The sequence below is a fragment of the Kogia breviceps genome, chromosome 18 (genome assembly GCF_026419965.1).
Source record: "Kogia breviceps isolate mKogBre1 chromosome 18, mKogBre1 haplotype 1, whole genome shotgun sequence".
Lineage (NCBI taxonomy): Eukaryota > Metazoa > Chordata > Mammalia > Artiodactyla > Physeteridae > Kogia > Kogia breviceps.
This window is the reverse complement of record NC_081327.1, coordinates 23,725,780-24,014,137: the sequence shown is the minus strand read 5'-3', so window position 1 is coordinate 24,014,137 and position 288,358 is coordinate 23,725,780. Positions and strand designations below refer to the sequence as shown.

The following is a 288,358-nucleotide window of genomic DNA, read 5'->3' as shown; positions in this document are numbered from 1 at the left end:
CATCCAGGATTTACTTGCCATGTTTCCTTAGGCTCCTCTTGGCTATGACAGTTTCTCAGACTTCCCTTGTTTTTAACGACCTTGAGAGTTCTGAGAACTGGTCACATATATTATACAATGTCCATCAATTGGGATTTGCCTCTAGTTTTTCTCATGATTAAACTGAGGTTATGGGATGGGGGTTGGGCTCCTCTAGAAGAGGCAGCAGCTAGTAGGTGGGGAAAAAGCAAGAACAGGGCCTTCCCTTAAGGGAAGGAGCTTGTCTGGTTCCTACAGACCCTCCTGGTACTGGCTGATTTCCCAGACCAGCAGAGAAGAGGAAAAAGGATGCAGCCAGACTGGGGGTCCTCCAGGGCAATGTCCACCCCCAGGCTTCCTTCCTAAATGACTCAAGTTCATGGCCTTAAGTTGATTATTAATAACAATGACTGGCATGTGTGCAGCCCTTCAGAGCTTACAAAGGATTCTTATTAATAACAAAATGAATCACTAGAAAAGCTGCCCCAGTGCCGGGCATTGAGGTAAAGCACAATTTTTGGTAACCCTGGAGGAGGCTGATATCATGCCCATTTCACAGATGAGAAACAGGCTTACTGAGGCTAAGTGACTTGTCCAGTCATTAGGCTGAGAAGTGAGAAAATGGAGATTCAAACCCAGAGCAGACCTGACTCAGTTCCAGCCTTCCTCTATCACACAGCTGACCACCCACATTAATCTACAACCACTGTTCTCATTTATACAAATGAAGAAACCGAGGCTCACAGAGGAGAGGTGCCCGGCCCACGGTGGCCCAGCCCAGCATTACTGATGGACCTGGACAAAGCCCGGGTGTCCTGATCTACCCAGGGTCAGGGGTATGGCCTGAGGGGCACTTTGCACGCAGCCCACGCAGCCCAGCCGGGTGGCATTCATAGGGAAGGCATGTGTGGGCTGAACCTTGCTGGGGCCCTGCTGGGTTGGCGGTCCTGTCCCCGCTGCTCCCTGCAAGGCTGCCCAGGTGTGACCGGTGTTCCCAGCCACTCCTGAGCAGGAAAGGGACCAGAAAGGACCTCCATGATCACTCCTCCCCGGACCCCGGACAGCCTGGGAGCTTCAGTCCACAGCTGCTTCCTCAGTACAGCCAAGCCTGGCACAGAGCAACGCTCACACAATACTGAGGCCTGAATAAGTCCAGTGCCCACGGGCTGGAATGCCATCCTCACTGGCCCTGGTGTGCCACCGATGATCTTGCCTTCTTCCCAGAGATGGAACACTCACTTCCCACTCTCAGGGCACCTGCCTCTGTTTTTGGACAGTCCTGTCTCTTAAGTTACAGGTTTCCTTTTAACTGAACCAAAACATCCTCCTTTGGCTTTAGTTCAACCCTCTGCGGCCACACACAGCAAGAAAGCCTTTTTCTCTTTTTTTAATGCTCAGTGGTGCCCCAGCTTCACCTCCAGCCCCGCCTTCCCCCCCCCACCCCGTCCTCTCTCCCTAATGCACTCCCACCTCCCTCCTTTCCCTCCTGTTCCCTGTTCCAGGTGGAATTGCATCCCCCCACAATTGATATGGTGACTTCCTAGCCTCCGGTACCTCAGAGTGTGATCTTATTTGGGAATAGGGTCATCACCAGATACAATTACTTAAGATGAAATCATTAGGGTGGGTTCTAATCCAATATGACTGGTGCCGTTATAAAAAGGGGAAATTTGGACATAGAGGCGAACTCACATAGAGGGAAGGTGATGTGAAGATTCAAAAGGAGAGGACGCCAGTCTGTGAGCCAAGGAGAGAGGCCAGGAGCAGGTGTTTCCTCACAGCCCTTAGAAGGAACCAACCCTGCTGACACCTTGATCTCAGACTTCCAGTCTCCAGAACTGGAATACATTTCTGTTGTTTAGGAACCCAGTCTGTGGTCCTTCGTTTTGGCAGCCCCAGAAAACAAGCACACCCCCTGTCATTCATCCATTCAAAAATACTGAGCCCCTGACAGGTGCTAGGGATAAAGCAGTGAAGATTAACAGAAGGGACAGAGGATAGGTAACAGGAAGGGGGTGCCTTCAAGGGGCTTACACTTCATGGGGCTTACACAGGCAGATAAGAAATACCTTAAGATGAAATCATTCCACACTGATAAGAGCTCTGAAGGAAATAAAACATGGGCTGTTCTGGCTCTTTGTCAACTCTCTCTCCATCAGCCTTTTCGTCTCTTCTGAGCAAAGAGCTCAGGCCTCTCTCGACCTACGAAGGCCTTTTTCCAATGCTGCCGTGCTCCCCCAGCCTGCCCAGCCATTTTCCAGCCCACCTCTGGAGAAACCCTTGAGAGCGTACTCCCCACTCCTGGCACCTCCAGCTCTCCTGCACTCCTGAACCTCCAAGACTGCAGCGTCCTCCCACAGCCCGCAGACTGCTCTTCAGCCGTCCCCACGTCCTTGCCACCTCCCACCTTCCTGCAGCCTCTGCTGCCTTCCTGGACTCACATCCTCCTTCGGCTGCCAGGAGCCTGCCCTCTCCTCCTGCTCTTCTCCTTTGCTGTCTCCTCTCCCTGCTCCCACTTCTTTTTTTTAACTTTTTCATTTGGAAGAATTTCAAGCCTACAGAAAAGCTGCAAGAACAGTACAGTGAATAAATACCCTTATATCTTTCCTCTATTGGTTTTCACCAATTGTTAACATTTTGCCACTTTGCTTTATCTCTACGTGTGTATACTTACTATTATTATTTGCTGAACCATTGCAGAGAAAGTTAGAGCCGTCACAACTCATCACCCTGAAATACTTCAGCTGTATCTCCTAAGAGCAGGACAATCTCTTATGTAATTACAATTGAAATATTAATTAAGGGAATTTTATATAGACACTTTATTATCAAATGTACAGTCCGAATTTAAATTTCATCAATTGCTTTAATTCATGTCCTTTGAAGCATTTTTTTTTTCCTGATCCAACAGCCAACGTAGAATCTCACATTGCACTGAGTTGTCGTGTCCTTCTCTCCTTCAGAGAGCTACCAACTCCGAGGGCTGCCCACTCTCAGCGAGAACTCTCCGACTTCAGTCATCACCTCTGTGTGGATGCCTCTGGGTTTGCACCTGCTGCGTGATTTCCCGCCATGCTTTGCTCCCCTTTTCTATCTCGTGGCTGTTCACTGCTCCCTGCATGGCCAGCTCCCTGGGGCAGGGATCCAAGTTCATCGCGTTTTCCCTGGTGCCAGGCCCAGAGCTTGAGGAGCACATCAGGAAAGAATGGGAGAAACACCCACCCAGAGTCAGCCAGACCTGGACTTAAACTGGTGCCCCACCAGCCTCTGCTCTCATGCCCTTTGTCAGGTTATTTAACAGTTGCTCTGAGCAGATAATACAGCCTACCCTGCAGGGCTACTATGAGTACTTACTTAGGTACTGGCTCATAGTAGCCTGGAAGGAAGGCAGGAAGAAAAAACAAGGAGGGAGGATGGGAGGGGTTGGGGAAGAGGAAGGATGTCCAGTAGAGCTCAAAACCTGGAAAGGCAATGGAGTGCCAACCTAGATGCCCGGACTCACACCACCCCCCACCCCCCCAGGGCTCTAAGCAGCCTGACCTTCCCAAGCTTGCTGGACAGAGAGCCTCCCATGAAGGAAAGCACATTTAGTGACGTAAGAAATCAAGCTGGTCTGGAGCTGGCTCCCAAGACGAAGAAGTGAGATTCAAGCACCTTTGAATTCTTGACCAGACACTTGACGAACATGATAACCTGGCCATTAATCAGCACAGCTAGGGAACACTGCCTGCCTGCACGCGGAAGAAACTACCGACCTGGGATCCCATGGGCCCAGGACCCTCCAAAACCTCCAAACCCAGGCTGCAGGCTCAGGGGCCAAGGCTTCCGGCGGTAGGAAGGACCAGCTGTCCCAGGAACGCGTTTGTTAATATCAGATTCCTGGGCAACAGCTGGACTGAATTTAGCTGCGGAACATTGACAACGAGACCTGGCCGCCAGCCAGCACCCCGGCAGGAGACCTGAGCCTGCCATTCCCTTTTCCACGGAGATAGAGTTGCTGAGGACTCGCCCTGGCCCACCCAGCCCCCTTGTGCCTTCCAAGCAGCCCAGGGAAGGAGAGGGAGCTACCAGCCCTCGCTGGGAGCCCAACCTTTGTCTCCTGCAGACTGGTCTCCTCGCCTGCCTCCCAGGTTTTCCCACACACTGAAGTGATTGCCGCAGCTCTCTGCATGGATTTTGCGGTTTCTGGGGGTAACACCTCCACCCAGTGCAAAGGGACACACATATATTCATGCTCTCCAAACACACACACACAGACAGGTGCCTGTGAATAAATGTAAACGGCCCTGGAAAGGTCCTGCCTTAAGCCATCTCCTGCCAGGAGGGGGCGCAGGAGGGAAGGACACCGGAAGCGGATGTGGCACCTCCCACAAGGAGGCGAAAGGGTGTAAGAGACACTTTCTAGCCTTCCCAGCTTGTCAGCCTCAGAGATGTAAGGTGGAGGTGGAGCCTCCTCAAAATGCCTTCCTGGGAAGAGATCTCTTCTGTGGGAGGAGAGTTTTCCAGCTGTGCTGCTCTGGGGTGAGGGGAAGGGATGTGGGGCTCTAGGCACTGTGAGTGGAGTACATAGATGAAATCTTTCTGAGGCAGTTTGGTCATTTAGATCAAGAGATTTTCCAATGTGCTTACTATGTGACCCAGTCTTACAGTCCCGACCTCCTTGCTAAGCTTAGAGCACTGGGTACACTGAATGCTCAATAAATAAGTCAAAAAAGTATGTAGAGATTGTTCCCGAAAATGTATCTGTCTAGGGGTTATGAGTGACTTTCCTGTTCCCGGTATTTGTCCTCATCTTTTCTTCTTGTGGTTTTTTGTTCTTTAAGTAAACATATATAAAGGCATTGTTCTAGTCTCTCTGACATTAATCCCCCCTTTTTTTGATAACTACAACCCTGGTTTCCCTTCCACTCAATCAGTCCATGTATTCCAGGCAGGGTGGGCATGTGACCTAGGCATGGCCAATCAGAATCCTCTCACTTGACCACAGTGATTGGTACAGGGATGAGCACATGACTCAAACCAGGCCAATGGGATTCAGTTCTGAGACTTTTGTTGGAACTCTTGGGAAAAAGACACTCCTTTTCACGGTTGTTATGAAGCTAGCAGGAGGTGAGCCTGGTGCTGTCTGCAGCCATCCTGCTGCTCATTCTGGTGGGGGGGTGCCCTCCTCCTCATTATGAGAGATGGTGTATGAGGTGGGAGCCAAATTCTTCCTGACTCGTAACCGTAGCATTGGAAGATCTACCATCATTGTTCCTTTGGCTCATATAGACCTTCTAGACTCAAAATGGCAATGCCCTTGGGAAACATTAAATGGGTTAGTAACTAAAATAGACCAGAATCCTCCCATTTGGGCCTGCTTGCTGTGGGGCATGATGAAAATAACACCAAGGCAGGCAGTGAGGTCAGCAAGATCAGGGACCGATGGACAGCATCCAATTTCTGCTGTCCATCCCCTGTAACTCCTTGAGCATACGAAAAAATTCCCTTGGGTGGGAGGGGGTGGGAATGTCACATGAGGCTCAGAATGCTTAAAGAAAGTAGAGAGAAAATGTGAGATTGTGGTATAAAAAGTGGGTTGAATGAGAAAAAAAATCTTGCTGGGCCTGAAGAATTAAAAAGACACAGACTGACTTCAAGAGAGTCTTCATCCATGTTAGGAGCCAGAGGTTTTGCTCTTTACTGTAACTGGGAAGTAGTTGTGCTTCTGGGTTGGGCAACCACCAGAAGTAAACAGATGCTAAATGCACTTCTGAATCCATTTGCTTTAGATTCGACTTATGGATGTGGCAAAAGTCACAGGGAGACAGAAACGGGGGTGGGGTTGGGGGGGAACACACCAGTTCCCATCCCCCTCCATGGTCACTCTCAGCCATCAGTCAACCAGGGGCTTCCCCTGATGGTGCAGTGGTTAAGAATCCGCCTGCCAATGCAGGGGACACGGGTTCGATCCCTGGCCTGGGAAGATCCCACATGCCACGGAGCAGCTAAGCCCCTGCGCCACGACTACTGAGCCTGCGCTCTAGAGACTGCATGCCACAACTACTGAAGCCCGCTCACCTGGAGCCCATGCTCTGCAACAAGACAAGCCACTGCAATGAGAAGCCCACGCACTGCAACAAACAGTAGCCCCCGCTCTCCGCAACTAGAGAAAGCCCAGTGAAGATCCAACACAGCCAAAAATAAATAAATAAATTAATTAATTAATCTAAAAAAATTTAAAATAAAAAACAAAAAAAACAGTTAACCAGCTGCTGAAACCACAGGGCATCTAATGAAAGTGTGTCTGTTTTTTTTTTTCTTCTGAATTGGAGTTGCAGCTTGTAAGAAGTTGGGACTGTGGATTCATTAAAAATCAATCTGTTAAAAGCCTTGGATTATAGGCCTTTCATAGTCCTTTGCAGAGAGAAAGTGCCTTCTTCAGGAAAATAGATTGCCCAGGAGGAGCCTACATTTCTGCTTTGATATCTGCAAAGTTCTGTCTTTAATGACCACGTACATCAGTCCCACTGGTTTGGAAATGAGATCTGAATTTACGAGACAGGTTTTTGCTGTTCAACATGCTCTTTGTTTATTCTTGTGAAAAGTTCTTAAAGGGATGTAGAGTTTATTTTTGAGTTAGGATACTCCTCACTTTTTCTCCATTATGAAAAACATTGTGCTAGTCATGGGCCTGAATAATTATAAATGTGTGACTTTAGTTAAGAGTGTGCTTTTTATTTTTCTTAGAAGCTTTCTTACTTCGAAGCTAGTTCTCAGTGTCTGACACCACGTTGGCAGAGATCAGCAGGAAAGGAAGGCCATTTAAATTGGCAACCTGGGGCTTCCCTGGTGGCGCAGTGGTTGGGAGTCCGCCTGCCGATGCGGGGGACACGGGTTCGTGCCCCGGTCTGGGAGGATCCCACATGCCGCGGGGCGGCTGGGCCCGTGAGCCATGGCCGCTGAGCCTGAGCGTCTGGAGCCTGTGCTCCACAACGGGAGAGGCCACAACAGTGAGGCCCGCATACCACAAAAAAAATTAAAAAATTAAAAAAAAAAATAAAAAATAAATTGGCAACCTGCCTGGAAATGAGAGGGAAAAAGTTCTTCCTTACTAGAGTCTCTAGCTTAGCCAAGGCTACAAAGAAAGAAATATTCTTATGCCACTTTTTTTCCGTTTATCTTACCAAAGTAACACGGACATATTTTTTAAAAAATCAAGTGATACAGAAGGGCTAATAATGAAAAGCAATTGTTTCTTTGTTTTGCTCCTAAGAAGGAATCACTTTCAAGTCTGTCTTTTAGTGGATCCTTCCATATCTCCAATACTTCACTTACATAGCTGTCTCTGTTCTTGTTTTTGTTTTGTTTTTATTGACATATAATTCACATGGAACAAAATTCATCATTTTAAAGAGTGCAATGCAGTGATTTTTTTGTATATTTGCAACATTGTGTGGCCATCACCACTATCTGATTCTAGAACATTTTTTATCCCCCCACCCCCCCCAAAAAAAAACCCATATTCATTAGCAGTCATTCCCCCTTGCTCCTCCCCACAACTCCTCACAATTACTTATCTATCTTATGTTTCTCCAGATTTGACTCTTCTGGACATTTCATATAAAGAGAATCACACAATATGTGACCTTTTGTTATCTGACTTCTTTCACTTAGCAAAATGTTTTCAAGGTTCATCCATATTATAATATGTATAAGTACTTCATTCTTTTTATGGCTGAATAATATTCCATTGTATGGACATACCATTCTTTGTTTATCAGTTAATCAGTCTATGATGAACATTTGGTTTGTTTCCTCTTTGGGGCTATTATGAATAATGCTGCTATGAACATTCAAGTACAAGGGTTTGTATGGACATATGTTTTCAATTCTTTGGGTATATATAACTTTTTTTTTTTTTTTTTTTTTTTTTTTTTTTTTTTTGCGGTACGCGGGCCTCTCACTGTTGTGGCCTCTCTCGTTGCGGAGCACGGGCTCCGGACGCGCAGGCTCAGCGGCCATGGCTCACGGGCCCGCCCAGCTGCTCCGCGGCATGTGGGATCTTCCCGGACTGGGGCACGAACCCGTGTCTCCTGCATTGGCAGGTGGACTCTCAACCACTGCGCCACCAGGGAAGCCCTGTATATAACTATTTTTCATTTATCCCTTTAGACTTCCTGTTATGATAGATGAGTATTTAGCTTGTTTATCCTACTCTCTCTCCTCCCCTGCCCCATCCCACCAGTATAGTATTATTCATTTTTACTTTCTCTCTTCATTACATTTGTAACTCTAGCAGTTGTGATTGCTCTTCACTCAAATAATAGAAACCTGACTACAGTGGCTTAAACACATAGAAAGGAATTTTTCTCACTTAATAAATGCAGTTTATTGCTAGTTCAGCTGCCAAAAACTGCCAGCAAGGGCCCAGGGTCTCTTTTGCTTTCCTCCCTGCTGTCCTTAACAGACTAGTTGTCTCCTTTTGAATACAAGATGGCTGCTGCAACTCCAGACCTCACATCTGTATACAAAGAAGGGATAAGAGAATGGGCAAGAAACAGAAGCTATGTTGGTTGCCCATTATCTAGAAAGCATAAGATTTCTTAGACCTCCTCTCACCAGCAAACTCCTACTTAAATCTCATTGGCCAGAACTATGCCACAAGGTCACATCTAGCTGCCAGGGAGCTGGAGAAACCTGTAAGAAATAGGATTGACATCACTGGCTTAGATCAGTGGTTCTCAAACCTGGTTGCATATTAGAATCTGCTAGGGATATTTTAAGATGTAGTGATGTGTATGTGATCTTACCCTACTCCAGTGGTTCTCAACCCGCTGTGATTTTGTCCCCAACAGGACTTTCGGCAATGTCTGGAGATATTTCTTATTGTCACAAATAGGGGCGGGGTGTTTCTGGCATTTTGTGGGTAAAGGCTAGGATACTGTCAAATATCCTACAATGCATAGGACAGCCCCGCACAGTGAAGACTTATCCAGTCCAAAATGTCAATAGTGTCAAGACTGAGAAACTGCACATTTTGTTACTAAGAGGCAGAGAGGAGTGGATATTGGTTAGGTATTATGTCTGCCCCAGTAACTTTTAGTCATATACTGACATCTTTACTTCTAATTCCATTAATTATGCAGTGTCTTTTGGCTCCTTCTTTTTGGTATGTTCGTTTGTTTTAATATTTATTCATTTTGGCTGTGCTGGTCTTAGCTGCGGCACGCGGGATCTTTTTTAGTTGTGGCATACGGACTTCTTAGTTGTGGCATGCATGAGGGATCTACCTGATCAGGAACCAAACCTGGGCCCCCTGCCCTGGGAACAAGGAGCTTTACCCGCTGCACCACCAGGGAAGCCCTTTTTGGCTCCTTCTTTGTGAGATGAAGTTAACCCCTCACTTTGACTTCTTCTCCCTTCTGCCTTTCAACTTCTATAATTTGAACTTTTACATTGACAAAATTAACAGCATTTATTTTCTTTCTTATAATCAAAGTTATATCTGTATGTTGTCTAACTATAGATTCTAAACATTGAAATTTAATAAACAGGATATGTATTTTGACAATACGAAAGTTTAATGCAGAGCCAAGAAATGGTTTTACTGGGCTTCCCTGGTGGCGCAGTGGTTGAGAGTCTGCCTGCCGATGCAGGGGACACGGATCGTGCCCCGGTCCGGGAAGATCCCACATGCTGCGGAGCGGCTGGGCCCGTGAGCCATGACCGCTGAGCCTGCGCGTCTGGAGCCTGTGCTCCACGACGGGAGAGGCCACAACAGTGAGAGGCCCGCCTAGCACAAAAAAAAAAAAAAAAAAAAAAAAAAAAAGAAATGTTTTCATAATAACTTTTTTCCTCTATCAGATTTTTGTTTTCCTGGAATGTGTAGTTTCACTTTTTCCCCTTGCACTATTTAACTTAGGCCATTTTAAAGGGTTGTTCATATAACCCCATTTCTATCTGGTATAAAAAATGAGCAAGGAAGAGATAAGCACCAAAACTGACCAAATTCCTTGCGAACTGAAAGCTTTCACAATCATCCTCAACTTCCAATTCGATAAAAATAATGACTGAGAAATCTATTTAATGTGAAATTGGGAAGACAGAATTGAATGCTAATATTATAATCCTATGTACCTTACGTTTAATAAGTATTTGGTGAATGTTGTTAAATATTTGCTTCTGTTTGGAATAGTGTTACTGGATGCTTCTAATTTAACTAGAAGAAAAATCTCTCAATGAGATTTTGTCAGGTACAATAACACATGATTTTTTATATTGTGCAAGGGTGACCTAAGGATATAGCAATGGATTAGCTAGCAGTGTAACAACATTTTTATCTGCAATGGATATTTGTCATTACTGACTGCTGTACAGCTGAAGAACTTTTAAGTGAAATTATGTTCAGACTTCCTGTGACCAGGAAGCAAGTTCCTTACTGCTGTGAGCGTCTGCAACAGGAACATGCTGTGACCTCCAGGCTGCTGAACATCTACCCTGATTGCAATTCAGGGATTTGCAATGGGATTTCCTTCTAGATTTCAGTGGGAATTTAAATAACTTTATGATATGCTTCCATGAGCCCTACACAGGTGTGTAGACGAATGGATTCCTGGAAGCTGTGTAATTCAACCTACCCTATAGATAGTACAATATCATATTTCCACAGATTATTTTTGTATGTAGTATAGTTGTATTTTTTGTTACTATTGGTTGGCTAATTTTTATTAAGATAAAATTTACATACAGTGAAACACACAAATGTTAAGTACCATTCAAGGGGTTTTGACAAATGCATATACCCATGTAATCAACATCTTAATTGGTTAATTTTCCCTTTGGGGAATTTAGGGTAAATATTACTTTGAGATAATGCCCAAAGAGCTCTGAAAAAGATTTTCTTTTTCCTTTTGCTTTCTAGGAAAGTTTTTTTAATTGTGGTAAAATATACAGAATATAAATTTTACTATTAGTGACATTTAGTGCATTCATAGTGTTGTACAATCATCACCACTATATATTTCTAGATCATTTGCATCACCAAAAAGAAAGACTGATACACATTAAACAGTTACTTCTTATTTCCCCCTCCCCCAGGCCCTTGGCAACCACTAATCCACTTTCTGTCTCTATAGATTTGCCTATTCTGTATGTTTCATATAAATGGAATCCCACAGTATATAGTCTTTTGTATCTGGCCTCTTTTTGAACAATTAACATAAGGGGAATTCCCTGGAAGTCCAATGGTTAGAACTCCACGTTGTAACTGCCAAGGTCCCAGGGTGCAATCCCTGGTCAAGGAACTAACAACCCACAAGCCTCGTAGAGTGGGCAAATACTACCACTACTACTACTACTACTACTACTACTACTGATAATAATAATAATAATAACATGAAATTTGCATTTTGGTTTCTAAGGTCATCCATTTTGTAACATGTATCAGCACTTCATTTCTTTTTATGCCCGAATAATATTTCATTGTGTATATATACACCACAATTTGTTTACCCATCCATCTGTTGATGGACATCTGGGCTGTTAACACACTTTGGCTATTATGAATAGGGCTGCTATGAACATTTGTGTACAAGGTTTGTTTGAACACTTGTTTTCAATTCTGAAAAAAATATTCTACTTGTCCATCAAATAGCCCAGATCTAATAAATATGAGTCGCGTTGGGACGATGCTATTTTGTTCTCTCACTGCCTGTTACTTCCACTAAAATGAAAGAAAAGAAAACAAAGGACTTCCCTGGTGGCACAGTGGTTAAGAATCCACCTGTCAACGCAGGAGACACGGGTTCGAGCCATGGTCCGGGAAGATCCCACATGCAGCGGAGCAACTAAGCCCATGCGCCACAACTACTGAGACTGCGCTCTAAAGCCTGAGAGCCACAACTACTGAAACCCACGAACCTAGAGCCCGTGCTCCGCAACAAGAGAAGCCACCATGATGACAAGCCTGCAACCACAAAGAGTAGTCCTTGCTCGTTGCAGCTAGAGAAAGCCAGCGCACAGCAACGAAGCCCCAATGCAGCCAAAAATAAATAAATAAATTTTTAAAACAGAGATGTTAAAATAAAAAGAAAACAAAAAGAGCAAGTCAGTGGTGAAACCACCAAGGAAGCAAAGTTAAAGAGTGGTCATGCTGTTCGGTATGATGTTTGACAACACCCTTGGCCAGTGCACAGGAATATGAAAGTGACAGAAATGGAGAACAGAAAGGAGGCATTGGTGTGTTTTTCGTTATCAAAATCGCAAGCTTTTCTAACATTTTGTGTGAAAGGTTTTGATTCCCACGCCTGTGTCCAAAGGGGATTGTTGTTTGAACCCCATGACTCCTTAGTAAAAACAGTAAAAGTGATCATTACTCAGCAAGCGGTCCTGAAAGTGGTTAAGCTTGCACTGCAGTGTGCAGACAGTAGGAAGGAGGCGTGGAATGGGAGTGAAAATTTGACCAACCCAGTAATAGTATTACCCAAGGTGTGTGTACCCTGCAAGTTGAGAATCCCACAAAGTTTCCACTGCCCTCTAGCCTTCCAACCCAAAGTGATTCCCCCACCCTTGACATCCAAGCAATTCTAGAGCTCTGAGAACTGAGAAATCCCAAACACAATGCCCCTGTTTGGCCAGTGCAAACAGTGGTGGGAGCTGGGCACTAGCTGAAGACCAGTAGCAGATCAGCCCAGCATGCCCCAGGGTGAAAGGCCCCAGGAACGTGGTGCAGACTCGGCCAGGCATTTTCTTCCATTCCTGTACACCCAGCTCACCAGAAACGGTCTGTTTTCCCCTGCCCGTGACTGCCTCGGGATAAACCAATTCCTCTACAATCTGCTACTGACCGTGATCTTGGTCGAGTTAGTTAATACATCTCAGCTTACGTTTCCTCTGTAAAATGGTGTTCATCAAAGGGCCTACCATTTAGGATTCAGAGAATTGAGTTAATCCATATAAAGCACTTAGTAGAGTTTCAGGAAGATCAGCAGTGAAAAAACATAATAGCAATTATTATTCTGCTGACAGAACGAAGAGAGCACAGCAGCACTACAGATGTGATATACACCTGCTGGGGCACCTGAGCCTCCCCTAAGGCCTGCACATGGGGACAGGGTAGTGAGAAGGAAAAGTGTATCCGGATCCCCAAATACCATGGGCCAAGAAAAGCCATCTCTGCACCTTGGCTGCTAGCTATACACCCACACTCTGTCCTGAAAACCACTGTGGTTCAGCCTGGGTAAAAGTGTTCCAGCTGATTAAAGGTCTTGTGATTGTACTAATTCTGCAGGTATGTTTAAATATATGAAACTTTCTCTTATACACTCATTCATTCATTCAATAACCATTTACTAATCACCTCCTGTGTGCCAGCAATTGTTCTAGAACCTGGAGATACAGCAACAAATAAGACAGAAAAGGATTTATGCTCTCGTGGAGCTCTTATTCCGAAGGGCTTTGCCACATAATGCCTGAGTCCTTAACTTCTTGTCACTGAACTTTTCTATGCTACAGTTTCCTAATCTATAAAACGGAGATAATAATTGCTACTTCATAAAGTTGTCATGAGGCTTTTTTCTTTGGGGTTTGATTGGTTTTTTTGAGGTATACTTGTCATATAATATTATGGTCACTTAGATGGTTCCCATATCTTGGTTATTGTAAATAATGCTGCAGTGAACACAGGGGTACAGATATGTTTTGAGTTAGTGTTTTGTTTTCTTTGTATAAATACCCAGAAGGGGAATTCCTGGATCACATGGTAGTTCTATTTTTGAGTTTTTGAGGACCCTCCATACTGTTGTCCATAGTGGCTACACCAATTTACAATCTCACCAACAGTGCCCACGGGTTCCCTTTCCTCCACGTCCTCACCAACACTTGTCATTCCTTGTCTTTTTGATAATAGCCATTCTAACAGGTGGTATCTTATTGTGGTTTTGATTTGCATTTCCCTGATGATTAGTGATGCTGAACATCTTTTCATGTAGCTCTTGGTCATTTGTATGCCATCTTTAGAAATACGTTTATTTAGATCCGCTGCCCATTTTTTAATCAGGTCGTTTGTTTTTCTTAATGAGTTAATATCATAAAACGCTTAGAACAGTGCAAAGCACAGAGTAAGCACTGGGTAAGTGCTAGCTATTACTATTTGGGGGAAGACTGAATGAAAAGCAGGTTTGGGAGAAGATCAGCAGTTTCTTTTGGGCTCATGTTAACTCTGAGATGTCTGTTAAACATCCAAGGGAAGATTGTTGATCAGGAGTTCAGATATAGTACAAGTCTAGATGTCAAGGGACAGGTCTGAGTTAGAGATGTAAATCTGGAGGTAACTGGCCTAGATTTGGTAATTAAAGTCATGAAATTGATTGAGATCACCAAAGGAGTGGAGTTGGAGTAGAGACACATCCTGAGGACTGAGCCCCAGGGCACCCAAAGTTTAGCAGTTGAGGATCTGAGGAAGAATAAGCAAAGAAGACTGAAAAGGGGCAGCCAGAGAGGTAGGAGGAAAATTTGGAGAGTGCAGAGTCCTGGAGGCTAAGTGAAGCGAGCTTTGCCAGGAAAAGGGAAGGTCCACTGTGTATGCTCCTGGTGGGTCAGGTGAGATGAGAACTGAGAGCTAGTCATTGAATGTGGCCACAGGAAGGTCACTGGTAGCCTTGCAGCAGTTCTGGAATAGTGGAGGCAGATATCATTTTGGAGTATGTTTCAGAGAGGATGGTAGGACATGAATTGAAGACCAGGAGTATAACATCACTTCTGAAGATATTTCTGTAAAGGGGAACAAAGAAATGAGAGGCAGAAGGGAATATAAAGTCAAGAAACTTCTCTTGTTTGTTTGCCTTTATTTTTGTAATATGGGCTTTGTTTCAGCATATTTGCAGTGGTATGCAAATATATTTGAAGTATTCCTTTATGAGATTTTTTTGGCCACACCGCACAGCTTGTGGGATCTTAGTTCCCCAACCAAGAATCAAACTTGGGCACCATCAGTGAAAGCACCGAGTCCTAACCACTGGACTGCCAGGGAATTCTCTATGAGATTTTAATAAGATAGTTTTATCAATGAAAGGCACAGAACCCTAGGAGAAATTGTCACTGTTCTAGTTATACTGTTCCATGCATTTTTAACACATTGAATAAAATAGGGAAGTTAACTCAAGGGCTTGATAATATGGGCCTTTTGTGTTTACTAGCTGATGCTACAGAATCATTGGAGAGCCTTGTAACTGATACGTTACATATGTGCAGTTCGATGTGACATATACCATGGTATCTAAAGAGAAGAAGAAAGCTGGTAACCCAGAGGAAGAGTTAAAAATTGAAAAGTTCTTATATAAATGATGGGAAAGGGCTTTAGTGAAGCTCCTGTACGGTCAATGAAATAAAACTGCGTGGTGTCTATGGGGTCACCTAATGAGAGCAGGTAACATAACATGGTGTGCACCCCCAGGACCCAGAATTCTGGGCCTCTGGACAAAAAAATGTTGTGGTCATCAAGCCATCAGCCACTGCAGCTGTCTCCCACAGTGTACCCTGAGGGGAATTCAGGATGGAGAAAAACAGGATAGTGGCCCAAAATAGTACAATGCATAGCAAAGGAATAATGAGCCTGGACCCTTGCATCTTCATATATAAAAAAGCACTAAAGTCATTAACTTGAGGTGTCTATTTTTTGTGATTAACAGTAATATTTTGATGTTCAGCTACATGGTTTTCTGTTTGTTTGTTGTTGTTGTTGTTTTGTTTTTTCAGAAAAACTAGGTATCCTGGCTTCTCCCTTATCTGGTTGGAACAGTTTCTCAGAGCTCTCTGAGACGCTGATTCCCAGACTATAGTGCTCAGTAAGATCCCCAATAAAACAGAACTCTCGGGGCTTCCCTGGTGGCACAGTGGTTGAGAGTCCGCCTGCCGATGCAGGGAACACGGGTTCGTGCCCCGGTCTGGGAAGGTCCCACATGCCACGGAGCGGCTGGGCCCGTGAGCCATGGCCGCTGGGCCTTGCGCATCCGGAGCCTGTGCTCCGCAATGGGGGAGGCCACAACTGTGAGAGGCCCGCGTACCAAAAAAAAAGAAAAAAAAAAAAAACAGAACTCTCAAATTTTAGGTTGTCCATTTTTTTTTTAAGTCCACAGGTTTCTGCTGCATCTTTTACCAAAAGGAACCAGAGCCTTCCTGATGGGGTGGGGGTGGGGAGTGGAGGCGACTTGGGGTAAGACAGTAGCAAGGCTTGTGACATCTTGCGGTGAGGAAGCAAGGATGCTTTCAAAGACTTGAGGGTTCTGTGGCGCTAGGAAAGGAGGCCAGCCTGTGGGGAGGACCCCCACTTGGAAGGGTAACCACGGAATGAGGAATTCAGAAGGAAAACTCATAATCTCAGCCTTTTGGAAGAGGCTGAGTCTGTAAGAACTCTCAAAGTCCTGAAAAGGAAATGTTAACATGGTATGTTTCATAAGGTAGTTAAAATGCCCATGTGAATTGTCAGCATTGGTTATTAGAGAAAATATTATATATTGATTGAACCAAAGTATGACCAGAAGAAAAATTGTCTATTGAGATTTTGTTCAACAAGGAAAGTGCCAGAGTAACTTATTTTCCCCTATATCTTAATCAGTTTGGACTGCTCTAATGAAAACACCATCGACTGGGTGACTTATAAACAATAGAATTTATTTCTCATAGTTCTGGAGGCTGGGAAGTCTGAGATCCGGGTGCCAGAAGATTCAATGTCTGGTGAGGCCCGCTTCCTAGTTCATAAATGGCTGTTTTCTCTCTGTGTCCTCACGCGGTGGGAGGGGCAAGAGAGCTCTCTGAGGTCCCCATTTTAAGGACACTGCTGACTGAAAGAAAAATGCACAACCTAAAAGTTAAGAGTTATGCTTTATTCTGCGGACTTTCTGAGGACTTCAAGCCCTACACACAGCATCTCAGATAACTCTGAGCGACTGTTCCAAACAGGCAACAGGAAGTAGCCAAGATATATAGAGAGTTTTGCAGCAAAGACTAGGTAGTAGAAACATCAAAGGATTGCTGATAAAAAACAAACAAACAGATATCTCAAGTTAAGGAACTTAGTGCTTTTCTATGTATGGGAAGATGCAAGAATCTGGGCTCATTGAAATCATTCCTCTGATATGCACATCAGCTATCCGGGGCCAGTGTCTTGTATTTTCTCATCCTCAGTTTCCTCAGGGCGCACCCTTGGGGATGGCTGTAATGGCGGGCATTCTGTTCCTTTCCTGAGCTCACGGTTGGCAAGGCTCTAACGTGATGGCTTGATGACTGCAAAGTCCTTTGTTTACTGATACGGCAGGCAATACTTTTCATTCACAACACTAATCCTATTCATGAGGGCTCTGCTGTGATGAGCTAATCACCACCCAAAGGCCTCACTTCCACATACCATCACAGTGGGATTAGGTTTCAACATATGACTTTGGAGGAGACACACACATTCAGTTCATAGTGCCCTGCAAGCCTTTTGATCTGTTCAAGTTGTTTGGTTAGGCAGATACTCATAATTTCTGAAGCTTCTGTCTGCTCCAAGTGGTTTTCGATTGGTAGGTAATGTTAAACAAAAGGTGTGTATGATAGTCTGCAAGAACTGTTTTTGCCTCTCACTGCCGTGGCCTCTCCCATCGCGGAGCACAGGCTCCGGACGCGCAGGCCCAGCGGCCATGGCTCACGGGCCCAGCCGCTCCGCGGCACGTGGGATCCTCCCGGACCGGGGCACGAACCCGTGTCCCCCCGCATCGGCAGGCGGACTCTCAACCACTGCGCCACCAGGGAAGCCCTGCAAGAACTGTTTTAAACTCAACGTACACACAAGCTTGCCACCTGCCAGTATAGAAACTCAGAATAACGTATCCACCTGCCTTTGTCATGAAGAAAGTAGGTCTTGTTCTTAGTCTAAAGAAATATTGGGGAAATATTTCAACTAGAGACCAAGGACAGAGATGCCTTGTTCCCCTGGTCCACTTGTGTCTTTTATTTGAAACTTTCATTTTAATCACCTACTCCCTGCCGCTTCTGGTCTCAACCTACATTGCAGAAGCCGAGCTCTACTTGTACATCCTTCCTGCTGTCTGATTCCCACAAAAATGGACTTTGCCACCCACTTCATACTTGCTGCAATTAGAGAGAAATTACTCTCACACTTGGACTGACCAATAAGTCACAGGAGGCATCTCTGGAGAATCTAGGAGACTGACACAGATAGAGAAGCATAAGGCAGCTGGGGTCAAGGACCGAAGCTGCCCCAAACATCTCTCACTCTCAGAACCCCAGCTTCTGCTGCCCTTTTTTTTTTTTTTTTTTTTTTTTTAACATCTTTATTTGAGTATAACTGTTTTACAATAGTGGGTTAGTTTCTCCTTTACAACAAAGTGAATCAGTTATACATATACATATGTTCCCATAACTCTTCCCTCTTTTGTCACCCTCCCTCCCACCCTCCCTATCCCACCCCTCTAGGTGGTCACTAAGTACAGAGGTGAACTCCCTGTGCTATGCTGTAGCCTCCCACTAGCTATCTAATTTACATTTGGTAGTGTGTATATGTCCCTGCCACTCTCTCACATCGTCACAGCTTACCCTTCCCCCTCCCCATATCCTCAAGTCCATGCTCTAGTAGGTTCGTGTTTTATTCCTGTCCTACCCCTAGGCTCTTCGTGACATTTTTTTCTTTCTTAGATTCCATATATATGTGTTAGCATACGGTATTTGTTTTTCTCCTTCTGATTTACTTCACTCTGTATGACAGATTCCAGGTCTATCCACCTCATTACAAATAACTCAGTTTCATTTCTTTTTATGGGAGAATCCAGCTGTGATGTCATAAAAAATAAGTATTGACCTTTGTCCCCGGTTCCTGCCAACCGCTCCTAACACCCTTGGAATGTCTAGAGTGATCAATGTCTTTCGTATGCTAATGATATGACTAGTGGCTGGGGGGAAGGGGGTTGGTCACCAGAAAGACCAGGCCTGATTAGAGCCTTGGAACTTTCAGCCCCACCTCCAGGCCTCCTGGAAGGGGAAAGGGGCTGGAGATTGAGTTAATCACCAATGGTCAATGATTTAATCAATCATGCCTACATGGTGGAACCTCCATACACACCCTAAATAGCAGGGTTTGGAGAGCTTCCAGGTTGATGAACATGTCGGGGTGCTAGGAAGGGGGTGCACAGCCCCATACCTTGCCCTATGTATCTCTTCCAACTGGCTGTTTCTGAGTTGAATCCTTTCTGATAAACTTCTAATCATAAGTAAAGTGTTTTCCTGAGTTCTGTGAGTTGGTCTAGAGAATTACCAAACTTGAAGAGGGGGTTGTGGGAACCCTGTAAATTTATAACCAGTTGGTCAAAAGTACCAGGGACAACCAGGGCCTTGTAACTGGCATCTGAAGTGGGAGCAGTCTTGTGGGACTGAGCCCTTAACTTGTGGGATCTGATGCTGGTTCCAGGTAGATGGTGTCAGAATTGAACTGAATTGTAGGACCCACAGCTGGAAGAATGGTGTGGACAAGACACCACACATTTGGAGTCAGAAGTGTGGTGAGTAAAAATAGCTCAGAGGCCTGAAGCAAGAAGAGGAGAGGGAAGGAGGAGCAAGGGGAGACCTGGGCAGGACACACGGTGTGGACCAGCATAGTGTTCAAGTTCAACAGGCAATCTTTCTGTTTAAAAATCCCACACTTAAGAGACAAAGATTGACAATTACTATTTTTACTTTCTGTAAACTCAGAGAGGGAAAGCCAAGCCATGCCTTCAGGAGGGGATAGCAATTAAGCAAACATGAAGGCCGGATCCAATCATAGAGCAACCAGGCCCAGGACTGGCCCAGGAGTACAAAATAATGGTGACCTTGCCGATTTGGGGGGAGGAGGAAATGAGGTCACGTGTACAAAACTCCTAGCACAATGCCTGGAACACACAGATTTGTCTATAGTCATCACAGGCAGAGGGAAGAAACCTAGTTTCATTTTTCCTTTCTGTTGGAAATGAATGAAACTATTCAATTTTCCTTTCATTTTGCTGTCTGAAAACTGGTGCATTTGAATGAAACCCTGGGCCTAGAATCCAGCAAACAGGGAAAGGAGCTGCTTCAGGATAATGAGACACTGACAGGGAAATAGAAAATGATAAAATTTCAACCCACTACTTGGAAGTGCAAACACATTTCATGTATTCATGGACACTGATGTCTTTATTGGAGCTGGAATGTCTAACACATCCAAATAACACATGATTAGTCTCCATAATAGGAACGAAACAAGCTCCCATTGAAGTAACCAGCTGATCACGTTGCAGAGGGTGTTCAGTGCTTTTCAACACATGTGGCACTGGGCTGGTCCCCTGGTGCTTCACGCTAATGCGCACGTGGGGCGTCATCAGTCCCGGCACCTGGTGAGTTCAGATGCTTCAGCATCCTCAGTCACCGTAGCCTGACACCTGCAGCTACTGGGCTCAGCTCCAGGCCCTTGGGGGATCAGACCTAATTCCCGACTGGGAGAGATCATGGTGAGACTGAAGTGCATTGGCTGCTTGATTATTTGATTAAAAAGAAGAAAAAACTCCACTGTTACAGAACAAAGAGTGCAAAGCAAGCCCCCAGACCTGGATCTGTTCCTGGCTCCATTATTTCACTTACGTATTTTATAAAGCTTGACCAATATGGAAAATCGCACTATTCCTTAGCAACCCAAATTACAGAGAAAATTAGATCTGAAAGACCCATGACAATAAGCAGGATTCTAAAGGGAGATACAGTAAAGAGAAGGATCCAGAATGACTAAGCTCAAGGCTGACTCCCCTCTGAGCCTACACTTGGCCCCTAATAATAATCATAGTTAACATGAATTAAGCATTCTGTGGGTGAGGCACTATACAGAGTATTCCACATTCATTATCTTGTTTATTCCTCACAACAACCCCTGGGGTGGGTATAATGATTACCTCCACTTTCTCACAAGCAAACAGAGGCATACAGAAATAGGTATTGGGCTTCCCTGGTGGCGCAGTGGTTGAGAGTCCGCCTGCCGATGCAGGGAACACAGGTTCGTGCCCCGGTCCGGGAAGATCCCACATGCCGCGGAGCGGCTGGGCCCGTGAGCCATGGCCGCTGAGCCTGCGCGTCCGGAGCCTGTGCTCCGCAACGGGAGAGGCCACAACAGTGGGAGGACCGCGTACCGCAAAAACAAACAAACAAAAAAATAGAAGGAGAAATAGGTATTGGTCAAGATCACTCAGCCAGAAAGAGTGGGTCCAGAATTGGAACATCAGACCCCCAGTTTTTTGGCATCATGCATACTAACCCAAGAGTGCAGTTCCCTGTGCCTCAAACATCCAAAAATGCAATTTATAGGAAAAGATGTAATTCAGAGGGCTAAATAATCCAGATGGTAAACTCGATTTTTTCCTTCACTGAGACATAGTCATAGATCATTGGAACAAAAATATTTTTTTCTGCTATTTTTACAAAATGGAGAAAGTATCACTGTTTTTTTACTGATTTTAAAATAAAATACATGCTTATTATAAAATATGCAAATGATACAGGATTGTAGAAAATGGAACCCCCCCAATACATGTATATATATAATCCCATTTGTCACAGATGTCAGAGATAATCACTGCTAATCATTTTCTCTCTCTCTCCCCCCACCCGCCCTCTCTCTCTCTCTCTCTCTCTCTCTCTCTCTCTCTCTCTCTATATATATATATATATATATATATATATTTTTTTTTTTTTTTTTTTTTTTTTTAAGAAATGCAGCAGACTTAAGAAGCAGCCACAACAAATTAGCTTTCACTGAGAAGAAACAGAAACACTGGTTAATCAAAACCAAAGTAATAATCTGTTTGAGAGACAAATCTTCCATACAAAAGAATTTCAAATTAGGCATGTAAACACTTTTCCCTAATTCTCCATGAATGTGGACCTTAATGCTCTATGAGTGTGGGCTGTTCATAGAGACCCACTTCCAATGAATATAGTATAGAAAGGGAAAAACACTAACCTTACAGTGGAGAAATCTGACAGGCACTACTTTAACTAAATGATCACAGTTAACATCACCAGTAATAATCACATTGACATCATGTACTGTCTTAATTCAGGCTGTTGTAAAAAAACAAAAACAAAAACACAGACTGTGTGGCTTAAGCAGACATTTATTTCTCACAGTTCTGGAGGCTGGAAGTCCAAGATCAAGGTGATGGCAGATGCAGTTCCTGGTGAGAGCTCTCTTCCTAGCTTGCAGACGACCACCTTCTCACTGTGTTTTCACACGGTAGAGAGAGGGTGAGGAAGCAAGCTCTCTGTTGTCTAGTCTTACACAGGCACTATCTCATCATGAGGGCACCTCCCTCATCTAAACCTAATTCCCTCCCAAAGGCATCACCTCCAAATACCATCACATTGGGGGTTAGGGCTTCAACATATGAATTTGGTGGGCGGTGGTGGGGCTGGGGGGGGTGATACAAGCATTTAGTTCATAACATGTACCCCCTGATATGATGTAATGAGAATGGTACTTTGTGGTCTATTTATGAGAAAACACCAGACAAACACAAACTGAGAGATCCTTTCCAAAAGGCCTGACTAGTACTCTTCAAAACTATCAAGGTTGTGAAAAACAAATAATAAAGACTGATAAAATGGTTACAGACTGTGTTACAGACATGACAACTAAACACAATGCAGTACCCTGGATTGGGTATTAGAACAGAGAAAGGACATCCTGAAAAACCTGATGAAATCTGAATAAAGTCTGTAGATAGCATTATTTCAATGTTAACTTATTGGTTTTGACAAATGTAAAAAGGTTAGGCAAGATGTAATCAACAGGGGAAGCTGGATGAAGGATACATGGGAACTCCATACTATTTTGCAAACTTCTGTAATTAAAAAATTATTTCAAAATAAAAGGTTTACTTAAACATTTTGTTGTTATTTGAAGATAGTTAGGACTTAAAGAGGCTGAAAGTGCTCGCTTTGGCAACACATATACTAAAATTGGAATGATACAGAGAAGATTAGCATAGCCCCTGTGCAAGGATGACACACAAATTCGTGAAGCATTCCATATTTTTGTACATATATACAATGGAATATTACTCAGCCATAAAAAGAAACGAAACTGAGTTATTTGTATTGAGGTGGATGGACCTAGAGTCTTACAGACTAAAGTAAGTCAGAAAGAGAAAAACAAATACCATATGCTAACACATATATATGGAATTTTTAAAAAATTGGTTATAAGAACCTAGAGGCAGAACAGGAATAAAGACACAGATGTAGAGAATGGACCTGAGGACACGGGGAGGGGGAAGGGTAAGCTGGGATGAAGTGAGAGAGTGGCATGGACTAATATATACACTACCAAATGTAAAATAAGCTAGTGGGAAGCAGCCTCATAGCACAGGGAGATCAGCTCTGTGCTTTGTGACCACCTAGAGGGGTGGGATAGGGAGGGTGGGAGGGAGATGCAAGAGGGAGGAGATATGAGGATAGATGTATAGGTATAGCTGATTCACTTTGTTATAAAGCAGAAACTAGCACACCATTGTAAAGCAATTATACTCCAATAAAGATGTTTAAAAAAAAGAAAAAAGAGCCTGAGAAAAGAGGGTGAATTGAAGTGAGCCCGGCATTATGTCCAGCTCCACTTTGAGGCATTAACCATAGGACTAACAAGTGCCATAGCGCCAAGAGGCTCAGAAGTGTCCCCTTGGCTCTTTGCTGATTCATAAGCAGTATTGGGCTCCAATTAGCATCCCAGAAGAGCCACACCCTAGGAATAAAGGTGAAATGGAAATAGCCTGATTCTTCAAAAGACTAAAACTCACTTTCAAACCAACTCAGACTCAAACTGGATTAAGGTAATCTGCATTTATTCAAACTAACTGCTAGAGGCAAAAGTAAATCCTCTCTGAAGGAAACTAACACCATGAGAGCCTCAAATTATCTATACAATATTTTTATACACAATGCCTAGCATTCAGTAAAAAATTTAAGTGATATGGTAAAAAGGGATATGGTAAAAAGGCCAAACATACATAAAATTGGAATTTCAGAATGAGACAAAAAGATAGAGAGGGAAAGCAGCACTATTTGAAGAGAAAATGGCTGAGTGATAAAGGAGACCATGTCATAGATCCAAGAAGCTCTATGAAAGCCATGAAGAATAAATATAAAGAAAAACACATTTAATTACACCATATTAAAACTGCTGAAAATCAAAGACAAAGGAAACTCTTAAAAGCAGCCAGAGGATAAAAGACACATTACTTACAAAAGAACAACAAGACTGGCAATTTTTCAACAGAAATTTTGGTAGCCTAGAGGACAATCCAATTGAATCTTTATGGAGCACAAACAAAATAACTGCCACCCTAGAATTCTATTCTCAATGAAAATATCTTTCCAAAATGAAGGTAAAATGAAAATATTTTCAGTCGAACAAAAACTTAGAGCATGCATTTCTAGCATATGGGAATAAAAGAAACACTAACGGAGTTTTTTAAACAGAAGGAAAATTATTAAAGATGGAGGTGCGGTAATGCAAGAAGGAATGATGAACAGTAGAAGGGTAAGTGTATCAACTCTAAATGAAAACAGATCAAATAAAATAATAATTATGTCTCTTGGTGTTTAAAGTATATGTGGAATTAAAATATAAGATAGGACTTCCCTGGTGGCGCAGTGATTGAGAATCCGCCTGCTGATGTAGGGGACACGGGCTCGTGCCCCGGTCCGGGAAGATCCCACATGCCGCGGAGCGGCTGGGCCCGTGAGCCATGGCCGCTGAGCCTGCGCGTCCGGAGACTGTGCTCCACAACGGGAGAGGCCACAACAGTGAGAGGCCCGCATACAGAAAAAAAAGAAAAAAAAAAAAAAAATATATATATATATATATATATATATATATATAATATAGAAAGAAGCCCTTTCAAAACAGTGGAGTGAGGACCTCCAAAAATCCACTCCTCCAAAACAGCAATAAAGACACTGAGAAAAACTGTAAAAAAATCCCCCAAAAAACATTTTTTCAGAACTTTGGAAACCACCAGCTTTCAATAATAAAGGAGTTTTTATATAAGGAAAAAGTTTTAATATTAGAAAGAGGAATTAATTGTGTAGCATTTTAACTTGCCCTATTCTCATACTGTCTCCCCAGCTCCATGATTGGCTTGAAAACCAGAAGACTCACAGCCATGATAGCTGTTAAAACCAGTAGCCTAGTAACCACTGGAGACGTTAGAACAGGTTTGAAGATCCCAACAAAGCCCACCTGAGATCTGTAACTATTTGACTTGACAGTTTTCTGGAAAAGCCCCACTGTAAAGCTTGTCTTATTTGACCTGACTCATAGCTCACTCAGTAAGAAAAACCCTATCCTCAGGGCTTTTGTCAAAAGCAATCAACAGCAACTGTTTAATCTCATAGCTTCCTGAGGAGGTAATACCAGAAAGGGCAAACAAAAAGCTTGTCCAAAAATGTAAAAGGAAAATCTGGAGAATGAGATGTCCATCGGGGGCTTTGAAAAACTCCAGCATATTTCTGTGCATCTAGAAGGCCGTGTGCATGTGCAGGGCTAAGATTAGGGCCTGAGAATATCCTAATCTCTCACCTTGGGCTGATCTTGAGGCTTTGGCTAAGTGTTGAAGGTGTGCCCCAACACAAACACACAGAGACCATTTGCAAAGATAGGGAGATTTGGGGTGGGGAGTGTCCAAGAATTTAAGAAAATCTCTCTAATCACTAGCTGAGCACTAGGTTAATGGAACAGAGATTTCAATGCCCACACATGACAAAGAATACAGAATTAGTTCAGAAAAGTCACTAAGGAAGCAATCAGCAGAAACAACAAACTCTGGAAAGGAAGAGAAATCTGATGTTTACATTACATTATTTTAAATGTTTAGTTTTCAACAAAAATTTATGAGGCATGCAAAGAAACAGGAAAGTATGGCCCATAGACAGGGGAAAAAGCAGTCAGAAGTTACTGTCCCTGAGGAAGTCCAGATGCTGAACTTACCATATAAAGTCTTTAAACAAGCTATTATAAGTATGTTCAAAGAACTAAAGGAAACCATACCTAAAGAATTAAAGGAAAGTAGGAAAATAATGTCTGGCCAAATAGAAAATATCACTAAAAAGAAAAAAAAAATTTTAATATAGATCTGGACCTGAAAAGTATAACCGAAATGAAAAATTCACTAGAGGAGTTCGACAGCAGATGTGAGTTGTTAAAAGAAGGAATAAACATACTTATAGGTAGTTCAATAAGAATATCCAGCCTGAGGAACAGAAAGAAAACAAGAATGAAGAAAAGTTAATGGCGTGTCAGTGACCTGTGGACACAATCAAGCATATCAACATACACATAATGAGACCCACAGAAGGGGGACAGGGAGAGAAAAAGGGACAGAAAGAATATTTGAAGAAATTATGACCAAAAACTTCCCAAATTTGATTTTAAAAAATCTATGTATCAAAGAAACTCACTAACTCTAATTAAAATAAGCTCAAAAGAATCCACATCTAGACACCACAGCCAAATTTTCAAAAGACAGAGAGAATCTTGAAAATAACAAGAAAAAAAAAAACTCATCACATACAAGAGATCCACAAAAAGATTAACAGCTTATCAGAATTAACAGATTATCAGAATCCTTGGAGGCCAGAAGGCAGTGCAATGACATATCCAATATGCTGGAGGTGGAGGGAGACTATCAATCAAGAATTCTATATCCAGGGACTTCCCTGGTGGCTCAGTCATTAAGACTCTGCCTGCAGGGACTTCTTGGTGGCACAGTGGTTAGGAATCCACCTGCCAAAGCAGGGGACACAGGTTCAAGCCCTGGTCTGGGAAGATCCCACATGCCGTGGAGCAACTGGGTCCGTGTGCCACTACTGAGCCTGCGCTCTAGAGCCCCTGAGCTAAAACTGCTGAGCCTGCGTACCACAACTACTGAAGCCCGTGTGCCTAGAACCCATGCCCTGCAACAAGAGAAGCCACCACAATGAGAAGGCCTCACACCGCAATGAAAAGTAGCCCCTGCTGGCTGCAACTAGAAAAAAGCTCACGCACAGCAACGAAGACCCAACACAGCCAAAAATAAATTAATGAATTAAAAAAAAAGAATCTGCCTGCCAGTGCCGGGGACACAGGTTTGAGCCCTGGTCTGTGAAGATCTCACATGTTGCAGAGCAACTAAGCCCGTGCACCACAACTACTGAGCCTGCACTCTAGAGCCCGCAAGCCACAACTACTGAGCCCACATGCCACAACTATTGAAGTCCATGTGCCTGGAGCCCACACACTGCAATGAAGAGTAGCCCATTTGCCGCAACTAGAGAAAGACTGCCTGCAGCAACAAAGACCCAATGCAACCCAAAATCAATCAATCAATTAATTAATTAATTAATGTTTTTAAAAAAGAATTCTATATCCAGCAAAACTATACTTCAAAAATTTAGACACTCTCAGAGAATTCATTACCAGTAGACCTGCCCTATAAGAAATACTAAAGGAAGCCTTTTCAGGCTGAAATGGAAGAACACCTGACAATAACTTGAATATACACAAAAAATAAAGAGTACTAGTGAAAGTAACTACATAGGTAAATATAAAAGACAGTATAAATGTATTTTTGTTTGTAACTTTTTTGTACTCCTTTCTGACTTTAAAAAATCATTACAGGGCTTCCCTGGCGGCGCAGTGGTTGAGAGTCCGCCTGCTGATGCAGGGGACACGGGTTCGTGCCCCAGTCCGGGAGGATCCCACATGCCGCAGAGCGGCTGGGCCCGTGAGCCGTGGCCACTGAGCCTGCGTGTCTGGAGCCTGTGCTTTGCAACGGGAGAGGCCACAACAGTGAGAGGCTCGCGAACTGCAAAAAAAAAAAAAAGAAAAGAAAAAAATCATTACAAATTTAATTAATATATTTCTTAAAATTTTATTGAAGTATAGTTGATTTACTATTCCTTTCTTATTTGAGACAACCACATAAGGCAATAATTATAAAACTATGTAAATGGGCTTCTAATGTATAAAAATGTAATTTGTATGACAATAATAGCACTAAGGTGGGGAGGGTATGTAGCTATATTAGAGGAGTTTTTGTATAAGATTGAAATGAAGTTGGTATTAATCCAAACTAGATTGCTTTAAATTAAGATGTTAATTCTAATACTCAGGGAAACCACTAAGAAATAACTTTAAAAAGCAGAGTAAAAAAATAAGAAGGGAATTAAGACAGTGCACTATAAAATATTTATTTAATGCAAAAGGCATCAGTAATTGCAAATTAGTAGGAAAAAGATACAAGATATGTAGAAAACAAATAGAAAAATGTCAGGTGTTAATCCTACCTTATCAGTAATTACATTAAATATAAATAGATTAAACATGCCAAACAAGGCAGATGTTGGCATAATGGATTTTAAAAAACGATCCAGCTCAATGCTGTGTACAAGAGACAAATTTTAGATTCAAAGATTTATTAGGTTGAAAATAAAAGGATAGGAAAAGGTATACCATGTAAATATTAGCCAAATACTGCTAGAGTGGCTATACTAATATCAGACAAAATAAATATTAAGACAAAAATTTTTACTAGACACAAAGAAAATATACTTGGCCATAAAGCAAGTCTCAACAATTTAATTTCAGAAAATTAAAATCACATAGGATGTGTGTCTCTGACTGCAGTGGAGATAGCTAGATGTGAATTATAGAATGAAAACTAGAAAAGTCCTCAAGGGTTTGCAAATTAAGCAATATAATTATCAATAGTATATTAACAGATCAGAAAGGAAATTACAATCAAAATTAGGAAGTATTTTGAAAGGAATTATAAAAACCATATATCAGTACTTCTGGGGTATTGCTTAGTCCATAGTCAGAGAAAACTCTATAGCTCTAAATACATGTATGTATAAGAAAAAAATAAATCAATTATCTAAGTATCCAGATCAAGTAGTTAGAAAATAGCAAATTAAATGCAGAGAAAGTAGAGGAGAGGAAATAATAAAGAGAGCAACAGGGATTAACGAAGTTGAAAACAAATATACAAAAAAAGTATATAAAAAATTCACATTTATGAGCCCCTAGCAAAACTGATCTAGAATAAAAGTAGAAAAGACACAAAATATTGATACCAGGAACAAATAAGAGCATCATTACAGATCCCACATATTAGAAAGATAGTACATAAAAGAATATTATAAATGATGTGACAGTGAACTTGACAATTTTAATGAAATAGCAAATTCCTAGAAAAATACAACTTTACAAAATTGATGCAAGGTAAAAAGAAGAAAATATAAAAAGTATCAATCATGTTTACTAAAAAAATAAATTCTGTAGTTAAAAACCTTCCTACAATACAAATCCCAAACCCAGACAGCTTCCTTGGTGAATATACCAAGCATTTAAAGAAGAAATAATACCAATCACACATAATGAACTCTTTCAGAAAATAGATAAAGAAATATTTCCCATTTTGCATTAGGTTATGAGATCACATAAACTTAATCCCCAAACCTAATAAGGACATTATAGCAAAGAAAAATTATCCACCAATCTTTCTCAGAAACAGAGATGGGCAAAAAAATCCTAAAAAAAGGAAATAGCTAGACTAGAGGAGCAGCCAAGATGGCAGAGTAGAAAGACCCTGAGCTCACCTCTTCTCACAAGCACATCAAAATCACGACTATCTGCAGAACAACTATCAATGAAGAAAACAAATCTACCAGAGAAGCTCTTGTACAACTAAAGACATAAAGAAGGAACCACAATGAGATGGGTGGGAGTGCTGGACTTGCGATATAATCAAATCCCATACCCCAGTTTGCAACCCACAAACTGGAGAATAATTATATTGCAGAGGTTCTCCTATAGGACTGAAAGTTCTGAGCCCCACATCAGGCTCCCCAGCCCAGGGGTCCTGCACTGGGAAGGTGAGCCCCCATAGCACTTGGCTTTGAAGACCAGAAGGGCTTAATTTCAGGAGCCCCACAGGACTGGAGGAAATAGAGACTTCACTCTTAAAGCGTGCACACAAAATCTCACATGCATCAGGACCCAGGGCAAAAGAAGTAATTTGATAGGAGCCTAGGCCAGACCTACCTGCTGGTCTTGGAGAGTCTCCTGGAGAGGCAGGGGGCAGCTGCAGCTCGCCTTGGGGTCATAGACACTGGTGTCAGCCATATTTGGGAACATTCTACTGTGTGAACACTGCTGCTAGCAGCTGCCATCCTGGCTCATTAGTGGAAAGACCAGGTTCCACCCAACAGCCTGTGGGCACCAGTGCTAGGATGTCTCAGGCCAAGCACCTAACTGGGTGGAGACACAGCCCCACTCATTAGCAGACAGACTGCCTAAACACCTCCTGAGCCAACATCTGCCTCTAGACATGCCCCTGACATGGCCCTGACCACCAGAGGGCCAAGAACCAGCTCCACTCCCCAGTGGGCAGGCACCAACCCTTCTCTCCAGGAAGCCTGCACTAGCCTCTGGACAAGCCTCATCCACCAGGGGGGCTGATACCAGAAGCAAGAAAACTATGCTCCCACAGTCTGCAGACCAAGCCCACCCACAGTAAGCCAGACCCTACCTGGGGCCAGCTGGGCCCTGGCTCTGCCCACTAGCAGGCAAACACAAGCTTTGGGTCACCCCAAATCCCCTGGGAACCACTCCTTTCCCACTCACCAATGATGTAAAATGAGCTCTGGGATCCCTGGGCTTTACAGCCAGGCTCCAGGAACCAACTCTGCTTGCCAGTAGTCTGGCACTAACTTCAGGACCTGGTTTCACTTACCAGCAGGCAGGCCACAGCTCTGGAGTCTTCAGATCCCTGACTCTGCCCATCCGTGAGCCAGCACTAGCCCCAGAATCCCCCAGGGTTCTGCAGCTAGCTGCCTCATGACCATGCCCTGCTAAACAGCAGCCAGCAGCATCTGCACAAGGCAGAGTCTGGCAACCAACCAGACTAGGGGCCAGTTGAGCTTACCAGACTGCCCACATAATCAGCCTGCCACAACAGAAGGACCCATGCAGCCCTTTTAGGGGAAACCCCCAGAGCATATAGCTTGGGTGACAAGAGGGGAGCATCCTGCTGAGACAGATAGGATGTTTCCTACAGAAGGTTGCTTCTCCAAGGTCAAGAAGCATAACTAACCTACCACACACATAAAAATACAAATAACAGCTTAGACAAAATGAGGGGTCAGAGGAACATTTTCCAGATGAAGGAAAAAGACAAAACCCTAGAAGAAGAACTAAGTGAAGCAGAGATAGTCAATCTACCCAAGAAAGAGTTCAGAGTAAAGGTCATAAAGATGATCAAAGAACTCAGGAGAAGAATGAATGCACAGAGTGAGAGGTTAGAAGTTTTTAAAGAGTTAGAAAACATAAAGAACAACCAAATAGAGATGAAGAATACAATAAATGAAATGAAAAAAATACACTGGAAGGAATCAATAGTAGACTAAATGATACAGAAGAACAGATCAGTATTGGAAGATAGAATCTTGGAAATCACTGCCGCTGAACTGAAAAAAAAAAAAGAATGAAAAGAAATGAGACCTCTGCGATAACGTCAAGTGCACAATATTTGCAATATAGGGGTCCCAGAAGGAGAAGAGAGAGAGAGAAAGGGCCTGAGAAAATATTTGAAGACATAATAGCTGAAAACTTCCCTAACATGGAAAAGAAAACAGTCACCCAAGTCCAGGAAGTGCAGAGAGTCCATACAGGATTAACCCAAAAAGGAATATACCAAGACACATTGTAATTAAAATGAAAAAAATAAAAGATAAAGAAAGAATATTAAAAAGCAACAAGGGAAAAGCAACAAATAACATACAAGGGAACTCCCATATGGCTATCAGCTGATTTTTCAGCACGAATTCTGCAGGCCAGAAGGGAGCAGCATAATATATTTAAAGTGATGAAAGGGAAAAACCTACAGCCAAGAATACTCTACCCAGCAAGTCTCTCATCCAGGTTTTTTTTTTTTTTTTTTTTTTTCGGTATGCAGGCCTCTCACTGTTGTGGTCTCTCCCGTCGCGGAGCACAGGCTCCGGACGCGCATGCCCAGCAGCCATGGCTCACGGGCCTAGTTGCTCCGCGGCATGTGGGATCTTCCCGGACCAGGGCACGAACCCGTGTCTCCTGCATCGGCAGGCGGATTCTCAACCACTGCGCCACCAGGGAAGCCCTCTCATCCAGGTTTGATGGAGAAATCAAAAGCTTTACAGACAAGCAAAAGCTAAAAGAGTTCAGCACCATGAAACCAGCTTTACAACAGATGAAACCTAGGAATTTCTCTAGATGAAAAAGAAAAAAAACACAACTAGAAACAAGAAAATTATGAAATAAAAACCTCATCAGTAAAGGCACTAAAGATAGGAAATCATCCACACACAAAGCTAGTAGGGAGGTTAAAAGACAAAGGTAGTAAAATCATCTATATCCACAGCAAGCAGTTAAGGGATACACAAAACAATTAGATGTAAAATACGATATCAAAAACAGTGATCATGAGAGGAGTAGAATACAAATGCAGAGTTTAAAAAATGCATTAAGAGATGAGCAATTTAAAACAATTGCATATACACACACACACACACACACACACACACATACTGCTATACAAAAAACTCATGGTAAACACAAACCAAAAATCTATAATAGATACACACATAAAAAAGAAAAAGGAATCCAAACATAAGGTTAAAGATAGTCATCAAATTACAAGAGAAGAGAACAAAAGAAGAAGAAAGGGGAAAAAAAGACCTACACAGACAAATCCAAAACAATTAATAAAATGACAGTAAGAACATACATAATACCTAAATGTAAACAGACTAAATGCTCCAACCAAAAGACATAGAGTGGCTGAAGGGATACAAAGACAAGATGTGTATATATGCTGTCTACAAGAGACTCACTTCAGATCTAGAGACACATACAGACTGAACATGAGGGGATAGAAAAAAGGTATTCCATGAAAATGAAAATCAAAAGAAAGCCAGAGAAGCAATACTTATATCAGACAAAGTAGACTTCAAAATAAAGACCATTACAAGAGACAAAGAAGGACACTACATAATGATCAAGATATCAATCCAAGAAGTTATAATATTTGTAAATACATGTGCACCCAACATAGGTGCACCTAAATATACAAGGCAATTATTAACAGTCATAAAAGGAAAAATGGACAGTAATACAATAATAGTAGGGGACTTTAACACCACACTTATGTCAATGGACAGATCATCCAGACAGAAAATCAATAAGGAAAAACAGGCCTTAAAAAACACATTAGTCCAAATGGATTTAATTGATATATAGAGAGCATTCTACCCAAGAGCAGCAGAATATACATTATTTTCAACTGTACATGGAACATTCTCCAAGAGAGATGACATGCTAGACCACAAAAGAAGCCTCAGTACATTTAAGAAGATTGAAATCATAATGAGCATCTTTTCCCACTACAACGCGATGATACTAGAAATCTACTACAAGAAAAAAATTGCGAAAAACACAAACACGTAGAGGCTAAACAATATGTTACTAAACAACTATTGCATCACTGAAGAAATCAAAGAGTAAATCAAAAAACACCTAGAGACAGATGAAAACAAAAACACGACAATCCAAAACCTATGGGACTTAGCAAAAGCAGTTCTAAGAGGGAAGTTTACAGTGATACAGGCTTACCTCAGGAGACAAGAATAATTTCAAATAAACAACCTAACCCTAAACCTAGAGGAACTAGAGAAAAAAGAACAAACAAAACCCAATATTAGTAGAAGGAAAAGATTATAAAGATCAGAGAAGAAATAAATGAAATAGAGACTTAAAAAATCAAGAGAAAAGATCAATGAAACTAAAAGCTCGTTCTTTGAAAAGATAAACATAAATGATAAACCCTTAGCCAGACTTATCAAGAAAAAAAGGAGAGAGGGCCCAAATCAATAAAATCAGAAATGAAAAAGGTGACATTATAACTGAACCACAGAAATACAAAGGATCATAAAAGACTACTACAAGCAACTACATGCCAATAAAATGGACAACCTAGAAGAAATGGACAAATTCTTAGAAAGGTACAATCTCCCAAGACTGAATCAGGAAGGAAGAGAAAATATGAGCAGACCAATTACCAGTAATAAAATTGAATTAGTAATTTTAAAACTCTCAACAAACAAAAGTCCAGGACCAGATGGCTTCACAGGTGAATTCTACCAAACATTTAGAAAAGAGTTAACACCTATTCTTTTGAAATTATTCCAAAAAACTACAGAGGAAGAAACACTTCTGAACTCATTCTATGAGGCCAGCATCATGGTGATAACAAAACCAGACAAAGATATTATGAAAAAAGAAAGTTACAGGCCAATACCACTGATGAATATAGATACAAAAATCATCAACAAAATACTAGTAATCTGTATCCAACAATACAATTAAAGGATCATATACCATGATCAAGTGGGATTTATCCCAGGGCTGCAAGGATTTTTCAGTATCTGCAAATTAATCAATGTGATGCACCACATTAACAAATTGAAGAATAAAAACTGTATGATCATCTCAATAGATGCAGAAAAAAGGATTTGATAAGATTCAACATCCATTTATGGTAAAAACTCTCCAGAAAGTGAGCATGGAGGGAACATACTTCAACATATAATAAAGGCCATATATGACAAACCCACAGCTAACATCATACTCAATGGTGAAAAGCTGAAAGCATTTCCTCTAAGATCAGGAAAAAGACAAAGATGCCCACTTTTACCACTTTTATTCAACATAGTTTTGGAAGTCCTAACCACAGCAATTGGAGAAGAAAAAGAAAGAAAAGATATCCAGATTGGAAGGAAGAAGTAAAATTGTCACTCTTTGCAGATGACATGATAATATACATAGAAAATCCTAAAGAAACCACCAGAAAATTACTAGAGCTCATGAATGAGTTTAGTAAAGTTTCAGGATAAACAATTAATACACAGAAATCTGTTGCATTTCTATACACTAACAACAAACTATCAGAAAGAGAAATTAAGGCAACAATCCTATTTACCATTGCATCAAAAAAAATAAACTACCTAGGAATAAACCTACCCAAGGAGGCAAAAGACCTGTACTCTGAAAACTATAAGGTGCTGATGAAAGAAATTGAAGATGACACAAACAGATGGAAAGATATACTGTGTTCTTGGACTGGAAGAATCAATATTATTAAAATGACCATACTACCCAAGGCAATCTACAAATTCCATGCAATCCCTGTCAAAATACCAATGGCATTTTTCACAGAACAAGAACAAATAATTTTAAAATTTGTATGAAAACATGAAAGACCCCAAATAGCCAAAACAATCTTGAGATAGAAGAACAGAGCTGGAGGAAACAAGCTCCCTTTCTTCAGACTATACTGCAAAGCTACAGTAATCAAAACAGCATGGTACTGGCACAAAAACAGACACATAGATCAAAGGAACAGGAAAGAAAGACTAAAAATAAACCCACAAAATTATGGTCAGTTAATCTGTGACAAAGCAGGCAAGAATATACAATGAAGAAAAGACAGTCTCTTCAATAAGTGGTGCTAGGAAAACTGGACAGCTACATGTAAAAGAATGAAATCAGAACATTCTCTAACACCACACACAAAAATAAACTCAAAATGGTTTAAAGACTTAAATGTAAGACTGGATACTATAAAAGTCCTAGAGGAAAACATAGAACAGTCTTTGACATAAATTGCAGTAAAATTTATTTGGATCTGCCTCCTAAAGTAAAGGAAATAAAAGCAAAAATAAATAAATGGGACCTAACTAAACTCAAAAGGTTTTGCACAGCAAAGGAAATCATCAACAAAACAAAAAAACAACCTGTGGAATGGGCAAAGATATTTACAAAAGATATGATTGATAGGGATTAATATCCAACATATATAAACAGCTCATACAACTCAACATCAAAAAAACAACCAACTCAAATTAAAAATGGGCAGAAGAACTGAATAGACGTTTTTCCAAAGGGGAAATGCAGGTGGTCAATAGGCACATGAAAAGATGCTCAACATTACTAATCATCAGGGAAATGAAAATCAAAACCACAGTGAGAAATCACCTGACACCTGTCAGATTGGCTAAAATCAAAAAGAATACAAATAACAAATGTTAGACAGGATGTGGAGAAAAGAGAACACTCATACACTGTTGGTGGGAATGTAAATTAGTGCAGCCACTGTGGAAAACTTTATGGGGGTTTCTCAAAAAACTAAAAATAGAACTACCATATGACCCAGCAAATCCACTCCTGGGAATATATCCGAAAGAAACAAAAACACTAATATGCACCCCAATATTCATAGCAGCATTATTTACAATTGCCAAGATATGGAAGCAACCTAAGTGTCCATCAACAGCTGAATGGATAAAGAAGATGTGGTACATATAAATACAATGGAATACTACTCAGCCATAAGAAAGAACGAAATTTTGCCATTTGTGGAAACATGGATAGGCTTGGAGGGCATTATGCTATGTGAAATAAGTCTGACAGAGAAAGACAAATACTGAATGATATTGTTGATATGTGGAATTTTAAATATACAACAAACTAGTAAATATAACAAAAAAGAAGCAGACCCACAGATACAGAGTACAAACTAGTGATTACCAGTGCAGGGGTAGGGGCACCACAGGGGTGGGGGAGTGGACGGTACTAACTATTGTCTGTAAGATAGGCTACAAGGTTATATTGTACAACATGGAGAATACAGCCAATATTTTGTAATAACTAAATGGAAAGTAACCCTTAAAATTGTATTAATTTTTTTTAATTAAAAAAAAAAGAAAATGGGAAATTAAATTTGGCAACATATAAAAGTGTAATATGTCAAGCCAAAGTTGGATTCATTCCAGGAATGAAAGGTTGATCTAACAGTTAAAAATTAATCACTGTAACTCCAGTATATTAGAAAAATATAAGAGAAAATTGCATAAAGCATCAATAGATACAGAGAATGCATTTGGTAAAATTCAACCCCATTCACAATAAACACATAGCAAACTAGGAATAAAAGGAAACTTTAACAAAATATTTCCTCAAAGAACTATTTTAGACTTACAGAAAAGTTGCAAAAATAGTGCAAAAGTTGTAAATAATAGTTCTCATATAATATTAACCCACTTCCCCGAATCTTACCATCTTACATAATCATCGTATAATTATTGAAATTAGAACATTAACACTGATACAATATGATCTAATTTATAGACCTTATTTAAATTGTGTTCATTTTCCATTAATATTCTTTTCTGATCCAGTATCCAATCCAAGATCCCACCTTGCATATACCTGTTATGTCTACTTACTGTCCTCCAATCTGAGACAGTTCCTCAGTGTTTCCTTGTCTTTCATGACCTTAACACTTATGAAGAATATTACAAAGTGATGTTATGCCAGAAGGGAACTTTCTTAATTTAATAAAGAACATGTTTAAAAAATCTAAGCACACTGTAGAGTGAAGAGGGAGAGGAGAAAGAAAATGCACAAGGATCAGTAAGGAAGAAATAAATGGTCACAACACACAGATGACATTATTATATATGATAAACTATTACAATCAATGAGTGAATTTAGCAAGGTCATTAGATACAAGGTCAAAAATATTTTTAATCAGTTCCATTTCTATCTAATTAGAAATTGAAGAAAAATTCAAATACCACATACAGTAGCATCAAGGACATAAATATATAGGAATAAATATAACAAAACTGTGTAGAATCTCTACACAAAAAATTACAATACTGTATTGAGGAATATTAAAGAGGAGTTACAAAAATGAAAGGAATGAAAGGATATATTATGTTCATGGATTGAAATACTCATTTCTAAGATGTCAGTTCTTCCTAACTTGATCTATAGATTGAATGCAATCACAATTAAAATCTCAGTAGGTGACTTCCTTTGTGGTACAGTGGTTAAGAATCTGCCTGCCAATGCAGGGGACACGGGTTTGAGCCCTGGTCTAGGAAGATCCCACGTGCCGCGGAGCAACTAAGCCAGTGAGCCACAGCTACTGAGCCCACATGCCACAACTACTGAAGCCCATCCACCTAGAGCCTGTGCTCTGCAACAAGAGAAGCCACCGCAATGAGAAGCCCACGCACGGCAATGAAGAGCAGCCTCTGCTCACCACAACTAGAGAAAGCCTGTGCGCAGTAACAAAAACGCAATACAGCCATGAATAAATAAATAAATTTATTTATTTATTTTTTTTTTAAATCCCAGTAGGTTTTTTGTTTGTTTTGGTTTTTTTTTGGTGGGGGGAAGTTTTGAAATTGACATGCCAATTCTAGAATTTATAGAAAATACAAAGGGCCGGGAATAGCTAAGACAATCTTGAAGAATAAGAACACAGCTGGAGGATTTAGACTACAGTAATAAGATAGTCTGGTATTGATACAAAGGTGTGAAAGAAAAGAGTCTAGAAACAGCCCACGTGTATATAGACAGTTATGACAAAAGGTGGCACTGCAGTGGGGAAAAGAGAGTCTTTCAATAAATGGTGCTGGCTCAACTGAATACCCATACAGAAAAAAAATGAATCTTGGTTCTTAAGTGATACCATACATAAAAATCAAATCCAGATAGATTGTAGATGTGAATCTGAAAGGTAAAAGAATAAAGCTTCTAGAAATTAGCATAAGAACATATATTCATATCCTTGTATCGGGCAAAATTTCTTAAACAAAACACAAAGAAGCACTAACCATATAAGAAAAATAGACAAATTGGACTATATTAAATTCAAGAACTTCCATTTATCAAACAACACCATCAAGAGGGTAAAGAGGCAAGTTAAGGAATGGGAACAGATTTTTGCGATACATATAACCAACAAAAGTCTAATATCCAAAATACACAAAAAACTGCAAATTTGTAAGAAAGAGATTGGCAACTCAACAGAAAAAAAAGGCTAGACTGTAAAAGGGGATATTCAAATGGCCAGGAAACTTGTAGGTAAAAAATATGACTGCTGGGCTTCCCTGGTGGCGCAGTGGTTGAGAGTCCGCCTGCCGATGTAGGAGACACGGGTTCGTGCCCTGGTCCGGGAAGATCCCACATGCCGCGGAGCAACTAAGCCCGTGAGCCATGGCCGCTGGGCCTGCGCGTCCGGAGCCTGTGTTCCGCAACGGGAGAGGCCACAGCAGTGAGAGGCCCGCGTACCGCAAAAAAAAAAAAAAAATATGACTGCTCATCCTGATTAGTCATTAGGGAAGCACAAGTTAAAACCATAGTAATTCACTACTACACACCCACCAGAACCCCCAAAATGACACAGGTTGGCAAATATCTGGTGAAACTGAGCTCTCACACACCGTTGGTGAGAGTGTCAATTGGTACCACCACTTTGGAAAATTCTTTGGCACTATCCATCAAAGCTGAATATAAGTACACCCCATAACCAGCTAAGTATATTCCTAATGAAATGGGCACATAATGCACCAAAATTCATGTGTAAGAGTATTTATAGCAGCATTATTTTTAAAAGACAAATAATGGGAACGATCCAAATATTCATCACGCAGTGGAATTAGATACAGAAATGCATATGAATGAACTCCTAGTACATCCAGAGGGATCTCACAATGTTGGCTGAAAGAAGCTAAACATAAAAGAGTACATAGTTTATGATTCTGTTGATGTAAAGTTTAAGCAGAGATCAGATTCATTTCTGATATTAGAAGTCAAAGTGTGGTCCTATGAGGGGGGTTGAGGGGAGTTTCAGCGCCTCTTCTGGTAATTTCTTTATGTGAAAGTCAGTTACACGAGTGTGCACACTGTGCAAATTCTTCACGTTGTACATTTTCTATATTTATGTTCAATAAACTTGTTTATTTTTTAATGAACATAGTTTATACTTACCAATCTTCAATAAGTCTATAAATACAGTTACAGATGCACAAAATACCCCCAAACCTGGCTGTTACCCTTTACTTACACAGGCTGGGACTCTTACCTCACCCCAAAGTCCTTATCATTTTCCCAGCTCTTTCTTGTAAGTCTCTAAAGGGTAACCTCACATATATATATTTACAAAATAGTCTGTCAAACATTTCAACTTCTGCAAATATCAGAAAACCAGTTGTATAAAAAGTCAAAGTCAAAATCCAACTTAAGTCTCAGCCAGGAGACTCCATTATCAAAAATAAGACCACATACTGCAATTTGCTTTTTGAATTTATCATGGACTTTCCCCCTTATCAGCATCTATAAATCCACCTTATCTCCTTCAACAGTCATACAGTAATCTGCTCTATAGCTTTTCAGTATTTTTCATTAAAAAATCTCCTTTTAAAGGACATTTAAGTGTTTTCAACTGTTTGCTTTTTAAAAAAATGTACCAGTGAATATTCTAGCACACATCTTTTCCATTTGATTATTTTTTTTATTAGAATAAATGATGTGAAGCTAAAATATTAAGTCAAAAGGTGCACGTGTGGATGAGGATTTGGACATGTTTCCAATTTATCTCCAGAAAGGCTTTAAGTATTTATCCCACCACAGTCTAGAAGAGCATCTTCTCCCCTGTACCCTTGCCAACACTGCTTGTTGTCCGTCTTTTTATTCCTTGCCAAATCTGATGTATGAAAATAACATCTCGTCATTTTCATTATCATTTATTTGATTATGAGCAAGGTTGAACCCACATTTAACTGTCATTTGTCATTCTTCTTTTGTAGAATCTCCCATGTTTAGTGAGGTCTACTTCTGACTAATTTTTGAGTTTCTCATATATGGTAAAGAGATTAACCATGTTTCTATCACATACGAAGTAACTAATATTTCTCATTTTGACATTTGACTTTACATTTTCTTTTGTGCTCTGTCATGTCACACAGAAATTTTCCTTTGTTTTCTGTCTTTGATATCAATGCCGAGAAACACTTTCTCTATCCCAAAGATTATAAAAGTATTTTCATCTGTTTTCTAGGCCCAGGTAACATATAAACAGTAAAGCCAGGAACTTCCCTGGTGGCGCAGTGGTTAAGAATCCGCCTGCCAATGCAGGGGACATGGGTTCGAACCCTGGTCCAGGAAGATCTCACATGCCACAGAGCAACTAAGCCCGTGAACCACAACTACGGAAGCCCGTGCACTTAGAGCCTGTGCTTCACAAGAGAAGCCACTGCAATGAGAAGCCTGCACACCGCAACGAAGAGTAGACCCCGCTCTCCTCAACTAGAGAGAGCCCTTGCATAGCAACGAAGACCCAACACAGCGAAAAATAAATAAATAATGTTAAAAAAACCCCGTAAAACCAGAATTTGAACATGAGTTTGTCTGTGTGTGTAACTCTTCACTATATTGTTAGTTAGCAATAATAGCAAGTATCTCTGGATATTAAAACTACAGGTTATCTTTATTTTTACTTACCTGTATTTTCACATGTACAATAAGGCATGATAGTATAGTGGTTAAAAGAGGGAACTCTGTGGCCACAGCTCTGCTACTTCTTAGTCATGTGATTCTGAGAAAGTTACTTACCTCCTCTGTGCCTTGATTTACTTATCCATAAAATGGGGGGACATGGTAGTACCTACCTTGTAAAACTCAGTGAATTAAGACAAGTGTTAGAACAGTGCCTGCTATATCATAAGCTCAATATAAGCTTTTGTTTTAATGAACGTAGACTACTTTTATAACAAAAAAAAAAACCTTAAGCTTATTTTTTAAATGAGAATATGTTGTTAAGGGCAAGTAACTGAAAAGCCCACTAGCCCAGCCCCCTGGAGAGCTGTCCTGGGATTCCAGGGCGAACCCTCACTCTCCAGGCCTCACACTCAGCTCCATCAAATTAAGCCCCCAAGGGGACACAGCAGCTACACCCCCTGCCCCTAGCCCTGGCCTCCCCTCTTGTTTCCCAGAGGCAGAGCTTTCTAATCCCAAGTAGCGTTTTAGGTAAAGAACAAATATTTGGAGGATGAAAAGAAAAAGGAAACGTGTCTGATTCATTCTTCAGGTATTTCCCAAGTGCCCATTATGTGTCATCTACCTGGTCAGGTAACTGCTGCCATTTATGAGGACCTACTGTGTGCTAGTACTTAATGAACATTCTCTCATAAAAAACTCACCCCCTCCCATGAAGCAGACATGACTGTATCCCCATTTTACAGAGGAGGAAACTGAAGTTCAGAGAGCTAAGTGACTTGCAGCAAATCCCCAAAGCTGGTAAATGGCAGGGCCAGCCTTGTCCAGAGGTGGCCTGGCCTTGCTGCGCTCTGCTGATTTGGCTGCACTGCCTCTCCTGAGCTCCCATCCCTGCTTAAACATTATTTGGGAAGAAACTGGGACCTCAAAGAAGGCCCAGCTGGGCAGGCATTTGGGGTGGCCAGCCAGCCTCCTGCCAGCCTTGGGCAGAGCACCCACCTATGGCCACGGGGAAGGAAAGGGCTTCCGGGCTGCCGCTCACCTGGGGGACTGGCTGGGACCCTGACTTGGGACTCGCCATGTCCTGCTCTTCAGAGCTGAGCCCTGAATGCCTGGAACAGATTCCCACTCTAGCCAAGCAGGGTGCACGCCCACTGCAGCTTCCTCTCTGGCTCTCTTTCCACACACCTCTAGGCACTAGCCTCAGCCCACAGGGTGCCAACTGGGAGCCAAGGCACGTTGCCTAATTACCTCCCTCGAGACTCTGAAGGGTCTTCACAGCTCCCGCAGGGCCGCACCCTCTCCCTCCTCTTCCTGGAAGCCCACCCAGATCCCACTCCCACAGCTCCCCCGGGGAGGGGCTGGCTGTCCCCTTCTGCATCTCAGCATCACTCATGCCTCAAGACCTGTCTTGTCTTTCCCCCTGATCCCCAAGCCCTTCTCCTTCTGAAGCAGGAAGTAGACCTTCTCCTCCTTTGAATCCCCCAGCCTTCAGCCAAGAGCTGGGCCCATAGAAAGTGCTTAATAAATGTTGGTGATTAATGAATGAGTACATAAATCTAAAGTAGACACACCTATATTTCTCTTCAAGGAACTGGCTGATAAATGGCTTTATGCTTTGGGTTCTGTTGGAGAAATTAGAAAATGTGCATTTGAGACCAAGCTCTGCCCTGACCTGCATTTAGTCCCTGGCTATGGACAGATCACAAGAACCTTTCTGAACCTGAGATTCCTCAGCTATAAAAAATGGTCATGACAGAGCAGCTCCACACTCTGCACAGGGGGAGGAAAAGAAGGAGGTGACGGCCCTGGAAAGTGCTCTGCTTGAAGAGCAGCCCTGAACGCGGTTTCTCATCCACTGGGAGGGATAGTGATAGATCCTGCGGGGAGAGAGCTACCTACCCCGCACCCCCAGCATGTCTCCTTTTCCTCCACTGACCCCAGAGGAAAGCTGTTTTCAGACTTCAGGGTGCTGGACACTCACAAAAGGAGCTTTGAAATTTCAAGGCCTTGCCCTATCCTAGAAGCTTGTCTTCCTTCCCAAGAACACTCAGCTTCCCTTCTGGAAGGTCTGAGGCAGGGGAAGGATGTAAGACCATCCAGCTCAGGTGACAGGTGCCTGCCTGGGGACCGTTAAGTCCAGGCAGTGACCTCTCAGCCAGGTCCAAAGCTCTGAGGTCATTTCCCCTAACACCAGAGACTTAGCACCTGCTGGAATCCTTGGTGCATTAGCATGCCTGGGGTGCCCCTGATCTGACGCCTCCCACCCTGGCGCCTGGCAAAGAGACCTGGGAGGAGCACACCGCCCTCCGCTGCCCAGAGCTCAGGCTCTGCTGCAGGGCAGGGTCCACAAAGGCCAGGGGAGAGGGGAGGTCACTGAGCTGCCAACCTGCATCCTGCAAGGCTGACCTTGGGCTCAGGGGCACCCTTAGGCAAGTGCAAGGGCAGACCCCTTCTGGAGACCTCAGAAGATCTGAAAAGGGATCCAGCCTCTTTCTCGCAGCCCCTCCACTGTTGACGCCACCAACAGTTGCTAAGAGACAGCAGGCATCACAGGAGCTGGCAGGAAGTGTTCCCCAGAGCCCTGCCAACACCAGACCCCTGGCAGAGCCTGGGGCTCTGTCCACATGCTCAGCCTCTACAGAGGCCAGAGGTCACCACCAGGAGCCAGTAGCTTTGCTGAGAAATCACTCACTTGGAGCATGCAAGCTGCTCCTAGCAATCCTCAGAGAGGAGGCAAGGGTATTGGGGAGGACACCGGGTCTGGACACCAAGCGGTGTGAGATTGAGGTAGCTCCCTAGCTAGCAAGTCACATAACCTCCTTTTTTTTTTTTTTAATTAAAGATTTGTTTTTTGTGGTTTTTGTGGTTTCTTTAAATTTATTTTATTTATTTTTGGCTGCAAGCAAGCTTTCTCTAGTTGGGGCCAGTGGGGGTTACTCTTCGTTGTGGAGCGCGGGCTTCTCATTGCGGTGGCTTCTCTTGTTGCAGAGCACGGGCTCTAGGTGCGCGGGCTTCAGTAGTTGTGGTACGTGGGCTCAGTAGTTGTGGCTCACGGGCTCTAGAGCGCAGGCTCATTAGCTGTGGCGCATGGGCTTAGTTGCTCCGTGGCATGTGGGATCTTCCCAGACCAGGGCTTGAATCTATGTTCCCTGCATTGGCAAGCGGATTCTTAACCACTGCACCACCAGGGAAGCCCATGTAACCTCTTTGAACTTGAGTTTCTTTCTCAATAAAATGAGAATAGTTAGACAACAGCAACAGACCTCCCAGAGGTATTGTTAGAATTGAAAGAGATAATGGCTGGAGAGGGCTCAGTAAGTTGTAAGGTGGAGTTCAATGCTAGTCATTATGATTACAAATAAAGAATTGGGTTTAGCGCACCTGATGAAAGAAGACAAGCCCATCCTCCACTTGGCCAAACTTGAGGTTTACCAAATCATGTCTACGGTGGGTTTTTATCCCATTTTAAAAATAAATATATAAATGTATATGCCATCAAATGATACACAAAAATTATAAGACAGAATGTTTTAAATGATACGTTTTATTAAACATAATTTTTATAGATATATAAATAAAATCTATGACTTAATGCATTGTCTCATCTATAGTCTGGGAAGTTAGTCACAAACTGTTAATAACTACCTCATCAAGAGGGGTTTGTGGGTGGTTTTTAATCTTACTCTCTTTCCTTACCCATATTTTCTGCCTTTTCTGTAATGTTTGATTGCTTGCGTGCTTTTTTTAGAAACAGACAGAGTGGGTCTGCGCTACAGTGCTACAGAGGGGGCGCCTTCAACACTAGAAGATCCATCTTGTCCAGACTTTTCCCATGAAATGACTCAGGCTCTGCACAGGTGGCTTCCTCTGGGGTGCTGATTCAGAGTAAAATCCTTTTTTCAAAGAAATCTCACACAGAAGCCCAAGGTACACGCAGGTGGGGGAGGCAGTCTGTGCAGTGGAAGGGGCTCAGCCTCAGGAATCAGAGAGGACTGGGGCTGTAGGGCCCCAGACAAGCCCGCCCACCCCCAGCTCTTTATCTGTAAAATGGGATCCTAATACTTGCTCACAGGGCAGCTGTGAGAATTCAGTGTAATCTCTTTGTAATGCACAAAATGTGTTAGCAATTAGTAAAGTTTTTAAGCAAAAACATATAGTCAGAATTGCTCTGGTTAAAGGGCACACCCCTTCCCTGATCCTCTGTGTAGCCCCAGTAGCCCCAAAGGGACCTCCTGGGGAGCCAAAGTTCCAAAGAGCGGGGGGGGGGGGGGGGGGGGGGGGGGTCGAAACCCTCTGTAGAAGGAGGGGCACCCAGCTTGGGTCAGGAGGCACCATGCCCAGGCCCGGCTGGGCCGCTGGCCAGTTCCTAGGGCATTTTATCTCTCTGTGCCCTGGTTCCTTTGCAAACCAAACAAGAGTAGTTCTCAATGGGAGGTGTGAAAACTTTTGTGGGGCCTGGGGGCAGGTTTTGCTTTGTCACAATGACTGTTGAATAGTCTCTCGCCTCTGGACAGAATTTCAACTGCCCCTTCAAACAGCCTGGTAGATGAAATAGCTATTAATAATCCCCTGTTTAAAAATCCATTTTACCTGTGTTTTATATGTTTACATATAAAGTGCAAGACTTTTTGCAGTTTTACCCTGTGTAGTGTTTTCTGGGATCGTAACTCCTATGTAAATCAAGGTAAGATGTATTGTTTTTTTGTTTGTTTGTTTTTTTTTTTGTGGTACGCGGGCCTCTCACCATTGTGGCCTCTCCCGTTGCGGAGCACAGGCTCCAGACGCGCAGGCTCAGTGGCCATGGCTTACGGGCCCAGCCACTCCGCGGTATGTGGGATCTTCCCGGACCGGGGCACGAACCCGTGTCCTCTGCATCGGCAGGCGGACTCTCAACCACTGCGCCACCAGGGAAGCCCAAGATGTATTGTTTTGTGCATTAATTTACCAAGACATTTCAGAAAATCAAACCACCGATGGCAGCACAGCTCATAGTGTTTGACCCACCAAAACGTCACACCACAAAACATCACATACGCTTATGCTGAGTCCACACACCAGTACAAGCATCCATTTCATTAATTCTACTGACGTAGTTTGGCCAGGACAGTTGCTTGTTTGAAAGCCTTTTTTTTTTTTTCTAAGCCTCAGTTTTTATTTATTTTATACAATTTTCAAAGGTTACACTCTATTTACAGTTATTACAAATCATTGGCTGTATTCCCCATGTTGTACCTTACACCCTGTACCTTACACCCAATAGTTTATACCTCCCATTCCCCGGCTCCTATAGTGCCCCTCCCCTCGCCACTGGTAACCACTAGTTTGTTCTCTATATCTGGGAGTCTGCTTTCTTTTGTTGGTATATTCACTAGTTTGTTGTATTTTTTAAATTCCACATGTAAGTGATATCATTCAGTGTTTATCTTTCTCTGTCTGACTTATTTCACTTAGCATAATGCCCTCCAAGTCCATCCACTTTGCTGCAAATGGCAAAATCTCATTCTCTTTTATGGCTGAGTAGCATTCCATTGTACATATATACCACATCTTCTTTATCCATTCAGCTGTTGATGGGCACTTAGGTTGTTTCCATATCCTACCATGAACATTGGGGTGCATATTAGTGTTTTTGTTTCTTTCAGATATATACCCAGGAGTGGAATTGCTGAGTCATATGGTAGTTCTATTGTTAGTTTTTTGAGAAACCTCCATACTGTTTTCCACAATGGCTGCACCAATTTACACTCCCACCAAAAGTGTATGAGGGTTCCCTTTTCTCCACATCCCGTCCAACATTTGTTATTTGTGTTCTTTTTTTTTTTTTTTTTTTTTTTTTTTTTTAACATCTTTATTGGAGTATAATTGTTTTACAATAGTGTGTTAGTTTTCCCTCTACAACAAACTAAATCAGTTATACATACACACATGCTCCCACATCTCCTCCCTCTTGCATCACCCTCTGTGTTCTTTTTAATGATAGCCATTGTGACAGGTGTGAGGCGATTTATCATTGTGGGTTTCTTTTTCTTTGGCTGTGTTGGGTCTTTGTTTCTGCACGCAGGCTTTCTCTAGTTGAGGCAAGCGGGGTTTACTCTTCGTTGCGGTGTGCAGGCTTCTCATTGTGGTGGCTTCTCTTGTTGTGGAGCATAAGCTCTAGGTGCAAGGGCTTCAGTAGTTGCAGCATGCGGGCTCAGTTGTTGCAGCACACGGGTTCTAGAGCACAGGCTCAGTAGTTGTGGCGCATGAGCTTAGTTGCTCCGTGGCATGTGGGATTTTCCTGGACCAGGAATAGAACTCATGTCCCCTGCATTGGCAGGCAGATACTTAACCACTGCACCACCAGGGAAGTCAAAGTCCTCTCATTGTGGTTTTGATTTGCATTTCCATGATGCTTAGCGATGTTGAGCATTTTTTCATGAAACCATTGGCCATCTGCATTTTCTCTTTGGAAAAATGTCTATTCAGGTCCCTTGCCCATTCTTTAATCAGGTTGGTTGTTTTTTTTGATGTTGCGTTGTATGAGCTATTTATATATGTTGGATATTAACCGCTTATCGATCATATCTTTTGCAAATACCTTCTCATATTCCGTAGGTTGTCTTTTCATTTTGTTGGTTTCCCTTGCTGTGTAAAAGCTTTTGAGTTTAATTAGGTCCCATTTGTTTACTTTTGCTTTTATTTCCTTTACTTTTAGGAGATGGATCCAAAAGAATATTGCTGAAATTTATGTCAGAGTGTTCTATGTTTTCCTCTAGGAGTTTTATGCTATCCTTACATTTAGGTCTTTAATCCATTTTGAGTTTATTTTTGTATATGGTGTTAGAGAATGTTCTAATTTCATTCTTTTACATGTAGATGTCCTGTTTTCCCAGCACTGCTTATTGAAGAGACTGTCTTTTCTCTCTTATTTATTCTTGCCTCCTTTGTTGTAGATTAATTGACCATAATTTCCTGGGTTTACTTCTGGGCTCTTTATCCTGTTCCATTGTTCTATGTTTTTGTGCCAGTACCATAATGCTTTGATTATTGTAGCTTTGTAGTATAGTTTGAGGTCAGGGAACATGACTCCTCCAGCTCTGTTCTTCTACTACACACAGGTATAAGCATCTGTTTCATTAATTCTACTAGCATAGTTTGGCCAAGGCATTTACCTGTTTGAAGGCCTATTATTTTATTTTATTATAAAGTACTATTCTTTTATATATGTAATATATATAGGTCAGTTATGTTATGTATACATTTCAGAACAATAAAAAGGGTTTTACAAAATATTTTTACCAAGTATTTATTATAAGAAAGGGACTTTGACAGCTGTATCAAATTGTGGGAAGAGACTAGGAAAAGAAGCATAGGTGTTGGGACTGTGGGTTGGGAACCTCGGGTAACAGTAAACCATAGATTTCAAGTAATGACTCCCACCTTGCCTTCCTTGGCTGTTGAGCACAGTTCAGGAGCCCTCCTCCAGGACACCTGTTTTGGGGGCTGGGAAAGCCGTATCACATCCAGTGGCCCTGCCCTGGAGCCATTCTCAGTCTGAGGCTCCCAATCCAAGGGGGATTTACCAGTTGAGAAAATCCCTGGTTAAACTGAACTCAGCACAAAAGACTAGGCATCTCCTGATGATATTCTCAGCTTGCAGTCAGTTGGACTCATCAGCCCAAACTGAGGCAAGGGGGTGGGGTGTCTCAGGCAGCATCTGAAGGGCATCCCTAGGGTTCTGGTTCCCAGGGAAACCACAGCAGCTGGAACTGTGAGCTCACAGGCTGCCAGGCATCTCACTAAGGCTCACACTCTAGAACAGAAGATCTCAAAAGTTGGTCCTCACCCTGGGGCCTAAGGACAAGTAAGAAGTATAAAGCCAACATGTGTATATAAACGTAAAAGTTGTCAAGACTTGTTTCTCTGAAGCACTGTCCTTAGATCTGAGGTCATGACCTCCTATTACTTTTTGTATTAATATTACCTTGCTTTTATGAAATAACAGTGATGGTAGAGGAGCTGGGGTATTTTCATAAACACCCGCTACACGGCAAAATAGTAAGCAACCCTCTTTGTTGGCCCCTTCATTTATTCTCTCTCCTTCCCCCTCCCCTCTCTCTCTCTCTCACCACCCCGCTCTTTTCTTTTCCTCTCTATCTTTCTATCGCCTCCTAAAAGTCTTGGAATGGAAGGAAACTGCATGAAAACCAACAAGGTCACTACAATGGTTCAGGAGCCATTCCAGTAGCCATCTGGACCTGTCACAGTGTGGTCACCAAAGAAGGCGTGTGTGGCGAGCATTGCCCTCTGAAGGGAAGGCACCATTAAGACCCTCATAAGCCTCAGGGCCCGATTGTACTCTCCTTGATATGCATCCTGGACTTTATGGTATGAACGTATAAAAGGAGATGGCCTTTGGCCAAATCGCTCCAGGGACCTGCTCAGTTACTGGGAGTCCCTGGTTGTTCCCTAAAGCTAAGAAAAGCAACCCTGGAGGGGAAATTGGTGCCTTTGAGGGAGAAGCCGAGAAGCCAATCAACCAGCTGATGCCGATAAGGCATGACTAAGCAAATTCCCTGCTTTAGGGGTATATATACGGCAACGCTTTGTTATTAAACTTGCCTTGCAACCATCAGTTGCTTGTGCCCTTCTGATCCCATACCTTGGTGCGTTCAGTTCCCTACCCCCTCTCGTCCATTGTTGCTGCACTTTGAGGACCCGCCGCGGCTGGCGGCAGGCGTGGTTAGCTTTACCTGGGGAAACTTCACAAAGGAGATGGTGTTTGAGCTAGGTCTGAAACTTCAGGGGCTGCTTGCTGGGGGATAGATAGATGGATGGTGGGAAGCGGTGGAGAAGGATGGGGGCAGAGGCGTGAGGCAGAGCATGCCAGCGAGCCTCTTGTTAGAGATGTTGCCATCAGAGTGTCTCATCCAAGAGGGGCCACATCAGGCCTTGAAGCCGGAGCAGTCAGCGGACGCCAGGTAACTGCAGGTCTTGGGCGACAAGCTAAGACCCGTGGACTCCAGCCTCTGAATTGATATCCTCAGCATCAAACAGTTACTGTCTAGAATTTGAAACTCCAAACTGAATACAGGCAGGAGGGTGTGTCAGGAGGCTAAGGGGTGCAGACAGCATTCTGGAGGAACTGGAGTCTCCCTTCAGAAGTTCTTTATGCAGGACGTCAGCATGCCTTCCCCAGACCACAGGGGGATTCTGAGCCACTGGGGTCCCCAAAGCGACAAGAGGCCTGTTGTGTAGACCACTCCCCAGGGACCTTCATGAAGATACAAAAGCAGCAAATTTTTTTTTTTTTTTTTTTTTTTTTTTTGTGGTACGCGGGCCTCTCACTGTTGTGGCCTCTCCCGTTGCGGGGCACAGGCTCCGGACGCGCAGGCTCAGCGGCCATGGCTCACGGGCGCAGCCGCTCCGCGGCACGTGGGATCTTCCTGGACCGGGGCACGAACCCATATCCCCTGCATCGGCAGGCGGATTCTCAACCACTGCGCCACCAGGGAAGCCCCCCAAAGCAGCAAATTTTGCTGAGAATGATCATGCCTGCACTCTGTGAGAATAATATGCCTCCTACACAGGATGTAGTAGGCTCGGCTCAGTCTCCAGCCTGGGGTTGGGAGGTGGGGTCGGCGGGGGGTGTTTGGGGGATTCCCTATTGGAATAAAATTGGATTTATTTTACTTATTTATTTTTTAGCCTCGTACTATTTTGAATTTTTTCCAGTTTTATTAAGAATAATTGACACACACCGCTACATAAGTTTAAAGCGTACAGTATGATGGCTTGATTTACATATTGTATATTGTGAAATGATTATTGTAATAGGTTCAGCTAATGTCCATCTTCTCATAGAGATACAATAACAACCTTTATTTTTTTTTTATAACTGTTTAATTTTGTTCTCAGCCTCTGTTTTGCTAGGTGGCAGAAATGTCAACTCAAGCAACTTGGGGTGCTTGCCTCTTTGCTCAGGATCACCTCTAATTTCTGGGGGACTTACCAAGGGCTTGTTATCAAGGGTCCATATCCCATCTGTCCTCAGGGTTGATGCGGGGGACACTCCTCAGTGCTCTGGGTCTGGAGCCTCTCTCACTGCCGGGGGGCCTGGCATCCTTGCATAGCTCCCCACTCTTGGAAGTTGCCTGTGGCCACAGCCCTTTCTTTGAGTCTTGCTGCCTCTCCCGCACTCTTCCCAGGAAGGGGCACTGGGTGCTCTGGTCATTGGCTGGGAGTTTTGCCTCCAACCCGAGGCTGAGATAGGGGTCAAGGTCCCTCTCGAATCCAGAATCCATCAGTATCTACTGCAGGCCTTCCTCTCTGCCTGTCTCCCCTCCCCCAACCCATGGCATCCTATCTGCCCTGGGGGAGGGGTGCTGGTCTTACTCATCATGTACCTGCCTCCATCTTTTTTTTTTTTTTTTTTTTTTTTTTTTTTTTTGCGGTATGCGGGCCTCACTGTTGTGGCCTCTCCCATTGCGGAGCACAGGCTCCGGACACGCAGGCCCAGCGGCCATGGCTCACGGGCTTAGTTGCTCCGCGGCATGTGGGATCTTCCCGGACCAGGGCACGAACCCGTGTCTCCTGCATCGGCAGGCGGATTCTCAACCACTGCGCCACCAGGGAAGCCCGCCTCCATCTTTAAACATTAGATTTATTCTTTCTATTTGTCTAAAGGCATAGGCTTCTGAAACTCAAAAGCCAGGGAAAGAACATTTTTCTCCCCCACTTTCATCACATCCTCTCCCCAAGGCATCCAACAAGTCTGGGCTTAGCTGCCTGAATGGGGCAAAAGGACCATGGGTGGGTCTGGATTCTTCTCTGTTGGAGCCCTGGGATCCTCTTTGTACTGTTCTGTGCCAGGTATTTGTGTCTTCATTAGGTTCCCTCCCTAATTATTTAAACAAAACAAAGCAAAACCTCTCTGGCTCTTTGCTGCAGCCCTTGCCTAGAGCGGTCTCTGGCAGGTTATCAGTGCTCTCTGAAGGTGGCCTCGCTGTACCCAAGCTGCTCTGCCATGGGTGACGGATGGTGATGGGTGATGGGCCAGGGCATGGGTGCAACTGATCTGTTGGGGCAGTTGGTAACCAGGAGACTTGCAGGTCCATCACTGGTCCCTCTGGCTCTCTCATTCCAGTGCTCAGAGATTCCGTTGCCTTGGCCACAAGGAAGACGATGAGATGATAGAAAATTACCAACGGGGAAAAGTTATTTTGCTTGTGGTTATTGCTAAAAATGAAGCAATGTTTCAGGACCATCTTTTACATGAAAAAATATTTCCTCGGGACTTCCCTGGCGGTTCCAGTGGTTAAGACTGCACTTCCCCTGCAAAGGGCACGAGTTTGATCCCTGGTCAGGGAGCTAAGATCCCACATGCCACATGATGCATCCAAAAAAAAAAAAAAAAAATTTTCTCCAACCACCAACATACATCTTATCCTTTATCTGTCACCAGCAAAGTGACAGCTTTTTCTCTCTTTTTTTTACTTTTCTTTTAATCCAATTTACAGAAACAGAAGCTGCCTTTCTTGGAGATTTAAGTGTTTGTCCTTGAGAGATTGGGCTCTGTTTTTTGCCACCTACCACCCGATAACTGGTAAGAGGTGATTTGCATATACTGAGCCTCAGTTTCCTCATCTGTAAAGTGGGGATCCTAATAGTACCTACCTCAAAGAATCGTGAGGATTAGATGAGTGAATACATGTAAAATGCTTTAGATCCATGTCTGTCACATAGTCAGCCCTCAGTAAGTGTTGGCTTGAATCATGATATGACCTAATTACTTCCCTGTGGTCCTTGGGAATTTATGGGGAAATTGGCATCAGGAATTCAAGGTTTTAAACTAAAGGAAGACTATGTACTGGGAGGAAGTGAGAAAGGGAAATGCTAGAGATTTCAGGCCACATGATATCATTTCAACTATAAACAGCAGCAGAGCCAGCAATTCCTCCATCATCCTGCAAAGCAAGGAGCTCCTTCCTTTAAGTCACTTGAAGGACAAATAGAGGCCCACCCCCTCTCCCAACATAGGCATAAGGAAGTAACTCGAGAACCACATCCACCAACAGAGAGAGAACTAGGAGCGCCCTGGTGGGCGTCAGCCCCGCAGCTGTGCTCCATCCGTGGCTGCCAGAGCCCTCCAGCCTCCCTTGGCAGCCCAGGGACTGGGAGCTCCACCACTTCGGCAGGCTCCTGGATAATCCTCGGTGTGGACTTCCAGGATGGGGTACTTAGACAAGAGAGAAGCAGAGAAACATCTTTGTCCATGGATTTCAGAAGCATCCCTTAGGATTCCAGAGCTGGACACATCCTCTGGAGCCCACCGGCCTTCTTTGGACAGCCCACCTCTTAGCTACTCATGGCTAATCACCATCACCATCATCATCATCACTGATGTTCCTTTTTAGCACTGATTACAACCTGGCACTTTTCTAAATACTAGTGCCTCCTCATACCAGCATACCAAAGCCCCTCAGACTCCCCCAGAACCCTGCCCAAAAGGCCCTCTCCTCTAGGAAGCCTCTGTTGCCCTGTGAAGCTAGCAGGGGAGGTCAGGTCAAAAATATCTGTTGAGTACCTACTATGTATCTGAAAAAGACACACTGAGTTGCTGCCATTAAACAACTAATTGCAAATGTGACAAAGGTGAGCAAAGGGGAAGTACAGGATGCCCCTGGGAGTAGCCACCATGGAAAGTCGACCTCCTCCAGGGTGCTCAGGGCCAGAGCCCAGGCCAGTCACTGAGTGCCTCACAGGTCAATCGCCCATCTTCTTGGCTGCTGTTTCACACCACCATGTATGCATCTCATTCCCTCTGGTGGATGGATGGTTGAGTGACTTCATAATGGCAGAGTTGCGGGGGGTGAATCTGGGGTGTGTCCAGGCTGTGAGCTCGTTGAGGACAGGAAATATCTCACCCCTGCATATATGTGCCCAGAGTGGACACTGAGGAACAAATGTGGCTCAGCAAAGGAAACTATCAAGAAAATGAAAAGGCAACCTACTGAGTGGGAAAAAGCATCATACCCCAAATATATTAAAAACTCATACAACGCAATAGCAAAAATACATGCAATTCAATTTAAAAATGGGCAGAAGATCTGAATAGACATTTTTTCAAAGAAGACATGCAGATGGCCAACAGGCACATAAAAAGATGCTCAACATCACTAATAATCAGAGAAATGCAAATCAAAAGAACCATGAGATATGACCTCACACCTGTTGGAATGGCTATTTTCAAAAAGACCAGATGTAAGTGCTGATGAGGGTGTAGAGGAAAGAAAACCCTAGTGCACTGTTGGTGGGATTATAAATTGGTGCAATCACTATAGGAAACAGTATGGACATCCCTCAAAAACTTAAAAATAGAACTACCATGTGATCTAGCAATTCTACTTCTGGGTATTTATCTAAAGAAAAGGAAAACATTAGCTCAAAAAGATATCTGCAATCCCATGTTCAAGGCAGCATTATTCACAATAGCCAAGATATGGAAACAACCTGAGTGACCATCAATGGAAAAGTATATGAAGAAAATGTGAGATATATATATATATATATATATATATATGCTGGAATATTATTCAGCCATAAAAAAGAAGGAAACCTTGCTGTATGGGACAACATGAATGGACCTTGAGGGCATTATGGTAAGTGAAATAAGTCAGAAAAAGAATAATATCATATGATTATCACTTATATGTGAAATTTTAAAAAGAAACAACAAAGAAGCTCAGAGATACAGAGAACTGATAGGTGGTTGCCAGAGGAGTGGGATTGGGGCAGGGGGTGGTAGATGAAATGGGTAAAGGGGGTTAAAAAGTACAAACTCCAGTTATAAAATAAGTTCTGGGGAATATAATGTACAGCATGGTGACTATAGTTAATAATACTGTATTATATATTTGAAATTGACTAAGAGAATAGATCTTAAAAGTTCTCATCACAGGAAAGAAATCTACGATGTATGGTGACAGATGTTAACTAGACTTAATTGTGGTGATCATTTTGCAATATATACAGACATCGAACCATTATATTGTACACCTGAAGCTAATATAATGTTATATCAACTATACCTCAATTTTTTAAAAGACCATGAAATGATTTTTTAAAAAGGAATAAATATGAAGTGAATTAACATAGGAAGGAACAATAGAATAGTTGAAGCCTTCATCGTTGCCTTGTTGGTTTTTTCTTGGCGGTGCTGTGTGGCATGTGGGATCTTAGTTCCCTGACCAGGGATGAACCTGTGTCCCCTGCAGTGGAAGCGCGGCGCCCTAACCACTGGACCACCAGAGAATTCCCCATCATTGCCTCTTGTAAGATATAATTGTAGGGACTTCCCTGGTGGTGTAGTGGTTAAGAATTCTCCTGCCAGCGCAGGGGACACGGGTTTGATCCCTGGTCCGGGAAGATTCCCACATGCCGTGGAGCAACTAAGCCCGCAAGCCACAACTACTGAGCCCACGTGCCTAGAGCCCATGATCCGCAACAAGAGGAGCCACCACAATGAGAAGGTCGCGCAGCAACTAGAGAAAGCCTGCGCACAGCATCGAAGACTCAATGCAGCCAAAAATTAAAAAAAAAAAAAAAGATAAATAAATAAGTAAATTTATAAAAAATTTTAAAAATAAAATAAAATTGTAGGGGACTTGAGCTATTTCCCATTCTTCCCTGCCCAATGCCTGCCTTAGCGCTTGGCCCATAGTAAACAACATTATTTGTTGAATGAATAAATGGATGCATACCTGCAAAAGTATAACCCTGGTATCTATCAGTGTACAGTAGAGTGTATAGTATGCACTCTATAAATGTTTGACAAACAAACTAATAAGTGAAATTATTAACATTATGTATATCCCTTAGAAAACTACCAAAATTCTTTCCCCCATTATCTTCTATTAATATTTACTGGTAACAGATTTTCTACAACCTCACAATTGTTTACTCCCTTTTCTGGAATGTCTTAGCAAAAAAAAAAAAAAAAAAACCCACTGGGTGGAAAAAGGGCTGAGTCTACCTAAAAATATCTCCACGTGAGCAGCCAAATCGACTGTGGAGTCTGCCCGTGGCCTCCTGCTGGCGTTGGGGCTGCCACAGAGTGAGAGGGTGGGGACCAGGTAGCGGAGGAGGCTCCTGGGGCCAGCCAGGCTGCTCGCAGAAGCACAGCTACCTCAGCCATATTCTCTCTGGAGGCTCACTTTTTCTATTTTCAACATCATTATCCGATTTCCGTGTGATTTTACAAGATGCAGGGTAAATATTAGTACAAGTCCTTCTTTGCAAAGAGAAGCCATTTAATCCAATGTGAAGTATGGTTCACGGTGATGGATGATTTTGGACAAGCCGACCTTGTGCAAAGTCAACATTTACGGGACTCCCAGAGCAGCCTCCCCTGCTTGAAGAAAGAAAGCTGTTCCACGTCTGCTCAGCTTGATCCTCCATCAAAGGAAGTCCGAGCAGAAAGGGGAGACAGAGAAGGGCCATCTTTACGAAACTCGGAGGCTGAAAGATCAAGGCTGAGAGCAGAGAATCCTGGCTGAGTAACTTGGGGGCTTTCCCATGGTCCATTGGATTTTCCAGGGTGTTCCCTTGAGTTCAATTCCATTGTCAAGCACTAGTCCCTCTTCATACTCTCCACCTCACCTCAAAGGCTGAGCAGGGGAAGATCTTCCCCTGCCACCCTCCTCAGGAACCTCTTTTTTCCTCCTCCTTCCTCTCCCGCTGAGGATATTTGCTTAAAACAAAATGAAAAAAATCCAGAAGAACAATTGAAAGATCAAAAAAGGTGTGACTATGCAGAGGCAGGGGGCCTTGCTCTCTACTCTACCTTTTCCTGGGGGAAGGAGAGAGAGGCGTCCAACGCTTCTGCCTACCGCTCACCCCAGCTATCTGCACCCATCACAAGCATCAAGCCCGAGGCCGTGGGTCAGGGAGCACAGTAGGGCAGCTCAGGGAGTGAGCTCTGGGCAGCTCCTAGCCCCCTCCTCTACTCTGCCCCAACCCAACAGACCCTTCCCAGTTGGTCTACCCCCCAGGGAGTGGTAAAGACTGGGATTACTCCCGCTGAAATACTACCATCCTCATCCCCTTCAGCTCTCCTCCTACAATCATCACAATTTCTCCCGTGCCCACATGCGAACCTGTACTATTTTTTATAGCACAGGCCTTATTAAGATATAATTTCCATTAAAATTCACCTATTCTAAGTATAACTTGATAAGTTTTGGTAAACTCAAACAGTATGTAACCACCACTAGAATCATGATCTATAGAATGTTTTCATCACCCCAAAAGTTCCCACACGTCCCTTTGCAGTCACTTTCCTCCCCTCACTGCTGACTCCTGGTATGCTATTGTTTTGCCTTTTCAAAGTTTCATACAAGGGGGATCATATAGATCCATTGTTTTGTGATGGCTCCTTAACATAATGCTTTTGAGGTTCATCCAAGTTGTGACATGTATTAATTGTTCAATCTTTTTCATTGCTGAGTATGGATTCTCCTCAATTTGCTTGTCCCTTCACCTGTTGAAGCACACTGGGCAGTTTCTAGTTTGGGGGTCCTATGTATGAAGCTGCTGTGAATACTTGGGTACAACCTGTACTATTTTTTTATTTAATATTTTTCTTTAAACTAAATCTTTAAAATTAGAATTACCATCAATGCGAAACCTTTATGGTGTACCGTAAGTCAACCAGGCAAAGACATGAAAAAGGATAATAAAAACAGTTATTCAGTTCTAGCTGGATCCTGTTGCCTGCTCTCTTCGAATTCTTTAGATTTGTGTGCAAGTGCTTGAGTGAGGGAGAGCTCTTGGTGAAGAAGAAGGGAAACAGGAAGCTACACAAGGGGGTGAGTTCCGCTGAAGTCTGGCCTTAGCCTGGTCCCGGGAGCTCTGGACCACAAAAGGCAGCCTTGAACCACCTGCCTCCTGCATCCATCAGTCGCTTGCCTGAAGATGGCCCCCCAGTGATGGTGTCACCTCTCACCTATTTCCAGGTGAGGCAACCTCCAATGAGAAGGGTGTAAGCTGTTGGCAACCAACACTCAGGGCAGCTGGGAGGTGAGTAACAGTGGGTCAAAAGGGGATCTGAGGGCTTCCCTGGTGACGCAGTGGTTGAGAGTCCGTCTGCCGATGCAGGGGACGCGGGTTCGTGCCCCGGTCTGGGAGGATCCCACGTGCCGCGGAGTGGCTGGGCCCGTGAGCCGTGGCCACTGAGCCTGCGTGTCCGGAGGCTGTGCTCCGCAATGGGAGAGGCCCACATACAGCAAAAAAAAAAAAAAAAAAAAAAAAGGGGATCTGAGTGGGGCCAACATAATCATTACACCAGCCAGAGGCTTAGACCTGAGGTCGCTGCCTCTGGAACTTAAGAAGAGAGATGAGCACGTGTCAGAGAGATGTTAAAGATCTGTTAGCACCAAACACAGACTGTCTCCTTTATGCTATCTGACAATGGGAAAAAGAATTAAAAATAGACCAGCTTACTCACGGATACACTGTTCCTTGATGCCCTGCCTGGTCTGTTTGCCACCTTCCTCAGTTCTGGTATCTCACCCACATTTTGGGACACAGTAGTCAAGCTTTGAATGGGGTCCAGCCCCAGGCTGCCTGCTTAGTTCCCCCAGAGCGGGGGAACTTGGTGCTTTGCTATTTCCTAGTTGTTTCATCCAGCAATTGACTTGTTGGAGACTCTGCCTGTTATTTGCTCCCGGGTCTGTTCCCTGCCTTTCCGCTGTTCTCTAGACAGGAAGCTACATTTCCCAGGCTCCCTTGCCAAGTCACTTCCAGATAGCTTTGACCAATGGGAGAAACTGGTGGGAGACAGGAGTGCAGGAAGAGGGGAGAAGATGGGCGTTTCTCCTCTCTTGTTCTGCCTTAGGTGGCACCTAAAGCAGTGGTCATGTCTCCTCTATGGCTCCAGCACTCATAGGACAGCCCTTATCTCCATGTGGCCAGCGCCCACAGGAGCCTTGCCTGGTTTAACGTCTGCCAGCCGGCTCTGGCTCTGGCTGGGCTCGTACTCCTCAGCCTCAGGGTAAGAGGCTTCCTGTTCTCGCCGAGCTGTGTTCTTTACGCTTCCCTGTTTAGCTTCTTGTCCCTTCCATTTTCTGTATAACCAATTCCTTGTATTAAATTCCCTCTGTTGGCACCAGAGAGAGACTGTCTCCTTAAAGCTCTCTGACGATGGGAAAGAGAATGAAAAAGAGACCAGCTTTCACACTCAACGGATACAGATCTACAGTAGCGTCTGGACCCTGGCTGACACAGAGAAGCAGCCAGACAGCAGTGAGCTAACCAAGTGTTTACAGAGTCGCCAGTAAGAAGCTCTGCAGAAATCAATCAGATGCGAAGGTCATTTCACTGTGAAAGTCACCCAAGGCTAAGGGCCAAGCTTCATCCACTTGAAAACCCAGATAGGATATAGAGGAAGAAGGAGGAGGAGAAGGAGTAATGAACAGTTTACCCACTGTGTGTTAACAGTCCTGGCCTTGACCTTGCTCCTTCTCCCTGCTTCTTCCTCTCAGAGCAGTGCTAGCCCTTCCTGGCTTGCTTGGCAAGGGGCACTGACTCCTTTCTGCTGGCTCTTCAAAAGAAGTGTTTCTCATCTGTCCAGTGGGCCCTCTCATTAACAGCCAGGATGTAAAGAAACAGAGAGAGAGAGAGAGATCACATAGAGGGACTTAATTTAGAACCACTTAAGTGAGTGGTTTTATGAGACCCGATTCCCTCTGTTATTTCTGAACAGTGCCACTGAGAATTTGAAGGCTTGCACACAGCTCCCACTTTTAATTACAGGTGGGAATTACCCTCCAGGTGGGAGAGTCAAGGAGGGAGGCAATACTTCCAAGGAGAGTAAGACCGAGGCTGGACTCCCAATGCTTTGCCTGGGATTCTGCTGTCAATTTCTCCTTGGAAATGGCCAGGATGAGAGAGAGGACCAGAAGGGAGCCCCGGGGAGGCTAGCCAAAGAGCAGAGTAACCTGGTGCTGAAGCAGCACGAGTGCAGGGGACACTCCTTCCCTATGGGCGTCTTAAGACTTCACCAGGGGCTTCCCTGGTGGCGCAGTGGTTGAGAGTCCGTCTGCCGATGCAGGGGACGCGGGTTCGTGCCCCGGTCCGGGAAGATCCCACATGCCGCGGAGCGGCTGGGCCCTTGAGCCATGGCCGCTGAGCCTGCGCGTCCGGAGCCTGTGCTCCGCAACGGGAGAGGCCACAACAGTGAGAGGCCCGCGTACCACAAAAAAAAAAAAAAAGACTTTACCAGACTCCCTTGCTGGAAGGGATTCCCTCCAAGCCAGGCGCCCATGAGGGCCCCCAGGAAGCAGGACCTGCTCCAATCCCCCAGAACCTTCTCATGTGTGACACATTACATCTTTAAAAAGAAAAAATAACACTGTAGGTTTGTAACTGTCTATGGCTGGTCCCCTGGGTCTGGGCAAAGGCGACAACTGTGGATTCAGAATCCTGGGGCCTGGTCGTCTGAAGGGCGTGGCTGATCGGGTGAGTGATGACAGGGGCTCTCCTGGAGGGGGCAGCTGTATTATTGCTCCAAGAAGGACTTACCAAACGGCGAAATGGGGAGAACAGGTCCAGGAGCAAGTTTTGGCAACATAGAAACAAGTGGCTAAAGCTGGGTTTTGTTCCTCTTTTTTTTTTTTTTTTTTTTGCGGTATGCGGGCCTCTCACTGTTGTGGCCTCTCCCGTTGCGGAGCGCAGGCTCCGGACGCGCAGGCCTAGCGGCCATGGCTCACGGGCTTAGTTGCTCCGCGGCATGTGGGATCTTCCCGGACCAGGGCACGAACCCGTGTCTCCTGCATCGGCAGGCGGATTCTCAACCACTGCGCCACCAGGGAAGCCCCTTCCTCTTTTTACTTTTGGAAGCATTCACTGAATACTTAGTGTGTCAGGCACCAGCCTAGGCCTGTCTCAGGCCCGTCTCGTGCCTGAGCTCATCTGATCTTCGCAGCAGCCCCAGCCGTCAGCTGCTCCACACTGATGAGGAGAAGGAAGTCAGCAAGTAAGTAAGGGAGATAAAGGAGCATGCCAAGGTCACACAGCTGCCAGTGGCTCGTTTTGCAAGAGCAATGTTTAGACTCTGCAACCCAGGAGGCAAACTAAACACCTGGTGAGGCAAGGGTCAGCTGCCCGAGAGGCAGAGAGGAGGGCCCCAGGTGGGGGGATGGTGGAATCGCGCTCATGTGAAAGTTAGGCCAAAATAGTCCACTGAGAAGCAGGGAAAGGAGGAACCGACTGGGTGTGAGTCTATGAAACAGATGATCTGTGCGTTTGGAAGCAAGAGCAGTGTCCCGGTTTCATCTGGACCTTTGCCCTGAAGGCTTTGCCTGGAGTTTGTCTTCACTTCAGCTCTGTCCCGGAAAGCCTTATTTCTTGTTTACTGCAGATGTGATGGAGAACCCGCTGTGCCCTGGGGCCTACTGAGTGCTGTGGAGGACACAGATATCAACAAGATAGGATCCCTGCCCTGGAGAAGCCCACAGGGTAAAGAGACGGGGACATATATCCAGATAGAAATGACCAAGAGATGCCTGGCTAGAGGAGTGAGCAAATGGTGCAAGATCCAGAAAGGAGAGGAATCAGGGAGGACTTCTCAGAGGAAGTGGTCTTTGCCACAGCCCCAGAAGATGGACTGGGCTTGCAATTGTTGGATTGAGAGGGAAGGCTAGCTCAGGGTGAGGAAGTAGCCTGAACACAGAGGTGCAGAGGAGAAAAGGGGGTGGGGGTGGGGGAATGGCCAGGATCGGTGAGGAACCATATGTGGCTGGAGGGTGAGCTTTCGGAGCTGGTGTAGGGACAATAAGCCTGGAAGGGTCACTCAGGTTGGGTGATGAAAGGCTCCACTACCTACTGCTACACACTCAGCGCTTCTACACGGACAGCACTAACCCTCAGAACACAGTTCCAGGGTGGGGATCAGCCTCCCTGTTTTTCACATGGGGAAACCAGGGATTGTAGCCATTCTTTCTCCTCACTTCCTCTTCCTCCACCATCAGCAAGAGGTGTTCCTTGGAGGCCCCTGTGTTCCCTTGAGGACGACGACCTATTCCATCCACAGGTCTTGGTGGCTTCACATCAAGTTGCCATTTCCCCAGGCAAAAGGCTGCTCCAGCCTTTTTAGTGGGCACTGCTCCTGCCCACTACACCAGAAGCTTGGTGTAGTGGGCAGGGCACTGGACTGGGAGAAGGGACACCTGGGTTCTAGTCTGGACCCCATCACCAGCCGGGGGACCTTGTGCAAGGCACTTCCTCTCTCTGGGTCTTGCTTTCCTCATCTCCAAGAAGAAGATGAGGAACTGAACTAAAGGTCTACCAACTCCGAGAGTCTGTGAGTGGTGAAATGGGGCCCAGGGAAAAGTTCAAGTCCCGGACGTCCAATGAGGGGGAAAAACAAGGGAAACGAAAGGAGCAGCAGTGTGAGGGCACCTGGCGACAGTCTGCCCTGGACACAGCCCGCCTCAAAATCAGCTTGATGGGGGAAGCAGGGCCTCACAAAGGAAATGAAGTTTGAGCGGCCCTGTGAAGGAAGGATGGGTTTGAACTGCTAGGTGGACAGGACAGGAAGGGCTTTCCAGGCAGGAGGAGCGGTGTGGACAAAAGCAGAGAGGGAGGAGACAGCGTATGGCCTCAGGAAAGTGCAAAGGTGAAAACAAGAGTGGCTGGAAGGGGCAGCCATGCCCACCCCCGTGGGGCCAGGGGAGATGTTCTGTCCCAAGGGACGTGCTCGGGGCTGCCCATGGAAACCACTAGTTTGCCGGCCGGCCGATTGCAGTGTGGGTAAATGCCTGCACCCCATGTAGATCCCCAAACAAGCATGGTTTCCCCCTGTGGTCCTCACCTCTCCAGGAGTGACAAGGCACCACAGACTTCTTCCTGCTTGGGAAAACAGGGTGAGCATCCCCGTGGGTGGGCATCGCAGGGGGCCTTGGTTGGTGCAGTGTTAAAAAAACAGGACACTTGCTCTCTGGAGCTGCAGCCTGAGTGCTCACAGCATTAAAACCATTATCTGAGTTGAAGAAAATGAAAGATTAGGCAGTGTGGATTCAGGACTAAGAGGCCTCTCCCAGGGCCCTCTCCTCCAGGCCAGGCATGTAGTAAGCATTCGATAAATAATTTAACATATTCATATATGCCCCATTCTCCTGCTATAAGATTGACAGCTTTATGTGAGGGTAAAGACAGTATCTTTGCCATCTTTATAGGCCCCTCAACCTTTGGCCCCCTGCTTTGAAGTTACCCAGAATGGACTCCACCTCCAGCTTAGCTACTACTTCCTGCTGTGTGACTTTGACAAGTCATTCACCCCCTCTGGAGACAAGATAATCATGCCCAGGCCAGATAGGATTATTGAGAAAGGATTATTATTGGAAGGATTATTGAGGCTGCACCTCCCTGGGCCCTCTACCGTGGCAGTTATTGTGACTCCTGTTGTTATCTTGAATGGATGAAGAAGTAAGATGCTTGTCCTCTCTGGCCCTCTAACACTTACAGGTCTTCACCTGTAATCAAAGGTGCTCAAGCAGTTCTCCTTGCATCTACTTGGAACATCTCGGTGACCAGTGCTTCCTGTAAGAGGAGTCTCCTTGCTACTGGCTTCCCAAGAGACTCCCTTGCCCTGGGACCTGCAGAAGTGATAGAAACGTGGTGGTCCTCAATTCTGAGACTCTAAGACTTAGAGCAGAAGTTCATGGATCCTTTCATGGATCAACCTCATGGGTGACCCAGGAGCCTCCTAAATTGGAAGCAAAAGGCTGTGAGAGTACATTTTCCGGAAAGAAGGTCCATATTAATTGCCATTTTATTTCATAGAATCAGATTACTATCCTCAAGGGTCCTTCAGGGTTTGGACTGAGTCTCCAATGCCCAGCACAGTGTAGATGTTTTGGGAGTGAAATTAATGGACATTTGTGAATTGATATGGTCCCCCAGCAGGGGTGTGTTTTGTTCAGGATATGAAACGGATATGAATTTAAGGTGACTACGTTCAGGTCCATGGTAAACCCCAATCATTTGGAGATTACAACATCCTGTTGTTTGTTAAGTCTGATGCAAGTTCCCATACTCCTCCATATTCCCCACATCTGGAGCTCCTATGAATACTGATGGGTATAAACTGCTTTTCAAAACATAAAGTATATTGACATTAATTTTGCTTGGGGCATCTTTGAGACTCTCTCAACACCCTTAAAAGTTGTTGATATACTGAAAAACCAGGATTTGGAAATACCACCTCCAATCCAGGAACTAAAGAAGATTAAGAAAAAAGGCCTTTTGTAATTCCCTGGCAGTCCAGTGATTAGGACTCCAGGCTTCCACTGCAGGGGGCTCGGGTTCGATCCCTTGTCGAGGAGCTAAGACCCCGCTTGCCGCACGGTGTAGCCAAGAAGAAAAAAAAAGGAAAAAGGCCTTTTGTACCCTGTGTCCTAGGAACTCTTCAGAGTCAAAAGGTCCTTTAGACCTACAGTGGGTCTTGGTGATGTTGTTCGGTAGCAAGGGCAAAGAGTTATCCAGCCTGAAACATCAAAAATGCCTTCTCAGCCCCACTTCAGCCCCCGTAGGTTGTATCATGCAAGTTAGCACTTATTTATTGTATTGTTTTAAAGCTTTATATTATTAAAGTAGCAGATGACAACAATCGTCCATCGCACTTCTCCCCACCTTGGAAGCAATCTCTTTAACCACTAGTGATTGCAACTCTTCAGGTGGTTAATTCCACTTCAAAGGACATCTATTGACTCACGCTGTGAAACGTGAGGTTCTAACTCACTCACTCTATGTCCCCCGAACTAGTCCTCTCAATGTTCAGTAGTTCTAGTATTACTTTTCTTCTGTCCATTGGTTGCCTTTGTAAATTTAAATATTCAGAACTTTCTTTTCCATCAACCTGACATACTCCCTAACTTCTCTCTCACTTTGTAAGATAAAGATATCAGAACTCTTTACCATTTTTCTTCATCCTCCATCCCCCACCTTTCACACTTCATCTTTTGTCAGCTACACTTAGAAGAAAAAAGAAAACCTTTTCTTTCAGTACAACGTAAAGAAATGTGCACGCATCGTAAGAGTACACTTTGATGATTTTTCAGAAAGGAAACACACCTGTCTAACCAGAACCCAGATCAAGAAACAGAACATTATTGTTCTCTCCAGAAATACCCGTTGTGATGTTGGAAGAGTCTCAAAGTTGTCCAAAACAAAACCAATTTTAATACATGTTTAAAAAACCAGTTTATATCCATCAGCAATTGTAGGGACTAGGAGACATGGGAAATACAAAGGGGTTATGGGAAGTAGCATACAGTTCGATAAAAAAATAGGGTTCTTTAATAAAAAAATTATTGGGTTTTCCATGGAACTGGACACAGTCACCTTAAATCCTTTTTTTTTTTTTTTTTTTTTTTTTTTTTTTGCGGTACGCACGCCTCTCACTGTTGTGGCCTCTCCCGTTGCGGAGCACAGGCTCCGGACGCGCAGGCTCAGCGGCCATGACTCACGGGCCCAGCCGCGGTGGGATCTTCCCGGACCGGGGCACGAAGCCGTGTCCCCTGCATCGGCAGGCGGACTCTCAACCACTGCGCCACCAGGGAAGCCCTAAATCCTTTTTTGTTTGCTTCCAGTTTGGATCATAATTTTCTTGTACGATCTTCTTTTTTCCTGGAGTTTCTAACTGACTTAGTTTTTGTATCCCTTGCATTATGTGTCTATCATATTCTTACATTAAAAAAAAAAAGTCTCAACTGAAGTCCTCCATTTTTCCAGATGCTTCTGTCCTGAACTCCTCCATCTTTCTGCTGCGATTTAAATGATTTCCTTCTTGGCAATACTGTGTCTTCCTTTCACTGCTCTCCTGAGTTAGAGCTACTGTTTTCCAAGACCCCATTTTCCCCTACTAACTGATTTACACATCCTCACATAGCTTCCTATGACAGGGACTGTGGGAGTTAAATTTTCTGAGAACTTGCCTGTTTGGAAAAGTTTTTTATTTTGCTCTAGATATTTGGTTGGGTATAGAATTCCAGGTTGAAAATAATATTTTCTCATACTGTGAAAGTATTTCCCTATTATGTCCAGAGTTACTACTAAGAAGTCTGAAACCAGACTGATCTCTGTTCCTTTTTTAACTGATTGTTTTGTCTCTTTGGAAGCTTTTGGAACTTTCTATTTCCTTGCTATTTTGACATTTCACTAGAATGTCTTTTCCATTCACTGTGGGCCTTTTCACTCTAAAAATCTGGATCCTGATTTAACTTGGAGGAATTCTCTTCTTCCTTCTTTATTATTTCTTCTTAATTTTTTGTCTTTCTTGTTTTCTCCTTTCTCTTGAATTCTTCTTTTCTCACATAGTTTGTCATTCTACCAAACTTTACTTTCCACCCTTTAATAATTTATTTTTTGACTTTGCTTTCCATCCTTTAATAATTTATTTTATTTTGGCAGTAATCTTTGAATCCTTAAAAGTGTCTTCTTCTTCTCCAGCTGGTCCTTCTTCATAGCATCCTCTTCTTGTTTTACTGATGTAATACTGTCTTGAATCTCTCTGAGTATATTCATTAGGTGGTTTTTAAAATAGAATTTCTTTCTAATCCTTGAATTGTCTTTTTTTTCTGTTCGGGTTTTTAATTTTTGGTTATTCCTTTACAAGTTGCTGCTTGCCTCAGAAATCTAGTAATCCATCATCTTCTGTTCATACTTAAGAAAGACAGGACGGGGCGGGGTGGGTGGGGCGCTGTTGCTTTCTGCTACTGTTGGAAAGGACTGACTGTTTCACTACATCTTCTCCAGAGGGGACCTCTTTGTGAAATGGTCCCTAGGGCTGCCATAACAAAATACCACAAATGGGGGGCTTACACAACAGAAATTTGTTTTCTCACAGTTCTGGAGGCTGGAAGTCTGAGGTCAAGGTGTCAGGATTGGTTTCTCCAGAGGCCTCTCTCCTAGGCTTGCAGACAGCTGTATTCTTGCTGTGTCCTCACACAGTCTTTCCTCTGTGTGTGTGTGCACTCCTGGTGTCTTGTCCTCTTCTTATAAGGACAGCAGTCCTATTGGGGTCCCCTATAAACTCATTTAACCTTAATTACCTCCTTACAGGCCCAATCTCCAAATACTGGCTTCAGACTGCTGGATTTTGCTTCAGCGTGAACAGGAAGAAAATCAGCTCTAAAGCAGTTGGACCCCAAATGTTGAATGAGCAGGTCTTCCCTCTGCGACACTGTCAATTAGGAATGTTTTCAGTCATGCTTTTAAAAACACTCAATTAGTAGAAGTTTGTTTTATTTTTCCACATGAGAAATCTGGAAGTAGATAGTCTACTACTATCTAACAGCTTAGCAAGGTCTTTGAGAAGCCAGACTCTTTCATCTTTTGCTCTTTGCTCTCTTAGCATTTTGCCTTTTCATCATCATGATTGCAAGATGAGTCCACAGCTTCAGGCACTGCCTGCACATTCAGGGCAGGTAGAGTGGGGAAGGGCTGGCACCGGCCAGATCTGTCCAGTTTATCAGGGAAGCAGAGCTTTGCAGAAGCTCCCTTTGCATTGTATCTCTTTGGCCAGATCTGGGTCACAGGGCACAGCTACAAGTGAAGGGGGCCTGGGAAATAGGTTGTCAGACAATAGAAACAAGCAATGCTGCATTGGGGCTTACGATGGGCTCACAGGCAACCCCAAATGAAACTAGGGTTCTATGAGGAAGCTAGAAGGTGAGAATAGTTTTAGGGTAGATAACTGTGTCTAGCACAGACACCAACATCTCTACCCGAGGAGCATGCTCTCCTCCTCAGAAGCTCATACACCTTCCCTCATAGCCGCTCAAGTAGACTTGAGCAGCTGTCCTCTCTGTTCCCACGGCCCCATGGACACCTCAGTGTTGGCATTAATGACCTGTTTTGTAAACTTGGTCTCTGTCATCCCTTCAGACTGTGAGCTCCACGCGGGAGGAATTGTGTCGTGGTCATTTGGGCATCCCCGGAGGCTGGCAAAGGGCCTGACCCAGACGAGGTCCTTTGCTGCCCATTGACAGAGGAAGGAAGGGAGAGAAGGAAAGAAGGGAGGAGGAATGGGGAAAAGGGATGGGGAGGCAAGGCAGCACTTGGTCTCCTTTGGATTATTCTTCTGGCTCCTGATAGCAACATCTGTAGATTTTGGATTCTGGAGTTTCTACAATAGTATGGTCTAAACTGAACTTCATAGAATACTCGTATATGCAAAGAAAATGTGGCTTCCTTAGCTTTCCAGTGTCTGACGCGGCTGTACCCTGCAGAGAAGTGCAAGTGAAAGAGGAGAGCTGTGTCTAGTCTAGTCTGGTCAATAGGAGTCCAGATGAGTCATCTCACATTTCCTTTGAGGCACACCCACTTCTCCCCAGAATGGTGCCTTGGTAGAGAGGGTCACTGAGTCCTGGAGATGACAGAAAGATCACCCTGACCCAGGCAGTGCCTCAGGGGTGCTCACTGGTCTCTGGAGCTGAGTACCTCCTCTGCCCTGCCCTCTGGGACTGGTGACTCCTGAAGTGTGACTGTTCCTCTGGTCTCCACTGCTAATGTCCATGGTTCTGACCATGGCGGCCTCTTCATCAGACACAGGCCTCTGATGGGCCACAGGCTCTCCCAGGATCTCTGCCCCTCCTCCCTGTGACTTGGGTTCCTGGATGCCACGCCTTGGAGAGCCAAGGTGTCCTGCCATAGGCTAGCTGGTGTAGCTGCCTTCGGTGCCACATCCTCGCCATCTCTCCCATGCCATGGTAAAATGGTGCCAAAAAGGAGGATAGGAGTTCCCCTCAGGGCTGGTGCCTCCTGAACTCTGGCTAGGAGAGCCGATCATGGACCCCCGAGTTCTGAGGAAGCCCCACCCCCAGCTGGATGAGCCTGATGCCCCCACCTCCTCACTTGAAGGATAGCCCCAAAGGGCAAGGTTAGGACCCCACCTTCTCACCCTGCCTCAAGGTCCCTTCTTTTCAGAATCCCTGGAGGACGAAAGAACAGGCTTTTCACGTTCTACCCTGTCTGACTGGGGCTCCCACCAGGTCACACTCTCCTTCCCAACTCCAGTTTCATAGCTTAAATCCAATTGCACAAGGCATCTTTGCAGGAAGAGAGACCAGCCCACCAGTATGGGAACATAAATATTACTGCAAAATATAATACTGGTACAACATATACCCAGATAAACTCGCAAAGAAGAAGTATCTTTTGGAAAGATGCAGGATCTCACATGGACCCAAAGGCAGGGAGTGAAGCAGAGGTGGCGGGATATGGCTGCCTCATAATCCTCTAGAGTAACACAGCATTTCTCAGTCTCGACTACAGATTCTCAAGAGAGAAGCTGATGACCCAGCTTGGGTCCTGACCAGGGGTATGGGATCACAAGGTACAGACATGGCTTCTAGGGGGCCAGCTATGTAGGAGAGGACACTGCGGGGGCAGTTTTTAATAGAAGAAGCAATCAATGGTTTATGGGCTAAACAGACACCTATCCAATCGTCCACTCCGATGGAGACCCAAATAACTGATGAAAATGAACTTAGAGAGGTTCTCAGAGCAATGTAAACATATCTCATTAAATAACAGAATAGTCTAGGAAAAAATAAATACTGGTTTTAGCCAATATTCAGTGTAAATATGTGGTTTTCCAAATGTTTTCTTTGTAGAAAGATGATCAGTTGACCTGCCACTTCTGCTATGTTAATTCTTTCGTGGGACATTTATAGGCCCTGCTTCTCTTACATAAGAGCCATGAGGTAGCAATGAATTCTTAGTTATGACACCAAAATCACAAGCAAAAGAAAAAATAAATTGGGCTTCATTAAAATTAAAAACCTGTTGTGCATCAAAGGACATTACCAAGAAAGTAAAAAGACTACAACAGAATAGGAAAAATATTTGCAAATCATGTATCTGATAAGGGTTTAATATCCAGAATATGTAATGAACTCTTAAAACTCACCAGCAAAGAGACAAACAACACAATTTAAAAAATGAACAAAGGACTTGAATAGACATTTATCCGAAGACGATATACACATGGCCAATAAGCACATGAAAAGATGCTCAATATCCTTAGTCATTAGGTAACTGCACATCAAAACCACAGTAAGATAGCACTTCACATCTACTAGGATGGCTATAATTATTTTTAAAAACCTGAAAATAAGTGTTGGGGAGGATATGGAGAAATTGGAACTCTTGTGCATTGCTGGTGGGAATGTAAAATGGTACAGCTGCTATGGAAAACAATTTGGTGTTTCCTCAAAAAGTTAAACATAGAGTTACTACATGACTGAGCAATTCTACTCCTAGGTATGTATTCAAAAAAAAAAATGTAAAGGACTCAAACAGATACTTATATGCCAGTGTTCATAATAGCATTATTCACAATAACCAAAATGTAGAAAGAGCCCATGTCCACCAACAGATGAATGGATACACAAAATATGGTATATCCATACCATAGAATATTAATTAGCCATAAAAGGAACGTGTCCAAAATTCTGATTCATGCTACAACCTGGATGAACCTTGAAAACATTATGCTAAGTGAAATAAGCCACACACAAAAGGACAAACACTATTTGATTCCACTCATAGGAAATACTTAGAATAGTCAAATCCTAGAGAGAGCAAGTAGACCAGAGGTTACCGAGGGCTGAGGGGAGGAAGAATCGGAGCTTCTCTTAAGGGGTATAGAGTTTCTGTTTGCAGTGATGGAAAAGGTTTTGGAAATAGATAGTAGTAATGGTTGCACAACATTGTGAATGTAATTAATGCCACTCAATTTACTTTAAAATGGTTTAAATGACATATTTTACGTTATATTTTTTTAACTACAAAAAAGGGGATCATGAGGATGTTGGATTAGAATTCTCAGCTCTGTTGGTGCAGAGGGGCACTGAACCCCCAAACATGGGAGCCAGGTCTTTTGAAATTACTGCACCACTAGCTCTGTTTGCTTCCTTTGTGAAAAAAAACCCCACAACAACAACAACAAGCATTGGAAGAGAAGCCAAAAAAGACATTCTTATCTGTACCTTCTCTAACCTTGTTTGGAAAGGGACATATCACTGTAATCATCATGAAATGTAACTAAAAGGTATGGAAGGTGGACCGAGTGGCAACGTTCTTCTTTAAGACATATTCATACTATTGAGTGTTTCCCTCTGGTTAAAAATGCTTGCTGCACCCATGTACCATGAGTTAAGCAGTCTTTTGCTGTGTGTATACCCATATCAAAGGATGTGGTTATTAGGGTGGACTGAGTTCCTTGCATGGAAGGAAATTCACCATATGACAGCTGGGGTCAGTAGACAATGAGATCTTTTTCTGTTGAATGTCTAAACTAATATCATTACTATTATCTTATAAAATGACTAAGTTTGACCCAGCAATTCCAATCCTACTTATGTGCCCAAGAGAAGTGAAAATGTACATCTGTACAAAAACTTGTACATATTCACAGCAGGTTTATTCATAATAACCAAAAAGTGGAAACAATCAAGTATCCATTACCTAATGAATGGATAAATTAAAAGTAGTGTAGCCATACAATGGAATATTATTTGTCAGTAAAAAGGAATGAAGTACTGACACATACTACAAGGTTTTATGAACCTTGAAATTATTATACTAAGTGAAAGAAGCCAGACACAAAAGATCGTATATTGTAAGATTCCATTTGTGTGAAATGTCCAGAATAAGCAAATCTATACAGACAGAAAATAGGTTAATGGTTGCCTAGAGCTGGTGGATGGGGGAGGGAAGGGTGACGGCTAAAGGGTACTAAGTTTCTTTTTAGGATGATGAAAAAGTTTAAGAAATAGATTACGATGATCATTGCACAATTCTGTGAATATGCTAAAAACCATTGACTTGTACAATCTAAATGGGTGAATTGTACGATAATGTGAATTATACTCAATAAAACTGCTATCCAAAAAAAAAAGTAAACGGAAGAGATCTTGGCTGACTGGCTGTGAGGACTAAAGGAAAGTATGAGGTCCAAGGGTACATATCTCTGAATCTACTACAATGTATAATTCCCTATGGGTTACAGTGTTCTCGTTTTTAAAAAGTGGTTATTAGATTATCAGCCCTAAGATGAAAACATGTGCAGTGCATTAAATAAAACATGAAAACCTAAATTACAAAAACCTGTGTGTATTTTAAAACCAATGATGAGTGGTTTAAATTGCATTTGACAGATAATTTATTTAGAGTGATGCAGAGAGAAAGTTACCCTTCTTGAGCTACAAGAGTGTACTCATCTTCTAAAATAGCTTTATTGAGATATAATTCACTTACTACACATTGCACCCTTTTAAAGTGTATATTCAATAGATTTTAGCATATTCACAGTTGTGCAACCATCACCGCAGCCAATTTTAGAACATTTTATTCACCCCCAAAAAGAAACTCTGTACCCTTTAGCAATCACCCTTCAACCCCCCTGCCCATTATCCCCTCAGCCTTAGGCAATCACGAATCTTTCTGTCTGCATAGTTTTGCCTGTTCTGGACATTTCACATAAATGGAATCATATAACATGCGGTCTTTTGTGATTGGCTTCTTTCCTTAGCATGACGTTTTCAAAGTTCATCACGTTGTGTATCAGTACTTCATTCCGTTTTCTTGATAAATAACATTCCATTGTACGGATATAGCACATCTTACTTATCCATGTATCAGTTGGTGGACATTTGGGTTGTTTCCACTATTGTGAATAATGCTTCTGTGAATGTTAGTGTATACGTTTTTGCATAGACATATGTTTTAGATTTTCCTGTGATATACTTGAAGTGGCATTGGTGGGTCATATGGTACTTCCCTTTTGAGGAGCTGTCAGACAGTTTCCCAGAGTGGCACCATTTTGCATCCCCACCAGCAGTGTGTGAGGGGTTCCTGTTTCTCCATATCCTGCCAACACTTGTTATTATCTGTCTTTTTAAATAATAGCCGCTTCCCTGGTGGCGCAGTGGTTTAGAGTCCGCCTGCTGATGCAGGGAGCACGGGTTCCGGCCCCGGTCCGGGGGAATCCCAAGTGCCGCGGGGCAGCTGCGCCCGTGAGCCATGGCCGCGGAGCCTGCGCGGCCGGAGCCCGTGCTCCGCAGCGGGAGAGGCCACAGCGGTGAGCGGCCCGCGTACTGCAAAAAAAAAAAAAAAAAAAAAAAAAAATCTAAATAATAGCCATCCCACTGCGTGAGTGATGGTACCTCATTGTGGTTTTGACATACATTTCCCTGATGGCTGATGATATTGAGCACCTTTATTTGCGTCCAGTTTACCTTTGAATATCTTTCTCCTCTCTAACTCCCCTGCCCCTGCTTGTTTAGGCCCTAGCCATCTCTTCCCTGACTGGTTTGCGTGCCTCCAAACTGGTCTTTCTGTCTTCTATTCCATTCCCTGAAATGCAGTCTCAGAGCATGTCACTTTCTGCCTAAAACCTTGAGTGATTCCCAGTTGCCCACAGGACAGAGCCATAACTGCTGGGTGTGGTGTTTAAGACCCTTCATGGTCTACCTCTGACCTGCCTCTGTGTCCCATCCCTCTGTTCCCTCCTGTGCAGCTGTGCTGTTCCCTCTGCTTTTAATCCCTCCCCTGAAGTGTCCAGCTAGTCAGCACTACTGTCCTTCAAGTAGGATATTCGGAGTGAAGTGGGATGGGCCCCTCAAGCTGCACAGCCCCAGGGGATGCCATTTGCATTGCAATCTACATGGGGGTCACCAAAGTACAGCCCACAGGCCAAATCCAGCCCACCACCTGATTTTGTATAGTGCACAAATGAAGATTTTTTTTTACATTTTTAATGGTTGAAAATAATTAAAACTTAGAATCCCTCATGGCACAATTCAGGGCCTATAAATAAAGTTTAACTGGAATTTAGGCAAGCCGATTTGTGTACATAATGTCTCTTGCTGCATTTGTGCTACAACAACAGAGCTAAGAAACTGCAATGGAGACAGTATGGCCCACAAGACATAAAATATTTACTATCTGGCCCTCAATAGAAAACATTCACCAAACCCTGGTCTATGTGAATGGAATCTTAGAGTTGTGCCGCGTACAACCTCCGTGGATGGGCCCCAGCAGCCCTGCCTCCAGGCTCCCCTGGAACTCTCTTCAAACCTCTACTCTCATTTTTTCACACGCTTTGTGTTCTTCCCCAACAGAGACTAGCCGAGACTAGCTCTGTGAGTCTTACTCACCTGTGTATCCTCAGAGTGTAGCCCAGGGTCTGGCACAGAAAAAGACCTCAGTAAATGTCTGAGTCACTGCATTGAATTAAATATTTCCTGGATGCTGAAAATGAATTAATAAAACACGAAATATTTCAGGATTAATGTAACTCGTAAAAATGATGGGAGCCACTGCTGGTAAATTTCTAGGTCCATTGTTTAAAAACATGCCACATTCCGGCATAACTTGTGCAATTTGTTATCTCTCTTCTCCCAGAGAAGTACTAATTGGCATATTTCACTGAATCAAATTAAAATCACTGTGGTTGGTGTGGAATGTTGGCACCGTCACAGCACCCCTGCAGCGGCTGGAGACAGCCCAGGCTGAGCAGAGTCGAGAACCCTTCCCCTAAAGTGTGGTTCCAACTGGGGTAAGTTAATGCAGAGAGGTTTATCTGGCAAAATCAGAGGTCTCGGTGAAGAGGAAGGCCTGGCTAGGTTATCAGAAGGGGATAGAATAAGAACACTGAAGATGTTACAGTCAAGAACTATTTGTGGAAGGCAGCGGAAAAGCACCAGTCAACCCCGAACCCACACTTTCGTGCTGGGTACTCAGAAGGATGCAACTGGCCTCCCTCATCTTATTTAGTCCCTGAAAAAACCTTTCTCAGTTGAGGGCACAGACCCAGAGAGGTGACACTGCTGGTCCATACCTGCCCTGTAGAGCTTGAGTTCAAGTCCAGACCTCAGGGTTCCCACCCTGTCCTTCTTTGTCTATGGCAGACACTGGATGGTCTTACCAAGACCTGGCTCTTTCAGCAAGTCACTTGCTTTTCTTTTGTTGCTCGTGGCTTCTCTTTAGCTCCTGAAATTAATTTATTCCCCTGCGGGAGAAAAGACCTAACCTCTTAACCTGAATTCAAAGGACTTCCAAGAACTGTCCCATGTCTTCCTTAATCTCCTCTCCTTCCCCCCATGCCCAGTCATCAGGCCAGCCAAACAAAACTTAAATAATAGCTAAGATTTACTCTGTGCTCACCATGTACTGTTCCAAGCCATTTCACCAACAGTGTCTCATTTATTGAATGAGAATGAAACAAAAACGTTTTGTTTTTCTTTTTTTTAATTTCTTTTTTCCTTTTTTAAAAAAATATACCATCTCATTTATATCCTTTGAAGTAGTGCAATTACCAGTCCTGTTCTATAGATGAGGAAACTAAGTACAGAGAGGTTAAATAACTTGCCTAGGGTCACACAGCCAGTAAGTGGTAGAGTTGGAATTTGAATGCAGACTGTCTAATTTGAGAAAGCATAAGGGCTTACCCAGTGTGTTCTTCATCTCTTGCAAATGCCATTTCTTTTAGTTTTTTCCAATGGGCCATCCTCTATCTGTCTTCTAATCGTTGCACTTACAGTTCTCCTTTCCTAATACACTCTCCACCCCTGAGTAACTCTACTCATTCTTCAGATTGCAGCTAAAATATCACCTCCTCTGGGAAGCCTTCCCTGATTGCTTGGTCTGTTTGCTACTCAGCTATCACTCCCTTAGCACCCTGTGTTTCCTCTCCATGGCACTAATCACGCTTTACTGACATAGCTGTTTGCAAGCCTGGCCCCCACCCCCTAGACTGTAGGCTCTGCGAAGCCAGGAAATATGCTTCTCAGACTTGTGTGAATGGGATTCCCTCTCTGACACTCAGCCTGACACAGACTAGGCTCTTAACACATATCTGTGGAATGAATGAATTTGGCAGTGAACTTCGTGGCAAAACCTCCACTATGGATCAGACTGAAGGTAAAAACTCAAATCAGGTTTTCATGCTACTTGTTGTAAGATCTATAGGGGAGTGGGAGGAGAAGGAGGGAAGAGGAAGAGACAGATAGAGAGAGCAGGAGTCAGTGCTCATAAATCACCAAGAATTCGTTGTATTAAATTTGTACATTTTTAGCACAGATCTAAACCACTGGCCCCCACGTTCAACAATGCAACAGTTCCAAGAGCCATTCCGTCCAGGCTCTTAGTCAACACCACTCTGGGCAGAGCCAGTAACTGCCAGGTGCCCACCGACAGTCACGCGCTGCGCGGTAGACAGACCGAGGGCCTTTGACTCACCTGCAGGTGAGGAGGGAGGACGGAAGGGCAGCGGAGCCATATGGCTCCGCTAGTGTGATAAGGAGGGGCCAGGTCCCTCCACGCAACTTGATTCCTGGAAAGAAACAGGACATCTGGTAACAGGGGTTGCCCTGGGAGACTGTAGGACAGGACTGAGAGGGAGAATTCCTTTTTCTTGTAGACTCTTTGAAATGTTGGAATTTTATTTTATTTTTTACTACGGACATGTGTATTTAAAAAATAATTAAATGTTGATTTTTAAAAGTGAAAGTAATTAGTTAGGATATTTGCAGACTTCCTGACTCACTCACTCCCTGAACACATTCCGGGGGTTGGCTAATCAGACAGCACAGGCTTGTGGCCTTCCTCTCGTGACGCTGCAGTTCCTACCCTACACCTTCCTGGAATTTCAGGCCACCTCAGCTTTCCCACAAGTGACTTAGGGAGGGTGTTTCCCAGTGGTCAGCCGTCTGCTGGCAAGCCCAGGCACTGTTAGGGAAGGATGTACCACTTTCAGATCCCAATCTAGCCAGTGAGAACCCCCCTGGTTAAGAATAAATATGGGTGGGCTTCCCTGGTGGCACAGTGGTTGAGAGTCCGCCTGCCGATGCAGGGGACGCGGGTTCGTGCCCCGGTCCGGGAGGATCCCACATGCCGCAGAGCGGCTGGGCCCATGAGCCATGGCCGCTGAGCCTGCGCGTCCAGAGCCTGTGCTCCGCAGGGGGAGAAGCCACAGCAGTGAGAGGCCCGCGTACCGCCAAAAAAAAAAAAAAAAAAAAGAATAAATATGGGTATAGGGAGTACGAGAAGGGATGCTCGCTCTCTAAGAATTTTTCCTTTTTCTTTTAAACTTTCTGTATTATTTGAATTTCTATAATCCGAATACATTACTTTGCAAAGAGAAAAATGTGAAGGTATAAACAGTGCCTGATAAACTCCCAGATGCAACCAGCCTGTGGAGGGCCAATTCTGTGTCCTGCGGGAGCGGGGGAGGCCCCCAGCCGTTGAAATAAGTAGGAGGCCACCTGCATCCAGAGGGCTCCCATGTGACTCAGAAGCGCAGCCAGGTGAAAACAGGTGCTTTAGGCCAAGAGGATGTTAAGCCGGGGAGTACAGTGTCTAGTCCACCATGAGTACTTGTGTTCTAGAACTGTTCTTCAGGCTTGCCCCAGGTGTAGCTTCTTGTAAACCTCCTATAAATGTTCCAAATTTTTGGCTTTTTCTCACTCCATTCTGAGCATACCACCTCCTACCTTCCCAGTCTTTACCGTCTCAATAAATATATAACCCCACCTGATGCTCGACCAAAACAATTATCTTTGTTCTTCCTTTTCTCTCTCTCCCAATAGCTAGTCCTGTGGATTTCCTCTCCAGAATATATCTCCAGTTCACTTCTCTCTACACTTGAGCTATGACCAAAGCCTGCACCACCCTTCACCTGAGTCACTGCTACAACCTCTCACTGGTCCCCTGATGTCAGTCTTGCCCCTCCGTCCGCAGTCCCTCTTGGACTTGGCAGCCGGAATGCTCTTTCTCAGACACAAATCAGGTCTAGTTATTCACTTAAATGCTCTGATGGCTCTCCAGCACACAGTAGATAAAATAGAAACTCTGTAATATGACCTGCAGGATTGTCCCCAGCAGCAGCCTTGAACTCACCTGCTAGAGTTCCCCCACAAGCATCCCACTCATGGATGTTTATTAGGAATTTCATGGTTTTTCAGGCAATTTCATGTTTTTGTCCATGCTTGTTCTCCTGGAATCTGGACTTCTTCACCGGAATCAGCTCCTTTTCTCTCCCCTGCCTTCTCCCAAAAATGTATCCACTTGGCTCTATCTACATTTAGTAGAAAAATCAAAATTTCAGCTCCTCATCAAACACTCCCCTACTCATTGACCATCTCAACCTGATGAGTCATCTGGCTGATTTTGTTATATCCAATCAACAAATTACAGAACTCACCAATTTGGGGAATATCATTCGACAACTTTTAAAGGGATCCAGGAAACAGTACCACTGGAGTGGGGTGCCAGGAGGAAGCGCTGAGGCACAAATCAGGAAGGCAGCTCCAGCCTGACCCCCACCATCTGACGTCAGGGCCAAGCAGCCACTATTGCAAGAGCCGTGCTGAGCGGCACAAGAGGTATTTCCCCTGAATCAGCCACTCACTTGGCCTAGGGCTCTCATGCTTAGAAGTGTGTAGGGCTGGAAAATAGTAATGCTAGTTAACTAACCCTCAGAGCATCACACCTACCACCCACCTCCTCTGACCAGCTAATATCCTTAGCCATAAGTACATCTTTGAGCTGTTTATTCCCTAACCCAACTCTTGCATAAACTGTTTTCAACAAATACATGCAGGGTTCCGTTCAGATGAACCCATGTTTGAAGACTGGCGGACAAGACTGGGGTCATAGATGGTTTTTGCGTGCTGTTTGGGGTGGGTGATTTTCTAGCTAGGACAAATTGCTCCGGTCACTAAGTAACAAATCGTTCTTAGTGGAAGAATTGCGTGAGGTGAGGGTTGTGCAATTGTGTCCTCGCCCTGACTCCTCACCTGTTTAGCAGAGGTGTTTCCATCAGCGGTGCTGCCATGCATCTTGTCGAGGCAGTCTTGTAGAGACACACATCTGTAATTAACATTTAGGGGGTGCAGAGGGATGTCACAAAATTCTCATGTGAGTGCCAAGAAGGGGCAGGACCCGACAGAGGAGACTTCTGGCCCACCCTGTGAGCTCAGGGCAGAGCCCACTTCCTGGACATTGCCCACCCTTGATCCCTGTAGGACCCCGGGGAGCCACCTTGTCAGCCTCCACGACACAGGGACACTGAGATGGGATAGGGCCGAGCGAGGAGAATGCACTCACCTACTTGGCAGCCCCTTGGTAAGCATTACTCAGGCGTGTGCACTGTGACCCCTGGCCTACTCCGGATTTGTTGCTGCGTGTTAGGTAATTAGTATGTGGAGTGGCCTGGCTGACTCATGGATGTGACTGATAAGCCCTCTCCCTCTGCACTAAGGGGCAGATTTGAGTTCCCTATGGGAAGGATGGTGTGTGAGCTCCATTTAGAGTATTTTAGGCTACCTGGAATGTCTCTCCTGACAAGAGCCTCACACGTTTCACCTAACACACAGGTTTGTTTATTTGTTTTTGTTTAAAAAGAAGAAAAAAGAAACAAGCCCTTATTTTTACTTTCTAGGATGACAAGAATTGTTGCTCAATCCTTTAATTTAGAGAACGTTGGATATTAAATAAGGGTCTGTGAACATTGCAGCCAATAACCATAGACGTTTCTCCAATGCTAACATTTTAAAATTCCACGACCCGAGCTTCCCTGGTGGCGCAGTGGTTAAGAATCCACCTGCCAATGCAGGGGACATGGGTTCGAGCCCTGGTCCCGGAAGATCCCACATGCCACGGAGCAACTAAGCCCGTGCGCCACAACTACTGAGCCTGTGCTCTAGAGCCCGCGAGCCACAACTACTGAGCCCGCGTGCCTCGAGCCTGTGCTCCACAGCAAGAGAAGCCACCACGATGAGAAGCCCGAGGGCCACAATGAAGAGTAGCCCCCGCTCGCCGCAACCAGAGAAAGCCCGCGTGCAGCAATGAAGACCTAACGCAGCCAAAAATATAAATAATTTAAAAAATACAATAAAATAAAATTCCACGACCCTCAGAGATTTGTGCCACTCAAAAATGTTCAGCAAAGTAGAATGAAGCCTACACACCAAAAGAATGACTTAAGAATTCATTAAAACTGAAAGATTGAATCTGTAATCGTTGAATTGGTGCTCTGAAATAGGAACCAGGTAAAGGCTTGTGTTAATCCCTCCATCTGTAAATACATGCATCTCACAACGCCTCTCTGTGACCAGGAAAGAGTGTAAAAGGGACTTCCCTGGCGGTCCAGTGGCTAAGACTCCACGCTTCCAGTGCAGGGGGCTCAGGTTCAATCCCTGGTCGGGGAATTAAGATCCCGCATGCCGCGTGGCACGGCCGAAAAATAAATAAATAAAATAAAGGGTAACGGAACAGGACCCTAGGGGCCTTCCTAGGACAGACCCCCCCCATCCCCATGTCCTCCACCTGCCTTTTGTCTGTAGAGACACTTTAGCCAAAGAATAAAATTAATCAGAGAAATGAGAAAATCAGAACCAAAGGAAATTAGTCAAACAGGACAAAATAGTAATTAAACAAAGTCAAGGACCTTTCCTTCCTCCTCAAGGGCTATAGGTAATATTCTCAGCCATGTGCTCTGAGCTGTTTTGCAGATACTGAAACGCCCATCAGATGGAAGAATTGAACCACATGATGACCAGACAGTAGCCATGCCATAAGCTGCTCCATCTTACACAATTAAACAACCTCACGTATCTAAACAATCAAGACGATGTGATCAGACTACCACATGACCAATTTCAAGATGACTGTCAGAGCTGACTGTGCTGCTCTGCACATAGCCCCTTCCCTCTGTCTGTACACCCCTGAAACCCCCCTTTAAAAGCTCTTGCCCCTGACCATCAGTGAGCAGTTGGCCTTTAGACACAAATCTGCCTTCTCCCCCGGTTGCCGATCTCCTGAATAAAGGAAGCTTTCCTTTCCTACCAACACTTGTCTCTCAAATATTGGCTTTCAAGCAGCCAGCAACCGAACCTGAGTTTGGTAATAAGCAGAGCAGGTTTTCCAAGGTGGACTCACTTCCTACACACTCTGGCCTCCATTCGGTCCCATGCCTTTTCTTCTACACTTGCCTTTTCCTTCACCATGATTTTCAGCCCTCCAACATTTCCCTATTCTTCCACGAGTCACCTTTGTATTGCCTTCCTTCTCCATTCAGAAACTTGGTCCCCCACACAAACCCACAGTAATAATCAATATAGTCCAAGTTTCTTAAGTATTCCAACCCAATCTGACTCCACCTGTGCATGCAGAGGTAGCTCCCCTCCTCCCAGCACAGACTCACTTGCCCAGCACCCATGCCTCTGTGCCCCTCCAACGTACATGGTCCCTCCACGCACAGCCTTGGGTCCAAGTTAAATGCTGCCTCCTACTTTGAGGTGGGCTCCCTGCATGAAATTCCTCACTCTTGCACGGCAGAACTCACCTCTGGGGTTATTCAAATTATTCAAATGATTTGTGTCCCAGTCACTTCCCTCATGAGATGGTAAACTCCTTAAGGGTAGGGAATGAGAGCTCATACATTTTTCTAGTCCCCACTGAGCTGAGTACAGATAGGAAAACAATATATATATATATATTTTTTTTCAATATATTTTTTAAAATGAGTGAGTGAATTTTCCAAGGACTTCTCTGGTTTTTGTTTTTATTTTTTTCAGTCCAGTTATTGACACCCTCCCCCACTGAACCCTGAACACACACAAAACAAAGAAAATAATCTCTTTATAAAACAGGGGAAGGAGAGGGCCCCACATCCAAAGTGTTTGCCAGACTCTAAATTTTGCTTTCTCTTTATTTGATGGTGGAACTTATTTTTGACATTATAATGAATTGCATTTTAGTTTTTAGTATGTAACATCTTTTTTATTGTAAAGTCGTTCAGCTAACAGTAAAAAGTTATAACAATATGCAAGTATGTGATGTGGGAACAGAAGTCTTCCCAGCCCAGGCTGCTCTGTCAGGATTATGGGACAGGAGCCCCACGGTGCTGCCCAGGGACCAGACGGGGCAGTGATACTGGCCAACACAGACGCACAAAAAGATAGCGCAACGTGCTTGATAAGCCTCACTCTTTTTCTTTTTTTTCTGAGGATGATGCAAAATTGGCAATATCTTTGTGCTGCAAAGCTTATAATGTACTGCAATGCTAATGGGATTTCCTTATAGTGTTAGTGTTATGACAGCACCTAAATAACTTCCCTGGCAATTTTATACCCCAGAAATAACAGAGACTTCCGGTCACTGTGACTCTGTGCTGTGTCTGGATACTGGGAGCATGAGTGAATTGAAGCTGCATCACCTGAAGCAAACTTGGTTGTTGGTGTTGAGAAATGCGAAGGAATCAGGCCTTTACATTTCTTGCAAGCTATTTATCCTGCCACAGTTCTACGGATGTTGGCAGAAGACATGAGACCTCCTGGGACAGAGGCAAAAGATCTGATCACTCACAGCAACAGCAGCAGCTGAGTATGAGCATTTTCTTGTATCTGTTTCCCAAGCCCCAATTCCCACAGGGTGATGTGAAGAGGGCGAGGTGTCACGTGCACTCACAGGGGGTTGCATTGCAGGAGAGGGACCCTGCATGTATTTGGGAATCCAAATCCTTTATAATGGCCAGTAAACTCATTTGCTCCAGAGCAATCCACTATTGATGTCTCGTCAGCAAACTTGCGCTGTGCTCTGCAGGGAGGTGCCATCTCTCGCTTCAAAAGCTGTTCACGGGCTTCCCTGGTGGCGCAGTGGTTGAGAGTCCACCTGCCGATGCAGGGGACACGGGTTCGTGCCCCGCTCCGGGAAGATCCCACGTGACGCGGAGCGGCTGGGCCCGTGAGCCATGGCCGCTGAGCCTGCGCGTCCGCAGCCTGTGCTCCGCAACGGGAGAGGCCACAACAGGGAGAGGCCTGCGTACCGGGAAAAAAAAAAAAAAAAAAAAGCTGTTCACTACGCAAACATCCCTAAAACAGCCTGTTTTATTCAAGAGACCCGTGGACAATTGTCTCCCAAAAGCCGGGTTCTACTTTTGCTGATGCCTCGAGTTAATCAACAAGGATCAAAACTAATAAGTGGTGGTAAATTCAAATAAATATTTACTGTGTGCTCCTTGGTTGGGGAGAGCAGGGTGGTCAGCAAATAAATGAATAAACAAACTAAAGGGGCTCTTCGAAGAGGTGACAAACAAACTGAGGCCAGATTTATAGTCATGTGAAGATCAAGGGTAAGAGAGGTAGGCAAGGGCCAGATCATGGAGGGCGGGAGACTGGACTGTCTTCTAGTGTGGTGAGAAGCCATCGGAAGGTTTAAAGCTGGGTCCTGGGTTACACGGCAAACACGGGAATGCAGCTGCTCAAAGGGCCACCTCCTTGTTCTCATGTCCCAGGTTTCAGATCGTCTTTGTGAGTAATGGGGACATTCAGCCAAAGTCAGTTAAGAAACCAAGTTTCCGGGCTTCCCTGGTGGCGCAGTGGTTGAGAATCCGCCTGCCGATGCAGGAGACACGGGTTCGTGCCCCGCTCCGGGAAGATCCCACATGCCGCGGAGCGGCTGGGCCCGTGAGCCATGGCCGCTGAGCCTGCGCGTCCGGAGCCCTGTGCTCCGCAACGGGAGAGGCCACAACAGTGAGAGGCCCGCGTAACGCAAAAAAAAAAAGAAACCAAGTTTCCAGTGAGTCCTCATGGAGCAGCAGAAAGCCTGCGAGCAGACTGGCGTCCTCTTCCTGGCAACCTGGGCATTCAGAAAGCAACCGCAGGACAGTGGAGTTGACACCAGCTTCTCAGCTCCTGGAGTGTGGCCTTCTTCTTTTTTTTTTAATGAATGAATTAATTTATTTTTGGCTGTGTTGGGTCTTCATTTCTGTGCGAGGGCTTTCTCCAGTTGCGGCGAGCAGGGGCCACTCTTCATCGCGGTGCGCGGGCCTCTCTTGCTGCGGAGCACAGGCTCCAGACGCGCAGGCTCAGTAGTTGTGGCTCACGGGCCCAGCTGCTCCACGGCATGCGGGATCTTCCCGGACCGGGGCACGAACCCGTGTCCCCTGCATCGGCAGGCGGATTCTTAACCACTGAGCCACCAGGGAAGCCCAAGTGTGGCCTTCTTAATAGCTGGCCCTGTCTGGGTAACGGAGCGCGCACATTGCTAGGAACGCTGACCCAGCCCAGGACAGCACTGCAGCCTCACAGATGAAATGGTCTGGGCTCCTACCCAAACCCAGCTGTGCAGCCTCTGACGGCTCCTTAACCTCTCTAGGCCTGTTCTGTCCTCTGTAAAGCGGGGACGACAAAGGTGCCTATCTCATAGGGTTGTTATGAGGGTCCCGGGAGCCTGTGAAGAGCTCAGCACAGTGCAGGGCCCAGCGTGGGTTCAACCCGAGCTCACAGTCAAGTAAAGAGAGGGAGCAGCCCAGGGAACAAGGGAGCTGGGGACCAAGGACTGTGACACGTGAATACACGGCAGGACTCTGAGGGCCTCAGGGAGGCAGGACTACTTCACGGTTCCTTCCAGCAGGTTCAGTCACCCGTCATGGAAGGTGGTGAAGAAATAGAAGAAATAGAAGGCGACGGGGAGGTAGAGGGGTGTGAGGAAAAGGACTTTGGACTCAGACCTCTGTGTGAAGGCCAGCTGTGCAATTGCCTACTTGTAGGGACCTCAGCTGGGCTGGTTCCATTTCCTGAAACGGGTTTCCTCATTTATAAAGTGGGGAGACCCTCCTGGGGTTGTGAGGATCACGTGAGTTCATGTAAGTGGCTGCCACAGGGTGGGCGTCCAGTAACTATTACATCTCCTAGAGCTTTTCTTTGGGTAAAGATTTGCCTCTACTTACAGAACTGGAGCTGGAAATGTGTTTCCAGGCTGACCCCCACCCCCCGCTTCACGAATGGGGAATCTCAGGGAGAAGGCACTGACTGGTGAGCCCTCAGTGGGCGGGCCGTTGGGGTCTTTTCTAGACCCCTTTGCCCCTTCTCCGTGGGCCCCCTGTGACCCAGCTTCGCTGAGATAGAGGACATCTGAGATCCCGGCTTCGGAATGAGCTGGAGAAACCTAACCCTAACTGGGAGTTTTGTCAGCTCCCCAGCAGGGCCTGAGTCAATTAGTTTAATGGACTCCTTTGTGCAGCCCTTGCCAGGGAGCAGGAGGGACGGTATTTATTTGCTTTTTCCTTCACCACCTGGGTTTCACAAATGCACATCCTTATACTGACTTTGAGGCTCTTGGTGTCAGGAAATCTACGCTTGCGTCCGCATTGCCATAAGAACAAGGTCTTGAAGGATGCCAAGTGCATAATGTCCTGCCTTGTTCCTGAATACCCAGAAAGCAAAAAAATGCAACCACTCAGATCTTACACTCTTTCCAAGAACTAAAAAAAAAACCACACCGTAGTTTGCACAGTTTATAGAATCACACAAAAATCATTTGGAAGCTGCTGAATGACTTACTTAACAAGATGCCCACCTGCCCTGAGGTTTTGCTTCATGTCTCAGCTCTGGATGCCCTCTCTCATGACCTTCAGGTCTTGTGATACTGATCAAGCTGGCAAAGGATGTCTAGAAATCTGATCACCCCTGTCCACTCAAGCACCAAGTGCCCAGGTTCAGTTGTTAAAAACTCAGTTCTTCACTGCATGAATATCTCACTTTCCTGGGCCAAAATTGAATGACCTCCTGGGGACTACACACCTCAAATCCATTTTCACATAAATACCCTGTGGTTTCCCACTAACGCATATTCTACCAGGTGGGGTTGGGCAGGAGAAGTTTGCATTATTAATTAGAGAAGGAAAGATTTAAACTGAGTAAAGAAAGCCAGTATTTTCTCTTTGTGTTTAGGAAATCTTTTTTTTTTTTTTTTTTTTTTTTTTTGCTGTACGCGGGCTTCTCACTGCTGTGGCCTCTCCCGTCACGGAGCACAGGCTCCGGACGCGCAGGCTCAGCGGCCATGGCTCACGGGCCCAGTCGCTCCGCGGCACGCGGGATCCTCCCAGACCGGGGCACGAACCCGTGTCCCCTGCATCAGCAGGCGGACTCTCAACCACTGTGCCACCAGGGAAGCCCTAGGAAATCATTTTGATTGGCATGTTCAGCCAGCAAGAAAGAGGGGGACCAAGGAATTACCTACAAATTGGAGCCTTTTAAATTCTATTGATAGACTCTCTTAAGGAGATTCCCTAACAACAATGATCACTGGTTTTCTAATTCTAGTCTCTTTTCATCCTAAAACTTCCCTTCAAGGAGTCTAGAAAGTGTATACTCAAAGGGAGCAAAAAATGGACACATATGCTAAGAGAGTTGCCCAAGACAAATCTAAGATGAAGGAGGTCTTCTTTAAAGATAGGTGTGAAGGTGCTAAAGAGTTAGTGGTCCCAGCTCAGCGCTGGTCCCATAGACCACCTCCTCTCAGCGACATTGCAGACTAAACAGAGACATCTTGCACATCACCTATCAGTCTGAAATTACCGTTAGGACTCTGCAGTTGAGTCCTTTGTCCTTCTACTCTCCATCTTACCTACCTTCCTTCTTTCCTTCCTTCACGGAAAACTTTTCAACCATCTTTGCTCTCTGCTGTTGAGAAAACAAACACAGAGAAGTCACTGTCCTTGTGCAGTTTAGTTACGGGGACAAGACATATCGACATTTAACAGAGTACAAAAAGGACGGGATGCTGGCCAAATTGTGTCCCTGGTGCTTCTCTGCCCTTTTACAACAAAGCTGGGAAGATTTTCTGAAAGGGCGCTCTTTGGATTGGCTCTTGAAAGAGAGGAGGAGGTGTACTGGCAGAGAGGTGGCCTTCCTGGTAGGGAAGGCAGTGAGGTGTCAGGGAAGGGACAATCAACTAAGAGCTAGGAGAACTTGGGGTGCATCCAAGCTATCTTGAAGTGGGACCTGTATTTGGTGGGGGAGGTGGCCCAGGGCCTTCAAAGACATTTTCCAGTGCTAATTGTCTATGATCAGTCTATGATTCTGGGGTGTCAGGAATACAGAGAAGTCAGGCCTCTGTTCCTAGCATGTGTTATATCTGTCTGTAGCCCAATGGGATTGTGTCCTTCCCAGGACCTTTGCACGTGCCTTTCCCTCTGCCTGGAACTCCTCTGGATCGGCTCTGGTCAATAGAACTTGCTGGGACGATGGCAATGTTCTATAGCCACTAGCCAAATATGAGTATTGCATACTTGAAATGTGGCTAGTGTGACTGAGGAATACATTTTTTATTTTACTTAATTTTAATTAATTCCAATTTAAATAGCCACTGTAGCTGCCATATTGGACTGCATGGCCTTAGATTTTCTCACGGTTGGCTCCTTTGCGACGTTCAGATCTCACTTCTCAATCACCCTCTCAGAGAAGCTATCCCTTAGGTTTGCCACCTGGGGAAGGCAGAAGAATGCCCCCCACACCAAAGATGTCCATGTCTTAATCCCCAGAATCTGTGACTATATTATGTCACATGGCAAAAGGGAATTAAGGTTGCTGAAAGAATTAAGCTGCTAATCAGCTGACCTTGAAATGGGAAGGCTATCCTGCATTTTCTGGGTGGGCTCAATTTAATCATATGAGCCTTTAAAAGTAGAAGTAAGTACAGGAACAGTATGGGCTGGAGAATGAGATGGATGATAAAGGAGGAAGGATTTGAAGTGTTCAAACACTTGCTCAACAGCCTGAATGAGCAAGGAAATGGGTTCTCCCTTAGAGCCTCCAGAAAGGAGCATAGCCTTCTGACACCTTGATTTCAGTCCTGTGAGGTCCCACCAGACTTCCAACCTACAGAACTAGAAGATAATAAATTCGCATCATTTTAAACCACTAAGTTTGTGATAATTTGAGCAGCCATAGGAAACATCTATAACAGACTAGCTTTGGCCCTCCTCTGCCCAGGCCCCTCAGGAGTGAAGAGTCTAAGTTTCCAGAGAGAGGGCCCCACCTGGAGCCCCCTTCTGGACCACACTTCAGCTCCCAGGACTGTGGAATCCAAGTTCAAGGGCCCTGGGACTGCTCCCAAGGCCATGTGCCCCTCCGCTTTCAGAGGATGGACAGAACCACAAGAGAACATTGCTTATGCATATGTTTGGGAGGGGGTGAGGCCAGAGCTGGGACACTGTGCTGCAGTGCCACATGCACCCAGGTGATGTGCAGGACAGAGTGGGGTGAGGGAGCTTGGGAAGAGAAGAAGGTCAGGAGGAGAGCTAAAGGTTAAGCTGGCCTCTGGGCTGCCAGGTTCCAGTGGGAAACTCTAGGAAGCCTGCAGATTTAAATTCAAACCTGTTTTTTTTTTTTTCCAAGCTGTGCAGCTTGTAGGATTTTAGTTCCCTGACCAGGGATCAAACCCAGGCCCTGGCAGTGAGACCCCTGAGTTCCTAACCACCGGACCACCAGACCCCAAACCTGGAATTCTTTATGAGGGTGTATGTGTCCTCATAGGAGAATAGAACATATTTTTATTAATAAGTAGCCCGTTATCTGGATCATACTTTTTCAGTACTTAGACATGTGTCTGGAGCCTCCATTTGTTCAGTCTGGCCCCCATCCATGACGGTCAGGGCAGGGCTATTGCTTTCTCTCTACCAAGAGTCGCATCCCCCATCCAGTCAGTCTCCCCATGACCTTGTTTTATTTTCGCCACAACACCTAATTCTGTATGAAATTATTATGTGCTTGCTCATATCATCACTGCCTTTCCCCATTAAAATGTAAACTCCAGAGAACAGGTCTGTCTTGCTCAATGCTGTTTTGCTGGCACCTAGATGGAGTAGGTGCTTAATTGATATGTGTTGGATGAGTGGATGGGCAAATGCATTGAGGAGGAAGGGCCTTGCAGCTGGGCAGAGAGGTTTCACTTTGCATGCGGAATTTGGAAATGCGGGTCTTTGTATAAGCTCTGCCACCATCCCTTCCCCACTCTGGAGAATTGGAATAGGAGTCCTTGAGGTCGCTTTAGGTTTTAAATTCCTAAGGTATTCTAGGGAAGGGGGAAATTCTAGTGGTTTCTGGTCAGGAGACTCCTATTGCTGACTTTATTAGTTACCTACTGATGTATATCAAATCACCCTACATTTAGCAGCTTAAAACAACAAATATAGATTATTAAACAGTTTCTGTGGGTCAGGAATTTGGGAGTGGCTTAGTTGGGTGGTTCTAATTAAGTGTCTCATGAGGTTGCAGTCAAGCTGATGGCTGGCTGGGGCTGCCGTCATCTGAAGGCTTGACTGGGGCTGGAGGATCATTCCAAGACAGCCCACTCACAAGGCTGTTGGCTGGAGGCCTCAGTGCCTCACTGGCTGTTGGTTGCTCACCATGTGGATTTCTCCAGAGGGTAACTTGAGTGTTCTCATGACAAAGTGGCTGGGTCTCCTAGAGCAAGTAATGCAAAAGAAAGAGAACAAGAAATAAGATAAAGTGCCTTTTTTGAACCACTCTTGAAAGTGACACACCATCACTTTTGTCCTATTTTATTTGTAAGAAATGAGTCACCAAGTCCAACCCACAATGAGGGGTTGGAGGATTAAGCTCTACTTTTTAATTTGGCTGCACCAAGCAGCTTGCGGGATTAGTTTCCTGACCAAGGATTGAACCTGGGCCCTCAGCTGTGAAAGTGTGGAGTCCTAACCACTGGACCACCAGGGAATTCCTTAAGCTCTATTTTTATTTTTATTTTTTATCATCTTTATTTGAGTATCACTGTTTTACAATAGTGTGTTAGTTTCTCCTTTACAACAAAGTGAATCAGTTATACATATACATATGTTCCCATATCTCTTCCCTCTTGCGTCACTCTCCCTCTCACCCTCCCTATCCCACCCCTCTAGGTGGTCACAAAGCACAGAGGTGAACTCCCTGTGCTATACGGCAAGCTCTATTTTTAAAAGAAGGTATATTTGTGGATATATTTTTAAACCACCACAATGACCAACTAGGTCTTGCTTCCTTGCAAAGGCTAATCTCCCCCCTTGTTTTTTACTTTTTTAAAAAAATCATCACTTCTTGCTTCTCTTGGGTCTTTGAATCTTTCACCACTTTCTCCCTACCTTGCCTCTCTTATTTTCTCTGGTCATGGAAGTACACAGACACGCCCCCACCCCCCACCCCCAGCATTCTTACAAGTCCCTTTTTCTCCTAGTCCTCATCCCTCTGGTTCTGTGCTCTGGCCCCTCACTAGCACCCCCTTCTCCCATCTGCTCTCTTTATCTCACTCTTCTGCTGGCTCCTCCTCCTCCTTCCTCTCTCTGAACATGGACATTCTCTAATACCCTTTTGTTTCTCTCCTTGTCCTTGAAACTCTCATTAACTTCTATGATTTTAACCAACCCTTCTAGGTAGACGATACTCCAAAACACACTCTTTTCTCCAATTCCACCCCCAAATTTCCTCCTGTCTGCTGTACTTCTCCAGCTGAATACCCCAGAAGCCACTCAGCCTGCCAAGTCTACATTTAGACCCCCCTCCTCCAATCTGCTAATCAGCCCATAATCACCGAGATTCATAACCTCAGAAACTCTGACCCTTCCCTCTCCCCCATTTAACCACTAAGCCCTTTGGATTTTACCACCAAGACAGTGTCACTAATCTAGTATGAGAGCCTATGAATTGGTTTCTCTGTCTCCAGGGTACCCGGTCCACTTCTTCCTGCTCAGCATGCCTGAATTGATCCTTATACAGCATGGCTCTGAGTATGTTACTCCCCTGGCTCAAAAACTTTCAAGGGCTCCTCCTGGTTATAGACTTTCAGCTGGGCATCCCAGGTCTCACAGTCTGTGAGATTATGGTGCTTTAATGTTTAACCTCCAATAGGCTTGAACTCCCAAGACCTGAGATGAAATCTTGGATGTGTCACTTACTACTAATGTGACCCTGGGCAAGAAGCCTCACCTCCATGAGCCTGTGTTTTCCTGCTTCCCAAAGGGGAATAGTATTACTTCCAATCAGGCGTCTTGAGGATTAAATGAGATAATGTACATAAAGTTCTTATTCTTGTTCACATTAAACCAGGAGCTACACTGTAGCTGCTATCATTACCATCCCATTTAAAGACACTTAGCAAAAAACACCTGCTGCAAGGTAGGTGCTCAACAAATCAGTGCTTTCCCAAGTGTTACTTGAGTGTGTACCTCTGGCGTTACTTTTATTTTTAAATTATTTGTTCCAGTTGCTTTTCATTATGACAAGTGACAGGATTTCCAAGTGCATATGTTAATACATTTATTATAGATCAGAGGTTGGCAATGTTTTTCTGTAAAGGGCCAGAGAGTGAATATTTTAGGCTAGAAGGGCCATGTACGGTCTATGTCGTATAACAGTTCAATTCTGCTGTTATAGCACAAAAGCAGCCATGGACCACATGTAAATGAGTGGCGGTAGGTGTGTCAAACAAAGGCTTTTAATGGACACTAAAATTTGGATTTCATATAATTTTACATGTCATTAAATCTTCTTCTTTTCATGTTTTCCAACCATTTAAAAAAGTAGGGCTTCCCTGGTGGCGCAGTGGTTGAGAGTCCGCCTGCCGATGCAGGAGACACGGGTTCGTGCCCCGGTCCGGGAAGATCCCACATGCCGCGGAGCAACTAAGCCCGTGAGCCATGGCCGCTGAGCCTGTGCGTCCGGAGCCTGTGCTCCGCAACGGGAGAGGCCACAACAGTGAGAGGCCCGCGTACCGCAAAAAAAAAAAAAAAAAAAAAAAAAAAAAAGTAAAACTATTCTTAGCCAGTGGGTCATACAAGAACAGATGGTGGGCTAGATTTGATGGGCGGGGCCAATTGCTGACCCCTGGTACAGAGTGTTCATTACATTTAAACAATAAACAGAAATTGACTTAAGAATAATGTGAAGTAAAGACGAGTACAGATGATACGTGGGTCTGGAGAATATTCTGACAATGGTGCAAGAATAATCTAAGTTGGGGCAACACATCAATAAAACTGCATTGGCCACAGAGCTCTACAGGCTGGTTCAACCTAGCTGTCCAGCTGCATCTCTTCCAGGACCCAGCCAAGCCAGGCTTTTGTTTCTCACATACCCTGCATGTTCCTGAGTCCTTTGGTCTGGAACGCCCTCTCTGAGTTATTTTTACTCCCAATAACTTCTGACACCAAATGTGTGGAATTCTTCCACATCAGCAGCCAGTTCAATTCTCCAGACAGCCCTGTCCTGATACTGTCTGCGTGGAGCCCGTGTCAGCCCTTCAGGTTGAAGGGCACAGTCCCACAAGAATGGCCTCACTTCAGATGACAATTCCAAGCACTGGGTCCCCTAAGTGCCCACACTTCTATCAACTTGGCTACAAAGTTGGAGGTTCCCACAGCCCCTTACTTTCAGGTTTGACAATTTGCTGAAACGGCTCACAGAACTTAGAAAAGTGCTTTACTTACCATTACCAGTTTATTATAAAGGATATTATGAAGGACACAAAAGAACAGCTAGATGGAGACGTACACGGGACGAGAAACGGAAGGGTCTGGAACTCAGGAGCCTCTGTCAGGAACAAAGACCAAATACATATTTCTTGTTTTAACATGATATCACCCCTTCTCATTATGCTCATTAAAATCATGTCCTGGGCTTCCCTGGTGGCGCAGTGGTTGAGAATCCGCCTGCCGATGCAGGGGATACGGGTTCGTGCCCCGGCCCAGGAAGATCCCACATGCCGCGGAGCGGCTGGGCCCGTGAGCCATGGCTGCTGAGCCTGTGCGTCCGGAGCCTGTGCTCCGCAACGAGAGAGGCCACAACAGTGAGAGGCCCGCGTACCACAAAAAAAAAAAAAAAAAAAAAAAAATCATGTCCCGTAAGCGCCACGTTAAATACCATCTCTGTTAAAAGCCCTCCAGTGATTCCTCCCTCCCCCACAAATGATCTTTTCCCTTCTCGGCCCCTTCTCTTCATGCCCTCTTCTCTCAGTAACAGCCTGCTGGCACCTTCATTATTGTACTTGTATTACAGTTATTTGGCTATTTATCTCACTTAAAACCAAGGTTCTTAAGGGTCTGGGACCTTATCTAGCCAGAACTTGGCAGTACGTGGCACAAAGCAGGCACGCAGAAAGCATTTCTTGAACTTTGTTTCCTTGAATTGAAAATGGGATTTGACATTATTCTGGCCGCTGTGTAAACTGACATAATGGAGTGGAAGAGATTAGCTGGTCAAATTGTAGTCAACGGAGCGGGTCTGCTGGGAGGCTGGGGAGGGGAGAGGCCACACCCGTGGGGCACAGCTGGCGGAGAGTAGGGTTCGGTCTGCAAGGCTGTGCTCCTGGTCTATATCAGTGAAACCTTCAGGAAGCAGGTCTGAATAGAGAGAAAAGTAGGCTTCCTAGAGCTTCCCACGCACCCGAGAGGCTAAGCAAAGAGCACAGAGCAGTTCAACCGCTGATTGTTCCGGGCCTCTGGAGAGCCCAGGTCTGAGAAGGGCGTCCTGATATGCATCGTGCCCCAGTTCTGTGGAGTGAATCAGGCTCTGATGCAACTGGCAGTGGGCCTTCATCACGAGCCCAATCTCTCAGGTTCGGTACAGACGAGCTTTGTCATTTCTCTGAGGGAATCACTGCCGTTCCTCTTCCAGGCTCAAAGCAGCCCCCTTGCCCCATCTAGCCCTCATGAGATGGCAAGTTAAACTGCTCCGATGACCAGGTTTCATTAGGTAAGGAAGACCGATTAAGCAACGGTGACCCACATAACCTTAGTGGTACAGATGCTTTTACGAAGCCAGCGGAAGTCTTGCCAAATTAAAGGATGTCGGGATGAGATACTATGAATATCAGTTCCCTTCTCTCTGGCAGTGGAGGGGATTAATTAAATGCTTGTGAAGTGCTTTGAAATTTTAAGCTGTTAAGAATTATCGTTCTGTGTAATAGGGAAAAAATAGAATTCTTGGCTCATTAAAGCTGTAATGTTGTAAGCCTGAGTGCTTTTTCCAGTATATCTTTGAAGGCTACACTTTTATTAAAAGAAAGGAAGAACGAGAAAGAAAAGAAATGTGTCTATAATATGCATACACACGTGCTGGAAAGTCAGCTGGGTTAATCAGTGTTTCGTTGATTAAGAAATGAACTGTGAGAAGCTGTTTCTTACTGCGTACCAAAGAGACAGTTACTAGGAATCAAGTGTTCAAATGTGCAGGAACCGTTTCACTAAAATATTAGCAGACACGCACTTGCTTTCTCTCAGTAGCCTCAAGGGATTCAAAGGCTGTGAGGCTGAATGCAGGTAAACATGGAGTTCGATGTGCTCTGATAGCCTTTTCCATCTTAACATAACCACATGAGGTAGACATCCTTCCGCCTTCACTCTGTCGGCAGATTTGCCCAGGGATGCTTTTGCTTTGTTCCAGATGTCCTGTGATATTCAAAAGCGTGCCATCCTCAGTGGACCCTCGCGTCTCTTTCTTTTTTTTTTTAAGACCCCAAATAACCAAAGCAATCTTTTCTTTTTTTTAATATTTATTTATTTATTTTATTTATTTATTTTGGCTGTGCCGGGTCTTAGTTGCAACTTGCGTGATCTTTTAGTTGCAGCATGTGGACTCTTAGTAGTAGCATGCATGCAGAATCTAGTTCCCTGACCAGGGATTGAACCCAGGCCCCCTGCATTGGGAGCGTGGAGTCTTACCCACAGGACCACCAGGGAAGTCCCCTCAGTTCTCTTTCAATCCATATTGACTGAGGACTTAGACTTCCTTTTGTGTCTGCACTCGTTTCCTATTGCTGCTGCAACAAATTACCACAAACGTAATGACTTAAAATGATATAAGTGTATTCTCTTATAGTTCTGGATGTCAGCAGTCTAAAATCAGCCTCACTGGGCTAAAGTCAAGGTGTTGGCAGGGCTAGTTCCTTCTGGAGGATCCAGAGGAGAATCCATTTCCTTGCCTTTCCAGCCTCTGGAGGCCACCTGCATTTCCTGGCTCTTTAGAGTAGGCTCTTCCTACTCTTTCCTGGCATCACCCTGACCTCTGCTTCCCTCCTCACATCTCCTGTCAACTCTCTTGCTTCCTCTTTCCCTTACAAGACCCTGTGATTACACTGGATTCACCAGGATAGCCCAGGATAATCTCCTCATCTCAAAATCCTTAACTCAATCATACCTGCAAAGTCCCCCTCCCAACATATTCACAGGTTCTTGGGGGGAGGTTGTGGATGTTTTGGGGGGGCCATTATTCTATCTACCAGACTCCATCCGCCAGCCCCCTTCTGTTGTTTTTTTGTTTTTTGTTTTCTGTCTACTCAAGCCAGGCGCTGTTCTAAATGTTTTACATGGATTAACTCATTTAATTTTCACAATCATCCTAGAAGAGAGGGTCTGTTACTATAGATAAGGAAACTGTGGCAAAAAGGTTAGATTACTTGCTTGGGGTCACTAATTTAGCACTCAAGCCTAGAACTCACAGACTCTGTCTGTGTCCTTAAAGACTTTTTATCACCTTTATTGTTTTCCATTATAAAAGTAATGCCATATATATGATTAAAATAATTCAAATGAAAATGCCTTTCCTTCTCCTTTACCCCATCTTCATCTGGATCACTCCTCCTAATAGCCCTTTGCAACTTTAGCGCTTCCAGCAGTCACCCTTATATCTTAATATTATACAGACACCTTAATTTTTAAATTAATATAGACAGTTTTAGGTAGCTGTCCAGATAATATAACATATACTTTTTGCTAATTCTTCTAAAACTATTAAAATGAAAATCCTGAATTAAAAAATTCTCATCAAGGACTTGAGAGCTCTGGAGAAGAATTCATGTATAAACTCTTATAGATCAGTGTACCTTAGTTGAAATGCAGGCATAGAACAAAGAGTGAAGGCCTTGGAGCCAGGCAGGCCTGGCTGTTAGCTTTCACTCCACCTCCTATTATTAGGTACCCTTGGAGAAGTTACTTTCCGTCTCTGCGTTTCAGTTTCCTCATCCATATGATGCTCCCTTCATATGTGTTGTTAATTTTAAAGTAAGTAACCTGTAAATTTAAGCACGTGTTAGGAGTTCAATAAATGCTAGTTCTTCCAAGAAAGAAGGAACAAATGTCTTCTAACAAAGAATGAAAACATATAAAACAAAAAACATAAACAGATTCCATAGACAGCCAGAGGTTTTTAGGACACAGTCCTTGTCTAATATTTCCTCATTTGCTCAACCAAAATATTGAGGGCTCTCTATGGCATTGTGCTAGGCCTGGATGGGGACACAATGGTGAATGTGCCATGCCCCTCACTGCGAAGGGCTTAGTGTACTTCTTAGCACAGAACAGGAGCTCAACATAGAATTTTTTAAAAGGCTATCTTCTGATGACTATAAAGAAAATATCTGGATCTGTGGAAATGAGTATGTGTGTGTTTGGGGGTCGGGGGTCGGCAGGGATTATATCAAAAGCACTGGACAGATGGATACTAATTGCATTTCACTGATTTAAGATTGACATTTGGAATGTAATTAGTCTTAATACCACCAATCCCCACAGACCACCAGGTACATAAAAACCTAAATGATTTTCCAGCGTCTTGCAAAATTTAGTGCCTATTACATAACCTGTTTCGTGAAGAAATAGATTCAATTCAAGGGAAAAAACAGTTCTGGGTGAATGCATTTCCTGATCGTTGAGGAACTTTTGGCAGTCAGTCCCTATCACGTTTTTGGGTGTTCATGCTGTATCTCCAATTTCTTTTCCACCTTGTTTGGCAGAATTTGTCTTGGATGCTATTTAATACAATCACCAACACCAGACAGTGACTGACTGTCAACAGGTGTGTCTGATAAAGAAAACATTGTTTCTGCTCTGCTTCAGGCATGTCTGACATGTTGGGGACCTGCTTTCCTTTGCAAAGCTGATAGGAATCTAGTATTTGGGAGGGAGGAGTGCTTCCCTGTTTCAGACCAAGAAAGGCTCTCAGTTGGGCTAGCAGCAGAGCTAAGCTTGGAAGGGAGTGCTAATATGTCTTCAGAGCTCTCCACCTCAGCTGAATGATAAATGGGTATAAGTGGTCTAACGTGAGAGAAGATAGCAGTCGTTTCCTGAGCAAGAGATATCTATGATTGCCTGGAAACAAACACAGCTCATCGACGATCCAGGAGAGATGGCTTTGGCCTTGTAAACTGGTCTGTTATAAAACAATTGTATTGACATTAGACACTTGGAAATCATCTGTACTGTCTTGACTGGTTTTGCCAGCTTTGACGGTGTTATCCGGGATTGCATGTAATCCATGCGAAGGACAACTTGCTTTGACTGTATAGAGGACAGCCAGTGTGCCTTGAATGGTACTAGCACATTCATCAAATGAGTCAATGAACTAATAGAACCTTGATGGAAAAGAAGTTTGAGAAGTGGGCCTTCCAAAAACTCAGGGATTTCGGAGACCCATACAGAAAGCTATCAATTAGAGCAGGAGTTGGAGAAGGACATAACAAAGGCAGGATTTATGCTTTGGGAGAAGGGCACCGGTGACTGGGAGAAGGGAGGGTGATGCTAAGTGGGGCTAAGGCTTTGAGCTTTGGGGAGCATTTGGAAAGTTACTGTAGCACTGCATTGTTGTATTGGAGGGACAAAATGGAGTTTAGAATTTTGTATATCTGAGGAATTCCCTGACGGTCCGGTGGTTAGGACTTTGCGCTTCCACTGCTGGGGCCCCGGGTTCGATCCCTGGTCAGGGAATTAAGATCCAACAAGCCGTGCAATGCGGCCAAAAATAAATAAAAACCAGGACTTTGTATATCTGAGATATATATATATATATATATATACACACACACACACACATCTATATCTATATATACACATATATATAATTTGAATCATATTTCTTAAATTAAGAACACTGGTGTGTACAAAGACCTACATAGGTGTGTCTGAGTGCTCTTAATTTATAGAACAGTTTAAAATGGTCATACAAGAGAATGTGGGAGAGAGGAAGAATGTATGTATATGTATTTTTAGCAAATTTCCATGTGAAAGAAATGATATCCAATTTTGAACATGATTCAATTAGTAAAAATCATGGACTAATGCAGTACGTCAAAACATTTTCTACTTATTCCACTCGCTCCTACTTCATCTCTTGGTACAATCTCTCCAGACATCATGGAAAGACTAGTTGTTTTTGAGAAGATGTCAGTGAGTTGGTCTCTAACCTATATTAAATGTTAAGTGACTATGAATTCGAATAAGATCCTAAAATATAGATACTATTATGAGCTCCTGCTTTATTCATAAGTAGGAAAAAGGAAAGTCACACAGTGTACTATCACTGGAGCCTTTATTATGGGTCACCTACAGGATTAGCACTTTACATTCCATTGGAGTAGATGAGATTGCCATTTGATGTGATTTCAGGTGACCAGGAAGGCTCCCTACCCTGAAATATTTTCCCCATATGGCCTGAAAATATTTGGCACTCATCCTGAAATCCCATCAAGTAGAGCACAATTTGGGTTGGCTTTAGAATTTACAAAATGTTTCTTTATAGATTAACTGTCATGGAAGAAGGGTTGCTTCCTTATTCAGAAAAGGATGTCTAGTTACTTCGCAGTAGGGCTATTTTCTTCAGATGTTTAAAATTTATAACAGTGTGTTTGCGTCCCACCCACACCTATCAGCCATTCATACCTTCAATAGGAATGAACTAAATCAGATTAAGCCCCTCCCAAATCTAGGTAAGATTAGTGGGGATGAAATTATTCTAATGAGCTAGTTTTGCATAAAAGGGAAGCGGGAGAAGGAAGGAGACATAGTTTCGACTTTTCTACAGGAGAGCAGGCACAAACCAAGCCAAGAAAAGCAAGTGTGAGAATTCCAGAAACAGAAATTTCTTCTGAGTGGTGACGTGAAATCTCCAACACTTCGTAACTGACGTGTGGCATCTCCAGGGGACATTTTGTCCTGGGCACCCCTGCAGCTCCAAAGAATACACCAGTTTATAAGGTACTCTAGCATCAAAGGAGATAGTGTCATTTTCAGATGGACAAAATGCTGTTGATAAATGAGTATTAATGGTCTAACAGGGAGAAGGAACGGGGATATGAGAGGCCAAAATTTGATTTTGGCAAAGCATAGTATTTGTAATTTTGATTGCCACAAAATAATTATGCAGTGTAATTTATGGGCAATTCAAAGGATTTTCAAGGGTAATTTTTATTACACTTATTTTTTTCTTTATGGGCAGAGTTTAGAACCTAACTCTGGTAAGCTGTGTCACCACTATATGTTATGTACTTTTGTATATACCATATGTTTGCTTCGTGTCTACCTTTTTAAAGTAAAGGTAGACTGTTCCTTGGACTCTGATGAGACACAGCTCAAATCTCCAAGGGAGAGGGAAGTATAGTTTGAAAACTGAGGGAATCTGGGACTTTCTCTGGTCTGGCTCCTAGGAAAATACCAGGTTTTCCTTGAGATCAATGTACTTGGCCCTCTCTTTACAAAGAGATAGTTTTCTCAAAGGTAGAGAGATTGTGTCCCACTGGCTTACATTATCCCATCAAACTTCCCTTATTCTAAAAAAAATTTATTTTATTGAAGTATAGTTGATTTATAATGTATTAATTTCTGCTGTACAGCAAAGCGATTCAGTTATACATAAAGGGTTTTTTTCATGTTCTTTTCCATTATGGTTTATCACAGGATATTGAATACAGTTCCCTGTGCTATACAGTAGGACCTTGTTGTTTAATCCATTCTATATATAATAGTTTGCATCTGCTAGTCCCAAACTCCCAATCCATCCTTCCGCCACCACACCTTCCCCTTGGCAACCACAAGTCTGTTCTCTATGTTTGCGAGTCTGTTTCTGTTTCATAGATAAGTTCATTTGTGTCATATTTTAGATTCCACATATAAGTGATATCATATGGTATTTGTCTTTCTCTTTCTGACTTACTTCACTTAGTATGATAATCTCTATGTCCATCCATGTTGCTGCAAACGGCATTATTTCACTCTTTTATGGCTGAGTAGTATTGCATTCATGTCTACCTTTTTGATTTAGTTTATTGAGTTCTACCTTATATCTTAAAAATATGTACCATATACCATGTTGTAATGTCCAATTTTGCCTTAATTCAGTTGAAATTGACAAACCTCAAAATAACTGCTGAAAAAGAACCTTTCTTGGTTTTCCTCATTAATTCCTTTACTAGGCCCTGTTCTCTGTGACTCGAGAATCTGCTAGGAAGACACACCTCTGCCCCACCCCAAGCAGGGGTGGGGCGGGGTGGGGCGGGGTGGGGCAGGGACTGTGGAGAGTGACCTACCACCTCCTTCCTAAATCCCGGCTTAAGTCCTGGTTTTTCACTTTCCCAATCTCAAGAAACACTGTGCTCATGGTCCCAGAGGAAGAGAGCAGCCACAATAAGCAAAGTACTAGGCTGAGAACAGAAGTATCAACACAGACACAGTCTACAAGTTTTTTGGGGGGAGGCTGGAAATTAGCAGCTTGCGTTAGTACCTAAGAGAACTTTGTGTGCCTCTGGCTTTCAAGCAGAAGCTTTTGAGTGTGTTTTCAGTGGAGTGCCTGCATAAAAATTTCCCTTTTACAAACTATTTATTTATTTATTTTTGTCTGTGCTGGGTTTTCGTTACTGCGCACGGGCCTATTCTAGCTGCGGTAAGCAGGGGCTACTCTTCCTTGCGGTGCGCGGGCTTCTCATTGTGGTGGCTTCTCATATTACAGAGCACGGGCTCTAGGCGCTCAGGCTTCAGCAGTTGTGGCTCGCGAGCTCTAAAGCGCAGGCTCAGTAGTTGTGGAGCGCGGGTTTAGTTGCTCCACAGCATGTGGGATCTTCCCGGACCAGGGCTTGAACCTGTGTCCCCTGGGCGGATTCTTAACCACTGAGACACCAGGGAAGCCCTCCCATCTTTTGTTGTTGTTGTTGTTGATTTATTTTTGGCTGCATTGGTTCTTCGTTGCTGTGCGCAGGCTTTGTCTAGTTGCGGCGAGCAGGGGCTACTCTTCGTTGTGGTGCGTGGGCTTCTCATTGCAGTGGCTTGTTGCGGAGCACGGGCTCTAGACACGCGGGCTTCAGTAGTTGTGGCGCATGGGCTTAGTTGTTCCGCAGCATGTGGGATCCCCCTGGACCAGGGCTCGAACCCGTGTCCCCTGCATTGGCAGGCGGACTCTCAACCACTGCACCACAAGGGAAGCCCCCTCCCCATCTTTTTTAGATGGAAAATCTTTTTGATTTTCTATTGGTAGGGAACTTGGACATAATGGGAGACTATTCCCTGGTGGTTTCTAAAATCTCATATAAAAAGTACCTTTTTGTTTTCACACAGAATACTACCTTTATGGAGGCTCTTACATGGAAATCCAGAGTTTGTAAAGGTCTGACACTGGCGTTTGCTCTGATATATACCTTGTATCTGTCAAGAACCGTGAATGACATTTTCCTTTTATTTTTTATGTAAATACCCAGAATCTCATTTAGTTTCCAGAGGAGGACACGGTGAAGGGCGTGCCACTACCCACTCTTCAGCTAAAATAAGCTTTTGTAACTTGTTCCGGTTTTGCTGAAGAGCAGCTCAAACCTAAGGAAGCGTCTTGGACTTCTTCCCCTTTAGGCGTTGGGGTCCCACGTCGGTGGCCAAGGCAGCCGGTTTCTTCTTCCTTTGGGAAAGAGTGGAGTTGGGAAGGGCCAGAGGAGGCATTGTGTGAAACCAGCAAACAAAACAGGAGGGGTGGTAGATAGCGGGGCCGCAGCGCGGGACGACCCCTTGAGCCGCGGAACAAAGCCCCGCGGGGGTCGCTCAACCGGGGTCCCTAACGCGGCAGGCGAGCGCCCGCTTCCCCCCGGGAGAGGACGGTTGCGGGTCGCGAGGCGTTCAGTCACAGCAACGGTAGCCGAGGAGGCCGCGCTCTAACCGCCAACCTCGGAACCCCGCACCGCATGGCTTGCAAAAGTCTCAGCCTGCCGCGCGAGAGCCTCTACGCCTGCGCACCCGCGGGAAGCCCCGCCCTCTCCGGGCCGCCGGCGCGCGGGGCCGCGCCTCCTCATGGCGGCCGCCGCAGTGTGTGGTATTTAGCGGGAGCGCGCGGCGGGCTCGAGGACGCGCGAAACGGCGACGGCGGCCAGGGGGGAACCGGGGCGGCCGTTGCGGGGCGCGCTCTCGAGCGGCGGCGGCGGCGGCCCACGGTGTCCCGTCGGTGTCGGCACGGGGAAAAGGCGGTGGCGCTGCCCGCGGTGGCCGGGGTTGGCGGCGGCGACGGAGCGCGTTTGAGCCAGGACCGGGGTCCGAGGCGCGCTCTCCGCCCACAGGTAAGTGGGGCCCGGCCTGGAGGGAGGAGCTGGCCGCGAGGGGCTCTGCGGGAGGAGAACTCCCAGGCCCGGTAATGGCGACGGGCGGGAAGGGCGGCCGGGCCGGGTCGCGCCGCCCGGGCGGGGGCGCGGGCAGCCCCCGGCGCCGGATGCCTTTGTCTCGGCCGGAGCCCGGCTGCCCGGCCGCCGGGCCGAGCGCCGCCCCCCGCCCCTCCCCTCCCCTGCCCGGCCCTTCCCCGCGCCGCGAGCCGGCTCGCCCCCGCCCCCGGCGCCCCGGGTCCCGCAGGCCCTCGCCGGGGGTCTGCCCCGAGCGGCCGGGCGAGGGCGGGGAAGGGCCTCCTCGCCGCCCGGCCCGGCCCCCGCGCTTCTGGGAGGCGGGCCCGGCCGGGGGAGGCGACCGGCGCGCCCTGCGCCCGGGTGCCGGTCTTTGTTATGAAGGGTCCCGGGGTGTGCGGCCAACATGGCGGAGGTCAGCTGAGTGCGGGCAGTGGCCAGCCCTTCCCTCCGGCCCCTCCCCGCACCGGCCCGGGGGCAGGACCGGGCGACTCGGCCGTCCTTGGCCTCCCCTGCCTGCCCCCGACCCCGGGAGCGGCCGTCCCGGATTGTGCTGCGTTCTTCCTCCCGCTCCGCCCCGAGCCTTCATTGTGCGGTGGGAAGAATGCAGCCTCCTCCCTTGTTTATGTCGTTAGAGAAGAGATCGCGTGAACGGCTTACCAGGGAAGCTCCAGCTTTTTATTGTAAACCTTGCTTTACCTAGGCTTCATTTGTCGGGTAGTTTGGGGGCCTTTCTCGACTCTCCCAGATTTATGATTTAGGAATGTGGATAATCTGGGCCACAGCGTTGCGTAGGTTTTTCTTTTCCTGTGCCTGGAAAGATTCAGAATTTGTTTGCTCTGACATCTAGAGAAGTCCAGTTTGTGTGTTTGGAAAATTAGATGGTGTAGCTGATTTGTCAAAGTCGTAGAAGCCATGAGCACGGATATAGGACAGTGATCGGACTGACGGTTTCTAGCAGTTGAACATTTACCATTTCTTGATAAGGGGCTGTCAAGGGTAAATTTTTAACTCTTTGCATCAGTTGAACGTTGGGAGCACGACTCTGAAGTCAGACTTCCTGCTTTGGTTCCAGCCCTGCCCCACCGGTTTGTGACCTTGGACAAGATGCTTAACCTCTGTGCCTCATTTTCCTTATCTGCAAAATAGGGGTAATGACAGTACCTACCTCGTAGGACTGTTGGGAGAATTGATGAGATGATAGTAGGCGAAGGGGTTAGGGCTTAGAGCAGTGGCAGGCCCATGGTTAAGTGCTCAATAAATGTTTACTGCTAAGGCTGTTGTTTAATCACTAAGTTTGTGAGATTATCTTGGCATGTTGGATATGTTGGAACTGCATAAGCCAGAATATGTGAAATTACATTATAAATCATTAGTGCTTGGCTTTTTCTTTTAGTGCGTTTTGTTACTTCTTAAAAATGAAAACAAGAGGTTTAGGTGGTAAATGTCCAGGCATTTGGAGATGATGGCATTGGGAAATTTCTATAGTAAGACATTTGGGTAGGTCTTGTGTGGTCTGGAATTTAAAAAATGAAATTAATGGGTCAGTTTGCTTTTGAGGACTTAACTAACTTGGAAGAGTGAAACAGTGAGTCTCTGGGTGTTAGGTGTCTGTGGTGTCACCATCTATTTTGGACATTACTGAAGAGCAGAGTGTAGTATGGTGATAAATGTAATGGTCTGGTAATTTTATCAGGCAAATATGGGCTCAAATTGGGGAGGAGAGGATTTTGGTTAGCTGTTAGATCTTTGTGACAAGTAGATATTGACCTAAAGAGGAGTATATAAATTATGTAATTTTTTTGGTCTGGAAATTAAAGGTACAGATTTTTGTGATCTGGAATAATTAGTTGCAACCCTAAAGTCGGCTTTGCCAAAATATTTTCTTTAGATATATTATAGAATTGCTTTACATAACCTCCCCTTGACACCGTTCCAGCATAATTTAGTAACATTTAATAATATTTTAAGCTGAAGTATAATTGATAGATATGGAACTTTTCAGGATAAGTATTACACAAACTACAAATTCAGAAATTTAATTCAATTCAGTGTAATGTGTCCTCCCTCTAAGCTTTGGGAAATTCTTAGAAAATTGTTGTAGAGCAATATTCTTTTTTTTTTTTTTTTTTTTTTTTTTTGCGGTACGCGGGCCTCTCACTGTTGTGTCCACTCCCGTTGCGGAGCACAGGCTCCGGACGCGCAGGCTCAGCGGCCATAACTCACGGGCCCAGCCGCTCCGCGGCATGTGGGATCTTCCCGGACCGGGGCATGAACCCGTGTCCCCTGCATCGGCAGGCGGACTCTCAACCACTGCGCCACCAGGGAAGCCCAAGCAATATTCTTCAATATCTGTAATTTAAAAAAGAATATTAGGCTACAGTTAATTGGAGTTACAAAGGAAATATCTAGCTATGGCAACAATGACATAATATGAAGAATAGGATTTTATTTTCAGCTTATACAGTGTTTTGAAAACAGGTCTTACATAAGGACGGTAACAAAGTAAGTTTAGTAACTTTTGCAAAGCAACCACTTAAAATTGTATTTTAAAGCAGTTGATTTACTTGATTCCTAGAGATTGAAGGTTTTTCTTGGCTTAAGAATCTGTTACACACTTTCAGTTATAATTATGGAATGTCCATACACACTTTATAAAAATGTTTAAATTTTGGTTTTTTTGGTCTAGACCTCATTACAAACAAAATCAATATGTGAAAACCTCAAACTTCCTACCCTTCCTCCCCCCCCCCAAAAAAAAAAACAGCAACTGGGTATAAATTTTTCCTCTCTAAAAAGCATCCTTAATGGTTTCTTTTATTTATTTTTTAAATTTATTTTTTAAAGGTCAAGTCTTTTATTTATTTATGGCTGCTTTGGGTCTTCATTGCTGTGTGCAGGCTTTCTCTAGTTGCAGCGAGTGGGGGCTTCTCGTTGCATGAGCTCTAGGTGCGCGGGCTTCAGTAGTTGTGGCATGCGGGCTCAGTAGTTGTGGCTCGCAGGCTCTAGAGCGCAGGATCAGTAGTTGTGAGCCACGGGCTTAGTTGATCCGCAGCATGTGGGATCTTCCTGGACCAGGGCTTGAACCTTTGTCCACTGCATTAGCATGCAGATTCTTAACCACTGCGCCACCAGGGAAGTCCAGTGGTTTCTTTTAAATAGAGATTTTTCTAATGCATTTTGAATCATCTGGTTTTCCAAGGCTATAGTTAACTAGAGCTTCTGCTGCAAAAGGGCAGGGATTGTGGTTTTTTATTCCTATATCCTCAGTGTCTAACACTCAGTACAGACTTGTTTCCTGACCTCCTACTACTGTATTCTTGACACTCAGATTTCTTTGCTGTGAAACTTTGACCCATGTATTCTCTTGCTCGCAGGTCATTTTTTTTTATGACTATGTTTTAGAGGAGTTTTAGATTCACAGCAAAATTGAACAGAAGGTTCAGAGATTTCCCATATACTCTGCCCCACTCCTGCATAACCTCCTCCATTATCAACATCTTGCATCAGAGTGATACATTTGTTACAATTGATATACCTACACTGACACATTCTCACCCATAGGTTATGGTTTACATTATGGTTCACTCTTGGTGTTGTGTATTATGAATTTTGACAAATGTATAATGATATGTACCCACCATTATAGTATCACACAGAATAGTTTTCACTGCCCTAAAAATCCTCTGTGGTCTACCTGTTCATCCCTTCCTCTTTCCTAACTTCTGGCAAGCACTAATCTTTTTACTGTCTCCATAGTTTTGTCCTTTCCAGAGTGTTATGTAATTGGAATCACACAGTATGTACCCTTTTCACACTGGCTGCTTTCAGCTAGTCATATGCATTTAAGTTTCCTCCATGTCTTTTCATAGCTTGATAGCTCAGTTCTTTTTAGCTCTGAGTATTATTCCATTGTCGGGTGTGTTCCAGTTTGTTTATCTACTCAGCTACCAGAGGACATCTTAGTTGGTGCCACATTTTGGCAGTTATGAATAAAGCTGCTATAAACATCTGTGTGCAGGTTTTTGTGTGGACATAAGTTTTCAGCTCCTTTGGGTAAATACCGAGGAGTATGATTGCTGGATCTTATGGAAAGAATATATTTAATTTTGTAATAAACTGCCAAACTGCCTTCCAAGTGGCCGTACCATTTTGCATTCCCACCAGCAATGGATGAGAGTTCCTGTTGTTTCACATGCACAGCAGCGTTGGGTGTTGTCAGTGTTCTGGATTTTGCCATTCTAAAAGGTGTGTGGTGGTACCTTATTTTTGTTTTAATTTGTATTTCCCTGATGACAAATGATGTGGAGCACCTTTTCATATGCTCCTTTGCCATCTGTATATCTGATGAGGTGAGGTGTCTGTTAAGGTCTTTTGCTCATTTTTTAATTGGCATGTTCACTTTCTTGTTGAGTTTTAAGAGTTCTGTGCTGCATTTTGGATAATAGTCCTTTATCAGATATGTCTTTTGCAAACATTTTCTTCCAGTCTGTGGTTTGTCTTCTTATTCTTTTGACTGTGTCTTTCCCTGCACGTCATTTTCCACTTTCACGTACCAAGGTACTTCACATTTATGTGTCTAAAACTAAAACCTTTGTTTCCAACCATCCAAGGCTGTCATCCTCTGTATCCAGTGAGTCATAGAGCCCTGATTTTTCTACTGTCTGGATATCTCAAACCTGGTGTTACTTCTGTCTCTCACTCATTTTCACGTGTACATTCAGTCCTTCTCTTTTACTTTCTAAGTGTCTATCTGCTTTTGGTCTCTGCCTCCTCCCTTCAGTTTTTCCCACTGCCATTTAAGGAGGCTTTCTAACATAGGTGACTTAAAGCCTTCAGTTTAAAGTCCCAAGTTCCTTGACATAGAGATAGTAAGTACACAGACCCTTCTGGAGCTGGCTTTTGTTACTTTCCTGTCATTTTCAACTGTGTACTTGCAAGTGCCTGTGTGCACCATATTTTGTCTTCCAACTAAGCTCTGTAATCTCAGCCTAGACATCACTTAGCTGAGGCACTCTTCCTGGATCCCCCACCTTGAATTGGATGTCATCTTTCCGTGTTCCCATAGCACTTTCTGCTTGGCCCTACTACAACCATGTCCCGCTGAACTATAATTTTTCTCTACTACTTTGCTTCCCAAGATATAGACTGCAGTCTCTATGAGGACTTTGCCTTGATCTCCCTTGTTGGCCTAGAGTTTAGCACTGTTGCTGGCGTGTAGTTGGTGCTCAGTAAATATTTATTGAATGACTGATTCCTTCACAGTATTCAATTATGCTCTTCTAGCCTTATCCTCCAGCATTTCTTCTTTGCCATATCTGGTTAAACTGGATTCTTTTTGTTTCTTGAACATTCACCACACTTAAACACCTCTGTACCTTTGCTCATGATTGTACTTAATCTCTCAAATGTCTGTGCTGCTTTGGGCACATGACTTAACCTCTCCAAGCTTTAGTTTCCACTAGCATGTGAACAGGTATTAAGCATGTTGCTGCTCCTTGCTCTGTGTCCTAAAGCTAGAGTGGCAGTGTAGCTGAGTGGTTAAGAGCCAGATCTGGATGTGTCTCTTGCCTCTTTCACTTACTAGTGTGTTTATGACTTTAAGCTCAATGAGAGCAGGGACACTGCCTAAAAGCAGGGACGCTTGCATTTAAAAGCACATTACTTAACACAGAGAAAGTGCTTCAATAATTGAAAAAATTAGTTATTTAATTTCTTTCTCTATTACCACTTACATTCTAGTAAGGGAAAAGAGAATTACAAATTGTGATATGTGCTATAAAGGAGTAAAAAGTAATGGTGGGAGGGAGACTTGCTGTGAGAAGTGGTGATATTCAAGCTACCTTAAAAGGATAAGGAGCTAGTCCTTTGAAGGAGAGAAGGGAGAACATCTCAGGTTGAAGGAGCAGCAGAGGTAAAGGCCCTGAGGCAGGAATGAACATGGACTGTTCCAGGAACTGAGAGAAGAGAGTGTTTCTGGAGCAAATGGATGAGGGGGAGAGATAGGCAAGGATCAGATCCTGCAGAGTCTGAGTAAGGAATGTGAATTTAAGTGTACTGAGAAGCCATCAAAAGGTTTTAATTAAAGTAGAAACATAATCTGCTTTTAACTTTTAAGATTGCTTTAGCTGTTTGGAGAATAATTGGTTAGAAGGCCATTTCTTTGATCAGGAAGTACCATAGTTGATTATAACCTAGATTAAGGTGGTGGCTGTGAAGACGAAGAGAAGTGGATGGATTTGAGATGTTATTTTGGGGACAGAATGAACAGGGCTTGGTGATGGATTAGATATGAGAGGTGAGGGAAGGAAGGAATTAGGTTGTTTCTGGCATGAGCAATTGTGTGGATCATGGTGCTATTTACCAAGAATGGAAAAACTAGAGGGGGCGGGGGTGGTGGTACAGATAGCAATAAAACTCAGAAAATGGAAGGATAGCAAATAAACTCAAAAGTTCTGATATGTTGGATTTAAGATATCTATGAGACATCCAGAATGATCCAGTGAGGTAGAAGGAATATCACATAAGCCAGATGGGAGAAAGGAGAGCATGTTCAGGTGTTAGGAAATGGTCCAGTAGAAAAAGAGGGAGAGATTGATGTGAGAAAGGGATAATCGGAGTGTGAAGTCTGAGAAAGTGACAGGACACTGCCCAGGGGCCTGGGTCACTTCTTCCATTCTAAGGGGAGGAAAGGAAGTGGTAAGTCAGCATTTGATGGCTTCTGTTGTGTTTTCTAAAGGAAGTATGGGTGAAGGCATCGGTTGAGTATTTAGTTAGTGATTACTGTACTATGGCGGGTTAAAGACATAGTAGAGAGAGAGATATTGAGAAACTGAGCAGAGGGGAGGAGAGAAGAGATTCTGTGATGCTGTGATGCGTTACCAGCTATGACACCTGATACTTATTGTTCTCAGGAGATTCTAGAATACCTAGAGCAATAGTATTACTTCCCCCCGCCCCCAGTGTAAACTTTTTTGATGAAGTGTAGGATAACTACATATAGAAAAGTGCTCAAATATTAAGGATACAGCTTGATGCATTTTCACACACTATCATGACCAGCTCCCATGTGTCCTGTTACTTTTATTTTGATGTGTGTGTGTGTGTGTGTGTGTGTAAATCTTCAGGAACTCTAGGCTGAATGATACATCAATAGATAATACAGTCCATCTGGGGGTCAATTTATTCTCTAGGTTTGAGCCACAGTGACCAAAATGATATTGGCAAAGACCTTTTATTAGGTTTGAGGTTGCCCAGTCATGGTGAACTTACTTGTGGCTTTTGTTTTTGTTTATTTTGCATAGTAGGGGGTTGGGAGCACATGGAACTAGAAAGAGAAGTGGAGGAAAAATCTTTGGAGAACTAATCTATATTTATAAAGCAGATATTGCCAGTGAGAAATAGTCTCTTAGAAAATTAGAAAAATTTAATGCCAGTCTTGAATTTTATAGGAAGTATTATACTGTACTTGTTATAGTTATTATTGTCATGTTGACAGGCTTAGGTAGTAATGGTTGATACAGTGAAATTAAGTGTACTGTACACTAACTTTTTTACTTCAATTTTTGGTTTAAATGAAGTAATCTAATTGTTAAAAACTTGTGTTTTTCCCCCTTTGTGTTTTACCTTTTAGCTCTTTTGAACTCAGCTAAAGTTGAGTTGTGGTTTTTTTGTTTGTCTTTGTTTTGTCAGGGTCCCTGATTTAGTTTTTTTAGGGACAGCTTCAGATATCTTGTTAATACAGATAGTTCTGAGTTAATTTCTGTAGACTGTGTTCTTTTGATTTTGCTTGGAGAGATGAGCAGATAAATTTTGTCTTAGAATTAACTTTTAAAATGCTAAATTTAGGTATTTTTTATAAGTATAAACTAAAATATATGTATACATACTTGAAATATGTGGGTTTTTAAAAATGTGAATAAGCTGTTTTTTAAATATTTTTTTCCCTATAAGTAAGTATTCATCTATTTGAGGCATTTTAAGAAAAAAACTAAGAAAAAAAGAATGCAGCAGGCAAAATCAACTCTTGATCTCAGTGTTTAAATTTGTGTATGAAGTCACTAGCAGTTCATTAGCAGGAAAGTGTGGGGACACGAAATATGCACTAAAATTTAATTATTAATCACCAAAGTAATATAAATGTTTTATGGAACATTTGAGAAATGCATACAGAAATTCAGCCCCCACCTTCCTCATGATCGTTCATAATGTGATAATTGAAAAGTAACCATTGTAGACATTTTGGTGTAGTTTCTAGTCTATGTGTGTTCCACATTTTTTTGAGACAGCCATAGACATTTTAAAGTCTGTTTCTTTGATCTGACTTAAATCCTTGTAGATATTTTCCCATTAATGATTACCACTTGTCAGTAACCATACATGTTTGAACTGCATTATTCCAAATGATGAAGTTTGTACTTATAGTCTATATCCTTCTGTTCTTGATAATTTGTGTACTTGTAGTTAAGTGGTCCCCTTTCTGTTCTCTGTGATTTCTGGTTCTAAACTTCACCTCCTTTTCCCCTTCTCTAAACCCTTACCTTAAGTCTTTTTTTTTTTTTTGCGATACGCGGGCTTCTCACTGTTGTGGTCCTCCCGTTGGGGAGCGCAGGCTCCGGACGCGCTGGCTCAGCAGCCCTGGCTCACAGGCCTAGCTGCTCCGCGGCATGTGGGATCTTCCCGGACCGGGGCACGAACCCGTGTCCCCTGCATCGGCAGGCGGGTTCTCAACCACTGCGCCACCGGGGAAGCCCGTTACCTTAAGTCTTTAAACCACATTCTGCAATTTGGATGTCCTTCTAGTTTCTTTTCTGTCCCATTACATGGTATGTACACACATGAGTACATATATAAAAATAGATAGCTATGTCATTGTCCATATTTACTTAATTCTTTTTTTATCTTTTAACATAAATGGCATTGTAATATATCCTGTGGGCTTCTTTTTTTTCTCCACCTGTTTAAACAATTTGATTCTTATATGTTAGTAGGTATGAGTCTTATCTTTTTTAAAGAAAAAAAAGGCAGCATCGTGTTCTGTTGTATGGACCATAATTTAATCACTTTCTTAAGCTAGGGCTGTTTTCAGTTTATTTGCTCTTACAAACGGGACTGCTGTAGGCATCCATATGTGTACAACTTTGCCAATGTGTAAATCGTTGGATAGACTCTTGGAAGAGAAACTACTGGGTCAAAGAGTATACAAACTTTATATTTTGAAACAAACTGCCAAATCTTATTAGAAGCCTTCACAGTGGACATTTCCAACAGTGTAGGAAAGTCTGTTTCTGCACATCTTATGTAATACTTGGAATCAAATCTTTGAAAACAAATTTATAATTTTTCAAGTAATGCATGCAGTTTGTGACAGTTGTCATATCAAGTTTTTAAATTTCTTTATCTTTTAGTCTAAACAGTTTCACATGCACAATAATTAAAAATCAAATATTTCACTAGGCTTATTTTTTAAAGAAAAACTCCCTGACCCTACTCCTCTCCAGGATCTAAGGGATGTAAATAATGTTTAGAAACCTTGCATCATTATTCTGCCCTCAACACTTTTAGGATGACTTGGTTGGGCACAGAATTTCTAGAATGTTAATTAATCATTTTCTTTGTGGATTTTAAAAAGTACTGCTCTGTTGCATCTAGCTTTGGATATTACTGCTCAAAAGTCCAAAGCTCTTTTGCCTTCTAATTTATTTATTCATCTAACAAATATTTATTGAATCTGTACTGTGTGTCAGGCACTGTTTTAAATGTTTGGGACACATCATTGAACCAGACAGATTGCCATTTTCCAGGTGGTGAGGTGGGGCTACAACAACAAACATAATAAATAAGTAAATTGTATAGCCTGATAGAAGGTCATACATTTTATTGACAACAACAGAGTAGAAATGGACGAGGGGAAGGGAAGAGGAAGAGAGGTAGAATGGGCAAGGATTAGGACTGGAGGGGTCAGTGGGCACAGTGCTGGGCACTGTTTTAAATAGAGGGAACAGGGTAGGTCTCATTGAGAAGGTAATATACAAGCAAAGATTAGAAGAAGGTGAAAGAGTTAGTTATGTGGGTATCCAGGAGAAAAGTATTTTAAGGCAGAGGCCCAAAGGAACAACCTAGCCTTATGGAACAAGGAGGCTAGTACAGTGAGTGAGGGAGAAAGAGGTAGGAGATAAAGTCAAAAGAGTAACGGGACACATCATCATATTGTGTAGGGCTATAGGCTGTTGTAGGATTTATCTGTTACCTGCACATGGGAGATTTTAATGGATTGTTTTGATTGCTGTGCTTGGAATCTGGCGGGTGGGGTGGGAAACAAGGATGGAAGCAGGGAGACTGGTTAGAAGGATATTGCAGTAATCCAGCTGAGAGATACTGAGGCTTAGACTATATAATAGTAGTAGAGGTAGTGAGGAGTGGTTGGATTCTGGATATATTTTTCAAGGAGGTACAGTAAGATTTCCTGGTGGTTTTAGATACAAGATGTGTAGAGAAGAATCAAGGATGACATGAAGGCTTGAAGGCTTTTGGACTGAGTATCTGGAAGCATGGAGTTTCCATCAAGTGAGGGAAGGCTATTGATTGAGTAGTCTGGGAGAAGATAAGGAGTTCAGTTTTGGCCACTCCTCTGTAGGAATGTCTAGGAGGGTGTACACATCTGGGGTTTAAGACACATCTGGAGGGGTTTTGTTTTTTAATCTGGGCTGGATATAAAAATGTTGAAGTCCATGGCAGTATCAGTGGAATTTTAAAAATACAAGAGTGAATGAGATCACCAAAGTGAAGAAAAGTGGGCCATGGAAAACTCCCAAATTCAAGACTTTGGGGAGAAGAGCAGGAATCAATACCAGGCAGGAGCCAGTGATCTGATCAACTCTGTCAGATGTTGGTGACAGCTCAAAACTTACAAATTAAATACAAACAAAACTACAAAACCAGTAAAATTCAAATTATACTAATTTATGAAAGTATTGAATACTGCCTGCTAAATTGGAGTCTTGAAATGACATGAGTTATGCAATTGACTGTTATGCTGTAAGTTCTTTTTGAGTTGAGCACACCAAAGTTATCCCATATGTTGTGGTCACCACATGATGCATTTTCTTACCAATGTGTAAGTGCTTCAGTGAAAACCATGATGTCATTTGGGCTTCACTTCACACAAATGCATCATTTATATATTAGGTCCCCCTCTGTATTTCTCTTTAGCCTCCCATAATTAGAGTACTGTAGTACCAACTTGGAGCTAGTGTGACCATAAATGTAAATAGGAACATTCAGTTACATGGCTAACAGGTGGATTTAGATGATTCACAATGTGCTATTGCTGTTTTTTAGATTATTAAACACAGGAAAATAAAACAAAAATTTTTGTAGAGAAATGTGGCACCCACCCCAAGAACAGAATCTTAGTTTGAGGAAAATTAGAGTCTAAGTTAATTCGTGTGTTGTATCCTTATTTGAAATAACTAAAATGATTTGGTTAGAATTTCAGATGTGATGCTTATGAAGACACAGATTATAACTCTTTCAAAGGAATATAATTTTGTTTGAATAAGGCTCCATGAATTTTTTAATATGGCATTTCCCCCTATAAATTCCATTATTTTTCTGCAAAAGTAGTAAAGAGCTATCAATATCAACGTATTGATATATTAAGACTCTCTGGTGTGACTTTTTACCTCATTTCTTTAATTTCTTTGCCTCAAGCAATGGGTTCTTTTCTGTTTAGCTTAGTATCACCAACTCTTCATAGGTTACTACCAATTTAGATATGCTTTAAATTTTTGTTCTCTGTATGTGTGTATTTACTTACCATTATTTGTCAGGAAGAATGGGAAGATGAATGTTACAGTGCAGAAGTGGGTACAAGATATTTTATGAGGCAGATTTAGAAAGCATAGCTTAACATCAAGATGGAGCAAAAGAACAAAGATCTACTGGAATGAGTGACAGTTTTACATCCTGAGAGAATATAAAACATAATCAGGGTAGTGAACAGTTGTATTCAAACTTGGACATGTAACTAAGTGAATAGTATTTGGCTGCTTTTATCTAGACACTGTGAGCTTTGGTTATATTGCAGTAGTGACTGTGTTGTAATCATGACTGACGTGGTTTCAATAATTTCAAGTGAATTCCCAAAAATCCTATTTAGTGATATGTGGTAGGACATAAAAAAATTGAGAGCCTATTTTTGACCCGCTTCCTGCTTCTTTCACTCTTTTACTCTTTTTTTTTTTTTTGGCCGTGCCATGTGGCATGTGGGATCTTAGTTCCCCAACCAGGGATTGAACCCGCACCCCGTGTAGTGGAAGCGTGGAATCTTAACCACTGGACCGCCAGGGAAGTCCGCTGCTTCTTTTATTTCTCTGCTCTTACCTCTGTTCTTGATTCTTTGCTTTGATTTAATGTCTGGTGGTTTAATGACTTAGATTATACCACTCTGATACAAAAAATTTCAAAAATCAACTACTTGCTATGACTACAGATTTAATTTAAAGAATTTAGGGAACTTTTTTTTTTGGTCAATTTTTATAAACATTGAAGATTAGTTGGATGCTAAGTTGAATATTGTGTGCCAGAGTGAGAAGATTATACATACTTTTTTAAGAGTTATTTGAAAGAAAATAAGATTCAGGAATGAAGCAGTCTGGCTCTGTTCTTATTACTTCTTAATTTTTCTGTTTCAATTTCCTCATCTGCAAAATGGAGATACACCCTTCTTTATGAGTCTTAAATAAAGACTGTATATGAAGCTGCTGACATGAAGCCTTACAGGTTGGTAGATGCTCAGTTTGAAGCTTCTTTCATAGCAAACTCTTATCTTTATCATGTTTCCAACACAGTCCCAAGTTGAAGTTATGAAAATGAACACAGTACGTTGAAACAGCAGTTTTCAGTAAAATCCTGTATAATCTGGGTCTTTTTAATGTAGTGATTCCTTGCAGGGTTCCTAGTATGGCTCTGTAAACATCACTGAGTGTTTTGTTAATAATATACTAAATGTTCCCATATACTTGATCTCAGTTAAAAGTCCAGAAATCTTGTTGTTAGTTTGATTGTTTCACAAATGAGCAACTTGAGACCCTGGATATTGTAGTTTTGCCCAATATCAAAATAATTAATATAGGTATATGCATAGGTATATTCTTAAGGTAGGTTACCAGTGGTGCATTACTAAAAAATGAAACTACTACCTAGGAATGAATGGGTTTATGGAACTGTGATGTCACAAACAAATGTTTTGAAAACTTAAGAGACTTGATATGAAAATATATTCAGTTTTTTAGACTGTGTTTATGGTGATAAAATGATTTACTTCACCACCTAGTGTTGTTGTTATTTTTTAAAACAGACTTTATTTTTTAGAGCAGTTTTAGATTCACAGCAGAAGTGAACAGAAGATACAGAAATTTCTTGTATTCACCCTGCCCCATCATTATCACCCAAAGTCCATGGTTTACATTAATGGTTCTCTTTTAGTGCTATATATTATATGAGTTCTGACAAATGTATAATGATATGTACGCACAACTGTAGCATACAGGATGGTTTCACTGCCCTAAAAATCCTTTGTGATCCACCTATTCATCCCCTCTCTGCCCAGTCTCTGGCAAATACTGATCTTTTTACTGCCTCCATAGCTTTGCCTTTTCCAGCATGTCATATAGTTGGAATCATACAGTATGTAGCCTTTTCAGACTGGCTTCTTTCACTTAGCAGTATGTATTTAAGTTTCCTTCATATGTTTTTGTGGCTTGATAGCTCATTTTTAAAAATTTCTGAATTATATTCCATTGTATGAATGTATCACAGTTTACGTCTTCGCTATAGGAAGACATCTTAGTTGCTGCCACGTCTTGGGAATTATGAATAAAGGTGCTGTAAACATCTATGTGCAGGTTTTTGTGTGGACATAAGTTTCCAACTCCTTTGGGTAAATACCGGGGAGCATGATTGCTGGATCTTACAGGAGGAATACGTTTAGTTTTGAATAAACTGCCAAACTGCCTTCCAAGTGGCCGTACCATTTTGCATTTCCACCAGCAATGAATGAGAGTTCCCGTTGCTCCACATGTCTACCAGCATTTGCTGTTGTCAGTGTTCTGGATTTTGCCATTCTAAAAGGTGTGTGATGGTACCTTATTTTTATTTTAATTTGCATTCCACTGATGACAAATGATGTGGAGCACCTTTTCATATGCTCCTTTGCCATCTGTATATCTGATGAGGTGAGGTGTCTGTTAAGGTCTTTTGCTCGTTTTTTAATTGGCATGTTTGCTTTCTTGTTGAGTTTTAAGAGTTCTGTCCTGTATTTTGGATAATATAGTCCTTTATCAGATATGTCTTTTGCAAACATTTTCTCCCAGTCTGGTTTGTCTTTGCATTCTCCTGACTGTTGCAGAGCAGACATTTTTACTTTTAATCAAGTCCACTTAATTAGTTGATTCTTTCCTGGTTCATGCCTTTGGTGTTTCTGAAAAGTCACTGCCAAACCCAAGGTCATCTAGAGCTTCTCCTGTGTTGTTATCTTTTAGGAGTTTTATGTTTTACATTTAGATCTGTGATCCACTTGAGTTAATTTTTGTGAAAGATGTAAGATTTGTGTCTAGATTCCTTTTTTTTTTTTTTTGCATGTGGATACTCAGCTGTTCCAGCACCAATTGTTGAAGACTGTCTTCTCTTCATTGTATTGCCTTTTGCTCCTTTGTCAAAGATAAGCATAGTGTGTTGTAAAATAGTGTTATTTAAAGTGAATTTTAAATTTAGTTGTGAATTCACTCTCTTTAATGTTATATCAAGTAACAGGTATATTCTACCTTAGGGGTCATCAGGGATGAGTGAGTTCTGGTTGTATACATGCTGTTTCTTTTATTTGGAATCTTTCATACTGTTGTACTTGATTTATTCATTCCTTCCAGAAATATTTGAGTACCTGGTCTGGGCTGGGTACTGTCCTAGGTGCTGGAGATAGAAGCGTGAGCAAAATAAACAAGGTCTATTCTGATGAAGTTTATATTGTAGTACAGAGCTCTTGAACCAAAAGTTAGTGGTTCAGGGATCCTGGGAGTACTCAAGACCCTTTGAGGGTCAAAACTTTTTTTCACAGTAATGAGACATGAGAGTAAAGTGAGGTTCCCAGAGGCTACACGATATGTGGTATCTTCACAGATTAACTGCAGAAGCAGATATTAACTATCCAACAGTATTTTTTATTGCATCAGATATTAAAAAGATTTGCAAAAAATGTAAAACATAAACACTCTTCTCCCTATTATGGAAGATAGTTACTTTTCATAAACATTTAACATGTAACAGATTTTTACTTGTTATGTAAAAAATGTGATGGTAATTTTAACATAAATATTTTTAAAGTTCTTGGCTTGAATTTCTAATATTGTAAATATTAATACATATAAACCACATTGACAAAATACTCTTTTGGGGTCCTCAATAATTTTTTAAAACTTTAAAGCAGTAAAGACAAATTTTTTCTTAAATGGCCAGATAGGTTTAGCTTTAGTAGTCATAGGGTCAACTTTTCAACTCCACCCTTGAAAGCAGTCACAGATAATATGTAAATGAATGGGCTTAACTATGTTCCAATAAAACTACTTACAAAAACAGGCAAGTGGTCTGTAGCTGTAGTTTGCCAGTTATTGGTGTAAAGGGTTCCTGGTACCAAAAAAGTTTGAGAATTGCTGTTATCAGTGAAAAGCTGGTATTGTGGAGAGACGGGCAGAAGATAGACAATAAGTTATTTAGTAAGAGAATTTCATATGGCAAGAGATAATATGAAGACAGTAAGAAGGGTGATCTGGCCTTTAGAAATAAAGTGATCAGGAAAGCCCCCTCTAAGTTGCTGAAGGAGCTGACTTAAGGTAACTCATTTGTTCAGGTTTTCAGGTTTTATCTCCCATCTTTTTTTTTTTTTTTTTTTTTTTTTTTTAATCTCTCCTGGCTACATTGGGATCTCTCTTGTGTTGGGAGGGAAAGCAAGACAGTTGAATCTTATTAAACTTAAATTCAGAAAAGGTTAATTTTTCAAGTTGAATGAGAAAATATCCAAAGCATATGTACTTTGAAAGGATCTAGGAAATTATAACATATTGCCCAGATTAGAACATTGACCTACTTTATACAACATCTAGCAAGTTAACCTCTCTGTATCATTTTTCTCTTCTGAAAATGAGAGAGTTGGTTAAGATCTTCTCCAAGTCTAAAATTTTTCATAATGTCTGTTTGCCTAGGATGCCATTTGTCACCCCTTCTAAGTCCTCCTCGATCAGATTGCTCCAACTTCCTTTTTTTTTCTTAAAGTAGTTCTGTGATCTGAAATATTTACTTTATTTTGAAATCTATTTTCCTGTCTATAATGCAGGGAGTAAATGCTTAACCTGGAAGCTCATTGAGGACAATACCTGGTACATAAGTATGCTTATTAATAAATATTTGGGGCAGCTGTTTTAGTGAGAATGGAGGAAAGTCCCTCCTCTGCCTCAGTATTTAACTTGCTGACCCTGGAACCATTTAGGTTATAGCAGTAAGAATGAAACCAACCAACAATGAAGCTCCAATGAGGGACATGAAAACTTTAATAGAGCGTTTAAGGAAGTACAAGAGCAATGCAGTATGAATTTATATGGCCATTCCAACTTCAGGGAAAGGAAGGGGAAGTAGCCATTCCTGCCATCAAACTCTCTGTTCCCTTGTTGGAAATTGAGGGTATCTACATAATTAAATACTTTAGCATATCAAGAGATAGGTAACTTTAGCAAAACCAAATTTATGAATTAGAACTTAATGAGTTCTCTTGGAATGCAGTGCAAAACAAAGATTGGAATTATGAGAAAAAAATATATAAGTGACTTGAAGATACATCCAGGAGAGCCAGTATCAGAATTATGTGAAGAAAAGAACTGAGTAATGGTAAGAGTCAAAGAACAATTAGAAGAAAGGTCCACAAAGGTAAAAGACTTGAGTCTTGGGATTGAAAATACTCACCTGGTGTTTGGCAAGTGCTGAGGGTATATATCTGGATGTTTTGATGAAAATTTCTTCCAAAGATCAGAGTCTTAGAAGCCACCTGTCAGGGTAGAAAATGTTACCTGCAAATGAATGAGAATAAAAATGACATTAGATTTTTCATCTACATGGTTACATGTCAGAAGACAGCAGAATTTATGTAGTTCTAGGGGTAAAGGGTGTGAACTAGAATTCTAAGCTTGTGCAAGAGCTTCAGGTTGTTAAGACTGAGACTTAATCGCTTACATGCCCTTTCTGAAAACTTTTTTGAGGTACTATGGCCATACCAAAAAAATGAATCATAATTAAGGATTCAAGGGGAAGAAAAAGATGGGTATTTGTCTTATGATATAGTTGTGAGAAATGAAATCAGAATGGTTGCAGTTAGGTTTAAATGATTGTTTTGATAAAGGTTTTGAAGTTTAGTCCAGTCTTTATCCTGGCAGGTGGGAAAGGGAAAGTTTCACTATTAGCGCATTAAATGACCTGCCTTGTTTTGGGAGATGTTAATACTTTCATTCTTGATGTTAATGTAGTTTCAATGTGAAATAAAAATAATAAGGATAATAGCTAGTAAAATAAAATTAGGATGTAGAATCATGCTTTCCAATAGGACTTTCTGCAGTGACAGGATATGGTGATACTATTTTGCATTCCCACCAGCAGAGTATGAGAGTTACATCTCTTAGATGTGTCACAGGCATTTCACTTCTACTTTGCATTTCATCCATTATTACAGTTTGGTATCTAGCATAGTGCCTAATGGGTTCTGGTTTAAGTATATGTTGTTTTTTTACCAAGTGTAGAAGCCTCAAAATACAGTGTTAGGCGTTAAAAAGCAAATGTACTTTGCTTTACACATTTAAGTTATGGTTTTCATTTTCCTCTCCGTTTACTGTCATCACCTTTATTCAGACTTCTGGTTTTACAGGTCTTCTATCAGGTCTTTTGTCCTGGGCTTTCCCCACTTCAGATTATCACTCTTACTGGACACATAACTGACTCTGTGGCTACAACGTCTTCTGAATTATCTTCAGGAAAATAGAGCTTTTAGGAAAATACTTCGTATAATTTTTTAAAATTCCCGTTACTTTGGTGCAGTTCTGGAAACTAAAAATAGATTGCTTATTTTTTTTTCTTGGCATTATGGTTTTATAAAGTTTGATTTTTAACTTTTGGCATTTTAAGCTGTTGAATTTTTAAGGAGACTTGCCTTAGTTTTAATTTCGTCTGAGGTAGACAAACCATTAGGATGTGGACATCTTTGAGGGGGGCCATTATTTGCAGGCCACAGTAACGTTAGTAAACTGCAAGAAAATGAAAAGCACAACATTGTTGTGTATTCATTTTAATCAGAGAAATCCTTCATCAGTCATTTATAATTTATAATAGGAAATAGGAAACAAAGGTTCCCTCATGAAATTGAGAATAAAAGTTTAAGATTGTTTACTTCTATTTGTAAGTTTATGAATGTGGCAAAGCAATGGTTAAATGCTCTGAAATTACTAAGGCAACATTAAAGGCTGATTCTAAAGTGTTTTAATCTAAATTAAAATCTGTTTAAACTTTATACCAAACGGGGCCTAAGATGTAGGCTTTATTTTAGAAAGGGTAGGTAATAGTGCACTCTTGGTAAATTTTGGATTTTTGCTAACTTTGGATTCTATGGGCTTGTCTTGGTGTAATGCAGTTTTTGTGAAATTTTCCTTCATAAAACCAGTTTAAAAAAATGTTTTACCTAGTAGAGAAATTCTATATTGTGCTAAAAGTTAGTTAAATGGCAGTTGATCTTTGGTATACGTTTTTGATAACCTTACAAGCTAAAGGCATCTTTTAGAGTATATATCTGGAACCCACAAGTTCTAGGTCTCTAACTAGTTGATGAACTCAGGCAAAACAAGTTAACTTTTGGAATTGTGTGAGTGCTTACATATTTTGGAATATGTACCACGTATGATATATGTAACTTAACCATCTCCCTTAATCCAGACAAAAGCCATGCAAGGCTGGAAATATTGTCCCAGTTTTACAGCTGAGCGGGTGGTGAAGACTGGGTTTGAATCCAAGTGTAGATGGCTCCAGAACACTTCCATTTTTACTGTTCTGACTCACTTATTGCGAGGTTTGTCCATAGGTTAATGGTTTTCAGATAGTGTTGTAAGGATCTGTATAGGTCCTTTGGAAGTTTGGGAAAAAATTTTTCTTTGGCTTGAGAAATCTGTCATCCCTTTTATTTGTTTTACACATGTAGACTCTTGTCTTAATTCTGTTGGGAAAGAGTTTTTCCTGCCTAAAACATTTGGAGTCTGCTCTAGAAACCTGAGACTTAACTGTTGAATAGAATGAATATGTATTAGAAAATGAAAACGTAGGTAATAGTAATTTATATTTGTCAGTGAACAGACTGTATTTTCAATTATATTTCTATTCCTAATGATTTCCTAATATCAAAATGAGGTTGAGGTGACTGAACACACTGTATAGGGTGGGTAAGTGATTAGAGTTAAGATTTTATGCTGAAAATGGGCAATCTGCAATTTGCAGCATAGGGTTCACTCCCCACTACCAGCTCTTGCTGCCTTTATTGGCTGCCCTAAGCATGATGTAATGGCAGGTTAAACCTCTGAATGCCTGAGCTGACGCAATGCAAATCTGAGGCCCTGGACTTTATTGGGGCAAGGGTAATGCTTGTAAACAAGCTACTCTGTTTAATAAGGCCGTTTAAGATGGCTTTCCTAGAGTGGGAAGAGAATAAAATCTCAACTTGAAGGTTGAAGCAGGAGTTTAATATGGTTATGTCTCACTACGAAGTCTTCTCGAAGGGAGAAGGGGGAGTTTAAAACAAGGTGCGGTAAAAATGGGGAAGTGAGTTACAATTGAGGAAATAAGGTAGTTGACGCCCGATAAATAGTTATTGAACGAAGTAGGGAGAATGTTTTTACTGTATAAAAATCTAGCGTTCTCACGGTTAACCGGGAGAGTGTAGTGCAGAGAAGAGTGCTTGTCTGGCCACGGATTTCCCATATATTCTGTGCAGATGTTGGGTTTAAACCAGCCGAAACCAACCAAAATTGCTGATATCTGACTGTTTGGGCCTCCAGAAGCGGAGTGTTTCCACCTACTTGTAAGCTGGTGGAAATGCTGTGGCGTGCGCAGTGTCGCCAGGTTCGCGGGGATCTCCGGTTTAGCCTGGCTGGGTGGCTGGTGGGAGTTGCGAGCTGCGTGCTTTAGAGCTGCTCTAGGCTGAGTGGGGTGGAGCCTTAATCCCCGCCCCCGTGCGCCGCCCCGCCCTTCGCCCGCAGAGGCAGCCGCCGCCCTGAGCACAGCGTTCCTGCGGCCGTCTGACGTTCTGCGTGGAGCGGGCTCTCCCCGCTGCGGGCCGGACCCTGCAGTAGTAGCTCGAGCGGGCACCGAGAGCGCAAGTCCTCTTCCGGTCGCCTCCACGCACCCTACAGTCCTGTCCTTCACCGAGCTGGTTGGAGTCTAGCCGATGAATTTGGGGAAGATAGACTTCCGAGACAGACAGACGGAGGTTTAGGGCCCAGCAGAGGACAGCTCGGCAATGGCTCCCATTTTTGGAGACGCAGGCGATTTTGAGCTCATGGGGAGGTGTGGTCGGCTCCTCTTGAGACAGAATGGGGGCTTCAGTTCTCTGCCTCTGTAGCCAGTGCTTCTGAGGAGTGAATGCAGTGTATGGAGCAGGGCACGTGCCTTCCCTTCTTGAAAACTTGACCCGGGACATGTTAGGAACAAAAGGTGTCCAGGACGTCCCTCTGTTGCAAGTCGTCTTTACTTCTGGGGGAAAGGCTATGAGCTACTAGGTGGCTTCTCATGACGGGGAAGCCTCCCTTACCTTTTCTGTACTCCTGGAGGGGCGTCTTGCTCACTTGTTTACCAGCATCTGGGACAAAGAAGAGAAAAGGTACTGCCATTAAGAGATTGGGTTGCTTAAACTGTGAAATGGGAAAGTTGTGTGAGCCAGTGGAATCTAAATGGATCAGGGAATGGCTGCACCATAATTGAGCTGGAAGTGATGTTTTCTTTGATCAGCTGTACTTTTCTCAGTTTAAATCAAACTTCAGGTTATGTCATGACTCCTGCAGAGTTGTCCAGACACTTGAGTCCTTGGTTCCTACTGTAGGTTTGTGTGTGGCTTGGGGCTCTTTCTCTGAAGATGGAGCTGGGTTCCACCTTCCGAGCTTTGGGAGGCTTTAGCAGCTGCTCTTCTGTAATACTTCCATTTACAAGAAATAGAAGCCACATTTTGCTTGTTCTCACACTTTGAATAGGAATTTAAGTTGTGCTTTCTACAGTGTTGGAAAAATAATGTACATTGTAACATGAGCCTGAACTATTGATGATAAATGTATAACTATTTTGCTTGGTCAAGAAATTAAAACAGTAATACTTTTCTTGCTTAATAGTTACATTATGTTGAATACAAACTGAGTTTACTGCCTCTCGATGTGTGACTAGCTGTTTTGGTTTAGTGATTTGAAAGGCATTGGTGGCTTAGATTATTTTGTGCCCAAGGAACCACTTCCTAGTTACTATGTTGCTCTTAACTGAGCAGCATAAAATGGACCATGAAATAAACATACAGCACACATACAGGATATTTTGGCAATGCTAATAAGCCCATTGTTTTACTAGTGACCTAAAACAAAATGCATGGGTCATCATATGCACAAAGCATCTCCTCAGGGGAAACTGGATTACAGCAGACTTCCTTTATAAAGTGCTTTTGTTGGGCTGGAATACCGGGGTTATAGAGGGCTTCAGTGATGAGACTTGATTCCTGTTGTCCTAAATCCATGTGATGAGCCACATTATGATAGAATTCTGTGGTACTTTTGTTTCCCCTTGTACTTTAGAATATACCTTTAGTGACAGTGGAATTGATCTGTTTGGGGTTTTTTTTGTTTTTCTTTCACTCCCAGTCCCCATTTAAGGTGTCTATCCTTGAGCAATCTATGAGTAATAGAAGCCAAATTGCATTTATGTGGTCACATTGATAACAGCATTATGTTTTCAAAGTTAAATTCTTTCCAACAATAACAGTTATAATTGAGAAAACATTTGAGGAGTTAAATTTTAATTTTGTAGAAATATGGCTTATGGTTATTGGGAGTATATACTCTTAGGACGTCTAGTAGACTGGTTTTTTTGTCACCCCCAAGAAAGCGGCCCACTATATCCTAGCAAAGGTAGATTCCTGGGAAAAGGTGGCTTGTTTTATCTTTCATTTAGCTTAACAAGTTAGTTAATATTGTTGATCATTTCTTCCAGATGGCATTTATTTCTTAAATAATGTTTATCACTGTACTGATGAATGCTTCAGCAACACTGGTGAACTCTAGGGTACAAGGAGTTCTTTACCTGTTGGCTCTATCCCTCACCCCCAATGTTGTGTGAGTCTTTCTGATGCTTTTTATCTTTATTCTTTATTTATCTTTTCCTGACTCTCCTTCCGCTTTGCAAATTACACCTGATTTATATTATAGAATGGAAGTAGAATAGAATGGTTTACTTTCTTTGAATACCACACTCAAATCTTTTATTTGAGGATGGCCCTCCATTTCTCCTCCATACTTCCTCACTTTTGAAGGGGGCACAGATCAGTAGGAAACAAGGTTAATACCTAGCTGGTGTTAACATTCCATGGAGACTGATGATAGAATGGCAGTAGACCCTTCCCCTTGTAACCCCTTCCCTTTCCCAAATACACCTCTAGAGCAGATAACTGTTCACCATTAGGAGGAGTTAATCAAAGTGCCCTGGAGATCCTTTGGATCACGTATAACTCACTGGAGCTATCAACAGCTGACTTAAGAATGAGGAAGAAACAGAATGAGTAGGGCAGTTGAACACAGAGAGGGAGGAAAAATTCCAGTCAAAACTGATTGCATTGAACTTAAACTACTTGTACAGTGTTCCTTAGTTGTTTATGGTCCAGTTTCTATTTTAGCATTTATTCCATACAGTCCATCCAAGGATGATGTTTTTTAACATTTTTTAGAGAAAAGGAGTTCTAAATGTGCTCTGGAACATTTTGAAAAGAGCTTTTATCCAGTGTACAATGCACGTATTTCACGTAATTTATGTTTTTTTAAACCCTATTTTCCTTTATTCTTTTGCTTACAGTAAATTTTGCATGAAACTTAAGTATTTCTGGCATGTAAACATTATTTATATAAAACAAGTTATAGTTGTAATTATTTTTCTCCTGCCTCCTTTTATTTTTATTTATGTTTTTTATTACAGAAATGAGCCGTCAGACTGCAACAGCATTACCTACTGGAACCTCAAAGTGTACACCATCCCAGAGGGTACCTGCCCTGACTGGCACAACTGCGTCCAACAATGACTTGGCGAGTCTTTTTGAGTGTCCGGTCTGCTTTGACTATGTGTTACCACCCATTCTTCAGTGTCAGAGTGGCCATCTTGTTTGTAGCAACTGTCGCCCAAAGCTCACATGTTGTCCAACTTGCCGGGGCCCGTTGGGATCCATTCGCAACTTGGCTATGGAGAAGGTGGCCAATTCAGTACTTTTCCCTTGTAAATATGCCTCTTCTGGATGTGAAATAACTCTGCCACACACAGAAAAAGCAGACCATGAAGAGCTCTGTGAGTTTAGGCCTTATTCCTGTCCGTGCCCTGGTGCTTCCTGTAAATGGCAAGGCTCTTTGGATGCTGTAATGCCGCATCTGATGCATCAGCATAAGTCTATTACAACCCTACAGGGAGAGGATATAGTTTTCCTTGCTACAGACATTAATCTTCCTGGTGCTGTTGACTGGGTGATGATGCAGTCCTGTTTTGGCTTTCACTTCATGTTAGTCTTGGAGAAACAGGAAAAATACGATGGTCACCAGCAGTTCTTTGCAATTGTACAGCTGATAGGAACACGCAAGCAAGCTGAAAATTTTGCTTATCGACTTGAGCTAAATGGTCATAGGCGGCGATTGACTTGGGAAGCCACTCCTCGATCTATTCATGAGGGAATTGCAACAGCCATTATGAATAGTGACTGCCTAGTCTTTGACACCAGCATTGCACAGCTTTTTGCAGAAAATGGCAATTTAGGCATCAATGTAACTATTTCCATGTGTTGAAATGGCAATCAAACATTTTCTGGCCAGTGTTTAAAACCATTGCATTCAGTTTCACAGAGAATAAGGCACCTGTCTGCCTACCAACCAGAAGCTTTTGGTAGGTGGAAGCTAGACACATGAAGGTAAATAAAAGGAAAGGCTGTTAAATACAGGAAACAGTTGCATGTAGTAACACTAATATATTTAAAAATAAGTCAACAGTAAACCACTGAAAAAAAAATATATATATACACCCAAGATGGGCATCTTTTGTATTAAGAAAGGAAGCATTGTAAAATAATTCTGAATTTGTGTTTGTTGTAGATCGAGTGTACTGTTAAAAAATATTGGGTTCTTGTTTTTTGTGTGTGTGTGTGAGAGTGTGTGTGTGTGTGTGTGTGTGTGTGTGTGTGTGTGTGTGTGTGTGTGTTTGGGTTTTTTTTTCCTTTAACTGACAAGCCATGTTGAGTGGTCTTGGACCACTGCTTTTCCCCTATGTGAGTCAATACATAGTGCTGCTGTGTATGTATATTTTTTTGTGTGTATTTGCTAATTTTTATTAATTCTAGTTTTTCATTAAATAAATTTGACTTCCTTTTCTGTAATTCAGGTTTTTCCTTTTTTTTGTACCTTTTTAAAGTTAGTGTCTTTTTGATATGCATAATTGTTTATGGTAAAATTTATACATGTGTTCAATACATATTTTCTTTTTCCCCATTAATCAGTTCATTAGCAATATTTTAAATTCAACTATTTTGTGAAGATAAGAGTTTCAGAAAGGAAAGGTAACATTGGAAGAATTATCAGAAGCTATTTAAAGCAGCTATAAAGTGATCTCTCTCTCTTTCTCTCTTTCTCTTCTCCAGTTGAGTCATACCTTCAAACTTATTCTTTGTAAGGTTAGGGAGTACTGATTTTTTTTTTTTTTTTAATACTGGAAAAAAAAAATCAGGCTCTCCCCCTCCCCCCAAATACCTTGGACAAATCACATATGTTTAAAATTTGTTCTTGTATTTATTCATTTTGCAAAAGAAGGCATCGTCTCACACAGTATTTGTAATTAAAAGCAAGTCATTTGTTTAAAAAAAAGAGGCAGTTTGCAAAAAAAATGTTTTTGGTCTTTTATAATTCTCATTAAAAGAATATCTGGCAAATTAAAAACTCTTACGTGTCTGCTTTAGCTCCAAGTTTGATTAAAATCCGAAGTTATTTTCCTGTTAAATTCTGTATTTTATAGCCAAAAGCAATGTACTATGTACTGTGAATTTTGGTAGATAGAGATCTGTTCTAAAGTACAGTAAAAGAATGGGTATATGGTCTCTGTTTGGCCTACACAGAATCTTGTTTTTTCCTTCCTCTTGCTTAGATTTTGACTCTCACAACTCTGTTAGGAGGCCAATTGGTTAAAATGCTGATCACTTTCCCCCCCTTTTTAACAACAAAAAAATGAATTAGTATTTTATAGCCTCGTGGTTAAGAGCCTGGCTTCTGCAGCCAGACTTCAGGGACTACATGCCTATGCTAGCTGTAACTCACTAATCAGCTGTGTGATCACTGAAATGAGGTTAATTATGGTAGCTACATCCAAAGGTTAAACGGGATGGATACGAGTTACCTAGGACCATCCTCCGTACATAATAAGCTAACCCAACATGTTAGTTGCTATTAGTATACCTGTAACTAGCACCATATAGTTAACTGATGTGAGTTAGCCTGAAGCACCTAGCAAGATTCTGAAATTGCCTTCTGATTGGCCAGAGATCATTTTATTTTGTGTGGTTTTTATGAGTACTACCCTAAACATAGGAAGTCAGTTAAAAATAATTTGGACTTCCCCTGACCCTCCCACCAATCCTGGATAACAAAATTTACTTCTGTTAACCATTTTCAGGAAAGAAGGTTGTGTAGCTTCTTTCCTACATAAGGATTATTTTTTGAATTGGTTATAACTTGTGCTTGTGTAGCCATTTTTGTGGCGAAACGGAACAGGTCAACCACCAATGTAAATCCAGGTCTATTCCTATTAGCATGTGTGTTTAGAAAAGCAGTTTTTCCTCATTTAGTATATTGAATATTTTTGTGGAGGTGTATCATTTGTATTTAAAATATTTTAAAATGTTTCTTTGATTATAAAACATTTCTTTGATATATGTGTTCAATATATAGACTTTGGCATACACAGTAGAGCCTGTAGTCTTATCCCAGACGACTGCAAACATTTTTATTTTTCTAGTTCTTTATGTGTATTTACATGTATTTACACACATTTATTTTGAAGTCATATAATTTGGGATTATGTAACTGTGTAACTCCCTCGCACCCCTACACATAACATGATCATCTAAGCATTTACTAATCTTGGAAAAACATCATTTGGGGTAATTTTTGTGAAGACTGTAGTTTTAGCCAGGTCCCCAGTGTTGGATATTTGCTTTGCCCAGTTTTTCCAGGTAAATTTTTTTGGCTAATTATAAATAGCCTATGAACATTTCTGTGTTTTCTGGTTATATTCTTGGGGTTCTTTTTTATTTTCTTTAAAGGTCTTGATACTCTTTTCATTGCCTTCTGGAGAGGTTTTAGTGGAAACTTATGGTAGCAGTGTGAAGGATTTTGCCTTTCCTTGTAACCTCATGTTTTGCCAGTTTATGCCTAAGATAGTAAATTTTGTGTTTGATAGGTAATAAGGTTGATACTTTAATTTGTTAACTATATTTCATATTTGTCTTCATATTTTTGGCCTATAGGGATAATGTGACCTAGAGCCGTATTTCTTGGTCCGTTTGAGATTTGATTTATGAGATCTAACTCTTGTTCTTAAATCATCTATATTTATAATCAATATTCTACTTTTTCCTATTGATGCCCCCACCCCTTCTGGTGTCTTGGTGTTTTCTTTCAGGGGATTATATAGGGTAGGTGTAGGTGATATTGTTCTTTTACATTCTTAAACTTGAATTCATCCTGTTGAACTGAATCATGAACCAGTTTAATATGGTAACGATTGTTGGGGAATTTTTTCTTTTGCTTTGAGTGATTTTTATTATGATATGTATAACTTTCTAATTTAAAAGGCCCACAATTTTACAAACTTTAAACTTAAGCGAAGCAAATGGCTATAGATGTTTTTGGCTCACCAAAAAATCTTAGTCATGTTTCCTGCCCCCCCCGACCCCCATATCCAGGAACATCTGTAATGATTCTACTAATGGAATTTTATTTCAGGTTCCTGAGTGGAAAAATTGGTTAAGTAACCCAAATTAAAAAACAAAACACTGGATCAAACTTAAACATACCTGGGGGCCAAGCCTCAGTCTGTGACTGGTACATTAGAATAAGATTAGAACACATAGGGTGAATTGAGTGTATGACCTACCAGCTAGTACTGTAGTCATTTATGTAAGTTAAATAAGAAAGGTACAGATAGAATGTTTTGAAAATCTGTAGATTGAATGCACTGCTAGAGCCTTAGTCATTCCCTTCTCCACCTACCTATCATGCATGTTCCAAACACAGAGGATGATTTGGTGGCTTACTGCTTATGATCTTAAGCTAGTTGAGTCATTTACCAAAAGAAACATTTTCCGAAAAACAGCATCATCCCCCAAATTCAAGCATCTCCTAAAATGTAAAGTGTGGGCTGTAGGTTCTAACTGCCAGGGTTTGAATTCTGACCCTTTACCTACTAACTTTGACTTAACTTTTCTCTAAGTTCCTTCTCTGTAAAGGGTGTAGTTGTGTCTACCTCATAAGGGAATGAGGATGGCTAAGTGTGCTGTAAAGTGCTTATCTTTATGCCTGGCACTATAGCCTCATTGCCTGCCGAACCATTTTCCTTAACTTTATACAGCCTTAAGAATTTTCTTTGAAAATAATTAATTTTTCTTAGGCCTTTCTAAGTTCTGAAAAGTAAAAACAATGGTTTGAAGGAATACTTGGTTTTATAATAAAGTCACATTTTGACAAGCTTGCACTGTCAAGATTAGGATTTAGCTTAAAGGGTTTTAATTCACTGCCTAGAAGTGTACTGACAGTATGTTAGAGCTGAACTTAATTAAAAAATTTTTAATACGAAAGATTTTTTTGAGGTCCAAGAATGTTAAATACATTCTTTAGCTCATTGATAGTTACCTACCATACCTAATATGTTACAAATAAGTGAATTTTCATAGCAAATAAAGCTTTTCCTACATTAAAAAAGAAACTTTTGCTACAGCTATTTAAAAACATTTCAATAGGGGCTTCTCTGGTGGCGCAGTGGTTGAGAGTCCGCCTGCCGATGCAGGGGACGCGGGTTCGTGCCCCGGTCCGGGAAGATCCCACGTGCCGCGGAGCGGCTGGGCCCGTGAGCCATGGCCGCTGAGCCTGCGCGTCCGGAGCCTGGGCTCCGCAACGGGAGAGGCCGCAACGGTGAGAGGCCCACGTACCGCGGGGGTGGGGATTTCAATAGCCATTCAGTGCATTTGCCTATTGTTTCCCTTCAGATCCTTTATAGTATTTCCTTCCTGTTTTGGTGCTTTAAAAATTTTTTTAGTAACTAATTTTCATTGCAGTATCCACTAAATGTTATTAAAACAAAAAAGCATAGCATTGGATCATAAATCATCAAATTGGATAATGACTGTACTTTTGTAGTCTTGACTTTTTAAGGTGCTGGATAAAATTTTCATGAAGATGGGCACTCAAATACAACGCAGTTTGGCCAAAATAATGTGAGCTTGAACATGTTACACTTCATTAAAAAAACAAAGTTCTTGATGTTTACATCTAATAAATAGTCCCAGACAAAATAAACTTTGGATTTGGAAGGAGAATTGGCAAAATTAACATTCTTTGTGGCTTAGTGTCAAGTCCCCTTAATTATAGGAAGGTTTTTCTCATTTCAGTGGTCAATAAAAGGAGAATGCAAAGTCAGCCCACTCTACCCTACCCTCAGCAGTTGGTTACCTCACAACATGGTAGACTTTGCTAAGGTTTAAATGTGGACCAGTCACCGAGTGCCGGGAGCTCCTCTTGGTAGACATGACTAGTCACTGTGTTCAGATGATGGGAATCAGAAACCTCTGCATTTCAAGCAACCTCTGCAACTCAGATGATGGCACTGGAAATGGAAATGAATTTGCAACCCCACTCTTCTTATGAAGAGGATCTGTACTATGACCAGAATGCAAATCTTGACTAATGTCCCGGGGAGAGAAGGAAATCTTGTGTGTTTCATTCAGCACATAACTTTTACTTCCCCTTATTTAGAAAAATTCAGGTATGTTTAGTACACTTTAAATCCACTCATTTAGTCAGGAGACCTTAACTATGGTCCAAGATTTGTAGGCTGATGTTACAATAGGATCACTCAACTCTGATGGCATCTTCTACTGTATACAGGTGATTAAAAGTGGTAAATCTCTGACATGGTTTACAGTAAGGTTCAAACAGAAGGGGCAGAGCCAAGTGAAAACCACTGAAGGGGCAGAGCTAAGTAAAAAACATGTGCCTCAAGCAGTGTAAAATTTCTTGATTACCAAGGCACTTAAACCTGTACATAGTTTAATACTTGAAGAGTTTTAGAAGCCCACATAAAAAGTGTGGAGAGCACTGGTTAAATACACAGATTCTCAAGCCCTCACCTCCAGGCCTGCTGTATTGGAATTTTAGTTAGCAGTTCTCAAAAAACCTAGCTGACTGATAGATGAGGGGTCTTTGGGAAACACTTTCACAAGCAGTGCTAGAAAAAGATACTCAACCATTAGTCATCAGGGAAATGCAAATCAAAACCATGAGATGCTTCTTTATACTCTCAGGATGGCCATTATCAATAATGAAAATAAGTGCTGGCAAGAATGTGGAGAAATTGGAACCTTGTGTGTATTGCTGGTGGGAATGTCAAATGGTGTAGCTGTGGTGGGAAACATGGGTGGTTCCTCAAGTATATTTACAAAAGAATGAAAAACAGACTCAGACAGTTGTAGCCTCATGTTCACAGCACAATAGCCTAGAGGTAGAAACAATAGATAAATGAATAAAATGTGGCATATGCAGCAGTGGAGTATTATTCAGTCTTAAAGAAATGAAATTCTGATACATGCTGCAACATGGATAAACGATGACATGCTAAGTGAAATATGCCAGGCAGATATGCCACTTACATAAGGTACGTAGAATAGGCAAATTCATAGAAACAAAGTAAAATAGTGGCTACAAGGGTCTGGGGGATGGAGGAATGGGGAGTTACTTTTTATTGGATACAGAGTTTCAGTTTAAGATGATGAAAAGGTTTTGGATATAGCTAGTGGTGATGGTTGTACATTAGTGTAATTAACCCTGAATTGCACACTTCTAAGTTAAAATGGTAAATTATTTTGCCACAATTTAAAAAAAGGTGAATAAAAGAGCTCAGACTTAAAAGCCAATAACAATGCTAGAGAAATGAAGGTCATACTGCTAATTTTATATATGTATGGGTTTTCTCAGCTCCTTTAGTAAGGAAAGGCATGCCCAAAGCCAGAGGGCACAGAAGATGCCCTACTGCAGTTCACAGACCAGTACAAAACTGCATACTCGGGACTCTTGAGGAAGAATACAGATAACTCCCACTTTTTAAAAGTGTGCTATGTTGGGTTTCCCTGGTGGCGCAGTGGTTGAGAATCCGCCTGCCGATGTAGGGGACATGGGTTCGTGCCCCGGTCTGGGAAGATCCCACATGCCGCGGAGCGGCTGGGCCCGTGAGCCATGGCCGCTGGGCCTGCGCGTCCGGAGCCTGTGCTCCGCAGCGGGAGAGGCCACACCAGTGAGAGGCCCGCATACCGCAAAAAAAAAAAAAAAAAAAAAAGTGTGCTATGTTGCCACTGCTGGGTGGGACGAGGCAGAGCAAGGTGGGTATGGATTAACTCCCTCTGCTTGCTGAAAACATCATAGTTTCTTCCCTTGTAAGATGATTGTGCAGAAATAATAAAATCACAGTAGTGACAGTCAATGAAATGTTTTCCAAGTTCCCGGTGCTTGCTCTCTCCCGCTGGCCATGGCCCTAGGTCTGCACTTGTCCTCCCAGAACACATGCAGATTTTTACCACCAGGTCTGAGCACAGTATTTGGGTAATTTGTATATCCCATTCTTACCCAAGACATTCCAAAGTATCTTTACATATCTGTTGATATATTTTGTAATATAAGACTCTGAAGTCCATTACTGGCTGGAATAATGATTAGAAATTGTTCCGTGTTATTTTATGTTGCATTCTAACTGTATCTTCACAATAACACTGATGAGTACAGTTATTTGCATTTTAAGAAAAACTAAGATACAGGAAGTTCAAATGCTAGTAAGTAGAAGAGCCTAACTTCATAGTTATCCATATCCTGGACCGAGTCAAAGACGAGAGGCATGGAAAGGCTACCAGAACTAGGGATTGGCACAGGCAAACAAGCAACACAAGGGGAGGTGGCAGGAATCAGGATGCCAAGCGTAGGGACCATCCCAGGATGGACGGCTGCCCCCCTCTGGGGACTGGACTTTTTTCTAAGATGACAGGCATTCAGGGCCAGTATGTTTCTGTCATGTAGGCCAACACACACCACTCTGCTGCTTCCCTCAGCAAAGGAAGGGTAGGATGTGTAGACCTCATCACAGAGTTTGCTTCTCTTGAGTATCTTCCCAAAAGACTAATAGTTGGCTATTATTTTCACCTTTGCCCAGTTCCCCTTCTGATTGCTTTCGGGGGCCAATAAAGTCTACAGGTGAATCTGCTATGGTAATGGTCTATCTCAATGGTTCTTGACCTTGACTACACATCAGAATCATCTGGGTGGCTTAGTAAAGCAGATTGAGTCCCACCCCCAGAGTCTGCTTCAAAAGGTCTGCTGGTGGGTTTTGAGAATCTGCATTTCTAATAAGTTCTCAGGTAATACAGATGCTTCCGTATGGAACCACAAGAGAACCACTGTTCCATAACTTTCCAGGGACAGTAATGAGCCCATTCAAGACAAGAATTCAATTCCAATTTAATCAATTTATTAAATTAACATTTCTGTAATAAACACTAGCCACCACTTGAGTCAGGTTTGTTACTGCTGTGATTAGGTTCGCAAATTAGGGACATTTTACTTACCCCTGTGGGTGTGAACAAAATCACCCTGTCAGTACCTTTCGGCACTTTATAACTTAAAATTCTAAGAAGTTGAGATCTGGGCTTACAATTTGCTATTTAAGAGGCCAGGTCTGGTGCTGACAGTAAAGCCACCATCAAAAGCTGCGTTAAGAACTTCATCCAGGCAAGTTGCTGTGACAAAACTTAAATCCTGCCGGACATTGCCTGGGATTTCTTCAAGGTCTTTCTCATTCCTCTGAGGAATAATGACACGCTTCAATCCCGCTCTGTGTGCTGCCAGCACTTTGTCTTTAATTCCACCTACCTGTAAGGAGAGAAGAACGTTATTAAGGTTTATGATCATCCTCAGGCTGTGAAAGAAACCCTGACCCACCTTTCTTTCACTGCTATTTTAAAACATCCAAATCATCTTCCGTTTTGCTACAGCACGAGCTAGGAAAGGCACTAAAAAGGTTAATAATAAATTCTTTACATTTCAATTAGTATTATATTAAATCCTTTTAATGGAAAATTCTAAATTTTTGACAGGTATGAGCACCTCTTCTGTCTGCGATTCTCTTTTATATTGTCAAGGTTAACATTTATATTCCTTTCTGTACTCACAACAATCTTGTTTATAGGTTGATTCTGAAAAAGCATTACATTATTTTGACCATAAATACCATTCCGACAGAGGTTAATTGCATGCCAGGATTATTTTCTTCTGTACAGGTTTAAAGCAATGACCTCCGTGCCGTGTGATGAAGAAAACATCTAGGCTCTTGTGGTGGTTTTAAAATATGTCTAAAATGGTCCCTTCAGAAGGTGGAGTCTAATTCCCCTCCCTTGAATGTGTGCCAGGCTTAGTGATTTACTTATAAGAGTGTGGTGGAAGTGATGCTGTGTGACTTTCAAGGTTAAGTTAAGTCACAAAAGATAAGAGCTTCTGCCTGGATCTCTCTTGGATCTCTTGCCCTTGCAGGTAGCTCAGGTAGCCCAGGTGTCTGAGGTCACCCCAGCAGTCCGGCCAACCAGGACCAATGTGCAGTCAAGCGAGTGAACCACAACAGAAGCAGATGCCCCGCCCCAGCAGCCTTCAGATGACTGCATCCAGGCTGGTATATGACCACATGATGAGATACCCTGGGCCAGAAGAGCCCAGCTAAGCCTCTCTTGAGTTCCTGCCCCACAGAAACTAATAATAATAACTGCTGTTTTGGGGTGGTGTGTATGAGTAATAGATGACAGACCCAAGTCTCAGTCACACCACCCGGAACACGCAACCCCTAGAGACAGCCCTCAGAAGCCTGCTCCCACCTGTGGCACCAGACTGGCTGGGCTCTAGGCCTTTCTGCACAGTGGCCATCGTACCACACTGTCACTCTCTTGCCAGGCTTTTCCTTTATGCTGCTGAACAACACTTTCAACGTAACTTCTTCAGAAAGAGTGTGAGATACACGGATTCCCTGCACATATGGAAATGTCTATCTTGCATTCACATTTGATTGACAGTAAGGCTGTGTATACAAGACTTGATTTAAACCCATTTTCCCTCAGAGTCTTGAAGGTGCTGTGTATCTAGGGCCACGGATGAGAAAGCTTTTTTCTCGGTGATCTGTAAATTCATGAGGATGCAATCCTCTTTCCTAGTTGGTATAAGGCCCTTTCAATCTGAACATAGCCTTAAATTCTAGGAAATGCTCCATTATTTCCTTGACAATTTGTTCTCTTCCATTTTCTGTTTAGTTAGATGCTGGATTTGTCAGATTGTTTTTTCTATTGTTTTTTTCTGAATAGTTCATCAACCAATTCCTAAAACCATTCTTTTAAATTCAAGAACTTTGTCTTATCCTCTGTTCTTGAATTACGTTTTCTCCAGACTTAGCAGGTCTTTCTCTTAAATGCCGTTGCTTTTCTCCATGTCTCCCGTAATAGTTTAAAACTGAAGGCTTGGGCTTCCCTGGTGGCGCAGTGGTTGAGAGTCCGCCTGCCGATGCAGGGGACGCGGGTTCGTGCCCCGGTCCAGGAGGATCCCACGTGCTGCGGAGCGGCTGGGCCCGTGAGCCATGGCCGCTGAGCCTGCGCGTCCGGAAACTGTGCTCCGCAACGGGAGAGACCGCAACGGGAGGGACCGCGCCGGTGAGAGGCCAGAGTATCACAAAAAAAAAACAACAAACAAACTGAAGGCTTATTCAAGCTGCTGTGGCTTCTCCTCTGCTTTGGGTGGGGAAGCCTTTACCTGCGTGCAATTTGCTCTGAGTGCAGGGGACCTAGTGGAAGAACCATTTGTTCTATGGAGATTTCAACGAATCCCCTGGTTTTCATTTCCCACCCCCTTCCTTTTCTCCTGGTCTGAACCTTCTGGCTCTGAGCCAGTGCTTTTCAACAGATTCCTGCTGGGAAGACTGTCTCTACCTCCAATTCTGTTACATCAGCTGGGGACACTTCTATCTTCTAGAAGTTGGCTGAACTATCAGCTGATGGCTCCCCACTCATTTTTTTTAAAAAACATCTTTATTGGAGTATAATTGCTTTACAATGGTGTGTCACCCCTCATTTTTTTAAAAAAAATATTTCTCATTTATTTATTTTTGGCTGTGTTGGGTCTTCGTTGCTGTGTGCGGGCTTTCTCTAGTTGCAGCGAGCGGGGGCTGCTCTTCATTGCGGTGCGCGGACTTCTCACTGCGGTGGCTTCTCTTGTTGCAGAGCATGGGCTCTAGGTGCACAGGCTTCAGTAGTTGTGGCACGCAGGCTCAGCAGTTGTGGCTCGCGGGCTCTAGAGCACAGGCTCAGTAGTTGTGGTGCATGGGCTTAGTTGCTCCGCAGCATGTGGGGTCTTCCCGGACCAGGACTCAAATCTGTGTCCCCTGCATTGGCAGGCGGATTCTTAATCACTGCACCACGGGGGAAGTCCTCCCCCCTCATTTTTTTTTTTTTTTTTTTTTTTTTTGGCGGTACGCGGGCCTCTCACTGTTGTGGCCTCTCCCGTTGGCGCAGCACAGGCTCCGGACGCGCAGGCCCAGCGGCCGTGGCTCACGGGCCCAGCCGCTCCGCGGCATGTGGTATTTTCCCGGACCGGGGCACGAACCCGTGTCCCCTGCATCGGCAGGCGGACTCTCAACCACTGCGCCACCAGGGAAGCCCCTCCCCCCTCATTTTTGACTGTTATAATTTATTCCCTTTATTCCTTGCTTAGCTTACCATTTTGAACTAGGAAACTAAAGAGTTTATTGTCAGTAAAGCACTTGCTCATTTCCTTTTAGTAGTACAGCTAGTATCAACCACTACTGTCACTAGAAATGCAGTAGTTCTGGGGTAAGGTGAAGAAAAGAGAGCAACATTCCTATTGAGTATAGATATACCGTTATATCATAGTAAATAAGGTTTAGAATATGACTTTCTGGTTGAATTAAATTTAAAAAATCAGGGAACTGAGAGCATTTTTTGTGATTCTAATTGGTGATTCTATGACCTACTTTCACCATTACCTCATAAAATAAAGGCGTCCTCAGAATAAAGAACATTCCTTTTTTTCTCATTTTGCTATTGAACCCACCAAAACTTTATTGTAGTCTGGTACTGCTAAATAATGACTTAAACCTCTAAATGATCTCTCAAGTTCTATGCATTTTTCAGTGTTTTTATAAGTAGTTATGATATAGGCTGGAGCCCTGAAGCCTCATACGTACAGAACTTTTTCAAAATTTAGCAATTAGGCATTGGTTAGTCTTTACTACAATTTCCATTTTATACTACTTCTTTTCTATATATTTTTAAATCAATCTATCAATTACAGTAATCTAAGTTATCTATAGGCAGATAAGAGGTCTCACAGGAATTCCAAAAGGTGAGAACTGGGCTTAAAGTTTAAAAATAACTACCATCCTTTTTACACACATGCCATATATTTAACAATTCATTAACTAGAACAAAGCCTCAAATCTTCACCTGAACAGCTGATATTTCTGGTGACCAGACTGATATTTTTTTCTTTAAGCAAGTCTTCTTTTTTAGTAGAAGGGAAAACATGGGGAAAATTGTCAGTTTTTCCTTTATTTGATCAAAATTTAAAAATCTGAATTACAGATATAAAAATTTAATATGTGTTTAAAACTAAGCTAGGCAAACCACTATTAATTTAGATTTTAAAATACTATTAATAAAAATTTTAAATTAAAAAATTTAAAAACCATATAAATAGGTTTCTTCATACATACTGGAAGAACAAGACCTCGCAGTGTGATTTCACCAGTCATGGCTACATCTGAACAGACCAGCCGCCCACTAAAAAGTGAGGCGAGACAGGTTGCTATGGTAACTCCAGCAGATGGTCCATCTTTTGTGACAGCTCCAGCTGGGAAGTGCAGATGGATGTCTGTGTTCTCAAGAAGATCAAAACTTCCAGAAGCTTTAAAAAAGGAAAAAAGGATTTTGATGTAGAGAAATTAAACCTGTTTTCTTTTTCTCCGAAAAAAGAAAATCAAAGAGATAAAAATGAAGGTTTCGGGTGAATAAATACTTCAAAATATTAATGGGCAGTATAAGTAAAGTGGGGGTCTGGAAGAACAGCTTCATTCTATTCCAAGTAGCAGGAAAAACAAAACAAACCCTTGGTGTCAGTTTCCAGCTCAGGTTCCAGTCAAACAGTCCTCAACTGGGAACTAGAATGTCCACGGGAATTCAAAAGCAAAGGTCTGTGCTTTAAGGGGTAACTGGATCTGTCTCTGAACTGTGGGATGCCTCCTGGGTCACGATCCCAAGGCTCTCCTTTGCCTGCAGCTGCAATCCCCCCCCCCCCACCCCCGACTCCCTGGGGTGGGCCGCTCACCATTGGTCAGATGGTATTTCTTGGCATTGCTGCGGAGCCAGCTGATAGCCAGGTGGGCAGACTCCTTCATGACGTCCCCCAGCTGGCCGGTCAGAGTTAACTGGCCTTCGCCATCCATCCGACTCGCCTCCACGAACATGATTTCCCCACCTAAGGGAGTCCACGCCAAACCGATCGCCACTCCTGGTTGACTCAGACGCTCAGACACCTTGAGAGAAAGAAGGAAAATGATCGGTAAGGCCAACAAGAGCCGAATTCTTTTCAGGCTGACCTAATCACAAGCGTTCGCTCCTCCTCAGAGGGTTTAAGCTTAAGCTGCACCTTCAAGTACTTACTACTGCACATGACTTGAGCCACATAGGGCTTTTTTGCCAAGAGAAACTTTGGCATTTATCAGGAACAATTTTACCTTAAAGTATGTGTGAATGACTTTGACACTTAAGCACCACATCTAGTTACACATGCCCTAATTTCCAAGGAACAAATGCAATCATTTTATCTATCTCAATGCTTTTATTAGGCTGCATATTTAAAAACACTACAGCACCGAACTTCATTTTAGGCAATCATGAATTTGCTTCTGGAAGTAGAAACGTTCTTTTCAACATACTTTTGAGAAGTGTTAGCTCCAGAGGCCAAGGTATATATTAAAACCCCTGGATCTTACTTCCCCGCCAGTCATCTTTACTTTATTGGTGCAGAGACACTATGAAATGCTACTTCACTATGTCCTGGATCTTTTCTGTGTGCTCGGAGGCCCACTGTGCTCCCTCACTTCCATATTAAGCAGATTGTGTCACTCACTGGTGATTACAAGCCAGATAGGTTAACACATCCAAGTTATGAAAACGTATCAAAAGTAACAGTTGAAAAACAGTCATGTTAACTTTTATCGCACACTCTGAGCCTCCAAATTTCTTATCCTATAGAAGTTACCCATGTTAGAGGAACTGGGCACAATATGTCAACCCAGCACTAATGCAATCATGAGATTTTTCCACCGAGAGGTAACTTTCTCACTAAGGAGCAGTAGACTCTATAGCCTGAGTTTCTGGTTAAAGGGCTGGGTGGCTGATGGTTACTTTTCCAAGGGGCTTAGATGCTGAAAAATCCTGATTTTAAATGGATGTGTGACATCCATTGAAGCTACTGGGCACTTATTTTTAGTAGTAAACATAAAAGCCTATTTTTAAAGTTGGTTTTATATTTAAAATTTTAATTTTATATTTAATGATAAGTTAGAGACTGGGAAGGCCAGGCTGCATTGCTGGCTGAGCTGACACTGTGCACCATGGATTTCACCTTCCCTCAGCTTTGCATTTGCCCTGTTTTGTATCTATTTGAGGAGAAAGACACAAAAGAACAATATGCAAAAGATCAGTACTATTTAAGGAAAACATAGAAACAACTATTTATAAAAGTGTTCACAAGGTTTGTTCTTGCTAATATAAAATCAATTCTCTATAGCTGAACGACATCTACTTTGGGTGGGAACTTGTCAGGGGTTCCTGTTTTTACTGCATGGCCCTTTTCTAGGACTGACTGAACCAGTCCTGAAGAATTATCCTCAATATACTGAATCCTGTGGTAATTTAACAGAAAAAGCACAACTTCATTAGCTATAATGAGAACAATCCCTTTTTTGTAACAGCTAAATCCTCAAAACTCATTTTGTCAGAATAATACCAAACATGTCCCCAAAGAATCAGGAGTAGGATTCATGTTGATTACCACATTGCTTCAAGAAACCAAGCCAGTTTCCAACACTCTCCATCTGCTGGAGAGTCGTGATGCTCTGGGTAAAAGTAACTGGTCCGTTGTTCATTGAAAGCACAGGGGGTAGATAAGTACAGGTGACTGAACCAAAACCATCCAGGCTCGTAATCACTTTATTCTAACTCGACGGTAAGTGCTGAAATATTAACCTGAAGATGCGACCAGTGACAAATCTGTGTAACTCAACAACAACATACACGGGTGGGAGAACTGAGGGCAGGAGTTACTATCAAACCTAGAGTCTCGTGATCGGGCTAATAGCAGTTATCTAAGAAGTAAAGAATCTGTAATTCTTAGACTTGGAGTCATATTCTTCAAAGCCATGTGTTGGGAAATTGTAACAATTCTCTTAACAACCAAGCATCCAGTTTCTATGTATATTTCCCTCAGAAATAATGAGTGCAAGTAAATATGAATTTAAAAGATAAGACATATGCTCTTTCTTGCTCCTAAATGCAGTTTCCCAGCCATCTTAAACCCTTTATACAGAACAATTTGTATTTTATAGACTTCCCTAACAAGTGATTCAACACAATAATTTCAAAACTACGTTTATGTACTGGTACTTTTCTACCAGTTTCTAATTCCATTACTGGTTTGTGGAATCATCAATTATATTAGCCAAGACAGGCATAGGCTTGATGCTTAGAATGTTTTTCCCTCTAAATGTCAAAGTGGAACAGGAGTATCTCAAGTTCACTTCTGTCATTCAATTTCCCTTGAAACTGGTGCTTCAAGTTTCCTTTATCTGTTAACTAAATCTTGTTCAAAGAAATGGTCATTTTCTTCTGTAATAATTCTATCAATCATGTAAATATGCAGACTGAGGAAGTGTTTAAAATATTTAATGAGAAACCTAATAATAGGATATGTCTTATAAAGTATGATTGAATTCTGAACACTTCAATAATAGCAGTGTTTAAGGAGCATTTGAGCATCTAATCACTGCCAATTTCACACTGTTCTTTCCTCTCAATTAACTTAAAATAGTGATATTTAGTGATATTTGACTGAAACAGTAAATACGTACAATTCTTTGTGACCCTTCCAAACCCAGACCAGCACTTACAGTTTTAATCCCTTGTTATTTACTGCTGCAGCCATCAGAGGGATTAAGAGTTTTACCTTCATCCAGTGGTGCTTTACTGGCAGTGTGGGAGACTGGCCCCATCATGGATCACAGGGATATCAAGTGAAAACCTCAGAGTGGTGACAGACTACCTACCTAACCACCTCAGATAAGGGGCCGCTTACCCCCCAGCACGGGGAGTGCAACAAGACCATCTAGCCAGTGCCTGCATCTACAGAGAGCCCTGCAGAGGCAAGGGTCCGTGTCTGCGGAGTTGGGACAGGTGTCACAGGAGAGACTGGGTGGTCTTAAAGTCTGCTGGGCAGAAAAGGGCCAGGAAGCCTTTTCACAGCAGAGAGGCCAGCAGGTGACAAGGACTCAAGACGGGAATAATATTGTGGGCCTTCTCGCCAGGGACAGGCACAGTGCCTCGCAAAACCTGAGCTGTCAGATGGCTGTGGTATGTGTGCAGGTTCGTGCCCCAGTAACGCTTACACCACACGCTGGTTTGTTTCCTATAGCTTGCACAGCATTTTTTATGCTCCCGCCAGGGATGTCACCACGGCGGCTCTCCATCTGCCAACTTCTTTAAAGTCTCTGTAGGAATATTTGATTTTTCCAGTTGTGAACTTGTTTGCTTTGGAGGGGTGCCGGGGTCAGCCACCATCACCTCTGGAAGCTGCGCGACACAGCCCGGGTCTGGCGCAGCACCGGTGCTGCTGAGAGCCAGCTGCTTGCAGGCCCTTCCAGTAAGGCCTTTCCTTGGTACAACCGGCTGGTGTTGGGCCCAGCTGAGTGCAGCATCGGGGCTGTCCTAACAGGGGCATGGGGCACAGCAGGTCTGAATGGAGAGGGAGGAAGAAGGAATTTACTACCATGACTCTTTGGGCATTTCGTTAGTGTTTATACACTCTGCTCATTTCTAGCACCTGCTTTTGTCTGTCTGCAAGGCCAGCACACTGATGGAATCTCCTGGAATTCACCTGTGGATGCATTCTATTCAGGACGTTTTTTAAAATCTGCATGTCTAGTCTCTTCTTCCCTTTATTACTATTTTTTCTAAGGGCAGTGACCTTTGCATAAGGACTTTTTGTCCACCACTGAGGCTTTCATACAAACTATGAATGGAGTCAGGAATACTCAGATGACACATTCTCAGGATTAGCAGACTGGACAAAACATAAGACGCTTGTGGCTTGGATGACTGGTTTTCTGAGGCTGAAAATCAAATCTATCCTGGAAAGACTAGAGTTTATGTGTTCTTCTGATTGTGTCACCACATTTGCAGTCTGTGAGATTGACTGTTACCCCCAGAGATATATAGGAACTCCATATGTTGGGTTTTTCTTTTTTTTTGGGGGGTGTCAACTGCAGGATTGTATTATATTTATATAATGTATCTAATTATGTATATATATCTAATATGCAGATAATATATATGTGTGTGTGTATATATGTATCTCATAACGTGGAGGCTTCTCCTGGCTTCACTAGGATGAAAATGAAAATTATAAGATTCTCATCTCCCCCCAGAGAGGTTCATGTAATCAGTAAAAGTAATTGCAACCAAGTTTACCATTATTAATGGCAATCTCATAACTGACCAGATCAAATGAGACTCAATAGCTGCGTCCTTCCTAAACCCTCCATGCCGGGACCCGGGCCTGCCTCTGAGGAGGTGTTCTGAGAAGCAGTCAGGGAGAATGAAGTCTCGGCTGCCCCAGACGCCGGCACCTACCCCACCCTCTCCCACTCTCTCTCTCATAATGCAGGGAGATCTGTTATTTTTTTAAAGTGGGTGTTTAACTGATCTTGCTTCTTTAGGAAACTTTACTGTATTTGAAAAGGTGACTTATGATACTGTTCCTCAATTTGAAATCTAGACAAAGTTTCAGGAACTCATTTTTCAACCTGTCGAGAGAATTCTAAACAGATACAACACCGGTAAAAGTGTGCCCTCTTATCTTTCTTCCTCACTGTTAGTTTGCTAGGTCAGTAGCAGTTTTGGTACTAATGTATTTTTGCAGACTCATCTTCAATGAAAATAAAGCACAGTAAGGGGTGGCAGAGGTTATTAAAGCAAATATAAAATTAGGGTTATGATAAAAATAATAGGGACTTTTACTTTTGTGACTGGGCATAGGTCTATTTGTTTTTAGGGTGTATGGTGGTTGCAGGAACCAGTATTTGTTTTTTTAGCATGTACCAGGCACTATGGTGGGTGCCTTATATACCTTAACTCACCAAATTCTAAAAACTATCTAAAACCTATATATAATTCCCCCCATGCATCGGATGACGCCAGCACAGTCAAGGAGGCAGGGTTCATCATGGTGAGTGATAGGCCTCTTCCTACTAACCCCTGCTTATGGCAGCTGGCTTCCCATCTTCATTCTCTGCTCACTGCCTTCTGTATTCAAACCCACTCTTCTCCTTCCTGACCACCCTGAGCCCCGCCATCACCCTGGGTTTCTGCAGTGAGTACCTGAGACTTGTGCAAGCTGGCTTCTCTGTCTCCAAACACACCCTTAACTCCCAAAACACGCTCCTGGCCCTCGCTCAGCCACCCTTTTCCCGGTCCTTATTGCCAATAAAAGCCACACGACCTCTGAAATCTGAATGTAACCACCCCCTTCCCTGACCACCACTTTTTCATCCTTCTAGCTCACTTGTACTCAAGACCATCAACTCTACCCCCTTCACATTATACACCAGCTCTGTCCCAGCTTTACTGCTCTCCTTGTGCACAAATACTCCTCTGTTCCAGCGTTATCATCTTTTCCTTGGAATTACTCAACACTCTCAGCCCCCTTTCTCCACCACACCTGTCACAGGGGACCCTCATCACAGACCAGCTCCTCCTTCACACCGGGGACCCCACCGTGTCGCACTACCCCAAAGACTCTGCTCCCGTGGTACCACCTCTCTCTCCAGCAACCTCAGTCTGACTCTCTCTACTGGACTATTCTGACCAGCAAACAGGCTTCCATTTGTAACCACTCTCCCTTTGACCACCATCCTCCCTTCTAGCCACCTCACTTCTCTGCAGCCGTTCACAGCCAAGCTTCTGAAAGAGCTGCCTACAAACTACTTCTACTTCCCCACCTTCCATTCCCTCTTCAACACACTCCCATCACTCCCTGTGAACCCACTCTGTCAAGGTCACCTACAACCTCCATGCTGTCAAATCCAGTACACAGACAGCAAACACATCTGCATGTTCCCCCTTCTTGAGACAGTCTCTGCCTTTGTTTTCATGGTGGCACAACAGCCTTGTTTTGCTCTTACATGACTGCCTGTTCCTTCTTAGTTTCTGTCTGTTTTGAGGGCTCCTCTTCCCCTACGTGACCCTAACTATTCAGGGCCTGCTCCTAGGCTCCCTGCTCTTTACTCCGTATCCTTTTCCTTTGGTGATCTCAACATTCCCAGGACTTTAAAAATCCTCTATTTTCTAACAACTCTATAATTTATATCTCCCATTCCAAAACAGAGTACTATAGTTGGTAAGAATAGAAATGAAAATCTGAGGTAGAGCAGGTATTGCCTTTTTGTTAAACTGCTATACTTCAAGCAATTCTCTTTTAGCAGGAAAGGGCAGGAATTAGCTTGGCTGCAGGGTATTATAGGAGAGTGGAAAGAATACTGGACTTGAGTTGGCTGATCTGAGTTTAAAGATTGGCCTCATTAATTGCACCTTACGTGAATTTGCATGATTCATTTAATTTCCTCAAGCTCTTCCCCTGTGTGTAAAATGGACGACCCCTAGCACAGTGATCGACCTTGTGGACAATAAAGAAATGTTCCATAAATCTTAATTTCATGGATGCAAAAGCTGAGGCAGAGAGTGGTTATATAATTTGGGGCTGATGGTCATTAGATCACTAAAGGTAGAGAAAGAAACCCCTGGCGCCAGGGTAAATTCTCTCAACTGTGGAAAATATGAACAAAATATTCCAAACTCCCAGATACCAGACCTTCTATTCTAAGATGCTATTTATAGAAGGGAAAATGGCTACTGGATTCATGCTGGTGAAAGTGCTCATATGTAATAGCTCAGATGCTACGAAGAAAATAAAATAGTTTTTGCAGTGATATCAAACAGAGCTATTAAGCAGTGTTTATAAAATTTTTCTTTTCTGTCTTTTGGCTCTTTCTCTGCCAAAGCTCCAAGAATGTCAGCAATGCTTCCAAACCTAACAGGAGCAGTCATGGCTGGGAGAGAAGGGTCTATGCAACAGAAACACACATCCATCTTTTGTTTTTATCAACTGCTCTGGTGTAAATTCCCAAAGAATGGCTGGCATGTACTGCTCTGGAAAGCCAAGAGGAAAAAGCCGCCGGACATGCAGGGGCAGAGCCTGTTCCCACTGTGTCACTCACAGAAGCACTGGCTCACTCAGGACAGGAAAGCAGCTTTGGCCCACGTTCTCAACCAAACAAGTTTTCCTCCACTCTTTCAACACTTCAAAATTTAAATCCATCCACAGTATCGTAAGAATTCAAATAGCCAAAATAATGTTTCTGATTCTATCGTTCAGGACCAGGTTTACTGCCAACAGTAAACACGTTCTATTCTTGTAGCTGAGAGCTTTGCAGAACTAAATGACTAGCTCAGAGTTTAAGTAAATAAACAAGATGGGTTTGGGGGATACTTCTCCTCTTCTCAGTTTTAAGACTTGAGGAAAATCATGTTTACTGGCAGTGATTTCAAATGCTGAATGGAGAGATTATCTTCTGAATAATTCACCAGATATAGCTTCTGAAAACCTTTCTTCCTTTACACAGACAAGGTGATGGTAAAGCTTCTGAAGAACGATGCTAATAAGTTCAGTAGTAAAATACATACTCTTTCTAGTAAATGCCCCAGGAAAGCTCATCTAAGCATCCTATAAAATATATCACAATACCTCAGCAGTCACAGCTTCCTTTGGTGATCTCAACATTCCCAGGACTTTAAAAAGCCTCTAACAACTCTATAATTTATACCTTCCATTCCAAAACAGAGTACGATAGTTGGTAAGAATAGACCAACACCTATTTCTATCCAGCTCCCTCGACTCGGTCCTGCTCCCAAGGCCTTTATGGCTCCGCGTTCCGCTATGAGGGAGAGTTAGGGGAGAGAGATGGAAATAGGGCTGGACTTGCATGTCGGTTTAACCTGAAAGGAACTAGTAATAATGAAAGAACAGATCCTGAAAGATGCCATCTGGTCTGCAGTAGAGCAGCCTGAAGCTAAAGCCAGGCTCATGTCTTCAGGTATTCTGTAACTGGGTTGTTTCCCTCCCTCCTCCCTCCAAGTCTTTGATAGCACAGAGAAATACTTAATTAAAGCACATACAATAGGAATATAGAATTTCTAAGGAGGAAAGTCAGAGACACTGTTCTTAAAATGGAACTGGATGCAAAGAATAAGATCAGACTGGGTTTCCAAAAGAGGATCTGGCCAGCGTCTCTGGTGGTCTGCAAAAGCCATATTATCACATTAAGCACCAAAATTTAATACCATAGAGAACACAAGTTTCCAATCTTAAGACAAAATTCAGCCTCCCCAAATACCCAAATCTACTTCTCCCCCAATCTATTAGGCAACCAACAGAGTAAACTGGTGGGTATCAACAAAGGAACGAGAATGATCACCTCCATTTCATACATCGGGGGCCCGAGGATGTCTTTCAGAGCGTGGAAGTCAATCAAAATTGGCATTTCAGGTGGTAGGGCCAAGTCGGTAGTGTCATTGATAGATTCGGGTTTTGTATCTTCTACGATGTGTTCTCTGTAACCTAAGAGACAACATTTTATTTAAGAATTCTCCGAGATTTGCAGGTATGAAAATTCATTAGCAGTAAATATCAAACAGAAGCTCAGTGGACTTCCAACGGTTCAGTCACCTTTATACCTTTATTAAGGCACAAAAATTCACCCTGTGTACCTGTGGTACGCAACAGAAGAACTAGTCTTTCAAGAGCCCCCAAGGGGTGACACAATGCATATTGCCCTGTTCATTTACTTTCACTTGTTTGTCCTCCATCTTCCCCCAGTAAAGTGTAAGCCTCAGGAGGGCAGCAACCTTGCCTGTGTTCTTTTCTACCATTATATTAAGCCAAGAGCAATGCCTGGCACTGTTCAACTGATGGGCTTAGAGGCCAGATACTCAAGTGTCAGATGCAATAGATTACCTTGTACAATTCTTTGTGAAATCAACACAACTCAAACTGTTCAATTCCCTCCTCAGGAGTTGCATCAGGTGTCCCATTTCCTGACAGGCAATGTGAACTTGGAAATGACAGAACCCCTAATAGCAATGCCTTTTGTGTAAACATATAGCTTAACTCCAAGATTATTATTTTCCAATAAAAACGAATATAATTGTCATCGCCAGGGTAAGATAATACGAAGCCTGGCTTGAAATCCCTATAATAATGGACCATTTCCTTTACCTGCCTAAGAGCCCTGGTTGCTGACATCTTGTCGACAGACTGACTCATTCTGGTTGAGATTAGACAATCAGGGGGCAGGAGCCAATTGCCCTATGACCACCTTTTCTACTGGTTTTTGTAATTCCAATCTGAGTAAAGAAAAATGTTACTTAAGTCTATAGCCAGAAACCTAAAATGAGTAGAGGTTTAAAAATGTAGGAAATATCTGGCTCTATTCATCTTCATTCCCTGCTTTTCTTTTCTTTTTGTTTTACCATAATTCTTCTAGTTCTTGTATACTCACAAAGTGCTTTAAAATATTTTTCTTTTATTGCTTTCTTTACATACACCCTTCCTTCTGGAAATGATTACTGTATATATTAATATACAGCACATAATAATTATAAAGTTACCTAAACATTGTATATCCATCTATATTTATTCTAGCTTTGCCATGATTCTTCTATTCTGACATCATGAAGTTAAAGGAATTGCTTTTCACTAACTCTTTTCTTTTCCAAAGTGATTACTGAATATGTTAAATCATATTAGACCTTAATTTTAGATTCCAATGATAATTGGACACATCCTGGGGTGTCCCCAAATGATCCCCATGTCTCATGGCCTTGCTGTGACCTTCAGGGAAAGGGCTCTCTTGGTCTACTCTCTTGCTGGGCCTTACAGGGCTCCTCTTCAAGACTGAATCACAAGTGAAAACAGACAACAGTTCAGACTTTTTGCCACTTACTGGCTATTTGACTTTATGCAAAACATTAAACCTCTCACTACCTATCTCTGCAGGATTCTTGTGAGAATTAAAGAGAAAACCCTTTGCAGATTGCAAAGTGTAATACAAACACTGTATCCTAAGTGTGGGTCTTGAGTTATACATAATCTCATAGTCATACCTCTGTAATGTCACTTGATATTTCAAAGTTTGGCTCCACCAGATTCTAGGAAGTCTTCCCTGATCTTTCCAACTTCTTACAACACTTACTTATCTGTTTCACTAAATTGAGCAATTCCTGGGTTACTCAGTCACGTGTAGGAGATCTTCTGTCTGCTCCTCCGTTTGCAGCAACCTCAGTGACCAAGGGTGGGGAGGCACTTAAACCATCAGTTTAGCTACACATAGATCTCAGAGCGGAACAGAAAGTAGGCATCATTGCTTAATTAAAATTTTTAATGCACAGAAAAAAAAAAGCACTACTGTCTAAGGTTACCGTACACTAAAAATGAAGGGCTCTGAAACTCTAGCCGATGCATAGAAGAGGCTGTGACTTTCTTTAGCCTGTTGTGTTTTGTGACGGGCTTTTCTGAGATCTAATTACTGTTGCCAGCCTGGAATTCACTATCACAGGAGGAAGTAAAGCTGGATGGGTGAAAGCCAATCCACAATTATGTAACCACTGCTTTGGGATATCCCATCCCTTTCCAAGTGGAGGAGTGAATTCAGTGCTTTGAGTACTGAGGGGCTGGGGGTGTGGAGAGCTACTTCTAATGCATCTAGACCTTACAGTGCAAAAGATGGCCGTTCACTCCAGGCTCTAGGCACAGCAGCTGGGTGATGAAAAATGCAATAAACTTAGAACTAATCTGTGCTTCAAAATGTTCCATCATGGAGCATAAGCCTAGAGAACTAAAGCTCATGTCAAGAAAATGGTGCCAGCTCATCAGGAAAGTCAGGCTGGCACTGGATTTTCAGAACCATCCACTGCACCTTGGGTAACGCAAAGTGAGAGCAAGAGAATGCTAGATTTTCAGAAAATACACGCTCTGATTCCTCATTAAACATCATCTCGGGGCTCCCCTGGTGGCGCAGTGTTTGGGAGTCCGCCTGCTGATGCAGGGGACACGGGTTCGTGCCCCAGTACGGGAAGATCCCACATGCCTTGGAGCGGCTGGGCCCATGAGCCATGGCTGCTGAGCCTGTGAATCCGGAGCCTGTGCTCCGCAATGGGAGAGGCCACAGCAGTGAGAAGCCCGCGTACCGCAAAAACAAACAAACAAACAAACAAAAAAACCATCATCTCGCCAACATGCCATTCAAGGAATGAGGCCCAGGTTAGAGCTGAACCCTGAGTCCTCGCACAAGCTTTCAGTACTCAGCTCTAGTGCCACGTTCTCCCTAGTCAGAAGGGATGGGCACCAAGAGAAGATAGTGGCAGAGTCCCTGGGCCTGATTACAGCCTTGTCCCAGATCATAACATTCATGCCAGGTGGACTTTTTAAGGCAAGGCAAACAAGAACAATAAAAAAAAGTTCAACCTCCCTATAGGACATGGACCCTGTCCCACAAATCCTTCCTGTTGCAACTACACAGTTAACTTTCTTCTTCTATGCTCTTATCTTGGGCTAAAACAGTGGTTCTTAACAAATGGGTAACAGTCACATGAAAAAATTATTATTTCACCAAGAAGCAAAGAAGTTTAAATTATAAAAACAAGACACATTTTCTGGTTACAAAATTAAAGTAACCAGTAAAGAAGTTTTAAGAAATGACAAAGATCAACGGAAAAGAGAATGGAGAGATCTTCTCAAATACTATTGCTTATGAAAATATAAATTGATTCAATCTTTCTGGAAAGCCATTTGTCAATATATTGAAAGCCTCCTAAATATTCATAATCTCACACCCAGTGATTCTATTGGGTTGGCCAAAAAGTTCCTTCGGCTTTTAAGTAAAAATAAAAGACACATTTTTCATTTTCACCAAGAATTTTATTAAACGACATATTCACCATTTTGTTCCACTACCTTCTGCCATTTTTCAGGCAACATCATAATTCCATCTTCCCAAAACATTTTATCTTTTTGAGCAAAGAACTGTTCCAGGTGCCTTTTACAGTCTTCCAGGGAATTGAAGTTTTTTTCATTAGGAGGATTTTGTACAGACTGAAATAAATGGAAATCCAAAGGTGTTATGTCTGGTGAACATGGTGGATGAATCAGAACTTCCCAGCCAAGCTGTAACAGTTTTTGCCGGGTCATAAAAGAAACATGTGGTCTTGCGTTATCCTGATGGAAGATTATGCATTTTCTGTTGACTAATTCCAGACACTTTTCTTCAAGTGCTGCTTTCAGTTGGTCTAACTGGGAGCAGTACTTGTTCGAATTAATCTTTTGGTTTTCTGGAAGGAGCTCATAACAGAGGACTCCCTTCCAATCCCACCACATACACAGCATCACCTTCTTTGAAGACCGGTCTTGGTGTGGTTGGCGGTGGCTCATTTCATTTGCCCCATGATCTCTTCCGTTCCACATTATTGTACAGTATCCACTTTTTATCACCCATCACAATTTGTTTTAAAAATGGAACTTTTCATTACGTTTAAGTAGAGAATCGCATGAGGAAATACGGTCGAGAAGGTTTTTTTCGCTTAACTTACATGGAAACCAAACATCAAAGCAATTAACATAACTAAGCTGGTGCAAATGATTTTCAACACTTGATTTGGATATTTTGAGTATATTGGCTACCTCCCACGTGGTATAACATTGACTGCTCTCAATTAATGTCTTGATTTCATCGCTATCAACTTCAACTTGTCTACCCGACCATGGAGCATCGTCCAGCAAGAAATCTCCAGCACGAAACTTCACAAACCACTTCTGACACGTTCGATCAGCCACAGCACCTTCTCCATACACTGCACAAATCTTTTTTTGCGTTTCAGTTGCGTTTTTACCTTTCTTGAAATAATAAAGGATAATGTGCCCAAAATGTTGCTTTTCTTCTTCCATTTTCAATATTAAAGTGGCTACACAAAAATTCACTAGTTTTGATAAGCTTTTTAAAAAAATGCACACTGATATGACAGATGTCACAATACAATCTAACAAAATTGTTTTGAATGAAGTTAAAGACAACTCAGCACTACTAGAAGCATCTTAACAGAAAACACCGAATGAACTTTTTGGCCATCCAATATTTTGAAGGAACCTATCCTTAAGGGGATAACTAAAAGTTTAGACAAATGTTTAGACCACAAAAATATTCTCACTGCAGCACTATCTGTAACAGCAAAAATTAGATCCATTATAAATACGCAACATTAGGAACATGGTTATGTAAACTGTGGTACGGCCACACATCTAATAAAATACTACACAGTCACTAAAACTGTTTCCTAAGTGTTTTTTTTTTTTTTTTTTTTGCGGTACGTGGGCCTCTCACTGTTGTGGCCTCTCCCTTTGCGGAGCACAGGCTCCGGACGCGCAGGCTCAGCGGCCATGGCTCACGGGCCCAGCCGCTCCGCGGCATGTGGGATCCTCCCGGACCGGGGCACGAACCCGTGTCTCCTGCATCGGAAGGCGGATTCTCAACCACTGTGCCACCAGGGAAGCCCTCCTAAGTGTTTTTTAAGTGATGCGAGAAAATCCTTTTGAAACAATATCAAACAGAGGAAAGGCGGGGAGTATAAAATTTCATGTGCCATGATTTTTACTAATATAACATGATATAAATGTATATGAGAATGAATGAAATGATGAAGTCTAAAATTTTAACACAACCTATTCCCTGAGTTTATGAGGTTAAGATTACATGATGAGATAGTCAATAAATAATAGTCTCCAATCCTGGCTCTGGCTTCCTGATTGGCCTTGACAAAAGTTACTTTACCTCTTTGTATCTGGTTTTCCAATCAGTAAAATCATAATAATTATAGTAACCCTCAGAGTTGCTGGGAGAATTTGATAACCCTGAAAGCCTTACTATGCATAAATGAGGAAATGAATTATGTAGTTAGAGTAGTATTTAATACAGACTTCTAAGACTCACATGTCTTATACTCCATAGCCCCTTTCACTAGAAGAAAACAAAATGCTCTCTGCACCCCAATCCCACCCAGGGCTCCACAGACAGAGCTTTGACCACAAACACACGACTGCTGGGATTCACATAAATTAAATACATTTAAGAAAAAGAAAATGATGCCAAGACTCAAGACTCTGCCCCATGTTTCTCAACAGTATTATCGGCCTGTTCTGAGTCTAATTCAGGACACAGCCAGGGTGGTCAGGGCATAGCCAAGGAGCTTAATGGCATGAAGGTAGCAGATAAGCAAATAGCACCAGAGGCAGAACCTGCAAGGCACTTGCTCTGCCAGCATGACAAACGTGGACCTTGGTAAAGCGGGGGTGAAACTCAGGGGTACTCCCCAAGGGCCAAGCCAGGCTCTATAGCTGATGCCACAGCTGCGACAAAAGGATATTCTACAGCTACAAACTCCTCAGGGGAAGGGTCTGGCTTTCCCAAAGCAGCTGTCACGAGAACATGATCACGGGATCTCTTCTAGCCACTTTTCCTCTGTCAGAGGAACACGATTTACATGAAAGCAGGCCCAAGAGCCAAAGAATCACTGTGGCAAGTGGGGAGAAAGGAAGATCCTAAGAAGGGAGGACAGGAGGAAGAACAGAGGGCTGTAATACCTCAGGAAACTCCAGTAGCTTTCTTGTTTAAAAAAAATATTTCTTACCTTTTGAACAAATCTTGCAGCAAATGGTGTCTTTGGGCAGGTGATCCAACCAAGGGAAAGTAGCAGAGGCCAGGAACAGGGTACTGACACCAAACAACTATTCCGCAGAATGTGGCAGAAACAAAAATCTCCCCAACCACCAACAGCCCCAGGTTATGTATAATCATCTTTACTCAGGACAGAACTTTTTAGGTATCACTTATTATTCTCTATATTCTACTTAACTTGAAGCATATGCTACTCTTTAGACCACTCTCATGAGTTCAAAAGCTACATTTTGTGGTAATGCCATAAAAGGAACCCCTTCTTCCAGATTATTAAAGATGTGGGGCTTCCCTGGTGGCGCAGTGGTTGAGAGTCCGCCTGCCGATGCAGGGGACGCGGGTTCGTGCCCCAGTCTGGGAAGATCCCACATGCCGCGGAGCGGCTGGGCCCGTGAGCCATGGCTGCTGCGCCTGCGCGTCCGGAGCCTGTGCTCCGCAACGGGAGAGGCCACGGCAGTGAGAGGCCCACTTGCCGGAAAAAAAAAAAAAAAAAAAAGATGTGTACATCCTCACGAATAACAGTTTCTTTTTTAACCCCTTCGGGGTAGGTGTGGAGGAGAGGATAGGGTGTACAATACTGTTAACTGCATCCAGCAATCGAATAACAGGGCCCAGAAACAGGGAGTTAATTCTCCAAAGGAACAAATATCAATACGACCTGTTCCTGTCATACTAATACAATGTCCCTGAGAACATCTCAGATCTCATTCTGAGGCTTTAGCAGAATTCAGGTAGCATCAGAAATTCAAGAATAGGATGGAACCATGATATATAAAAATATAAGAGCTAGGCAGAAAGTAAGAAATCTGGTCCAACCTTTCATTTTATACTCAAGGAAACTTGAGACCCAGGAAGGTGAAGCAAATCGCCTGATGTCCACAGCAAATCACAGACAGTTCTCAGGGTTCTGGACACCAAGCTAAGGGGATGTTTTGTCCCACCTAAAGTCCAGTCTAGAAAAGCTGCCTGTAGCTCAGGAGTTCCTTGACAAGGCAGCTGGGTGCTAAATTTAGAGATTAGATTATTTTTTTCCTGACTGAAAATAATCAACACATCAGGCATTACATACACGGATTCCCTTCTATGACTGTTGTCAGAAAAAACTGTGCAAGACTTGGAAATGAGCAAAACATAGATTACTGGGTATGCTGTCCAGTGTACCCTTCCAGGCTGTGTCTCAGTGCCTTTCAGCTATTTTCCTGTAAGTTGTAGGAAACGAATAGTAATACAAGTGATTATTGTGCATAGAAATGAAAATGAATTTTGTCCTCTCCCTTTCCCAAGAAGCTGGTTTTGCAAATTAATTTCAGCATTCCTGATTGCCTATATAGATGTCTGCTTTCTGAATTCTCCATGGAACCAGATATTACTGGTTCTCTCATTAATTAACAAATTCATTAAAATCTTTAACACACGTTCATTTTATACCTGTATAGGAGTGATGATTTTGCCATTAAAAATTATTATCCTTTAATACTGAACAAAGCCAACTCTTAACCACTAAGAGTAGCTGAAATGTTTAGATTAAAAAGCTTTAGGGCCTCAGACAGATATACCAAATTGCTTTAGATACAAAAGCATGAAACTTCCCATTTTCAGTATTCCTGATTTTGGATAAATCCTCAGAAATATCCAGGTGAGGTACAACTGATGCTCCTTATTTCCAAGAGGCCTTGGAGTCAGATAGCCTGGGTTTGTGGTCCAATACAAGCCTGTATGATTTGGGGAAATTTCCTTAACCTCTTTTTTTTTTTTTTTTTTTGAAACTCTTTTTATTATGGTAAAATACATATAACATAACATTGATCATTTTAGCCATCTGAATTATACAATTCGGTGGCATTAAATACATTCACAATGTTGTTGTAACTTTCACCGCTATCTATACCCGAAACTTTTTTTAATCATCTCAGTATAAACTCTGAACCCATTGAATAGTAACTTCCCATTCTCTCACCCCCACAGCCCCTGGTAACCTCTATTTTACTTTTATGTCTCAACGAATTTGCCTATTCTAGCTACCTCATATTAAGTGGAATTATATAGTATTTGTCCTTCAGTGTCTGGCTTATTTCACTTAAGCATAATGTTTTCTAAGTCCAGCCATGTTGTGGTATATATATCAACATTTTATTCCTTTTTATGGCTGAATAATATTCCACTGTATGCAGACACCACAGTTTGTTTATCCATTCATCTTTTGATGGACACTTTGGTTGCTTCCATCTTTTGGCTACTGTGAATAATGCTGCCATGAACACTGCTATTGTTTGAGTTCCTGCTTTGAACTCTTTTTTTTTTTTTTTTTTTTTTTTTTTTGTGGTACGCGGGCCTCTCACTGTTGTGGCCTCTCCCGTTGCGGAGCACAGGCTCCGGATGCACAGGCTCAGCGGCCATGGCTCACGGGCCCAGCTGCTCCACGGTATGTGGGATCTTCCCGGACCGGGGCACGAACCCGTGTCCCCTGCATCGGCAGGCGGATTCTCAACCACTGCGCCACCAGGGAAGCCCATGCTTTGAACTCTTTTGGATACATACCTAGAAGTAGAATTGCTTGGTTACATGGTAGTTCTACATTTAAGTTTTTGAAGAACTGATGGACTATTTTCCACAACAGCTGCACCATTTTACACACGCACCAGCAATGCACGAGGGTTTCAATTTCTCCACATCTTCACCAATGCGAGGCTTTTTACTTTCCACGTTATTACAGCCATCATACTAGGTGTGAAGTAATATCTCATTGCAGTTTTCATTTGCATTTATCTAATGACTAACAACGGTAAGCATCCTTCCACGTGCTTATGGGCCATTTGTCCATCTTCTTTGGAACAAGTGTCCAATCAAGTCCTTTATTTTTGAACTGGGTTGTTTTTTGTTGGTTGAGTTACAGGAGTTCTTTATACATTCTGGATATCAATCTCTTATCACACATTTGATTTGCAAATATTTCCTCCTATAGGTTGTTTTTTCTTACTTTCTTGACTTTGTCTTGATGCACTAAAGTTTTTAATTTTGATGAGGTCCAATTTATCTGTTTTTTCTTTTGTTACCTGTGCTTTTGGTGTCATATTCATGAAGCCATTCATTGCCAAATCTAATGTCATGAAGATTTTCCCCAAATCTTTTATGCCAGGAGTTTTATAATTTTAGCTCTTACGTTTAGGTCATTGATCAATTTTTAGTTAACTTTGGTATATATAATAAGGTAAAGGTCCAAATTCATCCTTTTGCATGTGAATATCCAGTTTTCCCAGCAATCATTTATTGAAAAGACTTTCCTTTCCCCACTGGTCTAGGCATCCTTATTAAAAATCAACTGACCATATATGTGACCCTTTATTTCTGTGCCCTCTGTTCTATCCCATTGGTCTATATGTCTGTCCTCATGCCAGTATCATACCAGCTAATTACTGTAGCTTTGTAGAAAGTTCAAACTCGGGACATGTGAGTCCTCCATTTTGTTCTTTTTTAAGATTGTTTTGGCTATTTGGAGCCCACTGCAATTCCACAAGAGCTTGAGGATCGGCTTTTCCATTTCTCTGAAAAAGGATATTGAAGTTTTGGAAGAGACTGCATTGAATCTGTAGGTCTTAACAATGTTAAGTCTTCCTATGCATGAACACAGGATATCCTTCCATTTACTTAGATCTTTAAAAATTTGTTTCCAGCAGCGTTTTGTAGTTTTCAGCACAAAAGTCTTTCACCTCCTTGGTGACATTTATTCTTAAGTATTTAAGTCTTTCAGATGTTCATTGTAAATGGAACTGCCTTCTTAATTTCATTTTTGGACTGTTCATTTCCCTAATCTCTTTAAGCTCAATTTCCTCATCTGAAAAGAGAGAAATGGTACCTACACTTCAAATAGTTGTTATAGGGATAATGGATATAGGAATAATGAAAGCATAGTATAGCTACTGAGATTAGACTTGGAGCTGTTCGGCCTAGGGCTTCCCTGGTGGCGCAGTGGTTGAGAGTCCGCCTGCCGATGCAGGGGACGCGGGTTCGTGCCCCGGTCTGGGAAGATCCCACGTGCCGCGGAGCGGCTGGGCCCGTGAGCCGTGGCCGCTGAGCCTGCGCGTCCGGAGCCTGCGCCCCGCAACGGGAGAGGCCACAGCAGTGAAAGGCCCGCGTACCGGAAAAAAAAAAAAAAAAAAAAAAAAAGATTTTTAATAAATGAAAATTAAGTATGTGACAAAATTATTACCGAATGATTAAAATTTTTTCGTGAAAGTTGAATCCAATCACACTGGGCTCCTGCATCTTGAAGAAGCAGCAAAATGAAACTTACAGATTGGTTGAACTATATTTGTGTGCAGGGCATAGCACATGTATTACTAGTTATATTAACAGGTAGATGGCAGAGAGGTCGTGTATGAATCAATGAATGGGAATACTGTTTACATCTCAATTCCTTAGCATACATGGGTATGTAAACATGGATCCAGACCCCATTTAGGCATGAAGAGAGATTTGTACGGATGCAGTTATAAAACTACTTTCTAAAAAAAAAAAAAAAACCAAGTCTACTTTACAAATTTAGATGAGATGCTGAGATTATAAGTGGCTTTGTTATTTCTTACAAGATAATAGAAGTATGTGCTTCAAAGCTAAATTGACCATAGATAAAAAGCATTTGAGAGCCTTCTCTTAGAAAGGCAGAAAGGGGAAAACAAAATATCTAAAAACAAATCAGAAAAACCTGAATATTTTCAACTATATAATTTGTCTGTCAGTTTCAGGTTAATCTTTTCCAAAACACCATCTTCCCAGCCAGAGGAAGTGTGCTACATGCAACTGAGATTCAAGTTACTGACCCTGCCTGCCAAAGTATTTGTGCCTGCATATTTTCAATCTGTTTTTCTTCCTTTCTTTCTTTTTCTTTTTTTTTTAAAGGAACTAGTTGTAATGGGGAAATCTGTGGATCAAATGCCCAGAAAAACCTTCATGCTAGCAATAAAATATTTTAAGTCCTTTCTGCCAATATTTTCTTCATTATTTTGGGGACAATAATACAACCTTAACATTACCAAATACATTTTCTTTCAAGTTTACCTACTAAGCATTTCTATATAATAACTGTTGAGATATAGAGGGACATTAGGATTGTGAACCATTTCTCAATTTTAGTAATAGTTATCTATTCATAAAAATAAAGAACATCAAAAAAGGTATCTGGAAAACATTTTTTTCCATCTATTTACCTATTCAAATCAATTCTGAGATGTAAATAAATGACCATTTTATCTCGATTTACTAAAAGTAACTTTTAAAATCTACACTATTTATAATGAATAAAATGAAGCTTTCAATGATCAAGTCAATGCCTCTACAGCACTTTAAAAACCAGCATTTATCCCACATCTAAAAATTATTTGTTTATATATCTACCTCCCCCAGTGGACTACATACTTGTTAGAAGTTCTCTTTCATCTCCTTCCCAGAATCCAATCTAGAACCTGGCATACTGTAAGTATTCAGTGACTGTTAGCTGACTCACTTACTGAATAAATCAGTATTATACAAAGGTCCAAGATATAGGACCCTAACTTTATACCAGACAAGAGAGCTTGTACCATCTCCCAGGGTTTTGGTTTTTTTTTTTTCCATTAATAAATCTCATTTCCTGTGTTAGAGATTCAGAAAATAGTCTTAGAGAATTAGTTGGATTAGCAGTTAAGATGCAGACACCATCTGTAGTATTTTTTTGTAGTATTTTTAAAAAGTATTGTTTTACTATCTTGTAACTTAAGGCTGGTTTTGATAATGTATGTCAATGACACCCAAAGTCCACTGTATCTTCCTATATGATTCATTACATGGAACAATGACTTTTAATTTTTAGACAATATTTGATTTTCCTGTTTCCAAATAGAGTTTAAACAACAAACATTTGTCTCCTATCATACGTAAGTAGGATTTTTCCTTTATTACAGCTTCCTTCCAGTCTACATGGGCAAACAAACCTCTTAAACCAGGCCAGTATTGAAGAGGGAACAATCAGTAAATCAGCATAAATGTCAGAACAGAATATCTTCACGATACTGGCAGTATATACCAATATAACACTTTCACCTCAAATTTGAACACCACTTGATTTTAGATGTTTGGACACAACATGCTGCCTAATATCCCTACAAATGCAAAAGATTTAGCATAGAAAGTCTTAAGCTAAATTTAATTAGATCTTGGTTTGCAAAATCCAATTAGCTGTAACAGAACCCTACAGACCCCCAAAGCTTTAGAATCAGCAAGCCAGGTAGGTGCCCTGGTACTAAAACTCTCTCTGAAGTCCATATTCCTTACCAGTTAACCTTAGTTGTTCCTTTGACTATTAGAAAATTTTATGTGTCCCGAGTCACTAATACAATCAAAGGAAAGATAAGCATGAACAGATGAAGCAAGACTTTAAATACTAAAAATGCAAAAATGAATCATAACTTCTTAGCCCTATCTGTGCAACCTGGGTCTTTTGTAAGAAATCAGCTTAAGTTTGATGGATGGATACTCAACAGCACAAACTTAAATGCTGGCTTAGAAAAATCCTGATAATAAAGCATCTTAGATTGTGATGACTATTGAACTGCTACAGCCTTTTATTTTTTTATTTTTTATTTTTTTTGTGGTATGCGGGCCTCTCACTGTTGTGGCCTCTCCCGTTGCGGGGCACAGGCTCCGGATGCGCAGGCTCAGCGGCCATGGCTCACGGGCCCAGCCGCTCCGCAGCATGTGGGATCTTCCCGGACCGGGGCACGAACCCGTATCCCCTGCATCGGCAGGCGGATTCTCAACCACTGCGCCACCAGGGAAGCCCTGCTACAGCCTTTTAAATCAGTAAATTCTTTAAGGATGTGCAGAAATTCTCAAAGTCGCTGCTTAAAGATCAGGAAAACGTAGGCCAATTTAAATTCGGCCCCCATAACAACACTAAAACTGTGGCTTGTCACACTGTATTCAAAGACCTCTTAACATCAGACGTAGGCGTTTCTTCAGAAATGAAAAATCTGACTTCTGAGTATTATTATAACAATCTAAAATAAACAGCCCAAGCATCTGGTCTGTGGTTTTTGGGTTCAGAGGCAAACACACAAATTACTCTCTCTTTTTTGTTCTAACTCTAGCCAGAAAGGAAGATATGGGATTTAGATTAAAATGTTTGAGGATTTTTATATGTAACTGGAACCAAGTAATAAGAAACGACTCCATTATCCTCACTTTATTAAAAACAGCTAACAAAGTTTTTATGCCCCCAAACAAAACAAAACAAACAAGAACAATATCAACAAAATCCACATTAAAAGCTGACAAGTAAAGGTTGCTTCCGTTGTTACTAAAGAATCATTCATTTGCTTGTGGGTCTTATTAAGCTTTTCTCCCCTGAAGGCCCACCCAACAGAGTTATACAGCTATTCTTAACTGTTCCTGCAGCACAGAAATTTCCACTCTCTATTAACAACCCAAACCACAGGTCTTCTTTAAAACTCTAAACAACTATTTCAATCTTCAGGAATGGGGGTTGTATTAATAGAAACGAAATGTATAATAACCTTCTTTAAAATAAGTAAAAAACAAAAATCTCTGAGAGCCAGCCTTCAAGATGGTCCCCAATGACCCCTACCTCCCATCGAGTGCCATCTCTCACTGTACCAGGGGTGGTCTGTATGACGAACGGACTGTGGCAGAAGTGAGGATTATAAAAGCCTGCAGCTTCTGTCCTGGGCTCTCTGTTTCTCCCTTTTGCACAGCACACTCTCTGCAGAAGCCAACAGCCGTGTCCTGAGCCGAGGAAGAGGCCTAAGTGGCGAGAACCTCAACAACTGGCCAACAGTCAGCAAGGAACCCAGGCTGCTATGAGATACTGTGATTTTAAGAAGTGTTTCTCTTCTGTATCTGCCCATCATCCAGGCTCACGGTTCCCAAAGCCTTTAGACTACCCCAAGTATTGACAGTGATAAAGCTGTCTTTTGTTATGTGAACGAGGTGACTTTTAGGAGCACCTAGGATGGGTGCTGGTTGCCAGGAGATTAGAAGGTTGAAATTTTCTGTCCACCCACTGATATCTGGGGAGGGGGGAAGGGTCTGAGGTTGAATCAGTCGCCACTGGCCAATAATCTAGTCAATCATGACTAAGTAACAAAAGTCTCCATAAAACCCCCAAAGGACAGCTTTTTGGTCCATTTTTGGAGAGCTTCCCTGTGCCAGGGTGCCAGGCCCCAGGCTCAATGAGGACGTGGTCTCCTTTGTTCCGGACCTCACCCTATGTAGCTGATTCGTATCCTTTAATATCCTTTTATAATAAATTGGTAATCTAGTGGGTAAAGGTGGGGGGATCTCCTGAGTTTGGTGACACGTTCTAGCAAATTAAGCCCAAGGAGGGGGTCGTGGGAAACTCCAATTTGAGCCAGTCAGTCCGAAGTACAGGGAATGACCCTGGTGTATGACTTGCCTCTAGCGGAGGGCAGTCTTGTGAGACTGAGCCCTTTGCCTGTGGAATCGGATGCTGTCTCTAGGTAGGTAAGTGTCAGAATTGAGTTGAATTCTTAGACACCCAGCTGGCAACCCAGAATTGCTTGTTGGTGTGAGGAAGCCTCCACATACACGGTGGAATTGGGTGGGTCTTGGAACCCTTTTCAGCTAACAGCCACATCAGTGATCCTGGAGGCAGATCCGCCCTGAGCTGAACTTCCAGTTGGCTGACAGCTTGACCAGAACCTCACAACTACCCAGCTAAACTGCTCCTGGATCCCTGACCCACAGACACAGTGAGATGATAAACGCTTGCTAACTGATTTACTAAGTTTGGGGGTAATTTGTTACACAGCATTGAATAATGTAAAATCCAAAAGATAAAGGGACAGATCCTGCAACAGTTAGAAGACTGCTCCAAGAAGTCAAAGACAAAAGAATTTAGCAAAAAGTTACACAAAGGTCAGAGGTTACTTCCTGAAAACATTATATATAGTATTTTCCATTAATATAAGAAATTCATGACATTAGACAAGAGAATGGATATGCTTCAGATTTGGCCAGATTTGGCGATGACTAGTAGGAAAACAAAAAGACCTGAAAGGATCAAAAACTCTTGTTTCTCCTGCAGGAACAGCTTCCTGTTTTGGTTACAAAGGAGTCATGCTTAAAATAACCATCCTAAAGCATGCTGAGGGTCTGAGAAGTCAATGGCAGGAAGCCACAACAAAGAGCCCTGAATGCAGCCCAGCCCAACAGAAGATGATTCCTCCAGAGAAAAGGACCCAAGAAAGGCTAAGGAAAAAGCTATGCTAGCAAATGAGTGGGATGTAAAGTGAGGAAGGCCCATCAGAATGCGGCTCTCCTCTTGCTGACAGCCAAGAGTGTGGTGACCTAGGAAAATTAAAGCTAATGAAGGAGGAGAACAGTACTGTAAACTTTGAATATTTTATTTTGATGCATTTTAAACTGTGAAGTCTGGAAAGGATACACCAAAAATTAAGGATATTATATCTGCCTGTTTCCCCTATATTAGGTTGATTTCACTGTCCTACATAAGGCAAACGTATCAGAAAAACAATACATGTCGAAATGCAACTCAAACTGGGACCCAGACTGAACTAGAGAAACTCCTAGAGTTAGATCTGTGGTCTAGCCAGCCCAATGTTTTGTGGCCAGTGGGAGCCCAGGGCATCTATCATGAGAGGACAGGCATGTTTTCACTGACATCAAATCCTAATGCTTGTGACTCATACCACCCAACCACTTAGCCCTTTTTCCAATCTACAGCTTCTGTTTTCTTATGGACTGGGAAGTAGACAGCTAAGTTTATAAAGATGTGTCTGTTAACAGAGTCAAATAGGCAAGGCTTAGTGTTTATTGGGGAATTCTGTGAGGGGACTTATGAATCAAATCAGAGTCAAACCAGACAGCTGCTGAGAATCCTACTCAACCAACATTTTATAATAGTCAATCAAGTCACTCAAAGGTACAAAACAAAGGCTATAGAGACTGGTAATTCTTCATAGGCATTTTTTCTACCTCCTTTGTCTATCGTCACTATTTCTATTCAGCATCTTCCTGGAGGTCCCTGCTAAAAGGTATAATGATCAGAAAGGAAAAAGTAAAAACTGATATTATTTGCGTTTGTGTTAACTGATGGTATATGTAGAAAATCCAAGAGTCTACAGTAAGAATTAGTAAGTCAATTTGGCAAATTTGCTGGATACAAGTCAATGTAGTATTCCCATATACTAGCAACCAAAAAAACTAGAACATTAAAAATTAAAAATACTATTTATAATGAAACACACACATAACACACACATACAGGGATCAATTAACTAGGAGTATATTCAATATCTAAAGAAAATATGCAAAAGCTCACCACTGAAAACTATTAAAACACTTAAAAACATTTATTAAGACAAATAAATGAAGCTAGTCATGAACTGGAAGACTTGATAATATTAAATTGTCAATTCTCCCCAAACTAATTTACAGAATCAACCCAATCACAATCAAAATATCAGAAGGTGTTATTTGTTTATTTACTTATTTATTGGTAGAGACTGACAAACTGATTCTAAAATTAACACAGATGTTTGATGGACCTACAATAGCCAAGGCAATCCTGAAGAAAAACAAACCTGGAGGATTTACACTACCGGGTATCAAGACCAAATGAGATACAGTCATTCTTGAAACCGTGTTTGATGCTGCCACGGGAAATTTCATCCAAAGTACCCACCACCCACTTACCATAAGTCAGCTAGCTTAATTCATTTTTCCTTTAAGTGTTTATCTAAGATCTCCATAACACAACCACATACATATTGCTTTAAGTTGACATTTTAAAAGCTTATTTATAATAACATCTAACACACTTCATGAATAACTGTTAAACCTGTTAATTTTGTCTCTTTTTTTTCCTAAGCGATTTTTCAGGTGACTTCGATGAGAACAGTTAAGAAACTAACATCTTGAGGTACATTAAGTTTAATGTAGCTTCTCCAATGAATACCATATTTTTCAAAAATAATTGAGAATGATCCATATTCTGAGAAACTTTATAAAGATTGGTTATAAAGTGAATCTTTCTTTGCTGAGGATAATTTTTGAGGAAAAAATCTTACTAGATATTGACCGGCCATATATGGTACATGAGTGATTGAACAAATGGACATATGCCTAAATCTTTAGAGAGAAACATCCAAATCTGCAAAACTGAATACATGGAACATGTGTGTCCTTGGCTAAAGGCAGGCAAAAGCAGAATCAAACTTTAGCCGCAAACTTTTATCTTTCAACCCAACTAATATCCCAGAAAGGAAAAGGGCAATTCAGAACACACTAATAACATACAGAGAAACATAGGCAGTACTGCTTTTATGAAATAATTCCCATACTTTACAGGGAAATGACCAAAACCATAAATATTCCTCCTCTAACACAAATCAATTGGAAATCTCACCCGCCTTTTAAACTCTGTTATTTGTTCTGACAGTTAAGACCACACAAACACAAAGACAACTGTTCACAGACCAGTATTTCTGGGCCTACTCCAGAAAGTTTGTTCGATATGCTGAGGTTTCTGCCTGTCTTTAAAGCTTGTGGCCTGAAATTACTTTTCTTCCTGGCAGCAACTCTAGGTCCAGCAATACTTTTAACATTAAAAATAGCTCCCTCACTGCATTACTTGAAATTTCTAAAACAACTTCTATTTTAGACTCTAATTTTATGTAATTCACTTCTTAATGAGAAACTTTCAGTTACTAAGCTAGCTGCATTTGAACTTTGTGGCATGAGGACCCAATAGAGACTTTTTTTTGGTAGAAATTTTTCTTTTGGCTTGGTTGAGGTCATAAACATCAATTCAGGATACTTTATAATTATTTTACTAAAATCTGGAGGAGAGTCACCTACAGTAACTCCAGGGTATCTTACAATGTAAGAGCCAGCTTGGAGTCCATGTATCTCTAATAAGAACTACAATCAAAATCATCCTCTCAAGAGACAAGTACTTGTCCTAATTATTTATTCATATGGATGTCCTAGGTAATATCTTAACCACCCAAGTCAGCTTAATTAACTATGTTGTCTTTTACGATTTGTTCTGTGAATCATGGATTAAAAAAAAAAACACCAAATAAATGTTACCATGAAACACTGGATGTTCTCACACAGTTCACAAGCTGAACAAGTTCTTGAGTATTTCTGGGTTACCTTTAAATAGCTAATGTGGTCACAGACGTTATTACAAATATGCTAATGGATGTATATAAGCACTGTATAACTATGGAACGCTTAACATCAAATCTCTCTGAATGTGTTATTATAAATTCCAAAATAAACTGTCTAAATCCTAAACACAATTTTCAAAACGTGTTAACCAGATAAACTCATTTCATTCTCTGCCTTTCTATTATATCACACACAAGAACAAAAGAACACAGGCTCGGGTACCAGAGGCCACAGCACAAAGGTAATGTTCTAAGAATAAAAAGGGGAAACTCATGAGGATCTAGCCCTTATATTTAGAAAAGGAAAAAAGAAAAATACATGAGTTCTACACTGTCACTGTCAGCTACATTGAGTGACACAATTCTTAATAGGCTATCACTCACCTAGGGTACTTTTTAAAAATTCAGATTTCTGAAAATGGTGGTCTGAACATGTGTTTATCTTTAAACTTCCTCTCCAAATCCTATTAAAATGACAAGAAACAAACAAAAAGGATAAACCCACAAGAACAAAAAGAATAAGAAAGAAGAAAAGAGATGCTGACAACATTTTGGATAAGCGCAAGTAGATGGGCAAGAAGTAATAACCACTTAGCAGGCTAGAAAATGTGGAAACTTTAATGTCTGTGAGGGTGGGGGTGCGGTGGTTATCCACAAAGGCTCAGGAATTTGAGGTACTCCTGAAAAGATGGGTGCGAAGTGGGACTAAAGACAACAAGTTTTTTAAGTCTGTGTAAGAAATAATTATGGGTTTAAGATCCCTCCCCTACTCCACCTCACAAGGGCCCTGCCCCTCCCCAGTTCAACAGAAGGTGGGAGGTTCAGTCTCTGGAGAAATGAACCAGTGAGGTTCTAGGCACAGTGTGAGCAGGGGTGAAACACATGTGAGGAAGAGGAGGATTTGGGAAAGTCTACTCTTTGGATGATACTGTGGTTGAATGTACTGCGCTTAGCAACAGAGGGAGAAGCAGGGAAGATGTTTAACTGCATCTGTTCTACTGAGCTTACCACAAATTATATGGTTTGTGATAGGGTTCGTCAGCCATATTCATCAAAGTCCTTTCTAGAAAGAGCTATGGAAATGGTAGACCATCTAATAACTCTCTTTACTATGAAAGAGTAAAGAGATTCTCTACTACTCAAGTCATGTGTGTGAAAGCAAATTTTGGCAACTAAGCAGCAGCATGGCCTGGAGCAAGAAGTTAAGACATTTTAACTGGGCACCGAAGGAAATGTCCACATGTCATTAACTCGAGGAATAGACTCCTTCTCTTTTTTTCCTTGTCACCACCTCCACAATTATTTTTCAAAGAAAAAATAGTTTAAATTACATCTTAAATGTGTACATATCAAAGAAAATGTGTGAGAAAAACAAATATTACACATGAAGCTATTCCAGAGAACAAAGATCTGCCCTTGCAGTACTTGGACAGCTTGGATTTTTTTTTTCTGTTTTTTTTTTTTTTTTTTTTTTTTTTTTTTACTGTTGTGTAGCAACTTTCTATGCTATAAATATTGAATGACTTAACAATCTGGATCAGAAGAAAAAATGAGAATGCCAGAACCCAAATATAAAGTGTACCATCATTACAAAGCTGGAGAAATAATATCCCTAAAGCATTAATACTAAGTATTATTCCTGCTAAAACTCGTATTATTTGTAGAAAAGAATCCTCTTGATAAAATACATCAACCATTAAGTTTTATTTACTCACTGGATGCATTTACCAGTGGAGAAATACGTGCCATTGCTCCAAGGACCACCCCACACTATCCCTCCACATCCAACTTTTTTTGCCATTGACCCCTCGTCACCAAGCCTGTGGGCACCAGATCAAAGTCACAGACCTTCTCCCTCAGCCACATCAGGATGGTCCAACCTGGCTTCTCTGTGCTGTCCCTCTGCCACCTTCACAGCAACGGCTCGGCAAATGGCCCCCAGCTTCCTGTCCAGTGAGCGAACCCCTGCCTCTCTGGTGTACCTGCCATCAAAGAAAAATATTTTATTTTTGGCTAAATACCACCTGTAAAAATAGAAGTCATGTGATTAACAACTATACTAACCACCTCACCTTTAAAAATTCCTCTGTAAAGTATTATTTCTTAAGTATTCAGAGTATTTCCAGCTACAACTTTTCCTTTTATATAGAATATCTTGGACTATTACGCTATACTTAAAAATGAATTATTGGTTCTTCAATTTATAGAGCCAAAGTAAATTTAGCAGCACATAAAACACGATTTACTCCTTGATGATATGTGTAAGAGCTTTCTTAAAATCTGTCGATTTAAGAAAATTCTGATAAATTTATTAAACATGACACATTGCTGAAAGAATCAGAAAAGTAATTTTTTTTCCAAACTAAGGCAAAAATAATTTGAGACAGAAATCTAGTCTTTACCTGGAACTGTGCTAATTACCTCTATTTCATTGTAGAGACGTCTAAAGAAAGAAATATGATCATGATGCAAGCATTGTGATATAGTAGAAAAGGTTCGAAATGTGGTTAAGCAGAGCTGTCTTAAAAAACATATATGTTAGACTCAAATTCCATAAGCCACTTCATAATCCTTTATACAGTACAATCATTTCTGGTCACCCAGCTCTGGATGAGTTTGAATGGACAGCATCAGCTAGAGAATGCAGTTTTATCTGAAAAACTGGATTTGATTAGGCAGTCAGACATATATTCAAGACTCTGGGGAAGCAGATTTTTTAAGTTCTGAGAAAAGACAAATAAAATTCTTGGCTAAACACTCTAAAGTAAAAATCTAATTTCAATCAAAGGAATAGGAAGATAAAGGAATAAAGTCCATACTATACAAATGCATGTAATTTCAGTAAGAAAGAAAATAAGGAGGCACTTTAAAAATAAACAAACCAACATGTAAAAACAAAAACAAAAACCCAATGTAGCTTCCTAGAAAACTATTTGATGAGCTCAGATGAAAGGGTCTGGACAAAAGATGAAAGAGAAGGGCCTGAAGATGCTTACAGAGGGATGGTGTGAACATGCAGAAATGGCACCAGGAAGTTCAGAATGAACTGGAGCTTGCCAAAAATAATAAGGACATCAACAACAAAAAAATACTTCTTTAGGTGTTTAGAACAATCATGGGCTAGGAACTAATGCAGACAGTATAATATTAACAGCGACTGGAGGAATGTAGACACATCAACCGCTGGTTTGGTTAAGTAATGTTAAACCAAAAAAGGAAGAATCACCAGTGTCAAATAAGAATTGGTTGATGTTTCCTAACCATGACTAGATGATCATGAAGACGCTAATTTTCAGAGGACATAAAACTAACATACTGGATGATAATCACGATGGAAAAAAAATCAATTTGCTGCAATGGTAGCTGAAACTAACATGTATATTAAAATATACATAATAGTAAACGTCTACATCTGGGCTAGAGGATAACCTAAAAAAGCTAAGAATCTTGAGACACAGTCCTAAAATAATATAGTCAGAATAAGAAAATCAGTGGTCTTCTTACACCATGAACTGTTTAGGCTATGTCTGAAACACTGAGTTCTGCTCTGGGTGTTTATTTTAAAAGAGACGACATCACAGGAAGCATTCAGAAGAAGACTAATCAGGAAGGTGAAAAGTCTTGAAAGCGGGTCAAGAGGAATGGTAAAGAGAATAGGAATATTTAGCCTGAAGAAGAGAACATTTATGGGATGTGGACCTGACAGAATTTTTTTTTTAATACCAGAAAGGCTGTACAAGGGAGGAATTAGATTCTAGGTGTACAAATAGGGCAGAATGAGAAACCTATATGGAGGTGAGTATAAAGACTCTTTTATAACAATTATATTTACTCACCAAGGAGTGGTTTGCAGTAAGCACTGTAATTCAAGCAGTCTAGTTACCCTGGGAGGTAAGGAGGACTAGATGACTTCTAAGACTTCCTCCCCTCCTCCCGAACATTATGGGTCTATGAGTACAACACAGGAAAAGATGAAAAACATCTGAAAGATGAAAATCTATGTCCTGAGTTAGGTAACTCACTAAATACCCAAAACTTGCTTGGAGTAGCAAATACCTGTGCTGTTTTTATAAATATTAAAACTGCTCAGAGAAATTTCCTAATGTTCACAGCTTTTAATAGCTGATGTTTTGAGCTAACAAGTATATAAAAAAGAAATAACTCTCCAGGCAACAATTGGGAAATACAAATAGTGATTATTCTTCAAGTCATTAGTATTTAGTTCCAGACAAGCTATGAATGGATATTTTTCTCTATCACTCATATTTTACAGATGGGGAAGCTATCAAAAAGGTTAAGCGACTTGTTGAAAGTTACCCAAAGACATGAGAGGTATTATCTGGAATAATGATATTTTTGGAAGACTGGCGCAGAAATCACCTACTTTATTTCCCCTGGCATTATCCGCACAATAAATCACAAGTTAAGAAAAGGAACTCCTAGGTCAGATTGAGTCTTACTTGTTTCATAAGTAAATTTAAACAGACTTCCTTAAGAAGGCTGGCTTAGATCAAAAAGCAGCCTGACTGGCCAAACTCTAAGTCAAAGTTCAAAACAGAGGGAGACTTCATTTCTTTTGAAAAAACAGCGGTTACTGGGAACGGGCTACATGAGGAGTCCTGGCAGCCTGACACAATTTGCCAGATGATGCAACAGACATGCAATACTGAGCCAGGAAAACTGTGAGAGGCTATTGTAGATAGAAATTCTCAACAAGATATATTTTCCATTCAAACATGCAATCTATAAATTAGACTCGGCAATACTCGACTCAGATAATTTATGTGCTGCTTGCCATGGGCTTAACCACTTGGTAGCTAACTAGGGAAAATACCTTCTCTATTGTTCTGGTGTTAATTCTGAAGATGAAAACACTAAGGATTTTTTTACGTCTCTCAAAGAGAAGAAGAGAAAATCTGACTAACTTAAAATTGATGTCTGAAAGTACCATCTCACTTCTCAGGAGAATTCAACTTTCAAGATCATGGGACATAAAAGTGTCTCAATATTTTCCATGTTTTTGGTTGTTAAATTTATCAAATTAATCCCTTATATTGCAACAGTGGAAAAGTTGAAATTCTGGCTCAAATGAAGTCCTTAGTTAGCTATGAAGATACTCTAAATGCTTTCCCTGTGAATTTCTGCCTAATACAGAGCCCTGTGTAAATCAGTAGTTATGGAAATGCTTGCTGGGAATCTGTTGGAGAGAGAGAAATGGATGCTGTGAGTTGACAGTGAAATAGGAATCTCCTTTTCAGATATGAACATTATTGAAGCCTCAGGACGCCTGACTAACCTGGTGATGATGTCGAGCGTAGTAACCTGAGGGATCTGAATCTGCTGAGGAGTCAGCCCATGCTGTTCCAGCTGCTTCGGGATCAAGTGCCTGTGGGCAATCTCTATCTTTTCCTCTTGTGTATACCCTGGAAAAGAAGCGATTTTGCTTTGTAATTATTCACATTGCTTCCACAGTGCCATGCTTCATTAATAAATCCAACACAGATGCAATGGATCTTGGATTTAGAATGAATTTAAGTATGACTTCAACTAAGATTATAATCAGAATAAAGAAATTTAATCTCCAATCAATAATTGTAAAAATTTCCAACTTTTTCACAAACAAAACAAGCACTTACTAAATAAGCAGTGTTTGAAAGTCTTCTGATTAAATGATATCTCTCAAAGAAGAGGAAAAAATCTCAGTTTCATTAACTTAGAGATAATTACCTTCTTAACTCAAATGTGAGTTTTTATTATTTAATAGGAAAATAATACATCCCTTTTCTTTAGCATAATTTGACACATAATTGAAAAAACTGACGGCAGCAACAGCAGAGGCCTCAAGACTTCAAGGGAAGAGCTGCAAAGGAGCTATTTCAGAACCCCGACTATAAACTTTAGCAACAAACAAAACAGAAACTAAGACTTCTCTATAAAAGTTTTATTCCTTACATGTTGGAATTATACATATAATTTATACATTTAAAAGACTTCATGGTCTTATCTACTTAAAAGCCTCAACGAGTATAAATTTACTTTGTCTTTAAAACAAATGTCCCCCACAATAATTGCCCCTTTCCATTTAACAAGCAAAAATTAAAAAGATGAATTGACAAGGCATCTTTTGAGTAGAAAAAGGAAATTAAAAACACCAGAAAAGCTAGAAGGTAGGATAACCAAAACTGCAGAAGAAGGTGGCATCATATGTCCACCTCTGCAGCAGCTGCCCTGATTATTTCACTTCACGTTAGTATATCTTATGGATTTTGATTTGGAGTTTCCAGGTAACTGGATCTCATTACTTATTTATTTTAGTGTTATAAATAGGCACAAAGCAAGTTTAAAATTCTCCACCAGGGCTTCCCTGGTGGCGTAGTGGTTGAGAGTCCGCCTGCCGATGCAGGGGATACCGGTTCGTGCCCCAGTCCGGAAAGATCCCACATGCCGCGGAGCGGCTGGGCCTGTGAGCCATGGCCGGTGGGCCTGCGCGTCCGGAGCCTGTGCTCCGCATCTTGAGAGGCCACAACAGTGAGAGGCCCGCGTACCGCAAAAATAAAAAATTCTCCACCATATTTTAAAATTAAATATAGGGACCTGCAGGGTTCACAGATAACTAAGAAATCCAATTATCATTTACTAGAGGGTGAAAATATATTTCAGTTTAATATGAAATATATATTTAGATTATATTCTACTTTTATTTTAAAAGATACCCACTGACATTTGATCTCTTCTAGGGAAAAATAATTCTGAGCAATTTAAATAAGGTGAAAACACTGGGATTTATTTAGTGTTAGTAACTAAAGGACTTTTTTTTTACACACTCCAGTGAAGGGGAAGACATGGTAAAAAAAAAAAAAAAAAAAAGTATATAACTACTTGACAAATTCAACTAAAAAGAATTTAAAAGAACCCTGCACTTTTATATAAAAATGAGGCCAGTTGTAATAAAGAGAAAGTTTTAGGACCTATTTCTTAACAAAAATAAATGATTACACTTTCCAAGAGATGGTAAAAACTTCAAAATCTGATAGACAGGAAGCTACATTGGGTATGTAAAGACCTATTTTTGTGTTTTAGACACTAACTTAAAAAAATTATCTTTATAATTTTAGAAATTGCTTCAAAGAAGAATATCTTGTTTTCCATAAAAATGATCATTCTTTTATGCTAAGTTAAATCTGAAAGTGTTATGTTGTATACAACGTACATACACTCTTGTCTGTCATGGTTAAAACAAATAAAATTTTGCAAAATTCTGTAGACTTTGAATCTACAATATATAAAAGCTGGTTTATATGCCAGATTCAGAACTTCTGAAGATCATACACTGGCAAATCAACTTTTTACTCAAAACTCCACAGCTTGACCAGTTTTAAAGAGTTATGCTCAGAAAAGCAAGAAATAGCTTTTTATTGATCAAAATAATTATTTAACAATCATTATTTAACAAAATAATGATTTTGTTTACAAATCAAGTACCTGGCACCTGAATGATCTCCATTCTGTCCAACAAAGCAGGTGGAATAGTAGCAGTGGTGTTGGCAGTAGCTATAAAAAGAACTTGGGAAAGGTCAAAGGCCACGTTTAGATAATGATCTGTGAAGTTATGGTTTTGTTCAGGATCCAACACCTGTGGGAGAACAATAAACATTTAAACAGATTCAGTAGTTCCAAAAGAAAGCTGTATAAATTAAAACATGATATTTCTGCTCAATACAGTTAGTTTGGGAAATATGGGGATAACACTAAAAACTAAAACTAAAATTTTTTGAACATATGTAAGCACAAAGAAGCAAAAATTAGCCATTCAAGCTGTTCTCAAATCTACTAATGACTCACTGTGTGGCTATAAAAAAGTTATCAATCCTGCAGAACAAGTTTCCCTCTTGGTAACACACCCTCTCTTAACTGCTATGGGAATATTAAGTAAATGTGTACAGCATTTTGAAATTCTTAGGTAACAGATAAAATAATAATTAGTATATTCCTCCTCAAACATTATCAGAAAGTCTTTAACAGGTTTTTTTTTTCTTTTGGTTGCATCATGGCATGTGGGATCTTAGTTCCCTGACCAGGAATCCAACCCATGCCCCCTGAAATGAAAGCACAGAGTCCTAACCACTGGACCACCAGGAAACTCCCCTAACAGTTTTTTAAAAAGTAAAACCTTTCTGTTTATAATGAGCAAAATATTACTATCTCTTAAACATATTTTAGTTGGATAAATGAGAAAAATTACCAATTAGGTTCTTAAAACGTTGAACAATTATATGTTAAGGAGAATATACCTTCTTAGATTACTGCTCAAATGCTCCAAGTCGTAGGCACTCGCAGTGAAGAGGTCTATACTAGACTTAAAAGAGGGCAATAAGTGGCTTCCACATGTTCTGACCTTCAACATATTACCACTTTCACTTAGACTAGGTTAGGATAGATATAAATAGGTTGACATGCACAGGCAAAAAGGAAGCAAAATGACTAAAATACTTACCACTCACAATTTTACTATATAACCATCTTTTCCTTGCTTCTGATTCCCTTTCTAAAGTTTTACTTGTTTTTAAATATATCCACAAGTTAATTCGAAGCCCCTTACTCTTGAAAACTCTTGAATGTTTAACTTTTGTTAAACATTCATTGCTATTGGCAACTCAGTGTGTATCTAGAATACAATTCCTAGAAAGTTCTACTATTCATATTTTCACAAGACTTAATTATGTTTAATGTTATAAAAATGTTACTTTCAAGTCATCAAAGACAATTCTAATTATGTTCAGCATAAATTGGTTAAGTGTAATATCACTGTCTACCAACTACCTGAAAACTGTTCATCTATGTATGGCAATCTTAGTTAAACCCACTGTCTAGTTAAATAAAAATCTATCATTTAATGGCTATAATTAAATTTAATACATACATGTTGGATATGTTACTGTTCAAGTGAAGTAATTTTTTTTTTCCTTTAAAATTTTAAGACACTGAGGTTTGGGGACTTCCCTGGTGGTGCAGTGCTTAAGAATCCGCCTGCCAATGCAAGGGACTCAGGTTCAAGCCCTGGTCCGGGAAGATCCCACAAGCCGCAGAGCAACTAAGCCCATGGGCCACAACTACCGAGCCTGCGCTCTAGAGCCCATGAGACACAACTACTGAGCCCGCATGCCACAACTACTGAAGCCCATGCACCTAGGGACTGTGCCCCACAACAAAAGAAGCCACCTCAATAAGAAGCCCACACACCGCAACAAAGAGTAGCCCCCGCTCGCCACAGCTAGAGAAAGCTTGTGCACAACAATGAAGACCCAATGCAGCCAAAAGTAAATAAATAAAAAATAAATGAATTTATTTTTAAAAAGACACTGAGGTTTTAAAAAGTAGAAAAATTAATAAAGCAAGGTTCCTGAGTTATGACTGAGGTCTTTTGAAGTGTATTATAGGATACCTAGGTTATGAGGACAGAAAATCAGTGATGCCCAATTTGCCTACCTCCATCTTTTGTTTAGGAAAATACAAAAAGTTATGTAGAGTTTAAACAGCATCAGAAATACTAATCATTAGTCTGCCAGATAAAAAGCATTTCTAGGAACCACTACTCAGATGAAACCTTACGGTAAACTGGTGAGTTCATGGATGGACAAGAATTACAGTCAGAACTTTTTAGCCATCAAACCTCCACTTTTCCCCCAAACTTCAGAGCCAGGGCTTCCATGGCCCAACTCACCCACATAAAAGAGCAGATTCCAAGAATGACCAGAGCTGTTTTTTCTCTTCTCCTGATTAAAAGGTATTTCTACATAAACCTGAAACTATAATTCCTACCTACGGAGTATGACTAGGAATGGAAACAGCTGTCATATGACATTTTATTCTTAGGGACGTGAAGTCAGAGGGGTGTTAAACTCTGGGAAGAGGTGTACACTGAGAATTTTTCTTCAGTAAGTTTCTGGCAAGAGAAGAACTACAGATGTTTGTAGGCAATCCAGGAATATACTCCACTTATTACACATGATGTGGCAACTGTCATCTTTAAGTATGACAGTAAGGTGATACTTTTAAAAAGTCTATATCTTTTAGGGAGAGATGCTAAAAATATTTATGAAAAGATATGATGTCTGGAATTTGATTCAAAATAAACAAGAGTGGGATGAGGGAGAATGGGTAGGAATAGATGAAATAAGATTGGTCATGAGATGGTAATTGTTAAAGGTGGGTTATAAGTTTTTTGGTTCATTATCCTATTTTCTCAACTTTTGTTATGGTTGAAATTTTCCACAACAAAAAGTAAAAATAAATAAATAAAGTAACTAAAATCAACTCTGGAAGCCACATACAAATACTATAGAAATTAAATCAGTGATGATGACAAAGTTGAGAAAAATGTCCAGATAATAGAAGAAAAAGGCAGTAAAGCTATGTAGAGGAAATATATGGAAAAAATAAGGCTATCTAATTCATAGCTAATTGATATAACTAAAGAAGAAGTCTTAGCAAATGTAAAATCGGATATAAAGAAATAACCGAGAAAATATTCTAGAAGACTCAACACTACAGATTGAAAAGCCTTAGACTTCTCTTGTGCAATAATAAATGACAGAATGTTAGGATAACAACTACAGAATTTTCAAGCAAACTTATGACTACTTTAAAATGTTTAAAAATATTTTATTACACAGAATACATGCCACAACACATAAGATACAAAGGATAACAAAGTGAATACCTGTGAACGGACTACCCAATTGTGACTACATCTGTATTTTGTGTTTAGATCAGTGGTCACCAAAGTGGAATGTTTAGAATAACCCACCAAAGTGCAAGTAGAAATTATGAGTACATATATTCATCTTTATGTATCTATAAATACTAGAAAGAAATTAGTTTTTAAAATATTTAATATACAAAATGAAGTAATGCCCTTACTTGGCATACACGTTACACACACACATGAGATATTCTAAGAGAAGAGTAGAAATCCCATAACATACCAGGCTGATGTGGGGCCCTCACTCATCTGCTTTAACTGTAATTATAGCACAACTGCAGTCCATGTGTGCCTGATTAACTGTTTTTACAGAATACAAATGGATGAATGGAGTGTTTAAAAAAAATTCCTGCAAAATATCATTAAAGATAATAGAGGCAAAGATGTGAACAACAAGAAAATGATAAGAGTTGACACTTTTACTTATGGAATAAGCTTTGATAGCCACATTATAAAATAAAAACAATTATCTAATTAGAATACATTGTTTTCACTAAAAATAATTACTTAAAAAATTTATTCTGTGTGTGTTGTACATATAAATATCTAACATCAGTACAATGGTACATTTATGTTATGTTTATATTAAATATTTATCCTTTGTTATGGATTGAACTGTGTCCCCTCAATGTGACTATATTTGGAAATAGGGACTTTAAGGAGGTAATCAAGGTTAAAAGAGGCCATAAAGGTGGGGCTCTTATCCAATATGACTGGTGTCCTTATAAGAAGAAAGAGAGAGACCAGGGATACATAAGCACAGAGAAAAGGTCGTGCAAGGACACACTGAGAAGGCAGCCATCTGCAAGCCAAGGAGGAGACCTCAGGAGAAATCAAACCTGCCAACAGCTTGATCTTGGACTTCTAGCTTTCAGAACTGTGAGAAAATACATTTGTTTGTTTTTTTTAAGCCATCCAGTCTGTGGTATTTTTGTTATGGCAGCCTTAGCATTCTAATACACCCTTATTACGTATGTATTTATACTACAGAGAGATATATTTTCAAAAATTTTAACTGATGGAATATGTGAACAAAACATATGGGGATTACTGGTGCAGACAACAAAGAGACCTTAGCAAATATAAAGGGCCTCAAAACAACCTATAAACAAATCCTTAAAAAAAAGTAACCTGAAGATATATTCCATCTGAACAACAAATAAATCAAAATAAAAGGATCAGAAGCAACAAAATCATTTAAGCCCAGAATTCAAACTAAATGTATGAGGATGCACTTTTAGAACAAGGGACTAAGGAAGTCTGAAAATCTGCTCCTCCATAAAAGCAATGAGAACTGGCAAGTGTTGTCAAAATAAACTTTTTCAGTATTCTAGAAATTAACTTGCAACAACCTGTTTATTCAAGAAAAACAACTGAATCTCAGTAAATATAACAAGTTTTATGGTCTATTAACTTGCTTTACTCCCTCCTCTTCTCCCAAGTTCATGGTAGCCTTGAAAACTAATAGCCTCACAACCACAATAGCTGTGAAAACCTGTAGCCTAGCAACCCCTATAAGGGACAGAATAAGATTAGAGCTCCCCAGAAGCCACATCCCCAGAGAATGTCACCCACCAGTCTGAAAGTTCCTTGGAAAGGCTCAATTCTCAGGATTTATCTTTATTTGACCTGACTCAGAGAACACTCTGTGTGAACAGCCCTATACTCAGGGCATTTGTCAAAAATAACCGACAGCAATTGTTTAACACTGCAGCTGCCTGAAGCAGCGATACCAGTTGGGACTAACAAGAGGCTGATCAAAAACCTTAAAGAAAAAAGTCTGAGTGATGTGATATTCATAGAGGCTTTTGAAAAGCTCTGAAATATTCCTAGGAATCTAGAAGGTCATATATATGTATAGGACTCTAACTATGATCGGGAAAGACCTGAGAAAGGCTTCAAAGCTCACCTCTGGCAGACACTGAAGCTGTATAAAAGCAGGAAGCGAAGGCTAAGGTAGAGTTATAAACTCTGCCCAAAAGTTAAGCACAGAGCCCCTTGGAAAAGAGTGGGAGACATACTGATTCAGGCACTTAAGGAAATCTCTGTCCTACCATTAGCTGACCACTAAACAATCAGCAACTTCAGTGGCCACCCACGACAAAGAATACAAACTTTACAGAAAGATACCAGGAAAAACACTAAAACAAACCAAATAACAACAACAAACCAACAAATCCTTGAGGGAGGGGGAAATCTAATTATATTATTTAAAAATTATAACATTATATATGTTCAGTTTCAACAAAGAATTATGAGACACATGAAGAAATACAAAAGCATGGCCTAAAATCAGTAAAAGGAAAAAATAAATAGTGAACAGAAATTGTCCCTGAGGAAGCCCAGATGTCAAACTTCTTAGATACAGATTTAAAATCAGCTATTACATATATGTTCAAAAAAACTAATGCCACAACATGGATGAACCTTGAAGATATTATGCAAAGTGAAATAAACCAGTTACAAAAAGACAAGTACTGTGTGATTCCACTTATATAAGATGAACAGATTAGTCAAACTTATAAAAACAGAAAGGAAAATGATAGTTGCCAGGCACTGAGGAAGGAAGAAATGGAGAGTTGCTGTTTCATGAGTATAGAGTTTTGCAAACAGAAAAGTTCTAGAGATTGGTTACATAGAAATGTGAATATACCTAACACTACTGAACTGTACACTTAGGTTAAGAGGACAAATTTTATGTTAAGTGTATTTTACTACAATTAAAAAACAAAACTAAAGGAAACCACACCTGAAGAACTACAGGAAACTATGAAAATGATGTTCTAACAGGTAGAAAATATCAATAAAGAAACAGGAATCATAAAAAAAGAAGCAAATAGAGATTTTAGATTTGAAAAATAAAGTAACTTAAATGAAAAATTCACTAGATGGGCTAACTAGCAATTTTAGCTGGCAGAAGAAGGAATCAATGAACTTGAAGATAGGTCAATTGAGATTAACCAATCTGAGGAACAGAAAGAAAAAAGCAAAGAAATGAACAGTGCCAGAGGGACCTACTGGACATTAGAAAGATCACCAACATACTCATATTGGAAGTCCAAGAAGAGGATAAAGAGAAAGGAGCATAAAGAATATCCAAAAAACATTAATTGACACATCTAATAAGCTCAACAAACCCTAAGTAAACTCAGAGATTCATACCTACACTCATCATAGTCAAACGGTCAAAAGCCAAAGACAAAGAATCTTAAAAGCAATGAGAGAAAATACTGTTTTCATTAAGTGCAAGGGACCCACCATAAGATTAACAACTGACTCTGCATTAGAAACCATGAGGATGGAAAGGAGTAAGAGGACATATTGAAAGAAAAAAAGACTCAACCAAGAACTGTATATCCAACAAAGCTATCTTTCAAAGATGAAGGAGAAATTAAGACATTCCCAGATTTAAAAAAAAGAAAAAACACTGAAAGAATTTGTAGCTAGTAGACCACACTATAAGAAATATTAAAAGCTGAAGTGAAAGGTTGCTAAACTGTATCCAAACACACAAAAAAAGAACACCAATAAAAGTAATTACAATAGTAAATATAAAAAACAGTATATGGGAAGGGGGAAGGGATAAATTAGGAGCTTGGGATTAACATACATACACTACTATATATAAAATAGATAAGCAACAAGGACCTACTGTATAGCACAGGTAACTATATTCAGTATTCTGCAATAACCTATATGGGAAAAGAATCTGAAAAAGAATGAATACATGTTTATGTATAACTGAATCACTATGCTGCACACCTGAAACACATTATAAATCAACTATACCCCAATAAAATGTTTTTAAAAAGACAGTATAATGCATTTTTGTTTGTGAATTTTATGTTCTCTTATCTGATTCAAAAAATTTCATTAAATGATAATTACAGCTGACCCTCATTATTCATGGATTTTATATTTGCAAATTCACCTACTTGCTAGAATTTATTTGCAACTGCAAAATTAATACTTGTAGTGCTTCTGCAGTCATTTGCAGACATAGTATAGCACATCACCCAAGGTGCATATTCCCAGCTGAGGTCAAACAAGATGATGCTCTGCCTTCTTATTTTAATTCTCATATTCTAAGCAAGGATCCTCCTTGCAGTCTATTTAGTGCCAGATTTTTTGCATTTCTGTGTTTTTTGTTAGTGATTCTGCTCTTTAAAAAGCCCCAAAGGCAGTGCTGAAGTGCTGTCTAGTGTTCCTGTGAGCAAGAAGGCCATGATGTGCCTTACGGAGAAAATACATGTTAGATAGCTTCATTCGGGCATGAGTTATAGGGTTAATGGTCATGAGTTTAACGTTAATGAATCAACAATATATATTAAATATATAAATAAGGCAACTTTAAACAGAAACACAAATAAAACAAGGTTATGTACTGATTGATGACAAACTGGCTTGCAGGAAGCTAACCCTGTATTTCTTCAAGGAGCAATAATTCAGTATTTGCTACTTCAGTGTCTGCTGCAACTTTATAGAGCATGACTACTGCAAATAATGAGAATCAACTATATACTACTGGGTTGATAAGCTTACAGTGTATAGAGATGTATTTTCTGACAAAAATGGTACAAAAGAGGGCTGAGGGAAGGAGGGCGTGTTGAAACTGAGTTTTTACATACTATTTGCAATGGTTAATTTCATGTGTCAATTTGGAGAGTGTTTTGGATGAAATTAATATTTACATCAGTGAACCTTGGGTAAGTCTGCCTCCATAATGTGGGTGGGCTTCATCCAAACAGTTGAAGGTCTGTAAAAGAACAAAAAGACTGGCCTCCTTGAGCAAGAGGAAATTCTCCAGCAAACTGCCTTCAAACTTCGTCTACACCATCAGTTCTCCTTGGGTCTCAAGCCTGCTGGCCCACACTATAGATTCTGGACTTCCCGGCCTCCATAACTACATGAGTCAATTCCTTACAATAAATCTCTTTACATGAGTATATCTAGATATCTATCCTATCTATAGATATACATGGATAGAGATAATCTGTATATTATAAATAAATATATCTATATATTCAATAATAGGTAAAACTGGGAAAAGATCAGCAAGGACATAGAAGACCTGAATAGTACTATCAACCAATTAGACATAACAAACACCTAGAGAGCAATCCATGCAACAACAGCAGCAGTATACATATTCTTCACAAGTGCACATGCAAACATTCTCCAGGGTAGACCATAAGCAAGACATTAAACAAATATCTATATTTCAAAAGCCTGAAATCATACAAAGTATAATCTTTGACCAACATGCAATAAAATTAGAAATGAATAATTTTTAAAATTTTGGGAATTCACGAAAATATGAAATTAACCCCTAAATTACAAGGGAAATCAAAAAGAAATCACAAGGGAAATTGGAAAACATTTCGAGATGAATAAAAACAAAAATATAAGTCACTAAAACTTATGAGATGCAGCTAAAGTAGTGCATATAAAGATATTGATAGCTGTAAATGCATATACTAAAGACAATTCCAAATCAATAAACTAACCTTCTACCTTTAGAAAGTAGAAAAAGAACAAACTGAATACAAAGCAAGCAGAAGGAAGGATCAGAGAATAATCCTTAAATAAATGAAACTGTGACAAGAAAAACAATTGAGATAAATCAACAAACCAAAAGTTGGTTCTTTGAATAGTTCAATAAAACTGACAAACATTTAGCCATACTGAGTAAGGAAAACAAGGACATTCAACTTACTAAATCAGGAATGACACAGGCCACATTACTATCAACCTTACAGAAATAAAAAAGAAATGAGTATACTATAAACAAACTTGTATGCCAACAAATTTGATAATCAAAATGAAATGGGAAAATTTCTAGAAAGATATAAACTATTGAAAGTAATCTGTCAAAAAGTAATAGAAAATCTGAATAGATATTGCCATTCCTATCCATCATTGTACTGGAGGTTCTAGCCAGGGCAATTGGGGGTGGGGGGGAAGGCATCCAGACTGGAAAAAAGTAAAACTATCTATATTTGCATATGACATGATCTTGTACATGGGAAAACTCTAAGGAATCCACTAAAAAAACCATTAGAACTAACAAACAAGTTCTGAAAGGTTGCAGAATACAAGACTGATATACAAAAATCAATTTGTATTTCTTTACATAAGCAATGAACAATTTGAAAAAGAATTGAAGAAAATAATTCAATTTGTTTTCTTCAATAGTATCAAAAAGAATAAAACATTCAAGAATACATTTAACAAAAGAATTGCAAGACATATACTCAAAAACCACAAAAACAATGTTGAAAGAAATTAAGACCTAAATAACAGAAGGACCCCCCGTTTATGGATTCAAAGAATAAATATTATTAATATGGCAACACTCCCAAAAGTGATCTACAGATTCAAGAGAATCCCTATCAAAATCTTATTTAGCTTTTTTGTAGAAAGTGACAAGCTGATCTTAAAACTCGTATGGAAGTAAAAAGGACCCAGAAGGGCTAGGCAATCTTGCAAAAGAAAGGAGGATTCACACAAATCAGGAGGATTCGCACTTCCCAATTTCAATAATTTTTATAAAATTACAGTGATCAAGACTGTGTGGTATTGGCATAAGGATAGAAATATGGATCAATGGTACAGTTGGAAGTCCAGAAATAAACCCTTACACTTATAGTCAACTGATTTTCCACAGGGCTACATTACATGGGAAAAGAAGTCAACAAATGGTGCTTGTGACAACTGGATATCCACAAGCAAAAGAATGAGGTGGATCCTGACATCTCACACCACATACAGACATTAATTCAAAATGGATTATAGATCTAAATATAAGAACTAAAACTGCAAAACTCTCATAAGAAAATGTAGGAGTAAATCCTCATGACCTTGGATTAGGCAATGGCTTCTTAGATATGACATTAAAACCAAAATAACAAAAGAAAAATACATATAAATTAGACTATCAAAATTAAAACCGTTTTGTGCCTCAAAGAACACCATCAAAAAAGTGAAAAGAAAGCCCACAAAACTGGTGAAAATATTTGCAAATCATGTATCTCACAAGGGATTTATATCCAGAATATATAAGGAACTCAACAAGAAAAAGACAAATACCCAATTAAAAATGTACAAATCATTTAAATAGATATTTCTACAAAGAAGATATACAAACAGCCAATAAACACATGAAACGATGCTCAATATTATTAGCAATTAGGGAAATGAAAATCAAACCACAATGAGCTATCACTTCACACATACTAAATCAAATGGATGGCTAAAATAAAAAAGACAGACAATAACAAGTGTTGATGAGGATGCAGAGAAACTGGAACCCTCATACACTGTTAGTGAGATAGTAAAATAGTGTAGCCACTTTGGAAAATAGTTTGGAAGTTTCTCAAAATGTTAAATACAGAATTTTCATATGATCCAGAAATTCTACTCCTAGTCATACACTGAGAACTGAAAACCTATGTTTACACAGAAACTTGTACATGAATGATCACAGCAACATTATTCAGAATAACCAAAAGGTGGGAACCATCCGAACACCCATCAACCACTCAATGATAAACAAAATATGGTATATATTCATATAAGAGGATACTATTTAGCCATGAAAAGGAATGAAGTTCTGATGCATACAACATGGAGGAATACTGAAAACATGATAAGTGAAACAAACTAGTCTCAAGAGGCCACATATTGTATGATCCTATTTATATGAAATATCCAAAACAGGCAAATCCACTGAGACAGAAAGATGAGTGGTTTCCAGGAGCTTTTGGTGGTGGGGGGGTATGGAGAGTGGCTGCTAATGGTACATGGGCAAAGACAATGTTCCAAAATTAGATAATGTTCATGGCTGTACAACTTGTCAATATACTGAAAACCAGAGAATTGCGCATTTAAAGGAGTGAATCTTATGGTTTGTGAATTATATGTCAATAAATTTGTTATTTAAAAAATAAAGGTGGGAAATATGTTTACAAAAAAGAATACAAAAACAAGACACTCTACACACTTATTAAAATGGCCAAAATCCAAAACACTGACAACACCAAATGGTGGTGAGGATGTGGAGCAACAAGAACTCTCATTCATTGCTGGTGGGAATGGAAAATGGTACGGACAACTTGGAAGACAGTTTGACAGTTTCTTACAAAACTAAACATGTTCTTACCTTATGACCCCAGCAATTGCACTCCCTGGTATTTACTCAAGTGAGCTGAAAACTTACATCCACACAAAAACCTGCACACAAATGTTTACAGTAGCTTTATTCATAATTGTCAAAACCTAGAAATAACTAAGATGTTCTTCAGTAAAAGGATAAACAAACTGTTTTACATCCATGCAGTAGAATGTTATTCAGTGATAAAAAGAAATGAACTATCAAGCCAGAAAAAGACATGCATACTACTAAGTGAAAGAAGCCAACCTAAAAAGGCTATACACTGTGTAATTCCAACTATATGACATTCCTAGAACAGAAAAAAATATGGAGACAGATCAGTGATTGCCAGGGACTTGGAGAGAGGGAGGGAGGAATGAGTAAGTGGGGCACATGGGATTTTTAGGGCTGTGAAACTATATTCTTTTTAAAAAATATTTATTTATTTATTTATTTATTTTTGGTTGTGTTGGGTCTTCGTTTCTGTGCGAGGGGTTTCTCTAGCTGCAGCGAGCGGGGGCCACTCTTCATCACGGTGCACAGGCCTCTCACTATCACGGCCTCTCTTGCTGCGGAGCACAAGCTCCAGATGCACAGGCTCAGTAGTTGGTGGCTCAGGGGCCTAGTTGCTCCGCGGCATGTGGGACCTTCCCAGACCAGGGCTCGAACCCGTGTCCTCTGCATTGGCAGGCAGATTCTCAATGACTCTGCCACCAGGGAAGCCCTGAAACTATATTCTTTGATACTGTAATGGTGGATACATATCATTTACACAGTCATCAAAACCCATACAATGTACAACACAAAGTGAACCCTGATGTAAAGTATGGACTTAAGTTAAAATAATGTATTAATACCGACTCATCAATTTTAAGGGGAAACTGGGGGAGGGAGGGTGAGAGGTTATATGGGACTCTGTACTTTCCACTCAAATTGTACCGTAAACCTAAAACTGCTTTTTTAAAAAAAGCTATTAATTTAAAAAAAGAAAGAATATAAAAGTTAAAAATAGTTTCTGATAAAGATGCATAATGTAAAAAAATTAAATCCTCTAAAGTAACTAGGTAGTGAGATAAGGAAGGGACAGATTACTGTGTATTAATTATTTCATTTTATACAAGGGAGGGACAATATATTGCATTTCTGATGTTGATACTTCGAGAAACAGAGATGTGTGATTTTTAACTGAAAGGTATCACAAGTAGTATTAAAAAAACAGAATACATGCCTTCTGATCTAACAAACTGTCCATACAGTTAATGACATAATTCAAAGGAAAAAATTAGGACCCTTTGTTAAAAAGGGGACAGAAAACAACCAAACTACAGATGTCAAAAGTCCCAACATACCAGTTAGTACAATATTTGAAAAGCCTACTGAATATCCAGACTTCCAGGTAGAGTCAAAAGTAATCTAAAAATGGATTATATGAAATACTAATAAAACATAATGAAACAAGGTTAAAAATTCAAAGAAAGCTGTACTTGGTATACACTAACAAAAAGGACGGATGAACTGCAAAAGTATTACCAACCTAAGGAGAAACCAAGGTAAGAACGGAAAAAAGAAAATGGCTGTACTAGATAGCAGGAAATGGACACAATGATGACATAACAAATAAATACTATTAAAATGTATATTAAAAAATTAGAAATTATAAAGTGAAACTGACAGAAAAAAAACTGTTGTGCCAAGTTTAATGCACTTCTGTATATCACAACGTGCAGAAAAAATAAAGCTATAAACCTAGAGAATAGCAATCTCATAACATACATATATACTCTTGTTAAAATACTGCTGTATTCATATACATACATATACACAGACACATGCACACACACAAACTATCTTTCCTAGAATCTATGGAATATGTATAAAAATGGTTCCTCACTAAACTCCAAAATTAAGAAATTATTGAAATTACATACTTAGACAATACATAAGTGGTAGGCAGTACATTAGAAATTATTTAAGTTATATACTTAAATACATAATAAACATCAAAATTATAACATAATTATTATAATACAAAAACAGTGAAAGTGGAAGTCAAAATTTTAACTACAGTCAGCTTAGAATAGTAGGTTTACAATACAGACAGCCCGACAACCTCTACCAGATGATACCACAGGACCCCTCTTTGAAAATACCAACTGGTCTAAGAGATAAGATTTACAGATCCTGAAATTTGGAGAACCCCACCCCCAATTTATCACTATCTGATGAAGCCCACCAGGTATCAAGCCTCACACGTGCACACAAAATGCTCAATAATCTTAATGTCACACCTTATATAGAGAGAGAGACATTGAAGAATTACCAAAGATTGGAGGAAAGCCCTAACATAAAACACAGGGGCCAAACAAACAAAAAAGGTAGAGAGACAAGGTGATTAAAATTAATGAGTTTACTAGCAAAGTTGTAGGATACAAGGTTAATATACAAAATACAAATTGTACTCTTTCTTTATATTAGCAATTATCAAAAATTGAAATAAAAAATAGCATCAAGAAATAGGAAATAATTTGGGATAAATCTGACAAAGTGCAAGATCTATATGCTTAGAGTAAAATAACATTGCTGAGAAAGTTAGGAAGACCTAAAAAAAACCCAGAGATATATCTGTTCACAGACGAGAAGAAACAATATTTTTGAGAAGAAACAACATTTTTAAGATGACAATTCTCCCCAAATGATCTACAGGTTCGAATGAAATGCCAATTAAAATCCCAGCAGACTGTTTTGCAGCAATTGACAAACAGGTTCTAAAATTTATATGGAAATGTGAAGAACCTAGAATAGCTGAAAAATTTTTAGACAAGAAAAGCAAAGCTGGACAACTAACACTAAATGATTTCAAGACCTATTATAAAGCAACGTGATCAACTCAGTGTGGTATTGGCATAAACATAAATTAATGGAACAGTATAAGGAACTCAGAAATATAAAACACACATTTGACAAAGATGTCTAAGGCAATTCAATGGAGAAAAGATACTTTTTTTGACAAATAGTACTGGAACAATTAAATATCTATAAGCAAAAAGAAAAGGAACCTTGACCCATACTATGCATCATATACAAAAATTCACTCAGCATGAATCATAGACTCAAATGTTAGAGCTAAAAATATGAAACTTCTAGAAGAAAACACAGGAGAAAATCTCTGTGACCTTGGTTTAGTAAAGATTTCTTAATTACAACTCAAAGGAAACCATTAACAAAATTTTTTAAATTGGACTTTATAAAAAACAAAAACTTTTGCTCTTCAACAAACACTGTCAATAAAATATTTGAAGAAAATACCCGAAAAATATGTACCTGACAGAGGAAATCTATGTAGAACACATAAGGAATTCTTACAACTCAACAATGAAAAGACAACTCAATTAAAAGGAAAAAGTAAAATTGGAATCTCACCAAAAGACACAAAGGATGGCCAATAATCACATGCAGAGATGCTCAACAAGTCATTAATTATTAGGGAAATACAAACTAAAACCACAATGAGATGATACAACACACCCACCAGAATGACTAAAATTATAAAAACTTACCACATATCAATTATTGGCAATGATGTGGAGCAACTGGGACTCTTACACACTACTAGTAGAAATGGAAAACAGCATAACCATTTTGGAAAACAATCTGGCAGTTCCTTAAAAAGTTAAACCTATACCTACCACTTGCCCAAGCCATTCCACTCCTAGGTATTTATTTATCAAAAAGAAAGAAAAATATATGTCCATACAAAGACTAGTATCAATACATGAGTATTCGTAGCAGCTTTATTTGTAATAGCCAAAACTTGAAAAATCCAAACATCCATCAAAATATGAATGGATACACCATCTCTTGTTGCTTCCATAGGTTTTTGTGTTTCAGCATTTTTACTACATTATGTATCTACAGATTTCTTTGTGTTTATCCTACATGAGATTCATTGAGCTTTGTGGTTGTGTAGATTTATGTTTTTCATCAAATTTGGGAAGTTTTCATCCACTATTTCTTTGAAAATTTTTTCTGCTCCCATCTCCCTCTCCTGTCCTCTTTTGCATATATTGGTGTGCTTCACAGTATCCCACATTGCCCTGATGCTCTGTTCATTTTATTCATTTTTTAAATCTGTTCTTCAGATTGTATAATCTCTATCAGCCTATCTTGAAATTCACTGGTTCTTTCTTCTATGAGTTCAAGTCAACTGCTGAATCTCTATGAATTTTTCATTTCAGAAGTGGAACCGCTATGTTCATTACCTTGATTATTCGTATGGCTTCATAATTTACACATATGTCACAGTTTATCAAACTGTGCATTTAAAATATATTCACTTTACTATATGTCAATTATACCACACCCTAGAACTGTAAAAAAATTAATCAATAAAATATCTTTAAATAACAATTTGTTAAAAGGGTAAGCTGCTTCAGTTTAATGAGTGGCAATCAGTTGACATCTCAATCTGAATGCCCATGTCCATTTGTGAATTAAACTGCCCAAGGCTAAGCATACATTTTGTAGAACATTCAAATGTTTTCATTTATTTCTGGCAAAACAGAATCATTAATATAAAGGAGATTCCTATATAATTTTAAAATACTGCCTATTCCTTGTATAAAAAAATAGGAATACATAACTTGTTAAATACTGGTAAAATACTTCCCTAAATGGACAGTGCTTGCTCCTGGAAACCTGGGATGTAGACACTAAACCCAATGCATTATTTCTCAATTCATTAGTCAAACTTCTATTTCTCAACTTATTTTTTCTCAATTTACCATTTACTGTTTACTTCTCTCAAGTTTCTTTTTTTTTCTTTTCTTATTTTACTAGTGAATCCAGTGGGGGGAGGGGGAGTCCTTGTAGAGAGAGAAAGATGACAAGAGCCAGGATTTGGGCCACACATTTGTCTGCTGATTCTCTGATATAGCATCCCTGAGATTGGCAGCAGAGAGGAAAAGAAACACTTGGAGATTATCCAGTCACAAATTCATACCAATAATTATCCCAACGCATTCAAGATTAGTTTTCATGTAAATTTAATCATGCAATCCAATCACCACCAAACTCTAATACCAGGAATGTTAAATAGGATAGAAATGAGAAATAATAAGTTTGGTTGAGAATATAGCTAAGGGCTGGAAGGCAGTGTATACTCTGGTGGCAGGCGTGCATGCATATGTGGGGGGTAGGGTGGGTGGGTAATATAAGAAAGACAGGAAATGGAAGTGGGTATAAAAAGAAAAGAAAAAGGCTAACACATTAAGATATTTTTGTGTAATCTGCAACTATGCCTTGGGCACTAGTAAAGATGGTTGCTAGCATTGAAAAGCAATGATTAACAAGACTTAAGCTTCCCTAATTTAGTTTAGTTCATCTTTCAGGTGCAGTCTTTCCCCTAATTAGAGACGGCAGAGAGAAAAAGAAAGCAGAAAAATGGGTATAGGTCTTCACCTACTCTTCTCCTGTAACATCAGTATTTAAGGCATTTTTTACTCTGCTAGAGTTTCAGAATTTAAATTAAACATAGCATGTGATGAGATGAAAAATTAAGATAATATCCTGGACTTCAAGTTTTTCATTTATAAAAGTTTAGAGCTGGATTTTCCTAAGTCTCTTTGACATTCTTTGACAATAGCTGTACATATTAGAAGATAATATGTCTGTGGTATCTAGTAAATATACTATTTCATTTAATTACTAATTGGATCTAATTGTTTTTTTTTAACATTTTTATTGGAGTATAATTGCTTTACAATGATGAGTTAGTTTCTGCTTTATAACAAAGTGAGTCAGCTATACATATAATATATCCCCATATCTCCTCCCTCTTGCATTTCCCCGACACCCTGACTATCCCACCCCTTTAGGTGGTCACAAAGCACCAAGCTGATCTCCCTGTGCTATGCAGCTGCTTACCACTAGCTATCTATTTTACATTTGGTAGTACTGTATATATGTCCATGCCACTCTCTCACTTCATCCCAGCTTACCCTTCCCCCTCCCCATGTCCTCAAGTCCATTCTCTACATCTGCAACTTTATTCCTGTCCTGCCCCTAGGTTCTTCAGAACTTTTTTTTTCTTTTAGGTTCCATATATATGTGTTAGCATATGGCATTTGTTTTTCTTTCTGACTTACTTCACTCTGTATGACAGACTCTAGGTCCATCACCTCACTACAAATAATTCAATTTCATTTCGTTTTATGGCTGAGTAACATTCCAATATAAGTGCCACATGTTCTTTATCCATTCATCTGTCGATGGACATTTAGGTTGCTTCCATGTCCTGGCTATTGTAAATAGAGCTGCAATGAACATTTTGGTAATGACTCTTTTTGAATTATGGTTTTCTCAGGGTATATGCCCAGTAGTGGGACTGCTGGGTCATATCGGAGTTCTATTTTTAGTTTTTTTAAGAAACCTCCATACTGTTCTCCATAGTGGCTGTATCAATTTACATTCCCACCAACAGTACAAGAGTGTTCCCTTTTCTCCACACCCTTTCCGGCATTTATTGTTTGTAGATTTTTTGATGATGGCCATTCTGACTGGGGTGAGGTGATACCTCATTGTAGTTTTGATTTCCATTTCTCTAATGATTAGTGATGTTGAGCATCCTTTCATGTGTGTGTTGGCAATCTGTATATCTTCTTTGGAGAAATGTCTATTTAGGTATTCTGCCCATTTTTGGATCGGGTTGTATGTTTTTTTTGATATTGAGCTGCATGAGCTGCTTGTACATTTTGGAGATTACTCTTTTGTCAGTTGCTTCATTTGCAAATATTTTCTCCCATTTGGAGGGTTGTCTTTTCGTCTTATGTTTTCCTTTGCTGTGCAAAAGCTTTTAAGTTTCCTTAGGTCCCATTTGTTTATTTTTGTTTTTAATTCCATTTCTCTAGGAGGTGGGTCAAAAACATAGAGTGTTCTGCCTATGTTTTCCACTAAAGAGTTTTATAGTGTCTGACCTTACATTTGTGTATAGTGTTAGGGAGTGTTCTAATTTCATTCTTTTACATGTAGCTGTCCAGTTTTCCCAGCACCGCTTACTGAAGAGGCTGTCTTTTCTCCACTGTATATTCTTGCCTCCTTTATCAAACATAAGGTGACCATACATGCGTGGGTTTATCTCTGGGTTTTCTATCCTGTTCCATTGATCTATATTTCTGTTTCTATGCCAATACCATACTGTCTTGATTACTGTAGCTTTGTAGTATAGTCTGAAGTCTGGGAGCTTGATTCCTCCAGCTGCATTTTTCTTTCTCAAGATTGCTTTGGCTATTTGGGGTCTTTTGTGTTTCCATACAGATTGTGAAATTTTTAGTTCTAGTTCTGTTTTTTGTTCTAGTTTGTTTGGTCTGGTGGGTTTTTACCTTGTTCCTTCATCTGCTGTGTGTTTCTCTGTCTTCTCATTTATCTTAACTTACTGTGTTTGGGGTCTCCTTTTCACAGTCTGCAGATTCATGGTTCCTATTGTTTTTGGTGTCTGCCCCCAGTGGCTAAGGTTGGTTCAGTGGGTTGTGTAGGCTTCCTGGTAGAGGGGACTGTTGTCTGTGTTCTTGTGGATGAGGCTGTATCTTGTCTTTCTGGTGGGCAGGGTTGCGTCCATTCGTGTGTTTTTGGGGTGTCTGTGGCCTTATTATGATTTTAGGCAGCATCTCTGCTAATGGGTGGGGTTGTGTTCCTGTCTTGCTAGTTGTTTGGCACAGGGTGTCCAGCACTGGAGCTTGCTGGTCGTTGAGTGGAGCTGGGTCCTAGCATTGAGATGGAGATCTCTGGGAGAGCTTTCACTGTTTTATATTACATGAAGCCGGGAGGCTTCTGGTGGACCAATGTCCTGAACTCAGCTCTCCCACCTCAGAAGCAGAGGCCTGACACCTGGCCAGAGCATTAAGACCCTGTCAGCTGCATGGCTCAGAAGAAAAGGCAGAAAAGACGGATGACAGAGGGAGGGAGGGAGGGAAGGAAGGAAGGAAGGAAGGAAGGAAGGAGGGAAGGAAAGAAAGAAAGAAAGAAAAGAAAAGAAAAAAGAAAGAAAAGAAAGAAGGAAAGAAAAAATAAAGAAAGGAAAGAAGGAAAGAAAGAAAGAAAAGAATGGAAGAAAGAGAGAAAAGAAAGGAAGAAAGAAAATAAAGTTTTTAAAATAAAAAAGATTATTAAAAAGTAATTAAAAAAGAAAGAAGAGAGCAACCAAACCCAACCCAAAAACAAATCCACCAATGATAACAAGTGCTAAAAAGTATACTTAAAAAAAAAAAAAAAAAAAAAAAGACAGGACAAATGGTAAAAGCAAAGCTATACAGACAAAATCACACAAAGAAGCATACACATACACACCCACAAAAAGAGAAAAGGGAAAAAATATATATATCTATATATTTTTTAAAAAAGAAGAGAGCAACCAAATCAATAAACAAATCTACCAATGATACTAAACTCTAAATACTAAGCTAAGATAAATATGAGACCAAAAACAAATTAGATGTAGAAAGCAAACCCCAAGTCTACAGTTGATCCAAAGTCCATTGCCTCAATTTGGGATGATTTGTTGTCTATTCAGGTATTCCACAAATGCTGGGTACATCAAGTTGATTGTGGAGATTTAATCCACTGCTCCTGAGGCTGCTGGGAGAGATTTCCCTTTCTCTTCTTTGTTCGCACAGCTCCTGGCGTTCAGCTTTGGATTTGGCCCCGCCTCTGCATGTAGGTCACCTGAGGATGTCTGTTCTTTGCTCAGAGAGGACGGGGTTAAAGTAGCAGCTGATTCGTGGGTTCTGGTTCACTCAGGCCGGAGTGTTGGTGGGGGCGATGCAGGTAGCGAATGCAGGGCGAGGCCAGTGCAATGTTGCAACAGCCTGAGGAGTGCCGTGTTCACCCAGGGACACTGTCCCTGGCAGTGATGGGCTGCACAGGCTCCCGGGAGGGGAGGTGTGGATAGTGACCTGTGTTTGCACACAGGCTTCTTGGTGGCTGCAGTAGCAGCCTTAGCGTCTCATGCCCGTCTCTGGTGTCTGTGCCGATAGCTGCAGCTCGCGCCCGTCTCTGGAGCTGGTTTAGGCGGTGCTCTGAATCCCCTCTCCTCACGCACCCCGAAACAATGTTCTCTTGCCTCTTAGTTCCAGACTTTTTCCCAGACTCCCTCCTGGCTAGCTGTGGCGCACAAGCCCCCTTCAGGCTGTGTTCACGCAGCCAACCCCAGTCCTCTCCCTGGGATCTGACCTCTGAGGCCCGAGCCTCAGCTCCGAGCCCCCACCCGCCCCAGCAGGTGAGCAGACAAGCCTCTTGGGCTGGTGAGTGCCAGTCGGCACCAATCCTCTGTGTGGGAATCTCTCCGCTTCGCCCTCTGCACCCGTTGCTGCACTTTCCTCCATGGGTCCGAAGCCTCCCCGCCTCCAACACCCATCTCCACCAGTGAAGGGGCTTCCTACTGTGTGGAAACTTTTCCTCCTTCACAGCTCCCTCCCAGAGGTGCAGGTCCAGTCCCTATTCTTTTGTCTTTGTTTTTTCTTTTTTCTTTTGCCCTACCCAGGTACATGGGGAGTTTCTTGCCTTTTGGGAAGTCTGAGGTCTTCTGCCAGCGTTCAGTAAGTGTTCTGTAGGAGTTGCTCCACATGTAGATGTATTTCTGATGTATTTGTGGGGAGGAAGGTGAATGCCACACCTTACTCCTCCGCCATCTTGAAGGTCTCAACTGGATCTAATTCCAATTAAGAACTTCAGTTGTTTTTTTCATTTTTTAATAAATTTTACTTACTTATTTATTTATTTATTTATTTATTTATTTATTTATTTATTTATGGCTGTGTTGGTTCATCGTTGTTGTGTGTGTGCTTTCTGTAGTTGCCGCGAACAGGGGTTACTCTTTTTTGCAGTGTGCGGGCTTTTCATCGCGGTGGCTTCTCTTGTTGCGGAGCACAGGCTCTAGGCACGCAGGCTTCAGTAGCTGTGGTGCATGGGCTCAGTAGTTGTGGCTCGCGATCTCTAGAGCACAGGCTTAGTAGTTGTGGCACACAGGCTTAGCTGCTCTGCTCCATGTGGGATCTTCCCGGACCAGGGCTCGAACCCGTGTCCCCTGCATTGGCAGGTGGATTTCCCAACCACTGTGCCACCAGGGAAGTCCCCAACAACTTCAGTTTTAAAGAAAGAAGTTTGGACTTCCCTGGTGGCGCAGTTCTAATATTAGAACTGTAATATTATTGCCTATATAAAAAATTTGGTATAGTATCCATGTATTTTATTTGCCCATTCACACAAAAGTGTATTTCAGAAATGCACTTATATTTAATGAACAGTCTGAATCTTGAATTAATTATAAATACGATAATCTAGCTGATAAAACTTCCATAATTTTGAGTCTAATAATTACATAAAAGGACTTTCCTTGCATCTAATATTTTAACACTATTCAACAACAGACTTGCCTGAATTCTACTACCAACATTTGTTTATCAAGTAGTTAGATCTAGTTTTATATTCTTCCAATAAATTTTCAAGAGGTATCTAAATTTTAAGTAAATATTTCTATGCTGACAACAGTATGCTGGAAATACATTCTACGCTGGAAATACATTCTATTTTATATGAGCAACAACTCCATGGAAGCTCAAGGAAATCAGCAGATTCTTCATGAGTAATATGAAGGCAAGAAGAATCTACAGGCAGAACAAGTTTATTTTTTAATTTATTCAGAGTAACCACTCTATTTCTACTATTATGTTCTTCATATCCAGTACGTATTCTCTTAATACAAATTAGCTGTAAAATAAAAATAATCTTGTATGAGTATATTTTATAAATAATGTCTAAAAGTCAATTTTAAAAAAGTAGGTTTTCTATATGGAAAGATAAAAAACACATGCTCTTGAATATTCCAGACTCTCAGTAATATTCTACTTTAACTACAAGGTATTGAGTAATTGAATTTATTCTTTTTTTTTCATTCATGGGGATCTACTGGTATTGGAAAATTTGAAATGGCTTTCAAAACAGACACAAAAGAAATGTCAGTGGATATTAAATTAAAATATTATCTGTAGAGTGCTTTACACTTTACAGAGTGCTTTTACATATATTCTTATTTGCTTCAATAACCTGTGAGGTATGAGAGGTTTTTTCCAGCATTTGGGCAGGTGGTGAGAAGGACGATGTCAGGGACCAAGACATTTGGTTCTTCCAAATGTACGTCCTGCTTCACAGATACCACAGCCTATAAGGAACTGATGCTATTTGTCACTAAACATCAGAGATAAGCATGTGGCCCAGGGTGGCATTTACTTTGAGGTATCATTTGAGGCTTTTGTACTTTTAGTTTGGAAATTGCCAAAAGAGTGAATACCAAGTTCTATGGAAGGTAAGAAACATCAATATATCAGCTGCTTGTTATCAAACATCAATTCAATTCAACAAATATTACTGAATCACCACAAAGCACTAGGTGAACATTTGAAATATACAGTCAAACAAACATACAGGGGGCTTAATCATCTTCTACTACTTGTGAAGCTGTCTTTGGTGGACTTGTTTCAGGACTCCTACAGATAGTCTGTTGGGAAATCTAACTATCAGGGAATTACTCTTAAGTTCTTTTCAACAGGGTAACAGTAAGTGTCTAACAGGAGAATCTGTCAGATTATCTGAAAAGTGCCCCAATTAAATCAAACTGCAAGTCTAAAGTTAACAACTAAGAAACCACTAAAATTTTAAATAATGTTCACTATTTTATCATACAGAGTACTGATTAGTAAACCAGTTACTGAGCCAGAAGAGAACTGTCTTCAAATAAAAACAAGCAAAACCAAACCAAATCAAACTCTTATCTCCAAGCCCTGGGGCTTTTAAAGTAGGGTAACTGTACTTTTTATTTTTTACTGTCTGTCTGAAGAGGACCCACTTCTAAGACTAAAAGAGAGTGCAATTAATAATTAGGCATAAACTGGGACTGTCCCATGCAAAACAGAATGTATGGTCTCCCTGCTCATAAGACACATGTCCCAGTCCATCCTGTTCTAAGAAGATTACAAAAACAGAAAAACAGGAAGCCAGAGGGAACTCAAAGTAAGGAAATAAACAAGAAAAAAACCTTTTACAAAGCAAGTTTTCCCTCGGTTTTACAAATCAATTTGAATATTAATAATATTTTACTTAAACCAGGGTAAAGAGTGGGGGCAGAGGTGGCAAAACAAGGAGGACTGGTTAAAGTAAATTTATGAAGCCAAACCCCTTCCCCTATCTCAGCAAAGTACTGGGATTTTCTTAAGAACACAAAGCAGCGGTTCCCTGTGCAGGTGACACTGGGCACAGCTGAGTGGAGTACATACTATACTGAAAACAACAGTTCAGGTGAATGCATACATCCAGGATGCTGAATGCTTGGTTCCTAGAATGTTGGCAGCCAGGCCTGCATTCTTAAGCCAAGAGACTTAAAGAGTCTTCTCTGAGAAATCTGACCAGCCTCAACAGAAAGACCTAAAGTTATTGACACAGAAGGTTCCTCAATGAAATATATTAGTCAGATGACCCTACTGTGAAAATTGTAATCAATAAGCCCCCTCTCATATGCTCATAGCTTCCAATCAGCTTTTTCATGCCTCACTATTAAATATGAACACACAAAAACTGCCAGACATCTAATGAAAGACTCTAATATAAAAGACAGAGACCAGAAAAAAATATATAACAAATAGATAAATGCAGCTTTGGAGCAAAGAAAGGAAAAAAAAATTTTTTTAGTCTATTAGTATTCTTCTCACAGAGACAAAAGGACCCTTTACAACTATGTAACAAGAGCAAGGTAGTATAAAAAGAACATGCAGAGAAGTTAAAAAAAGGGGTTCTTTGAAATGACAAACTCATACAAGGAATAAAAGATAAAGCTGAGGAACTCTCCACAGAAAGTAGAACAAAAAATAAAAAAGATGAGTAACAGGAGAGATAAGAAAATTAAAGATCTAACATCAAATTAATAGGAGTTCCCCAAAAATGGAGAAGAAATCGACAAAAGGATTCAAGAAAATTTTACAGAAATAAAAGGACAGGATTTTCCAATACAAAGAACCTTCAAAGCATCAGCAAAAATGGAAAGAGACCCATGCCATGGCAGATTATTGTAAATTTTCAGAACACTGGGATAAACAGGAGATCTGAAAAGTTGTCAGAGAGTAAAACAAGTCACAAAAGACAGGACCACAACAGCTTAGTCTCATCAACATCAACAGCAACACTGAAAACTGGAAAACAATGGAGAAATATCTTTAAAATTTTGCATGAAAATTATTTCCACCTGGAATTCTATACCCAGTCAAACTACCAATCAAGTATGAGAGAAACATAAAGACATTTTCAGATATGCAAAGTTGAAGAACGTTTACATGCAAGCTTTCTCAGGAAGCTACTGGGAGACTAACACCAGGACAATGAGAGAATAAACCAAGAAAGAGGAAGACATGGAATACGGAAAACAGGAAACCCAATGTGGGGGGAGGTGAAGGGAGATCCTCGGACCACAGCTCTGTGCCTAGTGTGGGAACAACCAGTTCAGATTAGAGGCTTAGAGAAGACAAAACCAATAAAACACAAAGTGTCTGGACGTCTCCCAATGAAAATTAGACAGTTGGTGAAAGTGAACAAAAGAAACAAGATGATTATTAACTCTAAAAACATTTTTGAAAACACAGAAAAACAAAAAGGACAGAAAAAGAAAAGTGATCATAGTTCACCACATGGCTCAGCTGTGAAAAGCACTTATATAACTATAATAGCGTAAATACTCAACAATGACTTAACAAAATCAGGATAAAATTTATATTGGGAGATTGGGGATATAAAAATGATATAGTAGGGGCAGAAGGAAGGAAGCAAGCAAAATCATCTCCTATAGATAGGAATCTATAATGCCAAAAACTCTAAAATCAAGAAAGCAATACAGTCATGATCTCTAGAAAATGGATTAATCAACTATAAGTCAGAGGATCAAAGTGCAGAAGAGGAAATAAGGAACCCCAGGGAGGAGACATGCTTGCTGTTTTTTGTAACAATCTTATAGAACAACTGGTCTCTAAACAATAAGTATGCATAAAATTTTTATCAAGCTATTTGATAAAAACAAAGAAATGAGGGGAATTATTAGAAAAAGAAAAAAGAAAATCTCTATGACATTTTAATTTAAATATCAAATGGCTTCAGGTTTGAGTTTGTACCAAAGTGTTTTTCCCATGGCTAAACCCACATCAACGTATATGTTCCCTAAATATGACTATCTACGCTCACCCATACTCTTCCAGTGTGATTACAGACAGGGAACTTTCTAAATCTTACCTCAAGCAGAGCTGCTGCAGGATCACCCTGTAGACTTTTTCCTAGTTTGTCCACCTCATCTAACAGGAACACTGGATTGTTCACCCCAACAGTCTTCAAGCCATTGATTATCCGGCCAGGCATGCTGCCAACATAGGTGCGCCTGCAGAAGGCGAGCAGTTGATTAGCAACAGGGAGATGGCAGAGCAGTATCACTTAGAAATCAAAACTCTGGATTAGGAAACAGTCATTTAGTTATCACAGGAATATAGCAAAGAGACACTGTAAATTTTAAAAGCCCTGTGATACATCAAAGAGTTACTAGATTCAATTCTTATCTTATTTTCTATTGAATTCTGGCTGTAAATTACCCATGATATTCGAAGCACTGTATCTAATTTTTGCCACTTAGTGAAACTGAAAAAAATTACACTTAAATCACAGTTATGATTCTTACTCTTTGAGATTCTACAACATCCAAAGAGCCCTATGAACTTAATTCCCACGTTTTTCATAGTTTTTCTGGGTACCTCCCCGGCACTTACCAAACCCCAACATAACTACCTTCTTACAGACTGAAATGGCTGACCCAGAGCTAGCTAAAACATCACCATCTTCATAAAGGAAATCAGAATTGGTTCAAAGGACCACTCAAAATGTAGGCCTCTCCCCTAAAAAAGAAAGAAAAATTCCAACTTTTTTATTTTCAGAGGGAATAATTTGTTATTCACTGTAGTAAGAGGATCTGGGGCCAACACTATTTATATCAAAATTCCATTAATTCTGGCCTTTTGAATAAAACTGTGTTCATCCTATATACACTGATTGGCATAACCAAGCTCAGCCAGACATTATGTCATGCATTCAAATGTTAGAGGCTGCTTTAACATATCTGAACAAGAATCATCTACATAATTGACAAATGTACAATGACATGAAATTAAAATGCTCATCAAATTGAAAAAAGTGTCTTTTTTACAAAGCCAGCAAAACTTTATTTTAAGCAGCACTTTACTAATTTTAGTTACAACCTCGCTGCCTAAGCCATGAGCAAATCAAATGCTGTTTGTGAAGAGGCATAAAAGGGTGAATGCCTGCAAGAAACAAACCAAGGGCAAGTGCAACAGCGGCCGTATCTCATGATCTGCACCAAGCCAGCTCACGGAGCAGTTCTGCCACATGACTGGTATAAAGTAGGACAGAGTAAATAGTGACCTTTGAAAAGACAAGAAAGCCTTAAAAATATCGTGGGAATGCCTTTCATCTTGGGGAGTGATCAAGGCCCTGGAACCAGATACAGTAAACACTGTCCAGTTATAATAAGGAGTTAGCACATTTCAAGATTTCAGAACAGGATATAGGAACGACAAGACTCACGATTAAGAAATTCTCTTAAATTCTCTCTCTAGAGGACTTACAGACTTGTCAGCCTTCTGTGAATAAACAGGGAAGGGAAATTAAAAACAAAACAAAACAAATCTCAAAGCCTCTAAGGGTCATTTCTTGCACATTAATTTCTTTTTCCTTACTGCTTTAAAGTCATGGAGAGAAAATAATATTCTAGGCAGCTGCCCTTTCTAAAGAAGAAGCAGATATCTAGGTACTAGTCACAGTATACAAACAACTCCTCCTAAACTTTCTACTGCTTCCCAGAACCTAGAGAATAAGGTCCAAATTCCTTTGTCTGGAATTCAAGGCTCTTCACAATCCAGTCCCCACCAGCTTTCCTAACTTGCTGCCCTTATGCTCTTGCTTCATCCACAATAAAGGTCGTATTAATAGCCCTTAAGCTTTTTTACCTTTGTTAATATGGTGCCTTCCTGCCTTTAATACTCTTCCCACCTAGGTAAATCCCAGAAATTCTACCAAACTTTTCCTGACCACACCTCACAAAGTGATCTTTCCAATAATGCAATGTCTGCAACATTTACTGGCCCTACAGTTTGCCCGATTCATACTTACAACCTAGGTTTTATCCATGGGTACCAAGTATATCGCCTCCTCTAAAGAGCCAGTGAGCATTCTGATGACAGAAAGTGGGTCTAAATCAGATTAGATGCTGCGTATAGAGTTGTAAGATTGGTCCCCACACAAAAGTTTGTTTCTCCTATTTGTTTAAGGACAACAGATCAACAATGATAGCACCCAAAGTATCTTTCTATCACCATTGTTAAAGTCATATAAGTCTCTGAGTACTGCTTTGCATAAATAACATGACCCAAGCCTCAGTTTCCTCATCTGCTAAAACAGGGATAGTAACAGTGCCAACCTGATGGATTACATAAGATCACGAAAGAACATAATAAGTAAAGCACAAAGCACAGTACGTGGCACATGGTAAGCTTTCAAAAGGCGTTAATTATAATTGTTATTAGTAATAGCTACTTAAAGTCAACTTCTAATTTCCTAGAAAAAATACAAAAGCAGCAATCAGTACACCTAAATTTGGGTCCCATTTCAATCTCTGTCTCATGGAAACAACTCTTTTTTTCTTTTTTTAAAATTAATTTTTTTTTTTGGCTGCATTGGATCTTCGTTGCTGCATGTGCGCCGTTGCAGTGCACGAGCTTCTCATTGTGATGGCTTCTCTTGTTGCAGAGCATGGGCTCTAGGCGCGCGGGCTTCAGTAGCTCAGTAGTTGTGGCGCACAGGCTTAGCTGCTCTGCGGCATGTGGGATCTTCCCAGACCAGGGCTCAAACCCGTGTCTCCTGCATTGGCAGATGGATTCTTAACTACTGCGCCACCAGGTAAGTTTCAGAAGCAACTCTTACAAATGTCTTTTCATAGTGAAACCAAGCCCCCCAAACCAAGTTCTCTTACCGAGTTTATGATTAATCTCTATCCAAAACTTTACTGCTTTTCTTATCCCCTCTGACCTCAATCCTGCCAACACTGGTCAACCAGAGTCAGATGACTGAAATTGCTGTTGCCAGTAACACTGTTAATGCACTAAAGTCACTGTTATAGATCTTATCATTAACATACAAACTCAGGTTATTTCTCCAGGGCAAGATGAGCCACGGATTACTTGGCCAGAGAATTGTAAACCAGAGACATCCTGACTCCTGAAACTATGATTAGGAAATGTCACAAGATGATAATTAACCCCAGCCTTTTTGTTCTTTGCCTTTTAAAAAACCCCTCATTCAAAGATCAACTGGAATTGGATCTGGGGTTTGTCTCCCACGCTTTTGCTTGGTGCCCTGCAATAAACCCTTCCTTTGCTACAAACCCACTGTCAGTTTGGCTTTCTGTGCTGTGAGCACACCAGCCCTTTGCTCAGTTACAACAGCTCCAAGCGTGCTCAATGCCCCTAGAGTTCCTTAATCACAGGTGACATCCTCAAATGTATACCACTAGTCTAGATGTCAAACCAAGAAAACTATTATCAGAGCCTGTAAGTTACTGAAAATATCTATAATGTGCTTGTCTTTTGCCACAAGGTATGCATAACAGGCAATTCACTAACTGAAGTTACCGAATAAACTCTGAATAAACCTTTGGAATATGAATCAGACGGTGAAAAATGTAGCAACACACAAATGAAAATGTTCTCTTTCAACATCACTAAACAAACACAAACATTTAAAAAAACAAATAAGCATACCAAAATATCCTGAGAAACTACATTAAGTAGGAAATAAATGAAACTACTCTTCTTTTACAAACTATAACTTTTTTGAGGGCAAAATACTGTCTTTTCTATGTTTTTCCTTGTGATACAATATCTAGAAGCAATACAGCACAATATAGGAAAGTTTGCAAAGAATGTATCATTTTAACTACTTATTATTCAGCCTGAATAAATAATTACCTAGGAGTTTTTCTTAAAGTACACAAGTGAACTAAAAAACATATGGATTCATAGGTATAATTATTACAGGCAGTTCACAGGTTTATCAGGACAATTCAACTAGTGTATAAGATACACAAAAACAAAAGTGTCTACACAGTTCAAAATTTTTTTTTTTTTTTTTTTTTTTTTTTTTGTGGTATGTGGGCCTCTCACTGTTGTGGCCTCTCCCGTTGCGGGGCACAGGCTCCGGATGCGCAGGCTCAGCGGCCATGGCTCACGGGCCCAGCCGCTCCGCGGCACGTGGGATCTTCCCGGACCGGGGCACGAACCCTTATCCCCTGCATCGTCAGGCGGATTCTCAACCACTGCGCCACCAGGGAAGCCCAACACAGTTCAAAATTTTAATTTACAAGATCAGCGTTTTTAATTTTCTAAAAAGTAGTCTGTGTTATACTTCAAAAAACAACTACACAAAATTACAATATCATCTATTTACAGCTCCATGGTAATCAACTATTTTACTACTCTGCATCATCCTTAGATATATTCAAATCTAATGTAATCCAAGAAGCTGGTCATTCTGTCACTGCCAAGGATATCAGGATAACTGTCAGGAATAAAGGGGTGTTTTACTCACCTCTTTTCCAGTATGTAGAGAGGGAGAAAAGCAGGCATTTACCATCAATTTTTTCATGCCTATCCAATTAAGGAGCTCTTATGGGCTATAACACAAACTATTAAAGTGATATTTACAAACAATTTGTAATATAAAAAGTTTATGTTACAATGTTAAGTGGAAAGGGTAGGATAATTCTGTTGCTTTAAAAAAAAAAAGGCAAAAGCTGCCCAAAGAAAAGTTGGGCAGGAAATAAAATGTTAAAGGTGAGTAACTTTGTATGGTAGAAAAACACAAGGATTTTTTTTTTTTGGTGGTACGTGGACCTCTCACTGTTGTGGTCTCTCCGGTTGCGAAGCACAGGCTCTGGACTCGCAGGCTCAGCGGCCACGGCTCACGGGCCTAGCCGCTCCGCGCATGTGGGATCTTCCCGGACCGGGGCACAAACCTGCATCCCCTGCATCGGCAGGCGGACTCTCAACCACTGCGCCACCAGGGAAGCCCATGAGAATTTTTTTCCTTTTATTTTTCTAATTTTCTACCAAGGGTGTGTATATATATATATATATATATCTCAAGTTGGCAAAAGTAATAAACCTAAAAGAAATCCTAATGATTTCTTTTTAAAACAGAAAAACAGTCTTTCAGGAACTAAAAATAGTCTTTAATATAGCACGTCTAAACAAATCAAATTGTTCTTACAGCAGTCGTTCCTAAATCATTTGCATGGATGTGCTCACCTAAAGGAATGCATGACTTCCAACATGTTTTAATCCTACTTGAACTCACGCAGCACTTAGAGAGCACTTGACCACGTTTGGCACTGTGCTTGGCAGCACAGACTGATACAGGGGAGTATAAGACACGTGAAAACGCCTACCCTACAGAGCTCCGACTTTTAATATATCTATGTTTCACCTCTATAGGCATATATTAGAAATGTCAGAGGCCCGTATTATTTGATCACTGAAGAGCACAACAGACAGTAAGCAGTCAGTTCAGAGGAGAGTAGGATCATCACTGACTGCACTTATCTTAATGGAGGAAGCCTTGGGCTGGGGCCTCAAGATAACCTGAAAGTTTTTCGGAGGCAAGGAAGAGCTGCATACAAATATAGGTTATAAAGGAGGCTAGTGAGCAAACCGTAACATGCCTGGCATACCGTGCTAAAAATATTTTAAAGGCTTGCTGCTTCAGGTATTTTTCCCTTGTAGAGACTAATAATGAAACAGCAAATTTATTTAAAACATCATTATTTCAGGTTACATATGAAAATTTATCAATGTGGAAAGAAAAGTTCATTTTTCTTCTTATCTTGTTTAAGAATTGAGCCAAAGATTCCTTACAATGATAGAACTTTATCATCTGAACAAACAGCTGGTCAGTGACTTCCAGTTACTCTCAACAATAACTTGAGAAATATCGCAACAGTAGTATATTTCACTGAGGAACAACAGCTAATGAAAAAAGATCGTTATAGAAACATGATCTCATAAAACTTCATCCTAAAAGAAGTCACTTTATACTTAATGTCTATGAACTGATTTAAATTATTTAAATATAATATTTAAATATAAAAATGTTAAGTCGTAAAAACTGATAGATGGGAACAGAGATTCTATGGCTTATAAAAGTAGACAGAAAAATCCCAATGGAGATAATGAGAAATGTTAAATTGAAAAAAATGCGTTAGTTCATATGGAGCATAAACATGACTATTCTTCCTCTAATCCACTCAAAATAATATTAACCAAAACAATGGGCCAATATTTAGTCAGATCACTATATTTTCCCAGTTTAAGATTTAAATGTAAACCAAGTCATTTATTTTCTTCCCCATCTTTCAACTCATTATCATTTTAACTCTAAAAGACATATCGTAGGTTGTTTTTAAAATAAATTCCTAACTTATTAGCACCTTCCTCCACATAAACAGGTACTTCTACCAAAAGGCTGGAGCTCCATGCGTGGGAAAATGGGGAAAGTGAGTGACAGAATCAAGAGAATAAGCAAGGAAGGTTAACAGAACACAGCTCTGTTTTTCCTTGGCTATTTTACGGCTGCAGAACAGTGGTGCCTACTCACAGGCTGCGGAAAAACAAAACTCTGCATGAACTCTACTTGTGAGCATGTGACCAGTACTTAAATGCCAAGACCTGGGTGTTCCCAAATGCCCACACACTCCACCCCGTGGCTGTGCTATAATCCTCTGCTGTTCTCTCCCCTCCTATCACCTCCTCCAACCGGCAACTCTGACACAAGCGCATACTCTTCTCTCAACCCCCTCCCCTTAACCACCACACCCCAAGCTCCACCTGCTTCCAAACAGGTTTTCAAACAGAAATTTTCACCAGGCTTTGATAATTTAGTGGGTAGCTGGGTAATAAGTCCCCAATAGCACAAGGGCAGATTGCTATAGTGTTTAGTGAAACATCTGGTACAGGGATGGCTAGTGAGTACATGGTTACCAGCAAGGTGTATCAAAAATCAGGCTTAGGAGGATGAGTCATAGACAAACCCACAAACCTTTTATTTGACAGCAATTATAACCTCAATTTGCACCACACATTTCTAAAAAGCTTATATTTACACATACTTTAGGCAAATACACAAGCTCCTTTCACAGAAGACTCATAAAGAAAATAAATTCTCATTTTCTTTAGGTTCAATCCTCTTAACAATAGTCACACACACGGAAGGATACTCACTTGAAAAAAGAGAACAAATTTTAGGTCTATCAGTTTCAGTAAAGATTGAAAACAGAGATCTGTTTAAACCCAACAATGCTCATAGGAAGTGGTGGGGATTATGACATTACATACTGCCTACCAACAGGCATCATAAAAATATATTTTCCACAATTCTGCCACATAAATTAAATAATAATGCCCCAAACAGGATATTTTAGGTACAATTTAAGAATCAGATTGAATTTTATAAAAAGTCATATTGAAGATTATAAATCTAAACTTGTCTTCCTGAGAATTGAGAATTAAAATAATAATGAAAGCTAATTTTTATTGACTGCTCAGTGTGTGCTGGGCACTAACCACTCTGCAAGCCTTACTGAATAATCAATACCAATGTAGAAAGAAATAAGGACAAATACCTACATGTCATGTGCCCATGACATTAATTTCACATGACAGTAACTCCACAAACTCACTCTCTAAATTCCATCAAATACCACACAATACTGTGCCACAGATAATAAAAGGAAGAAATAAACTAAGACAACTCTGAGTGCAGGAATCAAGTCTCTTGCATGGAGAACACCTCCCTAAAGCTCTGTAGCATGAATCAGAAGATTTAGGCCCTAGATCTAGCTTCTCCAGGATTGGTCCACGATGCCAATTTCTTTACAAAAGCAAACTACAGCCTCTAGTGGCACATGTGAGAATAAGAAAGTCTAGGCAACAAAAACATGATTTGAAATTGCCAGAAAGACTGACCCAAATCAATTCCCTCACCTAATTTGCAGTCCTCATTGCTTATTTACTAAAATCTTGGAATGCTTTTTCTTCAATGCATAAGAATTGTAAATAAGCAAATAAAAGAATAAAAAGAACCATTTTTCATGAAAAAGTTTCTGAAATAGTTTCCCATCCCTGCCTAAGGATCCCATGAATAAGGCAAATGGAAAATAAGACGTTATAAAAGCATCGTATTCTTTTCTTTTCCCCACAATCCAAGTTTAATCCATATTCACCAAACTGTAAATATGCATTTAAATTACCCTTGACCAATGGCAGTTGTTCACTGCTTGCACTGGCATGCCTGCCAAAGCCCCCACTTATAATTTGCAATGCTTTTACAACTTTAAGATCGAGTTTATGATCTTAAGGTTAGAAGTTTTATCTTCAGTTTAATTACTTTCTACTCAAAGTTACATGCCTTTAAAAAAAAATTGTTTTAACTGAGATATAATTGACATATTACATTATATTAGTCTCAGGTATACAACATCATATTCTGTTAAGCAGTTCATAATTTCTACATTTTTAAATGTTCTACACTTTTATTTATTTATTTATTTTTTTGTGGTACGCGGGCCTCTCACTGTTGTGGCCTCTCCCGTTGCGGAGCACAGGCTCCGGACGCGCAGGCTCAGCGGCCATGGCTCACGGGCCCAGCCGCTCCACGGCATGTGGGATCTTCCCGGACCGGGGCACGAACCCGTGTCTCCTGCATCGGCAGGCGGATTCTCAACCACTGCGCCACCAGGGAAACCCTGTTCTACACTTTTAAATGTTCCTTAACACATAAGCTATAGGTATGTTTTCTCACAACTTGCAACTATGAAACAGAGGTTCATATTTTTCCCAAAGCATCTTCTGATATGAGCCACAAAGAACAAAACAATGAACATAACATGCAAATCTCATTCTAATGTCAGATTAATCAGACACAGTTCTTACTGTTCAATGCATTTTTATAGAAAGGGTGTCAAAAATGCAAAGCCTTAATTATCTTTTCTCCTTATTACTCACATTCACACTGCAAACCAGCCTCCTTGAAAGAAAGTTTAAAATGCAAACATAATAAATTTGTTATCAAAGATTTCTTACCTCCTTCTACTTGCCTGCTATTGCACTTATTTCTTAAATTATAAAGTTATGGGTCATTATTTATGAAATACTATTGGGCCAAAATGAATATAAAAATATAATATTTAATTATAACTAATTTATAATTGCATTCAAATGAGATTCCAGGAAAGCTGAGGCACAGAACGCCCCCCCTCCCCGGTCCACCGTCACACAGACATCAAGGTTAGTTTGGGTATACCCTGACGGTAGAGGCTTTAGGCTAGCAGGTAAGTACCATAAATGTCCTTTCCATTCAAGGTAACACAAAGAGCCCTTTAAGAAAAAGATACACGTTATGCCTTGGCTTTTGGTGGGGGGGGAGGCTTCTAGACAAATGAAAAGGAAGGAAATCAGAGATTAAACCAAGTGAAGTAGTCTACCTATGTCCTCGAATGTCAGACTGATCACACACGCCTCCAAGTGCGATCCTGTGGAACTCTCGGCCCAGAGTCTTGGCCACTGATCTTCCCACGCTTGTTTTACCAACGCCAGGAGGGCCGACAAAGCACAGAATGGGGCCCTTCAGGTTGTTTTTCAGCTGTCTGACAGCCAAGTATTCCAGCACTCTTTTCTTCAACTTTTCCATGGCATAATGGTCATTATCCAGAAGAATCCGAGCTGCTCGAATGTCCAGACGGTCTGTCAAGCAACCCAACAGAAACAATCTGAGCATGTGGAATTTTTCAATGGGAGAACTCCTTTCCAGGCTGGTAAGAGTCAATAGTTTTTTGAAAAAAGATGTGATAAGAACAGGCTTGGTTCCTTCTAAATGAGTCTTCAGGGAGACCCAGACTTGGTTTTCTTGCTTAAAACAATTTAGTGCTTACAGAAATAGTAGACACCACATAATTAAAAACTCAAGGAGTTAATACTCATTTCATTTGTTTTTTTTTTTTTTTTTTTTTTTTTTTGCGTCTCACCGCTGTGGCCTCTCCCGTTCCGGAGCACAGGCTCCGGACGCGCAGGCTCAGCGGCCATGGCTCACAGGCCCAGTCGCTCCGCAGCATGTGGGATCTTCCCGGACCGGGGCACGAACCCGTGTCCCCTGCATCGGCAGGCGGACTCTGAACCACTGCGCCACCAGGAAGCCCTACTCATTTCATTTGGAATGATTTTCTAGATATACATTATTTCTATGGAGACATAATTTCTACATATTATATTTGTGCTGGCATTTGTTCTTTTTTTTAAGTGTTTTTTTCTTATTACAATTAGTTATATATGCCCATTCCAGAAAACCCTATGACACTAATAAAAAAAGAAGGAAATAGTCACCCATAATTTCATTTCTCCCCTAGAAAAACATCACTACCTTCACTTCAGTACGTATTATTCCAGATTCTGTGTGGGGGGTGTGTGAGAGTGAGTGTGTGTGTGTGTGTGTGTGTGTATGCGTGCACACACGCTTACATAACTATTTTTCAAACTAAGATTATATGGGTCTTCAAGTTTTGTAAAATGTTTTTTCACTTAATATATTACAGACATCTTTCAGTGTCAAATGTATTGTGCAGTAACAGTTTAGTGGGTACTTATTATTCCATTATTTAATTATCCACATTCATTTAACTAATTCCCTATTGATGAGCATTTAGGTTATTGACAAATCTTTACAGTTATAAAGCATGCCTCACTGTACATCCCTGTAACTAAATCTCCACATATATCTATAATTATTTCCTTCAGCTAATCTTCTAAAACAGAAGGGCTGGGTCAAAAAAAAAATAAGACATAAAGAACTGCCTAAGTTCTATCCATTAAAGTCTCACCAGAAATGTATGAATTAGGCCCTAGAGCCGAGCTTTCATAAGGTTTACTGATGTGCTTCAGGATCTAAAATAATCACAGATTCAACACTAGGTCATGGAAGCCAAAAGGAATTCATCAGCTGGGTGGCAGCTGGAGGATAATCCACAGCCACAATACTGACAGTGAAGGGAGAAAATGGAAGAGAGAAAAACACACACAAGTCCACTCTTTCAATCAGTTATTTGGAACCTGTTATACATTTTTCCTACAAGAAAAAAAAATGCCTTAAATGGTAGTTTGGTTCCCAAGCTAGTCTACAAAAACCCAGGTAAGCAGTAATGTATGTAATTTAATTATAGTACTATTCATTTTAGTCAGAGTCCTGGCTGAGTGATTTGGAAAGAGAAGAATAAAATTTCTTTCCCTTTTCTGGCTTCAGAAGCCAACCAATGAATATATGAATAAATGAAATATAGAAAGTTTCCTGTTTCATGATGCTAACCCTCACACTAAAACCTACCACAGTAAACAAACAAAAAAAACCACTTCAGACCAATTCCATTTTGCATAGCTCTAAATACTAAAATGCTTGTAAATCAAATCTATTCAAAGAGTAATCTACCAAGTCCCAGTGGAATTTATTTTAGTTATGCAAAGATGGTTCAACATTCAGTTATCAACATATTTATTTATCATCATGTCCAAGGAGAAACTTTCCATCAAAATGTCATTTTGTACCTAAAAAGGCAGTTGTTGTATGCAACAGCCATTCCTAATTAACATTTAGTAAACTAAGAATAGAATTCTATGTACTTTAGAAAAAAATGAAAACAGTTAAGGAATTTCTTCTAATATGCCACGTAAAGACAATTTTAAAAGTTCTTTCCAACTTTTAAGGAAAGATAATTTCCATGTTACGTACTGTTGTATATCTTTTCTATACAGGATGCATCTTTTCTGAATACTCTTTTTAATGATTCAGAATGTATGTTTCCTATTATGAATAATACTTGTGGTTAAACATAAAAAATTTAAAACTTACATGAACATATATTTCTCTATTTACAATTAGAAGATTGAAATGGTATCTACTGGCTCCCTCCATTCAAGATGGAAAATCAACAAACTTATTTCCTCCAACTCGTTCCTCTCTGCTTCCCTTTCTGCTTTTGATAATCTCTACTTAGGTAAGCTTCCCTTTTCAAGAATTATTAAAGACATTTTCACAGTTTTATGATCTTACTCATAACTACTTAGACCTAAGTCTATATAGTACTGGTTTAGAAGCTCAACATGACTACTTCTATACCACAATTTACCCATCTTCAGTTCTCCACTGAAATGATGAACAATGAGAAGTGTTTTCGTGATGGGTACGAGTGCTATGTATCTCTAATGCTGACCACATCCGGTAGAAACTCTCTGAGTTGTAAAGAAAAAAAAAAAAGCTTTGCCTTGTTTTCATATTTTCTTGGTTATTTCAGTGAAGAATGGGAGCTAGCACTCTGCATTCAAATAAACATTTTGCCCTCAACTCTCCACAATTACATTGTATGAACCCGACAAAAATTCCTAGTTACTAATTAATTTCACTTTACAAATAGGACAAGTGGGGAGGGGAGGAAGCCAAGAGCGATTTACTGGGCTACTAATAGCAAATAATAAAACCTGCAATTTTAATATTCTCAGGCCATTATACTGCATACACCCTGCATTTCTCTTAAGTCATTAGTTAAAATAAATCCTGAAGCACAGAAAAACATTACCAAAAGAACACCAAAATTTCAGAACAAGACCCTTGGTGTTACCAAGTTGCCTAGATGTGCTGCTTCACATTGTGCACTAGCCCTACTGTCAAAAGAGAAAATAACAGGGTTTAGAAATTACCACCACTCCATCAATGACACCAATGAATACCTATCAAACACACACCAAAATGGAATATGTTTCATTTCATGCAGATGAAATCAGAGCAGTTAAACATGTAAAGTTTAAATGTAACTTTCTTTCCCAGGTCTAAACTAACAGGGAGCAGGACCCTCTCCAAATCTCACAGAATAGGACCACTTCACTTAAAAGTAGGCATTGGAGAGTGAGGAGTTAACCGAAGACTATCTGAACCAAAATGTATTTCCTAACAGCCCAGCTAGATCCAGACAGACATCAGAACTCAAACTGTCCAAGTGACTAGGGGCTAATTCATTGGGAATGCATGCTCCCCTGCATTCATCTTACTACGGCATTTCTAGAAAATTTTCAATTAAGAATTAAACCAAGAAATTCAGCTTCAGTTTGTCTGGTAAAACACCATCAACTAGAAGGCAATGTTCTGTCGTGAATGTAAACATGAAATAAATTAAGAAACAAATTTACCAACATAGTTCATAGCAGCTTTATATATAGTTGCCAAAAACCTAGAAACAACCGACATGTCCAAAATAAGGTAAATGGATACACCAATTACTGATATATGCAGTAACATGGATGAGCTTTAAAATAATTATGCTGAGTGAAAGAACCAAAGAAAAGGCGGGGGGGGAGCACATACTATATCATTCCATTTATATAAAATTTTAGCCACATACATTAATATGTTAAGTGAGCCTATCAAAAAAAACTAATTAAAATAGGGTTGTTTTAACCTTAACACTGCCCCAGCATAGTTAATTTAACACAAATATGCTTCATTCTGGGCCCTCTTTGACACACAAATAATTTTTTTGAATGCTCAATACCAGAGAGCATGGTCCTTTGTAGATTAACCGGTAAGTATTTTTTTTTAGAAAAGTATTTTTTAATATTAAAAATTCAACATCCTGAAATCTAGTATGTATATCATACCTCATGTGGGGCATAAACGTGCATTTTAGGGCTAATGCTTCAAAATTTCTAGCACCGTTTTAAATGTTAGCCAGGATAATATATCTGTTCAATTTTCAAAAGTAAACCAATCAACCCCCTGCTGAACTCAACAAACCTTGTATGTAAACTTGACAAAAGAGTGTCCAATAACAGACATAAATGCAAATAAAATGATTCTGAAGATTCTGAAAGACGACTGAGTATATTTCTTACCCCAGGAGAAAATACATAATACATAAGAAAACCAGGTAGAAAAATTCTACTGAAGGATAGAGAGATAAAAAGAATTTGAACTCTTTAAATAAGTTCTAGTGGGAGAAAAACAAACTTCCAAATGGTAAAACTGTTCCACTGTTACCCTCTCTTTATATGTAATTATTTCCTTTCGAAAACATAAAAGATTTACTGTCTCTAGTACTGAGTTGGCACTTATTGCCGACTACCTCAAAACTGTTTTGTTTTCCTATGTTCCTGACAAAGAGCACATAAATATAAAAGTTTATTGTCTGACTACTGTTATTGAGAAACACGTATTTCACCAATTACAGAAAATCTTACTTTCTCCAAAATTAGGCGAAAGGTACTTCCATGAAGCACCTTCTTTTCCTTTTCATCCTAAAACCTAGATGACACAGGTTTAGTCTCTAAATAGTCTACATCATGAACTACTATAACAGGAAGATAATCAAAGGGGAGTATTTCAACAGAATTTGCTTGAGCTTCCTGAGTGACAATTAGACTGCAAAAAAAGGTGTTATTTTGTTTGCTCACCAGTTGTACTTTTGTTCCAGGGAAGTTCCACCATAAGTTCTAAATAATTTCTAGTCAGAGCATATTCTGGCATCGACTGAGGCATTTTTTTGAGCCTGTGTGGAAAGAATACATAGAAAAATTCTGTAAAACAGAAAAACCAAGTATATCTCCCTTTCTTGGTCAGATATATCATGCATTTTTGGCTAAACAAATCTGCAAAAGGTTTTAAAAATCTAGTTAATAAAATGATTATTCTGTTTTAAACAGATACTTGCAAACTGGTGGGGAACACTATATCTGATTCTATCCTTGAAATATGGCCTTATCAGTATCAGTATCTCACAGGGAGGGTCTAAGTCACACTTACCCATTGATTTACTTAAGTGCCTAATCATGCATAATACAATAATTACATATTGTTTTGTATCAGAGATGAAGTCAGCTCTCCAGATAGTTAATAAAAAATGCAACTTCCATAATGTATGCAGTGCGTAATAAGGTGCTCTGCACACAACAGATGTTCCGCATTTATTAACTAATGTCAGAGTCAATATAAAATATGTCTCAACAACATTTATATTCTTAACTGTGAACCTCAGAAGTCAAATCTTCAGTTAGTGAGCATTCAGTTAGGTTGATTACAATTCACTCATAAAAGAAAATGCAATATAGTTACAACGTTACAAGTATGGAAAGGAAAAATTGGTTTTCTATTTAACCCTGAGATTATCCAGAAAATGTAATCAATCCATGTACCCTATCCTGTCATCAAGGTTCCCCTGTACTTTATCTTGTACAAAGAGAAAGTGACAGACAGTCCCTACCCTCTAGAGTTTATAATCTAAGGAAGAAAACTGAATAAACATTATTTCTAAGCAAAATATGGTCTTTTGTTTTTTGGCTGCATTGGGCCTTCATTGCTGCACGTGGGCTTTCTCTAGCTGTGGCGAGCTGGGGCTACTCTTTGTTGTGGTGCGGTGTGTGGGCTTCTCACTGTGGTGGCTTCTCCTGTTGCAGAGCACAGGCTCTAGGCACACGGGCTTCAGTAGTTGTGGCTCGCAGGCTCTAGAGCACAGGCTCAGTAGTTGTGGCGCATGGGCTTAGTTGCTCCGCAGCATGTGGGATCTTCCCAGACCAGGGCTCGAACCTGTGTCCCCTGCATTGGCAGGTGGATTCTTAACCACTGCACCAGCAGGGAAGCCCAAAATATGGTCTTAAGACTGTTAAAAGGAACACTACCTAACACCACACACAAAAATATACTCCAAATGGATTAAAGACTTAAATGTAAGACGAGACACTATAAAACTCTTAGAGGAAAACATAGGAAAAACACTCTTTGACATAAACCACAGCAAGATCTTTTTTGACCCACCTCCTAGAGTAACAGAAATAAAAACAGAAATAAATAAATGTGACATAAACTTAAAAGCTTTTGCACAGCAAAGGAAACCATAAACAAGACAAAAAGACAACCCTCAGAATGGGAGAAAATATTTCCAAATGAAACAGACAAAGGATTAATCTCCAAAATCTACAAACAGCTCATGGAGCTCAATATCAAAAAAACAAACAATCCAGTTAAAAAATGGGCAGAAGACCTAAACAGACATTTTACCAAAGAAGACACAGATGGCCAAGAGGCACATGAAAAGATGCTCAACGTCACTAATTATTAGAGAAATGCAAATCAAAACTACAATGAAGTGTCACCTCACACCAGTCAGAATGGCCATAATCAAAAAATCTAGAAACAATAAATGCTGGAAAGGGTGTGGTGAAAAGGGAACCCTTCTGCACTGTTGGTGGGAATGTAAATTGATACAACCATTATGGAAAACAATATGGGGGTTCCTTAAAAATCTAAAAATAGAACTACCATATGACCCAGCAATCCCACTACTGGGCATATACCCTGAGAAAACTATAACTCAAAAAGACACATGTACCACAATGTTCACTGCAGCACTATTTATACAATAGCCAGGACATGGAATCAACCTAAATGTCCACTGACAGATGAATGGATAAAGATGATGTGGCACATATACACAATGGAATATTACTCAGCCATAAAAAGAAACAATAAAATTGAGTTATTTGTAGTGAGGTGGATGGACCTAGCATCTATCATACAGAGTGAAGTAAGTCAGAAAGATTTACGCATATATATGAAATCTAAAAAAAAAAAAATGGTACTGATGAACCTAGTTGCAGGGCAGGAATAAAGAGGTAGACATAGAGAATGGACTTGAGGACATAGGGTGGGAGAGGAAACCTGGGGTGAAGTGAGAGTAGCATCGACATATATACACCACCAAACATAAAATAGTTAGCTAGTGGGAAGCAGCAGCATAGCACAGGGAGATCAGCTCAGTGCTTTGCGATGACCTAGAGGTGTGGGATAGGGATGGTGGGATGGAGGCTCAAGAGGGAGGGGATATGGGGATATATGTATGCATATGGCTGATTCACTTTGTTGTACAACAGAAACTAACACAGTATTGTGAAGCAATTATACTCCAATAAAGATCTATTAGAAAAAAGATTATGAAAAGGCAGTTACAATAGTGATCGTGATTGATAGCATACAGCAGGTGGAAGAGTTGTATCATTTATACTCAGCATTTGAGGAAAAGACTAGTGAAAGTGGTGTTGATTCAGGAGTATTAAGAACATTTTGACAATCAGATTCTGGTGGAGGAATGAAGAGGAAAAAGCACTCCACAGATCACAGTTATAACCTGAGAATTAGGAAAGCCATAAAGATAAGAAATATAAGAGATAAGAGTTGACAATGGAAAGGTAAAGATGAATAGAGTGGTCCATGACTATACTAAATATAAGAAAAGGAGAAAGATCAAAGAATCTGAAACAAATGACTCAGCTTTGTAACGCCAAGTAGCAGATTCATTTCCATGAGCAACAATTTTTAACGTTAATAAGCAAAATGAAAATACTAGTGAATGAACAGCTTCTACACTTTACCTTTTTATCTCTTTGACACAGACTTTGTGGGCCTGGTCTGGCATACTGGAGGTTCGTATTTTTTTCTCTAGCATGACAATGTCATCATTGTCTTCATCCTCATCCTCATCTTCCAAAGTACCTGGGATGTGTGTAATCCTCCTAATAGGGCGTATTGCTATAACCTAAAGCATAAGGTAGAGAAGTAAAACCACACATCAAAATAAATTGGAAATGAAGTATCCAGCTAGACGTATACATTTTTATGGCTAGAGTCTAAATCTTTAGGCAATGAAGTTCAGAATAAATAGGACGCACATGCACATATGCAGGGAGCGGGATTTAAAAAGCAGACCAAGATAAGGTGGACATGATTCTTCCATATATGCTAACACTACCAGCATGAGACCCCCCAAAAATTCAAGGAACTGGCTACTAGAAATAATTAAAACATCTAAGAATTGTCTTTTCTTGAGCTACTACTGCAGCCACTATTTTCTTGATAAACTTATGACTACTTACCATTTGGCAACTGAATAAATTCCATTTTTCCCCCTACACTACAAAGTTTCTCTGTAACATCTTTAATCTTTCCACCATTGCTTCTATTCTGTTTGTTGTCAACACATAGAAAAGTCTTCCTCCTTTCAAAATATTTTATCTTACCTATGGTCCCTTCCAGTTAACTATACATTATTTACTTCCCTTGTGATGCTCTGCTTTTCCAACAAGAGGCTTTAACCACCACTTCCCCTTTCTTACCAATTACTAATTTGTACTTTGTACTTTGGCTTTTGTCTCCATTGTGCTGAAATCCAACAACATTCTCCTTTGCCAAGTCAAATGGTCTTATTTAAGTTCTCTTTCTCCATGACTCTCTATCATATTTTAAAACTACCTGCTCTTTTGAAATTCTCAACTCATTAATATCATGAATCAACTCTAGCCATTACTGGAGCAAAATGGTATACTGGTATTTAATTTAAATGTCTCAGAATTTATTTTTTAACCTATGAAATTACCTATTTAATACATTCAAATATATAAAGTTAAAAACATAAAACAGTAAAAAAAAAAAAATTTTATAAAAACAAATATTAAATACATACTTTTATTCTTACATAAGTCATTAGCAGACAAAATTAATAAAATATTTTAAAGTATGAAAAACTAAAAATAAAATATTTAAGTGAGATTTTTTTAAAGCACATCAATTATTTCATTGCTGAGACAAAAGTACTTTTTTATGCAATTTTTCCCCAGCTGCTAAGAGAGAACTTTTGAACTCTTCAGAGAATAGGCAAGGAGACAGTATTAGGCAAACTCCAAAAATTGTCCTCTGATTCCTACATTTTCAAGTAACTGTTGCTTGTTTGATAATTTTCTTGAGCAACTTTCTTTTTAAGCAATGGTAATATTAGTTGCTAGCAAGCTGTAAGTTTTCTGTCTCCAAATGCAGAGTATGCACTGGCTTGTCCTTTTGCACAAAATAAATAACTGAGTTGATCTGATCTCAAGCCAGAAATAATTCAGATTTCTGGTGTTTGCTTTCAATGGCATGGTATTCTAGAACACCAACCACCAGATAAGCTACTCCCATCTCTCTCATTCTCAGCCTACTTTCCTGCTCCTTCTTCAGTCCCACCAGGGAGGAATCCTTCACATCTGCTCTTCTGTCTCCACAATGTCTTCTCTTCAATGGAGGAACGCTTCTGTGCTGATGACCATCAAATCTGTAACATTATTCTCAACCTTTCACTTAATCTCCAACAGCCTTCTGGTTCTCCAACAACTTTCTGAGAACCATCATTTTCACTCTTGTCCACATCAAATATATTTTCCTGATCCTAACTCTGCCCACACATAACAACAGTAAAACCAACAGCTCAAAGTAGTCTTCAGATAGACTGCATCATCCATACAAATGCACAAATCAAGAGAGAAGTGAAGGATTATTTGATAATGGTGTTAAGTCAAATAAAAAGGGAAAAAATATAACTGCTATCTTTACCTTATTAACAGGGCAAAATAAAATACATATAGGTTAAAAAGTTAAATACTTTTTAAAAATCAACAAAAGGAGAATTAAAAGGGAAGTGGGTATTATCAAATCCCTGGAGGATAGAGGACTCTAAGCTTAGAAGAAAGGAAAAGACTAACAGTTTGTATATGAAAATTGAAACATTTATAAGTTAAAACAAAAAAGTCAGCCAAAAAACTTTAAAAAGTAAAAACAATTAAATTTTTTAGAAAGCCAAATTATGGCACAACACACTGACACAGTCCTTTTAGGAAACAATTTTGTGGTATGTTCTTTTTTTTTTTTAACATCTTTATTTGAGTATAACTGTTTTACAATAGTGTGTTAGTTTCTCCTTTACAACAAAGTGAATCAGTTATACATATACATATGTTCCCATATCTCTTCCCTCTTGCGTCACCCTCTCTCCCACCCTCCCTATCCCACCCCTCTAGGTGGTCACCAAGCACAGAGGTGAACTCCCTGTGCTATGCGGCAGTGTGGTATGTTCTTAATAAATACTGTATACAGTGAAAAAAAGTCATACTCAAAGACACTCATCATGGTTATCTGCTAATTTTTAAAATACTGAAAACATCACACCATGTTTGCCAGAAAGAAAAATGGCTTAGTAAACTATCCCTCTCAATGATTACCAAAACAAAAACAAAAAATGAGAAAATGTTTACATGCTTAAAAGGAAAAAAAAAAAAGATCCAGACATGGAGAAGTAGCAGAGGGAAACAAACTAAAATTCAAAATTGTATCAGTAACTTGAATGTAAGAGACAATGAACTTGTTTCTTCTTGTGCCTTTCTTTATTCCCCCATTTTTTTCCTTCAAAAAAAACCACCTGAATCTCACATCACACAAAAACAACTAGGAACCTGAAGAAATGGATTAAAAGAAGCATTTACCCGCTTATCATCATCTTGCTTGTGTTTCCTGGTTTTCTGAAGCAATTTCAGGCCTTCGATTTGTCTGACAAGCAGTGGTATGGTCATCTTGAACCGTTCCTCCAGACTCACAGCATCTAAAATCTGAGGAAATGTATAGCATCTCTCAGAAACACATGCTCCAAAAACAAGGCAGTCAAGACTCATGACTTACATTGAGTAGAAAAGACAATTCTATCAATATTCACAGCTACACTATGGCTAACACAACCAAATTATCAGCAAGGTAATCTGACACAAATACCAGAATCCTAAAAAAGACAAGAATAAAAATACCTTGAGTTTCTATTTAAAGATGAAGCCTTATGTATTGTTCCAAGAGCAAGAACAAAACGCATTTTATGTCAACTCTTTCTGGGAATTATTCTCTTAAAGCCCAGTCTACTTATTAGGTCTATACAAACTTTAGGTTCAAAATATCAAATTTTTACATACAAAAGAGACTAGGAGCACTTTTAACCAACCCCCACTAATGATCTGTCTGAGTGACTAATGCTCTCCGGTCCTTCAGTAAAACACCCTTGCTAAGCCTACAGCCAAGTCAGTCTCTAGAGCTCCTGCCTTCTCTGCTCCTACCAGATGAACCGAGTTCTTGTGTTTAAACCCAGCCTGCTAGTATAACTGTTAGACTGAACTGAAACTGGAGATTTATTTAATAAATAAGGAGGGCTGTTTCAAGGAAAACTAACTTTAATGTTCTAGGAAGATTCAATAAAGCAGACTGCTTAAAAATACTACAAAAATAAGTGTGCAAGAAAACTTTTATAGTTTGCAGGAAAAGACATTCAAATCTTGGAGTCCTCACTTGGATTATTTTTCAAGTGTCTTTGAAACTCATTTCACTTTAAGTAAACAGAAACTGAAAATCATAAAAAATCAGAAATATCGCATCATAGGGGTAGTTAACGTAAGAAACCTGAAGAATTCTAACAAAGCAGGCCTATACACAAGGGAAAGGTCACGGCTCCACACTTTGAAAAAGCAGTGCGACAAAGCATATTTATATATTTAAGTTAAATTAAATATTTACCTTTTTTATTATTCTAGCTTTAACTTCTTCCACAAATTCACAGACTACCAGTACTGATAATGCAAATAAAAGAACTGCCTAAGTATACAAAAATGTAAAGCAATCACTTTAAAAGTCAACTTAAGCCTTGTAAAAGCATCTTAACTACTTCTGAGTCTCCAGTATCTTACCTGAAAGTCAAAACTTACTCACTATCTAGATCTCAATAGGAAGTGACAAAGCAACTTGGCATTCCAGAGTAGGACAGTGTTACCTGGAGCTTCTCTTTGTTGCTTGTTCTGATAATTGATGTCAGAATGTCTGGTAAAGCTTCCCTCGGTAGACTGTCTAAAAGACGTCTCAATTTAGCAACTGCGGGAACAGACATATCCAACATTTCAACCAACTACAAGGGAAAAAAAAGTCTTTTTAATGAAATATGGCATTATTTGTGAATTTTAAAAATCAAATTGTCATAGAGGTTTAATGTTTTGGCCTCAGAGAAAGTCTTTGTTTCTGAAAAATCACCGATTATTAGAGTCCAGGCATTTTTACAGGACTCAGAGGAAAAGAGAAGTACTTTTAAAATGTCAATCAGAATGAAAAGCAAAAATGGCTCCAAAAGTGGGTAATACTAATGTTTATAAAAGGCTTTGTAAATTTGTGATTTTATTTTGGAAAAAAATTAAAATTTATAGAAAAATTGCAGTAGTACAAGAAACTCCTTCCCCTAATATCCTTCCCCTAAATTCACCAATTGTTAACATTCTGCTACATCTGCTTTCTCTCTCCCCAACTCTACACACACACACACACACCACATACATACACACACACACACACACACACTATTACTGCTGAATGTTTTACAATAAATCACAGACATCATGACCCTTGTTCTTAAGAACCAAGGCATTCTCTTACACAATCAGTGTAATTATCAAATTCTGGAAATTTAACATGGTTGATGTTATTATATTAACCAATCGGTAGCTGAAATACTGTTTTTTAGTAGAACACTGGATTAACTAGAATCTGAGCACTGACTGAATGATTTTTTAAAAAACAACTTCCAGCGTATAGCCTGGAGTTAAGACAGATTAAGCTCAAGGCAACCTTTCAGTAACTGTGATAGTCACTGGGGCTGCTGACAAAGTTTCCCTTTCCTTTTCAACTCATGGTAGGGCTGCTCTTTCTCACCTTTGAATACAGATGTACATGGCTATGGGTCCTGCCTTGAACCATGAAACATGAGGGGAAGTGACGGTTCCTTCTGGGCAGAAGCATCAAAAGCTATTGAGGGCTCTGCCACATTTCCTTTTCCTTCCTCAGCAATAATGGAAGCACATTTTGAAATGAATCTCCAACCCACCGGGGTCCCAAGGTGACTCTAATTGCTAGATTCACCACACTAGCTGGTTTGGGGCATGAAGTGTGAGTGAGAAATACACCTTTGTCATGTTACATGACTGAGATTTTGGAGTACTTAACACAGCAAAACTAACTTACTAATAACACAGATGATGTACCAAATCCTCATACAGTCACTCAAATGAGATTTCATATGCCAGAAATAATCAAACGTCTCTAAAAGCACTGTGTTTGGAACCTATCTGTTACCTGCCTAGAGTCAAAAGAATTAAAGCATAATTATGATGACGCTGTCCAGGTGGGAGAAGTGGATAATAAAATTTGAAAACTCTTTCTCCTAGGAAGTCATTCTAATAAAACAGTTAAAACTCATTCTTAAACAGTTAAAACAGTTAAAACTCATAGTTTATTGAGTACAAACTATCTGTCAGACACAATAAACTGCTCAGTATAATATGGTTAAAGCAGGGATGAATTCAAGTTTGGTAGGGAAAAGAGACCTACAAGACAAATTTCAATACAGCGTGACAAGCATTACGTTAAAAGGGATGTTTCAGCGATTGTGGATTCGCGTACAAAGGAGCACTAACAGCCTACAGGAGTTGGGAAAGCATAAGTCAAATCTGAAAATTCAGAGCAGGAGAAGCACTCCTAGCAGACAGAACAGAAGGTAAAATCACAGAGACGTGAAATAACAAGATGTGAAGCTCTTTGACACACAGTGTGGCTAGAACTCTGGGTATAAATGGAAGTAACTAGAGTTGCAAAGGGCCTTAATGTTATACCAAGAAATGTGAACTTTATCCTAGAGCCATTAAAGTCTTCTGCTCAGGGGAGAGGTACACCCAAAGCTTATTTAGAAAGGATTAGTGAACAGGTGGGTGAGAAAGAGAAGCAGCTAGAAGGAATCAGAAAGATCCTGAAGAAGTCTACAAGCTGAGGGCTGTAGAAGATGATGTAGAGGGGATGGAAGAAAAGCATTAACTGGAAACAATCCTAATGTCTAAGAAGAGAAATGGTAAAATTATGATATCCCAACTCAATGGAATTCATAAAAGTACTTAAAAGTTAGATATGGATGAGAAAACAAAACGTAAGACTGAATAGGAACCAAGACCAGAAGACAAGCAAAAATAAAACTGGATGCATGATGGCAGTAAAGAATGGTGATGCTTCTCTCTAAAAATCCCTTTAACGTCATTTAAATTTTTTTTTGTTGATTGATAGTGGGGAGAAGTAAAGAACAAGAGAAAGAAGCTATAAAGCTATGTTCAACAGAAGAATGGAGACTCAGGGAGGATTACCCAGGAAAAGGAAGAGAAATTCTATTTTCCCCTCTATTTTCTTCACTCCTAAATAGCACATTCACTTACTCTGGTTCTCAAACTGAAGTCTCTTTCAGCCCCCACAGCAGCTGCAGTGCCAAATTTTCTATTTTCTATTGTTGTCCACCACACTAGCAATGTATAGCTTCAAATGCCACATCAGGTACAAATACTATAGGCTATGAACACCTGCCTATGCATGCCTAACGTATGCTTCCCTCCCAGAATTCTAGAGGATCAAGGTTTCAGCCATACTTGAAACCATGGGCTTAATCTTCCATACCACTCACAGTGTGATCCTGACTTCTGAACCAACATAACATATAATCCGATGCCTAGACAGTTTAGTGACAAATAGCTTCTGTACAGTATTTTAATTTTTAAGATTATTTAGGTTTAATAACTACCTGGTTTGGAGACACTGGAAATTATAAGGAAAACTCTAGAAATACTCTTTGGAAAAAGTTTAGGAAGGGTTGGCTTGTATGTCCTAGAATGATTTAGGTACAATCCCAGACAAAAGCAGTTTGAAATCAATGTACTATAATATATTGCAAAATCATTTTAACACATACTGCCCAAAAACTTCACCACTCAACAAATTCATCACATCTTAGGGCAACAAAGAAACCAAAGAGGGTTTTAAGGGAAAAACTAAAAGCAACTCACTTGGACTGCATATTTGTAAAACTGTTCCGACAGTTCTCCTAGCTCCTCCCTAGTCTTACTGGTGTTGGGAAACTCCTCCAGCCAGTCCAACTGTTCCACTTTGGCAACAGGATATGGCTTCTCTTTTATGACCTGTACGATCTGGAAGCGGCACAGGCCCGTAATCAGCAAAGTATAGTGGGGCTTGGGCCAGTTACTGCCCACAACCTGGACCGCCAGCGCAGCTGTCCCAATCCTGAAAAACACACAGAACATCAGTATTACAAACGCTCAATATGGTAGAAGAGAAACTCACCTCAAGAATAAAAACGCAGACGTAGAGAATGGACTGAGGACACGGGGAGGGGGAAGGGTAAGCTGGGATGAAGTGACTAGAGTGAAACCAACATATATACACTACCAATTATAAAATAGATAGCTAGCGGGAAGCAGCGGCATAGCGCAGGGAGCTCAGCTCAGTGCTTTGTTTCCACCTAGAGGGGTGGGATAGTGAGGGTGAGAGGGAGACACAAGAGGGAGGGGACATGGGGATATGTGTATACATACAGCTGATTCACTTTGTTGTACAGCAGAAACTAACACACCACTGTAAAGCAATTATACTCCAATAAAGATGTTTTAAAAAAAAGAAACCTCAAAAGGGTTGCCTTTTCTGAGAAATTCATTAAAAAACAAAGAACATCTAAAGTGCAAATGAATTATTTCTCTATTTAATTTAGCATCCAGTACATGGTCTTTTAAGTCCCTACCATCTGATATGGGGCCATCTCATTCTAATTAGCCATTTAAAAATTAGGTAGAAATTCCTAAACATTTGGATTATTTAAGCATAAAAACATGAGTAAAAGCAGTTGAGATTTATATAGCTTAAATTAATTTTGCCAGCTAGGAATGAGACAATCTTACACCAGAATATATATGAGCATTTTAAACAGATTTAAACAGCGTGATGTAAACCAATCTAAGAAATCCCGTTCTGATACCAGTTTTGCTACTAACCCCAAGCCAGGTTTTTTACATAATCAATCTATAAAACTGCCATCAAATCTGGGAATTAACATGTATGTCCTTGAATTTTGAATTTCTAAATCTGGGGCTGAATATCAGAGGCCACACTTTCATGGACTGAGGAGAGTTAGTCACAGACCTACATCTCAGGAAGACGTAAACCTAGCTCTGTTTAAGTGGTAATCACCTCACCTAACACTAGCTGAAAAAGTTATACTTCAAGTCTTAGCTCCATATCATGCAATTCTGACCAAGTCACATATAAACTAATTCACAGAAAGAAAGTTTCATCCAAACTAAGCTGAAGTGATACAAAATAGAAAGGTCAATGCTCAGAGGACACTTCCAGATCCTAAACTACCATTATATTTTCTCCCCTCAGGCACAGGAAAAGTTGTAATTTCAGAAAAGAAACTAAAATCAAAGTGACCAGAGCTCTCAACACCCTGGGACAATGGTGACACTGGAATACTACACTTGCCCGTCTCAAACATACTGATGGCACAGACAGTATGTGCATATTTTAGTGAGCTTGCTCACTTCTATATGCAGTTAATTCTTGATTCGTTCCTTGTAAATGATTCCTTCTGTAGATTATCTGTACCTTCAGCTTCCCACCACCACTCAGTTTATTCTGAGCTATGCATATAATTTCCTTAACACCCTTCCAGGCACATCACATGGACAGGGGATAAAACTTGATTTAAACAATAACTTAAACCAAAACATTAGAAAGATAATTTGGTGGGGAGAAAAAACATCATGTACTTTAAAAACCTGAAATGATCTGGCAATCGTCTATTGAGTTGTTTGTGTTGTGGCTGCTTTTCTTCAGTCACTAATCAAGCAGTAGGTTCTATCTCCCATTCCCTTAAAACCAACTCCGATCGCCTGAAAGAGTTAGCCATACCTAAACTGATTAGAGACCAATGAAAACTGTAATTCACTGCAGATGACAACCACCAGTGCTTACACAATGCAGGAGTTTGCAGTTCTATACACAAGAAACATTAACAGACAAGAGACCAGATTCCTGGCCCAAGGGGTTTACAAACTAGAAGCCAAGGAGAAACCAGAGAGACATGAGACAAATCCAAACTTCCAGATTAGGAAACAAATTTAATTATTTGGGGTATGTCATTGATTAAAGGTGAGGCTAAAAGTGAGTTTTCTAACAAAGCAAATAAAATGGTTTTTCTAACTGTGAAAGGAAGATGTTCCAAACTGAAAAGAGATTAAGTAGGATTTATACTATGCTTTTTCTCCTAATAAAAAAAAATATATGTATGTATAAAGGTTTTAAATACCTTAATTATTTCTTGCTTTGAATCACTTACAGTTGACAACACACCTAAAAAAATAAAAGGGTACATAAAAAGAATGTACCCTTTTTAAAGAAAAAAACATGATGTGTGAAATAATCAGATGGCTAGAAACAAACTACCTAGTGAAAGACATTTGGGGTAAAAGCTCTGGAAAGAAAGACGACGTTTAATGTTATTTTAGACAAGTTGTATCGCATGTTGGGCTCTAGGTTTTACATATAAAAATAGGTAAACAAAATATTCAATTAATCGAATACTTTCCTTCTAACTATGATCCATATGATACATAGGCTTTATATCAACTTAGGCATCTTTCAAAATATTCTAGTTCTCCTATTACTATGCACTTTATTAGGCATGACCAAAAGCAACAATTTGATTTTGCAACAGATCCGCATTTATTAGTATCCAAATGTGTAGTGTGTTTTCCATTTAGGTAGTAGCACTGTAAATCTACACCTTAATTACGTATTTTATAGTTCAAAGAATTTCTGAAATTCCTGAGAACTACTCTCAGAGTTGTAAAATATTATTTTAACCCAAAGTCTGACAACAACGGGTAAGATCTGTATAATTTGGAAACTGACTTAGATAATATAAGTTTTTGAGAACCATCAAACTACAGTGGTGGGAAAATCTAAAAGCAGCACTACTGCAAAAAGCAGTTTTCCAAGATGAGGATAGCTGTGGTCTATTTGCCAACCACTTGCTTTTTTCTTTTCTTTCGTTTTTTCTTTACTTTAAAGCCCTCCATTTTTCTTGGAATCCTTAATCTTCCAAATCTTTTTTCCAAATAATGCTACTCCAGTTCTGCCCATATTAAAAGAAAGAATATGGGGTCTTCCCACTCCTTCCCCCAACCTCCATTTGTGAAATCTACACTTAAAACTACCCATGTGGGCAATGGTAATACCATTAACACACAGGGTTATTGCTTTGCAGTTTACAAAAGGCTTTCATAGGTATTATTTCATTACATACCACCTTTCATCTCTGTGAGGAAGGCAGCACTTTATTAAAAATGAGTAATTCAGATTCAAAAAGGGCAAACAGGTTAGTTATCCATGATTACAAGGATATTAAATAGCAATAGGGTAGGTGAATTAGGTTTTATGACAAATTTTACTCTTTTCCCACCACAATGGACAACATGAATTTGTATAAAAATAAACACTATTAACATAGCTTCTAAATAGCTGAGATACTGCAAAGCACAGCTATTATTTAATATCTAATGTTTACATCTTAACAACACCGAAGGAAGAGAAATATTTCCACCAAAGCTCTGGAAGCAAAAGTTACACACTTCTGGGAAAGGACCACTGAAACATCTTTTTGGTTTTGACTTGGTGTCACCCAACTTATCTTCCTGAATATCTGATGATTTTGAGCAAAATTTATCATCATTGTTAATAAAGATTTAGAAACAAGGAAAGAGTCTATTAGGATAGTCCCAAATTCTACCACAGGTGAGGCTTCTGTGGCTACAGGATTTTTGATTTTCACTCCTTTCTTGAAAGTTCATTTCTGAATTTAAGAAACGCAACTTGCAGACAGACCTTCCTTAAAAAGAGTAAATGCAGACTTAGGAACATCTAAGTAGAGCTATTCATTACATACTTACTGATATAAAAGATTAAATTTTAAAATCTTAGTGTTATCAGGTTTCTTGAATGCTGAAGAGTGCTAATAGATACAAATAACAGTAACACACGGATAGAGACTTGGCAAATTATGAAACTGTGTATCTGCTCTATATAAAGCATTCATTTTTTTTGTCAGACAAATGCCAATGAAACTAATTTGGGGTCCTAGAGATGAAGTACACAGAATATGAAGAGGGACTGAGCATTCAGCACTACGAGGAAATGAAGACAGGTGCCCTGAAGAATGGAAGGCTGGGAGAAGACTGCAGGGCAGTCTTTAAATGCATGAAAGGACAGTGCACAAGGAATGCTAATTATCCATTTGCACTAAGAAAACAATGGGTCTCTGAGGAGCCACTAAAAAGACAGTCCAGTGAAGCAGGGTGGCCTGAGGTGGCATGGGAACCAAATTCTACACTGTGGGGATAATCCAAAGCTCTTCCTGTGTTAGGCGACATGCCTGCACACTGACGTGCAGATAGGGACTGTGCTGTTCAAAACGGTAAAGGAAGCGGTTCAGGTAAGTCAACATCTGGCCCTGCCACTGTGGATGACAAGGAACCCAGGGGAACAAATTACTTCTGCTGCTCCCTGAAGACTGAGGCATTGTCATCTGGATGGTCTAAAGGCAACAAGGGACAGGAAGAGAGCCCTCACCGTCCCTCTGAGGTCCTACTACCAGCTGGAAAAGCAGGTAACTGGGGAAGGACAGATTTGTGTATCGAAACAGAATAACATTATAGAGAACGCAGTACTTGTACTATTAAAGCTCTTTTAGGGACTTCCCTGGCGGTCCAGTGGTTAAGACTCCACACTTCCACTGCAAGGGGGTGCGGGCCAACATAAAATAAAATGGTTACTTTAAATTAAAAAAAGGGGGCTTCCCTGGTGGCGCAGTGGTTGAGAGTCCGCCTGCCGATGCAGGGGTCACGGGTTTGTGCCCCGGTCCGGGAGGATCCCACGTGCCGTGGAGCGGCTGGGCCCGTGAGCCATGGCTGCTGGGCCTGCGCGTCCGGAGCCTGTGCTCCGCAACGGGAGAGGCCACAGCAGTGAGAGGCCCGCGTACCACTAAAAAAAAAAAAAGCTCTTTTAACTTTTTAAAGTAAGAGCATTTATAGGTGGTATTAGAGAAAAAAGACATTGGAACCTAATACTAAGGAATGCAATGCAAACTTTCTACAGACTTTTCAAGTAGCAAATATTTCTAGGATAACGAGATGGTCTGGTGGGTCCTTATAATGCTGAAATTCTATGAAGAATTTTCTATGTATGTTTTCTAACTTAAATGAGTAAATTTTAACACTGCTATTCATTTAAAACAAAGGCAGCAATATGAACAGCAAGGACCAGATTACCAATCATCTGATATTAGTGATTACTTCCAAGCAGAAGAATTTAGTTGTTTTGGAGGAATTTACATAAAAGAAATTAAAAGTCCTCCAAAATCTTGCCAGAATCATACCAACAAATAGTCACTCAAACCTGAAACGTGACTAATCTACTTTGGAAATTCACAGTGTACCCACGAGTAATCAGCAGAACTAAAACAAAACAGCTTATCATGGGCACTCTAGCCTCAACAGGCAACTCAGTGCCTGGGCACAGAAAGCAAAGAATTAGGGGAGAGATAAACAAAGTCTAAAGGAGTAGGGTCATATGTAGGGAAACCAAAATCCAACACAATTTATCACAGTTTATTGAAACTTGAAAAGTATCCAATTTCACTCAAGCAAGAAGCAAAGTACATCAGATGGGAACCAAAATGTTTTCCATGCTTGAGAAAAGCAACGCTTTTGCAATGTGTACCAACAATGGACTGCTATGGTTTTTTTTGGTTTTGTTTTATGAGGGGAGGGGAGGAGAACCAAATCTCCTTTGAGAATTTTAACAAAGCTATGGACTCTCCTTTACAAGGAAAGTATATAATCACAAGATTTTGGACAAAAACAAGACATTCCTAACTCTCCCCAAAACCATACAGACCTACACCTAATTTTAAAAAAGGATAACTAGGTGAACGAGGGAGGGGCTCTAAGTTGAAAATACCTCAAGAAGAGTTAAGGAAAGGAGGCAGGGGCTTGGGAGGCTTGAAGGTAATGGCATTTGTTGAGAGCATACTACATACCAGCGCTGTCTGGTAGAAACATAACGTGAACCACATATGTAACTTCAGTAGCCACATTAGAAAATAAGACAAGTGAAATGCTAATATTTTACTTAATTCCAAGATTATAGATTAATTATAATCTATATAAAACTTATTTATCAACAACACATTTTTCATACTAAATTTTCAAAATCTAGTGTGTAGTGTACACTTATAGCACATTTAGGGTGAGCAACCACCCTGGTTTGTCTGGAACTAAGGGTTTTCCTGGGATATAGGACTTTCAGGGCTGAAACCAGGACAGTCCCTGGCAAACCGGGACAACTGGCCACTCTAATAATACTATCTCAATTTGGACAAGCCACATTTCAAGTGCTCTGTAGTTAGTGGCTACAGTACTGGACAGTGCAACCATTTATCCAGCCTGGCGCAAAACAGACCCCACACATGTGATTTCACTTCATCTTCATAACACACGTAAAAGACGAACGCTGCTAGTTTCCAAGTTACAGGTGAAGAAAAAAATAAGCACAGGTTCAATCTGTCACCCGAAGTCACACAACTAGGGCCATGGTGTAGGGGAATCCAGTGGTAAGCTTGGGGCCTAAGAAACGTTACGATATGCGATATGAGAAGAGATGAGAAGATAGGAAAGTTCTAGAAAGGGAGACAAGAGACAATGTGAACAGGGAAGGCCCTTTAGGAAGGAAAACAGAAGCAGTGAGGGGAAGAGAGAAGGCAGGGGGCGGGGGAGGCAGGGAGTGTGTTAGAAAGGCACCCCCAAATTAATAAGGAAATGGTGCAATTTAGGATGGGTCGGGAAAAGAGAAAACGTGAAGCAGCCACGTATCTCCGTTAAGAGGACAAAAGAGGTGGGAAGGAAGTTAAAGAAAGAAGAAGGGGGTGGGGGAAGGGAAGAGAGGAAGGAAAAAAAAAGAGGAGGGCCTGTAAGGTTAAGAGCACCGGCCTAGGAGTCTGAAGACCCGGGGGGCGGGAAAGGAAATTCACATCAGATGGTGAGCGGCTAATTGTGCAGCTTTCACGACTCCGTGAGTCATCTCATTTAACGACCACGAGGCATTTCTCTGTCACCCGCGTCTGGCGCGTGAGTCGTCTGAAGAGGCGGAACACCGCCGCGGGGCCCCCCAGCCCCACGCCCCGAGGCCGGGCCGTGTCTCGGGAGGAGGCCGCGCCGCCGCCGCTGCCGCTGCCGCTGAGCCGCCCGGCCTACCTGTGCAGCGGCGGCAGGTCCTGCGCGTCGCTGGCCGGGTCGGGAGTGTTGGGGATGACGCCCAGGATGGTGCTCTGCAGCGACGTGCCCTTGAGCAGGCGGCTCCGCACCAGCTGCAGGTTGCGGGCCGAGTCCACGCTGGTGCGCATGGTGGACCCCGGCAGCAGCACGCCCTCGTGCGTGAGCAGCAGCGGGAGGCGACTGGGGATCTGGACGGGGCTCAGGGACGACATGGCGACGGCCCTCCGCGCCGGGAGACTCCCCGGGAGCCCGACGGCCGGCTCCGCGCGGCCTACGAGGCAACCACCAACCCTCACACCGGTGCGCGCCGCCGCTTCCGGCCCCGCGCTCCCGCCCGCCCCCGGGCTCTGCCGCCGCCCCGCGCCGTACACATGCGAAGAGATGCGCACTCCACCCGCCGGCGCGACCCCTGCCTCCCAGCCCCGCTACTCCGCTTTCTGCGGAGGCTCCCACAGAGCAGAGCTGTATGCCCAAGGATGATCCCATGTAAACTGTGTCCACCTGAAATGTTTGTACCTTTCTATTCGAATTGATTTTAGATGTACAAAAATATAGTAGGGAGTTTCCATGTACCTGTCACCCAGCTTCCCCTGGAATCATCTTACACAATCATCCTTCAACTATTAAAAACCAGGAAACTAACACTCCTGTTATCTAATCTATAGACTTCCACAAATTCTGCCAGTTTTCTCACAAATGTCCTTTTTTCTGGTCCACGATCCCATTTTCCATTTAGTTGTGCTGTCTCCTCAATCTTTCTTTTCATTTTTTCTTCAAAGTTTGCAACTTTTAAAACGTATTGATCCCTTAGTTTGTAGAATGTCCCTCAATTTGGGATTATCTGATGTTCTCTCAAGATCAACATTATACATTTTTGTCAGGAAGCCCACAGAAGTGATGTGCCTTAGTGATACATGATGGTGACATGTCTTACCAATGACGTTTTGTTTTTTTTTTTCTGCGGTACCTGGGCCTCTCACCGCTGTGGCCTCTCCGGCTGTGGAGCACAGGCTCCGGACGCACAGGCTCAGCGGCCATGGCTCACGGGCCCAGCCGCTCTGCGGCATGTGGGATCCTCCCAGACCGGGGCGCGAACCCATGACCCCTGCATCGGCAGGCGGACTCTCAACCACTGCGCCACCAGGGAAGCCCACAAATGATGATTTTGACAGTGATTACTTGGTGAAGGTATAATAGTATCTGCTAGGTTTCTCCACTTTAAGGTACTATTTTTCTCATAAGTAGTAAGTATGTGTAGGGAGTTAAGTCTAAATTTATTAATTGAAATCTGTAAGAAAAAGCTGCCCCATCTCCCTCCCCAATAATTGAATAATATACTTATTCAATTACTTTTTATGTTAGTATGGACTCGTGGGTATTCAGTTTTTTATGGGCTATCATGCAATATATATCATTGCTTGAATTTTTTCAGATTTGGCCATTGGGAGCTCCTTCACATTGGAATTTGACTTGGGTTTGGCTGTAGTTTGCAGACGGAAATTTTTCCCCAAGTATGAAGTCCAGCAATGCTGTCAGAATCCAGGAGGGAATTGAAAGTCTAGTCAAGACAACATGCATTTGTTGAGGGCCTGCTGAGTGCAAGGCCCGGGTCTGATTGTGGAGGGTAGAGAGCAGAACAGAAGGCAAGGTCCTACCCTCAAGCACCTCTTGGCCAGAGGGACAGACCCATAGACAGCTGAGCCTGATAGAGTGCAGCAGGTAAGGGAAAGGAGAAGGCAGGTGTCCTAGCTGCTGTGCTGGAGACAGAAATTCAGGAACTTGGAGTCTCCGGCCTAAAGCTCTTTCTCTGACATGATCCCACCTTTTATTCATTCTCTAAACAACCATTTTTTGAATGCCTACTATGTACTGGATATTACTTTAGGTGCTGGGGATACATCAGTGAACACAACAGACAAGGTTCCTGCTTTCATGGAGCTAACATTCTAGGGGGAGAAACAGAAAATAAGCAAGGAAAATCCTTTTGGATGGAGATACGCCCTTGACATGGTCAGAGCAGGCCTCACTGAAGAGCTGAGCCCAGTACTGCAGCCATGCAGAGGCCGTGGGGTGGGTGCCGAGGGGGGTGCTATTTCGGGCAGAAGCAGCAATGATTGCAAAGTCTTTGTGGCTGGAATGAATTTAGGATGTCTGAGGAGACTGCTCGTGGAATTTGCTGAGGTGGGGCCTGCTGAGAGAAGCAGGAGAGAAGTGGGAGGGGAGGCTATAGAGGACCCTATAAGGAGTGAAGAGTTGGGCTAAGGAGTCTGCTAAGGAGTTTGGGTCTTACTCTAAACCCAATGCAAGCCATAGGCAGTTTCAAGCTGTGGAATAATTTTTCAGGCTTATGTTTTCAAAAGGTCATATTGGCTGCTGTGTGGAGAATGGAATGCAAGGTTTTAAGGTCAGACATGGGGAGGCCAGTTAGGAGGTGGCTGAGATTGTCCAGGCAAGAGGTGATGAGGCTCAGACTAGAAACAGTGGATTCAAGCCATGTTTGAATGTAGCTTCAACAGAGCACGCTGATGGATTGGACATGACGAGTGAAGGAGAAACAGTCATCAAGGATGTTCCCTAGACCAGGGCCCTAGCCGCTAGGGCCTAGAGAGCAGTTGGGCTGGTAGCAGGAGATCCTAGATCCAATCAGCAAGCTCTGGATCACCTTTCTGGATGGGGCTGAGTACCTCACCGCCTGATAGACTCTAGGGATAAAAAATAATAAGATTAAAAAATGCATGGCCCAGCTCCCCAAGTCCTCTCCAAGGACAAGGGGGAAAGGCCCCATTTTTTGAAGAACTTCAGAAATCATCTTATAAACCTTGTGGTATATTTTTTGATCATGTTTAATGCTTTTAACATACACTCTCCCCAACAACAACAAGCAATATGAGTGTCTAGTCACATAAAAATAGCTGGATTTATTTTTATTTATTATTATTATTATTTTTTTTTGTGGTACGTGGGCCTCTCACTGTTGTGGCCTCTCCCACTGCGGAGCACAGGCTCCGGACGCACAGGCTCAGCGGCCACGGCTCACGGGCCCAGCCGCTCCGCGGCATGTGGGATCCTCCCAGACCGGGGCACGAACCCGTGTCCCCTACATCGGCAGGCGGACTCTCAACCACTGCGCCACCAGGGAAGCCCCTGGATTTATTTTTAAATACAAATTCCTTCTGCACCGTAGAAGGTGTGGTATGAGACCGGGTCCACGTTTAAGTTGCTTGCTTGATGAACACCTCCTTTCTATCCCATCAGTCTATCTCTGTGATGGGGTGCCAGCCCACTTGGGAAAGCATCAAGAATCTAAGTGTGAGTTCTTAAGCGACCGCGTGGCTCTCCTGGTTCCTACTTGAACCAGCTCTACATTTGCTTCCTTCATTGATCCACCAAATACTTATTCTGCATCTGCTATGTGCTAGGTAGTAATCTAGCTTCACGGATGCATCAGCGAAGAAGACAGACAAGGCCCCTGGTGTCAAAGGGCTTACATTCTAGTGAGGTAGGCAGAAAATAAGTAAGCCCCCAAAGAAATGACAATCTCAGAAAGTGATAAGTAAAGGAAATCTAATAGGAAAATCTGTAGAAGGTGCTAGAGACAGGAGGACAAGATGAGGGAGGGAGGTCTGGGAAGGTGACCCTGCAGAAGTGGTGTTTGAGCTGAAACCTACATGACAGACGAGAAAGGCCAGGCTCTGCTGGGAGCTCAGAGGAGAGTGTTCCTGGAGGAGTGTTCTCGGCAGAGGTTAGGACTCAGACAAAGACCAAGATGGGAAGGAGCTTCCCAGTTTCTGGAACAGAGAAGACCAGGCTCTGGGCTGTAGGGATTCAGCAGTCAACAATACGGCCACGGCCAGCGAGGGGCTCCAGGAGCTCTGAGAACCAGCCCCTGAAAGCTACCCAGCTACCCAGGGAGGGCAAGGGAGAGGTCTAATCATCTCAGCTTCTTCAGGCCTGGCTCTCCGGCCCTCTGTCCCTTTCCATGGGCACCTCCCCTACCCTCTGGTGCCCCTTCTGGCCTTGGACACTAGACCCTGCTGGGAAAGTGGTAAGAGCAATGAGGAAATAAATCAGCTCCTCCAAAAAAGTTACCTCTCTCCAAGAGCCCCCTCCTGTACACAGGCTGTTTCCCTATATGCAAATGGCCCGTGTCTAAACTAATCATGACTTTGGCCCCCTGGGGATCGGGGAGCATGGGGCTGGAAGCATCTGTTTCCTCTCTGGTTTACTCCCAGTCCTGTCCTGGCCCCCTCACCCCCACCCCCCCAGTGATGAGCTTGCCCCTAATTAGAATGAATAAACGTCGGCTCTATCTTCTTGAGAGGAAGGTGGGAGGCCAGGGAACTTTTCTAGGATGCCAAAGAAAACTGGAGGGAATTCCCCCCGGCCATTCAAGGAAGCGAAATTGGGCCTCATAGACGTGGAAGGCAGCTCAAGCTAATATGTGGCTGAGTTCCAGTTATATTGAGATGAGCAATTTGTGTTCTGCAAGCATATCCATTACACACATTTGTATTCCCTTCATTTTCATTTGCTTTACTTTTCCCTGTTGCTAATTTCCTGGATGACTTCTGTATTTCTATAAGGAGTCACGTCTTTAAAACCCTCATTGTATCTCTTTGCAGGTGTGTGTAAATAAACCAGTTGGCAAATCATACTATAACTGAAAGGTGAGAAAAAATCTAATTTTTGTATTTGTTCTCTAAGAATCTGGCATGAGCCCCTACTTGCTGGTTAATTAGGAGAACATAAATGTTTAGGCTTACCATTTTAAGATGCTAGTTCACAAGAACAAACTGTCAAATTTTCAGGAATTTTGAGAACCCAGTTGTTAAACACAAACATTAAAATTAAATTATATAGACTTACAATTAATAATATCAAAGACAAAGGTAATACTCAAAAATCTATCATTTACTAATTATTTCACTACATTTTACTATTTATAATTTTGAGATTATTTACATTTACTGTACTTGTATCCTGGAGATAACAGTACAGTGATTTCTTGATGCGCCTCTCTTCCCAACATGTTGGTAGCTTGAAATCAACCAGGATGGGAATATTTACACCACAAAAATCAGCAAAGGCTACAAATCTGGCCTTGTTTTATTATTTTATTGATTGTCTAGGTTTAAGAAATAACTGCAGGAGTGTTAATAATGCAGATTAACAAGTATGTGGTGCTTGTAGCCATTACACTGTGAAGAGCACAAAAAATGAGAAAATATTCTTTCAGTATTTGAAAACTCTTCAGCAAAGAGACTCATTAACATAAACCAAAATGTCAAGTAACAATTATGTTGGAACTACACCAGGTGCAACCAGAGGTTAGTTACAGATACACACGTTTACCAGCACACTACGGAGACCGTGGACACAGCCCCTTGCCAGGGTGCATGACTAGCAATCTAGAATTTGCTGCCTCCCCCTTCCCCTCCCCATTCCCTCCACTGAGAACCTTTGTGTAGTGAATAAACTGTACACCAGTACACCATGGTCCTACCCCCAGGGCCTCCTTCCATTGAATCATGCCAATTTCACTTTAATGTGTCTGTGTCCTAGGCTGGTTCATAGCAGCCAGAAACTGGACTCTTGCCACAGTCTTAAACAAGAAATGTGTGACAGCCTCTTACCTGACATCCCTCCTTTTCTTTTTAATTTTCCATCACCCCTGAAAGGTCCACTGCTACCATCACAGTTGTACAGTTGCTCCTCAGTTCAGAGGGGGAATTGGTCCCAGCCCCGCTGTGTATACGAAGATCTGAGGATGCTCAAGTCCCTTATATTAAATGGTGTAGTATTTGCATATAATCTGAGAACATCCTCCCATATACTTTAAGTCATCTCTAGATTACTTAAATACCTAATAAAATGTAAATACTATGTAAATAGCTGTAAATGTAATGCTATGTAAATAGTTTCCTGTACCAGTTGAAGTTTACCTTTTTGGAACATTCTGGTTTTTTGGGTTTTTTTTTTTCCAAATGTTATCTACCGTCGGTTGAATCCTGATAGCGGAACATGTGGGTACAGAGGACCAACTGTAGAGCTTATGGCCTGGTGCCATGGCTGGGGAGTCTATCTTGTAGTCTCTATAGGAGAATTCCATAAACTGAGTTCACCAGATTTGGGTATGATTTGCTAAAAGGAAGTGAGATGGGAAGGAATAGAATAAAGGAATTTAGAGAATCTTCTCCCAAGAGAATAGGCTAGTCTTTAGGTCTGTTTACTTGAAGCACAATCCAATACTTGAATGTCAAATGCTGTATCTGAACACCAGGACTGACTACATAATTTGCAGGACCCAGTACAAAATGAAAATGTGGGACTCCTTGTTCAAATTATGAAGAATTTCATGATGGTGACGGGCAGAGGATTAAACCAAGCCTGGGGCCCTTCTGAGTACAGGGCCCTGTGAGACACCCATCATACCCCACCCAGCCCTGCTGTACATTTTCTTTCTCTTTCTATTCCTTCAGAAATATTACTAATTACCATCCCCCCTCCTGCCCCAGGCACATGGATGTTCTGGGAGTGAATTAGATATTCACAAAGGCAAAACAGAAAAGCACATTAATATATTTTTTAGTTATTTAAAGTTCCTAAATTGTGCCCAGATCCACTCCCTTGAGTCTGTGAAAACCAAGTCAGAGAATGGCAAAATCACATTTCTTTCATTTATTTCTTCATCCATTCACCATTTATTTATTGAGCACATGCTCTCCTCCTAGGAGATCCCTAGGCCCCAGAGATTTAATAGTGAGCAAAGTAGACATGTCTCTGCCCTCCTGAGGATCTCTGTTTAGTGCAGGAAATGAACTCTAAAAAATCAGTGATTCACCTAAAAGGACAATTACAAACTGGGATAAAAGAAGAAGCATGGTTTTAGGAGCAGGCCTTGAATATATTAAAGAAGATTGACCTGGCCCAAGGATGTGGGTTGGGAATGGGTGGTTTGAGGTTTCCCTAGGTGATCTTGGGCTGAGACCCAAGGAGATGTTTAAATAGAGGGACCCAAGCCCATTCCAAGCATAGGGAAGAGCAGGTGCTATGACAACGGCCCCCAGTACACTTGCTGCTGGGTGATATCCCGCCTCTCCTGGCTGCTTAGGGCTCTGTCTAATCTGCTCCTACCTGTTGCCTTTTCAGATTCCCTGATTCTGGGAAACAAAGAATTGGCAGGACACCTGAAAATGACCAGAAGGAAGATATACTGGGTCCCCAGGTCTTCTGGTGACCTTGTGAATCTCGGCTTGGATGTAGATGATGACATGGTTTCAGGATTTAGCTATGTAAGTAGATCTCCTTTGCATCAAAACACCAGGAAACTGAGTTGACAGGATATGTTCAATGGTCATAAACTAGGTCAAAGAATTTTGTTCCATATTTATTCAACTTTGATTATTTTTTTTAATGGAACTCAGGCTTCCACAATTAGATGAATCATAATCCTTGGTCATGATACACATTCATGGCTCATACATCTCTCTCCCACTATCCCTCTCTATCTCTCTGTCTGTCTCTCTAACACACACCTACTTATCTATGTATTTACCTATAATAATATAATAAGCACCAATAAACCCATCACCAACTCACCAGCTCCTACCCTAACAATCACATCCAGCTACTGTCATCCACCCATCCCATTTCCTAACTCTCCCTGCCTGAAGTAACCACTGTTGTGCATCTCTTCCCATAGATCCCTTGCTGTGCTTTCAAGAGAGTGTCATTTACTCTATATGAAGTCCTAGAAATGATCTATCTTTTTCATTTTAGTTGTTTCCCACTTTATCAAAAGGGTAACAAGTAATGTCTTCAGATTTACTGTTTTACCTCTTGATTTTTTTTTAGTAGTTTACCCTCAGAGGGTGACTTGGTCTTGCATTCTGTGGATGACTTAAAATAGCGCCCTTTCTTCTTGTCTACAGTGTTTATCGACAGATAAAAGCCCAGGGAGGGGGCTTCCCTGGTGGTGCAGTGGCTGAGAGTCCGCCTGCCGATGCAGGGGACACGGGTTCGTGCCCCGGTCCGGGAGGATCCCACGTGCCGCGGAGCGGCTGGGCCCGTGAGCCATGGCCGCTGAGCCTGCGCGTCCGGAGCCTGTGCTCCGCAGCGGGAGAGGCCACAACAGTGAGAGGCCCGCGTACCTCAAAAAAAAAAAAAAAAAAAAGCCCAGGAAGGTGAAGTGACACCCCCCAATCACCCAGCCGATGTGGAGCAGAGCCAGAGCTGGGACCTGGTTGTCCTGACTCTCAGCCCAGTGCTCATTCCCTGCCTGGCAAGCTTTCTTTTATTTATTTATTTTTATTGAGATATAATTGGCATAAAACATCATATTAGTTTCAGAGGTACAACGTAATGATTTGCTGTTTGTATATATTATGAAAGGATCACCACAATATCCATCACCACACATAGTTCCAGTTTTTTTTTTTTTTCTTGTGAGGAATTTTAAGATCTACTCTCTTAGCAGCTTTCAAAAGTGCAAGGCAGTGTTATTAACTATAGTCACCCCGCTGTGTATCACATCCCCATGACTTACAATGGATGTTTGTACTTTTGACCACCTTCACCCATTTGGCCTATCCTCCCTGCCCCACCCCCCAACTCTGGCGCCCAGCAATCAGGCTTTTTGTTTTGCTGTTGGTTGGGTAGGTGTTTTTTTTATTCTACATATAAGTGAGATCATACAGTATTTGTCTTTCTCTATCTGACTCTGGCAGCCGTTCTCTAGAAGGCCGGATGTGGAAAGACCCACCCTCCTTGGGTGGCTGGTCCCTCACTCCCTCAGGAGGTATTTGTGAAGTCTGAAACGGATGTGCTTTTGTTTTTTCTTTCCCAAGAAAACTTTCACTCTTGAAGACAGCCCCTGGAGCCAGCAGGTGAGGGAGCCCGAGGCACCAGAGATGGGAAGTACAATGCTGCCTGGAGAACCACGATTCCCTTCTGTCGGAAGCCAAAGTGAGTCCTGAAGGGGAGCTGAGGGCTGGTACCCTCCAGGGCAGTGATCCTCAGACCCTCACACCTGGACCCCTCCCAAAGGCTGCATAATCATGTCCCAACACCATCCTGTCACCCACCACAGCCAAACACCTCCTGAGAAGCCTGAGGCCCATCAGGGAAGCACAGCCAGCACCTTCATTCATTCATTCATTCATTCATTCATTCATTCAACAAGGATTCATTGAGCACCTGCACGTGCCAGGCACTGTGCCAAGACGGTGGGGGGATAACAGTGAGTGAGACAGACAGGATCCTTGCCCGTCACCAACCTCAGGTTGGGAAGAATGACAGTAAGCTCGTAGGCTCGAAGATAAACATGTGATTACAGCTGTTGGAGGAAGGTGCTGTGAAGAAATATGGGGCGTGAGGGACAAGGGAACAGCGACAGTGTGATGGGTTCCGAGTGATACTGAAGCTGAGACCTGGAGGATGAACAAGAAGTTACTAGGCAAGCGTGAGGGAAGGATGACCTGGGCAGAGGGGACAGCACGTGCAAAGGCCCGGCCTTGCGGTGGAAGGAACACAGTGATGTATGTGTCCAGGGACTGAGAAGGAGGCCAGTGTCTCTGGAGAGTCCTGTGTGATAGTATGTTACTTTAAAACTGGGTTAATTAATTCCTAACCCCTAAGTCAAAAGGTAAAACACAAGGGGTGATGAGGTTGTGCAACATAGAGGGAAAGAGTTTGGATTCACAGCCCATTGGGCCGCCCACCTCCCACCCACACCCCTCCTTGCCTTTTGCGGCCTCTCCCTCCCAGGGTCCTGGCGTGGACCTGCTTGAGACATGCGCTTGGAAATCGTGAGTGAAGTCTAGTCAGTGGAGGATCCAGGAAAAGTGCCCTGGTTGCTGCAGCTGTGCTTCCAACTCTGCTGGACTCTGGCCTCCTTCGACTGTTTGCTTGATTTTGCAATCTGCCCCTTGTAACAGTGCTGAGGGGCACAGATATGTGGGTGTATAAATTGGTCATCTCCAGCCAGTTGTTCTGTGGGCGCCTCAACATCAGGTCCAATGCCAACTCATGAGCACCCTGCTAACCCAGCCCCCAGCCCGCCTGCTTCTCTTCTCAAATTCCCAGTTAGACTTAAGGGCGTCACTGAACTGTGCATCCCAAGGAGCCTGACGCCTCTGCCTCTGATACCTTCCACATCTAATTGGTCAGCAACCCTGGATGACTCAACCTCATACAAACCTCTTGTATTTCCCTTCTCTTCTCCATCTCCACGGCCAGTTCTGGGCTGTGACCTCCTGCTTAAACTGTGCCCACTGCCCTTGCCCTTGGGTCCCTGTCTCTAGCCTTTGCCCTCTCTGTTCCTCTCTGTGCACCGACGCCAGGACAGCTGTCCTAAAAGACAGCTCTCATCTTGTCGCTGCTCGGCTTTCAGACTGATATGACTCATAGAGCAGTTTTGAAATATCTGTCAAAAATAAAAATGCGGGCTTCCCCAGTGGCGCAATGGTTGAGAGTCCGCCTGCCGATGCAGGGCACACGGGTTCGTGCCCCGGTCCAGGAAGATCCCACATGCTGCGGAGCGGCTGGGCCTGTGAGCCATGGCCTCTGAGCCTGCGCATCCGTAGCCTGTGCTCTGCAACGGGAGAGGCCACGGCAGTGAGAGGCCCGCGTACCGCAAAAAAAAAAAAAAAAGCACCAACTTTTGACTCAGAAAATCCACAGCTAGATATTTAATGCATAGATTATGTCACCCATGAACACCAAGACCCATGTACAAGAATGTTCACATCGAATTAGGATAGTAAAAGATTAGAAACAACCCAAATGTCCAGCATTAGGACACTGGTTAAACAATTTATGGTGCATCCATATAATGGAATACTGTAGTGTCATTAAAACAGTATAAACCTATATCTGCTGCACGTATACCTATATCAGTAGACTATTTCTGAATATGTGCATAGGGAACTCTATTAGTGACTGATTCCGAGGAAAGCAACTAAGGGTCAAAGATGCGAGGGAGACTCGCTTTTCACCTTTCCTTCCTTTTTTTTTGTTGAATACGCAACTTATTTAGAGATAGAACTCGTCTTTTTTTTTTTTTTTTTTTTCTTTTTTTTTTGCGTTACGCGGGCCTTTCACTGCTGTGGTCTCTCCCGTTGTGGAGCACACGCTCCGGACGCGCAGGCCCAGCGGCCATGGCTCACGGGCCCAGCGCTCCGCGGCACGAACCCATGTCCCCTGCATCGGCAGGCGGACTCTCAACCACTGCGCCCCCAGGGAAGCCCCAGAACTCGTCTTTTGACTCCAAATGCATTGTTCTTTCCAGTACACAAATGGAAACTTTTAACATGTCCTTCTTGTAGATTTTTCTGGAGAACAGAATGTGATAAACTGTGTGAAAGAAACTTGAAAACAGGTAGGTATATGCAAATCTAAGAGAGCATTATTATCATTGTAGTTTAAATTTGTAAAACTTCCCAGTTTTCATACTGTGGGTCCATAAATCTAAGAAAAGCAAAATTTACAAGAATGACAATTTTTTTAAAAAAAGTATTACATTTCACAAAGTGATTTTTAAGCATATGAATAGAAATCAGCTGGGATTTAAAGAACGAAGGAACATAAATCTAAAGAAAAGAAGTGATTACAAAATCACTAATGAACCACACTGCTGTTTACTCCCCATACGATATTATGCCTCATATGATGAAAATCTCTATTGTTTGAAACAAACTTCAGCATAACAGAGAACAAACAGATTTTAAAGCATCAAAATTCATTTCAAGAGACATGATGAACTATACCTACAGATATAAAGTGAAAATTGATTTTAAAGCTAATTCTGTATCAATTTAAGATAAGAATTTGTTGAATCTGTGAATTTCAGAGAAGTACGGTCCTTCAAGTGTGAATTAGTGGAGGATTAAAAGTAGAAGAATTACGTTCTTTCTAGCCCAGTATCACTTTGAGAGCAAGCGTGAAGTACCATTGCTCGGGGTTCAAGTTACTGAACTTGCTATCATATTACTTTCGTATAAAAGCAGAGAGTTCCTCTACAACAATTTTAGCCAAGCCAGCATATCTCTTAACACTAAATTTCATTTCTACCCTCTATGATACTAATTGACAAAACCTTATACTGTTGATTGGAAGTTTGAAAAATAGATTAGATACTTGCAGTAGCTGCCTCTGGTGTGTGGCCTTTCATAAAACGTCTCTGTTCAAATATTTACCAAGCGCATGTGCTGGATTAAAAGAAATGAAGGGGGGAAGGAAAGGAAAAAAAGCCTCCTGTGGTTTACCATTAAATGGAGGACCAAGGCCAAATTTCTCAGCATGGAACGCAAGCCTTTCCCTTCCAAACTTGGGAAGGCTAGATTAGCTCCCTGTCCTTCGCAGGTACCTCCAGGTGCTCCACTGCTGCCCCCTGATCCACGACCTGGGAATTCGGCCCTTCGGAGACCTGACGGAGGTGAGCGGGAGGCGAGCGTCCCCCAGCCCTGTTGTGACAGAGCCTCTGTCATGGTGTTCTGGGGTCCCCAGCCTGCCTCCCTGGGTAGGTAGAGGAGGGACCCCGGCTCTTCCTTACCAAAGCAGCCCTAGCTGGCTCTGCTCCCACACCAAGGGAGGGAAGTTGGGGCTCATCTGACCTTGGGAGCTGACAAAGAGGCTATCTTGCCCCACAAGGGTGGGAGCTGACCTCCAACTTCTCCTTCTGAAGTAAGAGTGGAGACCCTGTGAAGATAAGAAGCTTCCCGTCGTCCACCTTTGCCCCACCCACTGCCCTGCTCCTCTCTGGCAGCACTTCCTTTGACAGTGGGAATGGCAACCGTGGCCCCACCACGGCAGTGTCAGTTCTGACTGCTGCATTGTCCTGATAACTCTCCATCTTGCACATCTGTAGTCACCTTTATTCCACATAAGACCTCCGTAAGATGAAAGCAATATTGTTGTCTTGATTTTGTTATCTAATAATAGATAGATTATCTTACTGCATTCAAGGTACTATTCTAGCAACTCTAATGTATTGTCTTAGTTAAGCCTCAGATAATCCTAGGAGGTCAGATCTTTTATTATCCTTTCTTTAAGGATCGGCGTGTTCACCCTGGCGGGCAGAGAGCTCAACTGTCTTGTTCAGGGTCATCTTTTCAGTAGGAAGAACCAGGTCTGGTCTGTAAAATGCATCCATAATAGCACTGAGCTCATCAGGATGATGTGAGGTTCAAGTGAGTTGATACATGCTTTGAATTGTGCCTGGCATAGTGTAGGTGTTACGCTCTCATTAGAGGAACACAGCAGGCATTTATTCAGTCTTTGCTGAGTGAGTAGGGAAACTGAGCCTTGCCCAGGTCAAGCAGCTTCTCTATGGTCACATGGTGAACTGGAGGCGGAGCAGTGACAACAGGCCAGGCCACCCTGCTGTTCTTTAAACTGGGCTTCTTCTCTACAGACTCTCCAGAGTTCATGGTGGAGCAGGGGTACGACTTAGACCTTGGCTGCCTCGTCTTCAGAGCTTGGCTGAGGGATGTGCTGGACAGTAGCTGCCTGGGGTGCCAGTCTGCTAGGGGACCCCAGACATTCTGCCCAGTGATTCTGGTTTGAACCCTCGACACCTGACATGACGGGTGTCATGGAAGGTGGCCCTTCCCAGGGCAGCCACAGCAGAGCCTGCCCACCGCCGCAGCTATGGTGCAAGCGGTCTTGGGCAATACCCCAAACCCAGGCCAGGGGTCCGCCCAGTTGATGGCTGCAGTCAACGGAGATTTAAAACATGGATAAGATGTAAGAAGGTGCTGTTTCTTGGGAATAAATGATTTACTTTACAAACTAAATTGTTAAAAGTTTAATACGCTTTCTGAGAAGCTGACTGATTTGGAAAAATTGTATCTAATCATGAATTACAAATTTTAGCTAACTGAAAATCAGTTTTCTCATCCCCTACTAAGCAGATTTTGAAAAATATCTTTTAAATGCCAGGGGTGCCAAATCATTAGGTGTCCAGGAGTGTGCATTGAGGGGGCTCAGTCTCTCCACCTTCCCCCCCTGGCTGGTGGGAGCACACCTGGCTGGGTCACAATCTAGACACAGTGCCTTTGGCTGCCTGTCCGCAGATCGGGGAACGGGGCCTCAACCTCTCGGGGGCGGGAGGGGCAGAAGCAGAGGATCAGCCTGGCCAGAGCCGTCAACGTGAACCGTGAGATCTACCTGCTGGACGACCCCCTGTCGGCCGTGGACACCCACGTGGGGAAGCACGACTTTGAGGAGTGCGTTAACAAGGCGCTCAGGGGGAAGACCGTCGTCCTGGCGACCCACCAGCTGCAGGTGGCCACCCTCCCGGGGCTCTGGCCGTGATTGGCTGATAACGTAGCTCCTCGAGCCCCTGCCAGCTCAGTGTGATCAATAACAGCCTCCCAGAAGCTACCCCTTCATCTCAGACACACCCCGAGGTCAGGGAGAACTTGATTTCCTCTGCTTTCCACATGGAGAAGATAGGCTGGTAGAAATTGAAACCAAATTTTAAGGTCTTCTTCATTTTCAAAATTGGACGGGTGGCCAGTGCTTTTGAAGTTACAGAAAAAAAGAAAAAAAACTTCCGGAGAGAAGAATTCCCCAAGTCTCACATTCTTCCATCAAGATGCAGTGGCTGTGCTGGGTGCTGCCTCTCACGGGTCCTTTTCCCTAGATATGTTCATACCTGGTTTTGGCCTTAAGACCCTATTATTATTTCTCCCTTGTCTTCTATTTTGGTTTTACTATTTAAAAAAAAAAAATTATTTATTTATTTTTGGCTGTGTTGGGTCTTCATTTCTGTGCGAGGGCTTTTCTCCAGTTGCGGCAAGCGGGGGCCACTCTTCATCGCGGTGCGCTCGCCTCTCACTGTCGCGGCCTCTCGTTGCGGAGCACAGGCTCCACACACGCAGGCTCAGTAGTTGTGGCTCACGGGCCCAGTTGCTCCGCGGCATGTGGGATCCTCCCAGACCAGGGCTCGAACCTGTGTCCCCTGCAACGGCAGGCAGACTCTTAACCACTGCGCCACCAGGGAAGCCCTGGCTTTACTATTTTTTGGTATAAAATATTTAAGACATAAAAACAGGTTAGAAAATAATCTAATGAAAGCCCATGTATCTACCACCCAGATGACACAGTCCGACTTTGATGGTCCTCAATTACACTCCCTTCCCTCCTTCCTGCCCCACTCACTCGGCTGTCCATTGTTCCCCTGTATGTCTTCACATTTTTACAACATACATATGAATCTCCAGATGTGAGCAAGTGTCCTTTTGCATATTTAAAAACTTTATATAATTGACATTTTCCTTTCTGTGCCCTTCAGTAATTTGCTTTTCTACTCAACTTTATATTTTTAAGAACTTCCATGTGAATACATGGAATTTTATTTCATTCTCACTTGCATTGTTTTCCAATATCTGAATATTCCACAATTTATTTCTCCAGGATGGACATTTAGGTTGTTTCCCATTTTTCATGTTTACAAGAAATGCTTCAACGTACATGCTTCTACATGTGTTTTTACACACATGTTTGAGAGGGCCTTTTTTAGGGTAGTGTTTTAGGAGTAGAATTATTGGTTCATAATTCTTCAAAAATCTTTAACTTTACTAGATATTGTCAAATTGTTTTGCAAAGTAGATGTATCAGTCTACAGCCCCTCCCCCACCCCGAACTTTATAAGGCACTTACCCCAGCTATTACCTACACCTGGGGTTGTCCAGTGTTTAAGTTTTTGCCAAACAGGTGGCATAAAATATCTTGTCATGATTTAAATTTACATTTTCCTTTTGAATAGTGAAGTTGAATAGCTTTTTTTAAAAAAAATTATTTATTTAATTTATTTCTGGCTGTGTTGGGTCTTCGTTGCTGCACGTGGGCTTTCTCTAGTTGCGGCGAGGGGGGCTACTGTTCGTTGCGATGCGCGGGCTTCTTATTGTGGTGGCTTCTCTTGCTGTGATGCATGGGCTCTAGAACGCAGGCTCAGTAGTTGTGGCCATGGGCTTAGTTGCTCTGCAGCATGTGGGATCTTCCTGGACCAGGGGTTGAACCCATGTTCCCTGCATTGGCAGGCGGATTCTTAACCACTGCGCCACCAGGGAAGGCCCTGAATAGCTTTTTGTATACTTACTGAAGACCTTATTTCTTCTGAGTCTTCAGTATTTAGAGTTTTGTGACCAGATCATTTTGTTAGAAGACGGGAAAATCTGTGAAAAAGGAATTCACAGTGAGTTAATACAGAAGAAGGGGCGATATGCCCAGCTCATCCAGAAGATGCATGGAGAAGCCATACAGGTGATTTCCATCCCACCCCGATCTCACTCCTGACCCAATGGGGAGGACCACCCCCTGCATCCACAGCTTGTGTTTTCTCCCCAGGGTGTGTTTCAGGGCATAGCAAAGGCAGCAGAAGAGCTACAGGTGGAAGGTCAGGCCAGAAGAGCTTCTCAATGAAAATGCTGGTAAAAGTGCTGGGGAACAGAGTGAGAACCTCTGCCTGCCTGCATCTTCCAGAGGCCCTGGCATTTCCTCCTGGATGAGAGACCAGGCCATGTCACTCATTGAATGGGGTCCCAGACATCGCACATACAGGCTACAGATCCAAGTATTTGAGGGCTGTGGGGCATGAACTGTGCTGGTCAGGAGGCCAGAAGCATCCAGGAAGTGCGTGTTGGTGGGGAAACAGCTGAGCGTGTGCAGAGGCAGAGGCAGGATGAGGATAGCTTTGACCTCAAGTGGCTTAAATTTAAAACTTTGCAAGGCATCCGGGCCATTAATTCATTACACACTTTATTTTTAATTTTTTAATTTTTTTTTTTTTTTACGGTACTCAGGCCTCTCACTGTTGTGGCCTCTCCTGTTGCGGAGCACGGGCTCCGGATGTGCAGGCTCAGTGGCCATGGCTCACGGGCCCAACCGCTCCGCGGCATGTGGGATCTTGCCGGACTGGGGCACGAACCCGTGTCCCCTGCATCAGCAGGCGGACTCTCAACCACTGCGCCACCAGGGAAGCCCCTACACATTTTTTTTGAGAGCAAAGGTATTGGAAGTTAGAAATGTATTGGGCCCAGTCCTAAGCATCCAGAAGCTCATGGCCTTGCTCTTTTCTGAGACAAGTTAGCAGAAGAGAAAGTCTTTCTTTCTAGACAAGTTCTAGATTTAAATTCCAGCTCTGCTGCTCACAAAGCTGTGTGACCTTGGCCAAGCAAGTTAAACTCTCTGAACCCTCACTGGCAAAAGTAGAGGTAATAGTGCTTACATTACAGGGTCGTAGTGGAGGTTGGAAGAGGTCAGGTATAGGGAAGGTCTCAGGACAGTGCCTGGCAGATTGTAGGTTTCTGTCACCAGTAGAGTCTTCAGCTGCACAGATCAGAAACCAATTTGGGCAGAAAAATAATTTATTGGCAGAAAAGGGTGTAGATCACAGAATGAAAGGAAAAGTTGAAGAACCAGGCCTCAGCAACTCTGGGGTCTAAAGTAGCAGGAACACGTACAGAATCCTTTTGAAGAAAACCTACTCCAAACGTTTTCCATCTAGTATAATTTCCCTCAAGGTTAAAATTCCACAAAGAGAGCCCTCTTCTCCAGGGAGAAGTGTGCTGTTGCTATTCGAAGAAGGGAGAGCATCAGGCAGAAACAACAGATGTCCCCCTGCAGTGCTGTCTCCTGTTATTGTTGAGGTTGTCATTGGCAACATCTACTGATATCTCTAGGCACCTGGTCTCTCTGCCCTGCTGTAGGCCAAGAGTCTGCTTGGGCTGGTGTCACAACTGTTTTTTGAGGAGTTGTCTCAGAAGTGTATTGCTACAAATCATCTTAGCAATCATCTATAAGCCCGCCAGTTGTCAGATGAGGAAACAGAGGGGTTAAGTGATTTGCTTGAAGTTGTACAGTATCATGATGATAATTCTGGAACCCAGGTTTTCTAGTCCTAGGTCACTGCTTTCTTCATTCTCTCCTGCTGTCTCTCTCAAGCCATCAAGCCCTTGGGAACTGCAGGCCCTCCAGGGTTTATTGAATGGCTGTCGATGGACCCCCTTTACAGACTTTGGAGCGTGGGCAAACCTGGAAACCCTGCTGGTTAGAGTCAGACTTGGGTGGGGCACTGGGTGGCAACCAGAACAGAAGGCTTTGCAAGGACTCCTCTTGACCCGGGAAGGAGATACAGGAGATTGGGAGGCATACTGTTTCCTTCTTCTTTTCTCTGATCCAGTGCTAGAAAATCAGCTCACACAGAAGGAGAAGGTGGAAAAAGAGTCCCTGAAGTAGAGCATCATACCATCTTCAGAGCAACCCCTCATATGAGGCTGGCAGGTCTACCATCACCATCTTATACGTAGGGGAGTGGAATGTCAGTGACATTTGATCCCTCGCCCAGGCTCTCATAGCTTGTAAGTGGTGGAGCCAGGATTTGAACCCAGGGCTTTCTAACCTTGGAGCACAGTTCTTCCCAGTCCTCTAAGGTGTCTGAGGGAGATCCAAGTGCCTGGGATGGCTGTGCACCTTCTTTTGGCACCTGTGTGTCACCTTTCTCTCCCTCCCCAGGTTACCTGGTCTCTGCCATGGTTTTCCTCCTCCTGGTGATGACGGACTTCTTCACAATGTTCAACTTGTGGTGACTGAGCTATTGCCTGGAGCAGGGTTCAGGAGTGAGTGCCATGGTGGAGGTGGGGTGCATTTCTGTGGGCTTGGGTGGAGTGGGGGGCTTCTTATTCCTTGGGCCCCTGTGGGCACGGGTTAGGGAAGCCCATGGCAAGCCCAGTGCCTGCCTTTGCAGTGTTGATGAAAGGAGCTCTAGAGGGAAACTCTGGGAGCCAGAACTCTGGAGCTCCCTCCTGGTCTGGCCTCCTGTGTTCACAGAGCGAGTGGTCACCTATGCAGTCCCATAGGGACAAACCCAAGAGATTTCTGTCCCCAAACAGCTCCCCAAGATTGCTTTACAGTCTGCCTGAGTGACTTTCTTTTGGCAGCTGTTTGTCGTCTTGCTCTGCGTTATTTAAAATAAGCTTCTCTGGGCTTCCCTGGTGGCGCAGTGGTTGAGAGTCCGCCTGCCGATGCAGGGGACACAGGTTCGTGCCCCAGTCCGGGAAGATCCCACAGGCCGCAGAGCGGCTGGGCCTGTGAGCCATGGCCTCTGAGCCTGCGTGTCTGGAGCCTGTGCTCTGCAATGGGAGAGGCCACAACAGTGAGAGGCCCGCGTACCGCAAATAAATAAAAATTTTTAAAAAATAAATAAAAAATAAAATAAAATAAGCTTCTGTACTCCCCGTTGGGGGGCTGGGAGGCTATGCCCAAGATGGACATGGCCAGACTTTAGTTAGAGAAGGGAAAATAGGTTTTATCTGTCGCTCCTGACAGCGGGGAAATAGCTGAGCTCCAGTCTGGTTTGCACAGAGGTGATCTGGGCTTTTTAAAGGGAGAATGAGGGAGGAGGGAAAGCAGGGGCTCAGTTGGGTCAGAGAAGTGAAAAAGTACAAAAGGCTGGTGAGTGTCAATGTGATTAGCCCAGCTGTGTTTGTAGCCAACAAGCTGTCTATCCTCCCACAGAGACTGGGAGACAGAGGCTCTGTCCTTTCTGATGATTACATTTCAAAGGAATGGTTCTCGGGTCCTTAAGAGAGATGCTTCTGAGTTGCAGGAGATACATAGTCACAAGTGTGAGCCCTTCTTAGTAAGTGCTCTGAGGAAGGGAGATCAGGGGCCTGTCATCAGGTCCAGGCTGGAAGAAACAGTAAGTTTTCCTGGCAGAGGCATTTTAATGAAGGTGGGGTGAGCTGGGATCCTCCAAGGAACATGCCTTAGCCTCTAGAAGACATGCTAGAATTTGGTCAAGTCTTTTAGCGCAGGAGTTTGCACAGAGCTGTTCCATGTTGAGGGTTCTGCGGCTCTCAGCCATTATGTGCCATGTTAATTCATTAACATTCCCAGCTCATTCTGAGGTAGGTATCACTGTCCGCATTTTATATTTGCAGAAACAGTGCTTAGAGAGGATAAGCAGGCTGCCCTGAGACGTGAAGGTGCCTTGAACTCTGTGCTTTGAATCCAGGCCATGTTTTTCAAATGCTCTATTTGGTTAACTTTTGAGTCATGTGTCAGACAGACTTTGGTCAGGAAAGCAGGAGCCACTTGAAATATTTAGAGCTTCCAAAGATTTAATACACAAATTGGAGGCTACACAGCCATTGGAAGGGCTGGAGGAGAGAGGGGAAGGAGACTTCAGTGGTCTCGGAAGCAGGCAGCACTGAGGGGGCTGATTCTTGGAAGGTTGCCTGCAAACCTGGCCGAACTCCATGTCCCATGTGCCTGTCCACAGTTGCCACCAGCGTGTGATGGCTTCTTCTCTTTGAACCTTAAGATTTCCTGTGAGTGCCTCTCCTTGGCGGAATCTAACCTCAGACCATGCTGGCAAGGAGTCTGGCAAACCAAGTTCCCAAGCTCTCCCCTGAATTGCAGTGGAGAGTGTGGAAGGGGGCAGAGGTGATGCTGGATGATCATCTAGCACAGATTTCTAATACCACAGAATGAAGTAATTTATCAAGCCATTTTCTACCCTGACAGAAGAAAAGAGGCCACATTAGACAGCAGGCTGCCTTGGGACAAAGATGCATGGAGAGAGCGATGAATAGAAGTCCTAAAGGTGGTGGGGTTGAGTTTAGAGCAATCAGGGTGGAGTGGGAGATGGAGTGGAGGCAAGAGCTAGAGTCAGGGAAACTGCTGTTGTAGTGGTCCAGGGGATAGACAATGAGGGCTTAGTCCAGGGCAGGGCAGTGGGGAAGAAGAAGGGAAAAGCAACAGCACTGAACAGGAAGGTTGTAATGTATAGTTTCACCTTCTACCAGCTACTGAGTCTTATGTAGCCCCAGGAAGAAGGATTTTCTCCCTGCTGAATTTCACCCTGAACTGAGATGGTCTGACCCTCTAAAAAAGAAAACTCACAGTTTTCCTCTATCCACACACAATGTTTCTGATACCCACTGTGCAGGTTTTTCCCAACATCAACCAGTTCTCCAACTCTCTGGACACTAGCTGGGTGTACTAGCTTGAATTGAATTGAATTCAATTCAATTCTGACACTACTTACCTGGAGTTAGCACAGACCCCACAGGTTAAGGGCTCAGTTCCACAAGACTGCTCCCATTTCAGGTGCCAAATCACAAGTCTGACTTTCTGTACTTCTGATAAATCAGCTATAAATTGGGGATTCCCATGACTGCCTCTTTGGGTTTGATAATTTGCTAGAATGGCTCACAGAACTTAGGAAAATATTTTAACCAGTTTTTAAAATCAGGGATATAATAAAGGATACAGATGCACAGCCAGATGAAAATGTACATAGGGTGGGGTCCAGAAGGGTCCAAAGTGCAGGAGCTTCTGGCACATGGATGTGTTCACCAACCTGGAAGCTCTCTGAGCCCCGTGCTTTAGGGATTTTTATGGTGGTTTCAACATGCAGGCATGATCGATTATTAACTCAATTTCCAGGCTCTCCCCACTTCCCAGAGGATGGGGGAAGAGCTGAAAGTTCCAAGCTTGGACTCATGGCTTGGTCTTTCTGGTGACCAGCCCCAATCCTGAAGCTATTTAGGGCCCCCCAGCCACAAGTCATCTGATTAGCTACAGAAGACTCTCTTATTGCCTTTTACCAACTGGTGTATGGCCTCAGCGCCCTGTTCGCAGTCTGCATGGGCATCTGCACCTCAGCGGCTTTCACCAAGGTCATGAGGAAGGCACCCACAGCATTGCACAACAAGCTCTTCAACAAGGTATGGGCTTGGGCACTGGCGTGGCCAAAGGCTGAGCCCTGACCTTGCTCAACTTTTTTTTTTTTAATTACTAGACTTTATTTTTTTTTTGAGCAGTTTTTGGTCTACAGAAAAATTGAGCAGAAAGTACAGAGTTCTCTTTTATCCCACACCACATCCTCAGTTTCTCCTATTATTATTATTATTATTAATATTTTGTGGTACGCGGGCCTCTCACTGTTGTGGCTTCTCCCATTGCGGAGCACAGGCTCCGGACGCGCAGCCTCAGCGGCCATGGCTCACAGGCCCAGCTGCTCTGCGGCATGTGGGATCTTCCCGGATTGGGGCACGAACCCGTGTCCCCTGCATCGGCAGGCGGATTCTCAACCACTGCGCCACCAGGGAAGCCCTCTCCTATTATTGATATCTTGCTTTAATGGGGGACATCTGTTAAAATTGATGAGTCAAAGTTGATACATTATTATTATCAACTAAAGTCCATAGTTTACATTAAGGTTCACTCTTGGTGTTGTACATTCTATGGGTTTTGACAAATGTATACTGGCATGTGTCTACCATTAAGTATCATACAGAATAGTTTCACTGCCCTAAAAATCCCCTTTGCTCTACCTAGTCATCCCTCCCCCTCCCTTCCCCCAGACACCTGACAATCACTGATCTTTTTTGCTGTCTCCATGGTTTGGAGAATGTAATGTCATATAGTTGTAAGTGTACACTGGGTCACTAGCTGGGTGGGAGCAGGCCAGAGAATGAGATAGGTGCATTGAAACTCTCCTACCAGTGGAAGCATGATTGTAAAAGTTTAGTGTCCCTTGCTGGAGGGTCAACCCTCAACTACCAATGCTGGCCTCCGTTGCCTGAGCACTGTCAAATAAAGGGTTGCTTATAATTTCCTTAAGTTCCCTTTGAAGTGGGTATTTTAGCCTCGTCTTACGTATGAGAAAACGGAAACACCACAAGTGTTATGGTTAGAATGGGTGTTATGGTTAGAATACCAAATTGTCTATAGTATTTCACTACCTCTTGGAAATATCCTTTTTCTCTCTCACTTATCAAATATTACTATGTGCCAGGCTCTGGGGTTGGCAATTGGGTTTACAATGGTAAATGAACAATGCAAGTATGGTTTGGGTCATCATGGCCTTATAGTCTAAGGCGGGGGAGGGACAAGAAAATAGGCTGTTGTAATATGGTGTGCAGAGTTACCCATGGGGTGGGGCACACAGGGCCATAAGAACATGATGCACCTAACCCCAGCTTGGCGGTGGTGGAAGGAAGGTAGGAGTCCAAGAAGGCTTCTTGGAGGAAGTGGCCTCTATGCTAAGACCTGAGGATGAATGGGATTTCGCCAGTTCAAGATTAAGAGGCGAGGAGAAGCAGAGCATTTCCAGGGAGCTGCATGGAGTTCAGGAAGGCTGGAGCTCAGAGCTGTAGAGAGAGGGCTTCTCAGAGGGATCTCGGGAGGCAAGGAGGCCACCCATCATTCCTTGTAGATTGAATGCAAATTGTGTTTTAATTTTACGAGGGTGAGGCCAGGGCATTTCCCCACATCTCAGATAAAGCAACTGGCTTGGTGGAGCCAGAAGGCAGGAGAGGGGAAATTCTACCCAAGGCCTGGCACTCTTCACCACCTGGCCTGTGGTGGTGACACCGGCTAGCTGGTCTCTAAGTTTCTGACTCCGCATTCCCAGATTCTAGAAATATCTAGTGCCCAGGCCTCAAAGAGATATTCTGTATTTTAATTTTAAGAAATGTTCAAGTTTTTTAATTAGAAAATACATTTCATATTTAAAACATTTTCCTTTTTCTCATCCTTTTATGGCTTTATTGATTTTAAATTTGCCTTTGTAGTTTTAAATAATCACAAGTAAAGGGCAAATCTCTGAAAAAATTGGCTCAACTGCAAAATCAACACACTGCAAAACAAAACCAGAACCAGATTATTTTGATACTTAAGGAGGCAACCAGAGCCCCTGTCCCTGTGTCCCCACCATTTTCTTCTAATCCCTCGTGAGAGTGGGCTGTCACAAAGACTCCTTTCATGCCACAGCTGAGCTGAGTCCTGCTCCTGAGCCCTTCTCCCTGCACCCCGTTCCCCACGAGTGCTCAGCATCCTAGAGAGGGTAATAGTTTTAGTCTTTGATTTGTCACAGTGATTGTGACGATTCTTTTTGCTTTAGTTAGCTCATGTATTTAACAAAAGATTCTGGAGATAAAATTAAAGACAATTTAGAGGCAGGGAAAGAAAACAAGGAAGCTCACAGTCGGCCCCTCTGAAGTTTGCTGCTCCCCACCTTAGACGGCAAATGAACTATACTTGGTCAGCAGGATCCAGGTGTTTGCCATGAGGGCTACTCTAAGTAAGGGACACTTCATGACTCAAATAATTATAATTTATTAATAGTCAGGACCTCACATCCACTGCTTTTAGAGGTCAAGTTGGGATGCCACCTTCAAGAAGGGGCAGTCGTGGTTAAAATCTACCCAAGATTCCATCTTATGCAATTGCAGTGGAATGGCTGCTACTAATTTTTGGTGATACTGAGTGAAATGGTCCCGTTTTTTTACTGAGAAAAAAGTAAGAGTAAGAGTTGAAAAGAAATGTAAGAGTTAGTATTAATAGCAATACCAGGAAGCAGGTATTGTTCTGAGGACTTTTAATGTACTATCGTTTCCTTCCTTTTTATTTATTTTTTTGCTTTTATTTATTTATTTTTTAAAACATCTTTATTGGAGTATAATTGTTTTACAGTGGTGTGTTAGTTTCTGCTTTATAACAAAGTGAATCAGCTATACACATATATATATATCCCAATATCTCTTCCCTCTTGCGTCTCGCTCCCTCCCACTCTTTCCTTCCTTTTTAAAATAATAGTTTTATCAGGATATAATTCACATACCATGAAATTTATCCTTCTAACTTGTATATTTTAAATATACAATAATATAATATATAATATACAATAATATCCCCTTTTATTATTTTTTTAAATTTATTTATTTTATTTTTGGCTGAGTTGGGTCTTCAGTGCTGGGCACGGGCTTTCTCTAGTCATGGCAAGTGGCGGCCAATCTTGGTTGCGGTGTGCGGGCTTCTTGTTGCAGTGTCTTCTCTTGTTGCAGAGCATGGGCTCTAGGCACGTGGGCTTCAGTAGTTGTGGCACACAGGCTCAGTAGTTGTGGTGCACGGGCTTAGTTGCCCTGCAGCATGTGAGATCTTCCCGGACCAGGGCTCGAACCCTAGTCCCCTGCATTGGGGGGCAGATTATTAACCACTGCACCACCAGGTAAGCCCAATAATATACCCTTTTAAATCGTATATTTTAGTATATTTGCAGAGTTGTGCAATCGTCATCACAACTCTGAAGCATTGTTATCCCCATTTTACAAATGAGGACACTGAGACTCAGAGAGGTTAAGTAACTTGCCCACAGTCCCACAGTAGTAGGTGGAAGAGTGGGGCAGCCCTGAAGTCCAGACAAATTGACTCCGGAGCCCCTGCTTTTAACCACTGCTCTATGTTGCCTTCCCTGAATACCCTTTAGGCTGCATCCTGTACCTCTTCACAGCCTGAGGGTACCTGGCATTTCATTAAGCCCCAAGCATGGCCTGCAGCCAGCCTCATGACCTGGGTTGCTTTTGTCCTTGCAGTGCCCCGCTGCCCCATGTGTTTCTTTGACACAACCCCAACAGGCCGACTCCTGAACTGCGTTGCAGGGGACTTGCATGAGCTGGGCCAATTCTTGCCCACTGTGGCTGAACAGTCCCTGCTCCTGATTTTGGTAGTGACCACAATGCTGATGATTGTCAGTGTGGTGTCTCCCTCTGTCCTGTTGATGGGAGTAATACTCATTGTTTGCCTTGTTTATTTTTATTTATTTATTTATATTTTTTTGCGGTATGCGGGCCTCTCACTGCCGTGGCCTCTCCCGTTGCGGAGCACAGGCTCCGGACGCGCAGGCTCAGCGGCCATGGCTCACGGGCCCAGCTGCTCCGTGGCATGTGGGATCTTCCCGGACCGGGGCACGAACCCGTGTTCCCTGCATCGGCAGGCAGATTCCCAACCACTGTGCCACCAGGGAAGCCCTTGCCTCGTTTATTTTAAGTGAGTGGGTTATTTTCGCTTGTGAATGAGGTTTGTGACTTGGGGTATGAGTCTAGGACCAACTTAGAATTGGAGGGTCCCAGAGGCAGATGGCCCAGGTCACTCACTCCCATTCTCGATGCAGAATGTTCAAGAGGGCCATCAATGCGTTCAAGAGCCTGGAGACCTACAGTTTCCCTTTATTCCCACATCCTCACCACTCTGCATGGCCTGAGCTCCATCCATGTCTATGGAGAAACTGAAGATTCCATCAGCAAGTGAGTCCCTCTGCTGTCTGAGGGTGATGGAGACTGTGGAGGTGGTGGGGCACAGGAAGCCAGGAAACAGAGCATCTGGAAATAGGATCATCTTTAGAAGAATCAGAGAGAACTCTGTTTTATCCCATTTGTTTCTCCGAGCCTCCGGAACCTCATCTGGAAGGTGGTGCTTATAAGAATAAAAAATGTAAGTGATATGAAAAATGCTTGTCAACCTTAAAGATCTGTGGCTATTACATACATATATCAATATAATTAATGGTAAGATGTTACTGTGTTAGCACTTACTGCATTGGTTTTCTTTTTTCTTTCGCTTCCAAACAGGTATCTAAATATAATAAAATAATAAAGAAAAGGGGCTCTCTCAATAACGCAATTTTCTTCACTATTCACACCCACAGATTTGCCTTCTAATGTTTGTTGCAACAAACAAACAAATCCTACGATTGTTGCTGAAGGTTTATTGTGTAACATAAACTTATCTACTTGTAAAGATCAGTCAAACATGGTCTGTGCTGAACTACAAGAAGCTTACCGTCTAATGGGAGACAGGAGACACAGACGTATGTTTTTGTAATAATACAGTGTTGAATATGATAAGACAGCATAGGAGAGGAGCAGGTAAAATGCCCTGGGGGTTCAGAGGAGAAAACGACGACCCACATCTGAGGATCAGGGAAGGCTTTGGGGAGGAGGCAGCATCTGAGGTGGCCTTGAAGCCTGGGAAAATTGGGGCACGTCAGATGGTGTGTGCTCTGTTGGCTGAAATATTGGATGAGCCATGGTGCCACCTCTCCCTGTGGCACTGGAGAGACCCAAGGGCTGCGCAAACACTAGGACTAAGGGGATCCTGGAGTGACACATTCATTCAGTCAACACTGAGAACCTACCAGGATACAGCGGTAAACAAGGTGGATACGTACAAGGAAGGGATCACTCCCCTTCACTCACTCACAAATCTGGGCATGTATTCACTTTCATTGGCCCAGTTACGGTAACTTGCCCATCCTGGACCAATCATGAAGGCCAGGGAAAGAGAACTGCTGATAGGCCTAAATCGGTCAGAGACCACTCCTAGATCTGGGGTCAGGTGAACTCCATGGCTGAGAAAGGGGTAGGAAGGAATCCCCCCAATTTTCTTGGTTGGCTCTTTGATAAGAGTGGGGAGCTGGATGCTGGAGGAAGCAACCAGTGTCCACCTCGGGGAACCCTGGGTTAGACAAACACGTGTGGCTTTCAGGTTGTCCTTTCCTTCTCAGGTTTAAAAGGCTGATGTATGCACAAAATAACAACCTGCTGATAATGTTTCTGTCTCCCACGCGATGGGTGGCACTGAAGCTGGAGCTCATGACCAACATGGTGACCTTGATGGTGGCCTTGTTCACGCTCTTTGGCGTTTCCTCTGCCCCCTATTCCTACAAAGCCATGGCTATCAGCCTTGTCCTGCAGGTGAGGGAGGGACTCTCAGATGGCACGTGGTGGCCTGTGGTCTGTGGACAGACTCAGGGGTCCATGGGACTTTGATCACACCTTGGGTTTGGGCCGTTTGTGATCTTACGAACAATGTGCTTGGCTTTCTGAATCCGCAGCTTTGTTCTGGTTCCTTGTCACCTTTTTTTTTTTTTTTTTTTTTTTTTTTTTTTTTGGTACGCGGGTCTCTCACTGCTGTGGCACCTCCCATTGCGGAGCACAGGGTCTGGACGCACAGGCTCAGTGGCCATGGCTCACGGGCCCAGCCGCTCCGCGGCATGTGGGATCTTCCTGGACCGGGGCACGAACCCGTGTCCCCTGCATCGGCAGGCGGACTCTCAACCACTGTGCCACCAGGGAAGCCCCCTTGTCACCTTTGAACTGAGAGGTCTGTATTTAAAGGTGTTTAACGGAATCATAGAATATTGGGATTGAAGGGGAGCCCACAGATAACAGAGTCCAACCCTCCTGTTGTGTAGATGGGGAAATTGAGGCTCAGAGAGGGGAAGGAGTTGTCTGAATGGACAGAGCATTAGAAGCAGAGCCAGGGCAAGACCTCTGACCTCTTGTTTTCCTGTCTGGTGTCTTTTCACTTTACTATTAATACCCTGATTCAGTTGTCAAACTTTTCTGAGGTATCTGGGAGAGGGAGCTGTGGAAAATGTAGGTTTCCCAGTCCTCCCATGGAGCAGGCCTCTCAGGCTTCTAAGTGTATAGGCTTGAAACTGAGCACTCGGCCCAGCCTGCCAGGCTGATTCAGCCAGACCTGTGGGGCTGACAGGAAGGCCACGCTCCAGAGCATAGCTGGAGGGATTCAGAGTCAAGTCCTTGTCGGACGGGGTCTTGGAATCTAATCTTTAAAATGGGTTCTCAGGGGAACCCTGGTGTAGTAGTTGGCAGGCCTCATGGTCTGAGTTCCTCCATGCCAGGCAGTGGGGCCAAGGTTCATGTCCACAGAGTCCAGGGGAAGGGGTCTCCATGAAGGGCCGTGAGACCAGATGCTGGCTCAGAGAACCTTGGCCGTCCCCTCCCGCAGGGGTACTCGTTAACTATCTTCTGTGAATGCTTTCGCTCTAACTGGGCTTAGGTCTTGTGTGCCCCACGCGGAGGCATCCTTTTGGGTGCAGAGGGGCCCTCTCGTGCTCCTTGTTGAGCCCTGTGGCAGACACATGTTTGTACACACATACGGTGCTGTGCCCACATGCCCATGCCTGTGTGTACACCCTTCCAAGAGCTCATGGGTCACACAGAAGGCTGTGCAGTGTTCATGCCCACAGACAGCTGCCCTGTGCCATAACCAGGGTATTGGGGAGCTTGCACTGAGCCCGCATCCTGCTGGGTACTTGCTGTGCTTTCTTCCATTTAACTCTCACCACCTTCCATGAGATGTGGCCAAGTTGTTAAGAATGTGTGGTTTGTAACGTGCAGGTTCACACCAGGCTCTGTCCATTATCAGCTGTGTGACTTTGGGGAAATCTGTTACCCTCCTTATGCCTGGGATTCCTCTTCTATAAAAGGGAGATAATAAAAGTTCTGGAATCATGGACTTGTGAAGAATGTATGTAAACTTGAGGGTTCATGCATGGTAAAAACCTTAGCCCAGAATAAATGCTGGATAAATGTTTGCTGTTATTGTTCCCAGCTTACAGATAGGAAACTAGAGTTTCTGGAGTTAATTTGCCCATATTCCCACAGCTGCTGAGAGACAGGTTTGTCCATGGTGGGGCACACTCTTCTCTTTCTCTTTCTCTCTCTCTCTGATACTCACATACATAAGCACACACTCGGCTAAGCACAAGCACATGCACACGTGCCCCAGAGTTGGCCCTGAGCCTTCCAGAACTCTGGAGAGAGGCCCCACATTGGAGTCCTGGGGGACATGGAGTCACTAAGGCCAGAGATGTCCCTGTCTGCTGCACCCTGTGCCCAGGTTGTCCAGTGCTGGTGCAGGAAGCGGGTGGAGGTTTAGCTCTCCCAGGAGCATCATGCATACAGGTGGCCACTCAAGGTTGACCAGTTGTCCCACCACAGGCCACCAAGGAGGAGCTCTGCCTGGGGGTGTGATGATTTCAGAATGACCCCAGGTTCATCCTTTCTTCTCAACATCTGCTGCCCTGTTTGAGTGTCTCACCTCTATCCTGAGTAACAACCTCCTAGCCTTGCTGCCTTGCCCACCCCCGAGCCCCTTCCCATCCACCTTCTACACTCTCTCCAGAGTGATCTTTAATTCTTGTTTTCCTCATGTTACTGCCTTGGTTAGAACCTCTAGAGACTTCCTGTCTCCTTATGCACCAAACCTAAGCCATGGACCTACATTCCAGGCCCTGAAATCTGGCCTCAGACCCCACATGCACTGTCTCCTCTGGTCAAACTGGTACTTTGACTTCTGCATGCACTCTTGAGGAAACTCAAGCTTTGGGAGACAGGTATCATACACCATGTTGCTTTGTAGCCCTAAGAGTTTTCTTAGTAAATATTAGAGATGTTTCTGGTTGCAAGCCAAAGTAAGCCACAGAACCAATTCAAAATGACCTTGACAATCTGGAAACTTATTATTCTATGTGACCGGAAGGCTGGGGTAGGGCTGTTCTCTGTTGGCTAATTTACTGGCCTAGCATGAATCCATGGTCATTTGATCTTTCTTCTCTGGCATCCATGCCTGATTTTTGTCCTCAGGATTGTCTACTCAAGTTCACAAAGTGGTTGCTGAAGCCCCAAGCAGCACATCCTCACCCAGAAACTGCCAAAGATTGGAGAGTAGATAACTTTTTCAATGTGTCCCCTTGTAAGAACAAGGAGTAGATTTCTGGATGCTAGCATCTGAGACTTCCTTGTGCTCTGTTGGCCAGAGCTGTGATGGCTCACTCCTCAACCAGTCATTGGCAAGAGGAGAGGGATTAACATGAGTGGTTTGGAGTAACCAAGCCTTCCTGGAATTCCAAGCTATAGACACCTGAACATAACAGAGGGTGTGTTAGCAAGGAAGAAAGAGGGGACCAGCTGTGGATAGGCAATCAACTGTGTCTGATATCCCTTCCCAGCTCAGTGTCATTTCAGGATGGTGACCCCTTCTCTGACTTATATAGGCTTTCCCTCCCTGGCCTCCCTGGCCCATACGTACCCTCTCCTTTAGCTGCAGTCAAATGGCTTGTGGGGTCCTGAATGTATGCTGCCACTTCAATATTGTCAAGACTTTGTCCCTCTTTTAGGAACACCTCTCTCCATCTGTGTTTAGCTGGCTAAATCCCACCTCTCCTTAAAAATGTAACTCCAGTGCCAACTCCTCCAGGAAGCCTTCCCTGCAGCCCTTGTCTGGTGACTGTCCCCTGGCCATGACAGTGCTGTGGGCTGACTCTGTCATGCTGCCTTCTCTGCTGGCCTATCTCCCCATCCGACTGGGCACTCCTTGAGGGCAGAAACAGTGTCTGTTGCACTTTAAGCATGGAGCCCGGCCCAGCACCTCCATGAGTTTGTTGACTGACTGTATAATGGAGTTGTTGCCCAGCACTTTCTGCATGGCCTGGGGGGTACAGAGAATAAAGACTGGGTCCCCATCCCAGCTCTGCCTTTGGCTTCCAGGTGATTCTCTGTGTACCATTTCTTCTATTTGGACCTCCATTTCCTCATCTATGGTGCCTCCAATTCCCAAGAATCCCTGAGACACCTCTTAACCTGGGTTTCCCTGAAGGCAGAGCCTGAGACAAGGACTCGGATTCAGGTAGATTATTTGTGAGATGCTCCCTGGAAAGAGGGCCAAGGGAACAGGAGCACGAGACAGGGAAGGAGGAACTGCACCAGGAGAGTGTGTCATTGAGGTCACTGCTCTAGGTCATCAGCACTCAACTCCCAGGATTGTCCCCCGAAGGCTGAGAGACAGGAGCCTTCATCTGCTGGCTCTTTTCCCCGTTAGTTGAGGGTTGCTCCCAAGGGCCGTTAACTCCCGTGTTTCTGGGCTGCACATGGGCTGAGTGGGCTCCTGTGGTGTGGATGAAGGTTTTGAATGGAAAGCAGAGGGTTCCTGAGGTGGAATGGGGTTGGTAGGGTTGCTCCCTTACAACTGCCCACCACAGCTTCAGTGAAACTTAAGAGTAGCCTCAGGGGGACGCCAGAGGTACCTTCTCCATCCCTATAAGGGAAGTTGTCTTGGTTTGAAGAGTTACTCGGGAGGAATGGCAACTCCCAGTCTTCAGGAGTGGAGAGAGCCTGAGCTCACCCCCACAGCCTGCTAGCCTGATGCTTCTCCTTCGTTCCAGCTGGCGTCCAACTTCCAGGCCTGTGTCCAGATTAGTTCAGAGACAGAGGCGTACTTTACAGCTGTGGAGAGGATGCTGCAGTACATGAAGGTGGGACACAGGTCTGGGCTTTGTGCAGGGAGATCTAGAAGGCTCACATCCAGCCTGGGGCTCAGCTTCTGTGACCTCTGCAAGCCCCAACACCACAGGGGCCCTGAGATTTTCCCAGGAGGCAGCTGGGCTCCTGGTCCTTCCTCCCCATCTCCCCTGGAACTGTGCATATCATCTCTCAGAAGGTCTTCCACACCAATTGGCTCATTTTGACCACATCCCTCATGGCATTCTTGGATGTAGAGGGAATGATCTGCCCTTTTTAGAAATGAGGGGTTTGCCCAAATATAATAATAATAATGATGACAATAATAATTGTTATTAATATTGCTTCTATTTATGTCCTAGTATTTAAGAGCCCAGATTTTGGAGCCAGATCACCTGGGTTCAGGTCTAAGCTTTGCCGTGTGAGTCAGCTGTGTACCCTTGTGAATTATTCAGCTTTTCTGCTCCCCATCTCTGAAATAGGACAGATTACAGTATCTACTTCATTGGGTTATTACAAAGATTAAATAACATCACATGTAAATCACGTAGCCTAGTGCCTGGTCCATAGTAAATACTCACTATAATGATATGTAGATTATTTCATGGAATCACAAAACAACTTAATGAGGTTGACTGAATTATTACCCCCAACATCCAGAGGTGGAGACTTTCCTCCCAATACACCCACCGTGCTCGATGCAGAGCTGTGGGCTTGGAGCCAGACAGCCCTGGGTTTGAGTCCCAGGTGATCTACTCATCAGCTGTGTGGTGTTAGCATGTCATCTGACCGGTTTGAGCCTCTATTTCCTCACCTGTGACATCATCCAAAATTGCCTACCCCCTAGGGTAGGGATCGAGAGAGATTAAGTCTGCCTGAGGGCTCTGAGCTATAAAACATGCCCCACAGGGGTGAGTTAGCTCTGCTGTCCTTATTATCATTATTCTGGATTCTGTTTCTTTAGAGCCTCATACAATAAATTAGAGAGTTTTCTATGTTAATAACAAGGGGACTAGCTATATGGTTTCTCACTCTTTAGGGCTAAAATGTTGTGCATTTCAGGTGATTGGGGTAGGATGTTCTTCTTGGGGTGTCTTCTGATCACATGGTGGTGGCTTGACCCTGGTTCAGGGCAGGCTGGGGTGCGTCACACACCCAACAGCTAGAGACCAGTGGGTCAGCAGTGGATGGGCAGAGATGGAGGATAACTACTGATTTCTTTTTCTTTCTTTAAAAATGAGATGTGTGTCTCTGAAGCTCCTTTACACATAGAAGGCACGAACTGTCCCCACGGGTGGCCACAGCATGGGGAAATCACATTCCAGGATTATCAGATGAAATACAGAGACAACATGCCTATTGTCCTCTATGGCCTCAACCTGATGATTCTTGGCCAGGAAGTGGTGGGCATAGTGGGAGGGATGGGCTCTGGTGAGCTGAGTGCCTGGGGTAACCCCGTCTTCATTGTTGGCCTTTGAGTGTCAGACCTGTTTTCGGACTTGTGCTTACTCAGTGACCCCAGAGATATTTGTTGGGCCCTCACTTTGTGCTGGGAGAACAAAACCCAAAGTCTCTGCTGTCATGGGATTCCAGTGGAGGGGACAGACGTTAACGGTCATCAAATAAGGAAATGAGGGAGGTCACTGACTTGGTGGTGAGGGCCGTGCGGATGGAGGGGGTGTGTTACAGAGTAACAGGGTTGGTGGACCCTTGAGCTACAGTGGTCTGGGCTCTGAGGCCAACGTCTGCGGGGAGACAGAAGGGTGAACAGGGTGCAGGAACGAGCGCTTCCAGCAGGGGGCGTGCAGGGCTCCGGCTCCTCCATTCCTCCTCCCCTCCCCCTCTAGACCTCTCTAGTCAGCCTCCTCCTTCTCCACCTGTCTCTCCCCACTTACTTTCTCCTGGTTGACTTCTTTCCTCTCTTCCTCTCCTATCACTTTTGGGAGATCTGACCCTAGGGTCATCCCCTCCCACTTTTTGCATTATTCAGAGACAGCACTCAGACCCCAGCCTTGTGCTCTCGGGGCTGCCTCTCCAGGTAGCCCCCCAGGATGACTGGAACCTTGTGGGTCTCTGCCTCCTCAGGCCCCTGCAGGCCTTGCACTACTGCAAGATGAAGAGTTCCCAGCTATATTCTTTCATGTGTTCTTCCCTTTCTATTTCTCGCCCACAGTTGGGCTGAGAGGACTGGGTCTGACATAGAGAAGTTCTCAGTAGAGATGGTCCAATTGACTGTATTCATCCAGTAGGTATTTACTGAGCACCTACTATATGCCAGGCATGGAAACACAAAGGTGAACAAGACACATGGCTGCCCCTCACACTGACCTCATCTTTGAGAGCAGAGGTTGAAAACTCAAATGCTTTTCGGGCCCAGCAAATAACATAGATGCATGAAATGTGCCTGGGGTGTGATGAAAGGAGGGTGGGGAGGGCAGTGCACTGAACTTGAAGGCTGTTCTCTCTCAAGGAAGCAGCTACGCTTGGCTCCAGCTGCCTATTGCCCAGGGAGATATGGGACCAGTGTTGCCGGTTCTACTGACTTTCAAGAGAAGCATGCGGTTTGAATTTTTGTACATTGGGTCTTCGGATTTTTTTTAAATGCTGGCAAAGAATTTGAAAAACAACAATAACGTTGTGTGTGTGAAACAAAACATATGTGTGGGCTGGATTTATCCAGGGGCTCCATTTGCGCCTTCTGGTTGAGGCAGTAACAAGCTGCTCGTGGTTTCGGGCACCCCTTGGAGCGGAGACTCCGGGCCTCTTCTGCCCTCTCAGCGCTCATGATGACATGGAACAGGCCACGGAGGGGGTGGGTCAGGGCTGGATGCCAGGTCAGACCTGTGCTACCCCTCCCGCAGACTCAGGAGATGGAGCCCCACTTGTGCTTGCCCCACAGAGAAGTCCTCCCTGAAGATGGCTCTCTTCCGCCTGGTGGAACCAGCCGCGGGCCGCATCCTCATCGATGGCGTGGCATCTGCAGCCTCGGCCTGGAGCACCTGCTGTCCAAGTTCTCGGTTATCCCTCAAGATCCTGTCCTGCTGTCAGGGACCATCAGGTGAGTACTGGGCTGAGGCCAGCCTGTGCGGAGGACAGGCTCCCAGCAGGAGCTGCAGGATGGATCTCCGGGGCTGGGCTGCCTCTGGTCAGCTGTGGCCAGAGCCTCAATTTCTGGGCCTCTGCTCTCTCCTCGGCACAGAGGGCCTCTCCTGCCCACCTGGCCCCCCTCTCCGAGAGGTTCCTGAGGATTGAATGAGGCCCAGATAGACACAAGAGCACTTTGTAAACCATGATGTCCTAAACAAAAGCCAGGAATTTTTTATTTTTAAAAAATCTGCTGGGATTGGTCAGATTTCAGGTCATTATTAACATTTGCCCTGTGGCTTACCACATCCTTCCATGTATGGATGTGGCTTATTCTCTTCTCTCACCCACTGGGTAAGGCCGACTGGGGCGTTCAGGCTGGATGTTAAGATGCACTTTGCAATCCAGGCAGTCCCGTCAGTGAAGCAGGCAGAACTGGGTCTCTTAGCCTCCCCTCCATGCTTTCTATTTCCTTGGAAGTCAACTCGGGGACTAACCTTCATCCAGATTAGTGCTGCTGCTTGGTGCTTATTAACTTGCTCCAACCCAAGGCATGGAGACTGAGGAAGAATGAGGCATTAAAAATGAAGCTGGACCCCGCACGTTCCAGGTATATTTAAGTGGCGTTCTTAGAGGCAAGAGGATAACTTACCCCAGAGCTCTGATCACCCATTTATTTATTTTCTCGTTGTTCATTGAGTCCTTCATCCTTTCACCCACTTCATTTGCCTTTTCTGAGCCTCTGCCAGGTCCAGATATTGTGCTAGGGACTGGGGACACTTTGATGAATGATTACTGCCCGTGCTCCCCCCAGAAGTTCACAGTATAGTTGGGGGTGGGGACGTTGTAGAGATGTAAGACCCATCAAATTATAATACAAGGAGGTAATTGCTAGATCAGAGATATGAACTAAGTGCTAAGGGAGCCCACAAGTAGGACAAATAACTCTGCCTGGGGGAATCCAGAAAGTCTTCTTAGAGGAGGGGGGTGGGCATTTGAGTAGGGTCCTGAAGGATAAGTAGGAGCTTGCCTGGCAGAAAAAGGGGAGAAAGTCTTTCCAGGGAGCGTGCATAATATGTGCACAGACAGAGAATTTTGTAATGATTGTGTTGTTTTAGAGGAGTGAGATAACATTTAATGATAGATTTCTGTGTTAAGGTAGAACTTGGCCAAATCTATGGTGCCAAGGTATAGGAGAAGTAAAAGGATGAATTAACATTTATTGAGCATCTATATGTGCCAGCCCCATGCTTTAATATTCTGTGTCATTTCACTGTCACAGCAATCCTATGAGGTAAGCACTGTTATTAACCCCTGTTTATAAGGGAAGAAACTGAACTTAGAGAGGAAAAGTGAAGGAGACACACATAAAAGGTAAAGATGAGATATGACCACAGGTAGTCCAACCCCTTCACCAGCGATGGTTCCACCCTTGTACTCCTGGAGTACAGGAGACCTGGGTTCTCTGCCCTTTAAGGTTCCATTTATCTCTGAGTATCTTTGATTCCGGCCTGTCCCTCAGACTGACTTGTGGTGTGACCTTGAACAAGCCACTTAACACTGATAAGCCCTAATTTTCTCATCAATACAAGGGGTATATCTATCTCATGGGGAAGAGGATGTCAATGAGAGCATCTGTGAAAATGCTTTGGAAGCTTTCAAATATCACGCAAATAGGGCATTTTACCTTCTGCTTCTTTAACGCATTCTAGCTCTACATGCAAAATGTATGTGGCTGCCAGACCTGGGGAAAGATAAAGCAGAGGTTAAGAACGGGTTTCAATCAGGACTCAGTGGTTGTGTAACAGGGAAGGGTTTATAATGTTTCCTATGCCAAATGCCAGTGCAAACCTTAATAGGTATAAAGTCCAGTTAAATCCCAGTCTGATGTCAGTCGCCTGGATGATCAGTTAGGATTCTTTCACTGCGAGAGACAGAAAAAATCACCTTATGCTTACTAGAATGGCTATAATAAGACAAGAAAAAAGAAAAAGGAACATAACAAGTATTGGTGTGAATGTTGAGAAATTGGAACCCTCATGAACTATTGGTGGGAATGTAAAATGGTACGGGCACTGTGGAAAACAATTCGGCAGTTCCTCAAAAAGTTAAATATAGAATTATCATCTGATTCACCAATTCTGGTTCTAGGTATATACCTAACAGGGTTGAACGCAGGACTTGAACAGATATTCGTATACCCGTGTTTATGGCATTATTCACAATAGCCAAAAGGTAGAAACAACCCAAATGTCCATCAGCTGATGAATGGGTAAACAAAATGTGAAATGTACACACAATGGAATATCATTCAGCCATAAACAGGAATGAAAATTTCATATATGCTACAACATGGATAGACCTTGAAAACATTATGCTAAGTGAAATAAGCCAGACATAGAAGGACAAATATTGTATATTTCCATTTAAGTGAGGTACCAGGAATAGGCAAATTCACAGAAACAGAAGGTAGAAAAGAGGTGACCAGGGGCTGAGGGGGCGGGAAAGAAGGAGATTGTTTAATGGGCAGAGTTTTTATTGGTGATGATGAGTTTTAGTGGATTGTTACACGACATTGTGAATGTACTGAACACCATTGAATTGTACACTTACAAATGGTTAAAATGATAAGTATTATGTATATGCTAACACACACACACACACACACACGCGCGCACACACACACCAGGTGGCTTAAGCTAAAAGGGCCTCTTTTGGCTCACAATACTGGGAAGGCCAAGGCTGATTCAAGGGCCCAGTGTCACGCTCACTCTGCTTTGGCTTCATTCTCGGGCTCCAGTGAGGGCCCTGGGGGGGCACCATGTGTCCCACTCCCAAGATGAGATGGTTGCAACCTCTCTTGTTCAGTTAGTGAGAAAGAACAAGCCCCCTTCCTGGTGATTGTTGTCAAAATCCTGAGTTACACTCTGATTGGTTCCCTTCTCACCCCTAGCTAATCACTGTGGCCAGGGAGTACTGCGTGCTTGTTTGCTTGTACCTGAGTCCTTGCTCCACCCTGGTGCTGGTGGGGAAGCTCCACCTGGACCACATGGGCTTGATGGCTGGGGAAGAGGTGGCCCCCAAATAAGACCTGGAGTCTGCTGCCTGAAGAAGGAAGGGGTACTGGGAGAAAGACCATTCTTGGGAGTTCAATGTGCTTCTCTGGACCCAGTAATCCAGCTCTAAGCATCCTAGGTCACTTGCTCTGTGTGGGGCAGACTGCTCAATGGTCAAAGGTGCTTCTTGAACACTTCTCTTCCTCTCCTGAGGCAGGTTCAACCTGGACCCCTTTGACCACTGCATAGATGAGCAGATCTGGGATGCCTTGGAGAGGACATCCTTGAGCAAGATGGTGAGTAGCTAGCTGCAAGGCTGAATTCTTGGTCTTAGCCTGATGGTCCTCTGGGCTCCGCTCATTTTGCATGGATTAAATCATCTCATGTGATGAGATGGTTTGGGATCCCTAGATAAAGCATAAAGGCTGATGACACCAGCAGTAAGCCAGGTATGTTCCAGCTCAGAGGGCATAGCAAGGGCATGGTGGGTACAGCTTTGCCCTCCTGAAGCTTACATTCAGGAGAGACGGTTTCAGACAGAGGCAAGTGCTGTGTAGGTAGTCTTGAGACCTGCAGACTGCAGTGAATGGCCAGGCAGGGCCTCTGTAAATATGCACATTTAACTGAGATCAAATACTGAGGGGGCATCTGGGCATCAATCTTTGAGGGAACATTCCAGGCACAGGAACTAGCAGATGCAAAGACCCTGAGAGGGGAGGGAGACAGGTATAGTTGAAGAGAAAGGCCAGTGGCTGGAGCGTAGAGACAGACAGACGGGGGTTTGGGGGCGTGTCAGAATGTGACACGGAGGAGAGGTACGAGGGGATTGGTTAGGGCTCACCCCACAGTGGTGCACGGGCATCTTCCCCAATATCACAGATCTCAAAGTTGCCGCAAGGCCTGCAAGTAGAAGTTGTGGAAAATGGCTTGAACTTCTCGGTGGGGCAGTGGCAGCCGCTCTGCATCACCCGGGCCCTCCTCCGCAGCTCCAAGGTGAGAGCTGGCAAGGCGTGAGGGGTCCAGGGGATGCCTGGCATGGGAAACACACTGGCTCTTTCTCCCTCGTGCGCATGGGACTCTGAGTGCCATGCTGGGTTCTGTCCACAAATCTGAGAAGGGTTTGCTGTGTCACTCTCTGTCATTCCATGCGCACCTGCCTGGGGAGGGGGGAGCTTCCCCACCTGGGCCTCTGGATCCTGGCATTCCGACTGCCACAGCCAAGCCCCAACGCACTTCTCCTACGTGAAGCCACAAGGCTAGAAACGTATTCACTCAAAACTGCCCACTGTACTTTCCTTTTAAAACTTGGATGCAGGATACTCCCTCGTCTTTATTAGAACTGAGAATCAGATGACAGCGGTTCTGGGGCAAAATGATATATATATTTAAAGTTTCATCTGACAGTGTTTCTTGAGGTTTCCCAAATATTTCACCTGTAATTTCAGGTACTACAGGGGCTAGTTAGGAGCCACCTTTCCCTGACAAGTGGGGTGATACACACACACACCCCTTCACACGCACACGTATGTACATACTTGCACACATATACACATGCACATGCAACACACAACATGGTCAATTAGTACACAATGAAAAAAATGTTGTTGTGAGGCTTCCCTGGTGGCGCAGTGGTTGAGAGTCCGTCTGCCTATGCAGGGGACACAGGTTCGTGCCCCGGTCCGGGAAGATCCCACATGCCGCGGAGCGGCTGGGTCCGTGAGCCATGGCCGCTGAGTCTGCGCGTCTGGAGCCTGTGCTCTGCAATGGGAGAGGCCACAGCAGTGAGAGGCTTGCGTACCGCAAAAAAAAAAATGTTGTCGCAGACTCTCAGATCTGTGGGGTAGAGCAGGCAGAGCTCAACAGGGCCAAAAGCAGGGAGAAAGTTTCAGAGGAGGGAGGACTTGCCCCCTCTTGCTAAGAGAGAGGGGTGACAGGACTTGCGGTATGTATGTAGCACTTTCTTAACCTCTCGGTTCCGTATTTCACAGTTACTTAGCCACTTGGCTTGAAAGCTGCTTTCTCTATATAGTTTCCCAAATTTGAGTCATCACTTAATGATTTTTGTCATATCTGCGTACCACCTACCCTATGATTTACTCGTGACGACTTCTTTTAAAAAATGGCCTCATCTTATACGGGAGCATTTGTAAAATCATACTTTCTGTGCCAGTTAGATTTTTCTAATGCATATTGTTAACGAAAGAAATACAAAAATGTTAAAGTAAAAAGTATGTTTATCCGTATCCTGGCTACACCATTTCTTGTGCCACCCAGGGTGTGTGCCTGACCGCCCCCCACTATGGGGAACATTGGTCTACGTTAATTCAGACAAATAGGAAGGTGGTTCATAAAATAAGAAGTTGCCACTGGCACATTTTCATTTTTAAGAACTTAATTTTCTGGTCACTAAAAAATAGTTAGCTCTTGGTTGAGACAACATTCTCTTCATAATGTGATGGATAACTTAGAACTCAAAGTGCAAAGATCTTATTGTCCAGCTAAGGTACTTGGTGAACTAGTGGCAGACCCAGGACTAGACCCAGGTCTCGGCCAGAGGAGGCTGCCTTCACCCCCGTTTCGTATCCATCACATCATCCTTATTGATGAGGCCACGGCCTCCACTGACTTGGAGATGGACACCCTGATCCAGTGCACAATCCGTGAAGGCATCCGGGGCTGCTCGGTGCTGATTATCGCACACTGCGTCACCACCATCCTCAACTGTGACTGCATCCTGTTCATGAGCAACAGGAAGGTGAGGGAACACCCCTGGGGCCACTGGGAGGATGGCGACCAGGCTGGCACCACAGGAGGCCTTCAGGTCCCTCAGGACCGAGCTCAGCTGTGCCCCCGTCCCCTCCCCTCCTCTCTCTGCCTCCCAGGTGGTGGAGTTTGACAGGCCTGAGGTCCTGCAGGAGAAGCCCGGGTCCATGTTCGCAGCCCTGCTGGCAACAGCCAGTTCTTTGCTGAGCTCAGGAGAAGGGAGACTGCAGTGAAGGCGGGTAGCCGAACCCATCGCGGTGCACGGGAGCCGGCTGGGAGGCTGCAGCCTGCGACCTCCTTGGCAGAGACAGCTGCTTCTCTGGAAAGCAGGGCTGGAATGTGCTTGGGGTGCTGGTGATGGGAGGGAAAAAAGGACACTGAGGGAGCAAAGCATAGAATAGGGTACCTTGTGGCTCCCCAAACCTGAGAACTCCTGCACCACTGAACACTGTGGGGTCAAATGACCATGTGTCTCTTTTTAAGTGATACATTGAGGAATCTCGTAATAATGGTAAAGCTTATTAATAATAGTTTCCTGATCGGTGTTAAAATTTTGCAAATGATATACTGACGTTGTAAAAAAAATAAAAGAAAAAGTCACATTCTCAGTTCTGCTTTCTCTGTTAGCTGGTACTCATTCAGCTACAGGGAACAGAAACGTTCTTAAGCTTTCTGGTAAAAGGGACTTTATTAGCTCATGTAATGGAAAGTTCCAGAAAAAGTTCTGGGTTGAGTGCCAGTATCAAAATGATGTCTGCCTTGCAGACTCTGCCTTTCTTCTCTCAGCTCTACTTTTCTTTGCTTGGCTTCACTATCTGGGCTTCTCTCCTCATGGTAGCAGTATGGCTGCCGGTAGGTCTAGGCTCACATCCCACCAGCTCAGTACTCCCGATCTTCTTTCTCCAGGGATTCCAGCAAAAGCTCCAGGGCTGGGCTTCCCTGGTGGCGCAGTGGTTGAGAGTCCGCCTGCCGATGCAGGGGACACGGGTTCGTGCCCCGGTCCGGGAAGATGCCACATGCCACGGAGCGGCTGGGCCCGTGAGCCGTGGCCGCTGAGCCTGCGCGTCTGGAGCCTGTGCTCCGCAACGGGAGAGGCCACAGCAGTGAGAGGCCTGCGTACCGCAAAAACAAAAACAAACAAAACAAAACAAAACAAAGCTCCAAGGCTAAATCCCACTTGCCCAACTTGGGTCCTGTACTAATCCCTGAAGCAGTCACGTGCTAGGCTGCTGGAATACAGTGATGGGCCTGGCCCGAGTCACACGCTCACACCTGGGTCTGGGGATGGAGTCAGCTGCCCTGAATGAATCACATAGACAGAGAATGGAGGAGGTTGTTTCCCCAAAATAAAATGGGGGTGTTCTTACTACCTTAAGGAAGAATGGAAATGGATGCTGGGCAGGCCCATAACAGCAGCTGTCTACCATATGTTTGTTTACTAACTGGAGTATGGGAGGGTGAAATAAAGAGTTAATGTATAACATATGCCAACTGGAAATAAGATTATTTGTCACCCCCCCTACCCCCAAGTGGTTATAGATATATATAAATAGAAATGGTAATTATTTTCAATTTACTTCTAGGGAGGCCTCATTGTTTAGGGGGAGTACGTTTCAAAGCACTTTTCTTTTGTCTTCAGATTAGTGTCCGATTTTGCCATAAGAAAAATCAATTCCATAAAAAAGTATTTCTGTTGCACTGGGCTGGGTGCTGGGGATGTAATGCCATGAGGTTCCTGCCCTCATGGAATTTGCCCTGCAGAGAGTGAGTAGTAAACAAGTAAACAGGAGGTTCCAGAACCAAGTGCCAGCAGGCAAGGACAGGGCGCAGGAGATGGTGGCAGTCAGAGCAGGCTTCCTGGTGGAAGCGAGTTTGTGGTTTACTGAGACCTGAAAAATGAACAAACATTTGCTCAGATGAAGGGGATTAGGGCAAGGAGGACTGTCCCAGGCAGAGAGAACAGCAAACAAACCCCTGTGGGAAGGAACTAGAACAGGGCTGATGTAATCACTGGACCTGGAGCTAGTGACACGACACGTGTGCATCACCTCTGTGACCTTCCTGGTTCTTAGGCAGCACCCGCTTCTCCTCCTAGGGTGTTTCCCAGCTAAATGTCTTCTCTCTCTTAAGAATCCTTTCGTGTGGTTGATCCCCTCCCCCTTTGTCCTTGCATTTTCCTTCTTGAGCCACGAAGAGGGGCCCCTCTCCTGCTCCCAGCCTGGCTCAACTCTGCAGGGTTGCAGAGCCGCTCATCGGCAAGTTGAAGGTCACTCTACACTCTCTGCCCTGCCCCCTCCCAGAGCTGCCTTAGGGGCAGATGCCTGTGTCCTGTGTGAGAAAGCGCTGTACACGCTCAGTGCGGGATAAGATTCTTGACCCCAGTGTCTTTCCTTAGGCTTAAGTTAGCTGCCTGTTTTCCTCCAGTGGGCCAGCAGATGGCAGGCTCTTCCCAAAAATGTGGGGATGACATGCCGGTTCCAGATCTATTGGGTTGGCCAGAAAGTTCGTCCTGGGTTTTCAGTAAGTTAGTTGGAGTTTTTCAGTGAGGTGTGATGGAACAACCGAACGAACTTTTTGGCCAACCCAGCAGATCCACTGAGAATCCCTTAGAGCAGGGGGTCCCGGGTCCATGGCCTGTAAGGCACCGGGCCGCACGGCAGGAGGTGAGCAGGGGACCAGCAAGAAGCTTCCTTTGCCGCTCCCCCATCGCTTGCATTAACGCCTGAACCGTCTCCCTGCCCCCCGCACCCCCCCTCCCCTGTCCACTGCCTTAGAGGACAAGAACTAGAGCCCGTTTCCACTAGGGCTTCAGTGCCTCATCCCACCTTCCCCCCCAGCATCCTCCCTTGGGGTGGGGGGAGGGAGTTCTTAGTCTTGGCAGCACGCTGGAGTCTCCCACGGTGTTTAAAACACCCTGATTGATGTCCACTCCTAGGTGCTTTGATTTTGTTGGTTTGGGGTAGAGACCATTGGGATTTTTAAAGCTGTAGGTGGATCTAGTGTGCAGCAAAACTTGAGAACCATTGGCTCCAAGCAGCAATAAAGTAGAATTATTTGAAAAGTCGTATATTGGGTTTTTTCAACAGTATTGGAAATTTTTATTCCTTAAGTTGAGTGATGACTATATGAGTTTGTTTTCTTTAATTCTTTATATATTTTTTGGCATCTGAACTATGTTATAATAAAATTTTTAAAAATTGATATTTCAAAAATAACATAAAAATAATTGTAATGAGAGACTGTAGCTCTACTTCCGTATATTTACTTAATGGTTTGCTATTATTTGGATTGTCAATTACATCCCTGTGGGGCTGGGGGAGTATTTTTAGTGTCCAGGGGTTCTAAAGTTTCCATCTGTCCTCAGGGCCTAGCGCCCCTCCTGGTTTAGTGCTGTGGGCGGACTTCAACACGAGCTATGTGATGCCCTGCAGTGACAGCAGGCAGACGTACAGATCAAAGGAGACAGTCGTCCTGCTGGCCCTGGCCCTGGCCTGCCCTCTGTCTCCAGCTCTGGACACTGTTTTAAGAGAAACACTATTAAATGGAGGCTCTTTAAAGGATGACCACTAGGGGTCCTGAGCCATGGTGTGAGAGGGACCAGGAAGGAAGAGGCAGTCTTCGCTTTCCTGCAGGGCTTCTTCTAGAAGCAGCTCCAGAGGGCAGCCCCAGGCCAAGGGGCATGAACATTCTTTCATCAGAAATGTCTGGCTAGGGGGCTCCCCCCGGTCGGAAGCCTTTTCTGACTTGGACAGCTCTCCCCTGTGTAGGGCGAGGGGCACTGTTGATATCCCCAGGCTCGGAGAGGATTTCCACAAGACTAGGGCGTATATGACTCTGGGATGCAATGGTGAACGTAATAATGCCAATGGCAGTGGTTCTTAAACTTGAATGAGCATCAGAATTGCCTGCAGGGCTAAACACAGCTTGCCAGGTCCTCTTACCCCCGCATACTTTCTGATTCAGGAGGTCTGGGGTGAGCCTTGAGAATTTGCCTTTCTAACAAGTTCCCAGATGTTGCTGATGCTGAACCCAGCACCACACTCTTAGAACCCGGGGTTCAGCAAGATCACTCTGTCCCGTATGCTCTAGACTGCAAAGGTTCAAACCCTCATTCTAATGTGTTCCCCAGAGTTTCTGTGCATTTCCAGGACACTTTTATTTTTATGACCTCTTTTGGTTCAGACCTCTGGAGCAACTCACTGGGCCACCACACAGACTCTCCTTTTCTACATCACATTGACTCAGAAGGAGAACTCAGCACTTACCCTTATTTCCATTGTACGTGTAGTTGACTTCGATGAAGGTTGGGCCAAGCGGGAGTTTCTATCCCAGTCTCCTCCATGCTGTTCACCAGCACCCTCAGTTCTTTCTGCTTCCACCTCCCAGTCCCTGGCATGTGCTACACAGAGCAGTTTAGTTCTTGCTGTTGATGCCTTTTCCTCCCAAGCAAGTCATCAGGGTCTCATAGCTTACCTCAAGAGACAGGTCAAGGCAGTTCTCTAAACAAAAATCAGTTTCTACCCTACAATAGGTGCCAGCTGTTAAGATAGTAACATTTCACCCCCATTATCTTAAATGTCCTCTTCTATCCAACTCTGTGGAATCCAACTATTTCAGAGTCAGAGGCAACTTCAGAGATTGTCAGTTCAGATGTTCTTAACCTGTGGTCCATGGACTCCTTAGCTAGATTCAGGGGAGCCATGAATTTGGATGGGAAAAAAATGATGTCATTATTTTTAATAACTGAAATTTTACTAACAGAAATTTCCACTGATTATGAAGGAGGCAACAAACTATAATAGTATCAGCACTACCTGTGACTTTATCCTCAACAGAAATCACCAGTATTCTAAAATCTCATTTCCATGGTTTCAGATGCCTCAAAATATCATTTGTATGCATCACTGTTTGAAATTATAGTAGTTATTCGTCCTACTGCTAGATCTTGTTGTTTAATGCATCAGTATAGAAGCATATATATGACAATATCTGACTTTGACTTTTTACACGTAGTTTGATGACCGTGTTTCAGCATAATTGCTTTTCACTGCACTCCTATGTACTTTATTTTATACATTAGAAACACTATTCTGAGGGCACTAGAATGCCAAAGAGATCCACGGCACAAAAAGGGTTAAGAACCCTCATCTAGTTCCATGCTTGATTTTACAGAGGGAAACTGAGTCCAAGACAGAAGGTTTCTTGCCCACAACTATACCATTGGCTTTTAGCAGGCTGGTGTGGGACTCGAATCTAAAATAGGGAGGAAAAGAAGGGACAGGAGAGCAGCAAGGGCTGGGGAGAAGGGTCTCACCCAATACCATGGCTGGGCACAGCCCGCTCAGAGCAGAGGGTGACCCATTCACACAAACTCTAGTGCTGCTGCCTAGCTGACCCTTCTCCAGTTCCTGCCATCATTGCAGCAGCTCTGAGCAGTATCAGGGCAAAACCATTTCTCATTACAGCAAAGAGGAGTATAATTTTCTGACTTAATAACAATGTTCCCTGGCCAGTCCTTGGGTCCTGGATGCTTTGCCATCTGTGCTGTGCTCTAGCAACAACTGACTGATCCAGAAGCTTCTCTTCCAATAGGATAGTCCCAGTCTCACTTGGCGTTCACTGGGATGTTCCCAACCCCTTCTCCCTACACCCATCAACATACTTCTTGGTTCTGGGCTTTTGCCTGATTCATGATTTAGAGCTTACAGAGCACGTCCACAAATATCAGTTCACACAAAATGCACACCATAAGATTGTGCACCATTGCTAGACAGGGCTAAGAGTTTTCACTCTGAGTTCCTTAACAGCACGAAGAAGGAAGTAAGATGTGTTACCAGATCTTCATGACCCAACCATTTAAAGAAAAAAATGTGGTTGTTCACAATAAGAGTTTTCCTGGTCTTGAGAATGGAGGGTCATCTTTTCTACATGTGGGGCAACTTGGTACTCCCAGGCTCATCTCTCTAAAGATGTGCTCAGATCTTTAAGCTCTAAGTGGTAGAGCTGAGCCAGAACACAGGTTTTCTGTCCAAGAACCTGTTTTGCGCTTTCCTGGAGGTTTGCTCTCTAATTGCTATATGCCTGCATTTCTGGTTCACTCATTTATGTTTCTTCAACTTCCTGTTTTAAAAGCCCATTCAAATTCCAAATTAGTTTCCAAAATCATTTGACATCAACTTTGTTTGCTCTTCCCCCTGTATCTCTCTCCATAGTTCATAGGCAAAAAAACAAAAATGAGAACCCGAAACCCCTTCCTTTAGCAGATATTTTGTGTCCTTCCAACAGCAGCCCAGGAGGTGGAATTCTTATTTCCTGTAAGATCCTGCTAATTAAAAAATTATTATTCACAAATAATAGCTACTGTTTATTGAGTGTTACCATGTTTAAGCCACTGTGCTAAGCACCTACATTATCTAATCCCCAATTAATTTGCAATGTTTGGAAGTTAGTATTCTCATTTTGTAGCTGGAGAAATTGAAGTTTAGAGACTTTGAGCTCAGATCTGATTCCAGAGTTCCTATTCTTAACTGCTATGTGCTGTTGGTTCTGTGCAACTCCACTTGCTGACCTCTGTGTGCTTCCTGGGATATTCGAGCCAGGCATCTCTGTCTGTCTGTCTGTCTCTGTTTCTGCGTGTCTCTATGTCTCTATCGCTTTCTCCCTCTATTATTTCTCCCCCCTTCCTTCTTTCTTTCCTCCCTCTCTCTCAAACACACATACATGTTTTAAAAAAATTATTAAACAATTTTTGGGGGTTGATTGAGTTCATGCCTTTTATGCTTTACTGCTGAAGGGCAGGAATAGGGAGGATTTCAGAGACTGACTTTGGAATATAGGCCTCACACAACCTCAGAACTGGAAGATCCTCCAGAGGACTGGGCCTGAAACTTTGCGCCAAGCACAGCATCACAGACTCCTAATACAGGCATGTACATTTATTTACAATGATGTACCGCAAATATGTGTATGTCACTGGACTAACATATCTGTACACACAAAAAGTAGAATTTTTATGAGTATGAGGACAAATTTAGAAAGGATTTCTAATATTTTTATTAGAAATAATAAAATTATTATTTATTTTATATCAATAATATTTATATATTATTACTCCCCCACCTCCCATGAGTGTATGTACTGCCTGGACAGGAGATTGTCTACCCTTCTCCTAAGGTGGAGTTTCCCTTGGGTGGAGCCTGCACAAGCCCTCTCCATCATTCCATGCCACAGTCTGCTGCTCAACAGGCCAAATGATCTTGATGTAGTACACAAAACTGTCTTGGTAGAAATCCGCCGCTGCCAGACCTTAGGCGGACATGGAAGAAAGCTGCCCATTGATCTTCCATAAACCCGACAGCATTTGAATCTGTTTGGAAATTGTGAACATGAGTCTGTGCTGTGTTTCTGAGACCTCCTGGGGTTGTTGTGAAGATCAAGTGATAAAAGGATGCAGAAGTTCCTGATATGCAAAGGGCCCTACAAATGTCAAGTGATATTATTAGCTGTGATTTGCATTTATGGAGGAAGGAATGGAGCAAGTAAAACGAGACCCCTTAGACTTGCATAGAGAAAGCCTCTGGGGGCCCAGCCCACCCTGCGGCCAGGGAAGCTTTCTCAAAGGAAGGTTTTCCTATACGGCACCGTCTACAGACCCTCCCCATTTCCCACCTCCCTTTCAGGCATGAAGAGAGAGGGCAGCCTCCTCTGTGAATTTTTAAAAGTTTATTTTATTGAAGTGTAATTGATTTACAATGTTGTGTTAATTTCTGCTGTATAGCAAAGTGATTCTGTTTTTTTATATATATATATATATATATATATATATACCTACATTCTTTTTCATATTCTTTTCCATTATGGTTTATGACAGGATATCAAATATAGTTCTCTGCACTCTGCAGTAGGACCTTGCTGTTTGTCCAACCTACATACAACTGTTTGCATCTGCTAATCCCATACTCCCAATCCATCCCTCCCACCCCCCACCCTCCTTGGCAACCTCAAGTCTTTTCCCTCTGTCTGTGCCTCCTCTGTGAATTACACCCCCAGGACATGGAGAAGTCAGCCAGCAGGGGGGGCGGAATTGACCAGGACAGGAGTAGGAAGAGGCCTTGGCAGGCTTGAAATACTACAGCAAAATTTGTCATAAAATCCATGTGAGTCAGATGAAGAAGGTCTTCTAAGGTGTGTAAATAATTCTTTTTTTGGGGGGGGGGCCTCTCACTGTAGTGGCCTCTCCCGTTGCGGAGCACAGGCTCCGGACGCGCAGGCCTAGCGGCCATGGCTCACGGGCTTAGTTGCTCCGCGGCATGTGGGATCTTCCCGGACCAGGGCACGAACCCGTGTCTCCTGCATCGGCAGGCGGATTCTCAACCACTGCGCCACCAGGGAAGCCCAATAATTCTTAAAAATGAATCAAGACTTGTTATTTCTCGATTTAGAGATGTGGCTCCCTCCCAACCATTCACTGGCCACTGTGGAATCCTTGAGCCACCTCTGGGCTTGGCACGTGTTCTGAGCAAGGCACTGAGGCCAGTCACTAGGACTCAAGAAATTGGAGAAGACCTGTGTCCCAGAGTTTGCAAGCATGAAGTGAGATAAACAGGAAAATTTTTTGTGCAGGAGTGCCAATCCCAGACTTACCTTTCATTTAATTCAGGAAGAAAAATTAAGCTCAAATTGCATTTCATTTTTGGTTAAATAAATGGGGAATGAATGAATGAAATTTTCTCTGTTTTGAAGATTGGATTCCCTCCATCCCTTGACCTCAGAGTTGCTTCACCTTTGCAGGAACACAGAGGGAGAAATGCTTGCCTTCTGAGAGTCAGGAGGCTTGTCTACTGGTCTGAGCCTTGCCCCAAGCCAGTCATGGAAAGCCCTCTGTTCTTTGGCCTCCTCATCTGTAGAATGGGAGCTGGGAGAGGATTTTCTCATCTTATATCAAGCAGTGATGTGATGGGCTGGGGAGGGGGTGGCCATGTAAGCACATCCCATGAGCTTGGACTGTCACCAAAGGAGAGGGACCATGTCACAGGCCCGTCCTGGGAGGGGGCAGTGCCTTTTAATGTGGGCAGAGGAAATGTTGGTCCCCCAGGGTTCCCCCCACAAGTGTAGTGGGGGCAGAAGTTGAATGGGGCAGTTGGAGAGGAGCACTCCAGGCAGGAGGGACAGGAAGCCCAACCTGAGGTCCGTGGAGAGAAGGAGACCCAGGCAACAGCAAGGCCCACCCTCCGAGCCCCATGACTTCTGACCCCGCCTCCTCTCCTTCCTGTCCTCAGGGCGATAGCGTTGCCTGAAAGCTCCTCTCTATAGCGATCAGCCCCCAGTTAGTGTTGGGGGCCCTTGTCCCTCATCCTGGGGACAGGCTGTGATAGGAAACACCGCGTCAAACGTGGCTGCCCACGTGAGAGAGAGCAGAGACCTGGGGCCCCCAGAGCACAAGGGCGGCCTGGGGCACTGCCATTTGGCAGTCCCCTGGTGTTGCTAAAAAAATAGAGTAGAAATGCCAAGACAGGATCTCCAAATCTGATACACAAAGCCTACAAGAATAAATGAAGCCCTTTAACACACACACACACACACACACACACACACACACACACACACACACACACTACTCTTTGCAATTTAATCACAGGGTTTATTCTTAAAACAACCTCGAATTCATGGTACGCTTTGTGTGGTTCACACAGGTGTATGGGAGTTCTCATCTTTCTTTTTTTTTTTTTTTTTTTTTTTTTTTTTTTGCGGGCCTCTCACTGTTGTGGCCTCTCCCATTGCGGAGCACAGGCTCCGGACACGCAGGCTCAGCGGCCATGGCTCACGGGCCCAGCCGCTCAGCGGCATGTGGGATCTTCCCGGACCGGGGCACGAACCCGTGTCCCCTGCATCGGCAGGCGGATTCTCAACCACTGCGCCACCAGGGAAGCCCCTCATCTTTCTTCAATCTTGTCAGAGCATCTCTGTAACTGAGCGGACGCCCTCACCTGGAGACCCCATCACAGGTGACCTTTTAGGGCCATCTGGGGATGAGAGGACTTGAGCAAAGCCCCTCCCCTTCCTGCACCCCGGGCCATGTGTGCTCTCACTTGCCCATGCTTCCTTCTACCCTCTCTTCCCCTCCATCCTCCCTCTCCAACACCAGCCCTAGGTCTGGCTGACCCTGTGGGTACTAGGGACAGCTGGACTGGACAGACAGGAGAGTGGAGGGGAAAGGGTTGAGGAAAGCTTCCCAGATCTTCTCCTCTGAGCTGAAAGATAGTTAGGGACTGGAGGAAGGGGCTGTGGGATTTGCAGGGGAGGGCATGAGACCATCAGATGTTGGTAATTTTGATGGCTTTGAATTAAGAATGGAGTTGTTAACAGAGGGACAGGGGCCATAATCTCATATCTGGGAAGGATTTTATGATTGAAAGTGTATCTGCATTTGACTGATGCAGGGGAGTCCTAAGGAAGGATTTCCAATATGGGCAACAAGGGAAACTGAGAATCCAGTTCTCAAACAAGATATCGTTAATTGTTAATTTTCTGGGTCAGAGAGGCAGAAATGGATCACAATGGAGCAAAATGGGTAGGTGCGGAAAATGTTTCTTCTTGAAATGCCCTCAAGGTATCTTTTGGCTTCCATCTTTGGAGAGAGACAAGGATAGAGAAAAATGAGTCCACTTTAAGGAGAATGGCAGTGCAAATGTGATGATAAATGATAAGTCACCCAGACACCAGAGTCAGGGAGACATTAAGGAGTGGTGAGGACTGTGGCAAACCAAAGCACGTGTGCCCTGCCAAAAAAGGATTGATGCTGCTCTGCGTGAGCTGACTATAGCTCATGAGCATACAGAGCTCCTCATTTTTTGACAAAAGACAGAGGTCTTTTTTCTCTTAATGAGATTATCTTCTAATTTTTAAATGTTTTCCACAAGTTCAAAAAATTTAAAAAACTGCAGGCCAAATAAAACGGACTTGCAAGTTGTATGCGTTTTGTGACCTCTGATCTAAAATGAGTACTTCCTGCTTCTGCCTTTCTGGTCTGTTGAAGTCAGGTTAGGAATACTGCACCAGCAAGCAGAGGGATACACCAGGAACCCTTTTCCATCTCCTGCCATCTCGCAGATGCTCTGAGTGGAAAATGGCAAGCCAGGAACAGGGTCACGATGGTTGCAGGCGTGCTGGCCTGTGGGTGAGGCTCATCAGCTCCCCCCACCCAACCCACCCCCACCCCATGACTGCCAGCAAGCAGATTTCTTGCTCCAGGCAGCTCCTCACTCCTGGCAGAGGATGGCACGACAGATGGGGATAGAGACGTTAGCCAAAGCAGACTTCCTGATTTAAAAAGTCTCATTTTCCCCCTGGGGCTGCCAAATTTAGCAAAGTGCCATTCCAGCTGCAGTGTTTCCAAGTGGTCTTAGGTCATCATAACTCTGCATTCCCTGTGCAGTGCTCAAGGAGGTTACCTCCCAACCCTAATTTCCTATGCACTCTGATTACCCAAACCCAGCCCGGGAGGCCTGGTGTCCTGCATTTGGCATCTTGGAGTCCAGACCCCTTAAGACAAGCTGATGACAGCTTGCTGCCAGGCCTCTTTGCCATTAGAGAAGTGAGGACAATAATAGAAGTCATCGGAGGGTTCTCCACGGATGGGGAGGCCCACCCTCTCAGAACGAGGATCGGGATCGGAGGCGCCGGAGACGTTTAGCCTGGACAAGAGAGGAAGCGCAAATGGGTTGCTAGCGGGGAGTAGGGAGACACGGCTATCGTCTTCACGGATGTGAGGGCACATAAAGAGGGCGTAAATGTGATCTGCATGGACCCTGAGAGCAGAGCAACTGTGGCAGGCAAATCGCTTTCAGTTCCACAGAAGGAAAACAGCTCATTCCCTGTAGGGCTATTTCTTTAAAAAAGGTTTAACTTTTTATTTTGAAATGATTTCAAATGTATAAAAAGGAATAAGAATGATGCTAAGAAATCCTAACTACTTTTCACTCTGATTTGCAAACGAACATTTTGCCACATTTGCTTTAACATTCTCTCTCTCTGCATAATCATTATTTTTCTGAAAACTTTGAGAGTAACTTGCAGACATTTTGCTCCATTACCTCTAAATACTTCAATATGTATTTCCTAAGAATTAGGGTGTTCTTTTACATAATCATAATTATCAAAATTATCAATTAGAAAATTGTACAATTATCAACATCAGGAAATTTTACTCTGACATAATAATCTTATGTAACCTACAGTCCATCTTCAAATTTCAATTGTCCCAGTAACATCCTAACTTTTTTCCTGGTCCAGGACTCTACAAGACTGCATATTGGTTTTAGCTGTCATGTCTCTTGAGTTGCCTTTATCCTAGGATGTCACCTTGCCTTTCTGTGTCTTTCATGTTGCTAACAGTTTCAAAAAGCACAGCCAGTGGTTTTGGTTTTGTAGAATGTCACTTTGGATTTGTCTGATATGTCCTCGTGACCAGATTCAGGTTATCCATTGTTTGCAGAAATACTGCATGAAGGTCGTCTTGAAAAGAATGATTCGGGTCTGTTGCCAAGCTTGTTGAATCACAGTCTGGTGGGCCAGAAGGAAATTCTCACTCAAGACACTGAGTTTGTCCTGTCTGATGTCTTCTTGAATTTTTAAAATTCTCGGATTCTGTGATTCTCTCTTTCCCAAATATTTTCAGAACTTGTAGTGAGCTCTTTCTTCATCATCTGATCGGCTTTCCTACCTCTGCTTCACTCACTCTAAACTTCTGGGCAGCCCTCAGGGAGTGACCCAGAGGCCGTGGGAAGCTGTGGGCAGGTGTCTGGGCCCACAGCGTGGCTGCTCACGACCCATGCTGCGGCAGTAACAGGGAGGATGGGGATTCTCTGCATACAAGAGCATCCCGAGAGACTCTGCATCCAAGGCTGTGCCTGTGAGCCGATTTCCCTCCTCCAGCTTCTCTGGCCAGAGATGGATTGCGTATATTCAGGGAGCCAATGAGCCATCCAAGGGTGAGAGGCCAATTTCTTTACTTTTCTCAGTCGGAGTGTCCCTGCAGCAGCAGCTATCAGCCCCCCTGCCCCTCCCCCCACTGTCTTCCTGCAGCAAAGCCCGAGAAGCCAGGAGACCACGGTGCTTTGGTTAAGGAAGCTGTGAAGGGCTTTCTGGTAAACAGACAATCGAAGTCTTGCGGGAAAGGCTCCTGGGGGACATTGACCCAGGGTTGGGCCTGTGCAGGGGCAGCAGGCTGCTGTCCACATAAGCAGGAGCAGATCTAAAGCCCTTCACTGCTGTTCCCAGCCTTGTCGCTCTTGACTTTTGCCCAAGCCTCATGCACGTGGTTCCCTTAAGAGTTTCACTACGCCCGCACCATGCACCCAATCTCAGCAGAACGTCCCACCTGGGCTTTCCCTCAAACTTTCCTTCTCTTGTCTCCTCTCCTCTGCTTCTAACCATCCAGCTCTAGCCTCACTTCCAATTAGAAGTCCTCTCTAAACCCATCCTCTTCCCAGACCATCCTGATCTGTCCTTCCACAGAACTTGGGTAGCACAGGGGATCTGCGTTACTCTGTGATGCTGAGTACAGACAGCCCAGTCCCAGGGTTTATATTCTTAAATACATGATTAAATATCATAATGTCATGGGATAATCCCCGCATGACCTCTTGATCCCATTCCCTTACCTCCCAGAGGTAACCATCATCTTGAAATCAGTGTGTATCTTTCTAATTCAAGTTTAAAAAATAAACTTTATTTTTAAAAACAGTATTATATTTACAGGAAAATTGCAGAAATAGTACAGAGGGTTCCCCCTCTTATTTACATCTTATATTAGTATGGTGTATGTGTTATGATTCCATATATGTTACTATTCAACCGTAAAAATGAATGAACTAAGTCCACACATCAACCTATGTGAATATCATAAATCAAGAGAGAATAAAAGCAGGTTGCAGGAAAATTTATTCACTCTGATAACCATATATGAAAGTTCACATACTTGCAAAACAGTAATATATTCATTTACTGTTAAATATGTTTGTAGTAAAATCCCATTTCTCCAAGGAGCCCTGATTCCTTTTATTGGGGAATGGTATTAGAAAACAAGATCTGGGCACTGGATGTGTTCTGTTACTGGGATATATGTATCTTGCTTTTCTCACTTATCAATAAATTGTGGAAACTCAAAAAAAAAATTAAGATTAAGAAGAGAAGCGGGGCTTCCCTGGTGGCGCAGTGGTTGAGAGTCCGCCTGCCAATGCAGGCGACACAGGTTCGTGCCCAGGTCCGGGAAGATCCCACATGCCGCGGAGTGGCTGGGCCCGTGAGCCATGGCCGCTGAGCCTGCGCATCCGGAGCCTGTACTCCGCAATGGGAGAGGCCACAACAGTGAGAGGCCCGCGTACCGCAAAAAAAAAAAAAAAAAAAAAAAAAAGAAGAAGAAGAGAAGCAACATGCTGGTATAAATGTGATTCATTTAACTACAAAGAATTAGTATACAGTGTTTACAAAGAATGTGCAATAAGTCAATAAGAAAAACACAATCAATTAAGAAAGTGGACAAAAGATATAAGCAAGCAATTAATTCACAGTTGAGCCAAATAAACACAAACAAAAATGCTCAACCTTTGAGTATCAGGAAAGTGTGAATTAAAACCACAATCACAAAGAGAGCTATTTCTCAATTCTTCAGATTGGCAATATTAAAAAGCCTGGAAATTGTCTGTCTTGGCATATATGTAAAGCACCATATATAAAAATAATTTCAGAGCTCTTAAACTCTGCTGGTGGGAGTATAAGTTGTCCAAAGCAATTTGGTGTTATCTGGTCAAGTTGAAGAGTATCTTACTAACACTGCCAGCAATTCTCCCCCTTAGGTGTATATGGGCTCTGAACAAATTCCGCCTGTGGAAGGGGTCACCTACAGAGTGGCCGCCAACTTTGCATGCTCCTTCCTACCGTCCTCACAAGTTCTCACCTACCTCTGCTAGCCTCTCTTCTCTCATACTCACTGATGTCAACCGAGTTCAATTTAGAAGCAAACAATCCACAGAGGATGCTCTCATGCACAAAATATCCTTGTGGCCCCTCTCCAGGAATATTTGTAGCAGCAATGTTTGTAACATCTTAAACACCCATCAGTAGGAAAATGGATGAATTGTGTAACGTGGATACAGTATGTTACTCCATGACTCATTTGTTTTGTAACTAGAAGTTTGTACCTCTTAATCTCCCTCACTATTTCACTCACCCATGCCTCCCTCTGGCAAGCATCTGTTTGTTCTCTGTATCAGTGAGTCTGTTTCTATTTTGTTATGTTTGTTCATTTGTTTTGTTTTTTAGATTCCACATATAAGTGAAATCACGTGGCATTTGTCTTTCTCTGTCAACTTATTTCACTTAGCGTAATACCCTCTAGGCCCACCCATGTTGTCACAAATGGCAAGATTTCATTAAGTGAAATAGCTGGATGGTATGGTAGTTCTATGTTTAATTTCTTGAGGAAACTTCATACTGTTTTTTGCAGTGGCTGCACCAGTTTATATTCTCCCCAATGCTTCATGAGGGCTCCCTTTGCTCCACATCTTCATCAACCCTTGTTATTTGTTGTCTTTTTTTTT

The 288,358-nt window shown here is 42.2% G+C and overlaps 3 protein-coding genes, 1 long non-coding RNA gene and 1 other non-coding gene across 8 annotated transcripts in view; 3 read left to right on the top strand and 2 right to left on the bottom strand.

Moving 5' to 3' along the window:
• Positions 1 to 2,506, bottom strand: part of LOC136793042 (uncharacterized) — a 2,927-nt gene extending 421 nt beyond the window's left edge. The window contains exons 1-2 of the long non-coding RNA XR_010837777.1: positions 2,460 to 2,506; positions 2,088 to 2,220 (exon numbers count right to left, since the gene is read on the bottom strand). This is a non-coding gene — a long non-coding RNA (uncharacterized lncRNA). The remainder of the gene's footprint in view (positions 1 to 2,087; positions 2,221 to 2,459) is intronic.
• Positions 2,507 to 22,983: 20,477 nt separating this feature from the next.
• Positions 22,984 to 23,090, top strand: LOC131745665 (U6 spliceosomal RNA). Its single transcript, XR_009332399.1, has one exon. It is a non-coding gene; the product is annotated as a U6 spliceosomal RNA (small nuclear RNA).
• Positions 23,091 to 102,335: 79,245 nt separating this feature from the next.
• Positions 102,336 to 127,436, top strand: SIAH1 (siah E3 ubiquitin protein ligase 1). 4 transcript variants are annotated; one of them, XM_067018729.1, is made up of 3 exons: positions 102,582 to 102,652; positions 125,027 to 125,148; positions 126,002 to 127,436. In XM_067018729.1, exon 3 carries the CDS (start codon positions 126,004 to 126,006, stop codon positions 126,850 to 126,852), a length of 849 nt encoding a protein of 282 aa, XP_066874830.1. In that variant the 5' UTR covers positions 102,582 to 102,652; positions 125,027 to 125,148; positions 126,002 to 126,003; the 3' UTR covers positions 126,853 to 127,436. The 4 variants fall into 4 exon arrangements, with proteins under 4 accessions (XP_058899882.1, XP_066874830.1, XP_058899880.1 ...); XM_067018730.1 differs by lacking the exon at positions 102,582 to 102,652 and adding an exon at positions 123,602 to 123,659; XM_059043899.2 differs by lacking the exon at positions 125,027 to 125,148 and having other exon boundaries at positions 102,336 to 102,652.
• A 7,380-nt stretch (positions 127,437 to 134,816) lies between these two features.
• LONP2 (lon peptidase 2, peroxisomal) lies at positions 134,817 to 232,302 on the bottom strand. The gene is made up of 15 exons (XM_059043895.2): positions 231,941 to 232,302; positions 224,624 to 224,858; positions 221,533 to 221,664; positions 220,211 to 220,333; positions 217,295 to 217,458; positions 214,325 to 214,419; positions 209,323 to 209,581; positions 199,962 to 200,103; positions 174,214 to 174,364; positions 172,028 to 172,154; positions 168,580 to 168,713; positions 148,220 to 148,362; positions 139,738 to 139,945; positions 139,127 to 139,317; positions 134,817 to 135,234 (listed from the first exon to the last, which is right to left on the bottom strand). The coding sequence occupies exons 1-15, from the start codon at positions 232,171 to 232,173 to the stop codon at positions 135,013 to 135,015; spliced, it is 2,559 nt and encodes an 852-aa protein (XP_058899878.1). The 5' UTR covers positions 232,174 to 232,302; the 3' UTR covers positions 134,817 to 135,012.
• On the top strand, positions 229,033 to 272,992 carry LOC131744369 (ATP-binding cassette sub-family C member 11-like). Its single transcript, XM_067018367.1, is given in 25 exon segments — positions 229,033 to 229,296; positions 236,584 to 236,628; positions 239,111 to 239,253; positions 240,808 to 240,925; positions 243,286 to 243,315; positions 243,876 to 243,954; positions 244,322 to 244,394; positions 246,034 to 246,069; positions 246,071 to 246,244; positions 248,093 to 248,227; positions 248,312 to 248,360; positions 250,478 to 250,636; positions 253,553 to 253,701; positions 257,352 to 257,593; positions 257,925 to 257,972; positions 257,974 to 258,057; positions 259,317 to 259,506; positions 263,781 to 263,870; positions 265,098 to 265,287; positions 266,756 to 266,827; positions 266,830 to 266,914; positions 270,214 to 270,292; positions 270,876 to 270,989; positions 272,587 to 272,751; positions 272,879 to 272,992. Coding segments are annotated over 23 exon segments (2,574 nt in total). The 5' UTR covers positions 229,033 to 229,296; positions 236,584 to 236,628; positions 239,111 to 239,154.
• The last annotated feature ends 15,366 nt before the right edge of the window (positions 272,993 to 288,358 follow it).

Coding starts and splice junctions, on each gene's coding strand:
- SIAH1 (XM_059043897.2), top strand. CDS start 123,569: ATGACGGGGAAGCCTCCCTTACCTTTTCTGTACTCCTGGAGGGGCGTC. Junction 123,660..126,001: donor TGGGACAAAGAAGAGAAAAG/GTACTGCCATTA, acceptor TTTTTATTACAG/AAATGAGCCGTCAGACTGCA.
- LONP2 (XM_059043895.2), bottom strand. CDS start 232,173: ATGTCGTCCCTGAGCCCCGTCCAGATCCCCAGTCGCCTCCCGCTGCTG. Junction 224,859..231,940: donor GACCTGCCGCCGCTGCACAG/GTAGGCCGGGCG, acceptor TGTGTTTTTCAG/GATTGGGACAGCTGCGCTGG. Junction 209,582..214,324: donor CTGGAACAAAAGTACAACTG/GTGAGCAAACAA, acceptor GTTGCTTGACAG/ACCGTCTGGACATTCGAGCA.